This window comes from Schistocerca serialis, chromosome 2, assembly GCF_023864345.2.
Source record: "Schistocerca serialis cubense isolate TAMUIC-IGC-003099 chromosome 2, iqSchSeri2.2, whole genome shotgun sequence".
Taxonomy (NCBI): domain Eukaryota; kingdom Metazoa; phylum Arthropoda; class Insecta; order Orthoptera; family Acrididae; genus Schistocerca; species Schistocerca serialis.
Window position 1 is genome coordinate 870,086,710 of NC_064639.1, and position 241,280 is coordinate 870,327,989.

Genomic DNA, 241,280 nt, shown 5'->3' on the forward strand with positions numbered 1-241,280 from the left:
TATTTTTGTATTCAGAGTGCCTAACTCTGTAAAGCGCCTCATCAGCTTCATACATCTCTATTAATTTTGTAGTTGTCGGCACACACCAATTGTATTTACCGGCAATGTTTATAAAAACACTACAGACGACAGAACGCTGCAGCGATGCTAGCGCTCCATGTGGTAGCATGTCACATTGCAGTGAATAGAAGACAAGCGATTTCTTTGATCAAATCTATAGCGAGGCCCTAGATTTGATCAAATATTGGACGACATTTGTCAAAGTTCCTATTACACCATCAAATACCTTTGACAAAGAAATTTGATAGTGTAATACCGGCCTTATTCCTGATTGGTGCTCGCACCCTAAATCTCACTCATCTTTGATAATGTTAGAAATAAAGGTGTTCCAAGGAAAGTCCATTCTGCAGTTTAGTTAGGTGCAAAAGTTGATGATAATGTGGGAGAGAGGGGAGAGCAACAGGCGGCAAGGGGGTGAGGGGGAGCGGGTGGGTGGATACTAGCTAACGCCTGATTCCACTCAGGTGTAATGGTCTAAGAAAGTTTGGGAACCTGTAGGAGCAGGAGTCTAGTGGGGATGTGGGCGACGGAGTCTCGGCACGGCTGGGCTGAACGGCTGGCCCCGCAGGTGGCTCTAGCGGCGGCGTCCTGTGAGGAGCCGCGGCGCGCTTTGTCCTCCCCCTTCCTCACCCCACAGCCCCCCCCCCCCCCCCCCCCAGCCTCTCCTGCTGCCCCGCCGCTGTCGGCGGCGCGCACTCGACGCTGGGGCCGGAGCCAGAGCCGGCCGGGCATTCCGTCATGCGAGACGGTGTGGTGCGGGCGCCGAGCGGCGGCGGAGCGCGCGGCGGAGGGTGCTTGTGTCTGGCGCTGCTGCTGCTGACGGCGGGCGGCGCGCGCGCGCTGCGCTGCGAGCGCATCAACATCCCCGCGTGCCAGGGGCTCGGCTACAACCTCACCACCATGCCCAACGTGCTGGGCCACGAGGACCAGATACAGGCCGAGAGAGCGGTGAGTACCAACACTGGCAGCGGCGGCGGAGCGTCGTGTGTCGCCCGTGAGCGGCAAGCACACGGGCAGCGCAGTTCAGTGACTAATAAGATTGTGCTCATCACGTGCTAAGTGTAGTGTCAACATCACGATTCGGATTATAACATTAATGCGCGCAAGAACTAAAAAAGTACCGTCACTATCGTCCCCGAGTGGAGACACGGATAGAAGTACATCGTTTCTTCTGTCAAATTCCATTCCGTACATATTTGTTATGAAAAAAATGGCGCAGACTACTGGCTGTGCTCTTAATTCTCTTCCAGCCTGGTGACTAGGTAACGGCTGAAGTATTCCGCTTAGGATCTTGAATGACTTAATTTACTATTAAAAACGACGGCTGGTAAATTTAAGGATCAACGGAAACATATCCACGTCACATACGTCTGATGCTAATTTATACAGAAATATATGTAGCTGTATAATAGTTTTATTTCAAAACCGCAGATAGTTCACGTCTGTGTTGAAAAACATGTAAAGTCCTCAGTGTCCTTACGCACCCTTAGTGGACTATGTTACAGGCGCAAGGGCCTGTGTTGAGAAGTGGTAGAGCCTTGATCCTCGCGTCTTTATTGATTGTACATTAGCACTGCCAGTTAGTTGGAACAGGCGCAATCGAAAAGCTGCCTGGGGTCTGATGACTACAGTGAGTCTGTCGAGCGACGTGAGTACAGTAGGAAGAGATGAAGCGTAGTTTTTTTACTGATATTTCGGCAAGGAAAAAACACTACTCCGGCTATGGCAACAGCTACGAACGTGTCAGCCATTTCATTCGTAGAAAAGGCGTACCTCAACTGTGAGACCTTACTATTTAGTGCCAATGGATGATGGTCAATCGCAATGCATACAGCCCTATTGCCATAGAGCAGTTCAGTTAGTAACTCGCAGATACCGCGCGTTGGCAATAACATCTGTCACGTATAATTTTCTGTTGAACAACAGTCTTGTTTCTGCCACCAGTATGGGAACCACAATGATCAGAGCATTTAATATAAAATTAAAAGGTACAACATGCTCCTGTAGTAAGACACAGTAATGTGTAAGGTGAGCGACTGACGTTCGTCGGGATTGACTCCGGGAGCCCGTCTGTCTCACAAGAGCTCACTAAACGCTTCCCGCTCTGTGATTGTGAAGCCGAAACTTGGTTGAGCGCGGAGACCTGCAGACCACTTCTGCACCTGTGCCTTGTCCGTTAACAGAATGACAGGAGACCAATACTGCAATGGTACCGGACGTCCTGGACCGTTCCCGTTACACAGGCAGCAGCTCACGGGGCATTATAACGCCTGTAAAAAGGACTGCTTGTATGCAGTGCGGTCAGTAGCCAAGTGTGTGAAACCAGAATGGCGAACGCTACAGCGATCTGCAGTATCAAATGTTTTTTATTCCAGTCTTTGATCACAATATCAATCCTTTTGACGATGACGGGTTTCAGGCCGTGATGACCATCTCAGATCTATAATATACAAATAAATACACCTAGTGAGCAGTGTGTCTTTCAACATAATACAGCAATACGTGTCACAATATACTATCATACAACCAGGGAAATGTACAGATAAAATACAGTAAAACGTACCTTTTCTACACCATGTCCTAAAGTGGTAAGGCCATAATGGCATCGTCCAAAGATATAAATATAGTCAGTACAGCATAAGGTGTAGAATAGGCCACATCGACCACACAGTCATTATTGCTACTGGCAACTGAAGTATAGTAGCTACCAGAAATTTTTTTGCCTACATCCTACCTAGATGTCGCTATTGTGGGCTTAGACGTAGTCATCATTTACGCAAAAAACATAATCTGATAAAAACACATTAGGTAAAATACACGTAGCAGACTTTTAAATATTGATAACTATGATAGGTGTATATATTTGTGTATTGTAGATCTGAGGATGGTCATCACGGACTGAAACCCGTCATTGTCAAAAGAATTGATATTGTGATAAAATACAGGAATAAAAAGCATTTGACAGCATTGTTTCACTGTTCGTATACGCGACTATGTCGCAGCTCGTGAGATCTGCAGTGTGTTGGGCGACTCCCATTGACAGGACACCTGTTGCGTGAGAACCATGTCGTGTGTTCAGCGCAGGCGATATGTCTCCCAAAGAGGATCACGGCAGCAAATTCATTCCGTCCTGACGTCCGTGTTCCCCGAGGTGTCACGACTGCCTCCGTAAAGCTGAGGTTGTGGGTTCGAATTGCGCATCTGAAGTGACTACACCGAGCGAAGTGACGCGAAGGTTAATGCACTGTACTCGCTTTGGGGAAGAACGGGATCCAAACGCTCGCCCGGCAGTTCGGAGCTAGAGTTTGCTTCACTTTCCTAAATCAATTAATCCCATTAACGGGATGGTTCCTCGAGGGCGACACAGCCGGTTTCATCATCGTCCTTGTCATATCCTACCTTATACTTCGCTTCTAATCTCGTCGTATAACAGAAAAATTATCACTTTTATCTGCAAGTTAGATCATTGTCTCCGGACTCTTCAGCTAGGTAAATATTAGTATGTTAAATGGAAAGAAAATTGTGGTATGGCGTCCTGTGAACGAATTTCATAAGGGACGGAATGGGAAAGAATGAAGGAGATTCTTTATAAAGCAATCATCCAGGTATTCACGTGAAATGATTTAGAGAAATTACAGAAAATCATAATTTGGAAGGCTGGACAAAGATTCCGAATGTGAGCTCATCGACTAATCCACCAACTTGGTTCGAGGGCGATAGTTTTGCCCCTCCCCCGCGCCAAATGTTGGTTGTTGTGTCAAGACTGATCTGTTAGCGTTGTCAGAGGTCTCGGTTAGCTTGGAACGTGACAATCTGCTTGTGAGCTACCGAAGTCTGTTAATGTGAATACGAACAGATTGCAGTATAGCGTAACGCACTTTTCGTACTGAGAACTTATGCTTCATGGTAAATGACAAAAGGTGTATTACGAAACAAAAATCTCCGACGATTATTTTGATTTTGGTGGAGATATCACATTGAATAGGAAAACTGAAAGGCGCAATAGGGAAAATGGGTATGTGCGTCGAAGCGCATAACTTTCCTTTCTTGGTCCGTAGGAATGTTGCGCGCTATTTGACTGCAACAACGAACAGCGTAGCGAGATCGCAATGTGAGCGGGTATTCTGTGAGTTTTGTTAAGTGCTTTTGCCGCGACAGCGAAAGGAAATGATTCTGAAAACCGAAAAGATGATCTCATAATTATTAAGTGTGAGAGCAATCGGTCGAATAGGCTACAAAATATAAATTTAAGTTGATGAACACAAAAGAATTAATGAGTTATGTCACGTGGAAATGCGTGGCAGTGACGATGAATTTCGTTGTTTGTTTGCGTGGAACCAGATGCCTACAAAAATAACGAATATTGCAATTGCAGAACAAATCCCAGTGGCCCATAAATTAAAAAATGGTGATTATTCTATAATTTTTATACGTCTAGAAGTGCGTCGTGAAACAATTTCATTGGACGGCAACTTTGATAAAATACAATCAAACATCGTGGTCACTAAGATTCACCCACGTGTATTTTTCACTTTCAGTAACAATCACAGAAATGTTAAGTTTTCAGTCACGGAATGAGGGTTCCAATTTGGATGTGAATAATTGGCTTGCGGATGGTGCGGCAACTTTGGTTCAAATGGCTCTGAATACTATGGGACTTAACTTCTGAGGTCATCAGTCCCCAAGAACTTAGGACTACTTAAACCTTCCTAACCTAAGGACATCACGCACATCCATGCCCGAGGCAGGATTCGAACCTGCGACCGTATCGGTCGCGCGGTTACAGACTGTAGCGCCTACAACCACTCGGCCTCTCCGGCCGGCTGCGGCAACTTTGCCAACAATAATCTGTACCGAAATCGCGTTAAGCATGACAAAATCCTGCCTACAGATACATAAAAATTGTTTTCGAAGCTTTTCGTATCCCTCGATTGGTTAGTAATAAATACTTACGTTTAGCAAATTATAGGGTTCATTTCACCTTCTTCAAATTGGTTTAAAATTAACACAATTTCCTAAAGCTTGTGTTACCCATTATTTGTTTACTGTGATGACAAACGGAATGTCAGACAAAGAGAAATGCACGCGAAAGGTATACGTTCAGTGTTCGAATCCCAGGCTAGCACAGCTTTCAAGTACCAGGAAGCCTCAGAATATCAAAATCATTGTACCAAGAAGCCTCAGAATTTCAAAATCATCTAACGACATTTGATAGGAACGGACTGAGTCAAAATGAGGACGCGGTAACGAAAATGGGTTTATTGCGTAAAATCTGTTTGGTATGCTTATGAATCATGCGCTTTCGCCTACGTTAGCGCACGAGAGAGCTCCCTAGGAACGCAGTGTGTGGTGGCGTACACACACACACACAGCGCGGCCTCCAACAGAAGCTCCGCGCCCCGAGTGCGCTACACGTCCACCTACACATACAGGCTCGCGACATCCGCTTTGGCCGGAGGCGACGCCAGATGTGAGGCTGATGTCACGGCGATGCCCCCCGCAGGCGGTGTCCGACCGTGAGCAGCGCCCAACCTGCTGAGTGGTGGTCTGACAGTAGTCAGCGACCGACCGCCTGCCGCGCCTTGTCTTGTCGCCGCCCTGCGGCCACCCAAGCTACAACCTCACTCAGGCTGCGTAGCCGGTGTCTCTGTTGGAAGTCTGCATTTGGTGTCTATGCTCGCTGCCTCTTCGTGCGCAACTGTGACGGAAGTGCAGCTATATGTTTATGACCGCAACCACTCACAAAAAGAAAGTGAAGCACCCGGAAGTGGTAGAGGAAACGAAATGGAACTTCACGAGTTGAGCGAGTATGCGAGGTCAGTTTAAAAACTTTCGGACCTTTGTCCATAATATATATATATATATATATATATATATATATATATATATATATATATATTACGCTTACCTTTTACTTATCGTGCATGGTCTTCTTCGAAATACTCTCCTCCGCAATTGATACACTGCTCCCAACGCCTTTGCCACTTCCGGAAGCAATCTTCGCACGCCTCTTGCTGGATCGCGCGCACCACCGTCTGCGAATTTTCTTTTATCTCGTCCACGTTGCAGTCGTTTCAGCGGAGTGCAACAGCCATGAATTGTCTCGCCACATTTCAGGCTCATTACGTCTCCCACATTCTCGCAGGCGTCGCAGCAAGTCCCGGTAGTACAGTCGATTAAAAAAGTTTCTCCCTGTGGCAACGAATTCATGGTGAGCTAATCCTTCAAAGTCAGAGAAAACTATGAGCATGGCTTTTGATCTCAGCATCATAACCGTAGACCCACATCTGGTCACCAGTCTCTTCAGGAACATCTCGTTCTCATTTGCGCGATCCAAAAGATTTTCACAAATTGCAAGACGAAGGTCTTCCTTGTCTCGACTCACCAGCCGTGGGACGAACTTGGCGATAACACGACGCCTTGGAAGACGCTGTGTCAGGATTTCATGAATGATCCAACTGAAATGTTACATTCTTCTGCAAACTCTCGGACAGTCAGTCTTCAATTGGTACTCACAATGTCGTTGACGTGTCTGACTTCAGCGTCGTCAGTAGATGTCGAAGGGCGTCCTGAACGAGGGTCATGTTTAGCTCGCGTCCGGCCATTTTAAAACCATGTGAACCATTCGTAACACCATTTGTAGCACTCATCACCGTGGGCTTCCTGCCTCAATTGGTATGTCTCTGCAAAGGTTTCCTTGAGTTTTACGCAAAATTTAACGCAGACGCGTTGCTCCTCTAACTCTGCCATCTCAAAACTCGCAAACTGTGCAGCACAACGTTCTACTCAATACAGCACTGAACAATAACTAATAAACACGTAACAGTGAAACTTCCGGCAGTTACACATTGAACTCAGGCATGTGCAGGGATGCCAACCGCATTCCACTCCAACAAACCATTGGCGCGATATTACGAATGTTGCGGAATTTTTTGAACAGATCTTGTATGATGTTATATCAATTCTTACAAAATCGAGCGAATTTACGAATAACTTGTCAATATGAGCCCACTGCACCCATCCGGCCCCGACGCGTGCGCAGATTCGATTGGGAAGGGCGTCACACAGCCGTTGTACCCTCCCCTGAGGCAATCTGGCCCGCAGCTGTTGTAACCGGTCCTCGATATGCTGTATACTGGCATGGGACAGGGTTGACGTCCGAGCTGGTCCCACACGTGTTCCAACGGGAACAGCTCTGCGGATCTTGCTGACAACGGGAATATTTCAACATCATGCAGGCAGTTCATAGAAACACGTGCCACGGGTGGACGAACATTGTCCTCTCCAAAAATGAAGTACGCACGACGCCCGCGACTTACGGTTGTGTCGACAGACTTCCGTCAGTCACAACCAGCCGTGACCTGAAGTCATACCTGACGGCTCCCCACACCATGAAGCCTAGAGTAACACCGTTGTGCCTCGCAAAAACATTGGAAGACTGGGACATCTCCCCAGGCAGCAGCCATACTCGCTGACGATGTTCAGTTCATCATTGAACACAATATTGACCCTGTTCATCAGCAGTTCATGCTCACTAGCCACGGCACCACTCCAAACACAGCCGCTTGTATTAGTGTGTTAACAGCAGCCTACGCATGGAACTGTTTTCCCAAGTTCGTTTGCTGCTACTCTGACCAATGTTGCGGAATGACACAGAATGTTGTATAGAGTCCACGGCTGACAGGCGCAGATGTGAAAGGATTACGACGTGCTTGGTGCACCAAAAGGTGATCATCCCTCGTGGTGGTCAGACGTGATCGAACGGAACCTTCACGAGTGTGCCTGTCCAAACGTTACCATATAAACTCCTGGAATTGGAAAAAAGAACACATTGACACCGGTGTGTCAGACCCACCATACTTGCTCCGGACACTGCGAGAGGGCTGTACAAGCAATGATCACACGCACGGCACAGCGGACACACCAGGAACCGCGGTGTTGGCCGTCGAATGGCGCTAGCTGCGCAGCATTTGTGCACCGCCGCCGTCAGTGTCAGCCAGTTTGCCGTGGCATACGGAGCTCCATCGCAGTCTTTAACACTGGTAGCATGCCGCGACAGCGTGGACGTGAACCGTATGTGCAGTTGACGGACTTTGAGCGAGGGCGTATAGTGGGCATGCGGGAGGCCGGGTGGACGTACCGCCGAATTGCTCAACACGTGGGGCGTGAGGTCTCCACAGTACATCGATGTTATCGATGTTGTCGCCAGTGGTCGGCGGAAGGTGCACGTGCCCGTCGACCTGGGACCGGACCGCAGCGACGCACGGATGCACGCCAAGACCGTAGGATCCTACGCAGTGCCGTAGGGGACCGCACCGCCACTTCCCAGCAAATTAGGGACACTGTTGCTCCTGGGGTATCGGCGAGGACCATTCGCAACCGTCTCCATGAAGCTGGGCTACGGTCCCGCACACCGTTAGGCCGTCTTCCCCTCACGCCCCAACATCGTGCAGCCCGCCTCCAGTGGTGTCGCGACAGGCGTGAATGGAGGGACGAATGGAGACGTGTCGTCTTCAGCGATGAGAGTCGCTTCTGCCTTGGTGCCAATGATGGTGGTATGCGTGTTTGGCGCCGTGCAGGTGAGCGCCACAATCAGGACTGCGTACGACCGAGGCACACAGGGCCAACACCCGGCATCATGGTGTGGGGAGCGATCTCCTACACTGGCCGTACACCACTGGTGATCGTCGAGGGGACACTGAATAGTGCACGGTACATCCAAACCGTCATCGAACCCATCGTTCTACCATTCCTAGACCGGCAAGGGAACTTTTTTTCCAACAGGACAATGCACGTCCGCATGTATCCCGTGCCACCCAACGTGCTCTAGAAGGTGTAAGTCAACTACCCTGGCCAGCAAGATCTCCGGATGTGTCCCCCATTGAGCATGTTTGGGACTGGATGAAGCGTCGTCTCACGCGGTCTGCACGTCCAGCACGAACGCTGGTCCAACTGAGGCGCCAGGTGGAAATGGCATGGCAAGCCGTTCCACAGGACTACATCCAGCATCTCTACGATCGTCTCCATGGGAGAATAGCAGCCTGCATTGCTGCGAAAGGTGGATATTACACTGTACTAGTGCCGACATTGTGCATGCTCTGTTGCCTGTGTCTATGTGCCTGTGGTTCTGTCAGTGTGATCATGTGATGTATCTGACCCCAGGAATGTGTCAATAAAGTTTCCCCTTCCTGGGACAATGAATTCACGGTGTTCTTATTTCAATTTCCAGGAGTGTAGTTGCCGGTCGAGGTGGCCGAGCGGTTCTAGGCGCTACAGTCTGGAACCGCGCGACCGCTACGGTCGCAGGTTCGAATCCTGCCTCGGGTATGGATGTGTGTGATGGCCTTAGGTTAGTTAGGTTTAAGTAGCTCTAAGTTCTAGGGGACTGATGACCTCAGAAGTTAAGTCCCATAGTGCTCAGAGCCATTTGAACCATTTGCCATATAGTCCAACATCAGGTCACTGCCACATCCGGGTGCCCCTAGACATTGTACGATTCGACTATCCGGCCAAATAGAGACCCGTAATGAATCCTCTTACGAACTCTGTGGGGTGCTGATAACGATGTCTCAAACGATTAAGCAGCATCTCCCTCTCCTTCACAGTGGTCATTCAACGTCTGACGCTAGTCACACCTCTTATATACTCTATCAGGCCTGGTAACAACAGTAAACCCGAACAAAACTAATGCACTCTGGTGCCCATCCTGTCACAGGGAATTGCTACGCTAATCATTTACGTGCCCGCCGATGGTGTGTGCTTGTATGAAGTTACATTGACATACAAATATGTCTTCTGGGTGCTTCACGTTTTTTTGTCTGGCAGCTTACTTGAAAAGGTAAAACTGTCGTTAACCGAAGGTTGATTTGAGCAGCAGCCTGCTCTACTAGACTTTGTCGTATTGGAAGTGGTATGGATTTTTTTAAAATTGGAAATTTGTTGTAAGTTCGTATGGGACCAAACTGCTGAGGTCATCGGTTCCTAGGCTTACACACTACTTAAACTAATCTAAACTAACTTACGCTAAGGACAACACACACACCCATGCCCGAGGGTGGACTCGAACGTCCGACGTGGGGAGAAGTGGTATGACGTTGCCTTCCTTCGACCTTCGAATTGACTTATCCAGCCAGTTATCGGGAGAGCCTACAGTTTAACGTGAATCCCAGTCAGGGTGCAACTCGTCATTTTTCGAGTTAAAGAAGACTGCTAGAGATGGAAGCAGTGAATGTGCTTAATTCGTATGCTTTATTCCCTGTATGAACGTGGCGCCACACGTTTAGGACTTTCACCCAGCATCAGTGCTTCAATCAAACAGTAAAATTATCTACATGCTGCACGATCAAATGAAATGTTCAAATGTGTGTGAATTCCTAAGGGACCAAACTGCTGAGGTCATCGGTCCCTAGACTTACACACTACTTTAACTAACTTATGCTAAGAACAACACACACACACCCATGCCCCAGGAAGGACTCAAACCTCCGGCGGGAGGGGCCTCGCAATCCGTGAAATGGCGCCTCAAACCGCGCGTCATCAAATAAAACCTACGAGTATACTAACTCAACCTACTGTAGCAGTCTGTGTGGTGTGCTGGCGCCCGTTCTTTATTTAGTAGAAGCCGCGTAGATTCAACAGATACCGGAGGTTAACTGTAACGGCAATGAAGTCATATTTTACAGTGATGTCTGTAAACGCCGTCAGAAAAAGTGCGTTCACCACAGATCATGACGGAGCAGCGACTGATGTTTGGACGCATTGTTTCTCGCCTTACGGTATACATCGCTGGGAGGACTTCATGCATATCGTGCTCCATGCCTGCTGGATAATATGTAAACAATCTCATATACGTCCACGACAGCTGCCAATTTAAGTGTTTTTCAACTGCTGGTTATTATTACTTTATCAGAATGTGATCGGAAGCATAGATCGTTATAATATGCGACGCTACTTAGGAGGGGCACGTCACTAAAATCTACATCCCTGTTGAAATGTTCAGTGTGGTCTATTAGAAACAAAGAAATTATAAGATTAGAAGCTTTGAAGTGTGGCGTTACAGGAAGCTGTTGAAGATGAAATGAATCAACCGAGTAAGGACTCAGGATGTCGCGCAACGACTAAACGAGGAAAAAAATCCCTAATAAAGAACCAACGAATCATCCAGATGGAGTGATGCGCCACGCATTATGTCATTAACCGTTGCTGAAAATTACGATTGAAAGGGTGACCGAAGAAAAGAATCAGATCAGACCTGGAAACAAGTATATAAGGCACTTCGTCAATGATGCGAGACGCAGCAGTTATGGATAGCTGCCAAATGTCGCAACTGGAGAACTGCATCAAACTAGCATTAGGGTTGATAAATGAAACACACAGATTGTTCGCCTTTCGAAAAGTGCGGACTCGGCCGTCTTTCAAGTAAACCTCTCCAGACTTTTTTTTTCAACGGACTAAAGGAAAACTCTCGTAGACGCCTGTGTCACGTACGTGCGTCTCGTTGCTAATCGAGCCTGTTTGGAAGCGAAGTTGCGCCTTTCCCGGTAGGAGGGAGGTAATACGTCCCGCCGCGTGTCAGGTCTAGGAGAGAGAGGTCGGCGGTTCGAGCCCCGCCGGGGCAGTGGCCGGCGCCGGCCGGCTGTGATCTCGCCGCCGACTTGCCGCACGGCTGCTTCTGCGCAGCTAACGAGGCCGCGACGCCGAGCTCTGCCTACAAATAGCGGCCGGCCGATACACCAGATGGAGGCTCTATCGAGCTCTGTACCAAATTTGCATACTGAGTTACCTGCAGCCTCAGTCGTAACTTACAGCAGACCCCTCGAGCAGAAAAGAGTAAGCAAAGAAGCAGAACTCATCAACGTATATACTCCATAAGCCACACTACGCTGAAGGGCGAAGGGTATTTTATACAATTCCTAGTCATTCTCTTTCCATTTCAAATGGAGCGAAGGAAATATGATTGCTTGTATACTGTTCAGGTTGTTGTTGCCTTGAGTCCGATGATTGGTTAGAGGCAGCTATCCAAGCTAGCCACATCTTATGCATCTCTGCATCTATTTGAAAATGATTACTGTATACAGTCTTCCCACATTTTCCTCCACTGTTCGTATGTTAATAATAGCCATAATGTGTACTGACACAATGAGCGGCCTACAGAAGTAGAAAATAGTGAGTGAGGTGCGCTGGATATTGGCGCAGACGGAAATCGTTACTTATTAGAGGCTTGTGCCGCCATGCTTTGCCGCCAGCTGTCTCTGCGTATGCGTGAACATCTGCACGGCAGGTGTTGTGACAAAAAAGCTGTAGCAACACGTTGGGAACTGTCGCGTTTACCGTGGCTATTCAGTTACTTTAGTACAAGGACTTCGTTCTTCTTTACAGACACGAGGGTAAGAGTTTTAAGCACTTGAACACGCATTTTAGTAGCTATCTTCATTGTTGAAACTTTTCCCTGTCAGTGTATGGCCACGTGCTTACGGAGATGATGGGTTAGATATTTTCAGTGAACACCAAGGTAAAGCGTGCAGTTTCTGTGTTCTTATTGTTGGAGCTTGGAGTAGTTATTCGATTACAAAATTAGCAGCACATACTTGGAATTGGTCAAGTCGATTAAATATTAAGGGTAGCATTAGAAAGGTGAATAGTGAACATGTAAGGAGAGCTGTGGGCTATAGGGAGGCTTATTGTTAGATGTGAGAATTCGCGCGAAGTCTAGCACATATACAAAGGTCACATACACGTCATTCGTAAGATCTATTACAAGTAAATCTACCCGAGGGGTACACTTCGAGGTTGATCGAATTTGAGTATGTTGTGTAGAGCACAAGTAGATACACATTTATACGTGCCCAAAAGACAGTTAAGGGGGTGAAACACCCACTCGAAAAAACTGAGATTAATATATTTGAGTTAATACCCTTGAAAGAGTAATAGATTTAAAAAAACTTCAAATAAAACTTCTATGGTTTTAATGTACGTTACAGGGTACACGTAGATTTGTGAAAAAGCCATTTTTTTCAATATCCCCTCCCCCCGTGCTATTTTGTTATTCATTTAGACATTTGACTAATAGCAAGACGTATAGCATCGTTAATGCCAAATTCAATCACATATGATGAAATGGCATTCCAGAAACACATTTGTCAGAAATGAGCTAGAAATAGTTCTGCGACATTGTACACGCACCCAATATGTGTCTACTTCAATGCCAGTTGTCGTGTTCGGTTGTTTAGTAAGGCTTTCCCAGATAAATATATTCTGAATGTATGTTCTACATATATTGTTCTACGTTTAAAAGTCCAAATAATGAATAAAGCAAGAACACCCAGTCATTTTTCAAACATAAAATGAAAATATAAAGCGGACATCACTCACATAAATAGATACATTTAGCGCATAAAACTTACCGACTGCGGCTATTCTGACTGTTATTGTGTAAACAAGCAAATACTCCAGTTGCAATATTTATAAAAATTTGCCAGTCGAGATGATCATTAGCCAAGTTTACCGCAATGTTTTAAAAATTGTAATAGAAGAATACAAAAATTGTAATACAAGTGGTGGGGAGGTTTACAAAAGCATTCCGAGAAGCAACGGAATATTAGAATAATAATTTAAGTAACACGATGAGGAACGTGTTTTATATAGAATAGATTGTGTTTCGAATATGGCATGTAGCAGTGACGTCCAGTTATGATACAAGAATTGCGGAGGTGTGTTCAGCTTTTTTAATATGAATGTATACAGAACATAAACATTTAATTTCAATCGCTTTGTGAATTAGGCAGAAGTTTGTGCTTAAAGACACTACAAAAGCATTATGGGTACCAAATTCTACTACTTTATATCCCGGTGTGTGGTTGTTTTATTTTCGGTGTTAGAAACTAATGCTTCGTTGTCTAGAAATTTGAAGGACAGCGAACTATTCTACGCATATGCAAGTGAGTATCGAAACACGCAGCACACAAATTTCTTCCTCCCGTATGACCATTTCTTTTGGCAGCTTAGTAAAAGTCTGCCTTACGTCATTCCAAATTACTTCGTGTGCAACGACCTCATAAACTGAAGCGTCTGCAAATTAAAATAACGCTATTACGTTGGGGAAACGACAACAGCCCTGCGTGGTAGTTCATTCCCGAATGTGACGATACGTCGTGTTTGTTTTGTGGGAAAATTTGAAGGTACCATCGACACCGTGAAAATATCTTTATGTAGCGTTTTTCTACAGCTGCCCCTCTCTATGCACACGCTTCAGGTCTTCTTTCAGTCAGCTTTGTTGGTAGTTCAGCAGCCACTGTGAAAACGTAGCGTGTACACTTCCACACACACATGCAGAGAGAGAGAGAGAGAGAGAGAGAGAGAGAGAGAAGGAAAGAGAGGAAAGGGGGCAGAGTGGAACTAAAGGTGCAAATGAAGCTGGCAGCAATGACACGTGTGATGCGGCTGGCCTCTGATTGGCGGCAGCCCGGGCTCACCTTCCGCCATTAAGGATGCAAATGTCTTCATAACAGCAAAGAAAGCAACGCACTTGAAACTCGCGTGCTCAGCGGGTGTCCCCTCTCCACGTTGTTTTTAATTGTCTCTTGGCTGTCAACACAACTTGTTTATTCCAAGGCTACAGTGCCGTGTTAACAGCACGTCCTAAATTTCACACAGCAATAACACTCGTAAGCGCGTCGCTAGGGACAAAGTGAACCGTAACTCTTGTCCCCGTCCACGATCACATACACATTTCATGTGCCTGCAGAGGCTTGATGAATAACGGTTAAGAAGCCGTAAATCGAATATAAAGTTATATGTGAGGATTTAATTTTTTCGTCTTTTAGATTTAAAATGTTAGACATTTGTCTGTTGCAGCACCCCTCTTTTCCCTTTGGAGCCGCGCGGGATTAGCCGAGCGGTCTCAGGCGCTGCAGTCAGGGACTGTGCGGCTGCTCCCGGTGGGGGGGGGGGGGGGGGGGGGGAGGGGGGGGGAGGGTTCGAGCACCACCACCTAAAGAGAAGGCCGCGGCGCGCTCTTGTGATTTCACGCAAAGCGGGCCAGGGTTGGCTTGGCGCTGCGCGTAAGGATTCGAGACGCACGGCCTGCAGATCTTTGTCAAACGTTTTTACAGAACCTGTTCCGTAAAAAATAATTAATTTCTGAAATACTTCTAACTTTATATGGCAGCTTCATGATGAAGTGCCAATCATTTCGATAATGGTCATAACTATTGTGGTATTTCACAGATGAGTATCAAATTTGAGAACGTTGCCATCAAAAATAGGGGGGGCTATGAATTTGTGTTTGATCCATATTATACATTCTATTGCTGAGTGTGAAATACAGATGAGGTTTGGAAATTTTCGTAAAACTTTGTATCAATATCTGCTTCCAATCTCGAAAAAATTGAGCATCTGCACCAACTTCACTTCCGATCGCAACGCGCGGGAATGAAATATTCATAACGCCTCTGATATCTCGTAAACCGCTGGAGATAACGAAACGAGATCTTGACAAATGATACCACGCAAAGAGGAGAGTACTTTGCCGTATGGTTAAAATACGTAACTTTATCAGTCGCGATATAGCAGAAGCTATAGTTTATAATTCTTTTTTACCGGTAACGTAATTGCTTAAGACTTATAAATAGCCAGTGAAAACGTACGAGTGCGGGATGTACGTAATATTGCGATATACATGATAAAATAAGGTACATTTGTGAAAAATGCACTGTGATTTTCTGGACCAGACGACTATTATTTACACTCACTTGAAAAATTCTGCACTAATACAGTGTATAATATTAAATTCCTCTGCCTTCAGTATCCTAAATAAATATTCTGCAACTGCCCTCAGGAAAGCTGAGTACATTCCCCAAGCAAACAATCACTTTTAACTCACCTTTTCCCAGAAAGGAAAACAATTATGCGTTGTTATTGTAATGTAAATGTTCTTTCCTGTAAAAATATGGCAAATTTTGAGCATGTAAGGAGCTGTGTGCAGGTGTTGACTTTCTCACAAGAGTTGCAAAGAACTTTACAAGCCTGATTGACAATACTCTGCAGATAAAAGAATTAGCAACATATGTTTAAGTGAAATTTTAGATGTATTCCTGACCATAATGGTCAGCTGTTCAAAATGTATGCTGTAAGCCCTGCAAACAACAGTAGTTTTATCAACAGGACCTTTATATAAGTCAACAGTGAAAATCTACAAACCTTCAGCAGACATTTGCAGCAGTTGGACTGAGACAATGTGTCACACTAAAAATGTCAATAATAAATTTAACCTACTTCTAGATTAATTTGTTCCATTGTTTGAAGCTGTATTTCGTAATAGAATTTCATTAAGTGTCTACCTACGTGACTGCAGGAGACAGTGACTCATTAAGGAAATCAAGCTATCCTGTAAAAAAAAAAAAAGGGGGGGGGGGGGAATGCTGTATACAATACTAAGAATTGTATTAAACTCCAGAACAAGGGACACTACTATTCACAGTTGCACTTTAGTAACTCCAGGGATAGATCAGAAATCACTGCTGGTGACTACAGCAAGATAAATTCTTTGTAATATGTAGACAGATTACTGTAACATGAGAGCGGTAGTACTCAGCATGCTTAAAATAATGTAATTATTAATAGTTTATGTTAATGTAGGATTATAAAACACTAGAAGTAATGAACTATAATTTATTTAAGTCAGTCATATGTACATCTACTTCCTGAAAATGCTGTTACAAAATCCAGGGCACAACATGGTTCCATTACAGAAATAGATCACGATTTCCATCTTAAATGGCAGCAAGCCTTTTCTACTTTCAGAATGATTGATTAGTTGTACACATTTGATATATTGTATTTTGTGAAAAATGACAGTTGCAAAACATGTCAGATGCGTATAACAGGTTACATTACCAGTCTTACTGTCTATAAAATTTAATAATTGTGACTAACAATGACTTATGTTGCTGGCAAAAGTATTAACTCAGACAGAGTAATAGAGCAACAAACATTTGTTGGAATGTATGTACCATGATATAAAGGTGTACTGGGATGAGGCCCTACTGAATGACATTCAACGAAGTGAAAATGTAGCTAGTCGTTGGAAACTAATAAGTAATGGTAATACTGAGTATGACAACATATCAGACCAACCTCACATTACAGTTGAATACCTGATCCACAACTGAAAGAACTCTTTTATATTGTTACTGCATAACTATGCAACATTCGTTGAAAACCCTGCCATAAGCTAGAAGTAGGCCAATTTCCTTGTAATGAACTTAAGTGTAAACAAAATAAATCAGAGGAACTAACTCTGGGATTATCTAAAGATGAACAACATAAATCAAAACAGTAACAATTTTACACTGATTCCAAATTAAACTGAATGGTGTAGGATATAATGTCCTACACATTCAAATAAAATGCAGCAACATGACACTCCTTAATGTTTGTAAGGATACTCTCCCTCTATATAGGTGGGAAGAACTTTTCGTTAATTACTATATAAACACCACCTTCCACATTATTCCTTTTAGAATAAACTGTTTCAATTAAGCTGACTGTGTGGAACACCGAAGCTGTATTTTAATGCTGTGGAGTGATTTTCTGTAACACAAGATTCTACAGCTACTGGCAGAAACAGTTCAAGAACACACTTTTCACTTAATACCAATGTGTGTGCTGTTATGAAATTTTCTAGCATATTAAACACATGTGCAGTCCAAGTCTGATACACAGCGTCACACTACCAAGGGGTTTCATAAGTTAATAAAAATAAAAAATAAAAAAAACAATAAGATTAGTAACAAATTAAGGGTCACAGTCTGGATGAGATGCAAATTTGGAATTGGAGACCAACTACTGTGTCTGATATTAAACTATTCCAAACTGTGAGTGGAATAAGCAACTACTAAAATGTAATTATGTCTCAGTAAAACAATATATGCAAAGCAGTAACTAACTGTTACCCATATGCAACAATACTGACAGCTTGTATCAAAATTTAGATGAACAGCTGTTATGAGAAGTAACTACATTAGGAAACACCCTGGTGTCATTCTGATTCAGGGAAATGGGAGAAATCCATTTTTGGCTTTCCCTTTTGTAGTATTGTAATATTCTACTGTAAGTTTTATATGTCTGCATGCCAAAATAATAGCCTCTAATTACATACATAGTTATAATGAATTACATGAGGTTTAATACAGAATTACTTTAACAGATTTCATCTTGTTGGGCAGCACAGGCTCAACAAATTGAAAGGAAGATGTAAATATTTCTGCACAGAATAGCTGAAAGACATAAAAACTTTACTAGGAAAAACTGGCCCAGTTTCAACCTTAGGCCAGTATCAGGTGCACAGATGGATGTGTACACAAACTGATAAAATTTTACAATGATGAGATTGAAACTAGCCGTTAGTGCTGGACAAAGTATTTACTTCAGCTAAATAGTGTGCATGAAAACAGTTGTGACCTTCTGACATTTGAAACTGCTGGAAGCAAATTTTCCAAAACTTACAGGCTATATGGACCAAATGACTATTAGTGTGCATTCAGTTGAAGGTACTACACCAATATGGATTATGGAACCTGCCTCTGCTTTCAGTGGACCAAATACAGTGTAACTGAATGTGTGAGACATAATAGAAATTTCCTGTGACACCTGATAAATGTCATAACATGTAAACTATACGCAAATTAAAATGTACTAAGCTTCCATTTCTTAAAAGAAGCAGTAAAGGTGTCATTCTTTTTCTTAATGTAATTATTTAATAATGCGTTGGTGGATGCTTTGACTAACAACTTCAGTATTTTATCTGCCGAATGACCATTACTGCAAATAAAGTCTGTTAAGAAGAAACTTTTCTTCTGAACAGCATTTATGGTTACATTTTGAACAAGCACCCTTTGACTGTTGGATGACAAATTTTTTTTTTTCATTAGGGGCAGATATTAATTTCTGTACAGTAATGTAATTGTAAATAATAACATTCACAACATCAGGCTGAGGGAAAAACAGACCACCCCTGTCCAAATTTTTGATTAAACTAAGATGTTGTTCACCATGCAGACACATTTTTTTGTCTAAGAGCAGGTGTTTGCTGCACACCTCACACTGATGTTTCTTCAGTATACTACGAACACAATACCCTGCTAAATATGTTGATATTGGAAGGTATGTTTCTGCCTGCCTGAAATCTTCCTCCAAATACATAATGTCAACCAGAAACTCAGAGTTTGTTTGTATAGTCTCTTTTGTGTCATCATTACAATTACAGATCAACCTTTCTGCAACAGGCAGTTTACCAAAAGTACTTGAATTCAACATGAGTGGTAACATGTTCAGCATCCTCGTCTTCGCTTCCACTTCAAAAATCTGTCTCACAGATATGAGATACTGAGAGCCAGCCATTGATTGGTAACTGCTAAACCTTGCTTCCAGAGAATCAGTTTGAATTTTTCCAGGCAAAAAAATAAGTGAAACCGAGCTCTTTAGTACAGTACCTTGCCATCTCAATCAAATCATAGGTTGTGTGTGTCAGAGCTACATGTGTATCTTTTGAAAGGGTATTATTTTTCAGGCCTAAGTCCTTCCACTTATCGAGCCACACAAGAAACTTTTCCAAAAAACTAATTTTTCATCATTATTACTTAAAGACAGAGGGCACTGGAAGATATCATTTAGTCGAACACCTTTGTGAACTGTCTTAACATTTACAATTTTCCACCATGTAAGTATAATTTTAATAAATTCTGCAGTGGTCTGGTAATGTAACAAGTTTTTCTGTTCTCCTACAGTTGAAATGGCTTGAGCTGTATGTTCATTGAATACCTGCAAAACAAGGCTCACATTCTGTTTCTCAAGTGAAGATGGATAAAGAGATTTCAAAGAAAGACCATAAGAGTGCTTAAGTAGACCATTACATTCAATCTTATGAAGCTGCCTCAATGCTTCAAAAGATGCCATTAACACCTGACAATCATCACTGCTTCCATCAAATTGGGGGATATTTAAGCAAAACTTGAGTCCTTTTGATTAACCCAATTATTACGTATACACTTAAGGATGTGGACAGAATCAATTATAAAAAATAGTGGCTGAGTTGGATTAGCTGGATGTGGGTAAACTATACTGAGTTTTGGAGGTGAGCTAAAAAGTGCCATAGACTTCCTATTTATAGCATTGTTGTCACTAACTACACAAATAACTTTGAAACCAATGTCATAAAGGCCACATACAAAAATAACTGTTCAGCTATAAGTTTTCTCACTGGAAGGACATGCACTACTTTTTTAAAAGAAGACAGCAATGATTGTATCATAAAGACATATGCTGTAGCAGCAGCCTTGTCACTATCAAATGCTGCCCCCACAATGTTTCCTCCCTTGTAATCAAAATAAGGTTTAATATGAATTTCATCCATCATTAAAGAAATGGTACAATCACTTTCCTGCAAAGATTTAAATCTTTCCTTAATATACAGGAGCATAGCACCTTCATTTTTTTCATTATGAGGACCATTAGGAAATGAGGAACATATTTTCTGTAAAGTTCTTGGATGAGGAAGAATAAGATTGCCAGATGACCTCAAAAATTTATAGGCATGAGGGGAGATAGAATGCAGAATACAACAAAATATAGAAAAGTGGGGATTAAACCTATAGTTTTCCTCACAGCTACATAGCAACTTAACTTGCTCACTTAAGAATTGAATTTGTTTCTGTTTTTCTTCATCTACAGAACTGCATATTTGATTTAAAATGTCCTGTATAAGAAGGCACTGGATTTTCAATGAATTTTCTTTTGCACTGACTAATTCCTTCACTTTGTCTAATACTGTAAACAAATCATTCATATTTGAAAGGTTGTGTGCTATTTTTCTACTGCCTATCTTTCTTATCTCAGTGTTACTTCGATAGGCAGACAACTGCAAATCATTTGTCACTATAACAGATACAGACACAGATGGAGCAGGCAATACAGTAAGCAATAGAAATAGGACACAGTCACTTCTCCTAACAATGGTCCATTCACTGGGAATGGTTTCTCTTTCTAGGCACTGCAGAAATGCTTCAAAAGTAGAAAATAACTTCCTCGAATCATACTCTGTTTTGGTAACTATACTGTCTTTAATTGCTTGTAGAAGATGTTCATTGTCCAATCTAGCTCTTCTTTCCTCTGCACTTTCTCGAGAGCTGGTGGATGGAGTAGACAAATAGCTTGGGCAGCCTGGTAACACTGATGGGACAGCACCCTCTCTAAGCCTTGGTCTTGAAAGCTTGACAGTAAGCTTTGTGCCTTTCACTTCATCATAACATTCCATATGCCGGCAGATGTCAGATTCAGTGAAGTGAAGTTCACAAACCTAAAACAAAGTAGTGTGAGTAAGTACAATATACAGCATGATCTAGAGATGTGTGTCTGTATGTGAAAGTAAAAAACACTGGATTCTCATTCATTTTCCACCAATATAAGCTTGACAGGTCACACCTTAGTGGAAGTACACAAATTATTTAGGCCTAACAGCAATGTACCATGTTTTACAACAACATGCATATTCCATTTTAATATTCTTTTATTAAATAGTACTATAAGCACTAGGAGCATACCTCACAGGCATCAGTAAATGATGAATATACTTATGAACTGCTTGTGTTACAGCAGTACTGTGATATTTATGGAACTATAAGAGTGAAGTTCCTATTATGGATTAAGTGGCACCAAATTTCAGTTGTCTGTTGGATTCTGCATGTTAACATAGCAATTATTTTATAATTTTGACTTTACAGTTTCTTCATTGTCATGGTATAAGAGATATCAACAGCTGCAGAATACTATTTCACTGTGGGTGTTTTTATGCCAGCACATATTAAAACTGTGTCATTGCAGGTAACACTGAATGAGGGTCTTGATATATGCCTAGCACAAATTTCATGTTTGGATAGAACAACAACTCCAAAGCAAACGCATGCCAAACACAAAATAAAGTTGAACAGATGCCAACATAAATGACACACCTCAGTAAGACAGTCATGACCATCCAACTGGAAGTATGTTAAGAAGATATCAACTAAACATTCCGTGCCAAGCTGTGCTGTATGAACTAAATGACACTTGTCATTTCAATTAACCATCTGAAACATTTAAAATACCGGACAGATTAAGTATTTGGATGCGTTACTAACGAGAATGTCGTTATATGAGGCGGCTCAAGTGATACAGAACGCCATTGAAATCTGTTTGTGAAGACACCCATTCTGCATCGTAATCTGAAGTTAGGTTAGGTTGAAAGATAATTATTTGATCGTGGGTTGGCGAATGTCTAACAGGAAAAACTAACACACAGAAAAACAACACAGATATGCTTCATACAGAGAGATCGCTTTTTAAACATGAAAACAGCAGTTTCAACATTCGTTAGCACTCATGCTAACTAATGGGAGAGTGAAAAACAACACCCACTCACAAATAGAGAATAAAACGTATCGGTAATGCGTAACAAAATACGAACTGCAGAGAAATTTAAACACGAATATAAAGTAACACGAGCCACAAATTTATATTTCGTTTTCAAAATCAAAATAAAGCCACTTGAAAACGAATACTAGGCCTATTTACTGCGAACTTTTGCTCACAATTTTAGTCAAATGTATCCAAAATGCAAGATATTCCACCAGAAAAATAATAATAATTGTACTAGGTATATAGTTTTTACATACCTTCGTGTGCTCAGTGGGTTGGAAATTGTCCCGATGAATCGCTGAAAGCCATTTCCAACGCAGATTCGCATCTTTCGGAAAGGAAAACAACATTACTTTCGGTCCAGTTCCGTAATTCCCACGACACCTTGGCACACAACATTTGTAAACCATGTTCACAGTAGCTTCACTACACGCAAACTCTGTAATCGCTAGTTTAAAGCACGAATATAGCACTCGATCCAACAAACGTGTAGATAAACAAACGCTTCGAGACACAACATGGTGGCCCGCTTGGAGTGACGTCACGACCTGCTATGAATTTCGCGCCGCGGCCTTGTCTCTAGGTGGTGGTGGTTCGAGTCCTCACCGGGCATGGGTGTGTGTGTGTTTGTCCTTAGGATAATTTAGGTTAAGTAGTGTGTAAGCTTAGGGACTGATGACCTTAGCAGTTAAGTCCCGTAAGATTTGGTTCAAATGGCTCTGAACACTATGGGACTTAACATCTGAGGTCATTAAAAAAAAAAAAAAAAAAAAAAAAGAAGGTTCAAATGGCTCTGAGCACTGTGGGTCTTAACTGCTGTGGTCATCAGTCCCCTAGAACTTAGAACTACTTACCTAACTAACCTAAGGACATCACACACGCATCCATGCCCGAGGCAGGATTCGAACCTGCGACCATAAGATATCACACACATTTTTTTCCCTTCGGACTTACAGCTGAGGATTTTGAGAACCAAACTGTGAGTATTCATTCATTCAGTTTCATTCTGTTTAGTGGATTTTTATTTCCAAGTGCAAAGATGTTCAGTTCGTTCCTAATCCAGTGCATCCTTTCAGCGGTCTAAGAAATCTCAACTCTGCTGCCCTAATTCTACGTTCATGTTCATTACCTAAGCTGTATAACGGACATCTGTGAGCTGTGGTCTTGTTGCTGCTGTCGTGGTCCGCAACCTCAGTTACGCGAGCGCTGGGACGCAGAAGCACGCGATGTGTGGGTGCCGGCGGACTGGCGGCTCATCTGGGACGTGTGCGCCGTACCCTGCGGTTAGCGTTGGGAGGGTCAGTCAGCTGAAGGCGAAAGCAGCGCCGGGCCCTGGACCAGCCTCCGTGTGACGCAACGCGGTCTGCTGGCCGCCGCCGTGCCGTGTGGCGGGCAAGACCCGCCAGGCCGGCTGTAACTGAAGACGAACGCCGTTTCGAAACTCTGCGGAACAATTGTATCTGCATACTACGTGAGATATTGGGGGAAACCTCAGGAAAACCTCTCAGAAATTACTATATGTTGTCAAGCAAACATTACCATCGTTCCGTAACATTCGTCTGGGTTGTGGACTACTGGCAGTAGAGGCCGAAACGTTGGACTGTCATTTGACAATACAACGTCGTCTGTAACCGATAACAATTTTGTGGAAGGGGACTCCGACAGCGAAAACCTACGAACATATAAACTACTGGCCATAAAAATTGCTACACCAAGAAGAAATGCAGATGATAAACAGGTATTCATTGGACAAATATATTATACTAGAACTACCATGTGATTATATTTTCATGCAATTTGGGTGCATAGATCCTGAGAAATCAGTACCCAGAACAACCACCTCTGGCCGTAATAATGGCCTTGATACGCCTGGGCATTGAGTGAAACAGAGCTTGGATGGCGTGTACAGGTACACAGCTTCAACATGATACCACATTTCATCAAGAGTAGTGACTGGCGTATTGTGACGAGCCAGTTGCTCCACAGGTACAGCTGCCCATGCAGCTTCAACACGATACCACAGTTAATCAAGAGCAGTGACTGGCGTATTGGGGACGAGCCAGTTGCTCGGCCACCACTGAACAGTCGTTTTCAATTGGTGAGAGATCAGGAGAATGTGCTGGCCAGGGCAGCAGTTGAACATTTTCTGTATCCAGAAAAGCCCGTACAGTACCTGCAACATGCGGTCGTGCATTATCCTGCTGAAATGTAGGGTTTCGCAGGGATCGAATGAAGGCTAGAGCCACGGGTCGCAACACATCTGAAATGTAACGTCCACTGTTCAAAGTGCCGTCAATGCGAACAAGACGTGACCGAGACGTGTTACCAATGGCACCCCATACCATCACGCCGGGTAATACGCCAGTATGGCGATGACGAATACACGCTTCCAATATGCGTTCACCGCGATGTCGCTAAACACGGATGCGACCATCATGATGCTGTAAACAGAAAAAATGACGTTTTGTCGTTCGTGCACCCCGGTTCGTCGATGAGTACACCATCGCAGGCGCTCCTGTCTGTGATGCAGCATCAAGGGTAACTGCAGCCATGGTTCCGAGCTGCTGCAAACGTCGTCGAACAGTTCGTGCGGATGGTTGTTGTCTTACAAACGTCCCCATCTGTTGACTCAGGGATCGAGACGTGGCTGCACGATCCGTTACAGCCATGCGGGTAAGATGCCTGTCATCTCCGCTGCTAGTGATAGGAGGCCGTTGGGATCCAGCACGGCGTTCCGTATTACCCTCCTGAACCCACCGATTCCATATTCTGCTAACAGTCAATGGATCTCGACCAACGGGAGCAGCAATGTCGCGATACGATAAACCGCAATCGCGATAGGCTACAATCCGACCTTTATCAAAGTCGGAAACGTGATGGTACGCATTTCTCCTCCTTGCACGAGGCATCACAACAACGTTTCATCAGGCAACGCCGGTCAGCTGCTGTTTTTGTGTGGGAAATCGGTTGGAAAGTTTCCTCGTGTCAGCACGTTGTAGGTGTCGCCACCGGCGCCAACCTCGTGTGAATGCTCTGTAAAGCTAATCATCTGCATATCACAGCATCTTCTTCCTGTCGGTTAAATTTCGCGTCTGTAGCACATCATCTTCGTGGCGTAGCAATTTTAATGGGCAGTAGTGTACATAAAGTATACGAAAGAATTTGCCCTTCTTCTAGCAGCCGTGTACGTATTCCTGATAATCGGAAAGAAGAGCAAATAATTCCTGTTTTCAAGTTGGGTAGTCGAACAGGCGCACAAAACTACAGGCCTTTATGCCTGACGTCTCTCAGTTGTAGACTTTTGGAATGTCAGTACTTTAAACATAGCTGCGCTACAGCAACGGTTCCACGTAATCAGATTAAGAGCAGCCGACCAGTTGCAAAGGATAAAGTAATCTTTACCTAGGTTTCAATAGATATAAATCTATCTTCTTCAGAAGACGGCAGTATTACATTAACATGAAGCGATATGTCCTTATCGTTTTTACAAACATCTGCATAGTTTCATTAGTCGCTTATGCGCTCTCCAACTTCCATGTACCTATTTTATTTGTCTGACAAACCCTGTTCTCAGGGCTATATTTTATTTGACTAATGAAACTATGCAGATGTTTGTAAAAACGATAAGGACATATCGCTTCATGTTAATGTAATACTGCCGTCTTCTGAAGAAGATAGATTTATATCTATTGAAACCTAGGTAAAGATTACTTTATCCTTTGCAACTGGTCGGCTGCTCTTAATCTGATTACTTTTGGAATGTGTTTTATGCACGCGTACTATGACAATTTCGGAGGCCGAAAATCGGCTCTGTACGAAACAACCCTGCTTCCGAAAAACAACGTTAATGTGAAACCTAGGTCGTCCTGTCCGTCCACGAGACCAGGAAATCAATAGATGCAGGCATCCAGGTAGTTGCCGTGTTCGTTGATTCCCGGAAGACATACGAAGCAGTTCCGCACAGCCGCCTAATGAACATAATGCGAGTGTATGAAATAACAGCCCAACTTTCTGATCGGAATGAAGGGTTTCTAGCAAACAGATCGTAGCATGTCCATCAACAAAGGAAGTAGTTTACAAAACACTCGTTCGAAGAACACTTGAATATTGCGCGTGAGTACGGGATCCCCACTAGATAGGAGAAAACAGAGAAGATCCAAAGAAGTGCTGCACGTTTCACTAGACGTTCATTTAGTGAGCACGAAAGCTTCAGGTATGATCGACCAACTGCTGGCTGACGCCACGAGAGAGCTTTTCCGCATCGCGGTTCTAAGTTCTAGGGGACTGATGACCACAGATGTTAAGTCCCATAGTGCTCAGAGCCATTTGAACCATTTGTGGTAGTTGAGAATAAGTTCACACAGATCTCAAGCCTCGTAAAACAGTCAGCATACGTTCCTTGATGAGGCAACAAACAAATAATTGCCTCCTCCCACGTGTATCTCGTGAAAAGACCATGAAGGTAAAACTAGAGAGATTCGAGTCCACACGAAGGCTTACCAGAAATCGTTTTTCCCGCACACTATTTGCGACTGCTACAGCGAAGGGGGGAAGTGACAGTCGTTCACAAGGTACCCAGCGCCACATACCGTATGGTGGCTTGCGGAGTATAGTTGTGAAGCGGAATCACGGATTCATTGATCTCTGGTAGTTGAGCCGGCCGTGGTGGTCTAGCGGTTCAGGCGCTCAGTCCGGAACCGCGGGACCGCTACGGTCGCAGGTTCGAATCCTGACTCAGGCATGGATGTGTGTGTTGTCCTTAGGTTAGTTAGGTTTAAGTAGTTCTAAGTTCTAGGGGACTGATGACCACAGATGTTAAGTCCCATAGTGCTCAGAGCCATTTGAACCATTTGTGGTAGTTGAGAATAAGTTCACACAGATCTCAAGCCTCGTAAAACAGTCAGTACCTCACTTACATTACGTATGCAACTACTGAGCGAGGTGCCTCAGTGTTGTAGTTCTGTACTCCTAATGGGACGATACAGAGTTCAGATCCTCCGACCAGGCAAACGGATTTCTGTTTTTGCCGCACATCGCCCTAAGTATCACCTCAACTGAATGTCAGGACTGACTCTAAGTAGGCTATATGGCTGTTTCATTTCTTCATCTTTGTGTAACTGAGCAAGTACTGCATCACTAATTCACGTCATCGGCTGGGGCCTAAAACCCTAACCACCCTCCAACTGCCTACGACAGTACAAATAACAAATCTTCTACATGACTCACTCACAGTCACTTACGTTTGCGTTTATCTGCTTGCAGTGCCTACAGTTAAAATGAAAATAATTATTCACGTCACAGAGCAGAGACAATTCAAAAACATCCTGTTTCACAGAATCATTGAGTCAGCTCCTCTTATCAGCGTCTCATATAACTGCCCGTCGTGCTCGGTATTAATATGGAAGTATTCTGTAGTTCTACAAACTGAATGACTTCTGCGACTTTTCAGTTAGTGGACGACCCGTTAGTGTCTGCGCACCCTTACGTCTTGATGCGGCAGACAGTCAGATAGGGTGTGTAAGCCGTCTTAAGTGGCGGCGTTTCCAAAAGACCAGCCGCCCATTAGCGGACGCTTGTCAAAAGGGCCGCACTGTAGGACACGTCTGAGGGCGACAAGGTACGTCAGCGGGACGCGTGCTCCAAGTGAAGCGTAAATTGTGCTACAGTGGCCGTACTGTTTACTTCCACATCTCCGTATGTGTGTACGTACGTGGGTATCTGTAAATAAGGGACGTTAAGTAAGTGAGAAATTCTGTGCTTGTGTTTGTGTTGACTCAGTTTCAAAGCAGCGTTTATGTTTGCAGTATAATTACATACTATCAAATGTAAGAATGCTACTCGGTAGACTTATCATATGTCCGGAATTATCTCGGGCACTCCTGGTTTTTTAGTGCTGTCCGGGGTTTGTGAATTTTGTAACTGGCGAGGACCTATATTTTATTAAACATTTTCTAAGACCGTTATTACACTAGTATATTCTTTTACAAAGAAATATGATCAAATATTCTTCAAATTTATTTGACAAAGCTGTTTGACGTGCACTAAAAAGGGATACTGTACTGTCACCATATTTTTCATCAAAGTTCAAGTTGAAGTACAACAACTTATTATACGCTGCAGTTGCTTTTATTTAATGTTAAACTGCAACAGGAATGCAAATTTTTGAAAATGAAAATATGTAATGACAGTAACAATGAACGTGTTTATTGCACACTATGCCACTGGAGAATTCTTTGTTGCGCGTAAATGTAAGAGTGATAATTAACGACTATGTGAAAACAACGTAGGAGTTCTAATAATGCTACTGCTTCGCCAAAAGTAAGAATTTTTTTAAAACCAACGATGGACATAACAGTGATCTGGAGAGTGCTGCTAAAGAGGCTAAATTTTCATACAGCACTGCAAGACACGAACACCATTTCTGAAAAGAAAGATTACGTCTGATGAACAATACAATTGAATAAATAAAGTTAATGTTTCAGCAAAATGTTTTAATGAATTTCGAAAAAAAAAGTGCTAAGCCTGTTACGCGCATGTTTTAACCAGAGGATGTCGCTAAAACAGTGCGATCCTACAATTTTATTATTTTTTCAGTTACATTTTTGTCTTATGTAGTTTTTGTGGTATTCCTGTAACGTGCTTTATAGGATTGTAAAAAGTGAGCGGAAGACCGTAATCATACGGAATGCAGCCGAAGTCGTTGAAGATGGTTGGTCTTTATGGAATGCTTCATCATTTTCACATAAACAGTATACCCCGTTCTTAATTCTTCGTTTGCAAACAGCATGCTCTTATTCTCAGGTTCGATCATGAACTCATTTCGTTATTGTATAATATGTTGTCATGGCTAACATGTTGCTTCAGGCGCGAAATGTTTGGTTCCTTGTTGCGGTAACCTATCACCAGCGAAAAATGCTCTTATCGGAGCACAGAAAATGCGAATATGTTCCTGTTTATTTAAAAGACTCTGACTTGTCAAAGTGGGGTACCTGCCTCATTCTACCCTCCTCAACACCTTTACAAGTTTTCCTACTACTTCAGTCTCCTCTTCGTGTCACTGTCTCCCTCTTCCCTCTCTTCCTGCCAGTATCCATACCTCCCTTCCGTCTGCTGCTGTCTCTTCTCACTGTCGCTCTCTCTCTTCCTCGTTGTCATTGTCATAGGCACTGTCTCTCATAATCACTGGCTCTCACCCACTTCCACTTTCTCTTTATCCTTTCTCCTCCCCTGCTTCTTTCACTCTTTCCCTTGCAATATTCTTTTACTGTCCAATGTTCCACTGCCACTGTCTCCTTCGCCCTTCCTATTACACAACCTCTATCTAAAATCTTCCAGTATTTATTTCTTTTTCGTCTCCTCGCCACTGCCACTGTCTTCTTCCCTCTCAGCATAAAAAAGCGCAAATATGTTTGCATTTTTGGGAAATTTTTAGGGGTATTGAGGAAGGTAGAATAAGACAGGTAGCCCACTTCTCAGTCCGAGTCTTCAATAAACGCGAACGTATTCCCATTTTTTTGTGCTCCGATAGGAGTATTTTTCCGCTGATTCCCCTCTTTTCCCTCCTTCAGCAGGGCATGTAACTCATATCAGAAGAAATATATTGGTTAGTATAATTTTGATACTTTACTTGCGTGAAATTAAAATAACGCAAAATTAATCTTACACCTCAGACCAGATTTTACGTGCAAAAGCATTTTGCATGTGCTTCAAGACTACAGCATAAAGCTCACAGCTGATAACGAAGACACTTTACAGCATATTTCTGCGTGCTGCGTAACTTTATCAACAACTTTTTCGCCTACGTGCTTATTTTACATGTACGAGTTGTGTAATTTTGAACCTTTGTATTTCGGAAACGGATAAAGATAGGAGTAATTTTTTAAATGTTGTTCGAGATCGGGATCTTAGGAACACATCGCAAAAATTACAGCAATTTGCTGTAGATAGTCGTCTCGGAATCCGCGACTGGGTTTTGATACCCAAAAAACGAGTTTTTGGGATGTTCGTCGATAATGGACAAAGATCGGTGAAAATGGGGAAATGGGTCCTCTAGATAAATGCCTAGAGAATATTCCGTTAAAATTTGAACAATTAGCTGCGGTTATTTATTATTTAGATTTCTCAATGTCCCGGGAGAAGTGTAGAAGTAGGGTAATTTTGAACCACTGTGTCTTGGAAACGGATAGATATCAAGAAAGTTTTCAAAGTGGTTCGAGATCGTGATCTTATGAATACATAGTAAATATTTCAGTTATTTGCTGTGGATAGCCATCTTGGAATCCTCGGCTGGGTTTTGGGCCGCTGGTGAAAATATGGTAAAAAAACCGTTTTTGTGGTATTTTCCGAGGAGCCGCCCAAGAACTAATGATGCTTCCGTAAGTTCCATCATACATACTACAGACCACACGAAATTCAGAAAGAATCAGCCGATTTGCTCCATTTGCCCAAGCAGAAGGAAGTGTATGATATTCCCTCTTTGTATTGTAGGATGGTGACAGTAAGACGATCCTTTTGTTCGTATACAAATGGTCCCTAGCTATCGAAAACGCTTGACCCAATAGAACCCGAGGTGTGATCGCCAGAAAATCCTGTTTTTATGCGCGGCGATTTCGAACATATTAGGGACGCATGCTGTCGCATGCATACCAATAACTGGCCGAAGGAAACAAAACATAAGATTTAACAAATACGAAAGCAGTTATTGTTTGTTCCCGGAATATTATGGCTCGAGCAAGCAAGCAAGGGAGCAGTCAAGCAATTTTGAAACTGGATTCGAAACCTTTATCACCATTCCATTTGCCCTGAGTACATGAATTCCACACCTGCATATGCAGTGCAGCACGAAGCAGTGCACGTAAGAAACATATTTTGACAGAAACCAAACTTGGCGACTGCTAACGTTTTATTTCCGTTAAAAATACGTCTTACTTACTTGTGTACGAGAAATAGTGTTCTAATATTTCTTTCACATTTACGGGACATCTTCAGATGCACAGAGGAACCTGCAACCAAAGAGTTCCACTACATACATTTGTCTATGAAAAGTCAGGAAGCAATAAATGAGATGCGTATGAAAGGAAGGACTGATTTCTGCAAGCTTTACCCTAGTCATGTTAAGTAATGCTCAATATAACAACAGCAGAGTAAGTCAGCGCTAGTAATGTATGTGAATTGCTACGTACGTTTTTACTATTTTTAAAATTTGCATAGTTTTCATTTTTTTTTGCTGAAGTCAGGGCGGACTGTTTTGAGATCCGACCCGTTCAGCGAAATATCGGGCGAGGTGGTCAGCCCCAGTTGGGAATGTTTGGGAGGGGACTATTGGTTGCCGCATATGGACAGTGTCTTGAAAGGAGGATATAAGATGAACACCAACAAAAGCAAAACAAGGATAATGGAATGTAGTCTAATTAAGTCGGGTGATGCTGAGGGAATTAGATTAGGAAATGAGGCACTTAAAGTAGTAAAGGAGTTTTGCTATTTGGGGAGCAAAATAACTGACGATGGTCGAAGTAGAGAGGATATAAAATGTAGGCTGGCAATGGCAAGGAAAGCTTTTCTGAAGAAGAGAAATTTGTTAACATCCAGTATTGATTTAAGTGTCAGGAAGTCATTTCTGAAAGTATTCGTATGGAGTGTAGCCATGTATGGAAGTGAAACATGGACGATAAATAGTTTGGACAAGAAGAGAATAGAAGCTTTCGAAATGTGGTGCTACAGAAGAATGCTGAAGATTAGATGGGTAGATCACGTAACTAATGAGGAAGTATTGAATAGGATTGGGGAGAAGAGAAGTTTGTGGCACAACTTGACCAGAAGAAGGGATCGGTTGGTAGGACATGTTCTGAGGCATCAAGGGATCACCAATTTAGTATTGGAGGGCAGCGTGGAGGGTAAAAATCGTAGAGGGAGACCAAGAGATGAATACACTAAGCAGATTCAGAAGGATGTATGTTGCAGTAGGTACTGGGAGATGAAAAAGCTTGCACAGGATAGAGTAGCATGGAGAGCTGCATCAAACCAGTCTCAGGACTGAAGACCACAACAACAACAACATATGGCTTACAACCAAAGTAAATGTTAGTTGGGTATTGGAGTTATTTGTGATTTGTTTGTGTGCCCCCCTCACCCCCCAAAAAAAGACAGTCTAATGTGTGTATTTATGCATGCTATAGGTTGACAATTATTGAACTATTTGAAATAAAATCGTCATAACTTCTGAACGTTTTGCGTTAGAACGTTCAAACTGCGTGGTTGACCGCGGGTCATGTTGAGAATTAGTACGCGCTGTATGGTTTGGTTTAGCGACGAAGGTCACTTTCATTTGGATGAATTCGTCAATAAGAAAAATTAGCGAGTTTGGGGGACTGAGAAACCGCATTTCGCGATCGAGAAGTCTCTTCACCCTCAACGGGTACCTGTGTTTTCTACAGTGCCCAATCACGGAATAATCGGTGCGATATTCCTTGATGGCACGGTGACTAGCGAACGGTACGTGAAGGTTTTGGAAGATGATTTCATTCCCAATTATCCAAAGTGACCCCGATTTCGACAACATGTGGTTTATGCAAGACGGAGATCGACCCCATCGAAGCAGGAGAGTGTCTGACGTCCTGGAGGAGCACTTTGGGGACCGCATTCTGGCTCTGTGGTACCCAGAGGCCACTGGCATGGGCCTCGATAGGCCGCCATACTCTTCGGATCTGAACACATGCGACTCTCTTTAGTTGGGTTATATTAAAGACAAGGTGTACAGCAGTAACCCCAAAACCACTGCTGAGCTGAAAACAGGTATTCAGGAGGTCGTCGACAGCATCGATGTCGCGACACTTCAGCGGGTCATGCAGAATTTCGTTATTTGTCTGCGCCACATCATCGCCAATGATGGAAGGGATATCGAACATCTCATAACCTAAATCCGAACATCTGTAGTCTACATCTACATACATACTCCGCAATCCACCATACGGTGCGTGGCGGAGGGTACCTCGTATCACAACTAGCATCTTCTCTCCCTGTTCCACTCCCAAACAGAACGAGGGAAAAATGACTGCCTATATGCCTCTGTACGAGCCCTAATCTCTCTTATCTTATCTTTGTGGTCTTTCCGCGAAATGTAAGTTGGCGGCAGTAAAATTGTACTGCAGTCAGCCTCAAATGCTGGTTCTCTAAGTTTCCTCAGTAGCGATTCACGAAAAGAACGCCTCCTTTCCTCTAGAGACTCCCACCCGAGTTCCTGAAGCATTTCCGTAACACTCGCGTGATGATCAAACCTACCAGTAACAAATCTAGCAGCCCGCCTCTGAATTGCTTCTATGTCCTCCCTCAATCCGACCTGATAGGGATCCCAAACGCTCGAGCAGTACTCAAGAATAGGTCGTATTAGTGTTTTATAAGCGGCTCCTTCACAGATGAACCACATCTTCCCACAATTCTACCAACGAACCGAAGACGACTATCCGCCTTCCCCACAACTGCCATTACGGGCTTGTCCCACTTCATATCGCTTTGCAATGTTACGTCCAAATATTTAATCGATGTGACTGTGTCAAGCGCTACACTACTAATGGAGTATTCAAACGTTACAGGATTCTTTTTCCTATTCATCTGCATTAATTTACATTTATCTATATTTAGAGTTAGCTGCCATTCTTTACACCAATCACAAATCCTGTCCAAGTCATCTTGTATCCTCCTACAGTCACTCAACGATGACACCTTCCCGTGCACCACTGCATCATCAGCAAACAGCCGCACATTGCTATCCACCCTATCCAAAAGATCATTTATGTAGATAGAAAACAACAGCGGACCTACCACACTTCCCTGGGGCATTCCAGATGATACCCTCGCCTCCGATGAACACTCACCATCGAGGACAACGTACTGGGTTCTATTACTTCAGAAGTTTTTGATCCACTCACATACTTGGGAACCAATCCCATATGCTCGTACCTTAGTTAGGAGTCTGCAGTGGAAGTCAAGGGATATGGCATCCGCCTGATACCCTTCATCCACGGTTCGCAAGATATCATGTGATAAGAGGGCGAGTTGCGTTTCGCAGGAGCGATGCTTTCTAAAGCCGTGCTGATGCATGGACAGCAACTTCTCTGTCTCAAGGAAATTCATTATATTCGAACTGAGAATATGTTCGAGAATCCTGCAACAAACTGATGTTAAGGATATTGGTCTGTAATTTTGAGGATCCGTCCTTCTACCCTTCTTAGATACAGGCGTCACCTGCGCTTTTTTTCTGTCGCTCGGGACTTTACGTTGGGCAACAGATTCGCGATAAATGCAAGCTATGTAAGGAGCCAATGCAGTAGAGTACTCTCTGTAAAACCGAATTGGAATCCCATCAGAACCTCGCGATTTATTTATTTTCAACCCATTCAGCTGTAGTGACGTTTACATGTCGTATAAAGTGTGTGCACGCCGTAGTTTGTAACTAATTTGCGTTTTTTTTCATATAGTACGATAATTGCCACCCTGCAAGTCGGTAGTTGCTCGACTTGAGCAGAGTAGCTGCGTGTGGCTTCCCGTGCCCTTGCCGCAGACTGCCGCGCTGCAGACGCGAGCTGGGGCCGGCCGCCCGAGTCGGCTCGGCTCGGCTGCGCTGTGGCGGATCCGTCACGCTCTCACAGCGGCCGCCGCCCGATAAATGCGAGACGAATCGCCGCGCCGCACCTCCACTGAGCTCGCAGCCATACAGCCCGTCTCACAAACGTAGCGCGCCGGCGGCCGCTTTGCTGTACGCGCCGTTCCGGGAACGTGGGCCTCTCTAGTCGGCGGGCTCAGCGGCTGCGAAGTCGTACGACTAAAGGCTGCGGTTATAGTGGCTCCGATGTCGGTGAATTCCGCTGACGACCGACATCGGCCAGAGACGGCCGATCTTATCAAATCAGTACGTCACTACGTGCGCGGTCATCTTCCGAAGGTACAGACTTCGAATGACGATCGGTGAAATTCAAATCAATTTGTCTTCTTCGGTCGATTGACGTTCTCGCACACGACACATGGAGCGTGAGGAACCGACACATTTATTACGAGAAAGAGCGAGTTTGTGGCGTCCTGAGGTTGAAAATATCATAATCGGGATACAGTTCGGTATCTATTGACTGAAAACGCAGGTTTATTCGAAATCTCAAATATGCAAAGTCTTTATTGAAAATTTTAGGCACAGATTATAACCTCAAAAATTACTTTGTTCGACTGAAGACGGTGGCGTATCTTATATGCTTATAGCTCTACTGGATCTTTTTTGTGGCGGGTTGTCACTAGTTGTCTGCAAGTTATTAATACTGCTTACTGGCGTTTTATGCCAGAAGGATAGAGATACTGTTAATGTGAAGTGGTTTTCAAATGTGGTGTACGGTAAATATTTCCATCTTTAAGTGCTTTAGGTTTTCGGAGTACCTTACGCTACATTTTATTCTTGTCTATCTCCTGTGTACTAAATTACAGTCACTGAAGGTCAATTGACGAACGTCAGAATTTTAAATAAATACAGCGAAACAGTGTTTATTACTTCCTTTTCAAGGTCGTCACGAATTGTCTTGAGTATGTAACAGAACGTGTCTCCCGTCATCGCATATATTCCTAAAACGTGTGGTTATTCCGATAACTGAAGACAGAGTGTACAGTACTTGCCACGTTCTATACGAGACAGGAAAGCTCATTCTCATGCATTCGGCGTCTCTTTAATAGCAGAAGCGGCTATGCAGCACTCGTATCCAAATACACAGGCGTCGTAATATCCACCTCACCCTAAGAGCTTAAAATCTAACCTTGATCCTGCCAAAAACTGACGCAGGAGACCGGACACGCTATGACCACGCTATCGGCCGATGTTATCGGGCTACCTCTGTCGACGGTGTCTGAGGACCATTGTCGGTGAGCCGGCCATGGTGGCCGAGCGGTTCTAGGCGCTTCAGTCCGGCACCGCGCGACTGCTACGGTCGCAGGTTCGAATCCTGCCTCGGATATGAATGTGTGTGATGTCCCTAGGTTAGTTAGGTTTAAGTACGAGGGCAGTTCAATAAGTAATGCAACACATTTTTTTTCTGAAACAGGGGTTGTTTTATTCAGCATTGAAATACACCAGGTTATTCCCCAATCTTTTAGCTACACAACACTATTTTTCAACGTAATCTCCATTCAATAGTACGGCCTTACGCCACCTTGAAATGAGGGCCTGTATGCCTGCACGGTACCATTCCATTGGTCGATGTCGGAGCCAACGTCGTACTGCATCAATAACTTCTTCATCATCCGCGTAGTGCCTCCCACGGATTGCGTCCTTCATTGGGCCAAACATGTGGAAATCCGACGGTGCGAGATCGGGGCTGTAGGGTGCATGAGGAAGAACAGTCCACTGCAGTTTTGTGAGCTCCTCTCGGGTGCGAAGACTTGTGTGAGGTCTTGCGTTGTCATGAAGAAGGAGAAGTTCGTTCATATTTTTGTGCCTACGAACACGCTGAAGTCGTTTCTTCAATTTCTGAAGAGTAGCACAATACACTTCAGAGTTGATCGTTTGACCATGGGGAAGGACATCGAACAGAATAACCCCTTCAGCGTCCCAGAAGACTGTAACCATGACTTTACCGGCTGAGGGTATGGCTTTAAACTTTTTCTTGGTAGGGGAGTGGGTGTGGTGCCACTCCATTGATTGCCGTTTTGTTTCAGGTTCGAAGTGATGAACCCATGTTTCATCGCCTGTAACAATCTTTGACAAGAAATTGTCACCCTCAGCCACATGACGAGCAAGCAATTCCGCACAGATGGTTCTCCTTTGCTCTTTATGGTGTTCGGTTAGACAACGAGGGACCCAGCGGGAACAAACCTTTGAATATCCCAACTGGTGAACAATTGTGACAGCACTACCAACAGAGATGTCAAGTTGAGCACTGAGTTGTTTGATGGTGATCCGTCGATCATCTCGAACGAGTGTGTTCGCACGCTCCGCCATTGCAGGAGTCACAGCTGTGCACGGCCGGCCTGCACGTGGGAGATCAGACAGTCTTGCTTGACCTTGTGGCGATGATGACACACGCTTTGCCCAACGACTCACCGTGCTTTTGTCCACTGCCAGATCACCGTAGACATTCTGCAAGCGCCTATGAATATCTGAGATGCCCTGGTTTTCCGCCAAAAGAAACTCGATCACTGCCCGTTGTTTGCAACGCACATCCGTTACAGACGCCATTTTAACAGCTCCGTACAGCGCTGCCACCTGTCGGAAGTCAATGAAACTATACGAGAAGAAGCGGGAATGTTTGAAAATATTCCACAAGAAATTTCCGGTTTTTTCAACCAAAATTGGCCGAGAAAAAAAATGTGTTGCATTACTTATTGAACTGCCCTCGTAGTTCCGAGTTCTAGGGGACTGATGACCTGAGAAGTTGAATCCCATAGTGGTCAGAGCCATTTGAACCATTGTCGGTGCCACTGTGAACGCAGCCTAAAACGTTGCACATGTGCACCAACTTAAGCTCAGACATATTCGCGTATTGGTCACGTTTTCGCATGTTTAGCAAAGAAATCGCATGTTTACGAAACACTTCCTTTTCTTAGGCGAAGGAGAAAGGAATGGGAGTATGTGTGGAACGATCGAAATAGTAACTGCCGTAGGGATTACATTTACTGTAGACGGACTCCGAGGACGGTTGACTGCATACCTGCAGACACATGGAATACTGCTGTACTGGTGGTGCTGATAAGTCCTTGGCTTTATAAAGAAAAAATGCGTATTGCTCCTAGAACTCAACACAGTTCTGACATCTTTGTTCCAGCTTCTGTACCTCATCTAAAAAAAATTTTAAAAATCGATTTTGCTCGAGACTATTCCTTCGCAGCCTTTCTGATTGCAGCAGCGCTCAGAAATGTTCTCCCTTTGAGATGTTTCTTGAGGTTTGGGAATAAATAACAGTTTGAGGTGGCCAAGTTAAGCGAATAAGGTCGATGTTTGATAATTTGAAAGTGGAGACTGCCAATTTTTGCTGCGTGATGGCCGCCTTGTGCGGAGGCATACTACCTTGCAGTCACAAGATTCTTTTTCTGAGCTTCTCTCGACGTTTGGAAACCAGGTGTTCCTTTTCTTTGTCGAGAAGTTCAACAAAGTACATTGCGTGATTGTTTTACCATGTTGTAAGTACTTAATAATTAGGATTCCACCTTTACCCCAAAAAGACGGATGCGAGCAACTTGTCTGCTGATCTTTGTGTTTTGAACTTCTGTGGACGTGGAGAACCACCGTGTCTCCATTCTGTGGACGGTTGTTTTGTTTCTGGACCATAAATGTATGTCCACTCATCCATGGGGACGAGACGATCCAAAAATCCCACAGGATCCCAACGAAATTAGACCACAATGGTCTGTGAAGCGGCCACTCATTCACGCTTTTGGTCTGCGTGGAAACATTTGGGAACCCATTTGGCTAAGAGCTTCCTCACGTCTAAAATCTAATAAATTGTATGATGGACACGTTCTCGGGATATGCCCAGGGTCTCAGCAATCTTTTTAGTGTGGTTGTTTGATCAGCGTGATGGAACATATATGACATCTATATTAGGTACAAAATTTTTAAAAAAATGTTTGAAATTAGAGAGCGACTTGACACCGTGATGAATGGAAAAATATTTTTTTTTGTAATATAATATAGAGAACTTTGGCAAATATATCAGTGTCATTTGCTCTTCCCTGTCCATGTTGGATGAGAAAACGCGTGCTCTTGTCGAACTTTGTTCTCGGCAGGTTGGACATTAAGAAGTAAGTGATTCTTTGTCTTCCCACTTACGTAAGAAGTACTGCAATCTCTTTCATTAAAAAGTGCCTCTTGTGTCAGGACTCTGCTCTATAGGTTGCTTAATGCGGCTTCGTCCGGGCACTGTATTCCCGAGTGCCGTATTTAGCGATTTCCGTGGCGCAACAGTGAGACTGCAGACCGTTCACCTCGGCCCAGTAGACACGGTCCGTGAGTCAGCCGCAGGCCACTCTGAGCCGGGTGGCGGACTTTCCCCACCAGGCTGGAAAGGCCACGGTTGTCCACGCCCCTCACCATCTCGTTGCTTTCCTGTGCACCAAACATCTGGAGTGTAGCCGAACCAGAACTGGTCAAGACATCGGTGAACCCACGCGTTTCCTGTTGGAATTAGAGACAGCTATCTAGAATTCATATCAGATTCTGCACTGAATTTCCTGCTGAGTTTAGTCCCTCTTCTGCCGTAGAGCTCCCGAAGAAAAAACCGTGCCCAGTAGCTGGAAGAAAGCACAGGCCACATCCGTTTACGGAAGGGAACTACCGTCCAATGTGCGCAAATCGATTTGTTGTAGAAACTTAGAAAATAGTTTGAGCTCAAACATAATAAAATATCTCGAACAGAAGGACGCTCACCATGCCAGCCATCATTAATTCCGAAAGCATCGAGGCCATCGTGGACTCTGAAAACATCGAGCACGCAAAACCCAACTCACACTTCTCTCACGTGACATACTGAAAGCTTGGGATCAAAGCAGTCAGGTAGATGCAGTATTTCTCGATTTCCGACAAGTATTTGAGTCAGCACAATACCTACGCTTATTGTCAAAAGTACGGTGGGGTATCAAGTGCAGTTTGTGAGTGGATTGAGGACTTTTTGGTAGAGAGGACGCAGGATGTTATCATGGATGGAGAGTCATCTTCATATGTAGAAGTAATCTTGGATGTCCCTCAGGGCAGTGTGTTGGAACCGTTGCTGTTCATGTTGCTTATTAATCATCTTACGATCACTATTACTAGTAATCTCAGACGTTATACTACTGTCTGTAAAAAATCTGCAAAAATACTCAGTGATGTGCAGGTTGCGAATCTGCTTTAAAATTCATAAATGTAAAATTGTGCACTTCACAAAACGAAAAAAAAGTAAAATCCTATGACCGTAATAAGAATGAGTCATAGATGGAATCGGTTAACTCATACAAATACCTGGGTGTGACACGTCGTACGGATATGAATTAGAATGATTCCATAGGCTTAGTCGTGGGTAACGCAGTTGGTAGACTTCGGTTTATTGCTAGAATACTCTAGATATGCAATCAGTTTGCAAAGGGGATTGCTTACAAATCACTCGGGGGACCCATCCTAAAATATTGCTCGAGTGTGTGAGACCCGTACCAGACTAGACTAACAGTGGACATTGAACGTGAACAGTGCAGTTTGTTTGATCCGTGGGAGAGTGTCACAGAGATCGTGAAGAAACTGAAATGGAAGACTCTTGAATAAGACGTAAACGTCGTCCGGTGTGGCCGTGCGGTTAAAGGCGCTTCAGTCTGGAACCGCGTGGCCGCTAAGGTCGCATGTTCGAATCCTGCCTCGGGCATGGATGTGTGTGATGTCTTTAGGTTAGTTAGGTTTAATTAGTTCTAAGTTCTAGGCGACTGATGACCTCAGAAGTTAAGTCGCATAGTGCTCAGAGCCATTTGAACCATTTTTTAAGACGTAAACTATCCCTAGAAAGCTTACTTACAAAGCTTCAAGAACCGGCTTTAAATGATGACTAGGAATATACCAGAACCCCTTTCCCATTGTGATCATGAGGACAAGATTAGATTAATTACAGCATGCACAGATGCACTGAGTCATTGTTGACGCGTTCCATTTGTGAATGAAACGGGAAGAAATCTTAATAACCAGTACAATGAGACGTCCCTCTGCTAAGCGCTTCACAGTGGTTTATAGAGTGCAGTTGTAGATGTAATATTGTGTAGTCCCACTTCGGCCCTGATGACGGCAAAGACGCGTCCTGATATGTACTCTACGAGGCACAATGAGCGTTGGACAACTCTTCTGATCCATAAACAATCGGCCACCATCCGCAATTCCAAAGATTCGTCATATTTAGGCTCCACGCTCGATAATAACATTGCTTTCGGTGACATAAGAGCCCACACAAGCATTTTCATCTCTGTGCAGTGTGTTCTTCAGACAACGCCGACACAGTTCGAGAACGATGAGTTGATTTCACAGCCTCTTGTTTAAATTTGACAATGAGATTGCAGCATTCGTATCACTTCAATTAAGTTTTCCAGAACTCGTTTAAAAGCATTGAGTGGGTAGATCTCCGCAGTACGTCTTGTTGTCTGGACGTCCGCACCGCAGTGGCACGCACCACTTTCTGACAAGGGAAACTACCCATCACACCGCCCTCGGATTTACGGGTAAGATGGCCCGAAAACTGAACACAGATCAAGCATGATAACAGGAAGAAGATGTACTGAACTGTGAAAAAAGAAGCAAAATGGAAACAGTGAACGGTCCAAGCACAAGAAGAGCAGGCCGAAATAGCAATGGCGTCGTGGTTAAGTGATCGTCGTACTGGACTGCCTAACGGGCGATCCGTGTTAAAACTTCCCTCTTGCCATTTTGTTTCCCACAACATTATGAGCTGACCGTCCGGTCCTTGACATGTTTGTTCTGTTTCTGTAGTCTTGGCAGTTGTTATACTATACATTGGTTATATAATATGGGTCATGTGGTAAGAATACGTTGCCGTCGCAAGTAAATGTGATGAATAGTGAGAGTAGGCGAGATACCACACAGACGTCTCGCAGAAATGAAAACAACGAATAAACGGTGTGAACAATGTTACAACGAAGAAATTCGATAGTGAAGACTACCAAAACGAAACGCAACTTCAAAAACGTTGAAAACATACGTTTTGACAGAGCACAGAGGAACTGTGTGCTTGTAAAACTGTTGCGTTCATTTGTTGCAGCGCCGGCCGAAGTGGCCGTGCGGTTAAAGGCGCTGCAGTCTGGAACCGCAAGACCGCTACGGTCGCAGGTTCGAATCCTGCCTCGGGCATGGATGTTTGTGATGTCCTTAGGTTAGTTAGGTTTAACTAGTTCTAAGTTCTAGGGGACTAATGGCCTCAGCAGTTGAGTCCTATAGTGCTCAGAGCCATTTGAACCATTTGTTGCAGCTTATGTGACAAACTATTATTATGTTTTCATCATTTCCTTGGGACTGCTCATATTCACATTCATACAAACATCTATAGCGGGCAAGGAGGGATATCTCACTGACTTACACTATGTCATCAAAAGTATAGGACATCTGGCTGAAAACGACGTACAAGTTCGTGGCGCCCTCCATCGGTAATGCTGGGAATATGGCGTTGGCCGACCCTTAGCCTTGATGACAGCTTCCACTCTCGCAGGCATATCTTCAATCAGGTGCTGGAAGGTTTCTTGGGGAATGGCAGCCCATTCTTCACGGAGTGCTGCACTGAGGAGAGGTATCGATGTCTGTCGATGAGGCCTGGCACGAAGTCGGCGTTCCAAAACATCCCAAAGGGGTTCTGTAGGATTCAGGACAGGACTCTGTGGGGGCCAGTCCATTACAGAGATGTTATTGTCGTGCAACCACTTCGCCACAGGCCGTGCATTATGAACAGGTGCTCGATCGTGTTGAAAGATGCAATCAACCATCCCCAAATTGCTCTTCAACACTGGGAAGCAAGAAGGTGCTTACAGTATCAATGTAGGCCTGTGCTGTGATAGTGCCACGCAAAACAACAAAGGCTGCAAGCCCCCTCCATGAAAAGCACGACCCCACCAGAACATCACCGCCTCCGAATTTTACTATGGGCTCTACACACTCTGGCAGACGAAGTTCACTGCGCCTTCGCCATACCCACACCCTGCCACCGGGTCGCCACATTGCGTACCGTGATTCGTCACTCCACACAACGTTTTTCCATTGTTCAGTAGTCCAATGTTTAAGCTCCTTACACCAAGCGAGGCGTTGTTTGGCATTTACCGGCTGAAGTGTGGCTTATGAGCAGCTGCTCGACCATGAAATCCAAGTTTTCTCACCTTACGCCTAATTGTCTTAGTACTTGCAGTGGATCCTGATGCAATTTGGAATTCCTGTGTGGTGGTCCGGATAGATTTCTGCCTGTCACACATTACGACCCACTTCAACTGTCGGCGGCCTCTGTCAGTCAACAGACGAGGTCGGCTAGTACGCTTTTGTGTTGTACGTGTCCCTTCGCGTTTCCGCTTCACAATCACATCGGTAACAGTGGACCTAGGAATGTTCAGGTGTGTGGAAATCTCGCGTACAGACGTATGACACAAGTGACACGCAATCACCTGACCACGTTCGAAGTCCGTGAGTTCCGCGGAGCGCCCCATCCTGCTCGCTCACGATGTCTAATGACTATGGAGGTCGCTGATATGTAGTATCTGGCAGTAGGTAGCAGCACAATGCACCTAATATGAAAAACGTATGTTTTTGGGGGTGTCCGGATACTTTTGATAACATGGTGTAGGTGGCCATACAGAGTGCTGAGGGTGGTGTGGAAGGAGAACAGAATTCCTGAGGATTGGGAGAAAGGAATTATAGTCCCGATCTTCAAGAAAGGGGATAAAAGGAGATGTGAGAACTACAGAGGAATCACCCTGCTATGCCACTGTGGAAAAATCTATGAAAAGATCCTGGAGAAGAGAATAAGAAGCAGTATTGAAAGTAGACGGCAAGAAGAGCAGTATGGTTTCAGACCGGGAAGATCAACAACGGACCTCATATTTGCGGTAAGGCAACTGCAGGAAAGGCACTATGAGTTCGGGAAGGACTTAATCATGGCCTTTTTAGATATTGAGAAGGCGTATGACAGTATCTATAGGGACAAGCTCTGGGATGTGCTGAACGCAAAAGGGATAGATGAAGAGATAACACGAAAAGTCAGAAAAATGTATGAGGGAAGTGAGAGTTGTGTGAAAGTGGGGAGGGAACGTTCAAGCTGGAAAATGGGCTGCGACAGGGAAGTGCACTTTCGCCTTTATTGTTTATTATTGTTATGGATGAAATCCTACAGCAAGTATCAGATGCAATTGGAGATCATAAAATGAAAGCAGTGCTTTTTGCCGATGACCTGATGTTATGGGGAAATTGCGACAAGGAGGTGCAAGAGCAGTTAGATGTATGGGAGGCAACGGCAGCACAATATGGAATGCATTTCTCTGCAAAGAAAAGTGAAATAATTGTCACAACAAGGAAGAAGAATAGGCCAAATGTGGATATAACTTGTGGAGGGGAAAAACTACAAGTGGTAGAGAACTTCAAGTACCTGGGAAGCATGATCGAAAATAAGGGGGGAAACGCAATGGAAATAAATGAAAGGTGCAGAAAAGCAGGGCAGTTCTTCAAATGCATTAGGGGGCTTATTTGGAGCAAGGAGGTGCCACAGAAATCCAAGGGAATTATATACCGAACCTACTTTGTCCCCATATTGGCATACGGAAGTGACACATGGGTAATGCACAAAAGCGACAAAAGTAGAATACAAGCTAGTGAAATGAAGTTCCAGAGGAGCAGGTTGAGTGTAACAAGACGAGACAGATTGCGAAATGTGTATGTGAGGGAAAGACTAAAGGAGGAACCAGTACAGGACAGGATAAAAAAATCAAGACTGCAGTGGTATGGACACATGAAGAGAATGGATGAGGGAAGAATTCCAAAGAGGATGTTTGATCTGCAACTGGAGGGGAAAAGGCCCAGGGGAAGACCAAGAGATAGATGGGTGAAGGGAGTGAAGGAATGTGTGACGAGAAGAGGAGAGAACTGGACGAAGGTGGAAGAGGGGGAATGGTGGAAAGACAGAACACGATGGAGAGGCTTGTGTTCCCGACAGACCCAGCCAGTGGCTGGAAACTGTCCAAGATGATGATGATGATGAGTGTAGGTACGTCGATAGGAGGTACTTATCATGACACACGTACTGTCACTAATGCCGTGTACGACACACCAGACGTGTTTTCCGGTGGAGGATTCGGTTGACTTGTCGCCTTGTCATCAAACGTTTGCGGTTCCCATTCGAAAGCCACTTCCTGCCCGTTGCTAATAGAGTAGTTGTGCAGAATCAGCTGTTATTATAGCTCCCTCAAATTTGAATAAAGCGAACAGCGGAAGAAAAAAAATGACATGAGGTATGTTTGAACACGATTCGCCCACTTGACAGTCCAGAACCACTTTATCGTGAGGCCATTGATGTTCACGATTGCTCTGTATTGCATTTCTTGGTCTTTGACCGTTCACTGTTTCGCTTTTTTTTTCCACAGTCCAGTGTACCTTTTTCCTGTTTTTATACTTGATCTGTGTTCAGTTTTTGACGGGCTGTGCACTGGGCTCTCTTAGCACTAAATCTGAGGGGGTCAGTAACCTCAATGGGGCCGATGACTCAGCAGTTTGGTCTCTTAGGAATTCACACACACACATTTTGTAGTGACCTCACGATTTCAAGATGGGTACATTTTTCAACTCGTTCGAATCCGGTTGAATCTTGACCGTTCACGACGGGGTCAATCAAAACTTTCAAGATTCGTCATTGTGTTTTAAAGTAGGTGGTCACTGTGGGGTGGAAGTTTTTTCCAGCGTTTTTGCAATTCTAACACCGCAGACTTCCGTGATCAGAAGATCGTATCATGGGTGCTTGCTATGCTTCAGGCGGGTAGCTTGCAGATTCTAAAAAGCGCTATTTGAAGAACGGAGTTCTCATGGAACTCCGTCTTCTTAACTCTACCTTACTAAACCCTCGTGGATTTAGGATTGCAATAGGGTATAAAACAGGACATTTGTATGACCTACCACTGTAGATCTAATAATGGTATTTAACCGATGGATAGCCTATACATTATGACTTCCTTTGAATAATAGGTGGTGTTGTAAACTTAACGATAGTTTAGTAGCAACGTAATATTTTCCTGCGTTTAGTGTTCTAGGGTTGAGAATTTGCAACGTTCGAGAGCTTCTCTATTGAGCTAAAAGCTCACGTCTCACGGGAGGGTTCGTAAGTCAACAAACGGATGCATATGATCAGACAGTAGTTTTAACATCGTTCGCGGAGAGAAGACGGCCGGCGTATCGGGGGCATTTCCTCCTCACCTTAGAATACCCCTGCCATCTGCCAGAATAGCGCCCTGTTGACAAGCAGAATGCACCACTTTACTTTGAACGGAGAAGAATAAAACGTGTCTCTTAAGAACATTCTATCGATAATCGCGACAAATAGTGAATTATATTTAATATGTCGGAGACTCCAGAGTGGCTTGAAAAGATGAACATCCTTAAAATGTAGTCGAATCAAGTAAGGTGATGCTGGGAGAACTACATCAGGAAATCAGGCGCTGAAAGTAGTAGACGAGTTTAAGCTACAAAACGACTAAGGACGGCAAGCATCTCTTTTGCGTGTAGGCATAAATGAAATTGAGACGTGGACGAAAAATTGTGCGGACAAGAAGAAAATAGAAGCTTGTGGAATAGGGTGCTACAGAAGAATGCTGGAGGTAGGCTTGATAGAAATATGTGACTAAAAGAAGGGTACAGGCATCAAGGAATATTCAGTTTTGTAAATGGGAGGGGGGGGGGGGGGGATGAAAATTTTAGAGACACCAAGACTTGTGTGTGTATGGTAAGCAGGTTCATATTCATGTAGCCTACAGCTCTACGCAGAGATGAATCGATTTGTACGGAATACATGTGGTATGAGCTGCGTCGAAACTGACTGAAGACTAGACGAGGGTGAAACGTACTATAGAAGTGAGTATTGCGTATATGCGTATGGACAAAAAAGATTTCATTATTTCTTTCGTCATAGTGGGGTTAGATTATGACGGATGTAATTGCGATATCTTGCAGCCGTGAGTCATTACTTAACGGTGAATGGCCCCGCCTGTCGCTGTCGCCTTGGCCTGGATTCGGTCCACGGTCTCCTGGAGCCGCGTCTGGCGCTACTGCCCAGCTGATGTAACGATTACAGCCACTTGCCCCGTCGGTTTCTATTTCCAGCTTTTAACTCCCCAGCAGTGTTCAGCAGAATCAGAGCAGGATTTCTGTATGGTAGGAGAGAGGACATGGATTTGTAACGTGACAGCTGCCTTTCGAAAACCAATTACTCCTCACCATGGTAGAAATCGATTAGCTTGTCATATACCGAGTCGATAATGTTTCGAATATTGCTGTAAGAGTGCAAGGTCGTTCAACGTGATGCATCTTGCTGTTGTTGAACGAACAGGCTTTTTCTGTACCATTGATAGTGCAGCGTCTGTTGAAAGGCAGGTATATTAATTTCTGATATTCAGCCAGTACACTTGGATTATATCTATGTTAGTTTTCACTGTGAAATCGACTATTTACTTAAACGGTCTAATTGACAGATGTTACTAGTTTTCGAAGGGTTGAGGTCATTATTATTATAAATCCGCACTTACCTTTCGGGAAGACTCCAATCGAATTTGTTAGATTTTCCTGCTGCGATCATTTCCCGAAATATATGCGGGAAAGTGAGATACTGTATTCTATGTATTCTATGTGTCTCTTCTTGGAACGTCTGGTCTGAGGCTTTTTTAAACATCATTCACCATAAATGACGTTCTTTGAAAGCCTATAAGAATAAATGTCAGTAATAATTTTTATTATAATGTTATTGTACCAGTTACTTTTTATCCACATACAGCTCGACGCGTTTATGGAATTTATTCACATTTTCGACTGTTGTGGGAGTTCATGTCAGCTCTGAATGTGATGTCTGCGTGTGTCTTGTTCAGCCTCTCTGCCCCTACAGTCGTCCTTAATTTTCTCTTCAGAATAAATACCAGAAATACGTTATTAAACAAGAAAAAACGTAGCTGATGCAGTGCTTTTTAAATCACTGAGATTTTTCGCATAAACTTCTCCATGATTCACAGAGCCTCTTATGTTGCGCCTGTCACTGGGGGTAGATGAGCATACTTCAGATACCCTCGCGAATCTTTGGCGAAGTGTTGCCGCTCGACTTTGGATGTTGTCTGTCGCCTCTTTCCCACACGAAAGATCCAATGTGCTGATACGATCCAGCCTTAACTCAACTGTCTGCCTCACTAGATAGCACGCTGCGAGTTAAGTGGCAGAAGTTGTCAAGCAACAAGGCTTCCGTGGTCCGCAAATATTGTGGGTTTTAAACCAGTCGAATGGGTGAGTCATGGTTCTTCAGCCTATGAGCTCTGGGTCAGCTCCTGGAAGCTGTGCAGACAGCATTCTTTCATGCAAAGTGTTCCAAACTCCGCCAACAAAATTGAGGATCTCCTTCAGCGACATTTCCTGTTTTGGTATAAGGGACCTGGGGTCTCCGGTGGCTTGTCGTGGAGTAATTGCATTTCCTTTCCTCTCTTACGCTGCAAGCATCTACATAGCTGTTGAAGTGTGGATCATATGCGCTGTGTATCTTGTCGTAAACAAACGTCTTCCACTCACATGCAACACTTGCTATTTAAAACAGCAATACTGCACTTCATCTTGCTCGTCAAACTTGCATACAGTACTGATCAGTTCTGTCTCGGGTTTGTCTTTCCGGCAGTGTTAAATGTACGTGAACTGCGATACAGGCAGTACGGATAGTTGGTGTTCCGAGAAAGCAGCTCGTGTATGGGTTTGGTAAATGCAATGGAAGAGCGGCACAGCTACGTTTTTCTTCGGCCTTCCCGCACCGGCAGCAACCACGTCACAACATTTTCCATTTGTCTGAGAGTTATTGTATTAGTGCCGATTTATATGTTCCTTAAAGCACACAATACAGCGTGCGCTCAAGAGAACGGGAGAGTGGCGGTTGGGTTGTGTGGGGGAGGAGACCAAACAGGAGGTCATCGGTTTAGGGAAGGACAGGGAAGGAAGTCGGCCGTGCCCTTTCAAAGGAACCATCCCGGCAGTTGCCTGGAGCGATTTAGGGAAACCAGGGAAAACTTAAAACAGGATGGCTGGAAGCGGGATTGAACCGTCGTCCTCCCGAATGCGAATCCATTGTGCTAACCACTGCGCCACCTCGCTCGGTGAATGGGACAGTGGTCACGTGTGGTTAGACGCGACACAATGCGCACGTAGCAGACCCTGCTGCTTGTACAGAGAGCAACGCTGCCATGGCATTCAGTGCTACAAGAAAATCAGCAAGTCTTAACTTTCTTTGCAGCCACTGCATTAAATACAGTGAAAAGAAAGAAACGGCTTTTATGGGTGAAAAACTGACTGAGCAGATGGGGGAGTGGGGAAGCTTGACATTTCTCCTAAGATAACTGATTTTAGAGGTCGAATATTCGTTTCGAAGTTAACTGAGGATAATTGCCGATTCTTAATGTAAATTGTGCAATAGAAATGAACGGAACAGTACACTGCGATGAGAAAAGCAATCGCTTCTTCGAGGAAGCTATCGGCTACTCTAAGATTCTGTACCACTGATGAAACGAAGTCTGTCAAACAACTAAACTTCTGACACGTAAACTTCCTCACTGCCAGCACCGCTACTTTTTTTGGCAGTACTGTGAACAGAGTACTTATTTTCTCCACTGACGTCTCCGCCCTTCAGTCTGTTAATGAACAGCGTAGTTCCTTCAGTACTGTATCATGTTTATTGCTGTTGTGGTGATCTTTACTTCACATCTCAAAAAGATACGGATGCAGTTCATGTTGTCAATTAAAAACACTTAGGTGTTCTTTGCACCAAGTTACCATATTATTTCGTCTCGAAATCTGTTAGCGAGCCGCGGTAGCTGCGCAGTGGACACTGGCAGGCGACTTTCCCATTTGGCAGCTAACCTTTGAGTATGCGTTTCGGCTTCTATCGGCAGTATTCGTGTATCATCTGTTGTCTTTTTACACGCGGAAATAGACTTGCCTTCGTTTACGTACGACGTGCAGCAGCAACAACGGCAGTACCGTGGGGGAGTACTGAGTATAAACATTAAATCTTCTGTTGAGAAATGCGCAGGAGCGACCTGCTTTACTCGGTAAAAAAACTTTCTAGGCAAGATCGCATGAATATTTCTTTATTTTTCGCAACCAGTTTGACAGACTTTGCTGTCATCTTCAGGTCTTCAAAATCTTTGTTAGAAGACGTGTTCCTTGTGAGCTGGAACCTCACGCCAAGTTCTCGTGTTAGTGGATAAAATGTAGCATCTTACACAAAGGTTTGTCAATAATAAAACATTTACAACCGAAAAGCATCTTATGTACATGGCCGTGAGCGTATACCCAGCGCTCATAGACGATTGTTACTTCATAAATATCGGAATATACAATAAAACACACAGTAGCACAACTCTTTACGTTAGCTTGTCGTGATCATTAATTGCTGATGCATCTTAGACGGCGTGAATGGCAGGAAACGTAAACAAAATGGTTCAAATGGCTCTGAGCACAATGGGACTTAACTGCTGAGGTCATCAGTCCCCTAGAACTTAGAACGTCTTAAACCTAACTAACCTAAGGACATCACACACATCCATGCCCGAGGCAGGATTCGAACCTGCGACCGTAGTGGTCGCCCGGCTCCAGACTGAAGCGCCTAGAACCGCTCGGCCACTCCGGCCGGCAAACGTAAACATTTGTGCTGCTGTGCATTTTATAGTATATTGTGATATTTATGACGAAACAATCTGTGAGCGCTACATATACGCACATGGCAATGTACACAAGGAGCTTTTTGATTGTAAATGTTTTATTACTGACAAAACTTCGTGTAAGAAGCTACATTTTATCCTCTAACGTGAAAACTTGGTGCGAGGTTCTAACTCACAATAAAAACGTTTTTAACAAAAATTTTGAAGACCTGAAGATGACAGCAAAGTCCGTCCGAACCGGTTCTGGAAAATAAGGAGGTATTTATACGATCTTGGCTTTAGAAAGTACTTTTTACTGAGTGTAGTAAACAGATGTGCAACTTCCATAACTCGTCTTGTGCGCGAGAAGAAGCGTGTAAATGTGCCTTTTGTTGTACGTTTTGCCGGCCGGAGTGGCCGAGCGGTTCTAGGCGCTTCAGTCTGGCACCGCGCGACCGCTTCGGTCGCAGGTTCCGCTTCGGTCGCAGGTTCGAATCCTGCCTCGGGCATGGATGTGTGTGATGTCCTTAGGTTAGTTACGTTTAAGTAGTTCTAAGTTCTAGGGGACTGATGACCTCAGAAGTTAAGTCCTATAGTGCTCAGAGCCATTTGAACCATTTGTTGTACGTTTTGGTGATTGCATGTTACAGGCTCCTTCACTTTGGTACAGGTGCTTTCACAGAAAACAAACCTTAACTGTGGTAACGAACCGGATGAAATCACGAATATTCTGTAACGAGCCACCAAGGAGCCCTGGTTTATGTAGCAAAGTACTCAGAAAATTTCCCTTAAGAGCCTCCGTTGGAGTTTGCGTTCACCCTGTATATCGGTGGATGCCATCAGCGGTTGCGACAATGGCAGTCACATAGTCTAGTGGTCATCTGTGCGTCAAACGGCAGCTAGCAGTGAGGACAGGTTTCACTCGCGAGAGCCAGGGAAACAGTGACGTGCCCAGAGTGTCCAACTGTCAGAGTGCGCGGCAGTGTCTCAGTCTTTGTGCGGGACTCCCCAGCACCGCGTGCAGAGCGCGCCGGCTCGGCTGCGCGGGCAGGCAGGCGGGCAGCGGCCAGGGCAGGTAGAGAAGCGAGGTGCGCTAATAACGGCTATTAATATGAGCGCCGGCTCCGTTCCGCCGTGAGCGGCCTTTAAAGTGTAAATTATCGGGACCAGAGCGGCCGGCCGCGCCGGGCCTCAAAAAACCGGACCCTGCCTGCCGCTGCCGCTGCCGCTCCTACACAGCATCACCTCCCCCCCCCCCCCCCCCTCACCCCACACGCTCCTTTCTTGTACGGCGCGGCGGCGGCCGCGGCAGGCACTAAAAAACGACCAACAACATTGTTTCCCATTCGCTCCGGAGCGCGGGCCCCGCATACCTGGCTGGACCCCGCTCAGCTCTGCCTTGCCGGAGCGCCATGCCGCGCGTTGCGGACACATTAAAGCCTTTTCGCCGGCCGCTCCCAATTTTGTCCCCTTCTTTTTTTTTTTACTTCTCGCGTTAACGTTCCACCGTCCGGCCGCTGCGTCGCTCCAGGAATTCTTTCCGTTTCTTTTCGGATACTTTCGTCTCTCATTTGGAATGTCCTTCACGTCTCGTTCCTCCAGCCATCCGCGCAAGTTTCTCGAAATTGCCAGTATTTCTTCTCGACCGTCCACCCTTTAGCCGGTACACAAAGAATTACGTTCCATTTGGTGCCTGCAGAGTCCGCGTACTACCCCTATAAGAAGGTAAACACCACAGTGTTCTACTACCGGGACTGGACAAAAATACTGAAACACCGCGAGCAGTGCGTGCTTCATCGTAAATGCAGGTGTCAGCCAACCTTGCAGCTGTCCTCTTGTTCACTGGTGTCCAAAATCAAAGTAACAAACCACTATTTCCCCGTCCTGAATATAATTCGGAATACTGTCATACAACGGTTCTAGGATCTGGAATTAAACGAAAGAGGACGCACCATGTTATCCTGGATGGGAAGTCATGCCCCAAGAATTGTGTTGGGAATCTTGCTGTTCAATGTTGTACAAGGGTGGTTTCGTAAGTTTGCTGTATTTCCAACAAAGAATGGAACATTTTTATTACGCCTTCTTGGTTGCTAAGCTTGATTATTCCAAGAATCTTACAAATAATTTCAAAAATATACAGTGAACAGTTTTTTTTTAACAGTCGTCTGAATTGGTCAGTGTGTCGACTGTCTGAATTGGTCAGTGTGTCGACTGTCTGAATTGGTCAGTGTGTCGACTGCGACTGAAAATGGAGAAGATCGAGTTTCGTGCAGTTATTAAACATTTCCATATGAAAGATCGGACTGCCGCGCAAATCAAAACAGAACTGACAAGCACCGAAGACGATGCGCGCTCCGGCTGTCCAACGGAGGTCACCACAAAGGAAACCACTGACGAAATCCACGATATGGTAATGCAAGACCGCCGAATAAAAATTCGTGAGATTGCTGAGTTTGTAGGCATCTCAAACTGAGCGAGTGCGTAATATCCTGCACTGGGAATTGGGCATGAAGAAGCTGTGTGCTCACAGTCGACCAAAGCGCATCTGGCACAACATTTCAGCACAATGTCTGGCGATATTTAATCGCAACCCTCAAACGTTTTTGGGCGATTTGTGACTGTTGATGAAACCTGGCTCCATTATTACACACCAGAGCCAAAATGGCAGTAAAAACAATGGACGAAGGCTGATGAAAATGCACTGAAAAAGGTAAAGACCACTTTGTCAGCTGATAAGGCGATGATCGCTGTTTTTTCTAATTCCCAAGAAATAATGCTCATAGATTTCTTCTAAAAAGGTACAATCATAACTGGACCCAGTTATGTTTCACTGTTGGATCGTTTGAAACTACCGTTGGCTCAAAAAGGACCGAGATTGGCACTTAAAAAGGGGCTCTTTCAGCAAGATAATGCACCACTCCACATATCAGCGATAACAATGGCAAAATTGCATGAACTGGGCTTTGATTTGGTTCCTGATCCACCCTATTCACCGGACTTAGGCCCAATTGACTTCTTCGCGTTCCCTAATTCCCAACGTTGGCTGGCAAGAAATTTTCATCAAACGAGGAAGTGATACGTAGTTGCAGTCAACGAGTATTTCACAGAGTTTGATAAAACCTACTTTTCCAATGGGATGCAAAAACTGAAGGATCGCTGGACCTAGTGCATATCCTTCATAGGAAACTATGTCGAGAGCTAGCCGGAGTGGCCGTGCGGTTCTAGGCGCTACAGTCTGGAGCCGAGCGACCGCTACGGTCGCAGGTTCGAATCCTGCCTCGGGTATGGATGTGTGTTATGTCCTTAGGTTAGTTAGGTTTAATTAGTTCTAAGTTCTAGGCGACTGATGACCTCAGAAGTTAAGTCGCATAGTGCTCAGAGCCATTTTTGAACCAAACTATGTCGAGAGGTAAGGTGAGTTGTTTACGAAACAAACCTTTCCTTCTTTTTTTGCAGACTTATCAAACCACCCACGTATATTAACGACCTGGCAGATAAAATTAACATTACACCTCAGAGCTGTTGTAGACGATGGAGTTGCCTGTGCTGAAGTAGCTAGTACCCGGAGAAAGCTACAACATGGTATTTCAAAGTGGTATGAAGTTTGTAAACTTGCTTTAAATGTTGAGAAATGTAAAATTCGGTACTTCACAAAGGTTAAGAACATAGTATCTTACAGGTACAACATCAGTGAGTCAAAAGTCGATTCGCCGGCCGTTGTGACCGAGCGGTTCTGGGCGCTTCAGTCTGGAACCGCGCGACCGCTACGGTCGCAGGTTCGAATCCTGCCTCGGGCATGGATGTGTGTGATGTCGTTAGGTTAGTTAAGTTTAAGTAGTTCTAAATTCTAGTGGACTGATGACCTCAGAAGTTAAGTCCCATAGTGCTCAGAGCCATTTGAACTGTCATACAAACTGTCAACAGATGGTCGTACGATCGTGTCCTCCACGGAGATGGCAATCTGGTCAATGGACAACCACGCCAAAGATGACGTCAGGGCACCTATCAAACGACAGTGTTTGCCGGGTAGTCCCACGTCCGCAGGCGATGTGTACGAAGTCACAGACGGTGCAGTATGCCACAGAGAAGGTGCCTACCAGGTTCTCTGCGATGGAGGGCTTTGGGAAGAATGGAAGCAGGACAGCCGCACACTGATGCCTTAAAGTGAATCGCTTTGTTGTTTTTCGGATGTGACAACAGTTTATAGAGACCGAAACTGTATAACAAAGACCAGGACAGAACCGACCACGTGTGAAATCAGAAAGAGTGGACCGTTATTTGGCTGTAAGGGCACGACGGTACTGCATTAGTACTGCATTGCAATTGGAATCTGATCCCACAGCATCCACTGGACGTGTTGTATCGAGGCAAACGGCGTACAGAAGGCTTCGGCAGAGTGGCCTTTATTGTGAGAGACGTGCTGTATGTGTACCTCTGACGCGTCTTCACAGAAGGGAACGTCAAGAGTGGAGCCGTCAACATGCCACCTGGACGGTCGAAAAGTGGGCCAATGTTCTTTTCTCAGATGAGTCCCGATTTGGTCCGGGCCGTCACTCTCGACGGATTCGCATCTGGAGGGAACGTGGAACGTGATTTCCGCACCCAACCATTTTCGAACGGGTAAGACGAACTCTAGATAGCGGTTTATTGGTAGAATCCTGAATCGATGCAGTCCTTCAACAAAGGAAATAGCTTACAATACATTAGTTCGTCCAGTCTTATTGTTCGTTTGTATGGGACCCTTACCAGTTGGGTCTGATTCAAGAGATTGAGAAGGTCCAAAGAAGAGCGGCAAGATTCGTGAGTGGTACATTTAGCCATCGCGGGACCGTTACAAATCTCATAGAAAGTTTGAAGTGGGACACACTTGCAGACAGACGACGCGCTAAACAGAAGAAGCTGCTCACTAAATTCCGAAATCCGATCTTCGCCGAGGATGTAGAGCATATATTATTACCACCAACTTTCAAATCGCGTAATGATCATCATTCAAAGATAAGCGAAATAAGAGCTCGTACTGAGGCGTTCAGACAGTCGTTTTTCCCTCGCGCGATCCGCGAGTGGAACAGAGGGGGGGGGGGGGGGGGGGGGGGAATAAGACTTTGGCGCGAATTGTGCCCTCCGCCACACACCGCTTGGTGGCTAGCGGAGTATATATGTAGATGTAGATGAAAGATACTGATGTCGAGGATGATCCCTAATGGCGTGGGCAGGTATTATGTTGACCACTCGAATACCACTTCATGGTAAAATCGTCAAGGGTTACCTGCTGTCAGGTATCGTGAGGAGATCTTGGGGATAATGCTCGACTTCATACAACGCGGTTGGTTGATGTTTTCTCGGAAACGGAAGGTGTAGCATGCATGGCGTGGCCTGCTCGCTCTCCCGATTTGAATCCCATAGAGCATGTCTCGGTGCACTAGGAGATGTATTGCATCACGTCAGCAACCAGCAAACACTCTCCAAGACTTGCGAGCAGCGCTGCCCGAGAGTGGGCGTTATTGCCTGAACACGAGATTGATGACATCATTCACATCCCGCCCCGTCGCTTATCAGGCCTGCATTGTTGCCAAATGTGCTCGTTGCACTTGTTTACGTTGTGTATTCTTTATATCGTTTCTACTTTGCTATCACCTCATTATACTGTTTTGTGACAAAACAAACGCAACCTGGCAAATTTTCGGTTTGTTGCTTTAATTTTGGACACGAGAGTATTTGACGACGAACGGCACCAGTGCACTGCTCTCACTACGTTGCAAGTGTCTGTGGTGGTTAAGACAGTCGTCGTCAGAACAGCGTTCTGTATAGTTGTGAGTGCGTTATGTCCGAGCTAAGGGAATTCGAACGTCCGCGTATTATTGGTGCGTCTGTGGTGTGTGCTTGCGTAACCAAGAGAGCCGAAGTGTTTGCTCTTTCAAGAGGCACCGTATCAATAATTTATACCGCTTTCGGGGAAAGCGGAATAACATCATTCGCTTAGTCACAACGCGGACGAAGGTGTGTGGCGAATGATGATGGCGGAGGATTGTGACGAAAAACAGGGGACGACAACTGGAAAAGTCACTGCAGAATTGAATATCGCACTCGCGAACCCTGTCAACACCAAAACAACGCAAAGGGAGCACAATATGCTGCGAATTGCAGGGCGAGTTGGAATTCCAAAACCACTCACCAGTGAGGCAAATGCCCATAGTAGTCATACGTGCAGCTGAAACCATAAGACGTGGCCTATGGGGCAGTGGAAGAAAGTTTCACACTGTTCCAACTTTTGGCGGAGTTTATGTCCCAAGAGTGAAACATGGCGGAGGTTGAGTGACAATTTCCTTGGGCTTCATGGTACTCTGGAAGGTGGCGTTACTGCCAACAATTATGTGACTATTTTCGTTGATCAGGTCGGTCCCCAGTGGTGATGCTGTATTCGAAGACGAAAGGGCCCCTGTTCACAGAGCTCAGACTCGTTTTCTGCTGCATCTCCCCTGGCCAGCGTAGTCTTCAGGACTCAGCAATGTTGAGCCTTTGGAGAGAAGGGCGCCTGATTGCTATGCACCTTCATAGTAATTACCTGCAGGTGCCACTATTATACGGGAACAATGGTGTATGATTTCCATCAAAACCATACAGGACCTGTAGTTACTCATTCCGAGCCGACTAGAAGCCGTTTTGAATGCCAACGGGTTTGCTACGCCATATTAGGCATATTAATGTGGTGTGTTTTTACTGTTCGCATGTTTTTGTCCCGCCCCTGTATGCATGGCCTACTGGAAGTGGTGTGTATGCCCTTTCCCTGTCCTGTGGACTGACAACCAATTGTTGGGGGACGTACACTTTGAGGCGGTCTCACAATCAGAACTTCAGTCGAACTCAACACATTTCACTTTAACGAAAGCGATAGGTTGCAAATATATAATAGGGATTGTCGGAGACTTACTCCCTTTTGATTTGCACTTTAACGAAAGCGATAAGTTATATATATTTTTGATTTGCAGTGTCACACATACTCAGCCACCGAGCCATACTAGACTGCTCTCATGTCACACTAAATCGTCCTGGTAATAAATCAGTTGGACGAGAAACGTATAAAATAAAGGCGCTGGTTAAGTAATGGGTCTGTGGTTTGGGAGAACTATGGTTCACGGCCCAGCTGGGACATCCTAAGATTCGCAATACGAGGACAGTCTGCATGTATAGTGGAGAACGTGGACGCAAACAAGGAGATAGATGTGGTCTTCCTGTTGACCCTAGACTAATACCCAACCCAGAAGGTAGGGAACTTGTACGTCCCATCAACGTCGCGATCACTAGAAACTGACCACTACGTCGCAGCGCACACGTGGTGGAAAAATAGAGTTAGAAAGACTATCCATTATTTCTGTTTTATCCCTTACGAACGTACAGCCTGCGACCATGGTTAAAATGATGCTCTCTCACTCTTAGTACTGCAACCAGTCGCTACATACTACTTTTTTTTAAAAAAATCAATTTGCATTAACTAGCATTTGAGCCACTAAAGGCCTGTGTTAATATGGCTGGTAGTTACAGGCAGCTGGACTTTGTGGTTGTTGCGCTGCAGTGGCGAAAATAATTATATCTATTCTGACGTTTCGTGAACATGAATAAATACTGCTGTGTTGCTTCGTTGCTTATACATTGTGTATTTTCTCAAGAAGTAAGCCTAGCGCTGTAAACCGATCCATTAAATACCACTATGGAAAACGCTGTACTTTGATGCACTTGGTTAAACCATTTTTCGTCACTCACGTTAAACGTCGAAAGAGTTACAGGTTATGAGATTCGAAGTGTTTCTAAAATCGAACCTCTCGATAATGAGTCTTCGGTGAAGGGAAAGCTAGTCAATGGAAAATGTTTTTAAAAATAGAATTATAAAGCAACTGGGTGCAGTATTAAGTCAAACCATTATTTGTGTGATGTGGGACCACAGTGCACGCCTGCAATCGGCTACTCTGTAGAATAAAATGTTCTCGGGTTTCCAACCGCGTCAATTGCTTAAAACTACACGAGCTTTCGGCCAAAGCACTCCTTGGCCATTGTCAAGTGATATGACTGCCAGTAGGCTGTTGGTGCGCCCTTATATACGCTAGCTGCCGGCTGTGACGTCACTGGTGCCCGTGACATTGCCATATATGGGCATATTTTGAGTCGGCGTTCCTTGTGCCCTCTTCAACCGCGCGATCGCTGGATCCCACGCAGCACTGAGCTGCAAGCCACCGTCTCTATTCAGTGTGTTTGCGGTAACTTTTATTTCAATAGCTTCCTTTATTAAACTGTCGCAGAAGCCGTTAGTGAGAGCCACGACAGAGGTATCGTCAAATTTTATGTGGTGACCGTTTTCTAACGCATGCTCAGCTAACGCAGACTTCTCTGGATAGCGTAGGTGATAATACCTCTGATGTTCTTTCCTGCGTTGTTCCACAGTGCGCAGTATGTCCGATGTACTTCTGGCCACACTCACAAGGTATTTCGTAGATTCCAGGTGTTCTGAGACCGGGTTGAAACCCGAGAACATTTTATTCAATGTTATCGCCGCGTTCTCTGCACTCGTACAGCTACTCTGTAGCTTCTGTGTTTGGCTCACTGGAGACGTGCAGCTTCATGTGCCGCTGTGAGCAATAGCCTTTTCCGGGGTAAACGATTCCAAGTGTCCACTGCTTACAGTTTTCTTCCTGATATTCACTGAGAAACTGAGGTAGTCCTGCGTTCACTGACAGTAACAATTCCTAATGGCTGAGAGTGACACAGCTACTTTGGACAGCCTGCGCAAATATATCAACGTATCGGGCAGCTTCTTTCACGGTACGGTCGTGGGCACTTCCAAATCCAGTAGCTCTGTCCTGCCGTTCTGCCCGGCTCCACGTCGACCAGTCGTAACTGCGCTGACTGCACACCACCGGTTGGCACGTACACACCACTTCACTGTCATCACGAACGTCATGAGTGAAGGGTCAAATGACTACCTGGAACCAATTGTACAGCGCTACAAAGCCACCACTCTGCTGTTTTAAGATGATGGCTAATTTTTTGCCAGGTGATCTTATTTGGAGAATATGTTGGAAAGTGTTTCGGAATTAAATGCGTATTGCTGCAATCGGTATGACGTAAGGTGTGCCACTTTTCCAGATCGTGGTGATGCGGGCGATTGTTATAAAAGGCGACGAGGCGTAGAGCTCGGCGGCTTTGGGAAGTGTTGTGGTGCGCCGGCTCGGGTCGCGGCGCGTTTGTTTTGATGGCGCCCACTTCCGTCGCCGGCCGTATTCGCCGCTGCTTGTTTGGGAAGACAGAGCCGCGCCGGACGGCGTTCCCGGAACGGGTCCGCCAGCCTACATCGCCGAAACTGTCGGCTAGCCGAGGATCTCCTGCTCTCCGTGGTGTTTCTTCCTTCCATCCTTTCCGGTGCGCTGTACCCAGCCAATCCTGGTACGGTACTTCTCCAAAGCATTGTGAAGCTACTCCCAGCTCGTTCCCCCCCCCCCCCCCCCCCCCCCCGCCGCTCCCTCCCCCGTAGTGGAATATCTCCCTTTTGTGTGCGTCTCGAGAAAGCCTCATAGAAGCAGTGGAAGAAGCAACAACGAATCCGTTGAGTCAAAGGTTAACTGTTGAGTGGTACAGCCAGAGAAAGAGGTTCCAAATAACCTCGGAAGCATGTTGATTAAAGAAAGAAAAATAGCCCACGGACAGAGAATGGGACCCATGTGGAAGATCGGTAAAGCTAGTCTGAATGCACTGTGTATTCCAAGAGAGCCCATGCGAGAATATTTATAGGTTTACGTGTGATTGTATTGAAAATTCTCACAATAGTCGTAATATGGAGTCTGTTATCTTGCACTTGCATTTTTATACCTGTAACGAAAAGGAAGTGGAGGTGGGCGGGATAATTTTCTGTTGAATGAATAGTAACTACATCAAGAAAGTTCTCTGCTGGATTCCAAGAGCTAAGGAAAGGCCTAGACGTCGATCCGATGGCGCGTTTGTAGATGAGATTAAGAAACACGGGATAGCAACATGGATGTGTTTTTTGTACAGTCCGAATACTTTGCAAAAGTCTGGAGTGGCTTACCAAGCATTTGATTCATACCTAAAGCACACCAGTGGCAACACACAATCAATACCTTCATTTGCGCGATAACAACGGTGAAGTCGCTGATGACAGTGCCACTAAAGCAGAGTTATTAAACACGGTTTTCCGAAACTGCTTCACCAAAGAAGACGAAGTAAATATTGCTGAATTCCAATCAAGAACAACTGCCAAGATGAGAAACATAGAAGTAGATATCCTCGGTGTAACAAAGCAGCTTCAATCACTTAATAAAGGCAAGACCTCCGGTCCAGATTGTATACCAGTCAGGTTCCTCTCAGAGTATTCTGATAAAATAGCTCCATATTTAGCAATTATATACAACCACTCGCTCACAGAAAGATACGTACCTAAAGACTGGAAAATTGTTCAAGTCAAACCAATACCCAAAAAGGGAAGTAGGAGTAATCCGCTGAATTACAGGCCTATATCACTAACGTCGATTTGCGGTAGGGTTTTAGAGCATATACTGTATTCGAACATTATGAAGTACCTCGAAGAAAACGATTTACTGACATATAGTCAGCACGGATTCAGGAAATTTCGTTCTTGTGAATCACAACTAGCTCTTTATACTCGTGAAGTAATAAGTGCTATCGACAGGGGATGTCAAATTGATTCCATATTTTTAGATTTCCAGAAGGCTTTCGACACGTTCCTCACAAGCTGCTTCTGATCAAACTGCGTGCTTACGGAGTATCGCCTCAGTTGTGCGACTGGATTCGTGATTTCCTGTTAGAAAGGTCACAGTTCGTTGTAATAGACGAAAAGTCATGGAGTAAAACAGAAGTAATATCCGGCGTTCCCCAAGGAAGTGTTATAGGCCCTCTATTGTTCCTGATCTATATTAACGACATAGGAGACAATCTCAGTAGCCGTCTTAGATTGTTTGCAGATGATGCTGTCATTTCCCGTCTTGTAAAGTCATCAGATGATCAAAACGACTTGCAAAATGATTTAGATAAGATATCTGTATGGTGCGAAAAGTGTCAATTGACCCTGAATGAAGAAAAGTGCGGAGTTATTCACATGAGTACTAAAAGAAATCAGCTAAATTTCGATTACGCGATAAGTCACACAAATCTGAGGGCTGTAAATTCAACTAAATACTTAGGGATTAAAATTACAAATAACCTAAATTGGAACGATCACATAGATAATATTGTGGGTAGAGCAAACCGAAGACTGCGATTCATTGGCAGAACAATTAGAAGGTGCAACAGGTCTACCAAAGAGTCTTACACCACACTTGTCCGCCCTATTCTGGAGTACTGCTGTGCAGTGTGGGATCCGCATCAGGTGGGACTGACGAATGACATCGAAAAAGTACAAAGAAGGGCAGCTCGTTTTGTATTATCGCGAAATAGAGGAGATACTGTCACAGACGTGATACGTGAATTGGAGTGGCAATCATTAAAACAAAGACGTTTTTCGTTGCGACGGGATCGTCTCATGAAATTTGAATCACCAGTTTTCTCCTCCGATTGCGAAAACATTCTGTTGGCACCCACCTACATAGGGAGAAATGATCATCACGATAAAATAAGAGAAATCAGGGCTCGCACGGAAAAATTTAAGTGCTCGTTTTTCCCGCGCGCCGTTCGAGAGTAGAATGGTAGAGAGACAGCATGAAGGTGGTTCATTGAAGCCTCTGCCAGGCACTTTATTATGAATAGCAGGGTAATCACGTAGAGGTAGATGCAGATGTCAAGTGGCAGATGATGACGTTTGCTATAATGGTCGTATTGCTTTGCTACATGTGCGATTTTTTAATGTCAATTTAAAATCGAGTTTTACACTGCAACTCGTCCATTCCCGTGGACCAGGCTGCTGTACGAGAGTTATAAGCTGAGGAGTTGACGCGCCGCCGGCTAGTAAGGCGCAGCGCGCATGCGCGGACGCAGACGCGGCGTCCTGGGAACGGCGCGCGGCTAGAGCGGCGGGCCGTGACGGGCCTGTTTCTGTATTCGTCGGGCCCTCGCCGCGCCGCGCCTCGCCACATGAATGACACACGCCGCGCCGCCTGTCGGCGCCTTTGTCGGCGGCGGCCGCCTGCGCCAAGGGCACGCCCACGCGCTCACGCACCTCTGCGAGCCGCGCGCTGCGCCAAAAGGCCGCCCGCCGGTCGACGAGCCCACGCTCCGGGTCACCTTCCATCGGGGCGTACACCAGCCGGATGCGCTCACTCTCTGTAGGCTCCGGAAAAGGTTTTCAATCAATACCACAGCAACGCACTGTAAATAGAAAAAGAAAGGAAAACGTTCCTATAGGGTAGCTAATAAAGACACTGGAGCGCAGTCATAACAATGGTTCCCTTCAGATCACCAAAGTTAAGCTCTATTGGGCTTGGCTTGCACGTGGATGGGTCACCGTCCGGGACTGCCGGGCACTGTTGGCAAGTGGGGTCCACTGAGCCGTTGTGAGGCCAACCCAGGAGCTATTTCACTGACAAGCAGCGGCTCCGGTTACGAAAACTGATAACAACCGGGAGAGCGGTGTGGTGATAACATGCCCCTCCATATCAATACCCAGCAACAAGCGACGCCTATCGGCAGAGGATGACACGGCGATGATAGGCAGACGTGAAGAATAAAGATGCAAAATGTAAATAATGTTTGTTTTATTTAAAAGGTTTTAAGAGGTTTCATACAAAAAATTCAGAGGCACTACTTTTCAGCACGCCCCCCTGCTCCGCCTTTGCACGTAACGGGAATAAAGCTTCATGTGTATGGCACAATTAAAATCCGTCTCATCCTCTGTTATGCCAGTCCCGCCTGGATATCTGCCGCCCCTCCCCCCCCCCCCAAATTCTATAAGTCCCTCCAGATCCTTGAGCGTCATGCACTCCGCCTCGCCTTCCGCTTACGCCTCCCGTCCCCCACACGGATCCTCTATGACCTCATTCCTTTCCCACACCTGCTCCTATTCCTCTAACATATCCGCATCCTCTACACCTCCCGCCGCCTTGATCCCCCTCACCCCCTGGTTGCTCCTCTCCTCTCTCATCCCCGCCCCCTGCCATGTCTTCACTGCTGTGTCCCCCCTACCCTCCCTCTCTACACCCTTCATCTCCTTTCCCAAGGTGGCTTCCATCAACTCCCCCTCCCAGATGATGCCCTCTCTCCCTCCATTTATCCCTCCTATCAACTCTGATCCTCACCCCCCCTTCCTTTCCTCCATCTTTTTCTTGGGCTCCCTCTCCCCCCTTCCATCCTCTTTTATCCCCACCGACCCTCTCTCTGCCCCCCTTCTCTTCCCCGAGTCCTTTTGCATTTCCCTCCTCTGCCTTTTCCTATTCCCTCTGGCGTCTGCCCTGCCCCTCCCCCCCTTATAGGTCCTCTCCCTCCTTTGGTCCCCCCCCCCCTTTCGGTTTTCCTCTCCTCTCTCCTTGCTTTCCCCCTCATCTGTCCAGGTCCCCCCCCCCCCCACCCACCCATCAGCCTTAGGCTATGGTGTGTTCTCTTTGTGCTGACATTTTAGCGCAGTGTTTACAGTGAGTGTTCAGTGCTGTGTGTCTTTTCCGACGTGTTGCGAACGGACATCATACTGTCGCTGGGTGTGATTTTAGATCTCTTGCGAACAGAAATCAGACTGTCGCCATGTTTTTTAATTGTCTGTCTACTATGTTACCTGTCTGCATCCTGTGTATTTTTATTGGCTTTGCCAACCCTTTGTTTTATGTTTTAACTTTCCCCAATTTACAATTTAAGTCCCCGTTTTATCGCCTGCTTTTATTGTTTCTTAACTTGTCCTTACATTTAATAAAGTCTGTAGGCTGCAGAGCAGCGTAATAAGCTGCTGCCAGCCTGCCTCCTTCGGGGGGAATCGAAATACAATAAAGGAAAAAAAAAGGCACAATTAAAAGTGGCGTCTGCCACGTAATTTATGGCGATCCGCGCCCTGCAGGTGAAGGATAGGTTGGTTTCTTGAGCAAAGAACGGCTCATTCCTTCATCGTCACGCCAGGGCTGACGTCATTTCTTCTGAGAATCCCATTCTCGTCACAGACCGTGTGGGACAACCCAGGAATACGGTATCGCTGTCCTGGGGAAAATCCGAAAGGAGTTACTCTGAAGCTGCCCTCTTCCGACCCGAGATTTATGTGTGCCAGGCGTGACACTATCTGTCTTTCTCTGTGCTGCACATCGTTGATGAGTTTTGCCCTCCTAGAAGGACATTAGGACCTTCTTGCTTGTATAATATTTTTCATTTCTCTGTATTTACGTTCCCCCAGTAAGAGCCCGGCTGGCAAGCGCAATGTTGCTGCTTTTTAGCCTTTGAATAAGCCAATAAAAATACGCAGTTTTGGGAGGAATTAAGATGCGGGATGTTGTGCTAGGAGCCGAGTACGATTTTCCAGTATATTTTCATTTAATACATGTATGTAGGCCATCGTTCATTTTGCTGTTCATGTATGTGTAAAAATAGTGTGTGCGTTTGCCCTAGCAACGCATTCAGATGTAAAAAAGGACGTTTCACGGTAAACAGCAGGCAAAGAGAAGAAGGAAGCAGCCTTTAGCCACATGACCTGTCTAAATATTATCTTCTTAATTCTGTTCTGTCTTCGCCCTCATAGTGTCGCCTGCCACATAAAACATTTGTTGTAATCTCTGAACTATGACACGATTGTGTTTTTCTCGAACCCTGACTTTGCGCTGTAAAAATATGAACTCCACAGAGTATTTGAGGATCTAGCATCACATGGGCAAACTGTTCGCTTTAATTTTTCTAATGATAGCATATTTGTTACGGTTCAGTAATTCACCTTTCTTCATCATTTTGATCCAAATGTAAGCATTATGCGCTTTGAAACCGAATTTGAAATATTTAGAGTTTCTTATTGCGAATTACTGCTGAGGACCACCTGCATTGGACACTGTAGCTTTATACCAAGACCTTACGACGTGACAGTCTGCTCACCCACCAGTTATCTTGGGAGATACAGTATAGCCTGGAATACCAAGTATAGGGTAACTCAGCAGGTTTCGTATGCAGAAAAAACTGTTAGAGGTGGTGGACGCCTTTGGTGTCGAGTAAAAGAAAATTCTAGTACGTACTAAGCTGCGGTTACTAGTGTGATCACGATTGCCATGATTCGTCAGTAATGGTAGGGAGATATTGATAGGAAGCAAGCAGGAGTATGAGGAATGTGCGGGTAGGTCTGAGAGTGTTGGACCACCTGCGCCCGGAACAGCTCGGCTTGGTTAAGCAGAGGCGCGAAGCTTCCGCAGTTAGCGTATTCTTAACGGATTCAACCGGCCGCAGCGAATGGACGGCTTCTGCACCGGAAACTGAGCCTCTGCCGCTAATGCAGCCTTCAGACGTTTCGCAATGTCTCCGAACGGCCTCGTTCACGAGGACATGTCGCGATTAACAGCGAGGAATAAACAACGCAACACCAGGCCATTAGCTAACGTGATGTACGTCTTATTCACAGATGGCTGCGGTTCGAATAATTTTTTTTTTTTTTTTTTTTTACATACATAAAGTAGATTTGTGAGTAACGCTGGCACATTCATGTTAGTATTGATTGGAAAGTGGCGACGTTTGAGCAAATGTTAGGTCAGCGGCAGCATTCGAAAGTTTTTAGTAAACTGCGTATAGTATTATTTGAAGCAAAGAGCGGTTGTATTTGTTAGGAACTCAGCTTCCATCAGTCGCGTTATTGCGGTGGCGTCTGAATAGGGGAGGAAGAAAACTTCTTATTGTAAGAAAAGGGGTAACTCACTCCTGCTACTGTAGTGACGCATCTGGCAGCAAATGAAGACCAAAAACATAAGAAGTAACAAGCAAATGGACAACACCAGTATGAGAGCTCACCATCTCCATCACGAGTTCCGAAGCAGGAACAGCAGGCTCTGCTTAACCTGCAAGCACCATGTATTAATGCGCGTGAACCACGTCTGTCTGTCTGTCGGGATAACTTTAGCGATAACGCCAAAGTGACCAAGCGATTCAAACGGTTCAAATGGCTCTGAGCACTATGGGACTTAACTTCTGTGGTCATCAGTCCCCTTGAACTTAGAACTACTTAAACCTAACTAACCTAAGGACATATCACACACATCCATGCCCGAGGCAGGATTCGAACCTGCGACCGTAGCAGTCCCGCGGTTCCGGACTGCGCGCCTAGAACCACTTGACCACCGCGGCCGGCGACCAAGCGATGTTAGCGCTCATAACGTCGTCTTAAGGGGCTAACCAAAACTTCCCTGCATTTAATGTAATTTTCAGTCCTAACGACTCTCTTCATTATTACGTTTTTATTTAAACTTAACTCATTACGCGTTTTGACTTAAGTCGTCATGTGAACCTGTCACGCCGGCCGCTGTGGCCGAGCGGTTCTAGGCGCTTCAGTTCGGAACCGCGCTGCTGCTACGGCCGCAGGTTCGAATCCTGCCTCGGGTATGGACGCGTTTGATGTCCTTAAGTTAGTTAGGTTTAAGTAGTTCTAAGTCCAGGGGACTGATGACCTCAGATGGTAAGTCCCATAGTGCTTAGAGCCATTTGAACCATTTAATCTGCCACTGCGGAGGTGAGTCAGGATGAAAGGTACTTGCTTTGGTGGGTGATAGCATTGTTGATAAAGAACAGACAAATTCAAATGAACATACGCCCTTTCCTTAACCGTATCCGACATACAGCAATTTCAAAATCATGGGAGTCAGGCGCATGTCCTTCTTCACCAACACTCTAATGCGAATACAGTCAAAGTGACATCAGACTACGAAGTGTTGTCTTTAATGATTGTTTATAGATGATCATCTCGTCGGTCCAGTTGTTTCAGATAACCGTCTTAATGGAATATTGTATTTTGATTTCCTTCAAAATGTGTTGCCGGAATACTGGACAATACCTTTGGCAACACGACGTCACATGTACATTCTGCACGACGCGGCTCCTGGACACTCCTCACGGCCAGTGACGCAGTGCCTCACTGAAACGCTTCCTGGGCGCTGGATCGATCGCCGTAGAGTCATTTTTTGCACACCGAAGTCACCCGATCTTACTCCGTTAGATTACTGTTTGTGGGGTTGGCTTAAGAACTAAGTCTGCAAGGGCGGAGTGGACACAGCGTAGGGAATACTCGCTGGTATTTTACATGTGTGTGCTCCAGTAAGGAACCGTACGAAGGCTAAGATCAGCAGCACAGCAGTTGTCTACAAGAACAGCAAAACGCATTACAGTTGACGGTCGACTATTTGAACGTCTTATGTGAGCAACTGCATACAATTAAAAAAAAAGTATTAGATCAGAATGTTTCATTTACTATCACCTGCATTTGTCCTGTTCCCCATTGTTTCCATTAGTTTCCTCTGAAACTGTCAAGGACAAGATGTATGTTCATATGACGGTTTTTGTTCAGAATCAGTAATACTACACTGAATCGCCAAAGAAGCTGGTAAAGGCATGCGTATTCAAATATAGCGGTATGCAAACAGGCAGAATACGGCGCTGCAGTCGACAATGCCTATATAAGACAAGCGTCTGGCACAGTTGTTAGATCGATTACTGCTTGCAGGTTATCAAGATTTAAGTGAGTTTGAACGTGGTGTTATAGTCGGCGCACGAGCGATGGGATACAGCATCTCCGAGATAGCGATGAAGTGGGGATTTTCCCGTACGACCATTTCAAGAGTGTACCGTGAATAACAGGAATCCGGTAAAACATCAAATCTCCGACATCGCTTCGGCCGGAAAAAGATCCTGCAAGAAATGGACCAACGACGACTGAAGAAATTCGTTCAACGTGACAGAAGTGCAACCCTTCCGCAAATTGCTACAGATTTCAGTGCTGGGCCATCGGCAAGTGTGCGAACCATTCAAGGAAACATCATCGATATGGGCCTTCGGAGTCGAAGACCCCCTCGTGTACCCTTGATGAATGCACGACACAAAGCTTTACGCCTCGCTTGGGCCCGTCAACACCGACATTGGACTGTTGATGACTGGAAATTTTTTGCCTGGTCGGACGACTCTCGTTTCCAACTGCATCGAGGGGATGTTGACAGCCTCATGAATCCGTGTACCCTGCATCTCAGCAGGGGGCTGTTCAAGCTGGAGGAGGCACTATAATGGTGTGGGCCGTGTGCAGTTGGAGTGATATGGGACTCTGATACATCTAGATACTACTCTGACAGGTGACACGTACGTAAGCCAACTTTATGATCATCCCCATCGTGCATTCCAATGGGCTTGAACAATTCCAGCAGGACAATGTGACACCCCACACGTTCAGAATTGCTACAGGGTGGCTCCAGGAACACTCTTATGAGTTTAAACACTTCCGCTGGCCACCAAACTCCACAGACATGAAAGTTATTGAGCATATCTGGGATGTGTTGCAACGTGCTGTTCAGAACAGATCTCCACCCTCTCGTACTCTTACGAATTTATGGATAGCCCAGCAGGATTCATGGTGTCAATTCCGTCCAACACTACTTCAAACATTAGTCGAGTCCACGCCATGTCGTGGTGCAGCACTTCTGCGTGTTCGCGAGGGCCCTACACGATATTAGGAAGGTCAACTAGTTTCTTTGGCTCTTCAGTGTATAACCTCTCAAAGCCTGTACCCTTCCTCGTGACTCACCCTGTACACTCAACTCAGGGTGGGAATGACGTAATTTCAATTTCGTAAGATGAAAATGAAGCTGAAAGTATATCGCGTAAGTTAAAAAAAATGTTGAAAATCCACCTTACATGCAAAAGAACGACATACTGCGCAACTGAAACTGCGGAGTTCCACGAGGCTGTTGTTAGACGATGCTGTTGTCTGTAGGTAGGTCGTAATGTCAATAGAACCTGAAGGAAATGCCGGGAGACCTACAGAAGACCGACGGTTGACTTAATGGCTGGCAGATGCCAATCATTCTCTAAAACAGATCTCCATTATAGTACGGTGCTTTCAAGTGAGCAACTGTTTCATTCTCGTTGAAATGATCGTCTTGTGAAACACCTTTCCGGAACTGATTTAACATCGGAAACACACGTAAGAAACAACAGCTACGGTCGCGCGCGCTTTTGCACACAGTCAGTTGCGCAGCGTTATTTCTTCAGCGACGATGTAAGATGGAACGGAACAGAGCACGGTAAAATAACTTCGCTGCGCGGTATCTCGTCAGATTCCTGTCTGGAAGAGACGCGCCAGGTTCGGCTGCGTTCCCGCGCCGCGGGCCGTGCCTTGGTGCGGGGCCCATCTGGTGGCCGCGATTTGGCAGCGGCCGCGGGGTCACTGAACCCCGGACTCCTACCTGGAGGGACGAACAATTAGCCGCTACGACCAGACCGGTTCCGCCGGCCAGATGAGTAAGTGCGCCATTGTGCGCGCGCCTCCGCTAATTGCACGACTTTTCATTACGGCACGTAAATCCCACGTTTAGCCGCTTCCGCTGGGACAGCACTAGTTTTCCGAATCAAGTCCGTGAGGAATTAACCAGTACGGTAGAAACCACCAGAAAGTCAACCTTTACGAGTTATTATTCCGTTGGAAACTTGTCTGAACCACAGCACCACTTAGCGCAGGCGGGCGTCTGGAGCAATTTCCGGTAGGTGGTACAACCTGCGTCACACAGGTAAACGTCTCTAGACTAGTATAGAGGGTCGAGTAACATACCGGAGGATGGGAAAGAAAGCTGAAGATCTACGCCAGAGGCAATTCTGACGTTAAACTTGATAATGGAAGCAATTAAAGGTACTTTCCTATGGTTTTTCAGTCTACAAAAAGCTTTCGTCAACGCAAACTGATGCAAGGTGTTTGAAATTCTCAGAAAAATAGATACGAGCTGTAAGGAAAGGCCGCGCGGGATTAGCCGAGCGGTCTAAGGCGCTGCAGTCATGGACTGTGCGGCTGGTTCCGGCGGAGGTTCGAGTCCTCCCTCGGGCTTGGGTGTGTGTGTTTGTCCTTAGGATAATTTAGCTTGAGTAGTATGTAAGCTTAGGGACTGATGACCTTAGCAGTGAAGTCTCATAAGATTTCACGCACATTTGATTTTTTTGTAAGGAAAGATGGGCTACATAAGGTGTCTCAGGAGCAATTGTCAATATTCACGGGAGTGACAGGAACGGCCATTCGAAGCGAAGAAGTATAGCGAGCATGGGCTCTAAAGTGCATACAAATGGTTCAGATGGCTCTAACCACTATGGGACTTAACATCTGAGGTCATCAGTTCCCTAGAACTTAGAACTACTTAAACCCAACTAACCTGAGGACATCACATACACCCATGCCCGAGGCAGGATTCGAACCTGCGACCGTAGCGGTCGCGCGGTTCCAGACTGTAGCGCCTAGAACCGCTCGGCCACTCCGGCCGGCACAGAGATATCGTGTCTGTCATTTTGCAATTGTTTTTGATCTTCTGATGACCACTCGACAGTAAGTGACAACATCACTTGAAAACAGTCTAAGAGTACCGCTCAGATTTTCTCCTAAATCGTTTATTTAGATCAGGAACGCCGGAACTCACTTCTGTTTTACTCAATGATTTTCCGTCGATTACTATGTAACGTGACCTTCCTGACAGGAAATCACGAATCCAGTCGCACAATTGAAGGGATACACCGTAGACATGCAATTTGTTTAGGAGTTTTTTGCGAGGCTAATGAAGCATGGTGGTCGAAGCAAACGAGGTATAAGTGGCAGAGTAGCGCAGGCAAAGACGGCATTACTCGCTAACAGAAGTCTACTAGTTTCAAATGTACGCTTATATCTGACAAAGAAATTTGTTAGTGTAGCACTGTACGGCAGTGAATCATGGATTATGGGAAAACCGAAAAAGAAGAGAATCGAAACGTTTGAGACGGCGGTGTCTTCAGAGGCTGAAAATTAACTGGACTGACAAGGAGGTTCTCCGAAAAATCGACGAGGAAACGAATACGTAGGAGAAACTAACCAGAAAAGGCACAGGCTGATAGGACACGTGTTAGACATAAGACTTACACAAGTCTAGAGGGAGTTGTAGAGAGTAAAAGCTGTAGAGGAAGACAGAGACTGAAATACATCCAGCAAATAATTGAGGACGTTCCAAGCCACTGTTTCAGAGTTACGCGCACCTATTTGAAGCGTATTGTGGATCACGAGCTTAGCGATAAAACTCGTCCAAAATAGTTGGATCACGCGAAGTGTGTGACTGGAACGGATGTTTATTTAGGAACCGCTGAAGGAGCTGTATGCATAGGGGATATTTGTTATCTGTTGTCATATACCTTTTTGAGTTCTCTGTAGCCCGCCAAAGGTGAAAAGTACTACCCGTATTTCATGGTTACAATATCTTACTGACGCAATTTACGACGTTTATGAGAGAAGTGTCTGCAGTGATTGTTGTTAAAATTTAATTTCCTTGAACCACGTGTTATATCAGGGGCAACGGCCTTGCCGCAGTGGATACACCGGTTCCCGTCAGATCACCGGAGTTAAGCGCTGTCGGGCGTGGCCGGCTCTTGGATGGGTGACCATCCAGCCGCCACGCGCTGTTGCCATTTTTCGGGCTGCACTCAGCCTCGTGATGCCAATTGAGCAGCTACTAGACCGAATAGTAGCGGCTTCGGTCAAGAATACCATGATAAAGACCGGGAGAGCGGTGTGCTGACCCCACGCCCCTCCTATCCGCATCCTCCACTGAGGATGACACGGCGGTCGGATGGTCCTCGTGGCCTGAGGACGGAGTGCTTTTTTTTCATGTGTTATATTAACAGATGTATCACTAGTTACTCATTATAAGAGGACCGCTATTCTGTTTCTACTCTCAGTTGTTGAACCACGTGGACTGATTGCGTGAACTTTCTGTTATTTCGGAGGAAAGCAAGGGCAAAACATCTCAATAAGACCGTGACTGTTATGGCAGATCTTCTTCTTTCCTAGCACATGTCCTCGATGGAAGCAAGATTAATTGCTTAGGTGCTTTCCTCTACAACTGTCTGTCGATCGGGAAGTGCACATGAAAGTGTAATAAAAGTGTTCAGGGAACTTGAATTTGGATCTCTGGAAGAGAGGCGGCATTGTTCTCGGGTAGCCATGCTGTGTTAACTTAGAGAACCGGTACTCAAGAAAGAGAATGCGACCACTCTGCTGCCACCACTGGGTATCTCGCTTAGGAACCAGGAGAATAAGATAAGAGAGATTAGGGCAAGTACAGATGATTTTCCTCTCGATCGATACATGAATGTTGTTGTTGTTGTGGTCTTCAGTCCTGAGACTGGTTTGATGCAGCTCTCCATGCTACTCTATCCTGTGCAAGCTTCCTCGTCTCCCAGTACCTACTGCAGCCTACATCCTTCTGAATCTGCTTAGTGTATTCATCTCTTGGTCTCCCTCTATGACTTTTACCCTCCACGCTACCCTCCAATACTAAATTGGTGATCCCTTGATGCCTCAGAACATATCCTACCAACCGATCCTTTCTTCTAGTCAAGTTGTGCCACAAGCTCCTCCCCAATTCTATACAATACCTCCTCATTAGTTATGTGATCTACCCATCTAATCTTCATTCTTCTGTAGCACCACATTTCGAAAGCTTCTATTCATGAATGAATGTAGTAGGAGAGAAAACGCCCCCTCTCCCCGTCCAAGTGCACCACACAGTGGCACGCGGGGTGTGTATGCAGATGTGGATCCTTGGGTCTGTGTCACGCGCACAAAGAATTTGCCTCTGCTCTTGGATGGTACCACACAGGGTCACTTGTGCAGACGACTCAAAGGTATCGATGTCAGAAGTGTAACCGGATAACTACTAAATCAGCACGATGTTCAAATCAACCGTTGGACCGAGCGAGGTGGAGCAGTGGTTATGGTTCCTTTGAAAGGGCATGACCGGCTTCCTTCCCTAATCCGATGGGACCGATATCATCGCTGTTTGGTCCCCTACCCCAAATCAACCAACCAACAGTTGGGTTGTGAGCTGCTAAAGTTATAGACATAATAATGTGTCACCGAGGCTGTGATTTTTACAACGCCGAAGTGGTTGCAGGCCGAACATAAAACGAGAAGAAAGCAAGATGCCTGAAGATGAATTAAGCAATGCGCTGGCCGATCGGACAGCGACGCATGCCAGTCGCTGGGTTGCCTCAGCGTGTGATCGGAACGAACGTGGCGTCCGCGACTCTGATGGAGCATTTATAATTTATCCGGCCGGCCAAATAAGAAGAGAGGCGCGCGCGCGGCGAGGGGCTCCCTTTCATGAGACCTAAATTGCCCCGCGCATTTAACGCCGACGTTAATGGCCGGCCTTCCAGCGAAAGCGGCTAGCCTCGCCTTGATTAGCCCCCACCACTCGTCTTCTCCCTCTGTGGCCATCTGCCCGCGCGGCTCGTACTTTACACGGGAGTCGCAGGCCGTAGTAAAACTACTGTCCTCCGCGGCCTGGCAACGGCACGCTGAAGAACCCCGATACTCGGACAGTCTTCGTCGGTTTTCGTAAAAGCACTGAAAATGTACGTATAGATATCAGGACGGAATACCTCTCCATTTCGCCGGCCGCGGTGGTCGTCCGGTTCTAGGCGCTGCAGTCCGGAACCGCGAGACCGCTACGGTTGCAGGTTCAAATCCTGCCTCGAGCATGGATGTGTGTGATGTCCTTAGGTTAGTTAGGTTTAAGTAGTTCTAAGTTCTAGGGGTCTGATGACCTAAGATGTTAAGTCCCATAGTGCTCAGAGCCATTTTTGAACCTCTCCATTTCAGTGAGGACCACAGACAAGCGTGGTTGTATCGCGTACCTACACAAATTACGTCGGGGGAGGAGGGGGGGATTCAAATTCGAGTCTGTTGTCAGAAAACATCTTCGGCTAGAGGGAGGTCTGTGACGGAAATTATTGTCAGTCTGAGACTCGTATTGTAAAATGAATAGAGGAAGCAGAGGGGAAGAGCAGCGGTGTGTTCGGTCACTGGTTCGTGTAGACGTGCGAGAGTGTCACGGTGATCCTCACCAAACTCCAGTGGCATGCGCCATGAGGGAGGCATCGTGCATCACGGAGAGGTTTACCAGTGAAGTTATGAGAGCATGCGTCGCAGGAACAGTTGGGTAACACACTACTTCCTCTCGGAAAACGACCACGACGGGAAAATCAGACCTGATACGAAGGCTTGTCAAATCGCAGCTGTATGTGAAATCCCCTCCGCTACACATCGTAGGTGGCCTGTAAAGTATAGATGTCTGTGAATTAACCATATGGCCTGCCACGTCTTAGCACAAAAGAATGCACTGGAAACGAAAGTTTTATCATCGTAACAGTGTAGCTTCTCTCGCTATTTCCGTGTTCGTTTCGCAAATTGTAGTTTTCTTGAATGCTGCCTTCTGCAAATCACAGTACTTTCCTATACAGGGTGATCCACGGATAGGGACCGGGCCAAATATCTCACGAAATAAGCATAAAACGAAAAAACTACAAAGCACGAAACTCGTCTAACTTGAAGGGGGAAATCAGATGGCGATATGGTTGGCCCGCTAGATGGCGCTGCCATAGGTCAAACGGATATCAACTGCGTTTTTTTTTTAATGGGAACCCCCATTTTTATTACATATTCGTGTAGTACGTAAAGAAATATGAATGTTTTAGTGGGACCACTTTTTTCGCGTTGTGATGGGTTCCTACCTTACATCTCGCTGTTGCAAACGGACATTACACCACGACACAGACATAAATTTGAATACAGCGAACAGACACTTCAACGGCCAGACGGACAGTTCACAATTTCGTGGAAAAAAATGGGACAGGAGAGATATTTGAACCCAGACCGCGTCCTTCGCAACCGAACGCTGTCTCCACATAACAGCAACGGCGTTGTTATTCAAATGCACTCGTTATTGCAAAAAAAGTGGTTCAAATGGCTCTGAGCACTATGGGACTCAACATCTGAGGTCATAAGTCCCCTAGACCTTAGAACTACTTAAACCTAACTAACCTAAGGACATCACACACATCCATGCCCGAGGCAGGATTTGAACCTGCGACCGTAGCGGTCTCGCGGTTCCAGGCTGAAGCGCCTAGAACCGCTCGGCCACACCGGCCGGCTCTCGTTATTGCACATCTTGAGCTTGAACCATTCACTATTTGTATTGCACATCTTTTTTCCACAGTTCAATACAGCTTCTCCCTGTTTTCATGCTTGATCTGTGTTCAGTTTTCGACGGGCTATCCACTGGGGCATCTTACCACTGAATCTGAGAGGGCTGCGATGGGGAGTTTCCCGTGTAAGCAACGATTGCAGAAATGTGTAACTTACGAGGCGCCGCTCCCTGCACACCGTCATTATGCTACTAGGTCTGCTGGTAGCAATTTGGAACTCACGAGCGATTCCTTCCGCTGATTTCATGCGATTTTTTGCAGTCATCCTACGCAATCGTTGGCGGTCGCGATCTGTCAGTACGTAAGGGCTTGGTTTAGCTATGGTTGTTCTCTCCATTTCAGTCATGTCAACGACAGTGTATTTGGGCAGCTTTAGAAGGGTTGAAATGTCCCTGAGGGATTTGTTGCCCAGGTTACATCCCGACATTCGAACTGGCGGGGCTCTCCCCACCGACCCATTGTGCTGTTGCTGCTTCTGACAACAAACTACTCCCCACCCCTTTTTAAACTGCGGGTCCACTTCTCGTGGCATCTTGCGCTCAGTTCCACAATGTTTGGGGGTCACTTAGTTTCCAAGTGACTCCAGTCGCGATTACGAGTGAGCCACAGTTTCCAAGTGACTCCAGTCGCGACTACGAATGAGTCACACCTGCTGTGCGGCCCATCACACTGCTGCTTTTACTCACCTTGTGTCCAAGGAAGCGAAGAAAGTGGTTGTATAATGTTAACAGAAAACTATCGTAAATTTCATCGTCTGTACGAGGAACTGTCGTCTTGGTTTCGTATATCTTGTGAATAATTCGAAGCGTTACGTACACTCATTGAACCGAAAATGTTGGCCGACGCGCACTTGCACATTATTACTCGCCTAAACAAGACATTGAAACTGTAAACAGACGTTCGACACGTTTATTTAATGACCCTCCAGAACGATATTATATTACTACTGTATAGGCGTATTACTGCATAGTAATAATTACAATGTAGAACTGTAAGTTCGTGCAAGCATATCATAACATCAGTAGAACTATATTTCACACAGCTGTTTTCGTGAGGTAGTATATACTACACAGTTCTGCATTTATTTATACTGTATGGGATAACTTAATACTTGTTGGATTCAGTGTTGCGCCTGTTTCCTTCCATGTTGCCGCCTATTCGGTGTGGCGTGTATGGTGTAAAAACACGTTTGCGAGCACCATATCAATTAATCGTTCAAATTATTCATCGTTTCCCACTCTTGCCCGCCTGGTGCTCGCCGCACTCTGGAGGTGTTCACAGCGGGCGCCTGCCTTCTGGTTGACCGAGGGTTTGCTTGCCACAAGCTGCTTGCAACACAGGGACTGTGGCAGGCTGCCCGTTCTGGACAACGTTTGGCTGACCCTTAACCCTTGAGTGATCGCGTCACTTTTTGTAACATCACTGGATGCGTGGTTGACTGTCAACCAGCCGTCGCGTTCTTTAAAGGCACGAAAAATACTTCCGTAACATACTTGGTACTTGAGAAAAAAACTTTATTTTGCTTTTTACATACATAAAAGTAGTAAATGAGTTTTGCTATTTGGGGAGCAAAATAACTGATGATTTTCGAAGTAGAGGGGATATAAAATGTGGACTGGCAATGGCAAGGAAAGTGTTTCTGAAGAAGAGAAATTTGTTAACATCGAGTATAGATTTAAGTGTCAGGAAGTCGTTTCTGGAAAGTATTTGTATGGAGTGTAGCCGTGTATGGAAGTGAAACATGGACGATAAATAGTTTAGACAAGAAGAGAATAGAAGCTTTCGAAATGTGGTGCTAGAGAAGAATACTGAAGATTATTGGGTAGATCGAGGAGGTTTTGAATAGAATTGGGTTGAAGAGGAGTTTGTGGCACAACTTGACTAGAAGGAGGGATCGGTTGGTAGGACATGTTCTGAGACATAGAGGGATCACCAATTTAGTACTGGAGGGCAGCATGGAGGGTAAAAATCGTAGAGGGAGACCAAGAGATGAATACACTAAGCGGATTCAGAAGGATGTAGGTTGCAGTAGGTAATGGAAGATGAAGAAGCTTGCACAGGATAGAGTAGCATGATTCAGAAGGGTGTAGGTTGCAGTAGGTAATGGGAGATGAAGAAGCTTGCACAGGATAGAGTAGCATGGAGAGCTGCATCAAACCAGTCTCAGGACTGAAGACGACAACAAAAACATACGTAAAAGTATATTTTAATGCTTGAACTTTATTTCTTCTCAGTAGGTAGTTACAAAACCTAATAAAAGTATCCTGCTCCTTTATTTAACAACAAATTTCTAACACATATACTAATGACAAACTGCCTATTGGCTTCTGTCTCGGGTTCTTCGGCCGATGTTCATCTAATGAATTTTCTGACGTTTCGCCAGCACGAGTGGCTGGCATTGTCAAAGCTTCATCCTCCATTGCCGGTGGTGAGGGTGAAGCTTTGACAATGCCAGCCACTCGTGCTGGCGAAACTTCAGAAAAATCATTAGATGAACGTCGGCCGAAGAACCCGAGACAGAGACCAATAGGCAGTTTGTCAACAAGTGGCCACGAAAGCCTTAACAATTTTGTACATATACTAATCTCCACATCACACTTGGCCTACATTCATTTCACAATGTGTATTACTTCTACAACACTTATTGTGTCATATTCAGGTTATGTATTAGATGTATTGTACTTGTCATTCTGTATACGCGAATTTTACTCATCCTATTCCTCCAGCTCATTCACAGTGTTACACGCACATTTTTCACAGAGCATTTTACACACAATTCTTACACTGACGACAACTAATCATGGTAACAGCATTATTTTTACTGCCACGCATAATGCAGCGACTCTTCTTTTTGTTTTGTGGCATTTATAAGGTGCCAAAAATATTTTGAGGTCATTTGGAAGTGTAGGAATGTGGAATCTTGTACCTAAATGAACTTTCATAAGTTGTTGAGACAGCTGTTTCAAAAGTATCCTCCTTGGTTTTCCACACTGAACTGAACCAATGTTTAAGAATTGATGCCAGCGATATTTAGCAAACCATACAGCCATTGTCCGGTTCTAGTTACATGAGCCACAGAGTATGTATTTACTAGATATCTGGTTGACCGTGTCAACCCCTTTGTCATGCCGTAGTCCACGATAATGTCTGGTTTCTTGGTTCCTTCATCAAGTGTGCGTTCATTGTGAATGGTGATCAGCAGAACAACACATTTAATTTATTTTTTTAAATTTTTTTTGAGGGGGGGAGGGACGGGTACATATACCATCATTGTGAAAGCTCTATGGTCTCGAATCAGCGAATACTCAATATTTCTGGATTTCAGCGGTACGATGACGGGAGGGATTTCCGTTTTATTTACGTATTTATTTTTCAGAGTTCCAATGCAAGTGATGTGTTCCTGTAAAAGTTAGATTGCCATTGGATAACTAGTATACCAATATCAGAAGTAATATTTCGCTTGCATCCATTCAGAGTTTCTGCCAGTCGGTGCAGAACATCATATGGTTTATTCGACATCCCGTAAGGGTCATCTGGTAGTGTTCCACAATATAACTCAACTGACTCTCTGAGGAATGTTTTGGCATCGCAAACAATTTCAAGCCATATTTGGCTTGTTTGTTTGGTGTATAGTGAACGAACGAACATCTTCCTCTAAAAGGTGTCAACGTCACATCTATGGTTGCAAAATCTCCCAAACTATAGCTTTCCTCGCAGTTTGTAACAAATTTATTCAAATATGGCCTGACTTCCGCCAACTTCTTCAACATTTATTTTCACCTTTCATGCAATCAAAATAAGGGTTCCGATAAGAGCAAAGATCTCTTCTCTCGAAGTCTCCTTTAAATCCACCTCTCTAGAATAGTTGTTCTGTGATATCAGATTTCTAATATGCAAGTCGGTGTATTCCACAAACCCATCAATCATGTCCTCACATATAATCTTGTTGTAAGCCGTAGCTTCCTGTGCAATTCCCCCTAGACGAACCTCTTTTGACCCGAAATGATTTTTATTATATTTTTAAGGGCTCTTTTTCCGAGTCACTGTTGTGATCGCTAACTCTTATTTGCTGTTCCGCCTCGCCGGACCTGTCAAATTCAGAATACTTACTGTCTTCGGAATCGCCATTTAATTGTTGTTGTTGTTGTTGTGGTCTTCAGTCCTGAGACTGGTTTGACGCAGCTCTCCATGCTACTCTATCCTGTGCAAGCTTCTTCATCTCTCAGTACTTACTGCAACCTACATCCTTCTGAATCTTCTTAGTGTATTCATCTCTTGGTCTCCCTCTACGATTTTTACCCTCCATGCTGCCCTCCAATGCTAAATTTGTGATCCCCTGATGCCTCAGAACATGCCCTACCAACCGATCCCTTCTTCTTGTCAAGTTGTGCCACAAACTCCTCCCCAATTCTATTCAATACCTCCTCATTAGTTATGTTATCTACCCATCTAATCTTCAGCATTCTTTTGTACCACCACATGTCAAAAGCTTGTGTTCTCTTCTTGTCCAAACTATTTATCGTCCATGTTTCACCTCCATACATGGCTACACTCCATACAAATACTTTCAGAAACGACTTCCTGACATTTAAATCTATACTCGATGTTAACAAATTTCTCTTCTTGAGAAACGCTTTCCTTGCCATTGTAAGTCTACATTTTATATCCCCCCACTTCGACCGTCATCAGTTATTTTGCTCCCCAAAAAGCAAACCTCCTTTACTACTTTAAGTGTCTCATTTCCTAATCTAATTCCCTCAGCATCACCCGACTTAATTTGACAACATTCCATTATCCTCGTTTTGCTTTTGTTGATGTTCATCTTATATCCTCCTTTCAAGACACTATCCATTCCGTTCAACTGCTCTTCCAAGTCCTTTGCTGTCTCCTCAAAGTTTTTATTTCTTCTCCATGGATTTTAATACCTACTCCAAATTTTTCTTTTGTTTCCTTTACTGCTTGCTCAATATACAGATTGAATAAAATTTAATAGCAATTCTGTTTCCTCCTCTGCCAACCCTTTGGGTGGAAGGAGCCCTATAATTACAAACAAAAATGAAATTTATTTGATAATGAAAGATTTGAACCCATAAAACGATAGTATAAATACAGTAATTAATATAAAGAAATTTACTGACATTACCAGTCGCGTGTTTGATTCTGTACACCAAAAGAGCGTGCACAAAAATATGCTATAATTATTGCCAACGTCTTCGTGCTACAACTCCACCAACAATACAGACGACTAAGAGATGTCCAGTTTGAAGACGGGTGGAAACGCCAGCAATCCAACAATAAGGAATTAGAATTCAGAGCAAAACAATGAACTCTGGTTGACCCGGGTCAACCAACGCGACTGCTCTAGGGTTAAACTTTACTCTTCTATCGCCATGCTGTGGCTCTACACTAAGTTGTATTATTAAGCTGTTGATGAAAGTGAGAGACTTATAACAGCGAGAACATCGAATCCATTCCGAGTGGTCTCTGGTCGCAGCATCGCGAAGGCAGCGCAGCTTGCAGTGGCAGGAGCTGCGGACGTGGGAACGCCAGCTGTCGCATTCCAGCAGCCATTGTGCCGGCAGCCCTTTGTAGGGCCGGTGCCCTGTGGCCTCCCCAACGGCCCTGCTAATTCAGCCGCCCCTAAAAAGAAGAGCCCTGTTGTGTTTGCGGTTAGGCAGGCCAGCCAGCCGGCCAGATGTTCCGTGCGCCCTGCCCTCTGCCTGATGCCAATAATCCCGCCACTGCGCGGGCCTTTGCCGGAGGGGCCTGCATTAGCACAACACAAGAGTCCCGCCTCGGATACAGATCGCTGACTGCTTATCTCTCATACACTTTTGTGTGCGGGGCACTCTCATGCTGTTGTCACACTATCGATCCGTGAAAGAGCCTAGCGAATGGACGCGACACAGAAGATAGCCAGGAAATAACTAGGGTCTGCACGAGATTGTAGCAAGTGGTATATGTAGTACATGGTATCCTCCTTTATTTACCTAGACTTTTGGAAGTTGGGGGGTGGTAGCAGCGAGCACACATAGCGTGGTAATTATTTCTCATCGTGTCGTCTTACACGATGCTTCAACAGAAATGGTTTAAGCACACCAATTTAATGTCTTTAAATGGTTCTTCTATGCACTGTCGCTCAAATTTAATACTAATGCTCTTTTTATGCCTTTATAATGGCGGAATCGTCGCCAAGTTTGGATTAATCTGCTTCCTGTTTAACCCTTCGGTGGGCGCGCCTCTCATACTCCCATGAGTGGGCTCGTTGCGGCTTTTGCACGACAATTAAAAATGGTTCAAATGGCTCTGAGCACTATGGGACTTAACTTCTGAGGTCATCAGTCCCCTAGAACTTAAAACTAGTTAAACCTAACTAACCTAAGGACATCACACACATCCACGCCCGAGGCACGATTCGAACCTGCGACCGTAGCGATCGCGCGGTTCCAGACTGTAGCGCCTAGAACCGCTTGGCCACCCCGGCCGGCGCACCACATTTAGTTTTACATTCTTAACCGAAGGAAAAATATTCATCCCATCAGTAATAAATAGGTAAAATGCATCAATTTCTTTTTCCGTAATTTCAGCACTTGCTTTTGGACCTGGCAAAACTTTTGGGATGTTTTTGGCCTTGGTTTTAGGAGAAGAAGGAAGCGGTTCACTTATCCAAATAGTTTCTTTATCTTTTCCTACGTAAAATCGGTAATCCTCTGTTTGTTGTCTCCCCTCTTCAACCAGGTAGTCATATGTTTCCTCTGTTGATTGTTCGGAGTCACTGCTGTGGTTTTCTTCTTCTGACAGTTCTCGCAGTACTTTCTCTTAGTCTTCAGGACGTACAGTTAGACGGTGCCTATCAAATGCCTTCTTTTTCTCCATTTCCACGCTTTTATGAGACCTAATGAAACACATGTTTTTGTAAAAGTAATATATTGTAGCAAATCAATATCCAAGAGTGTAAAAAGTAATGAAAATTGCATATGGGAACTTTGATTCGATTCGAATATTCATTATATAGATAGCCTTGAGACGAAAGAAAAACACAAGTATAGAAATACTTACATCACAAGGCGCTTAGCGGCAAACACACCACAGACGCAACACTCGCGTTTCAGACGACAATAGTGACCAAACTGCTAAAAACATGAATGAATGTAGTAAGTGGTGACATCCGTCGAGAACAACAAATACGTATCTGGAAGTGGACGCAACTGTAACGCTATCTATGATACTAACAGAAAACTGAATCTTACGGCTATCTGCCGCACGCGCACCCACCGAAGGGTTAATTCAAGCATATTGCCGAATAAGTGGCGGGTAATTTTTAGACTTAAATAACTTAACTTGCAGAAAATTCACGAACTACCTAACACGATTGCGCCTACGACTCTCTGTATACGTTACTGCGTGGGAGCAGCACGACCATGCCCCAAAATTCGAAAATTAGCCCGGAACCTCTACACGTCTAACAGGATCGATATCGGCTCCCATACAGGGTGACATCACTCACCTTATTATTGATGAGTGAAAGTTATCGTTAATATAAAGTGCCAAGAAAGAGTACTGGAGAGGCAAAATGCGAGGAAGGCATGGTTACAAGACATGGACAATATTACACTAAAGGAGAGATACTATAAAATCCGCAAGGAAACACAACGAACTCTAAGACAAGAGAAGAGAAAACACTACAACAACATGGTAAGAGAAGCGGAGGATGATTTCAAGCATCACAGAGCAAGGCAGATGTACCAGAATATAAAAAAGTCCTTGGGAAAATTCACTAAAAGGGAACAGTTTATAAAGGACCATAATGGGAAAATACTTACAAACAAGAATGACATACAAGAAACATGGAAGACATACTTTACACAGCTGCTCAACTGCAATGATCCACAATATTACTTTGCATTTGAAGAACCAGATACAGTTGATATACAAGTCACCACACCATCAGTAAATGAAATAAGACAAACAATAAAGAAATTAAAGAACAACAAGGCCTGTGGGGAAGACCAAGTATATGCTGAGCTTTTAAAAAATGGAGGACCACAATTGGAAATAGAACTACATTCCTTAATTGAAACAATTTGGGAGACAGAAAACATACCGGCCGATTGGAAAACTGCAATTATATGCCCCATCTTTAAGAAGAATGATCCCCTTGTCTGTGATAACTACAGAGGAATTGCCCTACTCGATGTCACGTATAAAATTTTGTCGATGTGTATACTACACAGACTGATTCCCATAACCGAAGAACTGATTGGGGACTACCAATGTGGTTTCCGCACTAACAGATCCACTTTGGATCACTTATTCACATTGAGACAAATAAATGAGAAGGCATGGGAATTTAATGTAGATATCCATATTCTATTTATAGACTTCAAGAAGGCCTATGATAGCATACACCGACAGACACTCTTAAACACAATGAAAGAATTTGAAATACCATTAAAATTAATCAAATTAGTTAAAATGTGTTTGGAAGAAACCATATGCAAAGTTAAGACACCTGCAGGAGAAACTGAAAATTTTAAGGTGTACACTGGACTGAGACAAGGGGATGCCATCTCACCTATTCTATTTAATATTATCTTAGAGAAGATTGATAGAGAATTCACCAAAACTAATCCACAAGGGATCCAACTGCAGGGACAGAACATTACTAGACTTGCTTATGCAGATGATGTAGCCTTAATAAGCACTTCAAAAGCTGAATTAATCAGGATGATGCAAAATTATTACAAAATAGCTGAGAAAGCTGGACTTCATGTGAATGAAGAAAAGACAGAATATCTAGTCATAAGTAAAAAACTCCAAAAGAATACACCACTGACCGTAAATGGTCTCACTTTCAAGGCAGTTGACCACTTCAAGTACTTAGGGAGTCTTTTTAGCAGAGACAATAGAGCAGAAATAGAAATAGACGCCCGTCTAGCAGCAGCTAATAGAACTTTTTACAGCTGTATCAAAATTTTAAGGATGAGATCACTTAGTACTGAATTCAAAATCCGTTTTTATCAGTCAACTATTGTACCAGTAGCATTATATGGATGTGAAGCTATTACATTCAGGAAAAAAGATGAAGAAAAACTCTTGATATTTGAAAGAAAAATACTAAGAAAAATATTTGGACCAATCTTCGATGAAAATGTCATGGAGTGGAGGATAAGGAAAAATGAAGAACTACGGGAGCTGTACAAACATAGTACCATTGTGGAAATGTTAAAGAAGAGAAGACTGAACTGGGCTGGTCATGTAGCAAGGATGCCGGAGAACAGACTACCCAAAATAGCATCCACTTAGAAATTAGAAGGAAAGAGAAGAAGAGGAAGACCTCGAATTAGGTGGATGGAGAATATCCGGGAAGATGCAGCTAGGATGGGCATCAACTCTGATTGGACAACAATTTCCCTGGATAGAAATAATTGGAAGAGGCTCGTAGAGCAGGTGTATGGTCGACAAGGCCTTAGCCACGTGTAAAGTAAAAAGTAAAGTAAAGAAAGTTATCGTTGTAAATACGTAACGTTGTCGCCGTTGCATGACGTGAAACCGCAGGTCAAAAAACGAATGTTGCAGGCTTCGCAAATAGAAATGCGGTAGTAACGTAGCCATTGGTTGGGGAGGTCTGCGACCAGAAGAGACTTTGCCGCGACTGCTGTGGGCGCGGTGGCCAGCAGAGCGGAGTCGGTGGCGGCTTTGAAGCTGCAGAGGAGCGCTAAACACCCGTGTGGACTGGCAGCCATTGTTACTTTGGCGCAGGTAGTCGGCGACTAGCCGATACCTGCGTGCGGGGGATCGGGTGCTGGTTCTGTCTTGCTGTGGCACGAACCACAGCCAGCCCCGGATCTACGATATTTCCGAACTGGGACAAAAACTTGATCCCCCTCCCCTACCACGAGCGTGTAAGACAGCACGTGAAAAATTTTAAAAATCGATTTTTTAAAAATATTTTCATTCTGTAGCACAATACGAAGGGGGACCCAAAAGTAACCGGAATCGTAATGCTGCACATCGTGTACTTGTAGTAGCAGGTTGCGCCGCCAGAGGGCTGTAGTAGGAGCTCTGCTGAGTCATTCTGCCACGCGGCGTCACCCAACAGTGAGAAGTGTGGTTTCTTTGGCAGTTCTTTGAGTGTGCGTACAGTGCAGACGTGACACGAGGAAATGGCTAGTTCTTACGAACAACGTGCGGCAGTGAAGTTTTGTTTCTTGCTCGGCAAGAACGGAGCAGAAGCTGTTGCGATGATTCAGACAGCCTACAAAGACCATGCTCTCAGTAAAACGCAAGTGTACGAATGGTTTTCTCGGTTTAAAAAGGGAGAAATGGTGGTTGAAGATCAACCCCTTTCCGGTCGACCATCAACTACTCGAAGCAACGAGTTAAAATTTCATAGAGTGGCTGAGATACTAGTTACAGCGCTAACTCGGCCGCCATGTTCTCCTTAGTCAAAACATTAGGAAAGTGTTACTGTTGTTTGTGATGGAAGTGTGTCAGCTGTTGTGATATTACTGCAATATCTAACTTTTCTAGTTGACTTTGTTGTTACAAAATATGAAGTCAACATGCCTGCAGTGTGTTCAGCGTTCAACTGCACAAATCGCAGCGATAAAACAACAAATATTTCATATTATAAGTAAGTATATTAGTACCGAAATACGACACACGTTTTTTAATGTTTATTAAAGAGTCATTTGCATTGGAACTGTAATTATGCTTAAGACAAATGCAGGAAAGTAATTTATTTATCGTTGATTACAGATTTCCTTTAAAAGATAAGGAAATTACAAAAAGATGGGTTATAAATATGAAGCGAGGAAACTGGTTTCCTACTACAGCCAGTTACCTCTGTTCAGCTCATTTTGAAGAGAAATATATGTACCACACAAATGTCCAGAGGCGCCTTTTGTCAAAAGCAGTACCTACTATCTTTAACTTTCCACCACATTTACAAAAGCAAGATAAAATATTACGACCACAACCCAGAAAGCGATCTTTCGACAATTTGCAAGATAGTGCTGTTACAGCGACATCATTAGCACAAAGTAAGTCAATGATTTAATTTTACTCGGTGTTCTTATTACTTTGAATTACATACTTTCTATTATAATCTTATGGTGTAACTGTGTTATAAACTTATGATGTAACTGCATTCTTTCAGTGCCTGTCGGACCCACATCTGTTTCTGCTGACCACAATTACTGTCTACCAAGCCCTAAGAAGTTGAAAACACAATATAACAGAGTACAAGCTGAGAATGTGCGACTAAAGAAGCGGATAAAGCAAATGAAGCAACTTAGTGTACGACATAAAAGAAGAATAGTGCAGTTACAGACTTTAGTTGCTGGTTTGAGAAGAAGGCTATGTAGTTCAGTTTCTGATATGTTAAACAGTGAACATGTAGTTGGTTTGTTGAAGGAGCTATTGGAACTTCAGTGCAGTGCTAAAGTATGCCATTATTTTCACCAAATAAGGAAATTTGCCCTGACCCTAGACTTTTATTCTGCCAAGGCATACAGCTACTTATGAAAATTTGTGAAATTACCCCACCCAAGAACGCTTCGTCGTTGGGCAATGTCAGTGGTTGGCCATCCAGGTTTTACTGAGGAGGGTTTCACTAAAATTGCCTCTGAAGTTGAGAATAGCACAACCCAAATTTTTGCAACACTGATGTTTGATGAGATGGCTATTAAGAAGGACCTTGTTTGGGATGGGGAAAAAATAAGAGGCTATGTTGATTTTGGGGAGGGTGGCATAGAAAGTGATGATAGCGAGGCAGCAAAAGAGGCTCTTGGGTTATTGTTTAGTTCACTCCCTATCTTCTACTGTAAATCTAAGTTTGGTACAACAGTATCTCCGAAAACTTGAAGACACTGGTGTTACTATAGTAGCTGTGGTTTGCGATGGTACTGCCACAAATAGATCTTTAATGGCAAATTTAGGGATCAGATGTGATGAATAGGGAGCACAGTGTTGGTTTCCCCACCCTTCAAATAATGATATGAGGGTATTTTGCATGTTTGTCACAGCTCACATGATAAAGCTGGCACGTAATTTACTTGCAGAAAAGAATTTTTGTTAGATGGTACCATTTCAAGCAGTGATAACATAATTAAATGGGAATATTTTTAAAAAAGTTTGTGGACTTGCATGAAAGGGAAGGTTTCATGCTGCAAACAAACTTAGGAGGCGGCACATTCTGTACCATACTCAAAAAATGAAAGTGGCTTTGGCAGCACAAACCCTTAGCAATTCTGTTGCAAATGCCATGTTGTTCTGCAAAGATTTAGGCATTAAAGAATTTTATGGGTGTGAGGCAACAGTTAAATATATCAAAATGTTAGACAGTGCCTTGTCACACAATGGGCAAGGGCACTAAGGCACCAATTTTCAGAGGGAACAGAGACACAGTCTGTAAAAGGATCAATGAATACATTAAGTATTTCAAGTCTTTAAAGCCTTCTGATGGAAGTCCTGTTATTCTGTCTAACAGAAAAATGCCATTGTATGGACTTATGCTGAATTTAATGAGCATAAGGCAAATAGCGGAATTGTATGTTTGGAAAGAAAATGCAGAGCTCAATTATATTTTGACCCGTAGAACAAGTCAAGATAACTTGGAATTATTTTTCTCCAGCATTCGTAGTAGAGGAGGAAACAGAAATAACCCAAATGCTGTGCAGTTTACATCAGCATACAGGAAATGCTTAATTGCACAGATAGAAGGTTCTCAAAATGGCAATTGCCAAGAATCAAATACTAGTATGCTACCTCCTGCTACCGTTCCATCACTTCCTTTTGCTAAGGTAAGCCCTGCAGATGTAGACCATGATTATGTGCCAGATTATGCCTCACTGAGTATGTACTCAGAATATGTCATTGAGTACATAGCTGGAAGTATAGTGAGACAGGTGACAAACAAAATTAACTGTAATGACTGCTTAGAAGTTATTTTTGCTTGTATTGAGGCTAAAAGAACTGGATTGATTACAGTGAAAGATGTGAAAAACAGTTTAATCAATCCAGCTAATGATGTTAAACTTTGTAATGTTGCTGAGAAGGTTTTCAGAAATAATGACATAATCCTGAAATGTCAGAAAAACGTTTTGTTGAGGTTCCAGACAGAAGTGTTGCAATTGGTGAGAGGCTCCTTATTTATAAACAATGAACATCTTTTTACAGAAACTGAATTTGGTGAAGAAACCCATTATGTTAAACTGATAAAACTGCTGCTCAAACATTATTTTGTATGTCGAATAAATCACTTATGCAAATCAAAATCATCTGAGCAGAGAGGTAAAGTTGTGAGACAACTATACACGAAGCTTATTTTATTTAAAGGTCAGTGAAAAGACTGAATGTCAGTTAAAACATTGTAAAAATTAAATGTAAGTAAATTATTTTACTTTTCTTGTAGATTATTATTGAATTACTATGCTTGTGTTAACTACTTGTAACAAACATTTCAAATAATGTTCTCGTTCACAGTGTACTGGTTTTTGAGGCTTTGACTGTTTACTTTGAAATAGAGACAAAAATATCGCATTTCTGCGCCTGTTACTGTTTCTAATAGTTAACCACAGCATGTTTAGAAGTTTCACTGTAATATTCTGGTGGTACCTGCGCTAATTGCATTAATTTATGGGCATCAAGTAACGTTATAGTGGATGGACAGACTTGTCTTGTAGCGTAATCTACATCGAAAAGTTTAGCCATATTTCGATAAAAACATCCCTTTTTGCTGTCAGTGTACACTGAAATCACTGCTGTCTATTGCTTGTTTTAGAAAAAATAAAGCTAGTATGGGCTGTTTCAAGTAAGTCAAACGCAGTTGCAAGGGGGCGGGACACAGCAGACGAATGCCTTGACTAAAGAAAACATGGCGGACGGAACTTCAATTTGCTTCAAACATGGCGGACCTATAGCCACTCTATGAAATTTTAACTCATTGACTCGAAGCGAAGACAACATCGACAAAATCCGTGATCTGATCAGTGAAGATCGACGCAGGACAATCGACCAACTCGAGAACTTGTCCGGGTTGTCCTGGAGCTCAATTCAGCGCATCTTGACCATCGATTTGGGGATGCGAAGAGTGGCAGCAAAATTCGTGCCGAAGCTTCTTACCGGAGATCAAAGGGATCGTCGCGTTCAATCCTGTCTCGAAATGAAGGACGCATTCAAAGATGATCCACATTTTTTCAACAAAATCATTACAGGTGATGAGTCATGGTGCTATGGGTACGATCCAGAAAGTAAACAACAGTCATCACAATGGAAGTCACCTGGCTCACCTCGACCAAAAAAAGCTCGACGAGGGAAATCGAATGTGAAAACGATGTTGATCTGTTATTTTTTTTTTTTTTTCACATCAAAGAGATCATACACTCTGAATTTGTAACTGAAAACCAAACAATAAACCAACAATTCTATTTGGAGGTTATGAAACGGCTTCGCGGAAGTTTGTCGCGAGGTTATCACGACAACGCTCCCTCGCACACTGTTCTCAACGTTCGCCAGTTTTTGGCTTCAACGAAGACGACTACCTTGACCCACGCGCCCTATTCGCCGGGTTTAACACCTTCGGACTTCTTCCTGTTCCCGAGGATGAAAAGAGACTTGAGAGGGAAGCGTTTTGCGGATGTGGAAGACGTAAAACGCAATGTCATGAAAGTGCTAGCAGGTATCAAAGAGGACGAATTTAAAAGGTGCTGCGAACACTGGAATGAACGTTTGGACAAGTGTATTAATGCTGATGGAGAGTACTTCGGAGATTAAGGTTGTATTTGAAAACAATGAAGAATATGCTTTCTAGCAAGAAATTCCGGTTATTTTTGGGTCCCCCCTCGTATATGTTCTAGGAAATGTGAGACATGTTATTTGGTTTGAAGTGTGCCAAAATGCAGTGCCACGCCTCATCACACAGAATTATTCTCTGCACGTCACTATACAAGGCGTGTTTTTTAAGTAAGTACCGTTTTGAAATTAAAAAGAGACCTGCTAAGATATCTCAATAAAAACTGGTACAACGTTATGACAAGTGCCTCAATATTGACGGAAATTATGTAGAAAAGTAGATTAAGGTACAGGCTTTCATGTAAAAATAAAATTATTGAGATATCTTAGCACGTCTCTTTTTAATTTCAGAACGGTACTTACTTAAAAAACACGCCCCGTATTTCGCTCCGTGGAATTCAAACATATATATTTTGTAATGGAAGTCACCAGGCCTGTATTCGGGGCAGTGGAAATTAAAATGTCCTGTGGTGCCTCTCCTGCTCCTAATCGGCCAGTTTGACATCCTACCCCCCTTAAAAAAAACTCACAATTAATACTGGGTGCGATTATTTGTGGCCGGGAGAATAATAGCCCTTGAAAAAAAATTTCACTATTTATTGCCTATCAGCTAATAACTTTCTCTTCTGTGTGACAAAAAATCACATATAGCAAACATGATACCAGTAAAGACAAGAGACAAGTAAGACATTACATATTTCCTCAATCGTTAGTCCCAGAATTATTTTTTTTTTTCCCCTCTAACCTTGCTACAGCTTTACACGGTCGTGCTTTCCTTTCTGCGAAAGAACCTTTTACTTCATCAAAGTTTGTCAAACGTTTTGCTACGTGAAAAATCAAAATGTCGTTGTCTAATACTGTAAAGCTCTTGATACGAAATAGTACCCAAGACTGGTGCAGTGCGGTTTCTCGATTTGATTACGTCTATTTTGTCACTGACAGATAAAACGAAATAGACCTTTCTAATATTGCAGCAATTGTAACACACGCCAAATAAGCGAGACTATTTGGTGCAAATGGTCATTTTTATGTACCTCATTTACATAAGTAACACGACAGAACAACAGAACATAATTAACCAAGTATCAATATCAAATGCCTGTTAGACCTTACTACAATCGAAAAGGTTTCACGCGCTCCAGTTTCTCAAACATGAGATCGGAAAGTAGTAGTGTGAAATATTTATATAAATTTGGAATCGTTAATTTCTTCCATATAACTTGTGCGATGTCCCCGATTATGTCCAAACAATTGTTTACACTCAAATTTTTCATTTTTCGACTCACGACTCGTACACCACTTCTCGACATAATTGTCCGATACGTTCTCCTGCCGACACATTTTGAACTGCCTAACATTAGAGCTCCGCTGTTCATTCGGCGAGTGCTCGCGAGATAGCTGTCTGAGCCTGGACTTTAGCACGATGCGTTGGCCTAGTTCTGTCTCTGCCTTCCACAGCAGGTCGGTGTCGTCGAAAGTGTCACCGGAAACAATGCCTGGGAGAATGTGCCAGCGCTGAGAACTGCTGGGTTTCGCCTGTAGCGGGAGCGAAAGTATGGGAACAGTTTACGGGTCACTGTGTTGTGGCCAAGTGGATGATGGTCTCTCAGCGGGTTTAACTGTGGCGTTCACACCGACTGCAAACGTAGTGGCCGGATGATGGGATGGGGGAAAGCAGCTACGTCCGTCGCTATAGAAAAGCAACTGGAATCACTCAATAGAGGAAAGTCCACTGGACCTGACGGGATACCAATTCGATTCTACACAGAGTACGCGAAAGAACTTGCCCCCCTTCTAACAGCCGTGTACCGTAAGTCTCTAGAGGAACGGAGGGTTCCAAATGATTGGAAAAGAGCACAGATAGTCCCAGTCTTCAAGAAGGGTCGTCGAGCAGATGCGCAAAACTACAGACCTATATCTCTGACGTCGATCTGTTGTAGAATTTTAGAACATGTTTTTTGCTCGAGTATCGTGTCGTTTTTGGAAACCCAGAATCTACTATGTAGGAATCAACATGGATTCCGGAAACAGCGATGGTGTGAGACCCAACTCGCTTTATTTGTTCATGAGACCCAGAAAATATTAGATACAGGCTCCCAGGTAGATGCTATTTTTCTTGACTTCCGGAAGGCGTTCGATACAGTTCCGCACTGTCGCCTGATAAACAAAGTAAAAGCCTACGGAATATCAGCTGTGTGGCTGTGTGGCTGGATTGAAGAGTTTTTAGCAAACGGAACACAGCATGTTGTTATCAATGGAGAGACGTCTACAGACGTTAAAGTAACCTCTGGCGTGCCACAGGGGAGTGTTATGGGACCATTGCTTTTCACAATATATATAAATGACCTAGTAGATAGTGTCGGAAGTTCCATACGGCTTTTCGCGGATGATGCTGTAGTATACAGAGAAGTTGCAACATTAGAAAATTGTAGCGAAATGCAGGAAGATCTGCAGCGGATAGGCACTTGGTGCAGGGAGTGGCAACTGACCCTTAACATAGACAAATGTAATGTATTGCGAATACATAGAAAGAAGGATCCTTTATTGTATGATTATATGATAGCGGAACAAACACTGGTAGCAGTTACTTCTGTAAAATATCTGGGAGTATGCGTGCGGAACGATTTGAAGTGGAATGATCATATAAAATTAATTGTTGGTAAGGCGGGTACCAGGTTGAGATTCATTGGGAGAGTCCTTAGAAAATGTAGTCCATCAACAAAGGAGGTGGCTTAGAAAACACTCGTTCGACCTATACTTGAGTATTGCTCATCAGTGTGGGATCCGTACCAGATCGGTCTGACGGAGGAGATAGAGAAGATCCAAAGAAGAGCGGCGCGTTTCGTCACAGGGTTACTTGGTAACCGTGATAGCGTTACGGAGATGTTTAACGAACTCAAGTGGCAGACTCTGCAAGAGAGGCGCTCTGCATCGCGGTGTAGCTTGCTCGCCAGGTTTCGAGAGGGTGCGTTTCTGGATGAGGTATCGAATATACTGCTTCCCCCGACTTATACCTCCCGAGGAGATTACGAATGTAAAATTAGAGAGATTAGAGCGCGCACGGAGGCTTTCAGACAGTCGTTCTTCCCGCGAACCATACGCGACTGGAACAGGAAAGGGAGGTAATGACAGTGGCACGTAAAGTGCCCTCCGCCACACACCGTTGGGTGGCTTGCGGAGTATAAATGTAGGTGTAGATGTGTACCTCCTTATATGCTCCAATGTGTAGATAATAGTACACAGAGCAGGATTATGAGTGTCTTAGAACCGAGCGTGGTGGCGCAGTAGTTACCACACTGGACTTGCATTGGGGAGGTCGACGGTTCAAACTCGCGTCCGGCTATCCTGATTTAGGTTATCCGTGATGTCCCTAAATCACTTCTAGCAAATGCCGGGTGGGTCCCTATGAAAAGGGCGTGGCTGATTTTCTACCCCATCCTTCCCTAATGCGAGCTTGTGCTCCGTCTCTAATGACCTCGTTGTCGACGGGACCTTAAACACTAATCTCCTCCTCCTCTTCCAGTATCCTTAAACCCGCTTCCTCAACCACATCCGAATGGTGTGCACTGAGAACTTAGTTTATACACATCCGTATGATACTCAATTACTCTCATATTTAGCTGTCAGAGGTAACGGCTGGTTGAGGCAAACAGATTTAGGATATGTAGCATATCCTGTGAATTTACCATCGACAGGGCGTTCAGCAGCACTAATCTGTTCACAACAAAATCATTGTTCTCTTGCTCGGCGCGCGTGTGGAATATCAAATAAGATCCAAGTCTCCTGCAGTGACGTGTTTGTCTCGCGGCGAATGACGAAATAGTTTTTATATTTCACGACAAGTGGCTGCGGGTACACCTGCTACCAGACAGCAACAGTATTACATGCTCTGACTGTCTTCTTCGCCGGCCGAAGTGGCCGTGCGGTTAAAGGCGCTGCAGTCTGGAACCGCAAGACCGCTACGGTCGCAGGTTCGAATCCTGCCTCGGGCATGGATGTTTGTGATGTCCTTAGGTTAGTTAGGTTTAACTAGTTCTAAGTTCTAGGGGACTAATGACCTCAGCAGTTGAGTCCCATAGTGCTCAGAGCCATTTGACTGTCTTCGATTTGATATCGAGCTGATAAGTCTGTCTATCTGCTGGGGAGGGGTGCGAGTTAGATTGGCGAAGATTCTTCTTTTTTGTGAAGGAAGGGGTACAGCTGTCCACCCTGGCTTTATTTGGATTTGCCCGCATCCACCAGCCTCTCTTCCATGTATTACAGGGACCTAAGCTGCTCAGTAAAGACGAAAAACAAGTATCTATTCTTTTCCTTCATCTGTGGCCGTTGGTGTTGGTCTTACATATCAATTTAGAAGCCAGATAACTCCATTCCAGGCAGCGTTGTAGGGTGCACGAATCTTTCGAGATCAGTGAGCCTGTACTGCCTCATAACGTAGCCCGGGCTCTGTGCTTCCCGTGTGTATGGAACATTCTACCTGAAAAAACGATATAGCTACAAAACTGATGTACAGCCGTCACTAGACGAACGGTTGGATGATGTCGCCTGTGTTTTATTAAGGTAAATCTATATATATTCAAAGCTGATAGCGTGTAAAACTAACACCAAAAAACTCTGCTGTAGGAAAAGAAAATATTTATTATTTATCGATTTGATCTTTCAGTTCTACAAGGTGATCTTGTTTTGCTTTAATTCCTTGGAAGCTAACACATGTGACTATTTCCGAATTTATTTTTGTTGTTATAAGGCGTCGAGCAAGTTTGAATTTGGATCACTGCAGCCGGCCGCTGTGGCCGAGCGGTTCTAGGCGCTTCGGTCCGGAACTGCGCTGCTGCTGCTACGGTCGCAGGTTCGAATCCTTCCTCGGGCTTGGATGTGTGTGATGTCCTTAGGTTAGTTAGGTTTAAGTAGTTCTAAGTTATAGGGGACTGATGACCTAAGATGTTAAGCCCCAAAGTGCTCAGAGTCATTTGAACCATTTGATAATTTCAAAGTCTCCGCCTCGGAACCATTCATCGAGAGCCGTTTCCCTTTACTGTGGGTGCAAGTGCTGAACGATATAGACTTCTAAGAAATGTATTTCTTCGGTGACGGCGCTCTTTGATAACTAGTAAACTGCTCAAAAATGGTTAAAATGGCTCTGAGCACTTTGGGACTTAAATCTTAGGTCATCAGTCCGCTAGAACTTAGAACTACTTAAACCTAACTAACCTAAGGACATCACACACATCCATGCCCGAGGCAGGATTCGAACCTGCGACCGTAGCGGTCGCACGGTACCAGACTGAAGCGCCTAGAACCGCTCGGCCACACGGGCCTGCCTAGTAAACTGTAATATCATGTATATGATTGCGGAATGCCCTTTCAATCAGAGATGTTGTACTTTAATTTGTTTCTTGATGTGCTGGTAAACTGGGTACTGTACGTAAAAGACAAAATAGTTTTCTAGTCAATTCATTCTTCCGTCGCTCCGTGATAGAGCCACACATTTACAAATGAAAAGCACAAAAATTTGGATATCCTGTAATATCGATGTATTCAGTTAACCGGTTTTTGGCTTACAAGGCCATCATCAGTCCATGATGTACAGTACTGATAAACAACTGTGAAATAGATATCACACGTGGAGAGTGAGATGCAGAAACAGATCAAACGTCACCTTAAACAGTAACTAAATGAGACAGGCAATCCAGAAAATATTGAGACTGACGGTTTTGTGGTAGAATACATTTTTGCGTTTTTCATTTATAGATTTTTTCTCACGTTACAGGACTGATGCCACAGTTTTCCGAGAGCGCTCCACTAGTTTGTTACAGAGTATCGTCGATGTACTGCAGCGCATAGCGGAGTGCCTCTCTTATTGCTCGTAGCTCTCGACAGCAAATCTGCTCCTTCTTGCTTGTACATAGTTCCGGTATCTTTATCGAGGCGCAACTACGACATTTGTATCCGCCCGTATGCATCGTGCCCGCTGTCGGTCGAGCTGACGTTTAGTGCGCCAGATGACGTTAACTTTTTCTGTGGCAGAGGATGGCAAAGGCCTCGTGTTTCTGGAGTATGGGCGAAGACTGGGACAGTTCCCCGCGGTATTCACCGCGCCTGAGGTCGCTGGGTAGGCGATGCGCGGCTGTTTACGGAAACGGCCATGTCCAGCGAGGCGAGCGCTCTGGCCCAGTCGTTTATGTAAATCCCACCGTCATGTTTATTCATGTCCTAACATACGGCGGCCAGCACCAGCTACGTCCTCTTTTTTTAATGATTTAATAGTTTCGCCGTGGATGAGCTAAAGTGTCGGCATATTACATTCCACGACGCGATTATCGACTCCACGGCACACGTGGCAGCGACTGCCACGCAGCGTGCTGCGTGTTCACTTTTTTACAATACTGCCTTCGATTCTTCGCCGACGCCTGACAGTACTTGTCGACCATCATACCCTAACTGGAAGTACAAAAAGAGTCACATGACGCTGGTAACCGGGAGACCTCGAGATATAGGCTCAGCCGACTAATTGAAGAGATTTTTATTCCTTGGTGCATGATGACACCTTTCTTTCCTAATTGTGGTAGTTGTGACTTAAACATGTACCAGCTGAATATGAACACTGACTTCGTGTATCGCGTAGTATTGCGTTGAACGATAAGAGAAGGGAGAGTTTTGCCGGCTCCCACCTTACACCTCACGAATAGCAACACGGTGACGGCGTGTCCATCCGACGGCGAATCACTGTCAACAGTGTCGCATGCCATCACACTACTGAGAAGTCTGGAGTTCAGTCCAAGATATTGGCACAAAGTGTGACCATAACCTGTAATCCCCTTACTGATGGCGAAAGTCTACCATCAAGATACGAACCGATTGCCTCCGAAACGAGCGCCACCGCATAAGCGTGTGTCAGCGACTTCTCCAAGGGAGATAAGAGCCAAATGTAAGTTACCGTCTGAAACTGAGGTGATGTTGGGGCGGAGGAACATATCTATACCACTAAATCGTAATCATCATTTATTGCATTAACGGGCCTTTAAGGCCTACCGCAGAAAGAATAACCACACATATTTGTGCGGAAGATAAACTGGGACAGATCCGCTGCCCTACTAAAGGAGAAAAAACAGCACTCAATAAGAATATAAATGAACACATTACAAAATGCACAATAAAATGGGTCAGTCAGTCACAGCAGAGGAGATGATGCCTGCTGCGGATGGTAGCCCATCGCTACCGGTATCCAGCTTAATCCTCCACTGCTGTCTGTTTCACTTCTTTAAGGGTTGTTAACACTGGAGCCTTCCATCGCGCCCTTGGACGTCCCCTTGGGAGTTTTCCCAGCAGATTAAATAATTAATTAATTTTCTTCTTTATTGCCACTACTGGTTTAGTACAGTGACTTCCTCGTCAGATGATTACAGTACATTTACAAGTCTTATTATTGATCCTCACGTACTTGCTTTTCAGTTTCATGCCATAGTGTTAAAAAAAAGTAGAGCACAAGTCATGGACGGCTGTCATCTTTCACAGGGAAGATGTCAATTTAGCAGTATCTTATGTGTTGTAGACTGGATTAGTTTAGATTAGAGTAATTGTCGTTCCAACTGATCCATAGTGAGGAGATCCTCTAGGATGTGGAACATATCATAAAACAAGAATACACAATAAACATTTACAAAATAAGAACATACATGCTAATGTACCTTCCAAGGATCCCAAATGAAATTGCCCTTGTGGATGCAGACTCGGTCATAGGCTGTTGTAGGTGCGCATCATCAGATAAAAAATAAAGAAGTAAATAAAAAACATTTTACAGCAAAAAAAATTATAATAAAGTCAGATTGTACGCAATATTCACATTATGTTATATTATTAATAACATACACGCATCAATCGGTTCTGCTAAGAAATTCACCAACGGAGTAGAAGGATGTTACTGAAAATGTGTATTGTTGAATAACGGACGCCTTTCGGAAACAAAGTAGGTGACTCTAAATTTTTGTGGAAGTAATCTTATTTCTGAGCTTTTAGATTGAAACGCGTACTGAACAAAATTAAACGTATTGGGAACACCTGCCAAATGAAACATGAACGGATGACATTTACGATGGACACACACCCGCAACGAAGAAATGGCTCCACATCACTTCGCTTTTATTTATTAACTAACTAGCTGAATTTGTATTTATTACAACCTTCTATTAGTCCATCTCCTGTCCCCCCCCCCCCTCCCCTGTCTGTCCATCTCGTGCTCCCCCTCTCTCTGTCCTCTTCCTCCACCCCCTCTCCGTGTCCATCTTCTCTTCATTCTTACCACCGTTCATCTCCTCCTCTGCCTATCTCTTCCTCTTTCCTTTACCAGTCCATCTCCTCCGCTTCCTTTTCTCTGTCCATCTCGTCTCCTCTCTTTTCATCTCCTCCTCTCCCACCTGTCTCTGTCCATGTCCCCCTTCTCTGCCTATCCTTCTCCTCCCCCCTTTCCCTTTCCGCGTTATCACCCCCACCCCAGTAGGAACCTGCTGGTGCTTACACCCCACAGTATTTCTTTCGAGACAGTAGATAATATCTGTACTAAGTTTGAACTACGCCGATACAAGGTTTTAGGAACAGCATTTTACCCGTTTATTTATTTACCCTTGTAAGCACATGTCTTATATTTCCCAAATATTTAACATAATTCTCACACATTAAAACACATATTTCACCCGTATCTGCATCGAATTTCGTCCTGCAGTTTCGTTTTCAAAAAGCTCAATGTTTATGGCGTCATATATCCTGAACTATGTCTCGCACAATGACATAATTTTGCAGGTAAATTCAGTGGTATATGTGAATCTGTGTGCAAAATGTGTCGCGTGCACAGTTAGTAGTAAAGAAGTAATAAATTAAAACGGCATGCCTCATGCGCCAGTGTTACTGCATGAAAAGCGAAAATGTAGTAGCTGATAAACTTTTTCCCTTTCATTATTTTGTGGGTTTTCTCAGCAAGAAAAAGTCTCGAAAAGGTTTGAAATTACGTGTAAAGTTTTTCACAAGGCAGGAAGTGCTCTCATTCTCAAATACTCCATGAATGTAGTATGGTTATTTGCGCATTGTGAGCTACGCTACTTTTTCCTCCCCACCCCTTTGATAGATAGTTGGTTCTTACACGACAGCGGCTATTTCCAGACAGCAAATAATATTTGTAATAAGTCTGGTTGACATCAGTTTAGTGGTTTAGGAGGAGACTTGGAACATACATACATACATACATATAGAAGTACACCCATTCTTATAATACAGATTATTCAAAAACAATACCATAACTTTGAAAATTGAGTACTCTGCTAAGAAGAAAAGGAGAGCTACGCTCTTTCTGTCGTCGCTGAAGGAAGCTCCGAAGTTTCATTTGGTTGCTCACTTGGTCGCAAGGAGCGCTTTTGGCCACGTCACCTTCATTTGTTTTATCAGAGCAAAGATGACGACAGCTCAACGAAAAGCGAGTACGGCATAAGTCAATCGACGAGAGCTGTTCAGCGTGCATTTCGAACCCAGCATTGTTTTCAACCTTCCTATACGTGATGTATCGTAAGTTGGTATAAACAGTAATATTCACAAAGGAGGGGTCTTTGTGCAAAGCGAAAAGTTCCTGACGGCCACGCACTAGTGAAGAAAAAGTTGGCCACATTCTGGAAGCGTTTTCTCGCAGTCTAGGAAAACCGACCCGCCGAGCTGAAAATTCCGCAACCGACCGTCTGGAGAGTCCTAAGAAAAAGGTTAGTAAAGAAATATTATCGTCTACAATTGTTTGAAGCCCTTTCCGAAGCTGATAAGGTGCAAAGAATGCAAAGAATCGAGTTCTGCGAGATTGCCCTTGAGCAAGTGGAAAGAGATGACCGGTTCATATCGAAGCTAGTGTTTAGTGATGAAGCAACATTTCACACAACAGGGAAAGTCAATCGCCACAATGTCCGTATACGAGGTAGTGAGAATCCGCGGGAAACAATTCAGCACGATCGTGGTTCACCGAAGGTGAACGTTTTGTGTGCCATTTCAGCCAATTAAGGTTTTGGCCCCTTTTTCTTCGAAGGTGCAACTGTAACTGGGCAAACTTGTCTGAAAATGTCGCAGAATTGGCTGTTCCCTCAACTCGAAGAAGCACGTCAGTTCATATTCCAGAGGGATGGGGCACCACCCCACTGACAACTTTTCGTGCCTATTTGAACGAAAAGTACCCTCAGCAATGGATAGCCCACCAAGCAGCTCGTGACAGAGCACTTCATCACTGGCCTCCAAGAAGCCCTGACCCCAGCTCCTGTCATTTTTTTCTATGGGGGCATGTTAAAGATACGGTGTACCTCTACCAGCTAACACCGAGGAATTAAAAGAAGGAATAACTGCAATTATCCAAAGTGCTACAGAGAGTGTGGGACGATAGACAGAGTGTGGAACGAGTTTAAGTATCGACTGGATGTCGCTCGAGTGTCTGGAAGTGGTCTTAAGGAACATTTATGAATTTGTTTTCTACTCAATCAAAATTTTCTTAAGTACTATTCACACTGAATAGTTACCCAATGTTCCATCATGTTTCTTTGATTAAATATAGGTTTTCAAAGTTGAGGTATTCTTTTTGAATCACCCTGTTGTATGGATTTCAATATATTGTATATGAAAACTGAATTATTGGCAGGGTGTGAGTTAATATTATGCGGTGTGTTTGGAGCTTAGCTGCCAGTCGTATTATATGATGACTTACGAATCCATTACAGGTGTTCGAGAGAGTTTTTAAAGCACATTTAAGGAAGTGGCTTCTGAAACATGCCACTTTCGAAAAAGGTGAAACCACCAGCGACAAATCTTGTTAGCGAAATTTTAAAAGTTGACATGCTCACATTGAATAGTTTTTATATTTGGTACTTAGCTGCTTTTATCATATGTTGGCTTCGTCTTCAGAGTATAATTGTTGTTTCCGGATTTTCCTGTACGAACAACTGGGGAACTATACACGACTGTAAATGTTCGAGGAATCTGTAACTGTGAAATAATAAATGCTCACACTTTTAACTTCTCTATTCTTAAACGCTTCAAACAACTGGAGCAAAAAATAGCTTCCCCCTCCTCCCAAGCGACACACTCTCCAACTAATATATGCAATAAATAAATGCAAAAAACTACATTACATATAAACCCGTTACAAAAGACTGCACAGAACTCTCTCTTAAAATTAATCTTCCCGCCACGTGAAAAGAATAACGATTACATTTATTGGCAAAGAATCAAATTATTTATATTATTGACAAAGATAGATTTTTAATTAGCTTATATATTCTTTACGCAAATATTAACAATTTATTGGAAAAGTTGTGCACAACTTTATAAAATTTACAGTTATGCTTTTATTGACAGCGAATGTAATCTGTAATGTATAAAATGTGTCATTTAGGCAAGAATAGTTTCGTGTTATTGTTTCGCAAATGGAATTGCTAATACCCGCCAGTATCCGAGAGTTGATAATGTGCATTAGGCTTGACTGTTTCACACTGCGGAAGCCTCAACTAGGAGAGACTCGTCCTCCACGACTGCTTTCCAGGAGGGCGCTGCTATGCCCCCCCCTGCCCTCTGCGGCAGGTATTCAGCCCAGCCGCACCATCTCATTCCCAAATTACACATGACGCGCCGCGGGCGGCCACGTAATTGCCATCGCAGCGCCGACACTTTGGCCGGCGCGCCGGAACCTGCCGCCGCTGCAGCTTCGTCTCCCTCATACACCGTACTGCGCGGCTCAGCTAAGCTGCAACATCGCTGCGTGTACAGCTCCGTTCAGAAAGCCGTAATCTCCGAGCAGTGGTCCGAAGAGGGCGACAAATCCAAGTCTTACTCCTTACTAACGCGAATTCCTTACAGACGAATGGAAAAACTAGTAGAAGCCGACCTCGGGGAAGGTCAGTTTGGATTCCGTAGAAATATTGGAACACGTGAGGCAATACTGACCCTACGACTTATCTTAGAAACTAGATTAAGGAAAGGCAAACCTACGTTTCTAGCATTTGTAGACTTAGAGAAAGCTTTTGACAATGTTGACTGGAATACTCTCTTTCAAATTCTGAAGGTGGCAGGGGTGCAATACTGGGAGCGAAAGGCTATTTACAATTTGTATAGAAACCAAATGGCAGTTATAAGAGGTGAGGGGCATGAAAGGGAAGCAGTGGTTGGGAAGGGAGCCAGACAGGGTTGTAGCCTCTCCCCGATGTTATTCAAGCAGTGAAGGAAACAAAAGAAAAATTCGGAGAAGGTATTAAAATCCATAGAGAAGAAATAAAAACTTTGAGGTTCGCCGATGACATTGTAATTCTGTCAGAGACATCAAAGGACTTGGAAGAGCAGTTGAACGGAATGGATAGTGTCTTGAAAGGAGGATATAAGATGAACATCAACAAAAGCAAAACGAGGATAATGGAATGTAGTCGAATTAAGTCGGGTGATGCTGAGGGTATTAGATTAGGAAATGAGACACTTAAAGTAGTAAAGGAATTTTGCTATTTGGGGAGCAAAACAACTGATGACGGTCGAAGTAGAGAGGATATAAAATGTAGACTGGCAATGGCAAGGAAAGCGTTTCTGAAGAAGAGAAATTTGTTAACATCGAGTATAGATTTAAGTGTCAGGAAGTCGTTTCTGAAAGTATTTGTATGGAGTGTAGCCATGGTTAAAAAAAAAATGGTTCAAAGCACTATGGGACTGAACACCTGTGGTCATCAGTCCCCTAGAACTTAGAACTACTTAAACCTAACTAACCTAAGGACATCACACACATCCATGCCCGAGGCAGGATTCGAACCTGCGACCGTAGCAGTCGCGCGGTTCCGGACTGCGCGCCTAGAACCGCTAGACCACCGCGGCCGGCAGTGTAGCCATGTATGGAAGTGAAACATGAACGATAAATAGTTTAGACAAGAAGAGAATAGAAGCTTTCGAAATGTGGTGCTACAGAAGAATGCTGAAGATTAGATGGGTAGATCACATAACTAATGTGGAGGTATTGAATAGCGTTGGGGAGAAGAGAAGTCTGTGGCACAACTTGACTAGAAGAAGGGATCGATTGGTAGGACATGTTCTGAGGCAGGGCTTCCCAACGTGTGGTCCGCGGACCCCTTAGGGGTCCGCCGGCTCTTTCTAGAGGGTCCGCGGCCACCTTTCACCAAATCGTGTAAAATAATGAGTAAAATTATTGAATAAAAATTTGAAAATCAAATTCATCACGTGTGTACTTCAGGTCGTATCCCCAAGCAGCCTTTGCGGTTCCTGACTGAGAACGCATACACAGTTTAGTGCCGGAGAATGGGGCTTCTCTGATCGACTGTTTCGCAACAATACGGGGGTCGTTTGTGCCCCGGCTCATGGCGCTAGATGCGCTGAAACCTTTTACGCATGCGCGGAGCGAGCTTCGTCGACCATCACAGCGCTCGCTGGCACGTATGCGGCCCCAGGCATCGTTAAATGTTAAACTTGCTTTGTCAGTGCACTACCTATTTCATAAGTCGATTTTTGACCAGTTTATTACTTCTAACATGGGTCCGTGGCTGAAGTCGGGATCATTGAAGATGGGTGTGGTTTCTCCATCACCTTCACAATAAAGGAAGTTTCCACTTGAAATGAATGAGGAGGGAGGACGACCAAAGGAAGAACAATCACAAGAAGCTCCAAAGACTATTGATGCTTCAGGGGGGGGGGGGTCATTGGGAACATGGCACTTGCATTGAGAAGCTTTCAGTTCTCATAGGTTTCGCTCTGAAATTTAAAGTTACTGTGCTCTTGACTGACTAGGGGTCCGCCATGGATTTTCGACTGTAGAAGGGGTCCGCCATCTGGAAAGGTTGGGAAGCGCTGTTCTGAGGCATCAAGGGATCACCAATTTAGTATTGGAGGGCAGCGTGGAGGGTAAAAACCGTAGAGGGAGACTAAGAGATGAATGCACTAAGCAGATTCAGAAGGATGTATGTTGCAGTAAGTACTGGGAGATGAAGAAGCTTGCACAGGATAGAGTAGCATGGAGAGCTGCAACAAACCAGTCTTAGGACTGAAGACCACAACAACAACTTCTTCCAGACTATCGACTACTTGTGCCATCCTGCTTTCACTGTTCGGCACACCGCTAGGCGCTCGGCACAAGACTCTACACATAAGATCACAACAAAGCACCACTGTTCTCTTCAGTTTCGCGAGACAGGAATCCTTAGAAGCCCAGCGGGGCTGTACAGTACTAAGAATCTGGACTCGCATTCGGGATGACGGCTGTTCAAACCCTATCTGAGTCATCCAGAGTTTAGATTTTTCGTGGTTTCCCCAAATCACTTAAGGCATAGGGAGTGCTGCCAACTGTGCCATCACTGGCAAAAGGTATTTCTCTGCAATAGCCATGAAGATATGGACAAAAATAGCGTCATGTCATTGACCGGTTTACGCGTTTTGACTCATTTGAATTACTTTCGCTGACATAAAATGGAACGAATGCAGATTAATTCGAAGATTTGCGAATATCACTTACGATGGAGTTCAGTGGTTATGAGAGATACCTCAGTGCATCATTTTAGGTCATGTGTGTTCAATGTTTTCTTCTCATTATCTTGAGTTATTTGAAATCAGTCATATTGACTCAATTAATACATATCTCTTGTGCGGTAAGGCACAGCCCATAATCACCCGTTGGTCCCTAGTTACCAGAGGTAGTACGTGTTGTCACGTGACGACGCCGAAATTGGGTCCCAGGGGGGAGAGGGGGAGAGAGAGAGGGGGGGCGGGAGGGGGGGAGAGAGAAACAGACTGACACAAAGGAAGACCTCCCCACGGTTCAGTCTGGCAGCAATATTTCTCTTGGAGTACGTTTAAAACTGGACTACAGCAACGGCGCCTGCAACGGCAGATGGTGGTGTGGTGTGTTCCAAGTAGGCGGAACGTCACAGAACATTGCCGAGCATTGGGCGGTGAAAGGGAGGCTGTGAGGGACCGCCAATCAGTATACAGTAACAGCACTGGTCGTCGAGTTTGGTCGTAACCAAAGCAGGTGTCTAGCACACTGGACTCGCATTCGGGAGGACGACGGTTCAATCCCGTCTCCGGCCATCCTGATTTAGGTTTTCCGTGATTTCCCTAAATCGTTTCAGGCAAATGCCGGGATGGTTCCTTTGAAAGGGCACGGCCGATTTCCTTCCCAATCCTTCCCTAACCCGAGCTTGCGCTCCGTCTCTAATGACCTCGTTGTCGACGGGACGTTAAACACTAACCACCACCACAAAAGCAGGTGTCATAACGGACATTTTTAACAAAGGTCGTAGAAGTAATAAAAGTGTCGCATAGACGTTTCAAAGCCCGTACATTCGGTCCCTCGAGAACAGTGTGTGTACATATACGTGAACACGTAAAACAATATTTACAAGACAGTACGATGAGCGTTTTTACACTATACTTTGTATCATGTTTACTTTCTAAGTGCCAAGTAAAAAATCCAGAAACATTTTTCTGCTTCAGCGGAAGCGATATTTTCACTGTGTATGAACGTTTTGCTTATTTATATATGTTTTTATTTGTGGACGCGAGGAGTGGCCGCGTGGTTAGAGGCGCCATGTCACGGACTGCGCGGTCCCTCCCGCCGGAGGTTCGAGTCCTCCCTCGGGCGTAGGTGTATGTGTTTTTCTTAGCATAAGTTAGTTTAAGTAGTATGTGAGTCTAGGGACCAATGACCTCTGCAGTTTCGCCCCGTAGCAATTCACACGTATTTGAACATTCTTATTTGTGGGCAGTGTGCGCTTGTTGTGTGCCCGCGTATTGTAACGTAAATCAGCTTCTCCTTTCGAGCATTTGGTCTGCTTTCAAGCATTTGGTCTGTGTTACGGGAAAACACTCCTAGGAAACCACATACTCCTTGTGGAACCTTGGCAGTATGTTCACCAAATCAAAGCAAGCAATGAGATAAAGGTTAATATGGCACAAAAGCATAAAATCCATTACTATGAGCGGTCTAAGGCGCTGCAGTCATGGACTGTGCGGCTCGTCCCGGCGGTGGTTCGAGCCCTCCCTCGGGCATGGGTGTGTGTGTTTGTCCTTAGGATAATTTAGGTGAAGCAGTGTGTAAGCTTAGGGACTGATGACCTTAGCAGTTAAGTCCCATAAGATTTCACACACATATTTTTTTTTAATTACGTTACTGTGAGGTGAGTGTCCGTGGCGACTTCCGATGCCAGCATACTGTGCCATCGCCCTCCGCCAGTGAGAACGTCAGTACTGGACCGTCCCTGCTCAGGAGCAATCTTCTTCTCATTCGGAATTTTCGAATTTAATGAGAGTGGAATCCATGTGATCCCACTGCGCGCAGTCTGGAATGTAGACAGTGAAGAAAAGAACGGCAGTCGATCGCGGAATCCGTCGTTTTATTACAGCAGATCTAGATTGCAACTAGTACATAGTCGTCTTTAGTACTGCAAGAACAGATGACGTTAGTCCAAAGCGTCACGGTAAACAATATTGCTTGATCTGGAACTCTGTTCTTGTATCTGTTGTTTATACTCGACACTATAAATTTATCCGCGATCCACTGACGATCTAGCTGGCAGGCGATTCACACGCTGGCTTGCGAGGCCTATCCGCCGCGAGTAGCGGTTCAGACAAGGAAGTCGCTCGTCTGGAACTTTTCTTTACTCCACAAAAACAGTAACAAAAATGGCTACAATGAAATGACATAAATAAGGTGACAGATAATTGCACTCATAAATTACAACATTCAAAGACTGAGGAATCATGTTCAGTCTTTAGCAGCAGCACAATTCAGCACCTCCAGTGTCACCTTCAACTGGTGGCAGTTCAGCATGCACATTTTCTTCTTCTGCAGCCTGAGGTTCATCATCATCATTTCCCAGACCCAAATTAATCATGCAGTAAATCCTTGCTGTGTGTTCCTTCCAGGGTAAATTACGTGGACAGAAGAGCAGTCCCGAGCAGCGACATCGCAAAGTCCTTCACTGCCTTGTTATTTTTGTCACTTCCAGCCTTCTAAACGCATCCTTAGGGAGTTCAAGATCTTCCTTTACATCAGACACCAGATGTTTGCCGTCATATTCTTGTATCTGCTGTACTACTGATTTATTTTTCATGCGTGACTTGCAGGTGAGGTTAGGGTCGGGAACGTGTACCAACCCATCCCCTCTCTACTATGAATCCAATTCCTAACCTATACCCATTCTGTTGAAGACAATTCGTAGCATGTTACCATATTTCTTATTGTGATTCTGATATTTAAGTATTTTCTCAAATTCATTTTCCATATACATCTTGTATTCAATATGTTCATCGCTCCCAATATTGTTAAAAACGTAACTTGTATATTTGCCCGTTAACCAAGTCACTGCGTTATTTTTTGCCTGAGGGTAGTAACTTTCTTCTGGTCTGAAGAAAATGCTAGTCGGTACATTGTTTGCTGAAGTTCTTGTTATTTGAGCAATTTTCTCCGTGGTCCACCTCCAGTTGATAATCCGATCGCCACATGTGTAACGATGGGGCACACTATCAACGAGGTTGCATTTGCTGCAGAGGTTAGTGTCACTTAAATCGATGGAAAAAAAAATGGTTCAAATGGCTCTGAGCACTATGGGACTTAACTACTGTGGTCATCAGTCCCCTAGAACTTAGAACTACTTAAACCTAACTAACCTAAGGACATCACACACATCCATGCCCGAGGCAGGATTCGAACCTGCGACCGTAGCAGTCGCGCGGTTCCGGACTGCGCGCCTAGAACCGCTAGACCACCGCGGCCGGCAAATCGATGGCAAAGAGACGCTCATTAGTTCTGATGATCTTATTGCTATTGACCACGCTGTTGTCACGTCAGACGAAAGAACATCACTACTGATGTTTTTCCAGACCACATTCCATGCTATTCCAGCATATTTAGTTCCTATGTTATTTTACCTTTCATGTTTCCGGGAATGAGGCGCGGCCGGGGCCGGCGGTTGCGCTCTGCCGCGGCAGCGACTGTACTGTGCAGGCAGGCGCGAGGTGATTGCCGCCGTGCAGGCCGCGCCGTCTACCTGGCCGGCCGGTATCAACACCTTCTCGCTTACAACGCCGCCCGGCTCGGCTCCCGAGGCAGGAATCCCTGCACGCCCCCCTCCCGTCCTGCGAGGGGTTTGGCCGCGGTGTTCGTTTCCAGGAATGCGGAAAATGCGCGCTTTGGTCCCGGCGGTGAACTTCAAGGGCGGCGCTGGCGCGCTCGCAGGGCGGCGCGTCCTTTCAGAGCGGCCAGCCGGAGCGGTGTCGGGGCTCATCTCCGTGAGGGCGGCGCTGGCGCCCACAAAAAGTATCCCGCGGCCGTCAGCGCCGCGGCGTCTGCACCCACATCCACGTCACCTTACTCCTTTCCGCCATTAGCGTTTACTGTCAAGGCTGCGAGCAAGCCGTCGTCGACCCGATGTCACAGTGCTGCCGTACGCTCCGTCGTACAGTAGGTAGTATCAGTATACTGCCAGCTTACTAGGACTGGGCGATACTGCTACTCGCTCGCTTCAATAATACGTTCCACGCTGTCCTCTATTAAATTTTTAACAGGGCGCGATTCACCAATAGCAAAACCAGTTCTCGCCATGTAATTTTTGGATACCGATGAGAAAACTGTTTAGTTTTTATAACAATACTTGCTGCACTACAGGCTATTAAAATTGCTACACCAAGAAGAAATGCAGATGGTAAACGGGTATTCATTGGACAAATATATTATACTAAAACTGACATGTGATTACATTTTCACGCACTTTGGGTGCATAGATCCTGAGAGCTCAGTACCCAGAACAACCAACTCTGGCCGTAATAACGGCCTTGATACGCATGGGCATTGAGTCAAACAGGGCTTGGATGGCGTGTACAGGTACAGCTGCCCATGCAGCTTCAACACGATACCACAGTTCATCAAGAGTAGTTACTGGTGTATTGTGACGAGCCAGTTGCTCAGCCACCATTGACCAGACCTTTTCAATTGGTGAGAGATCTGGAGAATGTGCTGGCCAGGGCAGCAGTCGAACATTTTCTGTATCCAGAAAGGCCCGTACAGGACCTGCAACATGCGGTCGTGCATTATCCTGCTCAAATGTACGGTGTCGCAGGGATCGAATGAAGGGTAGAGCCACAGGTCGTAATACATCTGAAATGAAACGCCCACTGTTCGAAGTGCCGTCAATGCGAACAAGAGGTGACCGAGACGTGTAACCAATGGCACCCCGTACCATCACGCCGGGTGATACGCCAGTATGGTGATGACGAATACACGCTTGCAATGTGCGTTCACCGCAATGTCGCCAAACACGGATGCGACCATCATGATGCTAAATTCATCCGAAAAAATGACGTTTCCCCATTCGTACACCCAGGTTCGTCGTTGAGTACACCATCGCAGGCGCTCCTGTCTGTGATGCAGCGTCAAGGGTAACCGCAGCTGTGGTCTCCGAACTGATAGTCCATGCTGCTGCAAACGTCGTCGAACTGTTCGTGCAGATGGTCGTTGTCTTGCAAACGTCCCCATCTGTTGACTCAGGGATCGAGACGTGGCTGCACGATCCGTTACGGCCATTGAGGATAAGATGCCTGACATCTCGACCGCTAGTGATACGAGGCCGTTGGGATCCAGCACGGCGTTCCGCATTACCCTCCTGAACCCACCGATTCCATATTCTGCCAACTGTCATCGGATCTCGACCAACGCGAGCAGCAATGTCGCGATACGATAACCACAATCGCGATAGGCTACTATCCGACCTTTATCAAAGTCGGAAACGTGATGGTACGTGTTTACACGAGGCATGACAACAACGTTTCACCAGGCAACACCGGCCAACTGCTGTTTGTGTATGAGAAATCGGCTGGAAACTTTCCTCATATCAGCATGTTTTAGGTGTCGCCACCGGCGCCAGTCTTGTGTGAATGCTCTGAAAAGCTAATCATTTGCATATCACAGCGTCTTCTTCCTGTCGGTTAAATTTCGCGTCTGTAGCAAAAATGGTTCAAATGGCTCTGAGCACTATGGGACTCAACTGCTGTGGTCATAAGTCCCCTAGAACTTAGAACTACTTAAACCTAACTAACCTAAGGACAGCACACAACACCCAGCCATCACGAGGCAGAGAAAATCCCTGACCCCGCCGGTAATCGAACTCGGGAACCCGGGCGTGGGAAGCGAGAACGCTACCGCACGACCACGAGATGCGGGCTTCGCGTCTGTAGCCCGCTCGTCTTCGTGGTGTAGCAATTTTAATGACCAGTATTGTATTAACCATTTAATACTTTGAAACGAATCATGACCGCTTCTGCCTTTGTCGCTGGTCGCCTCTCAGTTCCATTTACCAACCAGTTACGTACAGATTTTGCGTTGAGCGCGTTACTAGCCCGCAGGCGACGCTCGCTAATGCAACGTATTCGTACTTTCCAAGAGGATCGGACTATCGAGTGCAGAGCTTCCGTTGCATCCCAGATCACGTAAGATGCGGGGTTCCACAGCGGCGGCAGAACAAGTGCAACCGTGCTGACGCGGAAGCCGTTGACGCGATCACAGCACACAGTGTGATGGGCGTTCGTAACCGCAGCTCTGTACTCGAGTATGATGTAAACATGCGATACTGTCCCGTGGAATAAAATCACTCATTTTGCACTCGTTCTTCTCGGGGGACTAACCCAGAGTTTATTTCCTTTTGACAGCAAATATTTCCATCTTCTTAAGTACACACATTAATTCATCGTTGCCATACGAAGATTTTTTCAGCCTTAGGACTCTATGTAATGCTCTTTCTTTTGTATTCTAAAGCTTCCCCTTTCGGCCAGCAAATATCTTTTACACAATTCGACTATGCACCCCTGCCTGCTGAAGAGGATCGTCATTCCTTCCACTCTCAACATTCTGTAACTTGGTGCATAACTCGTCTGTTATGGAAAATGCACCCTCCAGTATAACGTATCTATACTCTCCGGTGTATACAAGGGTTTCTATGGCACGTGTTTCTGATGTTATATAGTTAATGGAAACAAGGCATCGAAACCGAAGACCAATGTTTACCGATACAATGTAGATAGTGACAACCTGAACGCTGTTGCACGAGTGTTTACTGTGTACTGCTACGATCGAAATTTAAAGAATGGTAGTAATTTAAAAATTCACTGTGGCTAGCCGTAATTTTGTTTGCTAAAAATTGTTTCAGTAAATTTAATTTGCAGAACACAAATGTCGCCAGCTCCAAAACGAGCAAAAGTTAAATTTGGTAAATGACTGTAATGGCTTTGATATCACCCAAATTTTGGGCGAGAATGATGATGCAGCAACTGAGCAAAGTGCACTCGCGCGAGTTTAGATGTAGAAAACACGTGTAAGACGATCACTAAAGACGTTATTTGGAGTGCAATAATGTCAATTCTAATTACCGTCACCAATCACGTGCAATGACTAGGAACACTTCGTGGAAACTGTACTGTGTTACATAACTCACGATAATGTTCTGTGTTTGAAAATATGTCAGTCGTTACAAAAACTGATTATTATTACTTACTAATTACTTTGCAAATGGTTGCTTTTCAAATCAAAGCCTTAAAAACTTTTATTGATGGCAACTATACGTCAGTACTAATGTTAGTAGATATAGGCACATAATATTACTTACGAAACACAGCATAAAATCAAATAACTATTTTGACTGTAAGGGGGCCAGCGTACGTTTGTCATCGAAATATGAATTGCATTTAAACCACTTTTAATTTGAACTGATTGTCTGCAGTAGTAGTGCAACACAACATGAACAGCTATAGCTACTACTGGTTTTTATCATAATTAACTACTTAATTGAAAATTAACTGTAAATTTAACTGATCTGTTTTCTTCCAACTATTCCTCTCACTCATGACTTTCTCGGAAGTTATGGTGAGCAGAATACGACACTGCTGATGGTTAACGAATAGGATCAATCAGGTTTCACTCCCGAAGTTTTAGCTTTGACCAAACACACTGTTATGTTCCAGAAATGTTACTCTTACGCTGGCATGCTTATTGGCTCAAATGGCTCTGAGCACTATGGGACTTAACTTCTGAGGTCATCAGTCCACGAGAACTTAGAACTACTTAAACCTAACTAACCTAAGGACATCACACACACCCATGCCCGAGGCAGGATTCGAACCTGCGACCGTAGCGGTCGCGCGGTCCCAGACTGTAGCGCCTAGAACCGCTCGGCCACTTCGGCCGGCTGGCATGCTTATTACAGAGCTATAAAAATACTAGATGGATCTTACTTTGCGGTGGGTTCCTTGTGGTGCGATGTAATGCTTATTATCGAGTTCATTATTGGTACTGGGCTCTTCTTAATTAGCGAGCAGCTTGAGTAACTTAGACCACACAGTATTCTTCACTAATTCCAAAATCTTGTTGTGACGATGTACTGTGCCCATACATGTACTCGTTCACTTGTGTTTTGCATTGTCATATATTGTATACCATTTCCAGCAGAATCTCCATTTGCATTTGCGCGCCTGTACCACACAGTACGGATGCTTCGATACTTCTCTCTGCCCTTACCTAGAGAGCCTAAGCTTCACCTATAGGACTGCGCGCTCTCGCGCCAACGTTGTTATTGTTAAATGAAAGATATATTTTGTGTTTCGAACAGTATAAATTACCCAGACATCATCAGCGTGGTACACACAATGATTTGGCATAATTATTTCGTACTCATTCTTTCAACATAAATTACATTTTTATGAACACCAACCGCAGGGGATTAGCCTAGCGGTCTGTGGCGCTGCAGTCATGGACTGTGCGGCTGGTCCTGGCGGAGGTTCGAGTCCTCCCTCGGGCATGGGTGGGTGTGTTTGTCCTTAGGATAATTTAGGTCCTTAGGGACTGATGACCTTAGCAGTTAAGTCCTCTAAGATTTCACACAAAAAAAATGGTTCAAATGGCTCTGAGCACTATGGGACTCAACTGCTGAGATCATTAGTCCCCTAGAACTTAGCACTAGTTAAACCTAACTAACCTAAGGACATCAGAAACATCCACGCCCGAGGCAGGATTCGAACCTGCGACCGTAGCGGTCTTGCGGTTCCAGACTGCAGCGCCTTTAACCACACGGCCACTTCGGCCGGCGATTTCACACACATTTGAGCATTTTTGAATTACTGACGAAATTCATACGTATACTTAAAAAATGGTTTTAAACTTATGAAATCAAGTAGTGGAAAAAAACAGGTACTGGGATGTAGTATTACACCTCCTCTGTGTTGCTAAAGAGTTTGGCTATCTTATCTGATACAAAGATGCAGCACACGAACGGTGCATTGAGGGATGCATACAAGTCCAAACCGAGGTGATGGCTCTTGACGTGGGAGTCATTAAAGTAACAAAAATAAGATAAAATGGAGGAAAATGTTATTAAAGATAATTCAGTCAATTGTATTGCGTTCGTGAATGAAATTTGAAAGGAAAAGACTTCTATAATACAGGGATGGAGAAGCTACAGACGCCCAACGGACAGGAATGGCCGAGTACTAACGCCCTGCGAAGAAAAAGGCGACAGCTGCACTGAGCGAGGGCGGCCCGGCCCAGTTAACGGCAGGTGGGCAGCGATAGCAGACAGCTTTGTGTGGCTCCTGATGATGGATGCGGCCGAAACGCAAGCGGCGCCCCGCGGTTCGCCAGAGCCCGATGAGGCGGCACTCTCTGCCCGCGGCCGTCCAAATAAACCCGCGCCGCGCCTCAAAGCATTCCTCTCTCTGTCTGCGCCCGCTATCTGTCTGGAGGACGACTCGCGGACCGGGACCGGCTGCCGCGCCGTACAAAAAACACCTCCGGCCGCTTCCGTGTTCTCTCCTAACGAACCCACTTCCTGCTACTTCCCTTCGTTTCATTTGTAACATCGTGGAATTTAACGAGCCGACACGGGACACTGCCAGGAACTAAAAATTAATTATATTTATCAGTGGCGGTTTTCCCGTCGGATGGAATATTCCGTCATTTTTCAGGCACGTATATCGGACAACAATACCCCATCTTCTGATTAGCTGTTATCGAGGCGAATCAGTGAATGCTGAAGTGAAAACCCGCCTATTTGTTTGTTGAGACGCCCAAGGAAGAAAGAAAGATACATGATCGACCCGATCTGACGCGGCATACGAATTGCTTAATCTCATCTCGTAATCTCAAGAACCCAGAAATGCTGTGAGCAATGGACAATTAGCTTCTTTTCACATGCAGCCAAGATTAATTTAAAGGTCTTCAATAAAAGACTGGAAAAAGGTAATGGAGGATAATCTAGCTAAGGAGCGTTTGGTTTTATACCGAATAAAGGCACAAGAGATGTACAGGACTTTTGCAAATTTTGTGAGCGACGTTTATTGAGAAAGGAAGAATTCATATGTATGTTTGTGTAGTCCTGGAAATTGCATTTGATAGTGTGGCTTGGAATAAGCTTGCAACTGTTGAAGACGATGAGAGCAGACTGGAAAACCACATGATTTGTAAACTGCTGATATTTACATCAAAACGCATCAGCGAAAGTGAGAGGAGAAAGTAGCAACTGGGCAGAACCAGGAAAAGGAGTAAGACAAGAGTGCTGTCTGTCTCCCGCCCTTTTTTATCTGCACTTACAAAATATGATTAACCATTGCCTTCTAGATGAGAATGGGTAAAAATTTTTGGGGAGAAGAATTTGGTGTTCCAGGTTTTGCAGAGTACACGATCCTAGCAACAGATGAAAAAGAATTACAGCATTCAGTAGATGCCACTGAATCTAAAGGGCACAGTTACGGAATGAAAGTCAGTGCAAAGAAAGGGAAAGTAATGGTGCTAGGAGGAAATAAAAGGGTAAACGTAATAGAAGATGGAAATAGTCTGCCCCCGGTAGCTGAGTGCTCAGCGCGACAAAATGTCAATCCTAAGGGCCCGGGTTCGATTCCCGGCTGGGTCGGAGATTTTCTCCGCTCAGGGACTGGCTGTTGTGTTGTCCTAATCATCATCATTTTTCCTCCCGTCGACGCGCATGTCGCCGAAGTGGCGCCAAATCGAAAGACTTGCACCCGGCGAACGGTCTACCCGACGGGAGGCCCTAGTCACAAGACATTTGTTTTTAGTTGGAAAAAGATTAGAACATATGTATAGCTTTAAATATCCAGGAAGCAGGATAGAAAACGTTTCGAAGAGCAGCAGAAAAATTAATAAGCGGTGGCGAAAGAGGCGTTTAGTAAGAAAATGGGAGTTTTCGTCAGCAGAACGGACAAAGATATGAAGAAAAGAATGGTATGGTGCTAACACAATGAGGAAGACAGATACGGCAAGGATGGAGGATTTTCAGATGTGGAACGACGTAAGATGGAAAGAAGAAGATGGATAGATATAGTGAAAAGAAGTACTGAGAAGCAAGGGAGAGCAGAGCCAGTTGCTGAATGTAATAAAAACAAGGGAGAAAAACTGGATTGGAACTAGATTAGAAAAGAAGAAGAGACTTAACACAGACAGAGTAGTTTATGAAAGGGAAGAGGAGGCGAGGGAGGCAGAGGTTTCAGATGACGTGCTGTATGGCAGCACGTATAGTAGTTAAGAAGAAAGCGGATGGCGAAGCACCAAAGGACCTCCTAGTATGGCAGGAAACTGATGATGACACATCTCAAATGGCATCCTATTTTGGGGTAACTCGTCTGGCCGAGCATCGTTTTTTGTTTCTGTAGGTGAGTTACAAGAATTATTTGTGGTATCAGTTCAGGGATAAAGAAGTACAAGCAACTACGTATACCAGTTAATGTTCCTGAGTATACGTTTCTTTTACGAAACTCGCTTTGTAGATACACCATCATTTTTTGCAACCAACAGCTCCGTTACAAATTTAGTACTAGGAACAAGAAAATCAGTATTAGAAGTAAAGGCATCTACTCTAGCCAGGAAAGTTTTCATTGTTAGGGAATACATACTTTATTGGTAGCAGCCGTAAAAGTTTAGCAGCTGACAACGTACAGTTTTATTGGTGGCCACATGCCTCCACTCTACTGACGTGTTTCTTCTCATATTGGTCTAGCTCGAATGAAACAGCTTTAGGGCGGAGAGATTTTAATGGCGGGCTTAGCAAGACTCTGCAATACAACAGCCAGCACGGCACAGCGGGAACGCGGCGCTCGGCACTGAACAACGATTGCCTGCTGGCGGCTGGTCCCAACCACTCGACTCGCTGAAACGTCAGTCGTAAAATTCTGAAGTGCAGCAATGTTTCCAGGATAAGTAAATATTGTAATTTTTTTCTGTTGTCATTGTTTTGCTGTGAAAGCACGGGCATTATTTTGTATCATATATATCTGCATCTACATCTATACTTTGTAAACCACCGTGAGGTACATGGCAGAGGGTACGTCCCACTGTACCATTTATTTGGGTTTCTTCCTGTTCCATTCACGTATTTCACAGGAAGAATGATTGTTTGAATGCCTGTGAGCGTGCAGTAACCATTCTAATCCTTATCCTCACGATCCATGTGTGAGCGATATGTTGGGTGGTGTGTAGTATATCCCTAGAGATAATTGAAAACCGGTTCTTGAAACTTTGTTAACAGATTTTATCGGGGTAGTTTACATCTGTGTTGAAGAGTCTGCCAGTTCAGTTCGTTCAGTATCTTCGTGACACTCTCCCACGGATTAAACAAACCTGTGGCCATTTGTGCTGCCCTCTTCCGTATACCTTCAGTATTCCCTGTTAGTCCTGTCTGATACGGGTTCTGCACTCTTGAGCAGTATTCTAGGATGGGTAGCACGAGTGATCCGTAACCAATCTTTCTTGTAGACTGATTGCGCTTCCCCAGTATTCTACCAACAAACTGAAGTCTACCACCTGCTTTACTCACGACTGAGTCTATTTGATCATTCCATTTCATATCCCCACAAAGTGTTACACTCTGGTTTTTGTATGAGTTAGCCAATTCCTACAGTGACTCACTGATATTACAGTCATAGGATACTATATTTTTCGTTATGTGAAGTGCACAGTTGTACATTTTTGAATATTTAAAGCAAGTTGCAAATCTTTGCACCATTTTAAAATCTTATCAAGATCTGACTGAATGTCTATGCACCTCCTTTCCGACAGAATTTCATTATAGATAACTGCATCATCTGCAAAAAGCCTGAGGTCACCATTAATGTTGTCTGCAAGGTCATTAATATACAATATGAACAGCAAGGGTTCCCACACTTCCCCGGAGCACACCCGAAGTTACTTCTACATCCGACGATGACTCTCCATCCAAGTTTACATGCTGCATCCTCCCTATCAAAAAGTTCTCAGTCCAGTCACAAATTTCGCCTCATACCCCATATGATCGAATTTTTCACAATAAGCGTAGGTGCGGTACTGTGTCAAATGCTTTTCTGAGGTCAGGAAATACTCCATCTACCTGGATGCTTTGATCCAAAGTTTTCAATATGTCATGTGAGAAAAGTGCGAGTCGGGTTTCACATGTCTTCGAAATTCATGTTGGCTGGTATTGAGGAGGTCGTTCTATTCGAGATACCTCATTATGTTTGAACTCAGAATGTGTTCTAAGATTCTACAACAACTCTATGTCAAGGGTATTGGACGGTGATTTTGTGGATCTCTTCTACTACCCGTCTTGTAGATGGGTATGGCCTGTTCCTTTTTCCAAGAGCTTGGCATGTTCAAGGGATCTACGATAGAGTATAGTTGGAAGAGGGGTTGACTCAGCCGCAAATTTAGTACAGAATCTGACAGGAATTCTATCGGAGCCCGGAGCTTTGTTTTAACGATTTCAGCTGTTTCTCAACACCACTGACACTATTTGCCCATGATAAATGTACGAAAGTAAATATGGGTTTTAATTCTGATTGACGTCTTCCACATCGTTCGAGATTAATTTTTACAGAAGCACATTCATTCTCCGTTTGAAAGTCCTGAGGAGTCCCTAATTCGGAGAAATCGACATACTTCATTTTCGGCGAACACTAACTAGTCAAGCAAGTCATACTTATTTTCTGTACTTGGCAAACAACCTCCACATCGAGACAGCTCCTTTCTCCTCATTGACTTTTCAATGTACAAATGAAACATTAGCGTGACAATGAGCATACCTGCATTATAACCTTTCCTAATTTCGGCCTTTTGCACTATTTCCTCAGTGCTGTCCACTCTCCTCTACTTCGTATAAAAAGAAAGGATTATCCTTCTATCCTTGTACTTGATACTACACTTCATAAGAATGGAAATCCCATTCCGTACCACATTATCAAAAAAGTCTTCTAGAAACACGCGATTGCAATATCTACTTCCGTGTTTTTGCTAATTCTGTCTTGTGTATCAACCGCAGTGCTAAAATTGCTTCTCGAGTGCCCAAGCTGAACCCCTCTTCCTTTCAGTTTCACCCTTCCATTCTTCTAAAGTATTTAACGCGTGAAAACACGGTCCATGGCGGCAGTGAGGCAGTTCCTCGCGCCAGCACTCGGTCTCCGACGTTTGCCGAGCTGGGCCGATACGACTGTGGGGAGCCGAGGAGAAAAAAAAAGACTTTCGTGTTATAATTACGGTAATCTGCCGCCGCCGGCGCCCGCGCCTGTAATAACAACCATTACTGCCGCGAAATTATGGAAAGCGGCCTGTAGCCAGCAGAATTCCTGCTCCGTGAGCTAATGTTATGCTGCGGAACACACGCGCACGCCGCCGTGTTCCGTGCATCCCAACCAGCGTTAAGGTCAAGCGCCAGGGGTATGGACCGAGACAAAGGACTACACTAAAAGAATCAAGCCAGTAGCATAAACTGTTTCTGCCGGCCGGAGTGGCTGAGCGGTTCTAGGCGCTACCGTCTGGAACCGCGCGACCGCTACGGTCGCAGGTTCGAATCCTGCCTCGGGCATGGATGTGTGTGATGTCCTTAGGTTAGTTAGGTTTCAGTAGTTCTAAGTTCTAGGGGACTGATGACCTCGGCAGTTGAGTCCCATAGTGCTCAGAGCCATTTGAACCATAAACTGTTTCTTGTAAATTACGCACCGAACAAGTCCACTGTGATGAGACTGATTACCAAATTTGAGAAAGTCGGTTCGGTTATGGACGTAAAACCCTGAAACGTCATACTATTAGTCGTTTCGCGTAAAAAGTTCTTAAGGGACAATGTTGTAAATGATGCGAAATCTATACGCCGCCGTTCACAACAACCGGACATTCTCAGAATCAGCATGCCACTAATTATGAAAGATGATCTTCGCCTTTGAGCTTATAAAATTCAACTGACACAAATCTGAAGCCAAACGACCACGATAAGAGCCTAGCATTTGCCCATTGGGTGCTTGCCAAACAAAGAGCTGACGACAGTTTCATCAAGAAAATAATGTTCATTGATCTGTTGAACAATTTCGTGAACGAGCAAAATTACGGGATTTGGGGCATAGAAAACCTTCGGGTAGATACTGAAAAGCCATTACATCCAAGACGAATGACATTTGGGCTCTGAGCGTAAATGCGCCGTACTTTTTCGACGATGGCACCGGGAACGCATTAACAAGGGACGGCGAACGTTACCACAATGTGTTTAGATTTTTCGTCGTCTGTGAATGCTGTAGAGATTTTTATCATCAAGATGGTACAAACCGTCACACAACGATTGCAACAATAGACTTGTTACGTGAGAGGTTCCCTGGTTGGGTCACTCTCGCAACAGAGGCATGAGGCCACCCAGGTCTTCTGATGGTGATATCTTCCTCTGGGGGTATTTGAAATCTTGTGTGTACGCCAACAAACCACAATCACATCAAAAGCTCAAGAGCGAGATTCAGCGTGTAATTTCAGAACTGGAGGCGCAAGAATGTCGAATAGTTATGCAAACATTCATCGAAAGAACGGGAGTGTGCCTGCAAAGCTGTGAAGGGCATTTGAGTAATATCGTATTTCGTACATCATCACAGGTGGCATACTCTACAGTAATATGTAAATTGCTTAGTTTCATCAGTAAATTTGTATGTTATTGTGCATTAGAAAGCTGCATTCTTTGTGGGACACGCTTTATTACTTCAAGTTATTTTCGTTGTATTATTAACTAAAACGTATCGCTGCGCAGTCAGGAGCATCGGGGTTAGAATACCCAGCCATGCACTCGAGTTTAGTCGTCTGTGGTTTCCTTAAATCAGTTAAGCAAATGTCGGGATGTACCCATTGAAAACGGCGCAACAGTCCAGGGTCTCGATGCTGCTCCCAACGGTGAGTTTGTGCTCAGTCTCAAATATCATTGTCCTTTTTCTCTTGCTAGATAATTCGACCAGGCAGCGTTTTCTTGGCAACACAACCGCTCCTATTAGATGAATACTTTTGGCATTATGCACTCCTTTCGGATGAAAAACTAAAATATCTCCATATCCGCGTAATAATTTACAAGTATTCCACAACGTTTAGAGCAAAATTGACTATATTTCAACGTCGTGTACCTTGGCTACTGTCTGTGCCAGTGAAGGAAGATTAGGGCTTAACTGCCGTCGCCGACGAGGTAGTTAGAGGCTAAGCGCAAGTTCAAATTGGGGGAAGGGTGGGGAAGGAAATCGGTCACTCTTTTTGAAAGGAACCAGCCCAGCATTCACCCTAATAGATGTAGAGAAATCCCGAAACCTGGATCGCCGAACAGGACTGCGACCCACCGTCCTACGGAATATGACAGATGTTTCATGACCACTGCCTGAGCCACCTCACTCGCTAGCAGGAAAGGAAATAAAAGGTATCAGAAGATCCGAATACATTACTGAGAATTCTCAATAATCGGGATTAAGTAAGTGCGAACTCAGTGCCTGACCCTGGGGAAGTGGGTGAGGGGTACCAATATTAGTTTCGTGGAAGGAGGAGTGGAGGAAAGGAAGTGCAATTTCGTACAAAATAAAACCGAAAATTGTTGGAAAACTGTATTTATTAAACACCCTACATAGTAATGTTACCACCTTGCAGCTGGTACTTGCTACCTATACTGTACTCATCTGAGATAATATTATTTGTGGGAAAGGGTTTCATTTTACTATCTGGCATGTAACGTTCAAATACATGCGAATGCTTTCTATGTTCACATATTTAGTAGTTTTAGACAGTGGCTTGTAACACGAGGAAAAATATCACAGATTGAAAGTAGAATGGTACTGGAAACTTGTAGAATCCAAAGTGTTTGGCATTTCAGTTAAGAGAAAAATAGTGACGAATGGCGAAATAGTTACCAGGGTTCACAACAGATAGCTCTTCTGCTAGTCAGTGTCCATTACGTGTTCTCGATACTGGATTGTTACTTCCGGTAACGACATTTTTTTATTTTATTTTTTTTTTTGTATTGGAAGGGATGGAGCAACGCTGCACTGAAGTGCCCCACAGTAGGGTTCAGTTTACCCGCGTTGCATCATTTCGACACTGATGACGAAAGGTAGATGCACAGCTTGCTGTCTGTACCATCTGTCAAATCAGATTTGTAAAAGCAATTAAAAATAATTAATTATTTATGAATGCGTGATGTCCGTTCTTTCATCTGTACCACCAGCCATATCAGATTTAGAAAATGAATGAAAGTAATTAATTATATATGAATGCGTGGTGTCTGTTCTTTGGAGAGACACCCTGCATTCATATGTAATTGATCCGCCTCGATGGGCAATGAATTCACAACCTTGAGTGCAGATGTACACCTACATTCTACCTCCAGCGCGAATCTACAATTAGCAAACACAGAGGACGTGGACGGGAACTGCGGATACGTGGTGCTGGGTAGAAGTTAGAGTCGGTAGCATGCCGACTAGTCCGCGCATTTTCGATTAACACTCTGTGAGGGTTGGGCGGTGGTTAACGCAACTGCCTTCTAAGCAGAAGATCCCGGGTTCGAGTCCCAGTCTGGCGTACATTTTCACCCATTGCCGCTGTTTCCGCATTAAGTCTCGATGCAGCTGATTTCGTTAGTTACTTTATTTTCCTTTCCTTTGCTTTCTCCCACTTCCATCTCCAAATTACATAAAAATAATTACATAACTCCCAAACCGCTATGTCGGCAAGACTTCACACGTACTTGCCACCAAACTAAAATCCAGGAAAAAGTACAAAAACTTTTAAAGGATAACCTGTACTGTTGCCTACATTCTTTTGAATTCTGAAGAAAATATTCCACGCGTGGAACAGAGTGGACGTTATATTGACTTAATGCCAAATGTGTGGCAAATTATATGTAGCTCAGTCAGGTACGGCTATAACTACTAGACTGAACATGAAAGGAGCTTCCGACGGAACAAGAGAGATTTCACCTTTGCTGAACGTGCTCTCAGTGAAAGTTATTCTTAAGATATTACACACATGAAATAAAGTTTTGCATCACCTCGGTTCCGAGAGTTCCGGGAACCGGTACAGAAAATTGGAATACAGGTCAACATAAACATCATTTCCGCCCTTTTTATTGTTCATGAAAACCACACATTGCATGTTGTACCACCATACAGCGAGATCTTCAGAGCTGGTGGTTCAGATTGGTGTACACACTGGTAACACATCCTCTTGCAGTGATGCATGCCTGTATTCGTCGTGTCATACTATCCACAAGATCATCAAGGCACTGTTGGTCCAGATTGTCCCACTCCTCAACGGCGATTCGTCGTAGATCCCTTAGAGCGGTTGGTGGGTCACGTCGTCCATAAATAGCCCTTTTCAATCCATCCCAGACATGTTCGATAGGGTTAAAGTGTGGAGGACATGCTGGCCACTCTAGTCGAGCGATGTCGTTATCCTGAAGGAAATGATTCACAAGATGTGCACGATGGGGGCGCGAAATGTCGTTCATGAAGACGAATGCCTCGCCAATATGATGCCGATATGGTTGCACTATCGGTCGGAGGATGGCATTCACGTATCGTAAAGCCGTTACGGCACCTTCCATGACCACCAGCGGTGTACGTCAGCCCCACATAATGCCACCCCAAAACAGCAGGGAACTTCCACCTTGGTGCACGCGCTGGACAGTGTATCTAAGGCGTTCAGCCGGACCGGGTTGCCTCCAAACACGTCTCCGATGATTGTTTGGTTGAAGGCATATACTACACTCATCGGTGAAGAGAATGTGATGCCAATCCTGAGCGGTCCATTCGGCATGTTGTTGGGCCCATCTGTACCGCGCTGCATGGTGTCGTGGTTGCAAAGATGGACCTCGCCATGGGAGTCGGGAATGAAGTTGCGCATCATGCAGCCTACTGCGCACAGTTTGAGTCGTAACACGACGTCCTGTGGCTACACGAAAAGCATTATTTAACATGGTGGCGTTGCTGTCAGGGTTCCTCCGAGCCATAATCCGTAGGTAGCCGTCATCCACCGCAGTAGTAGCCCTTGGGCGGCCTGAGCGAGGCATGTCATCTACTGTTCCTGTCTCTCTATACCTCCTCCATGTCCGAATAACATCGCTTGGGTTCACTCCGAGACGCCTGGACACTTCCCTTGTTGAGAGCCCTTCCTGGCAGAAAGTAACAATGCGGACGCGATCAAACCTCGGTATTGACCGTCTAGGCATGGTTGAGCTACATACGAACACGAGCCGTGTACCTCCTTCGTGGTGGAATGAATGGAACTGATCGGCTGTCGGACCCTTCCGTCTAATAGGTGCTGCTCATGCATTGTTGTTTACATCTGTGGGCGGGTTTAGTGGCATCTCTGCACAGTCAAAGGGATTGTGTCTGTGATACAACATCCACAGCCAACTTCTATCTTCAGGAGTTTTGGGAATTGGGGTGATGCAAAACTCTTTTTGAGGTGTGTAAATGTGACTCTCCATAGAAGAACTAAAGGCAGAAAACTAAATTTACTAGACGTTCTAACTATCCGTAGACACAAATCAAAGAATCCTGTCTTAATCCTTAATGATAGACACAGTTCCATTATGGCACAACTGGGACACGACAGCCGCACCACCGAAAAGCAACATCTCGCCTGTGGAGAAGGCAGCCTTCCGTAACTTACAAGCAGACGTGGATACGATAGTACTCAAGTCGTATGAAGCTACTGTCCACATGCCACTGGAGGACTATATTAATAAGATCAATGTGTTATTTGGTGACTTAGCGTATCGCAAAATCGGTAAGGATCCACTAACCGAGTGATGCGAGAAACAGCAGAAATTCTATCTAACAGTTCTCTTCCAAAGGACGTCATTAAGAGAGCCAGACGGAATACATCAGTTCCGCTTAGGCTGAATGGACTGTCCAAGATCCATAAAGAAGGTGTGCCTTCACGTCCTGTCGTGAACAATACTGGAGCGGCCTCCTAAGATGTGGCCAGGTACTTGGCGTCTTTACTCAAACCCATTGTAGGCAAATGTCCACATCATATAAGAAATTCGAGTGATTTTATCCAGTCAGGTATGCTGAAAAGTAGCGATTTGCTAGTCAGTTTTGACGTCGTTTCGTTTTTTACAAAACTGCCTTTGGTGGACTCATTACATCTCATTGACTATCTGTTTAGTGTAACCATCTGTTTAGTGTCAAGTTGTCCGAGGATGGCCCAGAAAGACGGTTATTATCTAAATATAAAATAATTATTTTGGAACACTAATACTGCGTATTTAAATTTGTAATTTGTCTATGTCGCTGCAAGGACTGACGGAATATTTCTTTATGGTGTATTTGACGACAAGCTGGGGAATAGGGGAAGGATAAGGAAGGAAGGATATCACCGCGTCATTTTCACAAGAACCATCCCGGCAGAGCATTTTAAGGGAAGCCACTGAAATCATAAATCAGGAAGGCAGGAGTTGAAGCACCGCCTTCTCGTATGCGAGTCCAGTGCACCGAGGCAGATGCCACAGTGGTTAGCATACTGGGCTCGCATTCGGGAGGATGACGTTTAAAGCCCGCGTCCGGCCATCCTGATTTAGGTATACCGTGATTTCCCTATGTCGCTTCAGGTAGATTCAGGGATTTGAAAGGACACGGCCTTCTTCCTTCCCCATCCTTCCCGATGACCCCGATGTCTGGACCCCTACCCCAAATCAACCATCGAACCAACTGACTATTTCGATATCTCGCTTGGTATATCTGCTGGCTGGCCACTGCGACATCTGCCAGAGGAACTGTAGAGCTGTTAGCCTTTGAAGGAAGTGTATCAGATACCATCAGGCTGCAGACAGACGTAGCCACCCACCGGGGAAAGCGTGTAGCGTAAAGCACAGCGCAGGCCGAGCCACTGCCTGCCGAGTGGGCCCCCCACCTCGGCGTCTGGCTACAAATTGCCTCCCCTCCCCTGCCCCCACCCCCTCCTCGTTGGGCTGCGGCCGAGGTGGTCGTTTTGCGCCGGCGCTGAGTGTGGCGTGCAGTGCACGTGTCATGCCGCCTCTTCGCCTTCGTCTTTTTGTGGTAGTGTTTTAATGCGCCGCGGTCTCGCTTTGATGTAACCTTCTGCTGCTGACGCTGCACTCCTAGACCTTTTTGTGCTCGCTGCACTCCGAGGGTTCCTCTAACTAACCGTTCTCTAATGTCGAGGACCCGTGCTACACTCTTCTTTGCTTCGTGGGAAGATAGCCAACCGCTGGTTCCGTGTTCGCTTCCCGATTGCTTGCCGGTAGTATGTTCGTGTGCAATTCATGCGCAGCTCGGGGCGCTAGTGTACGCTGCTCGTGATTAGCCGCTACTGGCAGTAGCGTAGGTTACGAGGTCGTTTCATATAGGCATGAAGGGGCAGAGTTCGAAGGCGAATCCAGCCAGGGTAGTGGAGGGCCCCCTTCTCTCCACCATTGCCTCGCACAGACAGACGTATCATTTCAGTACCAGCTCCAAGAAAGCCAGAACATGTGACGGATGTCGCACCGCGAAACTAACATGCGTTCCAATCCGCTACCCGTGTTTTTGCTTTCTAGGCCAGATCGTGGGCACGCTTTCGGCAGTTAAGAAGATCTACAGGGTAACAATTATTCAACCATATGAAAAACAAAAACGTAAAGTAGTTACAAACTACGGCGTGCACACACTTTGTTATGTCAACGTCACTACAGATCATAATGAGATTTTCACTCTGCGGAGTGTGCGCTGATATGAAACTTACTGGCAGATTAAAACTGTGTGCCGGACCGAGACTCTAACTCGGGATTTTCGAATTTAGGTCATGATACACTCCTGGAAATTGAAATAAGAACACCGTGAATTCATTGTCCCAGGGAGAGGAAACTTTATTGACACATTCCTGGGGTCAGATACATCACATGATCACACTGACAGAACCACAGGCACATAGACACAGGCAACAGAGCATGCACAATGTCGGCACTAGTACAGTGTATATCCACCTTTCGCAGCAATGCAGGCTGCTATTCTCCCATGGAGACGATCGTAGAGATGCTGGATGTAGTCCTGTGGAACGGCTTGCCATGCCATTTCCACCTGGCGCCTCAGTTGGACCAGTGTTCGTGCTGGACGTGCAGACCACGTGAGACGACGCTTCATCCAGTCCCAAACATGCTCAATGGGGGACAGATCCGGAGATCTTGCTGGTCGGGGTAGTTGACTTACACCTTCTAGAGCACGTTGGGTGGCACTGGATACATGCGGACGTGCATTGTCCTGTTGGAACAGCAAGTTCCCTTGCCGGTCTAGGAATGGTAGAACGATGGGTTCGATGACGGTTTGGATGTACCGTGCACTATTCAGTGTCCCCTCGACGATCACTAGTGGTGTACGGCCAGTGTAGGAGATCGCTCCCCACACCATGATGCCAGGTGTTGGCCCTGTGTGCCTCGGTCGTATGCAGTCCTGATTGTGGCGCTCACCTGCACGGCGCCAAACACGCATACGACCATCATTGGCACCAAGGCAGAAGCGACTCTCATCGCTGAAGACGACACATCTCCATTCGTCCCTCCATTCACGCCTGTCGCGACACCACTGGAGGCGGGCTGCACGATGTTGGGGCGTGAGCGGAAGACGGCCTAACGGTGTGCGGGACCGTAGCCCAGCTTCATGGAGACGGTTGCGAATGGTCCTCGCCGATACCCCAGGAGCAACAGTGTCCCTAATTTGCTGGGAAGTGGCGGTGCGGTCCCCTACGGCACTGCGTAGGATCCTACGGTCTTGGCGTGCATCCGTGCGTCGCTGCGGTCCGGTCCCAAGTCGACGGGCACGTGCACCTTCCGCCGACCACTGGCGACAACATCGATGTACTGTGGAGACCTCACGCCCCACGTGTTGAGCAATTCGGCGGTACGTCCACCCGGCCTCCCGCATGCCCACTATACGCTCTCGCTCAAAGCCCGTCAACTGCACATACGGTTCACGTCCACGCTGTCGCGGCATGCTACCAGTGTTAAAGACTGCGATGGAGCTCCGTATGCAACGGCAAACTGGCTGACACTGACGGCGGCGGTGCACAAATGCTGCGCAGCTAGCGCCATTCGACGGCCAACACCGCGGTTCCTGGTGTGTCCGCTGTGCCGTGCGTGTGATCATTGCTTGTACAGCCCTCTCGCAGTGTCCGGAGCAAGTATGGTGGGTCTGACACACCGGTGTGAATGTGTTCTTTTTTCCATTTCCAGGAGTGTAGATATGATTGCCATAATTGGCGATGATGTGGCGCAGACGAATAGCGAAATTCTGTATGTCCCGCTTTAAGTGTCGGAACATCGATGCTGTCGATGGCCTCCAGAATGGCTGTTTTCGTCTCAGCAGTGGTTTTGGGGTTATTGCTGTACACTTTGTCTTTAATACAACTCCACAAAAAGGAGTCGTAACTTTTCAGATCCGGAGAATATGACAGCTAATAAAGGCCCATTTCAGTGGCCTCCGGTTACTGCAGAGCCAGAATGCGGTCCCCAAAATGCTCCTACAGGACGTCAAAGACTCTCCTTCTTCGATGGGGTCGAACTCCGTCTTGCATGAACCACATCTTGTCAAAATCAGGGTCACTTTGGATAATGGGGATGAAATAATCTTCCAAAACGTTCACGTACTGTTCAGTAGTGACTGTGCCACCAAGGAATATCGAACCGATTACTCTGTGAGTGGACACTGCACACCACAGTCAGCCGTTGAGGGTGAATAGACCTCTCAGTCGCGAAATGCGCCATTTCCATTCTCTCATGGCGTCTGCTAACCACACATTCGTGACTATCTTCGAAACAGCTCGTTTGTGAAGCCGTGTTTACTACAGCATTTTTGCTTTTGTTAACGTGTATTTTCGCTATTAGTTACGATACACACTGTGTTGCAGAGCGATATAATTATCTTTACATATCAATGAGTGTGAGTTGTTTGGTTTTGTATGAGTGCTAAAATCTAACATTTCTTTTTCTCTTTTGCAGGTAAGTCATCACTGTGATCGCTGCAGCAACCAGCTCCCTTTTCCCGTAAGTAAGGCTGCAGCATGAAAATACTCGTAAAAGCGACGGCATAGTTGGAATAAGCGCGTAACTCGGGTTAGGCTATTATTTGGCTAACTGTGCCAATGCGTTCTTTGGGACCCACTGTACGTACTGTCAAAACGGTATTGCCGCAGCAGGCGCAGATGGCGACCTATGTCGGATCAAAGTTTCGTCATACTGAATATGATGGCTTTCGTTTGCTTTTAAGGCGCGACCTTTTTAGCGCGAGAATCAACGCCAGATGCTTTTAATAGCTTCCATAACGGAACTCTGTCTCGAAATCTGGCAGAATACCGAAAGATATTCTGGTCGTATGTAACGTACAACGGTGGCAAGATACAATCAACACTTTCACTGTGCGATAGCAATGGTAACGTTACATATGAGAGTGCCGCTAAAGCAGAGTTTCTAAACACGGTGTTCCGAAACTCCTACACAAAAGAAGAAGAAGTAAATATTCGAGTATTCGAATCAAGAACAACTGCCAACTTGAGTAACTTAGAAGTACATGTAGATATCTTCTGTGCAGCGAAGCACCTTAAAAACTTAAGAAAAGCAAGGCCTGCGGTCTATATTGTATACCAGTCAACTTCCCTTCAAAGTATGCTGTACCTTAGATTCATAATTAGCAATCATACGCAAGTGCCCTCTCATAGAAAGATCCGTACCTAAAGACTGGAAAGTTGCACAAGTCACACCACTACTCAAGAAAGGGAATAGGCGTAATCCACTGAATTACAGACCCATATCGCTAACGACGATTTGCAATAGAATTTTGGAGCATTTGCTGTTTTCGAACGTTATGGAATACCTCAAAGAGAAAGATTTATTGACAAATAACCAACACAGATTCAGAAAGTACCGTTCTTGTGAAACACAACTAGCTCTTTATTCTTACGAAGTAATGAGTGCTATCGACAGGGGACGTTGAATTGTTTCCCTATTTTTAGATTTCCAGAAGGCTTTTGACACCGTTTCCCACAAGCATCCGCTAAATTTCAGTTACGCGATAAATGACACAAGTATGAAGGCTGTAAACTCAATTGACTACTTAGTGATTACAATTACAATAACTTAAACTGGAACGCTCACATAGATAACGTTGTGGGGAAAGCAAACCAAAGACTGCGATTTCTTGGCAGAACAGCAGGTGTTTTAAGAGAGGCTTATACTAGCTTGCTCGGCCTCTTCTGGAGTATTCGTACACGGTCTGGGACTGACGGAGGGCATCGAATAAGTTGAGAGGACAGCTGGTTGTTTATTACTGCGAATTACAGGAGAGGTGCCACGAATATGATACACGTATTGGGGTGGCAGTCATTAAAGCACCGGCGTTTTACTATGCAGCAGGAGCTTCACATGAAATTTCAAACACCAACTTTCCCCTCAGAGTCTGAAAATATTTTGTTGGCGCCCACCTACATAGGGAGAAATGATGATCATAATAAATAATGGAAATCAGAGCTCGTACGAAAAGATTTTAGTGTTCATTTTTCCCGCGCGCAGTTCGAGAGAGGAACGGTAGAGAAATGGCTTAAAGGAGGTTCGAGAAACCCTCTGCCAGGTACTTAATTATGAATTGCATTGTAATCATGTAGATGCAGATGTAGATGTAAGGCGCGATTGTTGACCCACAGTGGGGAAGCGTTTGCAGGATGTAATTAATCGGATTTCAGTAATCTGTTGTAATATGATATAGTTTTAAAAATGATTGCTGGTAATGTATGCTCTAATGTACAAATAACTATCGGGATAGATTAGGCAAAGTTTCATTATTACTAAAATCATTTATGAACACACATTAGACGATCGTGTGAAACCCAACTCGCGCTATTCGTCCACGAGAAACAGAGGGCCATAGACACGGGTTCCCAGGTAGATGCCGTGTTTCTTGACTTCCGCAAGGCGTTCGTACAGTTCCCCACAGTCGTTTAATGAACAAAGTAAGAGCATACGGACTATCAGACCAATTGTGTGATTGGATTGAAGAGTTCCTAGATAACAGAGCGCAGCGTGTCATTCTCAATGGAGAGAAGTCTTCCGAAGTAAGAGTGATTTCAGGTGTGCCGCAGGGGAGTGTCGTAGGACCGTTGCTATTCACAATATACATAAATGACCTTGTGGATGACATCGGAAGTTCACTGAGGCTTTTTGCGGATGATGCTGTGGTATATCGAGAGGTTGTAACAATGGAAAATTGTACTGAAATGCAGGACGATCTGCAGCGAATTGATGTATGGTGCAGGGAATGGCAATTGAATCTCAATGTAGACAAGTGTAAAGTGCTGCGAATACGTAGAAAGAAAGATCCCTTATCATTTAGCTACAATAAAGCAGGTCAGCAACTGGAAGCAGTTAATTCCATAAATTATCTGGGAGTAGGCGTTAGGAGTGATTTAAAATGGAATAATCATATAAAGTTGATCGTCGGTAAAGCAGATGCCAGACTGAGATTCATTGGAAGAATCCTAAGGAAATGCAATCCGAAAACAAAGGAAGTAGGTTACAGTACGCTTGTTCGCCCACTGCTTGAATACTGCTCAGCAGTGTGGGATCCGTACCAGATAGGGTTGATGGAAGAGATAGAGAAGATCCAACGGAGAGCAGCGCGCTTCGTTACAGGATCATTTAGTAATCGCGACAGCGTTACGGAGATGATAGATAAACTCCAGCGGAAGACTCTGCAGGAGAGACGCTCAGTAGCTCGGTACGAGCTTTTGTCGAAGTTTCGAGAACATTCCTTCACCGAGGGGTCGAGCAGTATATTGCTGCCTCCTACGTATATCTCGCGAAGAGACCATGAGGATAAAATCAGAGAGATTAGAGCCCACACAGAGGCATACCGACAATCCTTCTTTCCACGAACAATACGAGACTGGAATAGAAGGGAGAACCCATAGAGGTACTCAAGGTACCCTCCGCCACACACCGTCAGGTGGCTTGCGGAATATGGATGTAGATGTAGATGAAGATTAGTCACTATACTGTACAGTACACGTTGCTCTCATGGCCACCAAACACAGAATAGCGCTGCCCCTTGTACTGAGCCCTTCCCGCACTCATTGCGGGACGTCGTATTTGCCTACCCGGAGCTCACAAGAAATACAGGCCTCGCTACGAATTTGGTACCTACGATGTGCATCGTGAACGCACCGCTACTTCCGGGGCCAGTATGTGAATGAAAAGTTACTCTCTAAAGTCCTTAGGTTTTTCATGTGTTATCGAAAACAGTACTGTATTTAAATGCGCAACTACGAAGTGTTGAATTAGTGTGAAATAAAAACCCGCTGCCCGTCGCAGACGGTCGCTGCAACTTATAAGACCTTTAGAGTCACGGGCCTGCATGTGTCGCTAGCCCCGTGCGTACTAAAAAAGGTGTGTTCACAGGGCTTCTACTACTTAAAATATATCTGTAAACAAGCTGGTGGCAAGTTACTAGTGATTATATTTAAATGGAGTCTGTGAAAAAAAGGAAGAAAGATTGGGTTTAATGTTCCGTCGACATCGAGGTCATTAGAGGCGGAGCACAAGCTCGGATTATGTCAAGTATGGGGAAGGAAACCGGCCGTGCCGTTTCAAAGGAACCATCCGGGGGTTTACCTGCAGCGATTCAAGGAAATCAGGGAAAACGTAACTTTGGATGGCCGGATTGGGATTCGAACCGTCGTCCTCCGGCATGAGAGTCAAGTGTGCTGACCACTTGGTCACCTCGCTCGTTTGGAGGCTGTGACCCATATTGTCAGTTGCTGATGTCGCGACTCATGAATAACATACGGATTACGTCAAATTAAGCCGGCCGGAGTGGCCGAGCGGTTCTAGGCGCTACAGTCTGGAACCGCGCGACCGCTACGGTCGCAGGTTCGAATCTGCCTCGGGCATGGATGTGTGTGATGCCCTTAGGTTGGTTAGGTTTAAGTAGTTCTTAGTTCTAGGGGACTGATGACCTCAGAAGTTAAGTCCCATAGTGCTCAGAGCCATTTGAACCATTACGTCAAATTAACCCACTCACATTAGAACATACTCAGGAAGTTTACGTTTCAAATACATTTCTAATAACTAGGACAATATTTGACATTACAGTCAGTGACGGCTCGCAACTGACGCGTTCGCAGTCGTCTCGCAAACGGCTGGTCGGGGGACCCATGTGTTCTCGCACGTCTTTAACTGCAGCATCGTGTACTTCCACCAGTGTCAGTAAAGCTTCTATTATGATAAATTCTGCGCAGGTTGATTTAATTAATTTGCATCCGGCGTTTAAGTTCCTTACTTGCTACTTTGTCGGGACAAGTTCTGTCTGCTGCTCTCGGCAGTGACAGGAGATGGTTTTTTAAGTGTGTAAACCATCTTATATTAATTGTAGTGTAGATTCCTATTATGTATGTCAGCATCCCAAAAATCAGTCCTTGATTTTGATTAGGGCCGCAAGCATATTAATTTACTGAAACGTTTTTATGTCACTCAACACTTCTTTCACTTCTGGAAATAACTGTTAATGGGAAAAGTGCTGAGCTGCAGCGTAGGTCAGAGTCCACGGCAAACTGTGAGTCCCTCTACGAGTGACATAGTAATAAGTTTAAAGATAAAAGGAACGCAAGGGCATACCACCTCCCTTAGTACCTTGCCTCCAGTACCGGGGGGGGGGGGGGGGGGTTGCTGACCTGACAGATTCAATTTTTTATGGCACGGAGTTTCGTAGCAGCACATTCCATTTGCTATGTACAAACTTTGGAAAGGAGTACGTTGTGTTCTTTTTCAGTATTTCACTAGTAACAAATATGAACGTCTAAGTCTTAATCTTCTAGTTATCGCTAAGTAAAGATTCTGAAATTTACGTTTGATATAGACCTATATATCGACTCTAAGAATGTCTAAATTGTGCTCTTAATTCTAAGTATGGATGGAGTTTACACTTTTTGTGTAATATCTGTACTCCGCAAGCCACCGTGTGGTGTGTGGCGGAGGGTGAATAGTGGGGGAGGGGGGGGAGGATGTACCGGAATACTAGTAATGCGGATGGGATCCACGGGCAACACTTTCTATGTCATCAGTCTTCTGACGAGTTTATCTCTTGTGCCAAACTTTTGACCTCAGAGTAGCGTTCTCGAGTATTTGCTGGATGCACTCCAATCTGTGTCTGCCCCTACAGTATTTACCTTCACAGCTTCGTCTAGTACCATGGAAGCCGTGCCCTGTTGCCTTAACAGACGACCCGTCATCTAGTCCCTTCCAGTCAGTGTTTTCCGCATATTCCCTTCCTCGTTCATTCTGTGGAGGACCTCTTCTGTCCTATCTAATCAGCCCAATTAATTTCCGACATCCTTCTGTAACACCGCGCTGCTGCTACGGTCGCAGGTTCGAATCCTGCCTTGGGCATGGATATGTGTGATGTCCTTAGGTTAGTTAGATTTAAGTAGTTCTAAGTCTAGGGGACTGATGACCTCAGATGTTAAGTCCCATAGTGCGTAGTGCCATTTGAACCATTTGAATCCGTAACATCTCAAAGATTCAATTCACTTCCTTTTCGGTTTTCCCACAGTTCATGATTCACTTACATACTGTGCTGTGCTCTTGATATACGGTCTCAGATGTTTCTTACTCACATTGAGGCCGATGTTTGACACTAGTTCTTTCTTTAGCGAGAAATGTCCCCTTGGGCTGTGCTAGTTACATCCTCCTTGCTTCGTTCGTCATGCGATATTTTGCTTTAAAGATGACAGAATTGCTTCACTTCTACTACTAATTGGCTGTAATTTTGACGCAAAGTTCATTGGTAATTTCATTTCTTGTCACTACTTTCCACTTTCTTTGTTAGTTTCCCGAAATTTCGACCCAATAGAAATAACAAAGCTAAAAACAAGAGACAGAGGTTGTAAGTAGGCTGTTTAGGTTCATACACTGTATTGGTCCCGTCACCGCCACGTAGCGCTCTGTATGAAAATCACTGGCTGTGCTGTGTGCAGTCTGTGGCTGGGTGGCATTGTTGGAATTTGCTATTGTAGTGTTGGGCAGTTGGCTGTTAACAGCGCGTAGCGTTGCGCACAGCACAGTTGGAGGTGAGCCGCCAGCAGTGGTGGATGTGGGGAGAGAGATGGCGGAATTTCGAGAGCGGTCGATCTGGACGTGTGCCCATCAGAAAGAGTAAATTTGTAATATTGCATATCATGGACTGATATATATATATATATATATATATATATATATATATATATATATATATACTTTTGAACACTATTAAGGTAAATGCATTGTTTGTTCTCTATCAAAATCTTACTTTTGCCAACTATGCCTATCAGTAGTTAGTGCCTTCGGTAGTTTGAATCTTTTATTTAGCTGGCAGTAGTGGCGCTCGCTGTATTGAGTAGTTCGAGTAGCGAAGATTTTTGTGAGGTAAGTGATTTGTGAAACGTATAGGTTAATTTAGTCAGGGCCATTCTCTTGTAGGGATTATTGAAAGTCAGATTGCGTTGCGCTAAAAAATATTGTGTGTCAGTTTAAGCACAGTCATGTATAATTTTTCTAAGGGGACGTTTCAAGGTCTGTGAAAAGGCACTTTTCCCACACTCGAGCTTCGAACAGCGTACACGAGGTACTGTTAATGGTTGGTAGGATACAAAGTAGTCGTTCCTTCTGCCGCGCTCTCTACAGTGTCTGGCTGTGCAGAAGAGGCGCTCTGCAGGTGAGTGTTCCGCTAGCTGCTGGCAGGTGGAGAGCGTGGAGCGCGTCCGGCCGTTAATTGCCGGCGTCTCTGCCTTTCTGTCCCCGACTGCCTGCCCAGCTAATTCCGGTTAATTAAGAGACGCGCAGCGGGAGGAAGGAAACGCGCGCGCGCGCCGCCGCTGATAACATCGCAGCCGCCCGTAAAACCGGCGTTTTGCCTCGCAGCGAGAGAGCGAGCGACCTGGAAAGCCGATATGCGTTCTCTGCACCGGCCGCCGCTCGTCGGTTAACGGCTGCGGAACCTCCCCCTCCCCGCGCAGTGTTCCGCTCGCTGATTCCTCGAGCGAAGTTTGCTTCATATCACAGTTAACTCCCTAACAACGTTTGTAACTAAACCTCGGTTTTAAAACCTCTCCGTGTTGTAACATCATTCGTTGATTCTATGTTGTTGCGCATCATAAAGAAAAGAAAACGTTTTGCCAAGCAGACAGCACCGAAAATTAATCAGCCACAGAAGGCCCGACGCTGGTACTGGGTGAAACCGCCTCTCGACTTGTTTTTACAGGAAGAGACTGCACAAGCGTCTTCAAGTATGCCGTATTCAGCTCAAGTAACACGATGATGGTTAGACCCCGTAGAGCTGCCGAACTTCACATCTGCCGGTAAAAGTAGCCTCACTCGTAAACAAATTGATACTACACTGTCAGAAAAAATCAGTACACCCATTTAGACGTTTGCTATTCACTCAATATTTGCTGTTGCAACAGTACATATGGAGTACATGAAATGATTACACTACTGGCCATTAAAATTGCTACACCAAGAAGAAATGCAGATGATAAACGGGTATTCATTGGACAAATATATTATACTAGAACTACCATGTGATTACATTTTCACGCAATTTGGGTGCATAGATCCAGAAAAATCACTACCCAGAACAACCACTCTGGCCGTAATAGCGGCCTTGATACGCCTGGGCATTGAGTCCAACAGAGCTTGGATGGCGTGTACAGGTACAGCTGCCCATGCAGCTTCAGCACGATACCACAGTTCATCAAGAGTAGTGACTGGCGTATTGTGACGAGCCAGTTGCTCGGCCACCATTGACCAGACGTTTTCAATTGGTGAGAGATCTGGAGAATGTGGTGACCAGGGCAGCAGTCGAACATTTTCTGTATCCAGAAAGGCCCGTACAGGACCTGCAACATGCGGTCGTGCATTATTCTGCTGAAATTTAGGGTTTCGGAGGGATCGAATGAAGGATAGAACCACGGGTCGTAACACATCTGAAATGTTAAATCCACTGTTCAAAGTGCGGTCAATGCGAACAGGAGGTGACCGAGACGTGTAACCAATGTCACCCCATACCATCACGTCAGGTGATACGCCAGTATGGCGATGACGAATACACGCTTCCAGTGTGCGTTCAGCACGATGTCGCCAAACACGGATGTGACCTTCATGATGCTGTAAACAGAACCTGGATTCATCCGAAAAAATGACGTTTTGCCATTTGTGAACCCAGGTTCGTCGTTGAGTACAACAATCGCAGGCGCTCCTGTCTGTGATGCAGCGTCAAGAGTAACCGCGCATGGGCTCCAAGCTGATAGTCCATGCTGCTGCAAACGTCGTCGAACTGTTGGTACAGATGGTTGTTGTCTTGCAAACGTCCCCATCTGTTGACTCAGGGATCGAGACGTGGCTGCTCGATCCGTTACTACCATGCGGATAAGATGCCTGTCATCTCGACTGCTAGTGAAACGAGGCCGTTGGGATCCAGCACGGCATTCTGAATTACCCTCCTGAACCCACGGATTCCATATTCTGCTAACAGTAATTGGATCTCGATCAACACGAGCAGCAATGTCGCGATAGGCTACAATCCGACCTTTATCAAAGTCGGAAACGTGATGATACGCATTTCTCCTCCTTACACGAGGCATCACAACAACGTTTCACCAGGCAACGCCGGTCAGATGTTGTTTGTGTATGAGAAATCGGTTGGAAACTTTCGTCATGTCAGCACGTTGTAGGTGTCGCCACCGGCGCCAGCCTTGTGTGAATCCTCCGAAAAGCTAATCGTTTGCATATCACAGCGTCTTCTTCCTATCGGTTAAATTTCGCGTCTGTAGTACGTCATCGTGGTGTAGCAATTTTAATGGCCAGTAGTGTAATCAACCACAGAAGGGACGACGCTGGTACTGGATAAAACCGCCTCTCGACTTGTTAATGGCGTCTTTTTGGGAGGAAGAGACTGCACAAGCGCTTTCAAGTAAGTGATATTCAGCTCAAATAACACGATGTGGTTAGACCCCGTAGAACTGCCGGACTGCGGGGACGGAACTTCACATCAGCCGGTAAAGGTAGCCTCACTCGTGAACAAATTGATACTACACTGTCAGAAAAAATTAGTACAGCCATTTAGACGTTTGCAATTCACTTAAGATTTGTTGTTGCAAGAGTACATATGGAGTACAAGAAATGATTACATTTACAGATCAATAGCAGAAGCGACTCTGTGCTACAAGGTATCAACCCATGCAGAAACACCCGTATTAGTATGTGGTGTAGCCTCCACGGGAGGCAATGGAGGTCCTGATGGCATTCAGTCGCACGTACAGATGGCGAATACTGTCCTGGGATACGTTATGCCACTTCTGCTCGACCTGTTCACGTAATTCTGTAAGAGTTACTGGTTGACGAGCCTCACGATTCCCTTCTCCAACACGTGCTCGATTGGAGACAAGTCCGGAGATCGTGCTGGCCAGGAAGTTGCAGCACGTCTTGCAGAGCACGTTGAGTTTCACGGGCTGTGTGTGTGGACGAGCATTATGCTGTTGGAACAACACGTTACCTTCCTCTTACAAGAACGATAAAAGTACGGGTCTGACAACATTCTGCCCGCACCGAGCGTTAAAAAATGCCCCCTCCAGAAACACCAAAGTTAAACGAGAGTTGTAGTATATCACAGCCCAGGTCATAAGGCCTGGGGTGGCGCGGGTGTATCATGGAAGAATGCATTCTACGATTTTCGCTCCCATGTAAGCACAACCATGTTTTGAAACGTGCTTGGATTGTCAAGCTACGTTTCTTTTTTTAGAATATTTTGTTATTATGGACTTAGTGTGCAGTTAAGGAGAAGCAGAAACATTAGACTGAGCATGAAGCTGTCCGCCTGTAATATTTAAGTGCAGAGAAATAACGATTACATTGACTGAATCAGAAGTGGATCTCGTGATGACTGGGTGTTGTGTGATGTCCTTCGGTTAGTTTGGTTTAAGTAGTTCTAAGTTCTAGGGGACTGATGACCATAGATGTTAAGTCCCATAGTGCTCAGAGCCATTTGAACCATTTTTTAGAAAGTGGATCAGCTGTTTTCCAGACGCCATATTTAACAGGAGTAGCAAATCCGCTTCAGACCTTAACTTGCAAACACGTCAGCGAAAAACGATTTCCGAAATTCGGTGTTTGTCTTCGGAAGATGTGTCGCATGTTGACGTAGTGTTTGGTGTTTGAAGCTTGGCTAAGGCCGAGGTTGACGTCGCTGGGCGGCACGCTTCTGCGACATTAATGAGGGAGGTTGTAGGCACCTTTGAGCCAAATTTCAAACTTATGCGTCGCAATGGGAGGCAATTACGGGGTTTCAAAAAGTAATCCTTTAATTCTGTTGCGCTGTGTCTTTAGTTGTCAGATCTGCCAAAGATCTGTCCCGCTGCACAGAGCGAGCAAGTCTCGAACATCACGTTCTGGTTACAAGAGGTGGACGTCCAACACCTTGTTTCCTATTAAAACAATCCTTTACCACTCTCCGTAGATGCTCACGAAAGTAGCACCCTAACTGCCGAGCAGCTTCGCTGTTTCTGTGACGGTCATTTCTAGACAATGTGCCCTTTGTCAAAGTCGCGTACGTCGGCGAATTTTTCCATTTGCGGCTCGTATTGTAGTGAGAATGGTTCTCAATTCGTCTCTGCTCGGGTTATACTGTATACTTTTTCTTACTGTGTTCCGCGGCCGCAGCATCACCCAACAACATTCTACCTCCCTGCGGCCAATGACCATAATCTAAAGTTTTCTGTCAAACCGAGAAATACTGAGCCCGTCAGACTGGTTGTACTGCTTATTTCTAATCTGCTTCTCTACTTTCATTGTTTCATGCTCGCGAAGTGCACGAACTTGTTTGCGACGTGACAGTCTTCGGTCTTACAGTCCAGGCGTTTAATTGTCGACTTGTTAATAGAATTTATTACTGCCGGCTGTTACGACTGGATAGGGAACAAAAAGATAAAGAGAAGAATGACAGCGGTGAGGAGTGTCCCTTCCCGCAGAGAGGTATTTGTGTCCTGTGTGGTTCCCCGTCGCGCCGGTGGCCGTACTATAAACGCGTGGAGGGCCGCTATAAAAGTGTGAGAGAAGGTGGAAGCCAGCAGCCAGCCCTCGCTGCTTCCTGCCCACACGGCTATCCCGAGGACACAGCTGCAGCCGCACCGTCTCGCCATCACCTGCTCATTGCCTTTTGAATAAATCGTAGGAGTGATATCGATTTGTATCGCTTGAGCCTTGTCCCGCAGTTATGCAGGGTCAGCCATCGTTAATGAGATTTGGCATGTTAATGTTTAAGGGGTGGCCAGATGCCCTTCCTGCCGCCACCCTGTACCGCCCGGGACGGAATTGGTGCACCCCAACTGTCTGTGTCTAGTGTAGTCCATGGAATAGTGCGAATGTGTTCAGATGTCTGCGAGCCGTGTAACTGAAGCGGAACGTCGGGACCAGCCCGGTATTCACCTAGCGGGATGTGGAAAACCGCCTAAAAACCACATCCAGGCTAGCCGGCACATCGGCCCTCGTCGTTAATGAGCCGGGCGGATTCGATCCGGGGCCGGCACGCCTACCCGAGTCCAGGAAGCATCGCGCGTTAGCGCTCTCGGCTACCCTGGCGGGTCAGTAATATCGATGTGTATATTGTGTATTAAACATATATTTTTTCAACGTGTTGGAAATTCAACATATCGATTAAAATGCTATTTGCAACAATTTTTTTCAGATTTGAAAAACTGACAACTACACCTGGACTCGTGGAAAAAAAAAAAAAAAAAAAAAAAAGCACTGACTGCAGTTAGAAAAACAGAATATAGCTGGAATTTTAAGATTTTAAGATTTTCATGGTCTAAAATCAACAAAAATTACTATTTAATTGCACTTAAGCTACCTATATTAACGCAGATACCAGAGAGAAAATAGTTCTCCTAAATTGAAAATGGCTCTGAGCACTATGCGACTTAACTTCTGAGGTCATCAGTCGCCTAGAACTTAGAATTAATTAAACCTAACTAACTTAAGGACATCACACACACCCATGCCCGAGGCAGGATTCGAACCTGCGACCGTAGCAGTCACACGGTTCCAGACTGTAGCGCTTAGAACCGCACGGCCACTCCGGCCGGTGGACACTGAGCATATTACATGTCACTCACGCGTTGTTCTGCAAGTACAATAGATCTTAAGATGTTCAAAAATGGAACTAAACTGAGAATCATTGCAAACACAAGAGCGACTATAGTAAAATAATAGTTGTTGCTCATATACGTAGTATATCAACTTGGCATTGTATCAAGCTTTCACGGATATAGTTGTAGGAAAATTCTTGTAGAACATAAATACCTTAGGTTTAGAGACCACTGACCCAAAATCAGAAGCGTTTAGCTGTCGATAGGTAAACATAGAAAAGAAAGAAAGCTTGCTAGCTTTCCGCATTATCCTTTGACGAGCCTGGGTAAAATACACAAACACGCCACACACACACACACACACACACACACACACACACACACACACACACACACACACACGCCCCTATGAGTCTAGTCGACACCATGTACGGTCTGCGTATGCGTGTATGTACGGTCTGCGTATGTGTGTGTGTGTGTGTGTGTGTGTGTATTTTGTCCTAGCTTGTCAAAGGCTACCGCGGAAATCTGGCAAGTTTTCTTTCTTTTGTGTGCCTACCTATTGACAACTCAACACTTCTGCTTTCCGATGAGTGGTCTCTTTTAAACCTAAAGAACTTCTTAAATATCGATATTGTTAGTACAATTTATGGATATCTCCTATGTGTCGTTGCCATGACCAGTCGCGTGTGCCATGTGGGTCGCGATAAACTGGTTGTCTAGCGCTCACCTGGCGAAAAGTGTGCATGCTGTGGGCTTTCTATCTGCAGTTCCATCCAAAAGCAGGCAGCCTCGAGTCGCAGACTGCCCCTGCTCTACTCCGTGGCGATGTTCGGATATACGTTCAACTAATCACGGTGTGTCACACATACAGTGACCCGTGAAAAGCTTACTTGTGACACGACTTCAGAGATGACTTGCGCCGTGTGCACAGCCAGATCCGGTCACGATGACGTAAACTGAGGTCCCTTGTATTCCCCACTCGCTCATTCCTAATTTTCTACTCATGTCATCACGGAACATCACCTGAAGGGACGTGAAACTAATCAAAGCAAACAACACAGCTGTCACAAACTAATGTGTCAAGTTCTGTTACCAATCAGCTATTATTGAAGTGCTGTATTTCACGGAATTATTGTTATACACGCTAGTAAAGAACATTTAAAAATACGACGAAAGCCGATATTTACTAATGTATTTCCGTATCTACATTAAGTGAAATAAATAACAATCGTTATTGGCAACAGAAAGTGATTTTCGTATTCGAAACGAACCATTTGATTTACATTTGCATATCATGAAAGACAATGCTATTTTGTCATATGATGACATGATGGAGACCGGGGCTGTTATTTGAAGACAAATGTTGATGGTGTTGGGACAGTGGTCAGTGAGAAAAATTTACGTGTGCCACAATAAGAATGCAGTGGGAATGTATTCACATCTGTTGGACGAATGTTATGAAAACAAACACTCCAAACCGACATTTCACGTAAGTTACATGCAACGAAAATCTGTAACGTAACCATCTGTGTGTGGCGTGCTTATAATTTTGTATTAATTATATTTTAGGACAATTAATCTGTAAAAAAACACACCACATGTCACAAGAAAGCGTGTAAACCGTCTGAAGATGGAATTACAACGATTCGAAACCGGTAACGGTACCCTTTGAATAAAGGAACTGAAACTAAATTTGTGGCTGGTTGCTGTCCCAACACCATCAACATTTGTCATGAAGGACTATTTTATAAACTGGTAAAGAGGTTTTCAACTTGAAATTTGGACTGTCTAGAAATGGGAGTGAACGCTGAGTATTCCGCAGGCTTAGCTCCTGTCTATGTCACTGATGCTATTATTCGACGTGGGATCCAAAACTCGTGTACAGAGGACCGCTATGGATGAAACTGGAAGTAAGCGACAGAATAACTCGTACGATTTTGTGGTGTCACCGCCAGACACCACACTTGCTAGGTGGTAGCCTTTAAATCGGCCGCGGTCCGGTAGTATACGTCGGACCCGCGTGTCGCCACAGTCAGTGATTGCGGACCGAGCGCCGCCACACGGCAGGTCTAGAGAGACTTCCTAGCACTCGCCCCAGTTGTACAGCCGACTTTGCTAGCGATGGTTCACTGACAAATTACGCTCTCATTTGCCGAGACGATAGTTAGCATAGCCTTCAGCTACGTCATTTGCTACGACCTAGCAAGGCGCCATTATCATTTGCTATTTATCTTGTGATGCATATACCGTCCGACCGATGTTCACCAATTATGGATTAAAGTTAAGTATTCCAGCAGCTATGTACCTTTTTTACTAGACTCAACTCTAACTGTTCCAGACCTCACGCCAGCCTGCGTGAGCTTAAACGCGTGCCTTTCGGCTACCCGTCATTGTGGATTGGCTGTCTTGCCAGTCCACAACAGATTTGACAGAGACTGGAATGCGGATCTTTCCATCCGGAGTCTTGGGACCTGTAGAGCCGCTATATATAATTGTAACGCAACTAAACACCTCTTCCGACGCAAAAAATAAACTTTTTGCCCTTCTTGATAACTCGTACTAAATTCCAGTAACTTAATACGAGACTTATTGTTTATTAACATTTTATGACAGTTTAGTATAACTTTGATGACTCGTGTGAACATTAAACTTGTAACTAGAGATCAATAAATTGTATCTTAAAAATAGGCACACTGTTAGTTTCTGAACCTTCATTTCGTGCTTGAACGTTAAGTTCTCTCTCTCATCCACACACACACACACACACACACACACACACACGCACACACACACATGCGCGCCCGCATACGCACAGACATAAGGAAGATGTAATAGCGGGTCTCTGTGGTATAGAGGTCTCGTACAGAGTGGAGCATACAACTCATTAGGGACGCCGGTAAATAAGAAGACGGAAACAGCTGCGAGTATTAAAGCTGTACCAGTAGCTTCCGTTTCATTTCAGAGTCCTCCGAGGACATCATCATGTGCCCGGCTTCACAAGCTCCCCCATTCAGTGACAACTATTTCCGCCCTGTTTTCTTTTTTACAAAGGGAGGAAGCTGTGGGTGAATGTACCGAGCCGTTGTCTGAAAGAGACACCTCCTTCTGTATAGCCACCATTAAGAAACCTAATCCGAGTGAACACGGAGATTCAGTCTCCCCTCACTACTCAGTGTCTGACACACACGCACAACAGGAAGCTGAATGTCTGACGAACGCCACAGCAGGATGCGTTTAGTGTGCGCAAGCAGAAGCCGAATGAGCCGGCCGCCTCCTGTTGCTTATTGTTTACTTTTTGGTTTCGCGTTGCCCGCGCTGAACAGAGGCATGTTGTAAGGCGTATATCAAGTCGCGGCTCCCCTCCCTCCATTCATAGCGCGCGGCCGCTATGCCGTGTGGCAGAGGGTTTTCTGCGACACATGTCGCCGCCTCTAATTGGGCGACCCCCGCTGCGCCGCCTTTGAGCCTCTGCGCCGCGGTTTCCGGTTTGTGTGTGGCTGGGTGGGGGTGGGAGGGAGGGGCTGAGCGCTCCTCCCCCACCCTCCCCTCCCATCCCGCTAGGTCAGGTATAGAGGGGCAGGCGCTGATAAGCCGAGCAGTGCGGACCAGAATTACCACCATAAAGATAGCCGGCGGTGGGTGGGGGTCTAGTTTACAAGTCGGCGCGTCCCAAAGCGATGACGGCCACCCACAAAAAACTACCGGCCCAACGAAACACGGCTCAGCTCACCTGACTGCGAGAGGGAGTCTCCAGGGACATCCGAGTGACACACGTCACCAAGAGCTTCATTCACCCGTAATGGGACATCTCATTACACCCCGTGAATATTCACGACTCACTGTCAGTACGTAACCGGAGACGAGCTTTGTACTTCCTACACACACAGTGATTGACGTGACTTCGAAACAGTCTAGAGACCGTTTTACACGAGCGACTTTCTAGCCTCAATGGACTACTCAAAGTGCGTGCGCTTTTCGTTCCTGCGTGTAAATCAGCGACAGACAACCACGCGAATGTGACTATGACGTCGATGATCTATAGACTGTGCTGAATGTGGGTCTCTAAATTTGCGAGAATGGTGCACGCTGTGCATGAACAGAGAAGGGACTATGACAGCGTCTGCTAACGTCGCAAGTTATAACCTATTCTGGTCGTTCTCACTCCTATTATAGAAATACATTTTGTGCTTTCTTGTCCTCTTTGTTAGCCGGCCGCGGCAGTCTAGCGGTTCTAGGCGCTCAGTTCGGAACCGCGCGACTGCTACGGTCGCAGGTTCAAATCCTGCTTCGGGCATGGATGTGTGTGATGTCCTTAGGTTAGTTAGGTTTAAGTAATTCTAAGTTCTAGGGGACTGGCGACCACAGATGTTAAGTCCCATAGTGCTCAGAGCCATTTGAACCATTTTTTTGTCCTCTTTGTTACGTTGTTTTGTTGTTGTTTTTGGGGAAGGAGACCAGACAGCGAGGTCATCGGTCTCATCGGATTAGGGAAGGATGGGGAAGGAAGTCAGCCGTGCCCTTTGAGAAGAACCATCCCGGCATTTGCCTGGAGTGATTTAGGGAAATCACGGAAAACCTAAATCAGGGTGGCCGGACACGGGATTGAACCGTCGTCCTCCCAAATGCGAGTCCAGTGTACGTTGTTTTCGTGGCACACTGAAAAGTTGCACAAAGTCCTCGTATTTTTCCCTGCTAGCGTTCTCCTGCAAGAGAGGCGAAATATCTGAAAATAAAAAGTATTTTCGTTTTAAGGAGAAAAATATTTACACCATGCACAAATAAGAATGTAAATAGGTAAACGTGTTTTAATGAAAATTATTTCAGTAGTGAAAAAGTCAGAATTATTGGACGAGAAAAATAATTTTCGTTGCTGTTATGACACTGAGCAAGAAAACAAGATACAAAGCATAAATCCGCTATCTTCAGCGTGCTACTTATTGTCTGACTTATTTGCAAGGATATATGTTATGAACAAATATATGTTATGAAATGTTTTAATGACATTTTTCCTATTCTTTTAGTTATTGTGAACAATTTACCACGACCTTTGACAAGAACTTCCACTATGAATTCTGCTTTGATCATTAATAAACTGTATTAATATTGCTTGTTCTTTCATTTTGTCACTATATTACGATTTTTCCGTAGAAAAGACAGTCCCTCATAACATCACTTTCATCTTTCAGAAGCCAAACTGTACAGCAGACAGTTCTTACAACACCGGCAGTTTTGGCGCTGACATGTAAACGAAAATGACCGCTCAAAACAGACGAAAACTAGTTACGTGAATAAACCACCAGAGGCGCTGCAGTAGACGCACTGGTTTCGAGTAAGTTGAGACAAGAAAATCGATCGTTTAAAAGCGGCTTAAGGCTATTTCTAATGAACTACCCTGATATACGCGACTGGGCTTCTGTGTTGTATTTCTTATATTCACTTAAACTATTCAGTGTTGGAGCATGTTCTATGCTCGCGTATTATGACCTTTCTGGAGACCGAGAATCACATGGATCCTGCCAAACAACCGAAAGGTGTTCGTTACAAAAACGTGCATACGGTGCATCAGACCAACTTTGTAGTTGGATTGAAGAGTTCCAAATAGAACATAGCGTGTCACCCAAAAAGAAGAAAAATCTTGAGACGTAAAAATAACTTTCGACGTCCCCCGGAGAACTCTTAACCCTTTCAGACCTGAATATCTTATGGAAAAGGGAAAATATTTCTTTATGTGGTAATGCTCTTAGGTGATTTTTTAATAATTCTACGAGTAGATGCAAGATTTGTACAGAAATACTCATATATATCCGTTTTCAAAACATACTTTGTACACTTGGCTTCATTTTATGTACTAAAATAATTAGTTTCGAGAATTCTCTATTGCAATAAATAGTAAAATGATTCAATAATTACGATAAAAAAAAAATAGCAATATTCAATTATATCGTGAAATATAGCGAATAAAACACATCCGTGTATTCTGATGGTTACGAGTTGCTGCGTGGACAATAATTGGCAGCACTTTGTAGCGTTGCTCTTGGGGGACGAAAATAAAAAGAATTGTTACTGAATAAGAGCAGCATATATATATATATATATATATATATATATATATATATATATGAGATCACTCGGAAGAAACATTATCATTTCTGTGTATTTTTTTATAGTCGCGATGTAGTCATACCCGGATCAACACTAAGGGACCAGAAGATTTATAGACTTTAAAAGAAATGCAACACTACACAAAAAAAATTGGTTCAGAAATAATAGGAAAACGATAATGTTCCTTCTGCCTCATGCTGCGTTCGGCCCATCAGCGTGATCGTAATTTCTGATGATGAAGTAACACAAAATAATTATAATTCAAGTAAATAAGGAGATGGAATCATCAAGGTTAATTTACGAAAATAAGCACACTTATCTTTAACACACGTTTTTTTTAATGCTACGTACCTTTTCATATTAAATTACAATAGATGACCATAGTGGTTAAATACTTTATACATAACAGTCAAAATGTCCTCTTGATGCTGTCTGTTCGTAATCTGTTACCAGAAACTACATGCTTTCTGATTGAGAAAAAAAAAAAAGCATTTAGCATTTTCAATCCATATTTTCACATAGAGTATAAAATACAGTTGCGGAACGCAGCAAGTCCGCGTCCGCCTCTCATGGAATACAAACAGTAAAAGGTCAGGCGCCAAAAGCCTCATTTGTCTTGAAACAACAGAATTCTTTTTTATACCATTAATCGATACATGTACATAGAGATTTACTGGCACCGCGCAAGAATGGCAAAGATAAAGAATAATAGATTCTGTCGCTGCTATGCGATGGTTCATTTCTTTTACTTTACAATTGTTCGATAACTTTAGGCCATCAGGCCTTTACTATTGAGCGTATATTAATGTTCGTGAGGCTAAAATTACTATTATTACAACTTGCGCATGATGAAAAGGTTCAACATTCACAGATGTGTACCTGAAGTTTCCATTGGAAAAAATACTTCTGTTGCAGCTAACACACAGTGAAAGTTAATGGACTCAATTGTAACCAGAGGGGTCTGAAAGAGTCGAACGATCATTACTGTTGAAAGATGTGTAAATGACATAGTATATTAAATCATAAGCTTCACGAGTCTGTTTTGGAGATGATATTGTTGTACAAAAAGAAATCCCAACGCTACACAGTTATAGCGAAATGGATGAAGACCTGCAGAGCATCGGCAGTTGGCCCAGAGATGACTGTTGACCTTTAACGTAAACGATTCCAGTGTATTGAGCATAAAGTGCTGGAAAGATCCATTATTATTTGATTACACTGTTGCCAAACAGTCACTCGAAGCAGCCACACGCACAAAATATCTGAGAGTATGCGTAAGGAGCGATTTTAAGTGGAACGACCACATAAAACTAATCTTGCGAACGGCAGATGCCAGGCATACTCGTGGAAAAATCCTAAGGAAATACAGCTAGTCCACCCACAAAGAAAATGGCTTAGAAAAGCCTCGTTCGACCGTTGGATGAGATATGTACCAGAAGAAATTGACAGAGGGAATTGAGAAGGTCGATGAGCATTGCGTTTCCTCACGGGACTATTTGGTGAGCGCGAAAGCGTCATAGAGATGCTCGTGAGATTCCAGTGGCAGACGCCTCAGGAGAGGCATTGCGCACCACGACGTAGTTTATCGTTAAAATTGCGAGAATGTACGTTCTTAGAAGACTGAACCAATATATTACTTGCTCAGATGTATATTGCGCGAAAGGCCATTAAGGCAAGATTAGAGACATTCGAGATCACACGGAGGTTTACTAACAACTGTTCTCACCGCGGACCATTTGCTGCTGGAACAGCAAAAGGGCGGAAGCGACAGTGGTACATAGGTTAACGTCCGCCTTACACCATAAGGTGGCTTGCAAAGTACAGGGCTATTCAAAAAGAACGAACAGATTTTGCACATTTATTGCTTCCAAACTACAAAAGATAGAAACACAATTCCAGCGTCTCTGAAAAGGCAAAAGTTTAAATTTTTATGCATTCAATGTGAGCATCATGTGTTACACGACAAATTTCAAAATGGTGGCTCATATCCTGCCACACACGAAGCAGCTAGTGTCTCGTCATCGAATTCACAGCTTCAACAATGCGATGTCGCAGTCTTTCAAAAAGTGTCAGTGTAAGGTGTGGGGGGTTAAAAACAGGGTCTCTTACCTAACCCCACACATAAACGTCACAAGGTGTGAGGTCTGGAGACCTGGGAGGCCATCGGCGATGAAGTGCTTTGAAGATATTCTCTAAGCACGTCCGACATTACATGAATGACACCATTCCAGGACGCTGGATTGGAAGAGGAGGAGTAGAAGATGAACTTCATTGCCGGTGGCCTCCGAGGCCTCCAGATCTCGCACCGCGCGACTTTTATCTGTGGGATTATGTAAAAGACCACGTTTTTATCGCCCCTATGCCTGACACTCTTGAAAGTCTGCGACACCGCATTGTTGAAGCTGTGAATTCGATAAAGAGAGGCCAGCTGCTACATGTGTGGCAGGAATGAGCCACTGTTTTGACATTTGCCGTGTAACACATGGTGCTCGCATTGAATGCATACAAATTTGAACTTTACTCTTACGCTGGAATTGTGTTTATACCTTTTGTAGTTAGGAGGCAATAAATGTTTGAAATCTGTTCATTCTTTTTGAATAACCTGTATATATGGAGGAAAAGTCTTCACTCAGCTGTGTGTTATTTTTTTTTAGATCTATTTATTTGCTATCTATTCGTTGCAACTGTCGCTTTATCGTCAGGTACTCTAGCTATTTAATCGGTGAGATACAGCACTGCAAATCCGTCCGGATAGCATACTCTCAGCATTCCATAGCGGGGTAGTTCTCAATTGAAATGTATCGCATCTATCACACATGCAATGTATTTATGAAATTCTGCATGGAATACAACTCTTGTGATGGTTTTTGTTGAGAGATGGTTTGAACTGGAGCGAAACTGGTTACTGTGTTAGACGGTAATGGAATATTCGTTGTTACTAGGTGTATTCTGAAAGAAAGGTCCGATTAGATACAAAATGGAAACCACTGTGAAAATCCTATGGAACTTAGCACAGATGTGTTGGGCAGTGTCTTCAGTGTGCCAGTCGATCGCTTCACGTCGCTCTTTTCAGTTCAGAGTGCAAAGTGATCACGTAGAAATGCCCAAAACAACAGTGCCTCCCACCAAGTATGTGTATCTGGTGAGAGCTTTCGCCTGAAGCTATGCAGCCCACATAACATAAATGTCATGCTTTTCTTTCTTCAAGACAATTTTCAGCCGCATTCTGCAGGGGCAGCGTTTTCAATGAGAAGTGTTTGATCACCCAAAATACAGCTCTTAATTGGCTCCTTCCGTTATTCATCTCTGCTGACAAGAACTGCTGGCTACGAAGACAACAGTTTGGCACAAACAAAGAAAGGCAGACCAATGTAGAGAATTGGCGGAAAGCACAGGCGGTTGATTTCTGTGACGAGGGTACTGGAAAGTTTTGTGCAACGCCACGACATATATCTAAGTCGGAGCGTCGACTGTTTAGTGAGGTAGCTGGAAGGTGTGGCTAACTGTTGAGAATAAAAAATTTGTGATTTTCGCTGCGGTTTTCATTTCGCGACCGATCGGATCTGACTTTCCGAACAGCCCTCGTAGTATACGTGGTAGAGAAAAAGCAAACTGATTGTAATGTCAATGCAGGGTAAGAGACATCGAATGGAGCAATGTTTTCCCATGTAATTACAGGTTGGAAACGCGCTGTTGTGCATCTGTGGCCATAAAACGACAGCCAACTTGTGAGGGGCGCACGGAAGTGCGTGCATTTAAACTCATTTACTCCAGCTACTATTTGTTTGTTACGTTAAAGAGCGCAGTTACTGGCACAATTTTCTGTGGTGTATGGCGGTTTGGCTATTACATCTACTGCAGTAAAATTACCGCAATTCATTTAATTTGTTAAGATAGTAAGCTGCGCTGTAGAATCAGCATTGCAGTGAGATAGTCGACTTAATAGTACTGGAAAGTGCAGTGTTACGAATAATTAAATCTAAAGGTCACATGTTTTAGTATTTGCTAATGTACAATGAAAATAGAGTAGATCAGTTAGCGCGAAGTAACAAAATTGTAAAAAAGAAACCAAATTAAATTTTAAACGTTTTTTTCCCCTCAATTCAATGTGTAGCTCGGCACAGCACGCGGGAAGAAGTGATGTGGATCGCAGTAACCGCAGCATAACACAGCAGCAGCTTAGTCGGACAAAACCGCGCTACTAGACACACCCAAACACGTCTGCTTGGCGGACGAATTTCCGCCGCTGTCGATGTCTGCGTATCATTTTATGGCCGTAGTTCCACCAGGCTGCGTTTCGGATCTGTTGTCATCTGGAAAATTTTGCTCGATTGGACACGCCGTACCCTCGAGTGACCCTACTATTAGGTTGTTATTCTCCTCCCTTATACTAATAGTAATAAAAAACGTACCATATGTTGGAGCGTTTGAAAGGTGAAAATTTTAGTTTCTCAATGGAACAAGCACTGGAGTTCACTTTGAGGCAGTGCAGGGTTCAAATCCCGCAGTGCTAATCAAGAGCAAGCAAATGCGACGTTTCCCAAAGTGGATTAAGGAAAATGTTTGGATGATTACTGTGATATGGAATGGGCCAAATCCTTCTCGGTTCGAACACAACCGCAGCTTGTGCGTGGTCGTCAACAGGACACTGAACCTAAGTCCTCCTTCCTTCCGTCTAGCAAACAGTTACCGACCAGATGTAACAAAACTCAAAGAGCACGGTGCTTCAGTAGACGCTGTCCTTTGGGAAAATGCATGTCATGCTCTTCTGATCTGAAAGAGTGCTCATCCTGACAGTAATTTGGGGGAGGGGGGTTGTTGCTGTTTGCAGTGGAATGTTGCTGGTAGCGTAACGATATTTTGCACATACTCAAAGGAAGCGTCATGTTAGAAGAACAATAACGACAGAAAGAGTTTGAAGATGTACCAATCGGAGCACAATGTAAGTTTTGCCAGAATAGAGAGAAGTTAATTTTTTTTTAAGGCGATGGTGTTGAATATATTGAGAACATTAATAAATTGCATTGCTCGTTCGGGAAAAAAGGTGTTGCCAAACTGTATGTAGCAGCAAGTGAGTCGCATGGGCGCAGCGTGGGTATGGTTGAACACAGTGTGTATGTTGGCAGGGTGCCTGCACTCAGGTGACTCGGCAGAGCGGCGACAAGGGAAGAGGGAGGCACGGGCAGGGGCGGCCCGCGGTACATTGTATACTGTGCGGCCTTTCTTTTCCTCCGCGGCGTCGTCTCCGCTGGAGCGAAACTCGAGACCGGTTTGAGGCTGCTGCCTGCTGGCTGCCGCGGAGGAGAGAGAGAGAGAGAGAGAGAGAGAGACGGAGACGGACGGGTTGGCGCTCCCAGGAGATCAAAGGCTGGGCGCACGTGACGTGCGTCTGCTGTGCTCCCCCGAGATGGGCCGCGTCGCGTCGCGTTTGTCTCCGGGCAACGGCGCGCCGTCCGCCGCAAAAAGGGCGCGCGCTGCCGGCATACCGGCGCAATCTCCACTGTCTCACGTCGGCCGCTCTCAGAGCAGAGGCCGGCGCGGTTTCATCTCGCCTCCTCGTCTTCTTCTCACTTCGCCACTCGGCAGCATATTGGTGTTTGTAAAATGGTATTCTACATCTAGAACGTCACATGTACCGTGCTACACGAGCCAGAGTGCAGTTCGTATTCGAAGGTACCTCGTACAAGTATCAGACATATCAGACATTTTCTGTCCTATTCGCATACAGTTTGAGCGAGACAAAAACATCGATGTAGTTAAAATGCAAATATATTTGGAAGTGGCCACAAAGGGAAGACTGTACGGGAGTCCACTAGACCCAGAAGGCGGTAGATGCCGGCGACCCAGGTAGATGCCGTGTCCTTCGATTTATGGATGGCGTCCAATACAGTTCCACACTCCAGAATGAGATTTTCACCCTGCATCGGGGTGTGCGCTGATAGCAAACTTCCTGGCAGATTAAAACTGTGTGCCGGACCGAGACTCGAACTCAGGACCTTTGTCTTTCTTGGGCAAGTGTTCTACCAACTCAGCTGCCCAAGCACGACTCACGCCCCGTCCTCACAGCTTTACGTCTGCCAGTACCTCGTCTCCTACGTTCCAAACTTTACAGAAGCTCTCCTGTGAACCTTGCAGAACTAGCACTCCTGAAAGAAAGTATACTATGGAGACGTGGCTTAGCCACAGCCTGGGGAATGTTTCCAGAATGAGGAGGAGGAGGAGGAGATTAGTGTTTAACGTCCCGTCGACAACGAGGTCATTAGAGACGGAGCGCAAGCTCGGATGAGGGAAGGATGGGGAAGGAAATCGGCCGTGCCCTTTCAAAGGAACCATCCCGGCATTTGCCTGAAGCGATTTAGGGAAATCACGGAAAACCTAAATCAGGATGGCCGGAGACGGGATTGAACCGTCGTCCTCCCGAATGCGAGTCCAGTGTGTGATTTTCAATCTGCAGCGGAGTGTGCGCTGATATGAAACTTCCTGGCAGATTAAAACTGTGTGCCGGACTGAGACTCGAACTCGGGACCTTTGCCTTTCGCCGGCAAGTGCTCACCAACTGAGCTACCCAAGCGAAAGGGAAAGGTCCCGAGTTCGAGTCTCGGTCCGGCACACAGTTTTCATCTGCCAGGAAGTTTCACAGTTCCACACTGTTGACTAATGAACAGAACTCGAGCGTACAGAACAGAAGGTGTCACCCTAAACAGGGAGAAATCTCCAGACGTAAAACTATCTTCGGGCGCACCGCAAGGAGGTAGGAAAGACCCATTACTTTTCACAATGTATATGCGCTGAAGCACCAAAGAAACTGGTATAGGCTTGCGTATTCACATACAGAGATATGTAAACAGGCACAACACGAATGGCTCTGAGCACTATAGGACTTAACTGCTAAGGTCATCAGTCCCCTAGAACTTAGAACTACTTAAACCTAACTAACCTAAGGACATCACACACATCCATGCCCGAGGCAGGATTCGAACCCGCGACCATAGCGGTCGCGCAGTTCCAGACTGTAGCGCCTAGAACCGCTCGGCCACTCCGGCCGGCTACGGCCACCCCAGCCGGCGCAGAACACGAAGTTGCGACCGGCAACGCGTAAATAAGACAACAAGTGTCTGGCGCAGTTTTTAGATTGGTTACTGTTGCTAAAACGGCAGGTTAGCAAGATTTAAATGAGTTTCAACTTGGTGTTATAGTCGGCGCACAAGCGATGGGACACAGCTTCTCGGAGGTAGCGATGAGTGTGGACGAGCTGTTCTAGGCGCTAGAGTCTGAAACCGCGCGACCGCTATGATCGCGGGTTCGAATCCTGCCTCGGGCATGGATGTGTGTGATGTCCTTAGGTTAGTTAGGTTTAAGTAGTTCTAAGTTTTAGGGGACTGATGACCTTAGCAGTTAAGTCCCATAGTGCTCAGAGCCATTTGAACCATTTGGTAGCAATGAAATGGGGATTTTCCGGTACGAACATTTAACGAGTGTACCGTGAATATCAGGAAACCTATAAAACATCAAATCTCCTATATCGCTGCGGCCGGAAAAAGATCCTGCAAGAGCGGGACCAACAACGACTGAAGAATCGTTCAACGTGACAGAAGTGCAACCCTTCCGCAAATTGCTGCAGATTTCAGTGCTGGGTCAGAAGCAAGTGTCAGCGTGCGAACCATTCAACGAAACATCATCAATACGGGCATTCACAGCCGAAGGCCCACTCGTGTACCCTTGATGACTGCACGATACAAAGCTTTACGCCTCGCCTGGGCCCGTCAACACCGACATCAGACTGTTGATGATCAGAAACATGTTGCCTCGTCGGACGAGTCTCGTTTCAAATTGCATCGGCCGGATGGACGTCTACGGGTATGGAGACAACCTCATGAATCCATGGACCCTGCGTATCAGCAGGGGACTGTTCAAGCTGGTGGAGGCTCTAATGGTGTGGGGCGTGTGCAGTTGGAGTGATGTGGGACCCCTGATACGTCTAGATACGACTCTGACACGTGACACGTACGTAAGCATCCTGTCTGATCGCCTGCATCCATTCATGTCCATTGTGCATTCCGACGAACTTGGGCAATTCCAGCAGGACAATGCGACACCCCACACGAACAAGGCGGTTACAGAGTGGGTGCAGGAGCACTCTAGTGAGTTTGAACACTTCGCTGTCCACCAAATTCGCCAGACGTGGACATTATTGAGCATATCTGGAATGCCTTGCAACGTGCTGTCCAGGAGACATCTCCACCGCCTCGTACTCTTAAGGTTTTATAGACAGCCCTGCAGGATTCTTGGTGTCAGTTCCCTCCAACGTCGTGTTGCGGCACTTATGCGTGCTCGCGGTGGCCCTACACGATACTAGGCAGGTGTACCAATTTCTTTGGCTCTTCAGTGTAAATGACGTAGCGGATAACTTCGGAAGTTCCATGATGCTTTTCGCGGATAATATTGTTGTATTCAGAGAAATTGTAATGCTAGAAAATTGTAGCGAAATGCAGAATGACCTGCAGCGGATCGACGCTTGGTGCAGGGAGAGCCAGTCACCCTTAACGTAAACAGATGTTACGCATTGCGAATACATGGAAAGAGAATTTATTGTATGACTAAACTATTGCAGAACAATTACTGAAAGCCGTCACATCCATAAAACATCTAAAAATATGCATACGGAGCGATTTAAAGTGGAACGACCGCTAAACTGATAGCAGGAAACGCACATGCCAAACTGACGTTCGTTGCAAGAATCCTCAGGAAATGTGGTAGCTTGCAGAATCCTCGTGTACTGAATATCGATAAATGAAATACAGAAGCTCCAAAGAAGAGTAGCGCGTTTCCTTATAATTTGATTCGGTAAGCGCGAAAGCCAACTCCATTGGCAGACGCTGCAAGAGAGGCATTCTGCGTCACGGTGCAATTAACTGTTAAAAGTTCCGACAGCGTACGCCCCCAGAAGAGTCAACCAATATAATGTTTCCTCCTACGTATGCCTCCCGAAAAGACCGCGAAGGTCATATTAGAGAGATTGCAGCTTACACGAGGGTTTACCGGCAATCGCTCTTCCCGCGAGATACTCGCGACTGGACCGTTGCTTGTGGAGTACACGTGTACATGTAGATGAAGACATAGTTGAGGAAACAGAATAAAATGATGTTTTAATCCCGCTGACTTAAGCCACTGCAGCAGATTTATTGTAGTTCGGAAAATCATGTAATTGTGCTGATCCTACCCAGTAAATCGTATTGTGTATCGAACCCGTTGGTCCTACTAGTCTTCCTTAGGCTAAACTCGACGTAATAACTTGTATCAACTTTGAGAAAACTATTAGAGCTATCTGTAGTTGATGGTTGTAGTATATTTTCACCAACGTTTTAAAGCTGTTCAATAATTTGCTGTTGAATATATGTTATAAAACGTTTTTTGCTGTCTACAGTTGTAGAAATTGAAGGCTGACACTCTTTGAGTAGTCACTTGTACTTTCAGTTGACTTTCGTTTCTGATGATATTCTTGTCGGGTCTGCAGCCGGACCGTACAGTCACGCAAAAATATTATTTCAGCGCTTCCTTCTGGACGCCACCATCATCTGACAATGCTGTTTGCTAATCACACAGGCGAGTTTCGCAAACAGCTTCACTCACCTGAACATGGGGGCCCGACAGATAGCTGAAATATTGTGTGTGGATGGTTGACAGTTGCTAAAGAACAACTGACTCTTTGCTAAGCAACATCTGCCAATTGCTACAGAACAACGGACAATTGCTACGGTACACCAGGCCAATGATAGTAAAAGTAAATGTAGACAACGGGATGTGTGAATTGCAGCGGTGCATGTGCACAAACGCTCTGTATGCATTTGATAGTTCATGCAGTACGGTGTTTGACGAAGGTGGTTGTGGAACCGATTAGTGCCACATTCCACGTGGCACGGCTACATGTTTACAAGACATCATTTGAGTGCTTACGATCGTGGCCGAGCAGTTGGACGGCTCGAAGTCGGTCAAAGCGTCAGTACTGTGGCCACGTATGAGCGAGTCCAAAACGTCATCTTGCGATTAAAAAAAAAGGCCGCTGAAGGTGGAAATGTTACGCGAAGCCGGCCGGAGTGGCCGAGCGGTTCTAGGTGCTACAGTCTGGAACCGCGCGACTGCTACGGTCGCAGGTTCGAATCCTGCCTCGGGCGTGGATGTGTGTGATGTCCTTAGGTTAGTTAGGTTTAAGTAGTTCAAAGTTCTAGGGGACTGATGACCACAGCAGTTAAGTCCCGTAGTGCTCAGAGCCATTTGAACCATTTTTTTGCTACGCGAAAGCATGCTGGTTGTCGTAGACGCACTTTTTCCACTGTTTACAAGCAAAGGTACCGAATTAGATGTTACATTCCGAGAAGATTGTCGCCCAAGTGAAGACGCCAGTGCCATGTTCCTCGGTAAGACAACTACCACTTCGAGCCCTAGCAGCGAAAGCAAGTTTTAACGTCAGTATTTCGTCAGGAAAGGAGAGGTGGTTACATTGTTCTTTTTATTGTATTTTATAGACAAGATTAGCATGTACTCTTGGTTTTCAAATGGTGTATTGAAATATTCATTGAAACTAAACACGGTTTGTGTGTGTTTTGTTGTGTGTTAATATGTTGGTAAAGAGCTATGGCAGATTTCTTGTTGCGTGCTTTTGCGTCCGTTGAAAGTCGCCTTGTTTATTTGCAGGTTCTTTCGCCCAGCGTCTCTCCAACTCCACGTCGGCGTAGTGTAGCTAAAACTTTCCATAGTAACTATAATCACTAGAACGAGTAATATTTGCGTTCAGGTCCCACATAATTATTTACCAGAGATACGCACTCGTTTATTTCTTCCTGTAACACAACTTTTACTCTTACTATCGAAATGTAATACGCAATATTCACTGTTGTACGTTCCCTTCATCTTTATCAGAGCAAGAACAAAATCGGAGTCATTAACGTTTCATGCAACAACAGAGATAATAAAAATCAGAGATAATGAAATAATAATGTTCGCTAGAAAGAGATTTTCACTCTACAGCGGAGTGTGCGCTGATATGAAACTTTCCTGGCAGATTAAAATTGTGTGCCGGACCGAGACTCGGGACCTTTGCCTTACGCGGGCAAGGGCTGTACCATCTGAGCTACCCAAGCACAACTCACGCCCCGTCCCCACAGCTTTATTTCCGCCAGTACCTTGTCTCCTACTTTCCAAACTCCACAGAAGCTCTCCTGCAAACCATGTACAAGCAGCACTCCTGGAAGAAAGGATATTGCGGAGACATGGCTTAGCCACAGCCTGGATGATGTTATCAGAATGAGATTTTCACTCTGCAGCGGAGTGTGCACTGATATGAAACTTTCCTGGCAGATTAAAACTGTGTGCCGGACCGAGACTCGAACTCGGGACCATTGCCTTTTGCGGGTAGAGCACTTGCCCGCGAAAGGCAAATGTCCCGAGTTCGAGTCTCGGTCCGGCACATAGTTTTAATCTGCCAGGAAAGTTTCAATAATGTTCGCTTTTCTTATACAAGGAGTAACCGTGTTTGGTTCCTACATACAGCACGGTATATGACACATTTATTTCCGTAATAAAATGTGATATTACGTGGTGACGTAGAGTGACAGGTCGTGAAACTGCTCACTAATTACATCCGAAATCTACTACACATTGTCTGATGAACGTAAGGCATGTGAGATCGTTGACGATGATGAGTCCGATGGATGTGTAGGTTCAGCTTGGCACGTCTCTCGGTAGGTGGTATTCCGAGGGTGTAACCTTTACTTTCTCTTCGTCTCTAAATGCGGTCTGGTGATAAGCGTGATTATCTGCGCGAGGCTTTTCGCGTGTGATACTGTTGTATATTGGGAAGTTGTTACGCAAGAAAACTGGCGAAATGCAGGAAGACCTGCAGGAGATCGATGCAAGATGGAGCGAATGATAGGTGACTATAATTGTCAATGAATGCAACATAATGCGCGTAAGTATATGGGAAGATACGATTTTTGTCGATTAGGCGCTAGGCGATAAAACAGTGGAAGCAGTGACAAGCATACGGTACCTGTCGGTTCCTTGATTGGAGCGACAATGTAAGACTAATTACAGGTAAATCTGAGACTCATCGTAAGAATCCAAGGGAATATAACTCGTAACATGAAAGAAATAGTTTATGAAATCTTCGTCCGACTGATTCTCGCAGGCCGGTGTGGCCGTACGGTTCTAGACGCTTCAGTCTGGAACCGCGTGACCGCTACGGTCGCAGGTTCGAATTCTGCCTCGGGCATGGATGTGTGTGATGTCCTTAGGTTAGTTAGGTTTAAGTAGTTCTAAGTTCTAGGGGACTGATGACCACAGCAGTTAAGTCCCATAGTGCTCAGAGCCATTTGAACCATTTGATTGATTCTCGAGTATTCCCCCTTTGATTTGCTTATCATGGTGGATTAATAGACGAGATGGAGGAGATGCAAAGACCAGCGACGCGCTTCGTCACAGTATGTTTAGTAAGTGCGAGAACGTTGCGTAGATGCTTATCCAACTACAGTGGTAGGCGTTGCTACCATTTCGAAACCGTTGTCGCAAGAAAATTCGGGCTACATACGATTATTACCTTCTCTCACCTCTCACATACGTCTCGTGAAACTATCATGACCGGAAAAATCAGAGAAATTAGAACTGAAACGGAGGTTTACTGAGAGTTTTTGTTTCCGCGCAACATTCTCTAGTGGAACAGGAAAGAAATAGGTGTGTGAAGAGAGTGCTGTCTCCTTGGTACGAGTACACAGTGTTGAATAAAAGCGGTGTTTTGTGGATATGGCCTATACTCCGGCAGGTTGTAGTTGCGCCATGACGTTCGCCATTTCCCGTGCAGCGACCTCGTTCCGTGAGCCGAGCGCCGGCCGAAGGTGGTGCTGCAGATGGCAACATGTGTAGCGGCGGCGCTTTGAGCCGGCCGCGCTGCCCGATGCAAATGTCGCGGGATTCCCGCTCCTCGCCTTATACGGTGACCGCTGGTCTAGACGCCGCTCTTAGATCTGGGCAGCTGAGGCCTGCCTGCCCGCTAGACTCCGCACCGAGGGAAGAAGTCTAACAGAATGCATCGCCAGCCGCGAGCGCAACGGCCGCGTGCGACCAAAATACACTACTGGCCATTAAAGTTCTACACCAAGAAGAAATGCAGGTGATAAACGGGTATTCATTGGACAAATATATTATACTAGAACTACCATGTGATTACATTTTCATGCAATTTGGGTGCATAGATCCTGAGAAATCAGCACCCAGAACAACCACCTCTGGCGGTAATAACGGCCTTGATACGCCAGGGGATTGAGTCAAACAGAGCTTGGATGGCGTGCACGGGTACAGCTGCCCGTGCAGCTTCAACACGATACCACAGTTCATCAAGAGTAGTGACTGGCGTATTGTGACGAGCCAGTTGCTCGGCCACCATTGACCAGACGTTTTCAATTGGTGAGAGATCTGGAGAATGTGCTGGCCAGGGCAGCAGTCGAACATTTTCTGTATCCAGAAAGGCCCGTATAGGATCTGCAACATGTGGTCGTGCATTATCCTGCTGAAATGTAGGGTTTCGCAGAGATCGAATGAAGGGTAGAGCCACGGGTCGTAACACATCTTAAATGTAACGTCCCCTGTTCCAAGTGCCGTCAATGCGAACAAGAGGTGACCGAGACGTGTAACGAATGGCACCCCATACCATCACGCCGGGTGATACGCCAGTGTGGCGATGACGAATACACGCTTCCATTGTGCGTTCACCGCGATGTCGCCAAACACGGACGCGACCATTATGATTCTGTAAACAGAACCCGGATTCATCCGAAAAAATGACGTTTTGCCATTCGTGCACCCAGGCTCGTCGTTGAGTACACCATCGCGGGCCCTCCTGTCAGTGATGCAGCGTCAAGGGTAACCGCAGCCAAGGTCTCGGAGCTGATAGTCCATGCTGCTGCTAACGTCGTCGAATTGTTCCTGCAGATGGTTGTTGTCTTGCAAACGTCCCCATCTGTTGACTCAGGGATCGAGACGTGGCTGCGCGATCCGTTACAGCCATGCGGATAAGATGCCTGTCATCTGGACTGTTAGTGATACGAGGCCGTTGTTATCCAGCACGGCGTTCCGTATTACCCTCCTGAACCCACAGATTCCATATTACCCTCCTGAACCCACAGATTCCATATTCTGCTAACAGTCATTGAAACTCGACCAACGAGAGCAACAATGTCACGATACGATAAACCGCAATCGCGATAGGCTACAATCTGACCTTTATCAAAGTCGGAAACGTGATGGTACGCATTTCTCCTCCTTACACGAGGCATCACAACAACGTTTCACGAGGCAACGCCGGTCAACTGCTGTTTGTGTATGAGAAATCGGTTGGAAACTTTCCTCATGTCAGCACGTTGTAGGTGTCGCCACCGGCGCCAACCTTGTGTGAATGCTCTGAAAAGATAATCATTTGCATATCACAGAATGTTCTTCCTGTTGGTTAAATTTCACGTCTGTAGCACGTCATCTTCGTGATGTAGCAATTTTAATGGCCAGTAGTGTAAGTTTAAGTAGCTCTAAGTTCTAGGGGACTGATGACCTCAGAAGTTAAGTCCCATAGTGCTCAGAGCCATTTGAACCATTTTTTCAAAACCGCCGCTGTATAAAAATCATTTCAAAGTCGTATGAAGACCGTATGCGTCTCCCTGGCTCTGTGGTACGTTGCCAGACTACGATCCAAACATTACGGAATCGATGCACCGGTCCCTGGTCAGCGCTGGTACTATATTATTTACATGTTTTAGTGTGACTCGCTATGGCAAAAAAGGCATTTCTGGCCAAGAGAAGTCTACTAGTATCAAATACCGGCCTTAATTTGAGGAAGAAATTTCTGAGGATGTACGTCTGGAGTAGAGCATTGTATGGTAGTGAAACATGGACTGTGGGAAAACCGGAACAGAAGAGAATCGAAGCATTTGAGATATGGTGCTATAGACGAATGTTGAAAATTAGGTGGACTGATAAGGTAAGGAATGAGGAGGTTCTACGCAGAATCGGAGAGGAAAGGAATATGTGGAAAACACTGATAAGGAGAAGGGACAGGATGATAGGACATCTGCTAAGACATGAGGGAATGACTTCCATGGTACTAGAGGGAGCTGTAGAGGGCAAAAACTGTAGAGGAAGACAGAGATTGGAATACGTCAAGCAAATAATTGAGGACGTAGGTTGCAAGTGCTACTCTGAGATGAAGAGGTTAGCACAGGAAAGGAATTCGTGGCGTGCCGCATCAAACCAGTCAGTAGACTGATGACCAAAAAAAAAAAGTGTGTACAACTTTCACACGTAATACATAGAAACACAACATAGAATAGTAGTCCATAGTGCATTTGGCGGGGCACAGTGGACAGGTTAACATATGAAGCGGGCCGCTTTGTAGTACTCCGCATTCACAAAGGTTGGAGTCTGCAGGGTAGCCCCATTCAGTGAGAGTATCTCCCGATGTCTGTTTAGAGCCTCCCAGATCCCCCCAGTTTTCTTCGCATCCTGTGGCTAGCACCTCTTTCGTCTTGATCCTGTGTTGATGTGAGGTATTCGTCCAAAGGTGCGCATGGTTTTAGGTTCTTCGTAATCTTCCATCGATCTGTGAAACTTCGCCTTGATTTCAATCGCTGGCGAGCCGTTTGGAGACCGTAGAGGAAGTGGCGTTCCGATTCTCTTGATTTGAATAGTTCTTTAAATGTTGCCACATCTCTACAGTTCACTGGAGGGACGATGCCAGCTAGGTGCTGGATCTTGTCCAGAGGCTTCAGACATCCATTGATCATTCTGCTTGTCTCCTAGGACTTTTTAATAACGTAGTTTCGGGTCTCCAGCGGATCTGTTATGTTAGTATTCTCAGTCTTATGCCATACTAGTGACTACATCGAAGCCAAAAGATGCTTCTATTATTAAGATTCAAGACAATTTTAAATGCCAGGCGGCAGCAGCAGCAGTAGTCAGGCAGCAGCAGCCGGCCGAGACGCAAGCAACAAAAGGGAGGTAATCGATTTTGTGACATTTTATGAGTTCCTAACCAGAAGCGAATTATATAGTTTCATCTCAGTGCTTTGGTAGTTCTGCGTGTTAATTTAATATTTAATAGACACAGTCATCAAAATGAAGATTGCTGAGAAGAGAGGGTTTGGATGAAAAATCATTGCAATGCTGAAGCGACTTGCAAATGGGGGAAATCACCTGTTGCTTAAGGACTGTGTTTGGGGCCGGAGATCTAAGATAGATGTTCGAAAGAAGAAGTAATAATCTGCGGAACATAGTTTTAGAAAGTATTGCCTTGCGTTACTTTAAGTTCACTTAGTTTATATTTGTTGAGGGAATGAATATCTCTTTTATTGAAGTTGTACTGTTCGTTAAATTTTTATGTGAAATTAAAGCACAAAGCACTAAAAATGGCCTCGGTACCAAAAAATGTTGCATCATAGAAACTAGGGAGTTGTTCCTCTGATCACTTGTTGTGTTGCAGGTGAGTGATTGACGCTGCAAAATGTAAGCAGCAGAATGCTCCGGTATTCACGCCCAGTACAAGCCGAGGTGGTGTTTGTGTGCCGCCAAACAGACAGAATCGGCCGAGAAGCAGCACCGCTATACCAAAACAAGTACCTTCACAGGCACACCACACCGAATTAAAAAAAAAGGCTCTAAGCACTATGGGACTTAACATCTGAGGTCATCAGTCCCCTAGACTCAGAACTGCTTAAACCTAACTAACCTAAGGACATCACACACATCCATGCCCGAGGCAGGATTCGAACCTGGGACTGTAACCGCAGCGCGGCTCCAGACTGAAGCGCCTAGAACTGCTCGGCTATAGCGGCCGGCGTACACAACGTTTTAATCCCGTTTTGGGCGTTCCTTTCAGACAGACGAACGTGCAAAGAGTGTGTACACCAGATTTGGAGGACCGGATTCTAAGGGAAATTCAGACAAGCTCCAGGCAGGTGGTCCGCCAACACAGTTTAAGCCAGAGTACTATTATGCGTATCCTGCTTGACAAACACTACTATCCGCATCACCTGCAATCCCACGGAGGCCACTTTGAACGCCTGTTGTGACTTGGACGCGATGCAGCTATGTACTGTGTTCCGGGAAACCGTCCCTGTGCGATAAGTCGGTTTTATTAATGTTCGCTACATATGCAGATTGATTGGCAGCAGTGGACGTGGAGACCGCCGTATAAAGGCTGTTGATAAGCCGGTATACAGCGGAAGGTCACACGACCCCCGGTGCTCTTTCCGTGGGTCGGCATTGAAAATCTGGAAACCGGATCCCCTGGCGTATCGCCTGTGCATAGCTTCCTGTGTGCCAGCGTGCTCCCCTTACACACACAGGCACACGGCTGAATGCTGACGTCGGCAGACGGAGGTCCGTTCTGGAAGGGAACCCGCGGACCCGACGTGGAACAATGGAGCTGCCCGCAGAACACGGCACGGCTGGGGAGAAGGGAGCGGAACACGTGGCCGGACCATAATGATTAATCAGCCGCGGGGGTAATTAGAGACGCCGGGGGGCTGCGGCGTGCCCCATTACTCATTACGGGCGGCGTAATTAGCGTCCAGCGCCCTGCTCTCGACCGTAATGCAATTACGGAGCGACCGCGGGTATTAATTCATCTCGGCTCGGTTACACGGCTTTTTATTCTTGCGACTGCCTGATATTTCTTCCGCTTCACAATGGAACGGGCCGTGCCGCGGTTATTACGGAGTGGAGGATTGTATACCGTCGTGGCTGCGGTTCCGCCACAACATATGGACGTGGTCCGCACTGAGGTTTTATACACCCGGCCAGCTACGTCTCTGACCTGTCTAGCGCAGCGCTACCAACTTACAGGATGCAATATCCAAACGTGAGCTGACGAGGGCTTACTGGTCAACTGAACATAGTAGCGCCGTCGTTAATACGAAGACGGGCTACGTTCACGACGGTGTAAGGCGACACCGAAAGGCTTATCTTCAGCCCTACTGTCTAGGTACTTACTCGCTCTGTGCGTGCGAAGAACATGAAGTTGAAGTCATCCACTTTTTTCTTCATTGCTTAGATCATTTCCTTTTTATCATTACTTTTTTTACAATAGAGCGTCACCCTGCTCAGTATCTTGCCAGCTTTCAACCAAATAATGTTAATGGATACGTGACGAAACAAATTTCTAACTTTCGCTGCACTGGTGCATTGAAATAATTCAGTAACGACAGATGAACATTTGTGCGGGACCCATATTCGAACCCGGATTTCCCACTTTACGCGGGCGATCGTTCTAATTGCTTCTCTATATGTATATGTTTTTTAATTTTGTTCGGTATTGTTCGTTTCGTTTGGTCTGGGCGGACGTCATATGACATCCGTTCAAGTTGATCGTTGATTCCTTTACACAGTTCTTTTTTATTACAAAGGACAATCGGCTCTGATCGAACACGCTGAGCTACCTTGCCGGCATCGCTTCGGCTATCGGAGCGTCTCTCCCGCCCGACCCTACTTCCACATGCCGCGCACTACACTGTACTGTCGTATTCGTCTTCGCTCGCAGCCATATTGTGTTTCGCAAGAGGTCGGACATTATCGTGCATCTCCACTGAAAGAGCGATATGCTTTCAGACACATATATTATACAGGTATGACGCATGTCCGAAAGAACATACACCATACCTATTTGTTTTATTCCGATTTTGGCCGTCTAGGGACCGCGTTAAACAACTATTTTCCAATGTACATTTCTCCTATTGCGCTCCTCCTCTTTACTCTTCTGCCAATATGTCTTCATCCTCTCTCTGTGCTGCTCCCTTCGGTCTTCTGTCCACACTGTTCTTCCAGTTCTTCTCTTCTTCACTTCAAATCCTTCAAAATGTTGAATTTTGTCTCTCATTAAGTCTCTGTTGGTTATATCATCTTCTCCTATACCCATCTCCTCTAAGTCTGCTTTGACTTCTTTGAACCAGGTAATTTGGGTTCTGGGGTTCTTGTCAAAAAACATGAATATTTTCTTTGTCAGCCTTTCATCATTCATTCTTTTCAAATGGGCGTAAAAGCTTACTCTTCTCTTCCTCATAGTATCTCCCACTTTCTCAATTTTATCATACACTTCTCTATTACTTCTAAGCTTCCAAGTCCCATTCTCAAACCTCGGCCCAAGTACTCTTCTAATGATTTTTCGTTCCTTTTTTGCTATAGCTTCCATTTCCTTGTTAGTGTTCATTGCTAAACATTCAGATGCATACAGACACTCTGCCTTAATCACAGTGTTGTAGTGCCTTATTTTTGCGTTAATTGATACTGACTTCTTGTTGTACACATTCTTTGTTAGCTGGAATGCCATTTCCATTTTTCTTGTTCTTGTTTTATTTCCTTCTTTATCTGAAGCATTGGGCTGGATGATTTCCCCTAAATATTTCAAATTTGAAACCTTCTTTACCTGGCCATACTTTGTAATCATATTGTTCGGTGCCTCTTTTACATTGATTAGGTACTCTGTCTTTTCAAAGGAGATTTTCAGTCCTGCTTTTTCTGCTGTTTCATTCAGAATATTGATCTGTTTGACTGCTTCTTCCAAACTTCCTGCCAGAATCGCTAAGTCATCAGCAAAAGCGAGGCAATCTACTTCTAATCCATCCTTTATTCTTCCTAATCTGATTTTTTGTATTCCTTCTTCAGTCGTTTTCTTCCTCCACACTCTAATAACTTTTTCTAACGCACAGTTGAATAGGGTAGGTGACAACCCATCTCCTTGTCTTAATCCTGTTCTGATTTTGAATGGTCTGGATACCTCACCACGGAACTTTACTTTTGCATAGGTATCCGTAAGTGTTTCTTTGACGACTGCGACTGTTTTCTTGTCTGCTCCAAACTCCCTAAGGGTGTTAACCAAGGTTGTTCTGTCAACGGAGTCGTACGCCTTCTTGAAGTCAACAAACGTGATAAAGATGTCTTTTCCTCTTAATCGTCTATATTTAATAATTAACTTCAAGTTTAAAATTTGCTCCACACAAGATCTTCCCTTCCTAAAGCCTGCTTGGTATTCACCAATTTCTTGATCAAGTTGTTTCTCCAATCTGTTTTGCAGGGCCTTAGATCGAATTTTATACGTTACCAGAAGTAAAGATATCCCTCTGTAGTTATTTGCATCGGTTTTATCCCCTTTCTTGAAGATGGGGTGGATTAATGCAGTTTTCCATTCTTCCGGTATACGTTCCGTTCTCCAAATCTCATTGATTATTCCCAGTAGTTTTTCTTGAGTTGTATTATCCACACTTTTCCACATTTCTGCAATTATCATGTCTTCCCCTGGTGCTTTATTGTTCTTAAGGTTTTTAATGATTTCTCTGATTTCTATGAGGCATGGGGGTTCAGAATTATTGTTTACTGTGTTTGGGGTGTTGGCTGGTAATTTTTCAATAGGTTCCTGACAGTTGAGGAGTTGTTCAAAATATTTTGCTAATATTTCACAGTTTTCTTCATTATTCATTGCCAGTTTTCCACTGGTATCTTTAAAACACAGATTTGGTGCTACATATTTTTGTAGTTTCTGTCTGAATGTGCTGTAAAAGGATCTGTTATTGTTTCTCTTAAAATCTTTATCCATTTGTATAAGTTGGTTCTTTTCAAATAGTCTTTTTACTGATCTAATGAGTTTTGCTGTAGAAGATCTTTGCTGTTTGAACTCCAGGTAGTCCTTATCACTTTTGGTTGAGTGCCATTTCTTCCATGCCTTCATCCTTTGTTCTATTGCTTCCTCACATATCTTATCCCACCATTCGTGTTTCTTTCTCTTTTTCATTTTTGCGACTTCTTGAGCAGATCTTATCATTCCTTCTTTTATATCTTCCCATTTATCCGAACATATAACTATGTTTTGACAGAATTCTTCTCTTTTCTCTTTCAAGATGTTTGCGTCTATCTTTTGAGTTTTCCTGTTTTGTATTTGTTTCTTTCTTTGTGGTATGAAATTTAATTTGATTGTCGATAAGTAGTGGTCAGTTACAATGTTTGCCCTTTTCCGAACTCTCACATTCATTATTTCTTTTTGATTATAGTGTGTGATGGCTATGTGATCCATCTGGAACTCTCCAATACTTGTGTTTGGTGATTTTCATGTTTTCTGTTTCTTAGGAGGTTTTTTGAAATTTGTAGACATTAATTTTAAGTTATGACCCTTGCATGGTTCTATTAATCTTTCTCCATTTCTGTTTGTCCTTTTGTGAGCCAGGTAGTTTCCTACTGTTTTTTTGTATTTTTTTTCTTGGCCTATTTGTGCATCGAAGTCCCCAAACAGTATTTTCACATTTGATGTTGGGATTTTAGAAAGTTCGTGGTCTAGAGATTCCCAATATGTATCTACTTTCTGAAGGTTTTTCTTATTGTCATTGTTGATGGGTGCGTGGCAATTAATAAGTGTATAGGTTTTATTTAGGGCGCGGAATGTGAGAAAAGACAAGCGTTCATTAGGTGACTGGAAGTCGGTTATTAAGTTTACCCAGTTAGATTTCACGATGAGGCCTGTTCCAAGGTGGGGAAGGCCTCTTCCACATGGGTTCCAGCCTTTCTTTCCTTTAAATATCCTGTATCCTTCATAATTCATTAAATCTTCATCTGTAAATCTGGTTTCCTGCAGCGCACATATTTGGATTTTATATACCTTCAAGACTTTGGTGAGCTGCTTCAGCTTTCCCGGCTTCAAGAGCGAGTTAATATTTAGGGTTCCAAAGAAATGTACGTTGTTTTTCTTCAGTTTAGAGGATTTTGAACTTCTTGAACGACATGGTGCTTCAGGCTCTCCAGAATCCTTAGGCCTGATTGCGCTGCTGTTAGCGGCGGAGGATTGGTTACCTCCTGGAGTAGTTCTATCTAGAGAAATTGACATCATGCATAGTTGTTTGAAATTCAGGGGGGAGATGGCTTTTTGGGCCATTCCGAGGTTAAAACTGGGATTGTAAGTTCCAGAGTGTGTGTTCAGCCGCTCCTAACATGGAGAACAGACGCTGTTTGTAGCCGCTCCTCTAGGAGTTCAGACGCTACATTTCGTTAGTTTTTGGTCCGCCCTGGGTATTTGATTTCCCCAGTACCACCTATATCTAGGAGGCATTCCCCTATCCGCCACCTGGGGAGGCGCCCGATGGGGGTACTAACAACCCCACATACCTATATAATTGTTATTGGCGCTAAACTATGGTGCGCGGTTCAACTGTTCATAATCGGCAGACCGCAGAGTTTTTATGTCGTGTCTCTGTACTTTGATACTCTGTCCAAATTTCCCCTTGGTGTCTTTCACTGCTTGCTGAATTTACAGACTGAATAAAACCGGAAGAGGCTACAGCCCTGCGTCACTCCCTTCTCTTGTAATGCTTTCCTTTCCTGTCCTTCGACTTTTGTAAATGCCACCTGGTTTCTGTACAAGCTGTTACTTTATCGCTGCTACACTGAGAATGTCTCGCCGTCAACATTGTCGAAAGCCTTCCCCAAATCTACAAATGCTACAATCGTAGGTCCGCCTTTTTTCACTCTTATCTTCTAAGATACATCGTACGGTCAGTATTGCCTCGCATGTTGCTTTATTGCTCCGGAACGGAAACCGATCTTCCCCTACGCCCGCTTCTACCACTTTTCGCATTCTTCTGTAATGATCCGTCTGTGAATAAGATCACCTACAAAACTTGGCTAGTGTAAGTCAGATCTGCAGGGGAGGAAAGAGGCCCTCCATGAAATACAAAAAAATACTTGTGGTCTAGATGTAGTGTCTTTCATCACTAAATTAAACGTGCTTGGTCCTAGATGCGATAACAGCCATTGTGCAGATTTTGAATAACAAATAAATGAAGGTGGTTAAGTGCCAAACCAAAGACTAGACTTCGATCCCCAGTCGGTCCTAGCATTTTAATCTGTCCCTTATCTCTTCTTTCACCTCTGACGATGTTTGTTAATGTGAAAAATGATGAGTACACTGTCGCCCGAGTCCACGTCAAACTCCTCCTGTAGCTGGAAGGCAAGTGCGTAGCACCTCCAGTAGGACCATGCCTAGTAAGGCACTGGTGATATCCTTTGGGTTGATGACAGCTTTACTTTATTCGTTGAGGATATGCTAGTAGTTAATTGTATCTTTTATGCTATGAATGTTTCATAGCAGATATCTGCTAAATCGAGGCTTTCAGTGGCATGTTTGACGAAACACATGTTTATTAATGTTAAAAAATGTAAGGAATAGAATTGTAATAAGTATCTTTGATGATGGGGAATTATAGCTGAAACTTGTTCGAAAACAAAGAAAACATCAAGGCGGATACACGAAGCACAAATTATGCCAGACATTTGTCCGCCACTCCATTTGTGAATCATACGGGAGAAACAGCGGTTATTAATGCTAAACAGTACTTTTCCACTGTAAGGTGTATTGTGGAGGATATATGCAAATGTATTAGATTATTATGACGGAGCTCTAGCACAACGTCTGAGGCCTTAGTATAGGAATCCTTTTCAGTAGTCACCTGAAGTGGTTTAGGGAAACTTCTCCATTGGTCTTCAAGCATCAGGCTGGTTAGCAGCAGCTCACCATGCATTTCGTCTTCGTCCGGCCTTCCTCGTGAACGCAATATAGGAGATGCAGCTGGTATTCTTCATGATCTGGTTGATATATTCTAGTCTCGATCTGCCCCTTGCGTTGTTTCCTTCTACTGTTCCTTCAGTTATACACCGAAGAGCCAAAGAAATTGGTACACCTGTCTAACATCGTAGGGCTCACGCGAGCACGCAGAAGTCCCGCAACACGACGTTACATGCACTCGACTAATGTCTGAAGTAATGGTAGAGGAAACTGACACCATGAATCCTGCAGGGCTGTCCATAAATCCGTAAGAGTACGAGGGGTTGGAGATCTCTTCTGAACAGTACATTGCAAGGCATCCCAGATATGCTCAATAATGTTCATGCGGAAGTGTTTAAACTCAGAAGAGTGTTCCTGGAGCCACTCTGTAGCAATTCTGGACGTGTGGTGTGTGGCATTGTCCTGCTGGAATTGCCCAAGTTGGTCAGAATGCACATTGGACATGAATGGATGCAGTTGATCAGACAGGATGCTTATGTACGTGTCACCTGTCCGAGTCGTACCTAGACGTATCAGGGGTCCCATATCACTTCAACTGCACACGCCGCACACTTGCGACGTGCACCAGGGAAGAACAGCGTTCTGTTATTCGGTTTTTGCGTAGTGAAGGTGTGAAACCTGTTGTGTCGGTAGCTGGGCCGACACCGTGAAGTTGAGATGGCTGAAAATGCACGCAAGACTAAAGCAGACGGGCGTGAAGTCTGGAACATGAGAACTTATAAATGAATAAGAAGAAAAGTATGTAGATGCTTATTACTTATCTTTTAATTAGTCCTTGGAATACATCTCTCTTGAATACTCGTAAGCTATAGGCACTGATACAAATGGCGCCTTGCTAGGTGGTCGCTATTAACTTAGCTGAAGGCTATTCTGTCTCTCGGCTAATGAGAGCGAAAGGCTTCGTACATCTGGTCGGTAGCTAGGTTCTCGTACAACTGGGCGGTAGCTAGGTTCTCGTACAACTGGGGTCGAGTCCACTCTCGTATCACGAGACCTGCCTTGGTGGTGGCGCTAGGTCTGCGATCACAGTGGCGACACGCGGGTCCGACATGTACTAAATGGACCGCGGCCGATTTAAGCTACCACCTAGCAAGTGTGGTGTCTGGCGGTGACACCACATTCCTCCCCCGCAAATCGGCGAACGGTCGTGTGATAAGGCTTCCGCCCGCCGTGGGGAGGACCACATGTTGACGTATGCGAGGAGGTGGGGAGCCTAACAACAGGCGAGGCTGTGCCACCCGCACCCGGCCATACGGTCCGAGGGGAGCTAGGAAACGCCTGAAAAACTAGCCCAGGGTGCACGTCAACATGCGGTGTATGCGCCCGTAAAGAGACAGGAGGGACCGAAGGGTCAACCTCCATTGCGTCGGGGTAGCCGACGCGCGATGACGTCATGCGGTCCGGAGCGGGCGGGAGTTCCATGGCGGAGGACAGCTGGTCACGGGAAGCGATCGGCGGCGCGTGACCCTGGGAGGCGCTTGGCGGCTGCAACGAAGCGTCGAATGCGGGCGGCGCCGGCGGGAGAACAAGCGGCGGCGGCGGCGGCGGCGGCTGCTGCTGCTGCGGCTGCGGCGGCGCGTCGCCATGGGGCAAAATGGAAGGCATCGTCGGTAACACCTGGGGATGAGGCGAGCCAGTAGATGGGTCCCCAGGGCGCTGACCGGACGGCACCGTCGCTGAAAGCAGACGGGGAGCGGCAGAACCCGAGCGACGACAGAGGCGCAGCTGATTGAGATGCCGACGCACCTCACCAGAGGCCCCCAAAACCAAATACATCGCGCGGCCGAGGCAGCGAAGAATGCGCCCTGCGAGCCAACGCCGTGAACCTCGATAGTGGCGATAAAATACAACGTCGCCTGGAGCAAAAGCAGGAGTCTGCCGCTGCACAGGAACCTGATGCGGCGGATGCAGCAAAGACATCAAGGTGCGATGAGGACGACCGTGGAGCAACTCAGCCGGCGAGCGACCATCGCGGGGCTGAGAGCGATACGAAGACCGTAAAATGACACAAGTTTTGTTTGTCCCTTGTATGTTGCAAGAAGGCTGCACTGTCCTAACACAGGAATTGTCTGTCCGGAATATGTAGTTAGCTTAACATTTGCGGAACGCAACGGAGGTTTGCCCAGTTGTTTGTACGTGTCGTGATTGAGCAATGAAACTGCAGCTCCGGTATCGAGCTGGAATGGTATCACTTTGCCTTCAAAGTCTAAGTCCACAAAAAGTTTATTGTCCTGCTGACGACAAAAGCGACTGTTTTGTGCAATTGGAACAGACACTGGTACAGAATCACTTGCTAATTGACGTGATTTCCGGCGACGTCGACGCACAGTTTTTGTGGGACGAACACAGTCACTGTTAGAGAAAGTGTCACTGGACGAAGTGGAAGTAACGACATGAATGTCCATAGGCGAAGGTCCACGAGCCTGAGTGTCCTTGGTTCGATTCCGGCGCGAAGCAAAGGGCCTGGAATGATTGTGATTGTCTGATCTGAGCTTTTTCTGGCAAACACTTTGAACATGTCCTTTCTTATTGCAGAAAAAGCAAATAGCTTGGCGTGACGGGCAATGTTCACGCGAATGTCTAGTAGCACACCGCGGGCATGATTTCACTACATTTGTGGGCTGGCGCGGCACACGTGGCTTAGCGCCCGGCGGCAGCTGCGTTTGTTTGTGCGATGGCAGTTGTGCGGACGTGCGCGAGGCCCGGTTACCGGGCCGCGCAGCGCGTCCAGCGGGCCGGTTAATGTTACACACGGCTGGCGAAGTTTCAAAAGATACCTGAGCACAGTCAAGTGTGTCCTGTCTATCCAATATGTCTATCACTTGTTGAAGGGAGGGATTAACTAGTTTCAAAATTTGCTCCCGTATGCGAACATCAGAAACGTTCTGTGCAATTGCATCACGCACCATGGTATCTGAATAAGAAAGACCACAGTCACATTCAAAGGCACAGTCCCTAGTAAGTCCTTGCAATGTTGCTACCCACTCCCTATTAGTTTGACCGGCCATACGTTTTGTACGAAAAAACGTATACCGTTTTGCAACCACATTAACTGTTTCTGTGAAATAGGCATCTAATGCAGACAAAATTTCCTCGTAGGACAGAGTTGCTACGTCGCGTCGGGGAAACAATTTCACTATCACACGGTATGTGGACACACCGACACAAGAAAGCAAAAACGGCTGCCGCTCTTTACCTTGAATTCTGTAGGCAGCGAGGTGAAAGTTGAACTGGCGAGACCACTCGTGCCAGGTCTCATCGGCTGCCACGTATGGTCGAAAGGGAGGTGCAACAGCGTTTAGTGGCAGCTGTAGCGAAGAAGCGGCGGCGGCCGCATCGGTGTGCAGCGCACGTTGACCCTGGACGAGCTGTCCAAGGGCATCCAATAACGCCTGCGTCTGCTGATTCTGCAAGCGATAAAATTCGGACAGTACATCTGGAGAATGTGGCGAAGCCATGACACAATTAAATGTAAGCAATCAGAAAACACTTTAAATCGTCGCCAATGTTGTGTCGGTAGCTGGGCCGACACCGTGAAGTTGAGATGGCTGAAAATGCACGCAAGACTAAAGCAGACGGGCGTGAAGTCTGGAACATGAGAACTTATAAATGAATAAGAAGAAAAGTATGTAGATGCTTATTACTTATCTTTTAATTAGTCCTTGGAATACATCTCTCTTGAATACTCGTAAGCTATAGGCACTGATACAAATGGCGCCTTGCTAGGTGGTCGCTATTAACTTAGCTGAAGGCTATTCTGTCTCTCGGCTAATGAGAGCGAAAGGCTTCGTACATCTGGTCGGTAGCTAGGTTCTCGTACAACTGGGCGGTAGCTAGGTTCTCGTACAACTGGGGTCGAGTCCACTCTCGTATCACGAGACCTGCCTTGGTGGTGGCGCTAGGTCTGCGATCACAGTGGCGACACGCGGGTCCGACATGTACTAAATGGACCGCGGCCGATTTAAGCTACCACCTAGAAAGTGTGGTGTCTGGCGGTGACACCACAAAAACTATTGAAATTCATCGACGAATGAAGGTTCAGTACGGTGATGCTTGTTTGTCACAGCAGCAAGTCTACAAATGGAGTAGGAACTTCTCAAATGGTGTGACTTCATTGGAAGATGCTCCTCGTACACGTCAGGCACGACTCACGCCAGGTACTCACAGCTTTACTTCTGCCAGTACCTCGTCTCCTACCTTCCAAACTTAACAGAAGCTCTCCTGCGAACCTTGCAGAACTAGCACTCCCGAAAGAAAGGATATTGCGGAGACATGGCTTAGCCACAGCCTGGGGGATGTTTCCAGAATGAGATTTTCACTTTGCAGCGGAGTGTGCGCTGATATGAAAGTTCCTGGCAGATTAAAACTGTGTGCCGGACCGAGACTCGAACTCGGGACCTTTGCCTTTCGCGGGCAAGTGCTCTACCAACTGAGCTACGCAAGCACGACTCACGCCTCGTCCTCACAGCTTTACTTCTGCCAGTATCTCGTCTCCTACTTTCCAAAATCTCATTCTGGAAACATCCCCCAGGCTGTGGCTGACCCTCCTAATGTGTGCTAGGTTAGTAGGACACGAGCAGTAACTGGCAGTTGGAATTTCGTTACACTGCACTGCACCCCGTAGCGCCGTCCCTGACGAAATCCGACCGGCGAGACCTCGGTGCGAGTAGAGTTTGTGCAAAGAGCAGGCGGGCTCGCGGAATTACGAGCATTTTTCCGTCTCGCCGGCAGTAATTTATTGGCCATTAATGGCGGCCGCCCCGCGGAGGGCATTAATTCGCCGGCGTGGAGCGCGTGACGGTACGGCGCCTAATAGAGCGCATCCATCAGCCGTAACGGCGCCGGCACCGCCCCTGATGCGGTTCTCCCGATACCCACCGCTCGCCTCCCACACCGGTCACGACTGCCCGCTGACGACGCCGCGATGCGGCCGGCTCGAAACGCAGCTGACCTGCTGCTCGTCTCGCAGCTGGGTACCGCTACGTCTCAGGCTAATGGCCGTTTACAGTCCTACCAATGTACTCCGCGCGTGTCGGCCGATTTACACGGTAGCTCGTAACGTACCACTCCCGACCGCATCTGCAGGCCGTTGTGGACGCCGGGGTGTGGTTTGCTGAAGTGAAGATATACATTTATAATCCATACTTTCACACTAATTCTGTCCGTTACGTTTTCACAACTAAACCGCTAAACCAATTTTGATAAAATTTGGTACGGAGATAACTTGAACAATTAGGAAGTAAGCCGGCCATGGTGGCCGAGCGGTTCTAGGCGCTTCAGTCCAGAACCACGAGGCTGCTACAGTCGAAGGTTCGAATCCTGCCTCGGGCATGGATGTGTGTGATGTCCTTAGGTTAGTTAGGTTTAAGTAGTTCTAAGTTCTGGGGGACCGATGACCTCAGCTGTTAAGTCCCATAGTGCTTAGAGCCATTTGAACCATTTTGAGGAAGAAAATAGGTTAGTTTATAAAGTGTGTATTACGCGATAATTATTGATTTTAAGAATATAAGGCGAAGTAGGGAACAATAATTACTCTTTGAAAAAGCCATTTATTCTTTGCTTTTGAACTTTGTCACATTTGTGGAAATGCTTTTACTGTTTGATATGTTCTGCATATTCCCGGCGGGGTCAGGGGTTTTCTCTGCCTCTTGATAACTGGGTGTTGTGTGCTGTCCTTCGGTTAGTTAGGTTTAAGTAGTTCTAAGTTCTAGGGGACTGATGACCTCAGATGTTAAGTCCCATAGTGCTCAGAGCCATATGAATCCATATATATGTTCTGCATAACAAGATTGAACGTAATGGACACAATGTTTATACGAACCTCTGCGTGCTTAATCCATATTTCCGTACTAACAGCAGTCACAGACCCATCATATTTTAACCGCTGGGTATCATGCGTCTCCTATAATTTATTTGATGTTTGCAAACTTGCACGAAGAACAGCTCGTGGTCATGCGGTTAGCACTGCTGTTCCACGATTTTTTTTTTGTTTTTTTCGTGTTGGCGTCTGGAAGTGTGCGTTGTCATCATCGTCATTTTGCCGTCATTGACGTGCAAATCATAGAAGTGGCGTCAGATAAAAAGACTCGCACCATGCTCCCAATATCCTAGTCGGGGTTCCTGGCCAGGAAAGCCATACGCACATTTCATTCTAGTTTACTAATACGCGAGCGCAGCCGTGGGTAACAGCTAGAAACAATGCTCATACAATCCTCAACGTGTTTAATCCATACGAATCCGTACTTTCTTACTAATATTATTAAATGCGAAAGTAACAATGTCTGTTACGTTTTCAGGACTAAACCGCTGAACCGATAGCCACGAAATTTAACGTGAGACAGCCTGAACCCTGCTGAAGAAAAATGGTTCAAATGGCTCTGAGCACTATGGGACTTAACATCTGAGGTCATCAGTCCCCTAGAACTTAGAACTACTTAAACCCAACGAACCTAAGGACATCCATCACACACATCCATGCCCGAGGCAGGATTCGAACCTGCGACCGTAGCGGTCGCGCGGTTCCAGACTGAAGCGCCTAGAACCGCTCGGTCACTGAGGCTGGCAGCTGAAGAAGAGAGGGTACTTTACAAAGTGTGTAGTACAAGATATTTATTTATTTCAAGAACGTTACGCAAATTAAGGGAAAATATTTACTCTTTGAAAAACTATTTACACTTTCGCTTTTGAACTTCATCGTATTTGTGAAAACGCTTTTAGATTGGTATGTTCCACGTAATATGGTTCAGCGTAATCAATACAACGCATATTCATTTCTCAATGTAGTTAATCCATACTTCCATACTAATACCAGTATTATTAACTGCGAAAGTAACTCACTCCGTTACGTTTACTGACTCTACCGCTTCCGATTCCGATTGTATTTGATACGGAGATAGCTTGAACCATGACGAAGACCATAGGCTAATTTAGAAAGTTGTATTTTTTGAGTATTATTAACATTTTTAAGTATGGTTCACGTGAGTGGCATGCAGACGATGCGGCGACTGTTAGTGTCTATAGATTATTCGGTGAGGCTGCAATTCAATGTCATCGTGCACGTGCTTTATGAAACTTAGATCGTACATCACCTGGCATAGCTGTAGAGTTTTGGCGGAGTTACAACAATAAAATCGGACGGTAAACCCAAGAACCATATTTAAAACTATTACTATAAGCCTCGCAAACGTAAGTCTGATTTAGCGCGTAGTTCTAAGAGAGCTCAAGCTCCGAAAGTTACTAGAATGTAACAAACTTCAGAGCAATCTCGTGTCCGCCAGAACTTGGGTTCAGAACGCTAGGCGGCCTTAAGAGCTACAGAGACATTACAGCAGACACAAGCCCGTCGCATTTTAGACGCTGAGCACCACACGTCTCTTACAGCTTCCAAGACGCATCAAGACTCACAGCGACGGCGTCATTTAAATAAAGGCTGTACGACAGACAAGAGAGTCGCACCTTTAGGTGCATTACGTAGGAAGCGTTGGGTGAGGCTGCGTTTTATTATGATCTATTAACTGACTACGTCAATCATAAATTAGTCTTCATAGGGGGAGGGATCAAAAGTATAGGCACATAAATCATTAAAATGGAAGGGAGAAACGGTTGGTATGTGATGCTCTGGTTGCAAAATATCACATCCAGTACTCGGTGAGCCAGAGACCCCTAAAACAATACTCCTGCACGCATTTAATGAATCGAGGCGTTTTTCTAAATATAATTAAAAAATTTCAAATTCGATACACGAGAAAATAATAGAAATACATTCATTATGTACCTACATAGCGGCACGGCATACATTTTTATACATACTTCTCTGCATTACTATATACACAGACATTTCGTAAAATTATTAGCTTACTTACTCAGTATCACTCATCATAGCAACACTACTCACATGTTAGCGAAGCAGCGAGTAACAGCTAGTCGTAAAATAAGAGAGAGTGTCTTGCACAGCGAACAGTCTCGCTTGACTGGAAAATAGAGCAAGTCACTCCTGTTGATGAAAAGCGTAGCACACTGTTGAAGGACCCTAGAGTATGTTCTAAGCCGGAACATTACCTCTTTCCTGGAAGAAAGGAAATGTCTCTCAGAGAGTGGGTATAGGTTCAGGAAAAACCACTGGTGTGAAACTCAGTTTGCTACATTCATACATGACATCTCGCGAACACCAAATGCAAGTGATTAGTCAGATTCTATCTTCTTGCTTTCTAAACGTAGAGTAACTACCAGCATTATATCAGGCACAGTAGCTTCGTAGATATCCAGTCGGCGTTATGCCAACGCACAGCAGAAACGAAAGTACCGCGAGGGCTACCCCAAGGAAGCGAAGCAGGAGCTGGGGTGTTCTCAGTGCACACATAAATGATTAATCAGGCGTCATCAGCGAAGTATCGTCGTTAGACGGTCGTACGAAACAGAAGGTCTAAATATCCACGTGGCGTAATTAATGGATTATTAGCGGCTCCATTTGCTAAAAAGCTCTTTATTCCACTTGTCGACCGCTTTAGGCTTTTTGCGTAGGAGCCATTTTGTAGTGGAGTGTGAAACTTCATTGCGAATACAGTGCAACCAAACATTGCAGATAATGTTGTTATGAGTCTTTAACTACACTCTCTAAGGAAAAACGACGCACCACGAAGGGATTGTCCGAGTGGGACGCAAATCGGTAGCTGTGATGTTCATATACAGAAAAACAAATGATCACAATTTCAGAAAAATGGGATGATTTATTCAAGAGCAAGCGCTTCACGAATTGAGCAAGTCAGTAAATCGGTGGTCCACCACAGGCCCGTATGTAAGCAGTTATTCGGATTGGCATTGCTTGATACAGTTGGAAGTCCTCCTGAAGGATATCGTACCACATTCTGTCCAACTGGCGCGTTAGATCGCCAAAATCCCGAGCTGGACCTCCTTTGGTCGTCATCCGTGGCACCCCTGCAATACAGCGGTATCCTGGGCTTATATTTCAACAAGGCATAATGTCCGCCAGCACACACCGACAGTTTCTAATGTTTATTTTCGTGCTCACCAGGGCAGCAACGTCGCCTGATCTCCCTCCAGTTTAAAACGTTTGGAGCATTATGGGCAGGGCCCTCCAGTCAGCCCGAGATTTTGACGACCTAACCTGAAAGAGCAGCTGAACGGAATGGAGAGTGTCTTGAAAGGAGGATATAAGACGAACATCAACAAAAGCAAAACGAGGATAATGGAATGTAGTCGAATTAAATCGGATGATGCTGAGGGTATTAGATTAGGAAATGAGACGCTTAAAGTAGTAAATGAGTTTTGCTATTTGGGGAGCAAAATAACTGATGATGGTCGAAGTAGAGAGGATATAAAATGTAGACTAGCAATGGCAAGGAAAGCGTTTCTGAAGAAGAGAAATTTGTTAACATCGAGCATAGATTTAAGTGTCAGGAAGTCGTTTCTGAAAGTATTTGTGTGGAGTGTAGCCATGTATGGAAGTGAAATGTGTACGATAAACAGTTTGGACAAAAAGAGAATCGAAGCTTTCGAAATGTGGTGCTACAGAAGAATGTTGAAGATTAGACGGGTAGATCACATAATTACTGAGGAGGTATTGAATAGAATTGGGAGAAGAGGAGATTGTTGCACAACTTGACTAGAAGAAGGGATCGGTTGGTAGGACATGTTATGAGACATAGAGGGATCACCAATTTAGTATTGGAGGGCAGCGCTGAGGATAAAAATCGTAGAGGGAGACCAAGAGATGAATACACTACGCAGATTCAGAAGGATGTAGGTTGCAGTAGGTACTGGGAGATGAAGAAGCTTGCACAGGATAGAGTAGCATGGAGAGCTGCATCAAACCAGTCTCAGGACTGAACACCACAACAACAACAACAACAACAACGCACCAGTTGGACAGAATTTGCCACAGTATCTTTCTGGAGGACACCCGCCAACTCTTATCAGTTAATGCAAAGCCGATTAACTGCCTGCATAAGGGTCAGAGGTGGACCAACGTGTTATTAACTTGTTCTTTCTGTGAAATTGTCATGATTTGTTTGCCTCTACACGTGCGTCACATCCGACGATTTGCGTCCCATTCGGACAATTCCTTCGTGGTGCATCGCCTTTTTTATGTTGGGCAACAAGAGCGTTCCATGATTTTAAAAACTGTACATTTTCATTTACTGAAACTACATATAAACTCTCAAATATTTTCATGGCCAAACTCCTTCATCCATATTTTGTAAAATATTTAAATGGCCATTACATCATTAGTACAAATTTTGGTTGCATTTGCAATACTTGTTTCAGACTCCACTACAAAATGTCTTCAATATAAAAGCAGAAACGGATCGTAGATTAACATAAAGAACACGTGAGCAACTAGAGAGGGTGTTCATCAATTTTGTGCATAGCTGCGGACCACCGGCGCTCTGCAAACACGGAGTAACTAATAAAGAGAAAGAAGACGATAGTAACCGAATACAGGATCAGTGACAAACATATGGAGCATGTCATATATTGTCAATAGCTAGGGGTCATGCTAAGAAGATGTCAACGAAGATGCATAGCGTTGTCGCAAGGTTTCTGGCAGAGAGTGTTGGAATTGTGAAGGAAACCCGCAACGAGTCCTTACTGCCTACAGTGCTAGAGTATTGTCCAGTATATGGAGTTCTTACCATGTCACAGTTTGTCAACGTGTAAAAATGCTGAGTTTCACCGTGGTTGGGATCTACGTGAAACTGTGGCACCACCCAAACGGCTGCCTAAGTCACTTCAGTGGCCGGAAGAAGGCAAGAAGGTGAAGCTAGCGAATGTAGCACTGTGTTGTTCATGCCGATACTCGGGTTGATGACAACTTTACTGTTACTTTCGACAAGACAGAAGACAATGGACGAATTCAGAGACGCTCTGCCGTGGTCATAACAGATGGAAGTATTTGGGAAAAGATAACCACTGTTCTTGCTGAACCCCGATGGGTCAATTTAGGGAACTTACACTACTGGCCATTAAAATTGCTACAACACGAAGATGACATGCTACAGACGCGAAATTTAACCGACAGGGAGAAGATCCTGTGACATGCAAATGATTAGCTTTTCAGAGCATTCACACAAGGTTGGCGCCGGTGGCGACACCTACACAAACAGCAGTTGACTGGCGTTGCCTGGTGAAACGATGTTGTGATGCCTCGTGTAAGGAGGGGAAATACGTACCATCACGTTTCCGACTTTGATAAAGGTCGGATTGTAGCCTATCGCGATTGCGGCTTATCGTATCGCGACATTGCTGCTCGCATTGGTCGAGATCCAATGACCGTTAGCAGAATATGGAATCGGTGGGTTCAGGGGGGTAATACGGAAAGCCGTGCTGGATCCCAACGGCCTCGTATCACTAGCAGTCGAGATGACAGGCATCTTATCCTCATGGCTGTAACGGATCGTGCAGCCACGTCTCGATCCCTGAGTCAACAGATGGGGACGTTTGCAAGACAACAACCATCTACACGAACGGTTCGACGACGTTTGCAACAGCGTGGACTATCAACTCGGAGTCCCCTAGAACTTAGAACTACTTAAACCTAAATAACCTAAGGACATCACACACGTCCATGCCGAGGCAGGATTCGAACCTGTGACCGTAGTGGTCGGGCGGTTCCAGACTGTAGCGCCTAGAACCGCTCGGCCACCCCGGCCGGCTTGGGGGTCCTGTACGGGTATTTCTGGATACAGAAAATGTTGGACTGCTGCCCTGGCCACATTCTCCAGATCTCTCACCAATTGAAAACGTATGGTCAATGGTGGCCGAGCAACTGGCTCGTCACAATACGCCAGTCACTACTCTTGATGAACTGTGGTATCGTGTTGAAGCTGCATGGGCAGCTGCATCTGTACACGCCATTCAAGCTCTGTTTGATTCAATGCCCAGGCGTATCAAGGCCGTTATTACGGCCAGAGTGGTTGTTTTGGGCACTGATTTCTCAGGGTCTATGCACCCAAATTGCGTGGAAATGTAATCAGATGTCAGTTCTAGTATAATATATTTGTCCAATGAATACCCGTTTATCATCTGCATTTCTTCTTGGTGTAGCAATTTTAATGGCCAGTAGTGTATGTTCGAGGAAGATTGTCAGACAAGTTTGCGACCAGTGCCGTAAGTCACGCCCAGAGATCATGAGAACAATAAGGTAAGAAAGATTAGGGCATCGTTCAGTACTGTACAAGAACGGAACAGCACAGAAAATCGCTGCTATTGGTAGGAAGCAACCCGTGAACAGCGGCTTGCGCAGTATATTCGTATGTGAATGTAGAATATGTCTGTTGTGGCATAAAACTTTTTCTCGGTATCCTCTGTGTTTCTGTCGGCCGCCAACTTGACGGGGAAAAAATGTTAAACGGCACGCAGTAAATTTGTTGCAGTCGTCGGGGATTTTAGTTTAAAAAGTTGCGCTGCCCGGTCGTCCCGTGTGATCGGCTTGTGCGCGGAATTCTCGAGTCGTCAGCGGCTCATGTTTATTCGCAGCGGGGGCCATTATTCTGGAGGGCAGGAAAAAGCGTCCCGGAGCAATTCCAGACAAAGCGGCCCAACGCCGGCTCATCGGTATGCGCGGCGCGCGGCCGCTGGCGGGCCGCTTTTGATTTCTGCCGAGCGCGCCCTGTCCGTCAGCGGGCCGTCAGCCCCCGCAACCTGTTCTGCCTTCTGCCCCCTCCTCTGCACGTCCCGTCCTCTGCCTCTGCCACCGCTCTGTCCGCCGTCTCCGTTTTTGCAGACGTCCGTCCAGACAAAGGAAACCTGCGTACCAGACCTCCGCACATATCTGGCTGGCTCTGGACGCGACGGGGCTGGAGGAGGTTATTGCGGTTCCGCTTTCAAAATGACAAGTTCCAGCCGAGATGATTTACCACGACGTGTACACTATCCGCATAAACTTGCGGAGTTTTGCGCGTGCGGGGTATTTTGAAAGAACCGTACAGATAAATTCTAGCAAACTGGACTCAGTTCTTCCCTAGATAGTCAGGTCGAGGCTTGCTTACCTCATGTCTTCTGCAACTGTCTTCATGTCCTCGTTAGGGGCCTTCACACGTACGGTTAGAACCGCAGGATTGAGCACGGTGCATCTGTGCACACCTGCGTGGAGTGAAGTTTAGGCACACTTTCTAATCCGCGCGTAAAGCCGCCCCTCAGGAGGCGTGGAGACGCAGGTGGACGACGAGGTGGTGACGTCACAGCGTGGAAATCCACGTTCCACTGCACTGCGGAGCGTCAAATAAGGAGTCTGCCGACGGCCGCTGTGGACGAGCGGTTCTAGGCGCTTCAGTCTGGAACCGCTAGACTGCTACGGTCGCAAGTTCGAATCCTGCCTCGGGCATGGATGTGTGATGACGTCCTTAGTTTAGTTAGGTTTAAGTAGTTCTAAGTTCTAGGGGACCGATGACCTCAGATGTTAAGTTCCATAGTGCCCATAGCCATTTTTTGAAGGAATCTAGCGTGGCAGATTTTTGCCTCGTGCAGAGGAACAAGACCAATGAGAAGCGATTTCGTTTTAAATCGCAAGCATAATATAGGAGCCACCAAATGGTATGGCGTTAAATATCGTCTTTTTATTGTTCACAGAGTATGTGGTATAAAAGTAAGCCGTTTCAAAGCATCAGTTAATTGAGCATCTTTCGAAGACGCGACGTTTTCGCTGCGATTTGTTATAATTAAATGACAGAAAACTACAGTCTATCGCTATCTATCTACCGGTTGCACCTTTGTCCCGCATTTTGCGCGAGGTTGGCGTGGTTAAATTGGATTTGGCACGTTAATGTGAAGCGCTGGCCGGATGCCCTTCCTGCCGCCAAAATGACAGAAAACTACATATCGGTAGGTAAAGACTTGCTTTATTTGATGTTTCTAGTGTTATAACTTGTGTGTTACGAAAGTACTCCGTTTCAATGCTACGGCACAGTGATGATCTATCAAAAGCGCGCCTTTGCGGTACAACTTGCATATGAAATATCTAATAACAACATTTGTTGATACTCTTCAGACAGTGTGTGCCATATACGGCGGCCCTGATGCTATGTCAAATTTGTAGTGCAGTTGGTAGCGTCGTGAGCTATTGGAGAGGGTTCGCGTCCAACTCCTAATTTTTTTGTCACCTTTGTTTCCTTCAAGATTCTGGGTCATTCTTATTAATTTAATAGCTGTATTATCTCAAAAGCCTTTATTATTTACTATAAATAATGTATTTACTGCAATTCTTGTTGCGAAGGGCTACGACTGGAATGATTCCCCAGTGGTCAAAAATCTTAACGTGACAGCCATCCAAAGGTGTCTTTAGGCATCAGCAAATTGAGGATCTCTCGGAAACGCGACGTTTTCGCTACAATTTGTTATAATTAAATGGCAGGAATCTACATATCGGTAGGTAAAGACTTCCTGTAATTGATGTTTTTAGTATTATAACTTGTGTGCTAAGAAAGTATTCCTGGGGCGTCCAGATGGGCAAGAAACCGCGACCTACATGAACAGCTTAATCAGTCAAGCACCCGGGAAACCATCACCCAACATACAGGCAAGCTCATGGACAAAAGCACTCGATCCACGTCGCGTCACACCTCGAATATATTTGATCAGCAGCTCCTGAGCGTTGGCACCGGGTCCTGGTGCTTTGAGCGATTATCGATATCTCACAGTAACTATCCACCACAACTTTCACCTACGTGCTATAAGGGCCAAAGGACACATTATCAAGGTTGCAATAAAGATAAAGTTAGACCTCCACCAGTCACAAAAGAATTCCAGCCACTAGGCTAGTAGCACTTCGTCACAATCACTAAAAAAAGAATGTTGCGCGCGGAACTGTGTGGCTCCTCACTTCGATTTGTCCCCAACGCGTCGCTTCGGTGCGCCACTCGTCCTAAATAGCGCGGACCACGACCGTTTTTCGTCTTTATCGTCCACAGGGATCGGGCATTTGCATGGTACCTCCTCACAAACCTTATGAGTACCTTAATAGTGAGCTTCCGGGTGTCCAGCCGAGTAGCTGTTTCTATTTAGCTCCCGGACTGATTGGAGTCCAGGCAACGAGTACACTTAACAGCAAAACTCGCAGCACCTGAAGAAGATAGCTGGGTCGGTCGTCGAAATAATGTGCAGAAAATGGGAACAAAAGTGTCTCTTTTATTCTGGATTATAGCTAAGGGTATCCCCGGATAATATTTCATCTCTCATTCTGTGCTCATCTCTCAACATATAGTTCAGCTCATTAGTTACGTTATTATACAGCAATTACATCCTTCAAGATTATCACCTGTGCTGCCTATATTCTGCTGCCTTCTTTCCTCTTCTTCCCCCACCTCTCGCTCCTATAAAACGCCGCAGTGCTATAAAAAGCGTCGAGTTTTATAATTATTAGCTTTATGTAATGTGCCACACGTTGCTTTAAATCAATGCCGTTTTTCTTTGAAGATCGCTGTCGTAATCATAGATCGTCCCGCAACACAAATATTTGAAATGAGGCAACTGTCACATTATTTTCTTATTAACCTTCAGGCCATAACTGTTGTATGGTTGTTGTAGCGGTGTTCAGGTCGAAGACACTCAGTTAATGTATTAGATACGTGATAAAATAAGTCAAAAAGTTTTTTACACGTGTGTTTGTAATGTTAGCTCCCCATTGCCAGATTACGAACAACCTTTTGGCCCACATGCCACCCGAATGTGCGCACTTACAGGTTACACTACACGTTTTCCCCCTCCTTTCTTCTTATCTGTTCCACGGAGAAACTGCTTTACGTTGTCGTATATATTGAACTATGTTGTAACACCAAGTTTTACATCCACAGCTAAAAATTTTCGTGCAAAAGGCCGAATTTCGATACTAAATGCTCCATATTTTCTTTTGGCAAGCACTGAAATAGCAAACCTGCGTTATACATGGACTTCTAGGTCTTTATAGTCAATGTTTATATAAGTGGCAGTGAATCCCGAACTGATAACTTTTTCCATAAACGACTACCAAGTCCAGCCCATATCAAATGTACAACTTGCAGTCTCAATGCGTACATTACAAAACAGAAAACCGACAAGAATCAATTCTGGGTTCAGAATAATTTGATTTCGTTGGCTACACATGGTGTGTGCGATTGGGGTGTAATTGGTTTACTACCTGTTGGGTTCTGTCTCTGTTCCTTCGCCCGACATCTGTTTTGGATGTTGTGTGCTGTCCTTAGGTTAGTTAGGTTTAAGTAGTTCTAAGTTCTAGGGGACTGATGACCATAGATGTTAAGTCCAATAGTGCTCAGAGCCATTTGAACCATTTTTTTTTACATCTGTTTACCGATTTTCCTGACTAGGCTGTACTATGCGCCACATTGTACTTTCCGAAGTAGGCATTCCGCGGGCAAATTCGAGATGTTTCCCTCACCCTGCGTAGAATTCTTGGGCAGCTGTCTGTGGCTTTTGTAGTAAGTTTCTGTCCACGCTTAATTAGGGTTGCGAAACTTTCCTCAGCACATTCGTTCAGTCTCCTCCAGCCCTACGTTCTGCTACACCATACATCAAAACAATGTCTGCGAGTTCCTCTGACAAGTAAAGCTTGCAAGATCCCCTCGCTTCTAAACTGATACTGTTATTACTCAGCTTAGCCGCGAGTCCGTAGAGGGTGGTATATGTGACGTGCAGTATGACTGGTCAGCATTTCCACCCGGAATTTGCGAGTGTAAGTCGGACTTTCATTGATCCGCCTTGGTGGGTCGTGTCGTCGGATTTCCTCCTACCTGTGCGCGGTGCAGCTCTCGTAAATGTCGTGCCGTGCAGATTCTTCATTGGCGCATTGGATGTCTCTGTCGGTGGAAGCTAATTATCTGAAATTCCTGTCGATCAATTTTGGGGTATCTATTTACTCGAAATTAACATTCAGAATGCAGTAATATCACTTTTACTGCTATTAGATCAATAATGAAACACTCATGTCACAAAGTACTCGTAACCGAGAGCACGGCTACCATCGAACAAGACAGGAAGAGCTCTTAACGCCGACTGCCGACTTTGGCGCGCAGTCCGTATCTCTTACTAGTTTCGTCACAGTTCGTGGATTACCGATCAAGTTCGTACTTACTAAGATGTGCATTTGTTAATGAGCGGTTGTGAATTTTAACTAGCCAAAATTATGATAAATAGTTTTAAACATCCAGAGGCTCCTCCTAGTATTCATGTTGTCATAAATGACTTCAATTATTAAATATAAATAAACAAAATCGGTGACTTTGGCGCCAAGATGGCGGTACTTGCCGTCATGTATATTTCCCAGGCTAACGCTTGTTGCAACGGTCCAGCGCCGAGCCCCACCCCACTAAGCGCGACATATGGTCGCATCGTCACCTAGCCAGCCAGCGTGGGAAATGTTCTCCGACTCATGGCCGGCTACGGACTACAGCACTTCCCAACTATCGTGAATACATCAATAAGAGACAATAATTTATTAAAACTGGTAAAAATGTCGTCCTCACGTAAGAGGCACCTTACAAGCTCCATCCCCGAAAGCCAGCTACGGAATGTAAACTCTTCCGCAGACATAATTATCACAAACGATTGTGTGTTGCTTTTGAAGAGGGTGCCAGAAACCTACGAGCGAGAGACATATGTTTGTTTACAAACTCGTACCTTACGTACATTGTTGATTTAAGACCTCATATCGTGTGAAATACTCATTTTCGACCATTGGTTTCTTAGAGTACTCATACTGGCGTCCCGTACCGCGCGTATAATTTTGCCCGCTACATGTTTCTGATACTTTCTCAAAGTTATCTCACGGAATGTAGGAGATGCCGATAGCCCCTTCATCACGCGGTTGGTTCAGGGTGGGGTGAAACGACAATGGTTGCAGAGTACAGTTGTACAGCGGTATGTTTTCTCCGCCGCAAGTAGAGGCTGTCTGCCCCTGGCAGGCAGGCAAGCCAGCGTAGCAGGCGTCAGAGGCTGACAGGCTACTGTGCGGAGGTCAAGGGCACCGCCGCGCCGGTAGCGCCACCGCGGTCCGGATCGCGCAACTTTTCACGCGTTACGAGTTGTTTCTTCCGTCTGTAACAGCATTACGGGCTTCTGCAACTAGGACTTTGCTGTAAGCTGACATAGGCAGTCACCGCCGTCTTGGGCAGAGCCCACCATACACTCAAACATTCGTGGCCCCAGTAGTAATATGGGGCAACCGACTGGGTTTAACAATTAAAAGGTATGAATGTCTTTCGCTAACTCTCCGGTTCTGAGTGGTTTCACATAATGTGAAACATTGTTGGATGCTAGGTCTGCCAGTTATGCAGAACACCGTTTTATCAAGTACCAGCACCACTGTGCCATCATCAGTGGGTTTCCGTTTTATTTAATCTGTTATGTGTAACATTTTTACTAAATGATTACAAAATTATGTGGATATTTAGTTCAAACAATAGTTCGTTCCTTATTGTTACATTTGGTGTGCATGATTTTTCAGCACCACTTGTGTATTATTTATCACAGGTAGCTTGTAAAGTGTAAAGGTAGTAACAAAAATAAATTGTTTGAACTAAATATCCACATAATTTTGTAATCATTTCTTTAAAATGTTTCACATAACAGTTTAAATAAAACGGAAACCCACTGATGATGGCGCAGTGGTGCTGAAACATGTTTGGGTACTTGAAAAAACGGTGTTTTGCATAACTGGCGGACCCCACATCGTACAATTTTAACTGCAAAAAAAATGGTTCAAATGGCTCTGAGCACTATGGGACTAAACTTCTGAGGTCATCAGTCCCGTAAAACTTAGAACTACTTAAACCTAACTAACCTAAGGACATCACAGACATCCATGCCCGAGGCAGGATCCGAACCTGCGACCGTAGCGGTGGCGCGATTCCAGACTATAGCGCATAGAACCGCTCGTCCACTCCGGCCGGCCTTTTAACTGCAAACACGGTAAACACAAGGAGCTGCAAATCCAAATGATGAATAACGTGAAACGATCGACTGACGCAAGACTCTGACGGTGACATCAGTTAAGTGAATGTTTTGACTCACTCTCTGGGCAGGAGCGTTTTCAAGTGCGCACACAACCTAAAAAAAAAAAAATAATAATAAATAAAGGAAATTCCGGTTACACGAGAACCATGAGTAGGGTTGCCAAATGTCTTAGAGACAAGTAATGGGTCTTATTTCAAGGAGAGATAAATAAAACTTGCGTTTCTAAAAGTATATCTTTTGGCGAATTAGCCACAGATTCAGTGTTTAAGAACTGATGGTGCTTCCTTTTGAAATGGTCCATTAAAGTACTACACGAACCGTAGAAACATATCTCCTTTTTACCGATGATGCTGACTGCAACATCTCTATAGTTTTTTGTGCAACATTTCCACGCAACAGAGCGTTTCAGCATTTTGATCCAGAAATAAATTTCAGTATTAAGTTAACGCACTATTCACAAAACATGGATGGAAATCCGAATTAAAGCTATTTATTGGCATTCACAAGGGAAACTCCCCATCGCATCCCCTCTGGTCCAGTGGATATTTCGTCAAAAACTGAACACCGATGAAGCATAAAAACAGAAAGAAGGTGTACTGAACTGAAAAAAGAAGCAAAATGGGAATGGCAAATGGTCCAAGCTCAAGATGTGCAATAACGTGCGAATTTGTGTAGGAATGACGTGCTGGTTATGTGGCCAAGGTGTTGGACTGCGAAGCGGTAGATCCATGTCAAAAACTCCCTACTGCCCAATTTTTATTTTCGTAAAATTATGAACTGTCCGTGCTGTCACTGACGTGTCTGTTCGCTGCAGTCAAATTTGTGCCTGTGTCGCGGTGTAACAGCCGTTTGCAGCAGCGAGGTGTAAGGAAGGGACCTCCAGACGCACGTACCTCCTATGTGTTCTACACAAGTACCATGTGTTATGGCTCTTGCGTTGCGTTTTGGAAGTTTTGAATCTTGAATTCGTTTGTTGTAACATAGTTCACACCCGTTTATTTGTTGTTTTCATTTCTGTGAGAGGTCTATGCGACATCTCGCCTGCTCTCACTATTCGTCACATTTACTTGCGACAGTAATATATTCTTACCACATGACTCATATTCTGCAACCAATGCATAGTATGACAATTGCCAGGACTAAGAAGGACAACAGACACGTCAATGAGCGGACAGAAAGTTCATAATTTTGTGAAAAAAATGGGTGTGAAGGTGGTTTGAATTCAGATGTCCCGTATTGAAGTCCAACACTGTGACCGCACAACCACAACGCCGCTGTTATTCAAACGCGCTCGAGGTTGCACATCTTGAGCTTGGACCGTTTATTGTTTCTGTTTTGCTTCTTTTCTCAGAGTTCAGTACTCTCTCTTGCTGTTTTCAAGGTTGATTTGTTTTCAGCTTTTGAGGCGATATCGAGTGGTCCTTTGATCATTCCGGACGATAGTAACAATGAGAACGGGCGATAGCAGAGGACAATCAATGCCAATGACTTGACAACACCGGAACGATCTATTTGCTTCGAGTCACAACTGGATGTATCGGGGATCAGGCTGTGGTCGATGCAGAGAAACCTCGAGGAGGGGGCGCTAAAGATGTCTTGAGCTACCTTTACTTTTACTGTAATAAAAAGTAATCAAGTCACACGCAAAGTTTAAGAAAGTTTTATTCAAACTGATTATATACATATAAAAGACAATGCCATCTTATGATATGAAAAAGTTACAATTGTGGTTCTCTTCCTTAAATGATGAATTCTGTGCACCTATTCTTCCTGGCAAATTCGTTAATTACATCGTCAATAGGACAATCAATGTCAGGGTGAGTGTTCAACAGCGTTAAGCCGTTAAGTCGACCCGCCTTCATTGTCGACCTCAGCCATGTCTTTGTACGACGCAATGTTGAAAAACTTCTTTCTACTGTAGCAATGGATGCAGGTAGACAAGCAAATATTTTGTACAGCGTGTGCAAAGGAGGATAGATCTAGAACAAACAGACAACGCCTGCGTAACAGAATCACGATCATTAAGGGCGTTTATTCTCGTTTGCTTGTATTGAAGAATCGCGCGCCCCCATATGTATCCGTCACTGCGGTCAGGCGAGTCCTGTTGTCACTCTTAGCGTTCCAGAAGGGTGAGAACTCGGTTGCAGACTGTCTATAGCGTTGCCTAGAGACCGGTTTGCCCCTCAGAGTAAAATATCAATGTGTGACTGAATAATACCTCTCGATAACCGTGAAATACATCCTATACCTGTTGCTCTCCATAATGAAATGTTAACAGGTTTGTGTGCATTGGTGTGATTTGTACGTACGTAGCTGATGACTTAGTCTTCTGTACGAAATAGCTACTTTCCACACAAACAAAAGGCTGAAATGTTTAAATACTAGATATAAATGATTTTTAATTTGTGGAGATCACAGATTTTCAGTAAAACTGGATGAAAACTATCGCTAAACTTTGGGGACGTTCTTCTCTACTTCCAGTTTCACTAAGGGAAATTTTAGCTCAACTTTGCACTCACCAACGATACATCAGCTTAATTAGTTACGCATTAATTTCATCTGGAAGAGTCCACGGTAATATATTAATTCATAATAAATATCAGCATATATTCATCAGTTTTAAATGATGAATAGATAAACTAGTCTGTTCAGTACATAATTAAATCAGCGCATATTTTAACACTGGGGTGCCCCTGAGACATCTTTACGCACCGTCGGGGCTAGTACAGTCAGTGAACGTACCACAGACCGGTTCCACTCAGAACAACCAATGGATTGTCCGGCCAAGTGCAAAGCTAAAGAGTGATTTCAGTTGAAAAAACGAATACATGGTTCAACAGACGGAAGACTAGAAAGAAGTAATAATTCAATCAATATTAAAATCTTCAACTGATTGTATCGATTGGTTTCTTTCGGTAGCTCCCATAGACTATTTTCATTCGAAAGAAGACGCGCGACCAACTGCAGCGTTCATTAGCGAAGGAGCGCTTATCTGAGGATCTAGATTAATTCTCAGCTGTTGCAAAGCAGCTCGATAGAGTCGCGAACATCTCTTTAATCCGTGACCTAGGATTAAAGTAGTCACTACTCCAATAACAGTGTTAATTGCCAGTAGCAGTCCAACCCAAGTAAAAAATACTCCGAGACCACATCACTCTACTGGAAAACGTAGACCGCCAATTGTCAGTACAGCACCTGCGCCTAGTTTCTTGCAACTCCCGAGACAGAAGCAGGATAACGGCTCAGAGCTACACACGGCTAGAGTCACTCCAAAACACTTCAAAACTAGAAAGCAAATGTAGTTTCAATAGAAATCCTTAGAATTATACGATCGTGAACAGAATTCTTGCAAGCTTCCGATATGGAAAACCAGTAAAGTACCAAACACCACTCCCGACCACCCAGAGGGCCCGACACTTGCCTCCTACACCTAGGGGGGTTAACGGCCGACGTCCAGATTCCACGAGCTTCGCGCAATTCCAGAAACTGTTTGAATATTAGAAGTCTTTCATGTAATGAATGCTGATGTGGAGAATGAGCGTCCTATGACATGAACACCAGCATTGCCATATTTCCCGCTAACAGCAATTCTCTGGTAGGTGCCTTCTGTGCGGAGAGGCACTATTTAAATGCAAGGCAGGCAGTGAGAAATAGAAAATGAAAGTGCAGCTAGTGGATGTACGAATCGATGTTGAGAAATGAAACACGAAGTTTACTGTTAAGTTTAATCTAGGTTGCAAATATTCGTTTATATAAATATTTTACCTATTACTAGTCCAAATTGTTGATGGAAAACGTCGAAAGTAGGAAGGGCGTTTAATAAGTCATGCAACACTTTTTTTCTCGGCAAATTTCGGTTGAAAAAACGAAGAATTGTTGTAGGACATCGTGGAATATTCCCGCTTCAGCCCCTATAGTTTCATGAAGTTCCGATAGGTCACCACGCTGTACATAGCCTTCAAAATGGCGTATGTAAGTGAGGTACGCTCCAAGCAGAGAGCTGTCATTGAGTTTCCTTTCGCGGAAAACCAGGGCATCACAAGAGAGGCGTTTGCAGTCTGTTACGGGGGACAGATAGTGAACAACAGCACGATGAGTCGTTGGGCGAGACATCTGTCATCATCGCAACAAGGTCGCGCAAACCTGTCCTTCCTCCCGCACACAAAGGTGTGACTCCTGCGATACTGAAAAGTGCTTATTCGAGATGATCGCCAGATCACGAACAAACACCTCGCTGCTCAACTGGGCGTCTCTGTTGGTATTGCCGACACTTTCTCGCCCACCAGTTACGATACTCAAAGATGTGTGATCACTTCCTACTTCCACTCATTTGGCCCGATGAAGGACTCATTCTTCGGGAAGCAGTACATGAATGATAGGGAAGTTACTGATGCAGCATTGATGCTCCGACATCTACAAGTAGAGTGGTACCATGCAGGCATAGAGGCCCTCTCAGTGAGTCGGCGTAAGGCCGTCGCATTGGGAGATAGCAGGCCGGAGTGGCCGAACGGTTCTAGGCGCTTCAGTCCGGAACCGCGAGACCGTTACGGTCGCAGGGTCGAATCCTGCCTCGGGCATTGATGTGTGTGATGTCCTTAGGTTAGTTAGGTTTAAGTAGTTCTAAGTTCTAGGCGACTGATGACCTCAGATGTTCTCATAGTGCTCAGAGCCATTTGAACCATTGGGTGATTATGTTGAAAAATAGAGTTTTGTAGCCAAAAGAATGGGGAATAATACGGTGTATTTGGAGTCATTAATGAAACTAACCTGCTTTCAAAAACGTATAGCACTACTTATTGAACGTCCCCCGCATTGTGCTGAGTGTACTTTAAAAACTGAATTATTTTCAATATAGACTGAACTTATACTAAAAGCGCCAAAATGATAGGTGCTTCTTACATAGACTTCGTGTGTTACTAAAGGAGAGGCAAGCGGAAAACTATTACGAGGAAACGGAACAGGTGTCGAGTGCTTGTGTACATACGTTTGTCCATGGAAGTGCAGGTCATTCAGGATCCAGTGTGTGGCAGCGGCATTGGATGTGTGTGTTTTTCTGTGAAACCTGTGTGGGTGTCCTTGAGGCGGACCGCGGCTTTGTCGATTGTCTTGTCCATCAGGCGGCGCATTCGCCAGGCCTGTTGTGCACTCACCAGTATACCCAGATCTGTCGGGGCGTGTATTTTTAAAATTATTCTGTCATGCGGACGCTGGAACAAATATGATGAAAATAATGTGCCAGACACCGTGATTTAGGTGACGCACAAACACGCGAGGAAACCCTATACAGTCCGCAGGTCGTGGTCGTGCGGTTGCGTTCTCGCTTCCCACGCCCGGGTTCCCGGGTTCGATTCCCGGCGGGGTCAGGGATTTTCTCTGCCTCGTGATGACTGGGTGTTGTGTGATGTCCTTAGGTTAGTTAGGTTTAAGTAGTTCTAAGTTCTAGGGGTCTGATGACCATAGATGTTAAGTCCCATAGTGCTCAGAGCCATTTGAACCATTTTTGAAACCCTATGCACCGTCGCCGATCGGTCACGACGCGACACAAAAACTTCCGTTCGGATACGTTCCGAGCGATTTGAAGTACCGAGCGAGGTGGCGCAGTGTTCAGCACGCCGGACTCGTATTTCGGAGGAAGACGGTTCAAATCGACGTCTGGCCATCCAGATTTGGGTTTACCGTGATTTTCCTAAATCGCTTGAGGCAAATGTCGGGATGGTTCCTTCTGAAGGGCACGGTCTATTTCCTTCCCCATCTTTGAAACTTGTACTCCGTACCTGATGACCTCGATGCCAACGGGACGTCAAGTCCTAATCTACCTACCTTCCTTTGGTTTAATCTGGAACGACTGCATAGCTCTAGCTGAGCGGAGGACCAGTGCTGTAACGGTACTCATTACAATTCCGAGGAAGCCGTCCCTAACAAAACTGTTGCCTCAAGGGTTCGAGAATATTGTTCGCCAATCTGGGGCCCACACCAAGGTAAATGAACAGTACATTAAAAAAATCATGGAAGACATGAAAAAAGTCATTAACTGCTGTATATAGTACTATTCGCAATGTTCGCTGACTCTTTCCAGGAATTTACCGCGTAGACTAACCCCAGCAATTTCAGGAAGGTGGGGGGGGGGGGGGGGTTAGTCTTTCTCTACGTTTGAAAATATTGAAATCTAGTGGATACTTTAAGCATAAAAATGTTTATTGTTTTTAATAAAGTTTTCTACCAGCTTCCACAATTAATTTAAATTTCTCTGTTAAAGTTTAAAAAGATGGGTGTGAAATATTATGGGACTGAACTGCTAAGGTCATCAGTCCCTAAGCTCACACACTACTTAACCTAAATTATCCTAAGGACAAACACACACACACTCATGCTCGAGGGAGGACTCGAACCTCCGCCGGGACCAGCCGCACAGTCCACGACTGCAGCGCCCTAGACCGCTCGGCTAATCCCGCGCGGCTGAATTTTTAAGATTTAAGTCTTCATATCGGTGTGACTTTCCACAATGAATGTCAAAAATGGCTCTGAGCACTATGGGACTTAACATCTATGGTCATCAGTCCCCTAGAACTTAGAACTACTTAAACCTAACTAACCTAAGGACATCACACAACACCCAGCCATCACGAGGAAGGGAAAATCCCTGACCCCGCCGGGAATCGAACCCGGGAACCCGGGCGTGGGAAGCGAGAACGCTACCGCACGACTACGAGATGCGGGCGATGAATGTCATATTCAATATTTTCAGGATCAGGGCCCTGCTTACACAGCAATATCTCTTTAAAAAGTATGTTGTGAGAGAAAGTTAACAGTAATTTACAAAATTTGTATTTTTTACACAGCAATATCTCTTTAAAAAGTATGTTGTGAGAGAAAGTTAACAGTAATTTACAAAATTTGTAGTTTTTACACAGCACTATCTCTTTAAAAAGTATGTTGTGAGAGAAAGTTAACAGTAATTTACAAAATTTGTAGTTTTTACACAGCAATATCTCTTTAAAAAGTATGTTGTGAGAGAAAGTTAACAGTAATTTACAAAATTTGTATTTTTTTTTTTTTGGATGTGTTGATCATAAAGTATCCATTCGTTGGTAGTACTGGTGACTGACCTACATGACTCTTAATTATTAAAATACTTGGAGAAATACAACAACCAGCCACTTTTTGTACAACTTTACGTATGACAGTATCAGTTGTCTGCAGTTAGCGTAATAGAAATTCATTGTTGTGTGAATGAAGATGTAAATATACTGCGCCAATTGAAGATGGGCGAAACCCCCAGACGCATCTTGACATAAATAATGCTGCCATACAGTATATAACGGACTGCTGTATTTCTTGAAGTAACAATGAACATTTCTGTTATTTCTGCCGTGCTTGCGAAAATGAGGAATGTAGCCGCTCATGGCAGATAAAACACAACTGAACGAGGACTTATTATTCTTACCTAATAACGTTTCTCCCGCAAGCATCCCGTGAAATATCCATGCCTCGAATTGGTGGATATTCGGGTTACCTATACTCTTTCGTGCGCGTCACCCGCGAGTAGGAGGGGAAAACAGGGAAATGATGCTTGTGCATTAGGTTCCCTCCGCCACTCACTGTATGGAGGATTGCAGAGTACACTTGAACACCTCCACCAATAAAACAAGCTTCCTGCAATTTGTTCTTCAGGAGTTTAGCAAATTTTATAATTTTTATGTAGGTTTGATGAAAATTAAGCGTTACTTAAAGATATTGGTTCAATAAACACTAAAGGTGTTTCACGAAGAATATTGCAAAGAACAAATTTAATGTATCGTCGTAGTAATTAAAGTACAAATCGTGCAAACTTTTAAAAAGGATTTAAAAGTAAAACAAAATTTGTATTTTATTGGTTGTGTATGAGTTGTAACAAAGAACAACTTTTATTTTTATGTTTTTCTCCTCCTTGCGTACAGTTGCATATGATTACAGAGGTTTATGCTGCGGCCTCTCTGCTGGTATATCGCCCACGCGGTCTGGCGACGACGAACAGATCCACTACACTTACTTGCTTATCCTCTATCGGCTTTGCCAACCTCGGTGCTATTATTTCGAATACGTGCATACGAACTATGTGTACATACAGGCCCGTCTGGCAGACACAGTGAACCCATTGATATCTGACACGATGACTGCATGAGTTAAACGTTTAGTAATTATCAAAAATGCATGTCTTTGGAGCTGCGTACTTAGCAGAGTAGTTAGTGTCGCTGTCTTCGGTGCGGAAGGACTCGGGTTCGATTCCTGGAACAGATTTTTCAGAGGTCTGTTGCGGTTTCACTCAGCCCAAGTGATGCCACATGAGAAATTGCTTGAATAAAGATGCAGCGGCATCATCAGGATTCATCTCCTGACAATTAAGGCGGGAGGGACTGGCCACGTGCTGATTACCTGCCACACGATCACAGATTGCTTCTCGTACTGCCTTGTGGGCAGCAGTCGCCTTTTAGAACTGGCCTCAAGGCCTCAGCCCTGAGTGGTGTTCAATTGTCTTTCGTTGCTTTAACTTGTGTCAGAGTTTCATTCGCGCTAGAGAAACAACAAAATACCTAATACATAAGTTGTTCCATGCCTGTTGCAGTTTGTCGGTTAGTACAGTGATGGTTAATGCTGGTTGTGGATGTCGTTAGAGTTGTCGTCCGATGTTGTTCCACGCTTCGTGATCGAACAGGCCAAGGCAATGCTTGGACACTTTGTAGAGCATGTTGAGTTACACCCCCTGGAATGCTGTTCGTGAATGGCAGCACAACAGGTCTGATCACCAGAGTGACGTTCAGTTTTGCAGACAGCGTGCCTGGGATAACCACGAAAGTGCCCCTGCTGTCATGCGAAATCACATCCCAGACCTTGGCCCCATGTGTAGGTCCAGGGTGTGTAGCAGGCAGAGAGGTTGGTTGCAGGCTCTCAACTGCCCTCCTCCTAACCAACACACGGCCATCACCGGCACCGAGGCAGAACCAACTTTCATCAGAAAACGCAACAGGCCTCCACCTCGCCATTCAATGAGCTGTCGCTTGACACCTCTGAAGTTGCAAATGTGTAAGGCTGCCCCAACGCCTCTAAGGCACATATTTGGAAGTGCACGCTTGATTATGTCGGTGAGTGTGAAATCTGATATTTTTGTAAAGTTGCTATCAACTCATATAGAAACGCTTGAGAAGTCTTGGTTCGTATTTATTGAGCAGTTATTGTTACCTTGCGCAGCTGAAGTGAAATTACGTTGTGACTACACAGAATTATGGACTGAAGTTTTCGTGTTATGTCACGCTGGTAGAATGAAGTGATTATCTTGACTACGTTTCACAGACTTTTGGACGTGGAGAACGCAATTATCTATGCAGCCCTTGCCGTTACAGTGGCCGCCGTAGTCGTTATGAGGACAGACAGAACGACGACATAATGTCAGGAATTGGAAATGTTCAAATGTGTGTGAAATCTTATGGGACTTAACTGCTAAGGTCATCAGTCCCTAAGCTTACACACTACTTAACCTAAATTATCCTAAGGACAAACTAGCCCGAGGGAGGACTCGAACCTCCCCCGGGACCAGCCGCACACTCCGTGACTGCAGCGCCCTAGATCGCTCGGCTAATCCCACGCGGCGCCAGGAATAGGAATTGGGTTCGATCCTGGTTGTGAAGAAGGGGTAAAGACAGGACCACCAGTCCCCTGTTAATGAAGGAGTAGAGGCCCGAAGATCCACATCAATTTAGGAACTTCATCAGAGTGGATGTGGTCTTGTTTTACCAAGTTGTTGCTGATTTACATGACTAGATTTGCTCAAATAACAGAGTAATGAGGGAACCACCACACAATCGGTTTATGCGGTTTTATCGTTCCTGTGCCTTTCCTCTCAGTATCTCGTATATTTTCCAGCTCGGCACGACATGCGACCATAAAGATGCAAAACGGCTTTTACACTCCGCACTGGTCGCGTTCAGCGCAACGCCCTGACTCTTGTGGCTGTTCAACCTACACAAGCCTTCCTGACATCCTGTCAGAATTAAACATTTGTAGACGTACTTCATTGTGGTGCAGCGTATCTAGGGAATGATACAGACGCCTTTCTTGCTCTATGTCTCAGTAAAGCACACATATTTTCTTTGTTCCTTTCCTGCAATAAAAAGCTATCATTATATATACAGCGGATATCAACTGCAATACAAAAAAGAGAATTTTCGTTTGTTTTACTACTGTATTTATAAAAATTACTCACTGAAAAATATGTAGAATATCGCACGCGATAGCCAAAAGAGTCCTCAATAGCTTACGTATATCTCGTCTGTTTACCACAGGTGAAAACAAAGCAGAAAGCCCACTTGAAAGGCTGCGTTCTGCACATACGCATATACAACTCTAATGCACATGCGCGAATCCAACAGAAGAGAATGTCTTCCATTTCTCCTCGGCGGATAAACCCTCTGCTAAAATCATAGTTTTGCCGCCAGGTGCAGGCCGTCTACTCCAGGCGTATGCTCATGAAGAGTGTCGCGTAATACCGGCTTTTTAGCTGCCGGCTGTGAAAGGTACGCCAGTGGGCAGGTGTGTTTCGCGGTGTATCCACCTGCTGTGCCGAGCGCCACCTGCAGGCTGTACTTCTCTCCTTCCGGTCGTTCGCTGCGACGGTCCTTCCGGCGGGTAGCCGCGCTGGGCGACTGCCGCCGCACACCAGTGGGAGTTCGATTGTCCCTTGTTTTCTTCAAATGGTTCTAAGCACTGTGAGACTTAACATCTGAGGTCATCAGTCCCCTAGACTTACAACTACTTAAACCTAACTAACCTGAGGACATCACACACATCCATGCCCGAGGCAGGATTCGAACCTGCGACCGTAGCAGCAGCGCGGTTCCGGCCTGGAAGCGCCTAGAACCGCTCGGCCACAGCGGCCGGTTTGTTTTCTTCCCGTATGCCGCATGGATCTGATGCGGTAAACACTGTTGGTCCAGGTGTTAACCATCTCATCCATTACGTTTCGCTTCGCATAAATGATCGACATGTCGATGCACTAAATGACCGACATGTGGGTGTGCTGTGACCACAGTGATGAGCCAAAACATTCTGCTTAATAGTTTGTTTGTCCGTCTTTGGAACTAAATACATCACTGACTCTGTGTGTCAGGGATGCGACAGTTTCTTGGTACGTGTGTGGAAGTACGCGGCGTTAGATGTCTATGCACAGGTCATGTAATTTGCGTAAATAACTGGCCACTGATTCGTGTACGTGGTGATGGCACCCGATAGCGACCCAGATGGGTTCCATAGAATTTACATCAGGCGAATTTGGTCGCCGATACATCAACGTGAGTTCGCCATAACGCTCCTCAAACCAATGTAGTATGGTTCTGGCTCCGAAACACGGGTAATTGTAGGGTCTACTCCTGAAAGATGACAACGCCGTCGGGGAAGACAGCGAGCATGAAGGGATGCAGCTGGTTCGCAACTGTCAGCGTGTCTTCAATTACTACCACAGGTCCCGTGCAAGGGCAGTAGAATATCTCCCATAGCATAATACGATTCCCACCAGCCTGCGTCCGTGGCGCGCTGCTCGTTTCGAGCCGCCGTTCACCTAGATGACGGCATTTGTGAAGACTACCATCGACATAGTGTAGCAAAAATGTGATTCACCCGAAGAGCTGACGCGTTTCCATTGGTCGACGGTCAAATCCCGATGGTCCCGTGCCCACTGCAGTCGTAACTGACGATGTCGTTTGGTCAAAATGTGAACGCGTAGGGGAGGTCTGCTGCAGAGTTCCATATCCAACAATGTACGATGAACGGTGTGCTCTGAAACACTTGTGCGTGCACCAGCGTTGTGCTGTTTCGGCAGAGATGCCACAGGTCACCATCAATCCTACTTCACAGAGCAAACAAGTCTCCTAACGCCATATTCGGCAAAGAGTTGTGGACGTCCAACCATTTAGCATCTAGTGGTCGTTTCACTGTCCTTCTACCTCTTTCTGTAGATGCTCACGATAGTAGCACATGAACATCCGACCATCTTCGCCATTTTCGATATACTTCTTCACAGCTTCTGCGTAATAACAATCTGCCCTTTGTCAAAGTCACTTATCTCAATGGATTTCTCCGTTTCCATCCCACACCTTCGCTAGGTTGATCCCCCGTCCGTATCTGCTCCGCTTACATATTTACATACTTTTGTTACTACGTCATGTGCCCACAATGCTACCAGGCAGCATCCATCGTCGCGGTGGGCAGTGCTCGTAATGTTTTGGGTCATCACCTCCTGCACGGAAGATCCTTGCAATTGATTTGTTGCATCGGCAAAATGCAATGAGAGAGTCAATTGGAGGAGATCCTCTACAACAGTAAACAAGCACACACAAAACAACATCGTGGATGAACTGACTACTGAGAAAGAAACAGTTGAATGGAAGTAGGACTGCAAATTTCAATTAGATTGATTCACAAGCGGGCCACACGGTAAACGGATTTTTGAACTTTTTTTATACTTACGATACGTGAAGTGTGGAACTCGAATATCAGTCGATGAAAGCAGATGCATCTCACAAAATTTTCGAGAAGTTTCCCGATAGTCTCTAATATTCTAAAATAAGTCCGTTTCTTTGTTGAGCTGCATGGCATTGCGGTAGTGTGCTCGCCCGCTATGGGGGGCGGCCTGGGTTCACTACCGAATCGTGGCAAATTCTTAAACAAAGATGCATGTTCCATGAGCATTTCTGTAAAGGGTGAGACACATAGTGACGGAAAAAGTTCATTTGTAATGGAATTTTAATGTAAAGGATCTTGGTTGGCGATAACCACTTTCCTAACAATGGTAACTGCATGTAAGTGGCACAACCAAGGGTGACCGGCGTTCGGTTTCGTAACATATCGGATTTGTCCTGAACACTTCATGTCGACTTCCCTTTTTTCATTCCTGTCAACCTAGCAGTTGCAGTTTCAAAATTACGTGGTGAAGTTAAACGTTGCAATTCCTGTTGGTATCGTCTAGCGCCGATTACGTCAGCATTAGCTCCTGACACGTCTCCGCCCACCGCAAATACCAATCTTCTCGTTTAGATTTTTGTTAATAATTTTCAGCAACTGTTTTTGAAGAATGCTGATGTGAAGAAACATCCCTCTAGTTGCGTTAAAAATTGTTTTTTTTTCCCTCTCTTAACGCAACTGGTGTGCTGTTTCTTCACATTGGGGTCATTCCATTCACACTGTCAGGTCCCCGTTCATTCGGCTTTCTTCTTTGTCACACCTGCACTTGCTTCAGACAGACAAAGAGAAAGACTGGACGTGATGAAAGCTCAAAAAGTAGTTAGACTTCTTCACACAGTGAAAATAAAATTATATTCACTACAATTTCAAGAGAATTGCAAAACAATATAATGTAAAATAAAGCTATCGGCCCTCGATATTACCATTTCGATATATCAATGTATCGCATAAAAATATCGGCGATATGTAACGATATTTTTTGGAAAATGTGTTGATATTGTTTGAACAGCCATAGTAGGTGTGTAACGACCGCCTCGCGTGCTCTCCGTGTTGCAGCTGCAGGCGCTGCTGCCGATGGTGCACTACAACTGCTCGCGGCACGCGCGGCTGTTCGTGTGCTCGGTGTTCGCGCCGCTGTGCACGCCGCAGGTGGCGGGCGCCGGCGTGGCGGCGTGCCGGTCGCTGTGCGCCGCCGTGCAGCGCGACTGCGGGCCCGTGCTCGCCTCCTTCAGCCTGCCCTGGCCCGCCGCGCTCGCCTGCGACGGCTTCCCCGAGGCGGGCCTCTGCATGCACGAGCCGCCGCCCGCCAACAACACGGCGCTGCCCGCGCCGCTGGAGCCCGCCGAGGCGGAGCGCGCGCTGCTGGCCGCCGACGCCGCCGACGCAGCCGCCGACGCCGCCCCCTCCTCGCAGCCGCCGCCCCCGCCGCCGCCGCAGGTGTGGCTGCCCGCGGCGCACGCCTGCCCGCCCAACTTCGTGCGCGCTCGCGACTCGCTGGGGGCGGTGACGTGCGCGCCGCGCTGCGGCCGCGACGCCTACTACCGCGCAGAGGACAAGCGCTTCGCCGAGACGTGGATGACCGGCTGGGCGTGGCTGTGCTTCCTGTCCACGCTCTTCACGCTGCTCACCTTCTGGGTGGAGCCCGCGCGCTTCCGCTACCCCGAGAGGCCCGTCATCTTCCTCGGTGAGTCGCCGCCACCACTCATTAGCTGCACCAACTCTCACCTATTAACAGCACCCGCCACCACACATCGTAAGGTGTAAACTCCAGATCTACTCACTTCCCATTAACTATGTCCGTCATATTGCAACCTATTGGTCCGTGCATCCATTCTTTGCAACACCATCGTTATCAGATCCTGTTTCCTCCAACTCTGCCATGTCCCCACAGAGTGTAAAAAAACGGCACCAACAAACTTCAAAGGGTTGCAGAGGGTGTATTGAGGAATAAATTGACGACGGGAGCCCTACCCGGAATATTCATCCAATCATACTACAGAGCGTCCAAGTTATAGGAGCCAATGCCTACCATCAGGTCACCCCTTTCACAGCACATGCGAATTTATGCGCTCTACTGTCTTGCTGTGAAAGACATGAATGTACTCTACACCATATGGCGTGTATGGCGTGCTGGTTATCTAAAACTAAATCGCATGCCCGGGAACTGAAATATTGCATGATCGAGCCCCGGTCCGTCTATGGAATATTTCAGTCTGTCTGCCTTCACCTCTTAATCAAAACGCAACGGCCTTGCCGCAGTGGATACACCGGTTCCCCTGCGATCACCGAAGTTAAGCGCTGTCGGGCGTGGTCGGCACTTCGATGGGTGACCATCCGGGCTGCCATGCGCTGTTGCCATTTTTCGGGGTGCACTCAGCTTCGTGATGCCAATTGAGGAGCTACTCGACCGAATAGTAGCGGCTTCGGTTAAGAATACCATCATAACGACCGGGAGAGCGGTGTGCTGACCCCACGCCCCTCCTATCCGCATCCTTCTCTGACGATGACACGGCGGTCGGATGGTCCCGGTAGGCCACTCGTGGCCTGAAGACGGAGTGAGTGCTTCACCTCTTATTCGCGTGAAAATTCACCAGGAACAACACATGGTTCCGATTCCACGCTAAACTGTAGGTCTGCTCTTCCCAGCAGGATCATTGGGGTAGGTTAGCGACCCGGAAGTCACCGAGGCGGCGTCCAATTGAAACTCTCGCACCAGCCACGCGGAATCATTATTACCTCCTGCTGTTAGGCCCATTGTGAGAAATTCTTTTTGCGGTCAGTCAGGAGCCAGCATTTTCACATATAATCTCCTACGCCACTACAACTTCTACTCTCTGCAGCGTCGTTGGATCACATTTCGGGACGTCATTTCATATCCTCAGCTCATTCCTCAAACACCCTCTGCAAGCCATCGAAATTCGTTGCAGTCATTTTGTTACTCCCCGTATATCCTCTTCATTCCTCATGTGTCCTAAACTACCTTGTCTCTTACGCCTGTGTCTCCTCCCTTACCACTCATTCTAATGTGAAGTTTGGTTTATGAACACCACAGAACTGTACTAGGCATACTCCATTTGGAAGTAGTACGCCCTTCGCTCCCTCTGATCTTTGAACTGATTTGACTACCCTGTTGGAGGAGGAAAATGCAGTTTAATTTTCTCTCCAAACCACGTGTAACTCTCGAGTTTCGACAGCTCATTGTGAGGTCAAAGAAACGACAAGAGACAGATAAGAATCCTAGTACTGAACTCGCAACTTCTGCTCTTGTGACTTCTGCCTAACCACTTGCGGCTATTCTATCTAATCGACTAACACAGTATTGATTTGATCATGGGAAACTCAGGTACTAACTTTTCCATACTAACTTGCTGAACATAGGTGCTGTATCCCTCCTCCATCCTCCACGCGTGCAAAGCCTTCATCTTACACCAGTACTTTTAGGATATCCTCTTCTAAATTCCGTCACTCTCTCTAAATCTCCTGGAGCAATATACACTCTGCCTTGTTAGTTTTTAACGTCTACTCATTCTCCTTTACACACATTCTTCACAAGATCGTCGCATTTTCCTCTCTCCCTCGATCACATTGAAGCATCCTCGACATATCATGTGCACCCCTCAAACTTACTGCAACAACCGTATCGTTTCCCTCTCACTTCTAATACTACCCCAATCTCGCATCTATATCAACACTTCCCACAGATCCTACATCTGCACGCTCCGTATCCACTCCCGGCTTAATTTTGACAGATCGACATTCCCCCGTTGATGTTTATCCCTCCTATCAAATCTTATCCACTCTTCCCTTTATGTCCTCATGCTGCATCCTTCCCTTTTCTTACCTTCTACTTGTGGCCACATGTATTTATTCCTACCACCCATTCTTTCACATTATATGTATCCTTAGGTTTCATCCCACCTTGCCTATCCGTTTCACATGTCCTACAATCTATAACATGCTTCAACCCTCTTCTAGTATCATCCTTTTCCAGTGAAGGCGCCTTCTGGTTTTCTTCACAGCCTCAGCAGCTTCAGTTTTTAAAATAGGCAGATATGACTATTTTTAATATCTTTTTAATAATTTGACAAATATTCGTAAGTACAAATACTATATGGCTTTTGTGTATTTTAAGACTTTTGGCTAAAGAGTGGCATGTTATACTCCTCTGGGAATAAAATAACGATAAAAAGGAGAGAGGCAGAAATTACAAATACTACGATAATAAAGAACAAGTTTACACTGTGACAGAAACGTAGGTGAGAGAAGTACAGACAAACAGTGATCCTTAGTATGTTGTGACCATTGTGGTTATTTTCTGGTCGAACATGAGGTTTGCACTTCGACGGCTTTCACACCGAACAAACCGTAACCAACCTCTTCATTACATACGTAATGTAGCTGCAGGCCTACAACCTACAGGGGTCTGTTTCCTATCCAAAGTGACACCCGTTTAGCAGCGCGATCAGTTCCCCTGTTTAGAACACCTACATGTTTATAAAGCCTCCAGTACGACGTAATTTCTTCCTGTGGAGTGATCGAAGACACGTAAAAGAATAACTTTCATTAACAAAACTGGACTCAGTTATAACGTCCTTGGATGAATATCCGCATAACTAAGTACAACAGAAGTATCTCTCCTGTGACATTTTCTGTGATGTGCCTACACGACGAACCTCAGCTTCGAGGTAGGCGGCGGCGTGAAGACGTGGAACGCCACAGGACCGACGCTGCCTGTGTGTGGCGGCTGACGTGCCGCTGGTGAAGACGAGGACGAACCGGGCTCGAGGTTGACGGCGTGGACCGCTGAGAAGAAACTGCTAGTACTGCAGACTGGTAGCACTGGAACTGATCTACTGGTGCGGCCGGACGGATCTGCTGATACTGCCGACTTGAGGTGTAGGCCGCAACTCACTTCGCGCGGTCTGACGGTGGCGTAAATAGTCTGGTGAGGATGGATATCCACGTGGCGCCGCGAGGGCACGTGACCTGGCGTAGCGAAACAGTGCCCCGCCGGCAGCGCTCTCTGCTGCGACAGACACACTGCCACACGCCGTGGAGGCAACTCTGTGGTAAACAGCCTAGGCCATACAAGGAAGATATCTCGCTACTGGTGAGAGCCGTTTACCCACGTTCCCCTGGCGGCGCGGCTGCCCGCACGGCCTGCCTGTTGTGCAGAGGAATTGACTACAAGGCGGGTGCAACACTAATCCTGACACTCAATCCCTTCGTTACCGAGTAATAATGTAATTATGATTTGTTACCCCAATTGGGGTACCCGTGGTCTAGGGATAGCGCCTTTGATTCATAATCAAAAACGTCTTCGGTCCCGGGTTCGATTCCCGCCACTGCCTAAATTTTGATAAATAATCAGCATTGGCGGCCGAAGACTTCCGGCATAAGAAGTCAGCCTCATTCTGCCAACGGCCTTGTCAAAGAGGGCGGAGGAGCGGATAGAGGTTCAGGGCACTCTCTTGTTCTAGGGGTGAGAAATTGCCCCTAAAGGCGGAAGAATCAGCAATGATCAACGACATGAGGATGTAGAAGGCAATGGAAACCACTGCATTAAAGACACGTAACGTGTATCCACAGGACATGTGGCCTGTAATTGAAGAAGTGTCATGATGATCTCTCCATTGGCAAAAGATTCCGGAATAGTCCCCCATTCGGATCTCCGGGAGGGGACTGCCAAGGGGGAGGTTACCATGAGAAAAAGATTGAATAATCTAAGAAAGGATAATGTTCTACGAGTCGGGGCGTGGAATTTCAGAAGCTTGAACGTGGTAGGGAAACTAGAAAATCTGAAAAGGGAAATGCAAAGGCTCAATCTAGATATAGTAGGGGTCAGTGAAGTGTAGTGGAAGGAAGGCAAGGATTTCTGGTCAGATGAGTATCGGGTAATATCAACAGCAGCAGAAAATGGTATAGCAGGTGTAGGATTCGTTATGAAGGAAGGTAGGGCAGAGGGTGTGTTACTGTGAACAGTTCAGTGACCGGGTTGTTCTAATCAGAATCGACAGCAGACCAACACCGACAACGATAGTTCAGGTATACGTGCCGACGTCGCAAGCTGAAGATGAACAGATAGAGAAAGTGTATGAGGATATTGAAAGGGTAATGCAGTATGTAAAGGGGGACGAAAATCTAATAGTCATGGGCGACTGGAATGCAGTTGTAGGGGAAGGAGTAGAAGAAAAGGTTACAGGAGAATATGGGCTTGGGACAAGGAATGAAAGAGGAGAAAAACTAATTGAGTTCTGTAACAAGTTTCAGCTAGCAATAGCGAATACCCTGTTCAAGAATCACAAGAGGAGGAGGTATACTTGGAAAAGGCCGGGAGATAGGGGAAGATTACATCATGGTCAGACAGAGATTCCGAAATCAGATACTGGATTGTACGGCCCAGGAGCAGATATAGACTCAGATCACAATATAGTACTGATGAAGAGTATGCTGAAGTTCAAGACATTAGTCAGGAAGAATCAATACGCAAAGAAGTGGGATACGGAAGTACTAAGGAATGACAAGATACGTTTGAAGTTCTCTAACGCTATAGATACAGCAATAAGGAATCGCGCAGTAGGCAGTACAGTTGAAGTGGAATGGACATCTCTAAAAAGGGCCATCACAGAAGTTGGGAAGGAAAACGTAGGTACAAAGAAGGTAGCTGCGAAGAAACCATAGGTAACAGAAGAAATACTTCAGTTGATTGATGAAAGGAGGAAGTACAAACATGTTCCGGGAAAATCAGGAATACAGAAATACAAGTCGCTGAGGAATGAAATAAATATGAAGTGCAGGGAAGGTAAGACGAAATGGCTGCAGGAAAAATGTGAAGACATCGAAAAAGATATGATTGTCGGAAGGACAGACTCAGCATACAGGAAAGTCAAAACAACCTTTGGTGACATTAAAAGCAACGGTGGTAACATTAAGAGTGCAACGGGAATTCCACTGTTAAATGCAGAGGAGAGAGCAGATAGGTGGAAAGAATACATTGGAAGCCTCTATGAGGGTGAAGACTTGTCTGATGTGATAGAAGAAGAAACAGGAGTCGATTTAGAAGAGATAGGGGATCCAGTATTAGAATCGGAATTTAAAAGAACTTTGGAGGACTTACGGTCAAATAAGGCAGAAGGGATGGATAACGTTCCATCAGAATTTCTAAGATCATTGGGGGAAGTGGCAACAAAACGACTATTCACGTTGGTGTGTACAATATATGAGTCTGGCGATATACCATCTGACTTTCGGAAAAGCATCATCCACACAATTCCGAAGACGGCAAGAGCTGACAATCAGCTTAACAGCTCATGCATCGAAGCTGCTTACAAGAATAATATACAGAAGAATGGAAAAGAAAATTGAGAATGCACTTGGTGACGATCAGTTTGGCTTTAGGAAAAGTAAAGGGACGAGAGAGGCAATTCTGATGTTACGGCTAATAATGGAAGCAAGGCTAAAGAAAAATCAAGACACTTTCATAGGATTTGTCGACCTGGAAAAAGCGTTCGACAATATAAAATGGTGCAAGCTGTTCGAGATTCTGAAAAAAGTAGGGGTAAGCTATAGGTTGGTTGGTTGGTTTGGGGAAGGAGACCAGACAGCGTGGTCATCGGTCTCATCGGATTAGGGAAGGATGGGGAAGGAAGTCGGCCGTGCCCTTTCAGAGGAACCATCCCGGCATTTGCCTGGAGTGATTTAGGGAAATCACGGAAAACCTAAATCAGGATGGCCGGACGCGGGATTGAACCGTCGTCCTCCCGAATGCGAGTCCAGTGTCTAACCACTGCACCACCTCGCTCGGTAAGCTATAGGGAGAGACGGGTCATATACAACATGTACAACAACCAAGAGGGAATAATAAGAGTGGACGATCAAGAACGAAGTGCTCGTATTAAGAAGGGTGTAAGACAAGGGTGTAGCCTTTCGCCCCTACTCTTCAATCTGTACATCGAGGAAGCATTGATGGAAATAAAAGAAAGGTTCAGGAATGGAATTAAAATACAAGGTGAAAGGATATCAACGATACGATTCGCTGATGACATTGCTATCCTGAGTGAAAGTGAAGAAGAATTAAATGATCTGCTGAACGGAATGAACAGTCTAATGAGTACACAGTGTGGTTTGAGAGTAAATCGGAGAAAGACGAAGGTAATGGGAAGTAATAGAAATGAGAACAGCGAGAAACTTAACATCAGGATTGATGGTCACGAAGTCAATGAAGTTAAGGAATTCTGCTGCCTAGGCAGTAAAATAACCAATGACGGACGGAGCAAGGAGGACACCAAAAACAGACTCGCTATGGCAAAAAAGGCATTTCTGGCCAAGAGAAGTCTACTAATATCAAATACCGGCCTTAATTTGAGGAAGAAATTTCTGAGGATGTACGTTAGGAGTACAGCATTGTATGGTAGTGAAACATGAACTGTGGGAAAACCGGAACAGAAGAGAATCGAAGCATTTGAGATGTGGTGCTATAGACGAATGTTGAAAATTAGGTGGACTGATAAGATAAGGAATGAGGAGGTTCTACGCAGAATCGGAGAGGAAAGGAATATGTGGAAAACACTGATAAGGAGAAGGGACAGGATGATAGGACATCTGCAAAGACGTGAGGGAATGACTTCCATGGTACTAGAGGGAGCTGTAGAGGGCAAAAACTGTAGAGGAAGACAGAGATTGGAATACGTCAAGCAAATAATCGAGGACGTAGGTTGCAAGTGCTACTCTGAGATGAAGAGGTTAGCACAGGAAAGGAATTCGTGGCGGGCCGCATCAAACCAGTCAGTAGACTGATGACAAAAAAAAAAAAAAAAACAAGCAGTAAAGGAAACAAAAGAAAAATTCGGAGTAGGTATTAAAATCCATGGAGAAGAAATAGAAAGTTTAAGGTTCGCTGATGACATTGTAATTCTATCAGAGACAGCAAAGGACCTGGAAGAGCAGCTGAACGGAATGGACAGTGTCTTGAAAGGAAGATATAAGACGAACATCAACAAAAGCAAAACGAGGATAATGGAATGTAGTCGAATTTATTAGGGTGATGATGAGGGAATTAGATTAGGAAATGAGACACTTAAAGTAGTAAAGGAGTTTTGCTATTTGAGGAGCAAAGTAACTGATGATGGTCGAAGTAGAGAGAATATAAAATGTAGACTAGCAATGGCAAGGAAAGCGTTTCTGAAGAAGAGAAATTTGTTAACATCGAGTATAGATTTAAGTGTCAGGAAGTCGTTTCTGAAAGTATTTGTGTGGAGTGTAGCCATGTATGAAAGTGAAACATGGACGATAAATAGTTTGGACAAGAAGAGAATAGAAGCTTTCGAAATGTGGTGCTACAGAAGAATGTTGAAGATTAGATGGGTAGATCACATAACTAATGAGGAGGTATTGAATAGAATTGGGGAGAAGAAGAGTTTGTGGCACAACTTGACTAGAAGAAGGGATCGGTTGGTAGGACATGTTCTGAGGCATCAAGGGATCACCAATTTAGTATTGGAGGGCAGCGTGGAGGGTAAAAGTCGTAGAGGGAAACCAAGAGATGAATACACTAAGCAGATTCAGAAGGATGTAGGCTGCAGTAGGTACTGGGAGATGAAGCAGCTTGCACAGGATAGAGTAGCATGGAGAGCTGCATCAAACTAGTGTCAGGACTGAAGACCACAACAACAACAACAACAACCCCAATTACTTGTGTTTCTATGTCAGTCTCTCCAAACCGTACAACACAAAACTAAGAAGTCTCGCTGTCCTAAGTCGAAACTGGTAATAAAACACTAACAGAAATTTTTTTTTTCAAAAGAAGTGAAATGTTGGGAAAAGTGTGTAGTTTACCTAACGCACTCCAGACCATTTCATTCTATTCTGTTTATTGAAATGAAATGTGTGGGCAGGGCCGCCCGTCGGGTACACCGGTCGCCTGGTGCAAGTCTTTTGAGTTGACGCCACTTCGGCGACTTGTGTGTCGATGGGGATGAGATGATGATGATTAGGACAACGCAACACCCAGTCCCTGAGCGGAGAAAATCTTCGGCCCAGACAGGAATCGAATGCGGGCCTCTTGGCATGGCAGTTCGTCGCGCTGACAACTCAGCTATCGGGGCGGACATTCTGTTTGTTTATTTTGCTGTTTATCCAGATGTTGTTTCAACAACCCTCAACACGAAAAATCATTAACTGAATCGATAACTCTATTGTTATTTTGTTTTCGATTTGTTGGTTATACATAATTTTTGTTCTAGATTTGTCAGGCCTACTTTCAAACTTATATATATATATATATATATATATATATATATATATTCATCGGCCTTCTTAATGGTTTGATGCAGCCAGCCATGTATTCCCCTGACGTACCAATCTCATCATCTCAGAGTTTGCGTCCTACGTCCTCAGTTACTCGTTCCAATATTTGTCTTTCCCTATGATTTTTACTTTCTAAAACTCCCTCTAGTATCTTGCAAGTTATTCCCTGATGTCTTAACACGTGTGTTATCATCCTATCCCTTCTTCTTATCAGTGTTCTCCATATTTTCATTTTATTTTCCGTTTCTACAGAAGGCTTCGTCAATCCTTATTTCATTAGGCCACCTAATTTTGAACATACTTCTACGACACCACATCTCAAACGCATAGATTCTCTTTTTTTCAAAGTCTTCAATTCTTCCATTAATTGTTGAAGATTGCAAACAGTACAGTGTCGCCAGCGAAACGAAAGTGGTTTCTCATATATTCCATTAATATGGAGTTCTTCTTCGTTCTCCCTGCCTAAGGATTTAATTAATTCGTTTGAGAAAAGTTTTGGTCCTATGAAATGTCCTAGCCTGAGTCCTCTTCCAGTTTTGAATTTCCTGCTGTTCTGAGGAAATGGTAATGCTAAAAATAGCATTGAGTCAGTGTCTTGTTCCTGTCACTACAAAATTATTTGAAAAGAAGTCAAAAGAATCTGAAAAATCGTCAGTCCCAGACGCGGTGCTCCATTCTCAATTTCACTGACGAAGTGCAAACGGTCCGTTTTGGCATATTCACTTCTAATGCCAACCCGTTCCTGATTAACGATTTGTGTTTATCTACCCTGATGACTTCAGTGAAAATCTTGCAGATTGCGGAAAGGAGAGTGGTGTGCCTACAGTTTATTTATATTTTATTAGTCGCCTTTCTTCTGATACTTATTGATCAGTTCTACAACGTTATTTACGACAAGCAAAATAGAAACTGAATTTGGTTGGGTTGGCAAATTCCAGTATGTTTCATGCCGTACGGCCACGGCCGACTGGTTCCTTATCAAACTGGCGCTGTAAGTTTACAACTGCATGTATATATGAATTACGTTTTTAGCTGTAATGCTACAACATGTCTAATATGCAACTAGTACCACTACTACAGCTATTCCATGAGGTGCCTTCAAGTTCTGATGTCTGCGATTTTCTTTTTCACAAAATTGCCCCACAAAAATTGTCTAACTTAAGTCATTTCTCAAAGTAATGTTCCTACAGCTGTACACACTTTCCACAACCTTCTGTGGCCGCAGCGAACCCTTATTTAGGAGTCTATTTTTACCACTGGAAAGTCGCTACTGAAATAGGGGTAGGACTGGAGAATGTGCGACCACAGAGTGTGTCTGTCATCACGGAAAGCAGCCGAAAATCACTAGGAATCAAGTCAGGTGAGCAAGGTCCATTGAGAAACCATTTCAAAGCACTCGATGCGCTGGTGCACTGACTGGATAAAAGAGCATACGTACGGTCTCTTCCGGCAGTTTTCCTCGCAATGCTGCAACAAGCTTACATCTTTGGTAGTCAAACTTGTCACCGTAATACCCTTTGAACTCACTGAGTAATAATTTCGCCGCCGCTATCCTAATACATGACCACAATCCGTTTTCAGCTCTGAACCTTCCCAGAAAAAGTTTCAGTGCGGATGAGTACGTGTGGTTTATCTGAGCTGACTGGTGTTTCGCTTCACGACTGAAAAACGACATCCATGTCCCATTCATTGTCAAAATAGTGTAGAAACGGAAGCGCTATTCGCGCCACTGTCGCGTGTCAAAACGACCTGGCAAAGTGCCAGGCGCTCAGCCCTGAGGCAGTCCGTGTCCGTCAGCATTGCAGGCAGCACTGGCGGGACACATCCCGCATTTTCAAGTCATCTTGCAGGAACCGCGGAAATGCCAACTATGGAGGCGGTATTTTCACACTCAATCGGCGATCCTTCCTCGCGCGGCCATGTTGCCAGACCGGCTGGTGCGGGACCTAGATTCATTTGGTTCGTTCTCACACGATGTTCAGCCATCTGTGAACTGTCGCATCCACGCTCGCGCATTCTCCACATTCATTGCGCCGGCATCACACGTCTCACTCAGCTGGTTATTAATTTCACTGGCTGTTACACCGTGCGAGATTAGTCTCTATCCTTGTAACGAAAACGTCACCATTTCTAGTATCAAAATCACACCTCACTCTTGCAGCAGCTGCTAGAGTTGTGTGTGCCGTATGGCACGCGCAGTGACACGCATGCACAAATTGTGCCCGCGGATTGTACAGGGTGTCCGAAAAGTCTTTCCCTGATTACATAAATCGATAACATACAAATATGAAACTGGTGCCTAATTGTTTACAAACTATCAAAGTTTTTTTCACACATCAGTAAACTTCCACATGAGCACCCTTGGTAGCACGTAGCACATCTAGGCGATATTCAATTTCCGTCCACACATTAGCCAACATCACTGGAGGGATCGATTCAACGACTGTGGTTATCCGTGACAGCAGGGTTTCAAGATCTGGCACACGTGTTCGGCAGACCTCGTCCTTGACATACCCCCATAAAAAGAAGTCTAATGGGGTTATGTCAGGAGAGCGTGGAGGCCAAACCGTTGGCCCATCACGACCAATCCATCGCCCAGGAAAGGTCGTCCAAACCCCAATGAGGCGGTGCACCGTCTTGCTGAAACAAGACATCGGGGTGATACTGAAGCAGCTGAGGAACAGCATACAGTTGCAACATCTCCAGATACACTGCAGATGTGATGGTAGCCTCAGCGAAGAAGAATGGCCCGATAATTCGTTCGTGCAATAGCGCGCACCAAACATTCACCTTTGGACTGCCTCTGGTGCACTCCATGACCCCGCCAGGGGGTTGTGAACCCCAAATGCACACATTATGGATATTCACTATTCCACTGACAAAAAAGGTCGCTTCGTCGGAAAAGGCAATTCGTCTGAGATAACCATCATCGTCCTCAATACGTGATAGCATTTCGACCGCAAAGTCATATCGACGTGTACTGCCATTGGGCAACAAGGCCTGAACGATTTGCACTTTGTATGCACGAAACAATAAACGTTTGAGTAAAATGTGATGGAGAGAGCTTTTTGGCATCTGTAATTCACGTGAGGCCCTGCGAACCGATTTCTTCGGACTTCGCAGTAAAGACTGCCTTACAGCTTCCACCCTGCCTGCTGAGGTTCTCGGTCGACCAGACCTCGGAAGGTCAGCAACCGATCCTGTGTTCTTGAACTTCTCATACCAGGCTTTATTGCTCTTGACATCAGGTGGATTCCTTCCAAATGTTGTCTGGAAGTGTCTCTGCACTGTGGTTGGTGATCGTGTCTCATGGTACGACAGGACACACTGTGCCTCCTCCTGATTGGTTAACATGGCTTCTTGGGCACTGCACCTCATCCACTACTTACGTACTGCGAACCTAAAACAGAAAAAAAACTTTGATAGTTGTAAACAATTCGACACAAGTTTCATATTTGTATCTTACTTCTAGCCTGAGTTACCAATTTATGTAATCAGGGAAAGTCCTTTCGGACACCCTGTAAGCCTAACCGCATGTTTCCGTTTGCTCCGAGTCTCGAAAAGAAAACCGGTAGCACTCAGAACTTGAACCTTAAGTCGTTCATCGTGTTGTATTCAGTTGCAAACCCAATCGCGTACCTGTTCTGAAATTCCGCGGTCGCGTGTTTTGTTATTCGGCTTCAGTAGCTGAGAGGCCAGCCTGCCAGATTATAACGGCGCGAGGCCAGCGTCCGCGGAGTGAGTCGTGAGGAGCGACAGATGGCGGCCGGGGCAGGAAGCGGCCGCTCCGCCGCGCTCTCGACTTTTTTCGGGCCTGTTTGAAGTAGCCGTGGCCGTATCAACAGCCGCCCCTCCGCTTTGATCTAGCGCCGCCGGCCGCAGGGCACCAGTATCATAACAGCCGCTCCCAAATAAACGGCCGTATCAACAGGCAGGGCGGCACGTGCGAAAATACACAGCCCGGCGATCGTGGTGCGGATCGTGTGTCGCACAACACGAGTGAGTGCCGTCTACCACCCCCTCCCAGGCTTCCCCTCTCTTTCTTTCTAGAGGACGCACTAGCAATTTACATACAGCTACTGCCTTTTTTTTGACCTTCACTCTCACAAAGCCTCAGTAAAGTTCGAACGTCTTGTCTTGTTACCTCAACTGTACAAACAGGTGACTCGGAATATACAGGATGTTTTGCGTACGCAGCAACTGCTGTGTGTTGCAACGTTGCGCGGGGACCAACATGGAGGCAACAGCCGAGTACGCTCCGGGCCGTTGATCTGGCGGGTGGCGTAACAGTTTTTGACGAAAAAGACGAGCCTTCCGACTATTACGTTATTAGCCTCTGCGACTGCCCACAGAGCTGTGTACAAACTGTTAATGAAAGCTTAGAAAGAAGGTTTGGTTAATGCACCGACTAACTCATCCAGGTACGGTAGGTATCAATATTGCGGTACTGCGTATCGCTATTGCAGTCTGTGCGTGATACAGAGACTGATCCTGAAATCATCTTTTTTCTGATAAAGCACGGCTCTATCTATCAGGATCGTGAACTCGACGAACCATCGACACTGGTGCCTCGAAAATTCTCATCTGTTTAGTGAAGAGCCTTCGCATTTACGTGGAAACTCCGGCCGCGGTGGCCGAGGCGCTTCAGTCCGGAACCACGCGACTGCTACGGTCGCAGGTTCGAATCCTGCCTCGGGCATGGATGTGTGTGATGTCCTTAGGTTAGTTAGGTGTAAGTAGCTCTAAGTCTAGGGGACTGATGACCTCAGATGTTAAATCCCATAGTGCTCAGAGCCATTTGAACCAATTTTTTGAAGTGGAAACAGAGCTCTGGTGTACACTTAGTGTAACACGAATAATTGCATCGATCTTTCCCCACTAAGGCGTAACTTCCAATAGCTGTCTTAACAACATACAGCAAGGTTTTTCAGTAACTTAATAGCTGAAGACTATGTTATCTCTTGGGATTCCGCGGTGTGGTTGTTGAATGGTGGTCTTCCGGGTATTCAACCGAGCTGCTGTTTCCATTTTGTGCGCAATATTTGGACGACCCAGTCGTCTTCTTCAGCTGCTGCGAATTTTGCAGATACAGGGCGACAATAATTGAACTATATGCAATAAAATCGTCATAACTTCTGAACGGTTTGCGTTAGGACGTTTCAGATTGCACTGTTGGTCGCGAGGCGTGATGGGAATTAGTATGGTTTGGTTTAGTGAAGAAGCCCACTTTCATTTGTATGCGTTTGTCAGTATGCAAAATTGGAGAATTTGGCGGACTGAGAATCCGCATACACGATCGAGAAGTCTCTTCGCCCTCATGTGCGAGGTCCAGTCACGGAACAATCGGTGTGATATTCCTTGATGGCACGGTGACTATCGAACGGTACGTGAAAGTTTTTGAAGATGATTTCATCCCCATTATCCAAATTGATCCTGATTTCGACAAGATGCGGTTCAAGCAACACGGAGCTCGACTCCATCGAAGTAGGAGTGTGTTTGATGTCTTGCAGGTGCACTTTGTGGACCGAATTTGGCTCTACAGCACCCAGAGGCCACTGGCACGGGCCTCGATTGGCCGCCATATTCTCCGGATCTGAACGCACGCGACTCCATTTTGTGGGACTATGTTAAAGACAAGGTGTACATCAATAACCCCAAAACCTCTGCTGAGCTGAAAACAGCCATTCTGGAGGTCATTGACAGCATCGATGTTCCGACACTTCAGCGGGTCACGCAGAATTTCGCTGTTCGTCTGCTGTACATCATCGCCAATGATGGCAAGCGTATCGAACATGTCATAACATATATCCGAATATTTGTAATGAGGTTTACATGATGAATTTGTGAACGCCGTAGTTTGTAACTAATTTACGTTTCTTTTCATATAGTTCGATAATTGTTACGTTGTATGTGTACTCGCTGTCTGGAGTCCAAGACTACGAACTGTTGTTGATCTCGCGCCGCTATTCGTAGCACAGTTCGAATCTCGACGTCCACTACAGCTCTTTGATCTCCATGGATATTTTATCCAACAGAATTGGAAAACGCCTAGGGTATTTGCGTTTCACTGAATATCAGTGCCGGCTTTGAAAATCAGGAACATCAAAGGGCTTTGTGCGCGTCGGGATTTGAAATCAGCTGTAAATAGCGGCGCGAGATCAAAAATAGCTCACAGTCTCCTTGGAATCGATGCAGCGAGTACGCATAACAGTAAAACTCACAGCACTTGAAAAAGAAAACTGGTTCGGTCGTCGGAAATGGGAACAACAACTAGGCAGAACACCCGAAATACACTATTATGCATGCAGTATGTTATGTGTCGTGGTTTGGATGAATTGAGCTTTGGAAGAAACCGACTTCCCTCGAAATAGAACTTACTCCGAATTGCCAAAAACACCGTTAACCGTTCCTCCGAAAAGACTCTCCAATTATGCCACGTGAGGAGGCACGCGTTTCACCGTGTGCCACGGGGAATTTGACGCCTAGGACCACCGCATTTGAGAGGTGAATACTGTCTTAATTCTTAAGAAGCTGTCCACAGACAAATACAGCCGAAGGAAGTCCATATAAAGTAATTGCGCCTCTGCCCTGTACAAGAGAGCCTGCCGCCACAGTTCTAACATGAAGATCAAAAATGGTTCAAATGGCTCTGAGCACTATGGGACTTAACATCCATGGTCATCAGTCCCCTAGAACTTAGAACTACTTAAACCTGACTAACCTAAGGACAGCACACACCACCCAGTCATCACGAGGCAGAGAAAATCCCTGACCCCGCCGGGAATCGAACCCGGGAACCCGGGCGTGGGAAGCGAGAACGCTACCGCACGACCACGAGCTGCGGACTCTAACATGAAGACTTTATTTTATTCTAAAATTTTGTGTTGGCGACCCCTAGCCTTGCGGCCGTGCCCATCTATTTGTGTGAGTTCTACACAGATTCTATTATTTGAAATTCTTCGTTGTTTGCTCGTACTGGAGTAGTGGATGAAGATTGTATTTACTCGTAATACAGTTGTTACAAGCTGCTACATGGCTGTTAAATATTTAAAGAAAGCGAGGTTGAAAGAGAGGAAAGTGGGAGACGAATTACCTTGTTTTTCAGTCAATTTGTTCAATGATGATCACCTGACACAGAAACCATAATACTCTCAACCAGAATTCGATTATAAATGTTATTATAGAAGTTGAAAACTTTTTTAGCAGATTTCATCTCAACAATAAAAGCCGAAGGTTGGTTTGAACAATGCAGTGGTCTATTAGACCTGGCCTTATTCGAAGGCGGGTCATGTGCTCTAACATTCCTCCGACTGTGATACCCAGATATTTACAGGCAGACATACTGTTTAATGTGGACTTCACACTGTGCTACAAAGTCAGTATACCGGCGATAGAGAACATACAGGGCGGCAATTATCGAACTACATGAAAAAAAGCATAAATTAGTTACAAACTATGGCGTGCACACACTTTATTCAACGTGTACACGTCACTACAGATATTCGTATTTAGGTTATGACACGTTCGATATGACCGTCACGATTGGCGATTATTTGTTGCAGACGAATAGCGAAATTCTGCATGACCCGCTGAAGTGTCGGAACACCGATGCTGTCGACGACCTCCTGAATGGCTGTTTTAAGCTCAGCAATGGTTTTGAGGATATTGCTGTACATTGCCGATCGAGGCCCAAGCCAGTGGCCTCTGGATACCCCAGAGCCAGAATGTGATCCGCAAAGTCCTCCTCCAGAATGTCAAAGACTCTCCTTCTTCGATGGCATCCAACTCCGTCTTGCATGAACCACATCTTGTGGACATCAAGGTCACTTTGGATAATGGGGATGAAATTATCTTCCAAAACATTCACGCACCGTTCGGTAGTCAACGTGGGATGAAGGAGTATCGCATCGATTATTACGTGACTGGACATTGCACACCACGCAGTCACCCGTTGATCGTGAGGAGGCTTCTCGATCGCGAAACTTATTTATTTATTTATTTATTGTTCCGTGGGACCACATTAAGGAGAAGTCTCCATGGTCATGGAACGAGTCAATACATGAAATTATAACACGATTGTAGAAACAGATAAAATGAAATATAAGAAACATATTCAGCTGACACGTCGTTAGTTTAAATAAAGAAAATCAAGAATGTAACACTGGAATTTGCTTAATTTTTTAGCTCTTCCAGGAGCTCCTCGACAGAATAGAAGGAGTGAGCCATGAGGAAACTCTTCAGTTTGGACTTAAAAGCGTTTGGGCAACTGCTAAGATTTTTGAGTTCTTGTGGTAGCTTATTGAAAATGGATGCAGCAGAATACTGCACTCCTTTCTGCACAAGAGTCAAGGAAGTGCATTCCACATGCAGATTTAATTTCTGCCTAGTATTAACTGAGTGAAAGCTGCTAACTCTTGGGAATAAGCTAATATTGCTAACAACAAACTACATTAAAGAAAATATATACTGTGAGGGCAATTTCAAAATTCCCAGGCTGTTGAATAGGGGTCGACAAGAGGTTTTCGAACTTACACCACACATAGCTCGAACAGCCCGTTTTTGAGCCAAAAATACCCTTTTTGAATCAGAAGAATTACCCCAAAAAATAATACCATATGACATAAGCGTATGAAAATATGCGAAGTAGACTACTTTTCGTGTTGAAATGTCACTTATTTCAGATACTGTTCTAATGGTAAATAAAGCGGCATTTAGTTTCTGAACAAGATCCTGAACATGGGCTTTCCACAACAGCTTACTATCTATCTGTACGCCTAGGAACTTGAACTGTTCCGTCTCGCTTATAACATGCCCATTCTGTCTGATTAAAATATCAGTTCTTGTTGAATTGTGAGTTAGAAACTGTAAAAACTGAGTCTTACTGTGATTTAGCATCAAATTATTTTCCACAAGCCACGAACTTATTTCATGAACTACATTATTTGATAATGTTTCAATATTACACACAAGATCCTTCACTACCAAGCTGGTGTCATCAGCAAACAGAAATATTTTTGAATCACCTGTAATACTAGAAGGCATATCATTTATATAAATAAGAAACAGCAGTGGCCCCAGCACCGATCCTTGGGGAACGCCCCATTTAACAATGCCCCATTGGGACTGAACATCATTACCACTCTCTATATTGCGGAGAATTACCTTCTGCTTTCTGTTCTTAAAGTAAGAGGCGAACCAGTTGTAAGCTACTCCCCTTACTCCGTAATGTTCCAACTTCTGCAGTAATATTTTGTGGTCAACACAGTCAAAAGCCTTCGTTAAATCAAAGAAAACACCTAACGTTCGCAACCTTTTATTTAATCCGTCCAAAACCTCACAGAGAAAAGAGATGCAGATTCTTAGTCCCCCAGATGCGCGAATTTTTCTTATTGACGAACCCATCCAAATGAAAGTGCCCTTCGTCGCTAAACCAAACCATACGACGCATACTAATTACCATGATGCCTCGCGGTCAACCCTGCGGTTTGGACGTCCTAACGCATACCGTTCAGAAGTTATGACAATTTTATTTCATATACACTCCTGGAAATGGAAAAAAGAACACATTGACACCGGTGTGTCAGACCCACCATACTTGCTCCGGACACTGCGAGAGGGCAGTACAAGCAATGATCACACGCACGGCACAGCGGACACACCAGGAACCGCGGTGTTGGCCGTCGAATGGCGCTAGCTGCGCAGCATTTGTGCACCGCCGCTGTCAGTGTCAGCCAGTTTGCCGTGGCATACGGAGCTCCATCGCAGTCTTTAACACTGGTAGCATGCCGCGACAGCGTGGACGTGAACCGTATGTGCAGTTGACGGACTTTGAGCGAGGGCGTATAGTGGGCATGCGGGAGGCCGGGTGGACGTACCGCCGAATTGCTCAACACGTGGGGCGTGAGGTCTCCACAGTACATCGATGTTGTCGCCAGCGGTCGGCGGAATGTGCACGTGCCCGTCGACCTGGGACCGGACCGCAGCGACGCACGGATGCACGCCAAGACCGTAGGATCCTACGCAGTGCCGTAGGGGACCGCACCGCCACTTCCCAGCAAATTAGGGACACTGTTGCTCCTGGGGTATCGGCGAGGACCATTCGCAACCGTCTCCATGAAGCTGGGCTACGGTCCCGCACACTGTTAGGCCGTCTTCCGCTCACGCCCCAACATCGCGCAGCCCGCCTCCAGTGGTGTCGCGACAGGCGTGAATGGAGGGACGAATGGAGACGTGTCGTCTTCAGCGATGAGAGTCGCTTCTGCCTTGGTGCCAATGATGGTCGTATGCGTGTTTGGCGCCGTGCAGGTGAGCGCCGCAATCAGGACTGCATACGACCGAGGCACACAGGGCCAACACCCGGCATCATGGTGTGGGGAGCGATCTCCTACACTGGCCGTACACCACTGGTGATCGTCGAGGGGACACTGAATAGTGCACGGTACATCCAAACCGTCATCGAACCCATCTTTCTACCATTCCTAGACCGGCAAGGGAACTTGCTGTTCCAACAGGACAATGCACGTCCGCATGTATCCCGTGCCACCCAACGTGCTCTAGAAGGTGTAAGTCAACTACCCTGGCCAGCAAGATCTCCGGATCTGTCCCCCATTGAGCATGTTTGGGACTGGATGAAGCGTCGTCTCACGCGGTCTGCACGTCCAGCACGAACGCTGGTCCAACTGAGGCGCCAGGTGGAAATGGCATGGCACGCCGTTCCACAGGACTACATCCAGCATCTCTACGATCGTCTCCATGGGAGAATAGCAGCCTGCATTGCTGCGAAAGGTGGATATACACTGTACTAGTGCCGACATTGTGCATGCTCTGTTGCCTGTGTCTATGTGCCTGTGGTTCTGTCAGTGTGATCATGTGATGTATCTGACCCCAGGAATGTGTCAATAAAGTTTCCCCTTCCTGGGACAATGAATTCACGGTGTTCTTATTTCAATTTCCAGGAGTGTAGTTCACTAATTCTCACCCTGTATTAATTTTTGCTTGAAATATGTTTATCGATAAGTATACCATACCAAGCGAAGGAAACCATCTGGGTGAAAAACCGAAAGGTAATGAAAGTTACAGAATTCAGTTTTAATTATGAATTCTACGATTTCTGTGGCTATCACATTCATCAGTCTCCTCCAAAGGTCAAAGTGACGTCATTTCGTGATTCTTAATCCACTGCATATAATATTTTTAAGTCAATGAAGATAGCTGAAGGAAAAGAACATTGGTTTTATCTGCGGTGTAACTTGGGTTTTTCAAGTTCACAGATCATTACTGACAGAAAGAGCGGACGGACTGAGGATTCAGGATTGAATACCACATCTCCGGACGTGTATCCTGACACGTAGGGACATGACTTGACTCTCTAATTGCTCACGGAATGGTCGTTTGCGATATCATGTTAGTTAACACATTGGGTTTCTGAGCCTGAGGATGATTATTTGTGATCTAAACTGAAAAGAAATCTCATTCACACCTCCTTGATTATATCTTCAAATAAGCTTAAAAAGAAAGAAAGACGCGTCACGAAGGAGTTATTGGAACGGAAATCGGTAGATGCGACATACGTGTAGAGAGAAGCAAAGTATTACAACTTCAGAAACATTGGATAATATATTCAAGTGAAAGAGCTACTCAAATTGAGCAAGTCAGTAATGCAATGGTACGCTTCAGGCCCTTGTGCAAGCAGTTATTGGGTTGGCATTGATTGACAGAGTTGTTAGATGCCCTCCTGAGGGATATCGTGCCAAATTTTGTCGAACTGGCGCGCTAGATCATCAAAATCCCTAGCATCTGGTTGTAGGGCCCTTCCCTTAATGTTCCCGAACGTTCTCAGTTGGTGATCTGGCGGCGTCGCTGGCCAAGATAGGGTTAAGCAAGCACGAAGACAAGCACTAGAGACTCCCGCCGCGTATGAGCGTGCGTTATCTCGGTGAAACGCAAGCCCATGATGGCTTGCCATGAAGGGCGACGCTGTAGAATATCGTCGACGTATCGCTGTGCTTTAAGGATGTCTCAGATGACAACAAAAAGCCTCCTGCTGTGAAAAGAAACCCCACCCCAGATCATCGCTCCTGGTTGTCGGGCCGTATGGAGGGCAACAGTCATGTTGGTATCCCACTGTCGTGGGGGCGCCTCGAGACACTTCTTGCCTGGTCATCGGGGACGAAATCGGACCGGGACTCATGACTGAAGACAGTTACTGCTCGAGATTCCAGGCCGAAGACGTGTCTGGAGGCGCCCTGGACAGAGGTGGGATAGAAAAAAGAGGGAGTATCGCCTGCCATACGACCCAAAAACCAAGAGTGATGATCATAGCAGGAGCCCTTAAGTTGCCTCCCGTGGCACCTTTACAGCACAGCGGTACGTCGATGACATTCTGCGCCCCGCTTTTTTGCCTTTCATGTCAGGCCATCCTAGGCTTTCGTTACAGCAACGCAATGCCCGCCCGCACACGGCAAGATTTTCTACCGCTCGTCTTCGTGCTTGCCAAACTCTACCTTGGTTAGCATGGTCGCCCATCTCACGCCATCTGAGAACGTTTGTAGCATTATGAGGTGGGCCCTCCAGCCATCTTGGGATTTTAACGATGTAATGCGCGAATTGGACAGAATTTGTCACGACATCCAACAACTCTGTGAATCAATAGCTCTAGGCGCGGCGGCAGCCGGGCGCAGATCTATCTTAGGCTACACTGAGAGCATCCCAGGGTGCCCCAGAGAGCTAAAACACTAAGAAGAATCGCTTCTCGGCTTTTGGCAAGATCAATGTGTAGTATTTTTTGTTTTAAAGGATACAGGCTCTATGCCTAGCGTTCACAGGATGTACCATACTTTATTACATACTATTATATAGAGTCATATCGCCAACAAATTTACACTTCATATCTACACCACGGCGCCGGCCGCTGTGGCCGAGCGGTTCTAGACGCTTCAGTCCGGAGCCGCGCGACTGCTACGGTCGCAGGTTCGAATCCTGCCTCGGGCATGGATGTGTGTGATGTCCTTAGGTTAGTTAAGTTTAAGTAATTCTAAGTTCTAGGGGACTGATGACCTGAGATGTTCTCAGGTGTCAGTGCTCATAACCATTTGAACCATTTTTTTACACCACGGCCACGAAAAAACAAACAAATGTTGTCATCATGAGGCAGTTTACAAGATTTCCTAGTCCTTAGACACAATGGCTTATCAATACAAAAATTTGTCGATGTTTCTCCAACACCACGAACTTGCGACATGGTAGTCATGAACGTCCGATAACCCAAAACATCTCGAGGAGGTATCTGCTCCAAAGACGTTGCAGTAGACGTCGTAGTTGTATCAATACGTATTATTGCAACAGTCATCCAACACTGACCAACAGGATGCCTCGTCGCAGGATATCGTGTCTTCCGATGGAGGCCTACTATTTACAAGTCTATTTTGGACGTCGAGGCTGAAGAGAGTATGAACGTCAGTTCGTCCGTTCTGGTTGATGTGTTGAAAGGGCGGACTGTTTTTCGAGGAGGTCGTTTTGACTTTTCATTTTCTGTTACTGATAATCCTGTTGGTCAGTGTTGGATGACTGCTGCAATAGTACGTATTGATACAACTACGAAGTCTACTGCAACGTCTTTGGAGCAGGTACCAAGCTCAGTAACTGCTTGCATAAGGGGCAGAGGTGGGTCAAAGTGTTATTGACTTGCTCAATTTGTGAACCTGTTTCTCTCGTATAAATCGTCCAGTTTATCTGAAATTGTAATCATTTGATTGTCTGTACATGTACATCACATGTGCCGATTTCCGTCCCACGTATCATTCGGACAGTTGCTTCATTGTATTCTTTTTTTTTGCGTACTTATTTGTCCCTTTATCAGAGTTTTGCTATAGCGCGTGTGTGTTTGTGTTTGGAACAGCGCTGTGCTACAACCTGCTGGCGCTGGGGTACATCGTGCGCGGCGCGCTGGGCGCGGCCGCCTTCAGCTGCGTGCAGCCCCCGGAGGCGGCGCTGGGGGCGGCGGCGGCGGCGGCGGCGGCGGGCGCGGGCGCGGGCCACGTGGCGACGGACGGGCTGGAGTCGGGCGCGTGCACGCTGTCCTTCCTGGCGCTCTACTACTTCTCGCTGGCGTCTTCGGCGTGGTGGCTGGTGCTGGCCGCCTGCTGGTTCCTGTCGGCCGCCAAGAAGTGGTCGTGCGAGAGCCTGCACGCGCTCGCCACCTACTTCCACCTGGCGGCCTGGGCGCTGCCCGCCGTGCTCGCCGTCGCCGCCCTGCTGCTGCGACACGTCGCCGCCGACGAGCTCACCGGCCTCTGCCAGGTCCGTCGCCGCCGCCTACCTGTAGTCCGTAGGCTGGTCTCCCACGCCAGCGGTCACCTGGCTGCCGACGTTGCTAAAGCGCCCCGCAAACGGCACGTGCAACAGCTACATACGATCGGTGATTCAGTTGGGAGGAGCACACAACAGAACTGCAGAAACGCCTTAACAAATCTGTATTTGCAATTCGAGTGTTAGCTGACATAGGCGACATAAAAATGAAATAGCTTGCATACTCTGTGCCTACTTTCATTCCATAATGTCATATGGTATAATATTTTGGGGTAACTCTTCAAGTCAAAGAAAAGTTTTCAGAGTCCAAAAGCGTGTAGTACGTATTATTTGTGGAGTAAATTCACGGACGTCCTGTAGAAACCTATTCAAAGAACTGGGTATACTAATTACTGCCTCTCTGTATATTTACTCCTTAATGAAATTTGTCCTAAATAATGTATCTCTTTTTCCAACAAACAGCTCGGTTCATACATACAATACCAGCAACATAAATGATCTGCACAAGGACTTAAAAGCACTTACTTTAGCTCAAAAAAGGGTCCATTACTTAGGAACACTCATCTTCAATAATTTGCCAGCAAACACAAAAAAATTTAGTTACAAATAAAGATCAGTTTAAAAGGAACCTGAAAGACTTACTAGTGGCCAACTCCTTCTACTCCATTGAAGAATTTTTTTAAATAGAAACGAATGATGTATTATATATGTTCATACTATTAGTATTGTTATTTCACCTTAAAAAAAATATATTGACATGCTCCACATCCACGAGGATCTCCTCAGCATGGATCTGTGGAATGAAAAACTAATCTAATCTAATCCAATCTACAGCCACTGGCTGTATTTTTCTGTAGCAGCTACTATACATCGTTGCAAAACACGGCACATAACAAATTAAATGTATGACTGTTGTAAATAAATACAAATTCTATGAAATTTGCCAAAGAACTGAGAGTAAAAGATCTGTCTTATTGTTTATAACAGCTACTATACACTGACTTCAGTATTACGTGTAATAACTAACAGATTTTGTTTGTCATAAGAAATTAATAGAGCATAAATAATTAATTAGAAATAAAAGCAAACACGCTATAATTAACAGTTGAGAAAATATCCCTTCGACGACGTATGTTTCCTATCATTATTTTATTTCTCGTTTTCACGCTCTGGCGAAGCAAACTCCTTCACTGGTACAGGGTACACGCTTGATGTAGATGTAGACTGTGTATTGAAGTCAGGTTTGCCATAGCAGCTGAATCTGACAATGTGCTTTCAGCTATACTCGACTTTTAAGTAGTGTTGTAATCTTTAATTCGCTGAAACTGCGTTCACAAGGTACTGCAGTCCTCATCATTGTCATAAATCTCCTCAATGATTGGATAAGCATGTCTTAACCCCTGCTTTGAAAATAGTGTACTTTCAAAATATGAAAATGGAAAGCGGTGTCAAGCCTTATCATAAGCTCTTTTGCGTGGCACTTCAAACAGCTGTTTCGCTAACTAGCTGCGCTTTATTAATGGCTCTGCTATACAGGGCTATTACAAATGATTGAAGCGATTTCATAAATTCACTGTAGCTCCATTCATTGACATATGGTCACGACACACTACAGATACGTGTAGAAAAACTCATAAAGTTTTGTTCGGCTGAAGCCGCACTTCAGGTTTCTGCCGCCAGAGCGCTCGAGAGCGCAGTGAGATAAAATAGCGACAGGAGCCGAGAAAGCTTATGTCGTGCTTGAAATGCACTCACATCAGTCAGTCATAACAGTGCAACGACACTTCAGGACGAAGTTCAACAAAGATCCATCAACTGCTAACTCCATTCGGCGATGGTAGGCGCAGTTTAAAGCTTCTGGATGCCTCTGTAAGGGGAAATCAACGGGTCGGCCTGCAGTGAGCGAAGAAACGGTTGAACGCGTGCGGGCAAGTTTCACGCGTAGCCGCGGAAGTCGACGAATAAAGCAAGCAGGAAGCTAAACGTACCACAGACGACGGTTTGGAAAATCTTACGGAAAAGGCTAAAGCAGAAGCATTTCTTAAACAGGAGATTGGAAAACCGATGGATCGGTCGTGGTGGAGATCATGATCAACAATTCATGTCATGGCCTCCACGCTCTCCCGACTTAACCCCATGCGATTTCTTTCTGTGGGGTTATGTGAAAGATTCAGTGTTTAAACCTCCTCTACCAAGAAACGTGCCAGAACTGCGAGCTCACATCAACGATGCTTTCGAACTCATTGATGGGGACATGCTGCGCCGAGTGTGGGAGGAACTTGATTATCGGCTTGATGTCTGCCGAATCACTAAAGGAGCACATATCGAACATTTATGAACGCCTAAAAAAACTTTTTGAGTTTTTGTATGTGTGTGCAAAGCATTGTGAAAATATCTCAAATAATAAATTTATTGTAGAGCTGTGAAATCGCTTCGATCATTTGTAATAACCCTGTATTTGGTATCAAAATCAGATGCACATTTTGCAAAATAAGATACAGCGCTTTAATATAAAGAGATTCCTGACAGGAAATTAAAGTCGGATGCAATGTTGAGATACGGATGAGAGATGTTTTTTTATTTCACTAATTATTCTACCAAATAGTCTGGAACAGTCGGAGGAAGGCAATGGCAAACCATCTCCACTAGGACCCTGCCTAGTAGAGCGGCGCGGGTCTCCCGCATCGTCCCCTACGCTCTGTCGAGGAGTATGGGACCTCGACATCATCAGTCTGCAACACTACGTTCGATCAGTGTCGTTTCAGTTCTCAGTAGCCAGCAATGAGAAGGCTTTGGTGCCACATCGCCGACCTCTGGCATTCTACAGTACCGAACGAAGTAACCGCAAGAACTCCATTGCTGAGCATTAACGGTGGCTATGTGAAGGAAGCGCACTCTTGACACGTATATCATGTTCGCGATATATCCCTGTTCGATAGCAGTTGATTGTATATTACGCTACTTCGACCAAATGACGCCACGACAACGGCGTGCGGCTACATTCGCGGGCCGAGGAAACGCTCGGTGGAAGAACTCATGTAAACAGGGCGAACAAAACATGAGAACAGCAAAAACACAATCCCATGCCTAATACGGTGTAAGAAAACTGTTGGCACTGAAAACAGCTTCCACTCTGCTCTGAATGTATAAATACAGGTCACGTATGATTTTCAGGGGAACTTTATACCGGTCTTCGTGCGAAGTAGCCGCAATTTCTGGTAACGATGATGGAGGTGAACAGCAATCCTTTTCTCGAAGGCAGACCACAAAGACTCACTGACACTGAAATCTGGTGACTGGTTGGAATGGGAGATGCGACAATTCATCCTCGTACTCACAAAACCAGTCCTGGATGGTGCGAGCCATGTAAACATTGGGCATGTCTGCTTGGAATACGGCACCACCACTGGGGAATTAACATTTTGCCATGGGATGGGCCCCCTCAGCCGAAATGGTCACACCTAGGAAGTAATGCGACTAGAGATGGGTCAGCTCGAGTTACCAAACCAAGTTAACTTGGGTTGATGGGATTTCAAGCCCACCCGAGTTAGAATGCTGCTAACCCGAGTTGCTTTCACGTTGCTATCCGGTTCCGCGTGAGGCCTGAGTTTACCGAGTTGAGTCTATGCCTACAGAACGGGACGTCACTCATTGTGATCTTTAAAAGTGCACTAGATTATTACTATTTATTTATTTAGATCCACTCGTGAAGCGTTTCATAAATGTTATCTAAAAGTGAATCTATACAAAACATTAGCGTCATGCCAACTCGGAAATACAGATCTATTAAATTATGAGTACAAAGTGACGGAGAGTGACAAAGATGAAGCGATAACTTTACATCATTTATGCTCGAGCTGTGGTATTTGGCTGCCTTAACACTGTCCTGTCGTCGTCAGAATCATCACAGCAAATCCCGGGTGTTTTTGCGACCTATAGCACGGTAAGAATTCATACACTTGACGAGGCGTTTGGCTATCTTAAGATCGTCGCATCTCCGTCCAAATGTTACAGCAAATTCAGGGTGTTTCATGAGTGCTCTTTCGGATTTCAGCTTGTAGCGTGGCATCCATTAACGCTCGTCGCGAGGCATTTGGCTACCTTAAAGCTCTCCAGATCGCCGGAAAACCCATTGCAGGTTCCCGATGTACCACTGTATTCAAAATCTCATGTCAGAAGACCCAAAATCGCGGCCTGTAATGCGGTACGCAGTCATGTTCGTGAACCGGCTTCTGGCAACCTTACGATCGAACAATGGCTGTCAAAATAGCGACATGTAGAGCGGTATGCAGTCATAGTCGTGAACAGCCATTTGACAACCTCATGATCTCCCGATAGCCCTCAAAATCTATAGAGCATCTTCAAGGTTTTTCATAAGTTTATCTTCAAAATTACAAGCCGAAAGACCAAAATTGCGCCTTATATAGTATCCATCACTCTCGTGACTTACAGCTCGTGGTCGTGCGGTAGCGTTCTCGCTTCCCATGCCCGGGTTCACGGGTTCGATTCCCGGCGGGGTCAGGGATTTTCTCTGCCTCGTGATGACTGGGTGTTGTGTGCTGTCCTTAGGTTAGTTAGGTTTAAGTAGTTCTGAGTTCTAGGGGACTGATGACCATAGATGATAAGTCCCAGAGTGCTCAGAGCCATTTGAACCAATCTCGTGACTTAATATGCAAACACCCACCGGGAAACCGCGAAGTTCGGGCTGGTAAACAGAACTGAGTAGTAATCTGCGCAGACGCGGAAGAGAGAACAACGTTGAATGTTATCTCAGTTTTTTTCGTCCTAACTCGGTGTAGGCAAACTTTCAACTCGGTTAACTCGCTCTGGCGTAAACCAGAGTTGGCCTATCGCTAAATGCAACCTTGCAGATTAACGATGGGGACCCATGGAATACCACGGTATGGCTGTCCAAATCATCACCGAAACCCTGCCGCGTTTCGCTGGTGAGACGTAAACTCGGGCAGAAGTTGGAAACAGTGGGCAACAAGACCCATCAGACCAAATGACTTTCTTCCACTGCTCCACAGCCCAGGTTTTCTGCCTTCAGCAACCGCGAACGCCCGTTTCGGGCGTTCGCATGACTGATGGAGTTGTTTTGGAATTCCGCTCGCCCTGCAGTTCCCTGCTTACGGAGATCCCTTGATTGTTGTTTTGGCGTTGACTGGGTTCGTAAGTGCGTCATTGAATTCTGCTGTGACTTTTCCAGCTGTTGTCGCCTTATTTTCGTCCCAATCCTCTTTAATGACCGTCTGTCACGATCTCTCAACACATGCTTTCGTCCGCTTTGTGATTGAGTGGATGATGTTTACCCGCTTTCCCCATACGATGTATAAATTTTCGATATGGTTCCTCTGAGGAAACGCCAGACACTTCAGCTCCCTAAGCAGCATGCAGACAACCACAAACAATTTGCCCACGTTCGAATGCTATGATCTCCGTCGCCGTGCGGTCTTAGGCGTCTTGACCCGGTTCGCGCGAGGCTCCCCCCCCCACCCCCGTCGGAGGTTCGAGTCCTCCCTTGGGCATGGGTGTGTGTGTCGTCCTTAGTGTAAGTTAGTTTCAGTTAGATTAAGTAGTGTGTAAGCCTACAGACCGATGACCTCAGCAGTTTGGTCCCATAGAACTTACCACAAATTTCCAAAAATTTTGATCTCCGTCGTAATGGAATCAGCACTACACAGAGCACTGTTCTAAACACGATTGACACTTGCAACGAGTCTGACCTTTGCAGGGGTGCCAATCACCAACAGATGCAAGAGCGCATCTGCAGGCTTGATCTGCATTGATATTGATGTACAAGCATGCATTTCTCACGGTGTTCGCATTTTTTTGTCCACCCCCCCCCCCTCCGCCCCCCGACCCTCTTGCTGCGCCCTTGACCGGGGCCTATTTCGTCACGCTCTCGGTGAGGCCCCGTTCGCAATACGTCACATTTATCAACGTTCAGCATCGAGTGCCAGTGGCTGTAGATTGGATTAGATTAGATTAGATTTTTTTTAGTCTCAGTTCTTTTGCAAGTTTTATACAATTTGTATTTATTTCCTAGAGTGATACACTTAATTTGCTGTGTGCCATGTTTGTCACCAACATAGTTCCTTAAAGTAATATTTTTTTTTCAGTAATGCTTCATAAAACTTGATAAAGCTGCGTGTAAAAAAATTACAGAAACGTGTTTACGGAGGAAGGGATGAGGGCGCAGTGTACACATTCTCCGATTGTGAATAAACAGACGAAGAGTACTCGCAGCCTGTGGGCTAGACAGGACGGCATGCGCTGTTTCAAAAATATTTTCGTGAATGACACTAGGTGAAAGTTGTAAGTGTGACTCACCTGCGGATAGCCGGCCGAGGTGGCCGAGCGGCTCTAGGCGCTACGGTCTGGTACCGCGAGACCGCTACGGTCGCAGGTTCGAATCCTGCCTCGGGCATGGATGTGTGTGATGTCCTTAGGTTAGTTAGGTTTAAGTAGTTCTAAGTTCTAGGGGACTGATGACCTCAGCAGTTAAGTCCCATAGCGCTCAGAGCCATTTGAACCATTTTTTTTTACCTGGGGATACGTGACCGACGTAACTACATCAAATCATCTCACGTCTTCATTGTACTGATACATCCGAATTAATGTCGGTCAGATACTCCAGTTTGTACTTGGCATCAGTCACTGCTGTGGAGTTACATATGGTGTTTTTTCGTTACTATACATTTATCGTTTTAATTATTGGTAGGATTCTCTCGTCACTTCCGTGATATTAATGTGGATGTGACTCCTGCTTTCACGTTTCGCTAGAATTTTCGCTCTTGGCGCTGGAGTTGTATATGAAAAAATGTAAGGGACTTTGAGACGAAAACCTGCGAGCAATGACACGCAACAAAGCCAACAATCAAGTCTGCCTGCGAGGCAACATTTTTCAGGCGGGCAACACAGTCCGTTTCGCGGGGCGGAAGAGAGTTGTTTCCGTGCCCCCTACCTCTCCCCTCGCAGGCATCCTTCGCTGCTGCCTGCTGTACTTTACAATAATTACGCTATTGGCGACAAAACACCAGAAACAGTAACTACCGTAAAATGTCTCGCAGTAATTATCCGGAGCGACCTCAAGTATAATGTCCACATTAAACAAATTGTAGGGAAAGCAGATGTCTGGCTGAGATTCGTTGAAAGAATCTTAAAGAAATGCAATTCATCATCGAAAGAACTGGCTTGCAAAACACCTGTTCGACCATTTCTTCAATAATGTTCATCAGTCTGGCACCCTTATCAGATTGGATTAATAAATGAGATACAGAAGATGCAACGAAGAGCGGCGCGTTTTGTCACGGGATCGTTTCAACCTTGATACTCAATAAACTCCACACGCAGACGCTACAATAGAGGCATTGCACTTCACAGGGAGGTCTGTTTTTCAAAGTCTGATGGTCGTACGTTCCGGAAAGTTTTCCTCCCTCATACTTTTCCCAAAATGACTACGTCGACAAAATTAGACGAATTACGGCACACACGGAGGTTAACCGAAAGTCGTTCCTCTCACGCAGGATTCCGGAATAGATCAGACAAGGGCGATCAGGTAGTGCCCGCCACCATATACCGTGTGGTGGATAGTCGACATGTAGATGCGGATGCAAATGCAGATGCAGCAGTCCGTCGCCATGTCGCGCGATTTCTACGAATGTGGGCAAATCGCAGAATGCAGCGATCCATCGCTGGCTCTGCAGTTCTTTTTTAATTTCTGTACGTCCACTTGGAATAAGGGCTGTTGCTCGGAATTTATACTTACCCAGGGACCACGAGTCACACTGAAAAATGAAGTTAAAGTCGGACTTCCTATTTATATTAAGAAAGAATACGAATCTAAAAACGTAGATATTTCCATATTTTATAGTGCGCATATTTTCGAAGTTTGTGCTCGAAAAGCAGAAATTCATGGGAAGTTCATCTACTGGGCTCCAGCTGCTGATGTTCAGTTGTTTGTGAAACAACTAGACGCATTATCAAAGCTTTTAATTCGTCAACAGAAGAAGGCATTTGCGTAATGCAGTATGGAAACATGTACGCAACATCCTTGTCGTAAATGAAAAGTGTAATATATTCTGTAGCGAAACCAACAGTTTCCAAGGAAAGCCTTCCAAAACAAGTTTAATAAATTACAATCCTCTCTCTTTTTCTCCAGGTATAAGACGACGTACAGAGATCGAGAACAGTTCATTTTCTATAGTAGAACTTAACGGCTCAGTAGTGTTCAAAATACTGACTGAAATTACTTGGCATGTCGCTCGTGTGTCGAACAGAGCAACCGATTGCAGGCGTTATCGCCAGCGAATTCTCTCTGGTGTATGCTCAAGAAAGCGCATGCGCAGAAACAGGGTTGCAATTATTAATGCAGTTTTACAGGTTTGTCATTGCAACTGAAAATGACGGCTGAGTGCGTCGAAACTAGTTATGTAACCTTTTAAAAATTTCATTGTTTTAGTGACAATGGCTTGACTGCCGTTGGTTGTGTCAAACATTTTAGATATTGTCCTATTTAGTAGAATTGTGTTTGATACGTAACCGAGACGGTGCAGCAGTGTGGGGCCAATCCAGACGGCTAAAGAAGTCATGTAAACTGGCCTGATATGACTGCAGAAAACCAATTACAGCAGTACACTCCGTTTTCTGCTGTATTTTGTTTTGGCGGCGCGCTATATTACTGTGGCGATGGGATATCAGTGTGCATCTGAACTGCAGACACATACGTACAATATATATATATATATATATATATATATATATATATATATATATATATATATATATGACTATGTAACTATGTTTTCGAGGTAATAGTTGAAACTTCAACACTCCCAGCCGTAAGCAGCTGCCATATTTCTGAAAGCTATACCTGCAAAGTTGTGTGTTAGTAACGCAGTACCGTATAGCGATAGTTGTATTAATACATGGCACGCATTCAGTTTCTGAAATATATTTCTTTGTCGTTCGTGTATATTTTATACCTCGCCTCATTCAGCATAGCGGAAGGTTGGCCTTCTCGATGAATACGGCGAGTGAATGAGTGAGAGGACTGACACCAGCGTATGGTCGCAGGTGTCGGAGTCGGCCGCCGTGGCGCTGGTGGTGGTGCCGCAGGGCGCGCTGCTGCTGGCCGGCGTCGTGTTGGCAGCCCTGGCGGGGGCCGCCCTGCTGCGCGTGCGCGCCGCCGTCAAGGTGGCTGGCCGCGGCGCGGGCGCCGGCAAGCTGGAGCGGCTGATGACGCGGCTGGGCGTGTTCTGCGCGCTGTACGCGCTGCCCGCGGCCGGCGCGCTCGCCTGCCTGCTGTACGAGTCGTGGCACCGGCCGCGCTGGCGCGCGCTCGCGCTGCTGCACGCGCTCGACTGCCGCATGGCCGCCGCCACCGCCGCCGGGCCCGCCGCCCCCGCCGGCTGCCAGCCGCAGCCGCTGCCCGCCGCCGCCGCCGTCGAGGTGGCGCTGCTGCGCCTCTTCCTGTCGCTCGTCGTCGGCGTCACCTCGGGCATGTGGGTGTGGTCAGGCAAGACGTGCCGCGCCTGGTCCAAGCTGTTCACTGCGCCTCGCAAGGCCCACCAGCACCACGCGCTGCCGCTCGCCAGGACGCCCGCCTCCGGCTCGCTGCACGTCTCCAGGGTCTGACTGCCCGAGCACTGCGAGTTTCTCCGGGGCGCGGCGTGTACCGCTGATCGGCCCTCCGTATGCACCTACCGACTACCGCGCTACACTGCGCGACGTTATACCGGCCAGTGATGTGTTCGAAGTAAAGTACGGAGATAACCGCAGTACATTTCAGTTCTCGGAGTATAAAACCCGGCTCTGGATGTAGTACACACTGGTGGGGTGAGAATTAGCACGACCCTTCGGATGCATCGAGGGTTCTCTTCCAGCCTACGGCATCGTCACCTGTACGAGACATTGACCTCTCTTGCACAGAGCACAGCTCCTGGCCACAAAGCTGTCCACTCCAGACTGTTACCAGTTTACATTTCCACCATATACACTGTGCCTACAGCAGTTCCTCTCAGTGGGTAACCCCTGAATTCCTTTGGAAACACTGATCAGCTCTGATAATTTATATGACACGATTGGTCTCACTACAAAACCCAAATTTTCTTACGGTATGATGTGAACACTAAACTGTGGCAGTTTTAGGTGGGGAGTGTTTCGAAATACGGTCGCGTAAGATACCGATACAGTTCACGCCTGAACGACCACTGCCGACTGCAGCAAACATCTGCACTATAGCCACTACTGAACGCTTTGTATACTTCAATTGCTTTGTGTTGTGGCTTGCTTTTTTCTAATTTTGAAATGAGTGAAGAAACTAATCCTGCTGCATAAAGGGATTCGAATGCAACTTTCATTACAACAGGAGGAATTAGCAATCCCCATGATCGTTATTACAATTCTGCTGTTGTGGAAGCACAGAAAGCAGACGTAGGATTGGCAATCCTTCGATAAGGAGGTAGGCTTGTTGCTCCGCAATGCTCCTCTCCTCTTTGGAAATCTAAGGTCTCGTTTGTTTATGTTCGCAGCCAACTGCCACGATATACTGTCCGCATAATACGTCCATATATTTAAAAAAAAAAAAAAAAAAAAAAAACCTGAATCTTCTGTTTACATTACCAGCAATACAACTGCTTACATATTCGTTTTCTTGCGAGCTGAATAACTGAGTTCATTTCATGTAAGGTTATTACACATTCCTCATGTTACTAAAGTGGAGTCACTTCCTCAGCCTCTTCTTGACTCTGGGAAGATTTACTTTGTGTGATACCCCACATATTTACATACAGTGTAGTTGAAGTAATGTTGCAATGCTTTTTCTATTAATTTGGCTGACATGTGGGGTTGCTAGTAAGTAATGCAGATCAGCATGATGGGGAACCTCTAAATTAGTATCTTATGCAAAGGGCTGGTTAAAAAATATCTACAGCTTGTGTGAATTTTACTGTGGGGTGCCTTTCAGTTGTTACAATTTGTTTGTAGAAAATAATGATGCATTGTTGCATTGCACATAATTAAATTATACTGCTCTGTCATTTTTGTTTCATTAACAAGTACTTCATCAACAGGTTTCTGTGATCATAATTTTCTTGCTCTGCATTAAAATTTGTTAATAGAAAATTATGATGCTTTGTTACATTGCACATAATTAATTATACACTGCTCTCTCTCATTTTTGTTTCATTAACAAGTACTTCATCAACACTTTCCTAAGGTCAGAATTATTTGCTGTAAATAAGATCACAGTAAAGCCTTCCACCATTCTATGTTGGTGTAACTGTGTAGACTGTACAACTCAAAGATGTCTGGTTCAGCAGTTGTTGCACTGTGAAGACATGAATCAAGTACCTGCATATATTCCACAGGATTTTTTTTTTTTTTTTGTATTTATCTTCATAATGTCTGTGATGAGTCATTGATATTTCTGCAATATGAGTAAAAAATGAAGAAAAGTATTTTGGAAATGTTTAGAATTGTTCATTACCAGGAATGTGAGATGTGTAGAAGATTGGAATTATGTGGTATACATTTTAGAGACATGGCCTACTTGTATATATAGTGTGTAAAAATATAGCGTGAAGAATGTACAAAAAAACAATTTCTTTGAAAAGTTGTACATATTTTCCAAAAATACTCTAGTTATGTTTTTGTCACCAGCAATACTACTGCCTATGTATTTTTCATACATTTGTTGTTATTAATATTGTAATATTAATGATACAGTATTTTTAGACCAACATTTTAACACAAATTTCCAATGAATGTATTTTTAATATTTGTATACTTACAAAGAAACTGCTAAAGTTACTGCTTGCTTTCACCAACAAAAACTGAGTGAAGTGATGCAGTGATTAAGACAGTTTAAATGCCTATGTGCCCATCCAGATTTAAGTTTACAATGGTTTCCCTAAATCACATAATTGCTTTGGAAAGAACACCGCTGATTTCCTTCCTCAATCCAAGCATATGCTCCACCTCTAATCACCTAGTCATCAGTGGGATATTAAACCCTAATCTTCCTTCCCTTTTTAATAATAAGAATAACAGAAATTCTGTTTGTCATTTTGTTACCTTTCGAAAGGGTTGCAGACCTTCCATGCTGTGATGGAGGAACACTGAGCAGTCTTTATCTCTTTTGTGAAACACAAAATAGAAAAGAAATTTCACTGAGGGCACCCTCCAGTGCCTATAATATCTGATGGGCAAACATGGTTGGGGGCTGACAATTTATGACTGTAGTCACCATCTTGGCATAAATAAATTCTGTTAGTGTTGGGATGCAGACTGCTATGAAGCTTACATCCCTGCTACTCTTCCAGACCCGCGTCACATTTGGAGTAATAACAGAATGTTGTCACAGTGGTGTTTAGCAAAATGGTCTTTAGAACACTTATGATACATGTTTCGCCACCAAACTAGCCCAGGCACAAGAAATTAGAAATGAGCCTCTGCTGTGACTGCTGGCAGACACATAGCATGAGGTGTATCATTCAGCTTGACATGTGTTAAAGCCCAATGCTGACAAGATTCCTCAATGTTGATTGAAGGGTGGGAGGTTCAATATTGCATAAGGAATGGTTGTGCATTTTAGTGGGCACATTTTTTTCAGGCTCCCTGACACTAGATCAGTTCTTGAAGTTGAATACAACTTAGATCCATTCTGGCATACCTTGCATAGTGATAAATAACTAGCAAATTTCTAAGTCGTACTATGAAACCATTCTTTTGGCGAAAATGTGCCTTATTTCAAACAGGACTAGAACCCTGGTGGAAAATTGATGCTAGAGGCAGTGACTAACATGCACATATAAGTTTGAAATTCAGCAAGTACCTGTATGAGATATTTGGCTCAATTGAACTACATGAACAGGGTACCTGCTGCGTATGCAAAGACCAACCAGGCGATTATTATACAATCATGCTTCTATACTGCCTAGTTTGTGTCAAATACATAACAGAGGGCACTTGTGACTCAACATGACATCTAATACTATGATAACAACCTCATGCAGATCTTTAATTGTGAATAAATTGCATTAACCGAAAAAGATACCAATTTATACCTTCAGAGTCACACCTTCTCATTCAATTAAAAAAGTTCCTGTGTTAGCAAGTGCTACACTCTGCTATTAGGTAAGTACAGGGATAAGGAGCGGCAGATCGGTGTGTTGTTCGCTAGTCCTTCAGAGCCTACAGAATCCACAGGTCACCATCATTTGTTTTACAGCAGTATTCATCATATTAAAATATTAAAGTACCTATGGCAAACAGTGCCTTAAATTGTATCATAAACATATATAACAATTTTATTGTAATGGTTACATATTCCATCACTTAGCAAACACTCTGTTAGAGCTCCAGTGCATTCTTCTGTATGACAGTGTACAGCGTACCACATTTATAAAAAGCAATATTTTGTATTAATATTTTTATTTGCTGTGTGATGTATATTTGGTCCATACAGAAGACATTTTGATTCACTGGGTTTTTTATGGGCAAGTGGAAGCTGCTTGTGACACAATGACTGGTAAAAGACTGTAATTTTCTACACAGTGTGTTGTTAAAATGTATTATCTTGTAAATATTTTGTACATACTTTTAATTTTGAATCTAAATAAAGCTTCTACAGAAGTGAAACTTTGGTCAACTTAATTACAACTCAACATAGTAACCTAGTTTAATGTGCTTTATCATTTCTATTTACCCCATCATTGACAGGAAGTGAAACCCCCAATCTCCATTCCTTCCTTTCATGTGCTATGCTGATAGGAAACTAAGTGGGATCCCTGTATTTGATAACTTACTTCACTTTCTGTATCTGATACGCTTACAGTGATCAGCCAGAACATCGTGACCACTGACCTACTATTGATGTAAACCCACCCAGGCAATAGCAGCTGCTACTCAGACATATGCATGGTGCATGTAGGATGTCGGACACCACAGGCTGGGCAGACTGCAAAAACAGGACAGGCGGCAAACGGTGGTGAAACTAATATCAGACTTTAATGCTGGGCAGAGTACACGTGTGTGAACACACAGTCCACCCAACACTCCTAATCATGGGCTTGCATTTGCCAATTTTAACACCACGACATCGGCAATTACGACTGAAATGGGTATGTGACCATCGGGACTGGACATAGGTGCAGTGTCAGGGCACTGCATGGTATAAAGACT

General features: G+C 45.0%; 1 protein-coding gene and 1 pseudogene across 1 annotated transcript; both read left to right on the forward strand.

Annotated features, from left to right (window-relative positions):
- Window positions 1-792: 792 nt before the first annotated feature.
- On the forward strand, window positions 793-240,737 carry LOC126456480 (frizzled-9-like). Its single transcript, XM_050092231.1, has 5 exons — window positions 793-1,008; window positions 203,538-203,798; window positions 203,928-204,165; window positions 226,684-227,084; window positions 236,172-240,737. The coding sequence occupies exons 1-5, from the start codon at window positions 799-801 to the stop codon at window positions 236,730-236,732; spliced, it is 1,671 nt and encodes a 556-aa protein (XP_049948188.1). The 5' UTR covers window positions 793-798; the 3' UTR covers window positions 236,733-240,737.
- Window positions 204,722-204,839, forward strand: LOC126458674 (5S ribosomal RNA; annotated as a pseudogene).
- Window positions 240,738-241,280: the final 543 nt, after the last annotated feature.

Coding starts and splice junctions, on each gene's coding strand:
- LOC126456480 (XM_050092231.1), top strand. CDS start 799: ATGCGAGACGGTGTGGTGCGGGCGCCGAGCGGCGGCGGAGCGCGCGGC. Junction 203,799..203,927: donor CGCCGCCCGCCAACAACACG/GCGCTGCCCGCG, acceptor CAGGTGTGGCTG/CCCGCGGCGCACGCCTGCCC. Junction 204,166..226,683: donor GAGGCCCGTCATCTTCCTCG/GTGAGTCGCCGC, acceptor TGTTTGGAACAG/CGCTGTGCTACAACCTGCTG.